Source organism: Siphateles boraxobius, unplaced genomic scaffold, assembly GCF_051911475.1.
Source record: "Siphateles boraxobius isolate OS27281-9 unplaced genomic scaffold, OSU_SipBor_1 18, whole genome shotgun sequence".
Lineage (NCBI taxonomy): Eukaryota > Metazoa > Chordata > Actinopteri > Cypriniformes > Leuciscidae > Siphateles > Siphateles boraxobius.
This window is the reverse complement of record NW_027508788.1, coordinates 8,934,463-9,202,954: the sequence shown is the minus strand read 5'-3', so window position 1 is coordinate 9,202,954 and position 268,492 is coordinate 8,934,463. Positions and strand designations below refer to the sequence as shown.

Below are 268,492 nucleotides of genomic sequence, written 5' to 3'. Positions count from 1 at the left end.
TGTTCCACGGAAGAAATGACTGAATTTTCAGGTTTGTTTGAACTATCCTTTTAAGAAAACTTGATCATCTCTGAAGTTTTAAAGAAGCAGTACTTATTTCCCAAGGTGTGTGAGGAACGATATTTAATGTTTTTAAAGCACATAAAGCTCTTTTATATCAGCAGAACAAGGAAAAGTTGATTATTCATCATATGACCCCCTTAACAAATCAATGCCTGAATGGTGATACTTGCTTTTGAGCTCTTGCGTTCTCCTGATTGTTTGACAGATGGCTCCTGACTCTGTCCCATCCCCCTGCAGACCGATGAACAGCACAGTACAAAACAGTCATTAGATGAAAAGAAATGAAGGAGGAAGACAGGGGAGAGGAAATGTTGTGGAATGGAGAATGTAAATTACAAGAACAACACAACAGAACCCCCCATAGGGGAAGAACGGGAGGAAAATACGTTTTTTTTTTTACATCCTGCTCATTTGAAGAGCTACAAACACCTTAGCAAGTTTATGAGAGAAGGAATATGATGTAAAATCAATATAACACGCTCTCATTTATTATTGCTCAAGAACTACATGAAAGAAACATTCTGAGACCGATCTACTTATAGGCAGAGCAAAAGTAAAATGCTACTGCAGTTGAGTTTGCTCTAAAACTGGACTGCAAGAAGAAAAATGTGTGTAATAAGACTGCTGCAATTTCCCTGGTGATCTTCTTTGTAAAAAAGCTTCAACTGTAAAAAAAAAAGCACAGCCATCAGCAATAAGAATAATTTAAAAATGAATTGATCTTACTTATTGATCTTCTCTTATATTATTGTCTTCTATAACTTTATTTTCTGTATGCATGTTATAGATCTTATTATGAACAATTCAACTATTTATGTTCTCTTTGAAACATTTGTTTCGACCTCATAATTTTGAATCAAAATATCATAACTCGACTGTCCAGTGAACGGGCAGAATCTCTCTGGTGACGTATGCCAGAATCCAACCATGTAGTGTTTAACCCCCACCCACGATCAACTGCAAGATAGAATAGAACCAACTGACTGCTCTACACTTTTTTCTTTTTCAGTTATCCGTTTCACTATCACTTACATTCCAATACAAAAAAAAGTATGTTTGCTACTTATGTCAACTGTAAATGTTTACGTACAACATGACAGATACAAAAAACATTCCAATTTCCCAGAATTCCATTTATATTTCCGTATTCATTCCATTATGTGTCTCTCAATCATGTTGTTCCCCGCCTATTCCCACTTGAAAAACATTGCATATATCCTCTCCTGAAAATCATTTGTCAAAAAAGAATGTCAACATTTCCAGTGTATTTTTATTTTTAACACTATGACATTGCAGAGAGCTAGTGTTTTATGCACTGGAGAAAGTTGAGAGAAAAAATGCAATAAACCTTGATCTTTATTGGAAACCAGAAATAGCGAGCAAAGGCAAAGGCCAGTGTTCAATAATGCATTTAAACTGGATCACATTTCCCTCATAACAACAGCGTCGCTCTACACTTGAGATCCTTTGAACTCCTTTGAACTTTTTAAGCACATTTTGGCAGTCAAAAGAAATGAGAAGCTTATATTCTTCCTCCAATCTTTCTCTGTCCATCTTTGGCTCGTTTTTCAAAAAGATCCCTACTAACAACAGTATCTGAACTGTTTTGTACACGGACAAACGTCTGCTATGGATCAATATGGTTAAATTGGACAAGACATTAACACTGACAGCAGGTACAAAGCGCTTTCATATCCCACTAGGAAATGAAGTGTTACCTGTTGAGTCTACGCTGATGCTGATGGTTGTTGTTCATAGAATCGTCTTCTTAAAAATGCTCTGTGAGAACAAGAATCTTTTTGATCGATGAGGAATCAGATGTTCATTGTTTTCAGTGACATTCAGTCTTAGCAATCCACAGCTCTATTTTCAGATCACAAAAAAAAAAAAAAAAAAGACACAGCTGCAGTGACAAACATTACAGTGGCAATTTCAAGTCATCAATCAGAGCGGCCATGGCGAGAGACGGGCTGAAGTGGGGTCAGCTCACACCGTGCTTCAGAACTCACCCACAGTTGTTACAGGAAATGGATTCCACTCTGGCCAATTATAGCCGTCATGTTGTTGTATATCTCACAGCCAGATCTGACTTTGGAGAGCTCGGCAGGATTGGTGGCAGGGCCAACAGGTAGGTAAGAAAAAACAGGATAGCAACTAAACTACATTTCCATGTGGAGAAAGCACAATAACTGCTAATTGAGAGCTTACAGCGGCAGCCTAATATGTTTGAGAAAAAATGTCCAAATTAAGCATTAGCTTGGGGTCAAACCTTGACATCTAACCAACAGATAAACAATTTTACAAATTTAGCTCAACATCCCACTGCACTTCGCAGGAAACAAAAATTCTTGTAATAAAAAGAATAAAATAATAAAAAAGAACACCTTCCCCTTTATTCAGAGTCTGTAATTATATGTACAATATTCCCTTTCTGTCACAGAAAGCCCAGTTTGAATTAAAACGATGAAGAAAATGAAAGCGAGGTGGGAGGAGAGAGAAAGAGAGAGAGAGAGAGAAAAGCTTGTTTCTTGAATCACTAGCTCAGGCAAGTTAGTCATCATCATAGTGTCACTTCAGGGTGAGGATGATTCACATAGTGCAAACTAACACTGTAGTCTTACTGAACGCTCTAGAGCTTTCTAATATTAGGATACTGAGAAACGGAGCATCACATTTCCGGCTTTCTGAGGTGGTTGTTCCATCTAAACAGTTTTGTCGCTTTGAAAGTAGACTAGCCTATTGGTTGTAGTGTGTTAGCATCAGCCAAAATGAATAAGTAGGCTATACATTTATATAGCGCATATTTGTCACACACAAAGCAGAGAGAGTGGAGGAATCTCTTCTAGGCTACATTGATGTGATGACAGAAAACCCATCACATATAGCCTATCAATGGAAAGGTGAGGAACTGATAACTATGCGTTATTCTGTGTATAAGGCCATATTTGAAGGCCAAATGGCAAAAAATCTTCTAGACCTTTTCGAGAAGTAGCTACGTTGGGATTCATAGGCCCTGTCCCAAATGGAAGCCTAAATACTCGGGGTCTTTATACGTATTTTCGTACTTACCTGACGTAGCCTTACGTCACTTTGACTGTCGGGAAGAAGTTTGCTGCGGAGCTCGCTTCAGTGTGAAAAGTGCGTATCTACGGGAAGGTGTAGCCTATATTGACCGCAGGGGGGGCGCTTGCGAGCACCCTTCTGAAACCTAAAATGGCTAAATGGGACACCCCTATGGTCGCATGGAATTAATGGACAAGCGGCTGCCATTATAAGTCCTCAAGACCGAAAGTGCATATGAAGTGCCATTTTAGACAGGACCATAATGATCGCAGTGAGTCAGGACCTCAGTTTAACATCTCATTTAGCATTCACCATCACTATATTGGCACCTAGCGCCCCCAGCTGGTGTTGCTAACACCTCTTCCAGCAGCAAGCGTTACTGGCATGAAAAGGAAGTTGCATTAGTCTTTTCTTTTGCCTTTGTATATTGTCTTTTGTATATTGTACATATTTGAGTGAAATTAATTCTTTAACAAGAAAAAAATGTTGGGCGGGACTTGATTTTGTTCATTGGGAATTGATTGCATCATGTTGTTTCGCCATTGCTGGGATTTCATGTGATTGACAGGTTGACCCGCCCTCGCGCAAGCGAACACGTCATCGTAGAAGAGAAAAGATGTCGCTGCAAGAGGGAGGGGAAGTTATTTTGATTAAGGAGGGTACATAAAAAATGATGTGCACGAAAATATATAAAATGTAATTTTATAATGTACACTGCAATATATAAAATAAGCAAATATATACAATTTCCCATTCTGATTTCATGATGACTTTAAATAGAATAGTTAATTTGACCACTTGTGCTCGGATTACCTGAAATGGATCTTATGCGGAAATGTAAAAAATAATAATAATAATAATAATGTGGCTATAGAAACACTTCTGTGTCATTTTCTGACTTGAATGTGTGTAGGCTAAGCTTCAGGTGCACTTAAGGTCTGCATGAAATTAAAATTAAAAAGCATGTCTAAAAGCATGCTATTAAAAGCCATTTGTGCCCAATTTTTTCTGAATGGTTTCAGGCATATAGTCGTGTTAATAGTGTCCTATGTGAACATGTTCTGCATTTATTTTCCCCAGGTTTTTTTTTCTTTAAAAAAATCGTGGCCAAATGTGTTGCACCCCTTCAATGTCAAATTTGAATAGGAGAACATTTGGCATCTAACTCAGAATAACTGCTTTCAACAGATCAATCATTCATAAACAAATTTATTATGTATAAAAGTCGAAGAACATTCAATGCAAACCCAAAAAAGCTGCATCTAGCTTATAATCTCTTGAATATGAAAACAACAAATAACACATACATTTGTTTTAAAGTGGTGAAACACAGTGCAGATCAAAGAGCAGCCATTTGTTGTTAAGTTGCCCCAACAGGGCATTGTGTATCAAAAAGTTAAATGAAAATAAAAAATCACATCTATATAAGAAAACAAAAACAGGGCACAGACATTTTCTTTCAAAAGACATTTGGAATGGGAAGTTATGTCATATTTGTCCTCCCCTCTCTTCTCCCTCCGCTCCTCTCTCTCTCCTGGGTAGAGTTTTAGTGGTTTGCATGAAATTTCTTGAAGCACTCAACATGCAAGGCATCACTGCATTTCTCGGGTGCAAAGGAAGTGCGTCCATCACATTTTCGACACCTCATGTAAGTTCTCCCTGTGTTGTGGGGTCAGTGGTTCAAGTTGTCAAATCTGCCAGCCTCCCATATTCCAGAGCCTACACCTTCTTCCATACCCCTGTGGCATCATCCCATGGCGCTGGAGGAGACTTAGGGCAACCAGCCTGTGGAAGGAGAGGAGATCTCTGTCTCCCTCTTTACATGGTCTACTGTACAAATGTCAGTTAAAGGGTTAAGTTATGTTTTAGGTAGGATATTATGAAAGCAGAAAGCACTAAACAAGACCAATAACCTTGATTTATTAACCTATTAACACAGTATCAATGCAGTATTAATGCTAAGATTAATGCTAAAAGGTCACACTGCTCTGGAAGTTTTTCCACTGTGCCCCTCCTAAACAGCTCATGCTGTCTGAGGGTAAATAGAGAAAGAGAATTGAATGCTCAATTTGAATGTTATACAATGCTTAAAGCGGATGAGCCAATGGCAAGTAGTTATGCAACATTTCATGTTGCAGTTGGATTGTTTGGAAGGGCTCTTTCATCTCAAACACTAACATTATAATCCCAAACGGTTTGGAGAAGGCAACATGTACCAGCACTCGGTTCTGTCTTTTGATTGGTTTTATTGTGACTGTAGAGTGTGTGAGGGAGGCCCACAGGACCCAGAGCTCATAATCCAGAGCTGGCGTGTGGCACACAGGGGCCACTGAACCAATTACACAGTGCGTTAAAAAGAAGGATAACGGCCTTGTTGGCAGCAATTTCAGCAGTCTCTGCCCTAGAAGCAGCAAATCAGAAATATAAAAACTGATTTCAAATTTTAGACAACAGAGGATACTACTGAGTTTGGCAGATCGGGTTTACTTCTTTAAAATTTGTTCTGTAAACAGAAGGAAGTAACTCTAATTGGATCCAAGTTGATGATTCTGAGTGCATCTTTTTGTATGCTATTCATTGTGAACTAGTTAAAATGCTTTTGGTGTTTTCATATTACTGAAGTTGTTCTAAATCTGCATATATTATATCTTTTTTTTAGTATGACTCATTCATCTGTGAAGAACACTTTGTTTTTTGTGACAAGTCAAACTGATATCTCGTTTGTAAGTTGTTGTTTTTTAATAAGCAGCTACAATTCCAAACAAAAGATCTGCATTACATAATGGCCTCTTCTCAGCAGTGTGGTTCGCGAGACACCCTTCCCTGAAGTAAAGCAATCACATGCTGCCCTCTAGTGTTACACTGAGATTTTAGGATGCTCTTGAAGATCAATTTTAAACATTTTACTGCAAGTAGTTAGAGTACTGTAGATACTGTATACAACTGTGCAAACATTTTTTTGTCAATTATTTACTTTTATTCAGGAAGGATTGATCATAAGTGACACTAAAGACCAAGTTAAATCCTATTCAATAGGGTACATTGTTTATTTCAAATCGATGGTGATCTTTTGAACGTTCTATTTCTCATCAACGAATCCTGAAAATATCTATCAAGGTTTTCACAACAATACAGCAGCACAGAACTCACACTGCTTCAGAACACTATGGGGAACGCCTCAGCGTGAACCCGTGTCTAATCACGGCAATCCTATAGGCTGGCGACAGCCTATGACATCATCACTAGTGCGATCTGGAAGTTTGTAAAGGAAGCCTGGAGAACATGTCAATAGCTTTTTCGTTTTTACTTTTGTTTGCTTTTGTTTGTATGCTTCAACCTGAAAACTAAAAAAGGTAATCATGGCTTGTGAAAAACACTTCAGGAAGTGTGTGCATCCGTGTCTAAGATTTTGATACTTGATGACACACAACTTGTGTGTTTAATGTTTGGGCTCAGAGCATGCACGATCAGATCCTGGGGGATCTGCTTGTGCCACTGTGAGTTTTTTCCCCTTTCGTCTGCTCTCTTCTTGAGGGAAGAGGGACAGACATCTGTACCAGACAATTCAGGTCCCGCTCGCACTGAGGCAGAGCAGAGACTGGAATCGTGTGGTTTTTCAGAGGGAGCTTGCTGAGGAGGTTGAGAGAGTTGTTAATCTCTCACGCCCTTCAAAGACTCGCGAGAGTGAGCTGCAGGATGAAGATGTGTTGTCACTAACATCCTCTGATCCAGCAGCAAGTGCTCTGGTGTGTATTAAAACAACCAGCCCAAGAGATCAGGAGATGGCTGATGAAGAGGATATACAGCTCAAACCCTCACAGCCACCCTGCACCGCGTATGTTAAGCTGTTGAGTGTTATGGAACACGTTTCAACGAGGCTTCTGCTGTCATTGGAGCGCGTTAGGGAAGAGAACACTCGTGACGGACTTGACGAATGGTTTCTTTCCAGCCATAGAGTTCCAGCTCTCGTGAGCCTTCCATTCTTGCCAGATCTAAACAATGAGACCGGAAAGGCATGGAAGAACCCGTATTCACCGTGCATTCATCGCCATCAGCGAATTACACTGCTGTTGAGGGGATGCACGAACACGGGTATGTGTTGATGCCCCAATTGACGACATGTTCGCGCACTATCTCATGGCTGGAGAGGCGTCGATGCTGAGTGCTCTGGCCCTGCCTCTTAAGCCACTAAAATATGACAGCACGCTTAAATGGCAGGGCGTATGTGGTGGCGGGTCTGGCTGGTGATGCCTTGCACACAATGACGGTGTTGCAAGCATACCAGGCTGATAAGCTGACAGATTTGAAACATTTAAATCTCCCACCCCAAGTGCTTCTTGCTTTAGCCTGAGGCCTTTTCTCTCTAGAAAGTAAGAAACAGTATGCTAAGGCCTCCGCCCTTTAGAGCTGAGTATTGTAGCTAGTTTATCCAGCTAGGCCTTAAAATTGAAAAAGGAAAAAAATTATTTTTTCCACTGAGCCCCTTGAATAAAATAATTCAAGTCATAAGGTTGCATGTCATTGGCCGCTTATTGTGGCCTCCATTTCCTTGGGTTTAAATACAAAATAATAGGGTAAAAATGGGTAAAAATGGGTAAAAATACAAGATAATAGGCCTCGACCCTGATACTTTCCTCAGGGTCATGCTGATAGTACTCCCCTTGTTAGGGTATTTATTTAGAGTACTTTGCTACCCATAGCTCATATGATATCACCCTTCATCACCCAGGCTCAGGTCGAGACAGATTAGTTACTCCATCCCACTTGTATGCTAGTATCCCACTAGTATGTTCCCTTAGAGCCGAAGAACTGCCTGGGCTGATGCCCGTGACATTCAAAGCTGTAGGCCTTACAGTATGCCTCCCCGATACTTCGGTAGTGTACCACTGTACTCCCCTTGCTTTAAAGGATCAATAGCACTTCTGCTGAGTACACTGCCTGTTGGATTGTAAACCTTAGAGCTGGAGGTGCTCCCCTTATTAGGGTCCCTTTCAGAGTACCCAGTCTCCAAAGGGCCCTGAAGCACTGTGTAGATCCAGGATCAAGTAGAGTCACTCCCCTATTTGCAAGGGTTAGAAAGCGCTATGCTGAGATCTACTCTCCAGGATGCCTGTCTCTATGATCCGGTCTGTGAGTGATTACTTAAAGAAAGGCGATCTTGATCTTGAGTTGTTGTCTCAAATTACAAAGGGATAACATTACTGTCTATCCCAGGAAAAGTGTTCAACAAAGTTCATCTGCAAGACCAACAAGCTAATTTTAGCTATGTACTGAACAGATTGCAACATTACGCATCATCTTGGAGCGGTCGCTGGAGTGGAACTCGCCTCTCTACGTCAACTTCATTGACTGTAAGCATTTACTGTAAGAAGGCGTTTGATAACGTGGATAGACAGACCCTATGGAAGCTACTGAGATGCCATGGAGTGCCAGAAAAGATCACAAACATCATCAAAAACTCTTAGGGATAACCTGCAGGATAGTTCATGGCAGGCAACTCACAGACTACTTTCTAGTATGAACGGGAGTGAGGAAAGACTGTTTACTGAAGTCATGAACTGTTTACTGACTGAGTCATGAAGACATCCACAGCCCAGAATAAAAGGGCATCCAGTGGACATTATGGACACAATTGGAGGATCTCGACTTTGCTGATGACCTGGCCCTTCTTTCTCACACCCAACAATAGATGCAGAAAAAGTCCCTCATCATTGCAGTTACCTTAGCAACCCTAGGCCTCAACATCAATAGAGAGAAGAGCAAGGCACTAAAGACCAACACAGCCAGAAACGGCCAACACGCTTGGAGAGGAGGCACTAGAGGAAGTGGACAGCTTCTCTTATTGGCAGCATAATTGACAGGAATGTGGGGACAGATGCGGATGTGAGTACATGAATCAGCAAAGCGAGAGCAGCTTTCCTCCAACTGAAGAACGTCTGCCGATCCTCTGAGATCAGCACCAACACCAAGACCAGGGTCTTCAACACCATTCTGAAGCCTGTCTTGCTGTATGGAGGCCTGGAAAACCACTAACACTACCATAAAGATAATCCAGGTTTTTCATCAACAACTGCCTCAGAAGGATCCTCAAGATCCGTTGGCCAGACAAGATCAGCAACGAAGGACTGTGGCAATGAACAAAACACCAAGCCGTTGAAGATGACAACCTCCAAAGATGCTGGAGTTGGACTGGACACACACACTGCAAGCCTGCAGACTGCATCACAAAGGTAAGCCCCCACCTGGAACTCCTAAGGGAGGAGGAAGAAGGGCTGACCAAGAAACATGTTATGTGATCTGTTGCCAGATTTCAGGATGATGGGTCACACGTTGGGGCAGCTGGAACAACTGGCCCAGGACCGAGACATCTGAAAAAACTTGTTGAGCCTATATGCTCCTGATGAGGCCACAGGCAGAGAGAGAGAGAGACAGAGAGAAAGAGGGAGAGAGATATTATTTGCAATGCACTAATTCTAATCTATTCAAATTTGGAATGTGTCAAATCCTTAAACTCTAGTGAAAAGTAAACCTGCATACTTGCATATCTCTTCCAGTAGCGGTTTTTGGGACTGGCAACATTTTTTCATGACACATGGGTGGCGGCATGAGCTGTTAAAAAAAAAGAAGTCCTCTACGCTTTTTTTCAGTTCTATGAGCACTAATGGACTTGGGAGAAACTTTAGGACTTAACAGCTGGGAAAATACTGAAGATTAGTGCTTTACCAAAAATATGTGATGCATTTTTGTGTATCTTGTCTTTTTGGTTTCCATTGTAGGCTACATTCCTGTAAATGTATTTGTGTTTTGTGATTTTTTGTATTCATTTTAATAATAACCAATTCATATACTATGAAAATACACTTTTTCGACCCTCTGAATTGCATTACTGATTGAGAACATTGAGATGAAACTGAAAAAAACAAGTCTGTGTTATGTTAAATGGATGGAAATCAATGGATGTTTCAACATAATGATGAAAACAATTCACTGTGTCCTTATGGTAATCTATATATTGTATAATTTTTAGGCTATTGTAATAGCCCAAATACAGATAATGTGGTGTTTAAGGTCTTCAGAAAAACGTGTAGCCATTAATGTCAATAAGAATAAGGATGAATAACCAAATCAAATAATAATAAAGGAAAAGGACATCCTAAATGGACTAAAGAAAAAGCTTAAGGGCAGTGGACCCATTCAGATTCAGCTGATGCAGAAAGGATGGCGATTTACTGGAGTGAATGAACCAATTAGGGTTGAATAAATGACATAAGCATGTGTGTGTGTGTGTGTGTGTGTGTGTGTGTGTGTGTGTGTGTGTGAGAGAGAGAGAGAGAGAGAGAGAGAGAGAGAGAGAGAGAGAGAGAGAGAGAGAGAGAGAGAGAGAGAGAGAGAGAGAGAGAGAGAACAAGCACGGGATATTTGATCTGGAATAGTCCACAAACAGGAGAGAGGGGTGGCCTGACAAACGGGCAGAATAAAATTTCAGTAGGCTATAACATCTATCAAAAATAGGCTATCGGTGCCTGAAATGATGAAACATTTATATTCTATTAATCAATGTATTGGAACATTAGGCACAGCCTGCATTAAGACCAAAGAGAAATGTTGTGTGGTGGTATTTCATAGTGATGGTGGGACGTCTGACTCTTTCGCGACTCGGTTCTTTTAAATAGTTCGTTTCAAAGTAGCGGTTCAAATACCGATCAGAGCTGTCATATTTAGCGCATATTGCTATTGCATATTGCTATACCTTTTTAAAATGTGCACAGGCCTACATTCAATTGAATCTCTGGTTTAAAAAAAAATAACGTGTTTTATTGCCGAGTCATAGCCTACAGTCAATCTGCATCCAGTATGTTTTATGTGTAACATATCTGCTATTTGGAAAGCACCATTTGGACTTTTCACCCAATACGTCAAATGACGTTTGCATCACAGTGACAGTATAATAACATGCATAGCTACTACATAGCCTATTACTAATTTATGCGATATAAATATAAAAACATTTATAGCGTAAAAAATAGTAGGGTGCTAGTTGCGAGTGAGTTGCTGGATAGAGTCAGTTGTAGTGAACCGCTTTAACTGATTCGTTGAAAAGATCCGACTCAAACGAATGATCGTTCACGACATCACTATTTCAGCGCGGACACTTGGAGGCGCCCAGCGTTTCTGTGACAATTGATGGAGCGATTTGGGGAAGATGGACTTTGAGAAACCGCGGCCACACAATTAGTCTGATGAATTCTTCTGTTTTCTAAGCTCCTTGTATGCCTGAACCCCATCTACCGTTGCAGACTCCTTGCAATCCAAAAGGTCTGTTCCATTTAAGAAAAGGGAACCGGCACCTTTTTGCAACATGCAATGGCTGGCTGTGCACATGACCAGCTCTGTCTTTTGAATTGATGCTCTAATTGATTAAACCTTTAAATCCACCTCAGCTTTCTTTTATTAGGGACAATGGCAGCGGTAACGAGTCCGGAAACAACACCTCAGCCACGGGTCTATTTTCAAACACCTCCCGGTACCGAAGAAGAAGTGCCACAGAAGCAAGGACGAGTGACCGTAAAATATGACAGAAAAGAATTGAGGAGGCGACTGAATTTGGAGGAGTGGATAGTTAGCCAGTTAATGAATCTGTACGACTGCGAGGTAGGACAAAAAACAATGTCAGTGCTTTGACCGCGTGCAATCCTTTGTTGCAAGGAATGACAGCTCTTTCTTTACAGTCCTCGTGAACCGGTATCCCTCTCGCTCCATTTGTCAAGTCCATTTTGCGCGATAGTCCATTTTGCCTTGCTTTAATAAATCGATAGCTTATTAAGAGCAGCATGGCATCTTTCAATTCTTTGTCTTTATTTTGAATCGATGTTGATTTTATGGTTATGCATTTACTCATTGAAAGGGCGTGGCATTATAGAACTACAGACAAAGCCATAAAACAAAGGTGAGCCTCTTGGACAGGTGCTGCGAGGAAAAAAGATTGGAGCACCTAATGATTCCTTTATGCATAATGGATCTATTCATATTTCATCGAAAAGTGGGCTTGCCTCATTTGTTAATGTGACGGATCTACTGTATGTGAGGAGGGAGCTCCAGCTGCATTAACAAAGACATGGATTCCAATCCCAATATATTTACGTCTACAGATGCACAAACCCCAGATATCGCTCATTAGGATTTTTATGTCTATTGCACATATATAAGCTACAATAGGTGACACTGGTCAGGATGGGTTTTCTGTCTTTCTTTCGGCCCCCTGGGATGTTTAGGATCACACTTCTAGCCATTGTGATGATGTCATCTGTTCCGACATGCAAAGCATGCTTCACTTTGAGCTTGACTTAACCTCCAGGGCTAATATAACTGACCTAGATTATGTGGTGTAAAACTAGGCAGCTCTTGAAATTAGATTGTTCTGTATGCGCTTTTCAGCGCAGCGGTAGGCCTCATCCTAAGCTAAAATCTGGCTTTGGGAATTCACATTTTGCTTTGTCTCATTGACACTATACAGAGTAGCCTGATTCCTTTGGATTTGTTTGAAAGCCTGCTTTTCTGGTGATAAGTTTCCACTGACTAACGGTCTCTGATATCAGAATACTATAAGTTACAATAATGAAGAAGATAATAGAGGCACACATATTTAAACTTGGGAAATGTCATCTGAATCCCACAGGTTATTCTTATATTAACGTGGTCTGACAGGAGAACTCGTCGATTATATTGCTAGTCTCAGCGCCGTTTGGTCCAATTAGGTTGATGTTTAGAATGCCCTGAGCAAAAACTCAAGATAAATGTTTGTACCTAAGAGGATAATGATGCACAGTGACAAATTACATAATCAAAATTTTTTTTCAGAGTACACGGACAAAGGTAGGCTCAAATGTATTTTTGTTAAATGTTTATATCTGTGGCTTTCAAATTATCTCCACACACCACTGAGAAAATGTTCCAATAATGTTCCAATATGTGCCAATAATGGCTGTGTTTTACAGTCAGGTGTACATTGGACATTTTTTCACTGACCTCACATTATTTAAATGCAAGTGTGTGATCTGGCTGGGTGATCTTGGCTACTTAGTAAGTAAATAAATAAATAAACATACATAAGTATTTACACTATTGTTCAAAAGTTTGGGGTCAGTAAGATTTTGTTATGTTTGTTTAAAGGCTGCATTAATTGAAACAAAATAAAAACAGCAATATTGTGAAATACATTTTCAAATGTATTTTATTCCTGTGATGACAAAGCTGAATTTTCAGGGTCATTACTCCAGTCTTCAGTATCACACGATCATTCAGAAATCATTCTGATATGCTGATTTGCTGCTCAAGAAACATTTCTCATTATCAATGTTGAAAATGGTTGTGCTGCTTAATATATATATATATATTTTTCAGGATTCTTTAATGAATATAAAGATATAAAGAAAAAAGAAAGAAAAATAAATAAATCTTTTTGTAACATTATAAATGTCTTTACTCTCAATAAAATGTTTCCTTGTTGAATAAAGGTGTTAATTTCTTTCACCAACAACCAATACAAATAAAAAAAAAATACTGACCCCAAACTTGAATGGTAGTGTATATTTAATTAGAACGTAGGAAATCGGTTGCCTGGGACATCAGTCAGTTATATGGTTTGCAGTCTTTATACAAAAGTATGTAAAATAATATTTTTATCTATTAGCCTGATTTGGTCTGACTGTGTTTTACTCAATATTTCCACTGGCCACAACACATAAAATTACATATAATTAGATCTAATATTTTTATTTGTACTATTCCATTATTCTCAATGGGTTTATAAATGTATAGCTGTCATGGAGTTATAATATATCTATACAATTTTCAGCTTTTATTACAAAAATATAGAGGCACCAATATGCACTCTCAGGGTTCTCAAGTTGTATCAAACTCTTGGAGTGAGATCACATGCGGTTAGGGGAGGAGCCCTAATGGAGCCCCGCCCCCACCCATCCCCCATCCATCCCCCATCCATCCCCGCCCCCCCAATTTTACACATTGTTCATAATTAACCAGCACAAATTGAAATGATAACAATTGGTAAATCTGATCAATGACAGAGCAATTCATCACATCAAATATACTCTTTAATGTTATATTTCAAAATTACAAAAATATAACAAATTGCTCCAAACAGTTTGGAAAAACAAATCTTTTTGCTTTTCCCTGACATCTTTGAAAATTACAAATGCAATGGCAATGATTAATGTATGTTTTGACAGGATATAAAATATTACATATTAATATGTATTATTAATACATGTAGCCTTAATGCAACTAGAAATACTATTAATGCAGTATAATATAAAATTCAAAATAAAATGAAGAAATACATCTTCATTCCTTCCCATAACGTTACCCACTAACATTTCCCTTAGTTTCAGATAACGTAAGCTAGCCAAACTGAGCCAAAGCTTCTGGCCTGGTTGCAAAGTAATTGTAGAGTTTTTGACTGCATCAATAATAATGTAAACGATGGGCTATATATTAAATGTTCAAGCCTAAAATGTTAGACGAGCTTTCTTCCAACTTACCTTCTCCATCACGACGTGTGTTCGCGCGATGTTGTTGGTTACCTAGTAACGAACGTACGGTGACTGAGAATGTTCCGTCAACTTCTGTTTGTTCGTGCATCTATTTTGCCTAGTAATGAACGCAGTCTGGCCGAGATACGTGCCTGGCGACAGGAAACTTCACTTTGTGTGCCTGCGCCTCGTATACAACGTTATAAATAAAGTTTGCATGACAACTTGGTTGGCATTGCCTTTTCAGCGTGAGAAATACACGGTGTGGCGTGTGAGCGTGTGAACTAGTTGAATTGCGTGTGTCTAAAGGCCAATGCGTGAGACTTGAGAACCCTGGTCACCCTTTAGTAGAAGGCAAGCAGGTGTCAGTGCCTGTGTAATCCACATTATTGTGTCCTGATTTGGCCACAGAATACCATGATTGACCAATCAGAATTAAGTATTCTAAAGTGCGAATGCTATGCACTTCCTAGTCCTATTACTGGCTCCTGAATTGCTGCATTTGTCTGTAAATGTTAAATGAATGTGTTGCACTGACCTCCAACTGATCACTGTGATGAAGTAATAGATGCAAGAGAAAGTGTTTTAATTTACGAGTAGCACCACTGGGAAGCTTTGGTCATTTGTAGTGTGCTAGAGCGAATCTTCTATATGGGTCAGTGTGAAGGGTTTCATAACAGACCTGATTCTTAATGACTGCAACAGCACATACACTCGAAGAAAAACTTGCGACAATTCCTTTCACGGCAACTTTCCTCCCCCGTCTTAACACACACAAACTCACTAATGGAGCAAAATAGCACTGTAGGAAACAGCAACATGAGAGTGAATCCCTGATGGAAAGGAGTGAGACTGCAACCTAGCTGCAATAAGACATAAAAATCCAGAGTTGTACACAGCAGAGGTTGAAGCTCTGGTTGTGCTTTCATTCACTTACTTTGTTTCAATATAACAAGACACCAGACAGCATGGTGTGGATATGGTGGTGTTGTCTTTGTAAGCCAACAGGAAGTGAATGGAGATTGTTTTTGTCACAAGCATATGCACACACAACAAATGGCACATGGACATGAGGATCAGCCCATCCTGTTGTGCAGAGAGGATGTCATGCACAAAGGCCAGAGATGGCTTAATTTCTGTTCTCAGATGAAAAATGATTGTTACTGGGGCAGTTTCCTTAAAGGGATACTCCACTTTTTTTGGAAATAGGCTAATTTTACAACTCCCCCAGAGTTAAACTGTTGAGTTTTACCGTTTTTGAATCCATTCAGCCGATCTCCGGTTCTGGCGGTACCACTTTTAGAATACATCATTGAAGTGGACAAGACCATTAGCACTTCTCAGAAAAAAAAAAGGCCAAAGTGTTTCGATATTTTTCCTATTTAAAAACCGACGGAAAATGTAAATTTGTGATTTTCTAGGCTGATATGGCTAGGAACTATAGTCTCATTCCTGCGTAATAATCAAGAAAGTCCACAGGTGCAATGATATGACGCGGGTGCTGAAAATAGGCTACCTTCCGTCAACTGCGCTGCGTCATATCATTACGCCGGCTGCACTCATGGTACGGCAGTAAAGTTTCTTGATTATTACGCAGGACTGAGAGTATAGTTCCTAGCCATATCAGCCTAGAAAATCGCAACTTTACATTTTCCGTCGGTCTTAGTGCCCGATGTAACTACAGAAGAGTCAAGTTTTAAATAGGAAAAATATCGAAACACTTTGGTCATTTTTTTTTGTTGAGAAATGCTAATGGTCTTGTCCACTTCAATGATGTATGCTAAGCTATGCTAAAAGTGGTACCGCCAGAACCGGAGATCGGCTGAATGGATTCAAAAACGGTAAAACTCAAAAGTTTAACTCTGGGGGAATTGTAAAATGAGCCTATTTCCCAAAAAAGTGGAGTATCCCTTTAAAGGGATAACTTCATATCATATCTACTGCTAAAAGACTCATAATAGTACCTTAAAGAGATAGTCCACCAAAAAAAATTTAATTTCATCATTGTTTACTCCCCCTTTGTTACAAACCTGGACTGACTTTCTTCTGTAGAACATAGAATATATTTTGAAGAATGTTGGTTACCCTTTTCAGTTCCCATTGAATTCCATTATATGGACAAAAACTACAATGGAAGTCAATTGGAACCAAAACAGTTTGGATAGTAAATGATTACTAGCCGAAGACTAATCATCAATACTATACCAAGAACGATAACTATATTGGCGTACACAACAACGCACATTATCGTTCTGTTTATTATTAACCCTCATCCTCTCCTCACATTCTGTAACAAATCCTTCCCTCGTGGGTTAATGTAAAAGAAATTGGATGAGTTAACACGTGGTGCCGTTTTATCATTGTCACTTTAAATGCTTGAGCTCTTAATAGCAGAATGGATTCTGATCAGCTGTCAACGTTTTATCGTTTATCCGATGGAAAAAAATCATTATGAAAGTGATTCCAATGATATTGTTCCTCCGTGCTGTTAAAAAGTCATAATTCAAGTCAAGTCAAAAAGTCAAACTCGCGAGGTATAAAGTCAGAATTCAGTGTTATAAAGTCAGAATTGAGTTTATATCTTGCAATTCTGACTTCTTTTCTTGCAAGTCATAAAATGTCAGAATAGCAAGATGTAAACTCGCAATTGTGAGAGAAAAAAAAAGCAAATGTCTTTAAAACAAGCTTCCGTAATTTCATCATCTGACCGCCTTTCTTTGGCTTGTGAATTATTCACATTCACTCTTTTATTCACAGGAGCCCCCATTAACATCTCTCATTAGTGGTTCTGTATTTTGCAGGAAGATGAGGTGCCTGAGCTGGAAATAGATGTGGATGAGCTTCTGGATCTATCCAGTGATGTCGAGAGAGCCATTCGAGTGAAGGTACAATCAGATTTACTAGATTGCGTTTGCTTCAGATATCTCCCCCTAAGGGAGGTGGGTTTCATTGGTACACAGTTGGAAAACAGCAGATTAGTCTGTAAGTCATTAAGTCTCTTTCCATTTTTGTTTTTCAGATGCTGCTGGTCGACTGTTATAAGCCTAATGATGTAAGTGCCATTTTGAATATTAATAGCATTAGCAATTACCTTCATTACAGGCAGTCGTGTTATTCTCTGAGCCAGAGTCTCTGGTGAGAAATGTGCTTTTTCTCACCATAATTCTCCTCCTGGCCACCTTCAGGACTTTGTGGCGGCGCTGCTGGAGAAGGTCAGAGGGATGCAGAAACTGAGCACCCCACAGAAGAAAGGGGAGCTGACACCATGAGGTCATGTCAGCTCCTCCCCCCACCACAAAAACAACCTGTCACTCCAAACCCAGAGGAGAGATGCAGACATGCAGACCCAACCACTAAACCACAGCGTCTGTCAAATGGACATCAATGATACGAGCCCAGCCAAGCCAACCTCAGCTGCAGGTTGACCAACTGTTTTTACTTCGTCTTAGTACTGTTTCAGCATATCTTACATGTAGAGAGTGTGGTAGCGTCCCTTTAGCTTAAAACCCCTGTGGTGATTTAGGTAAAGGAATCGAATGGTTGATGTTACGGTTACACTGTTCACTAATACACTTTTTTTTTCAGCCTCGTGACTTGGCTTGGTGTGTCTGTCTGTAATCATATAGGAAGTTAGAACAAAGCGGATTTCTTTTTACCCCTTTTTTGACGGTCTCTCGCATCTGCTGTCTTTCGTAAGGGGCGAAAGGATTTTTTGCAGACCAGAAATATTAGTTTTAGATATAGGGTTTCAGATTTTAGGGTGTGTTGATGTAAGTTAGGAAGAGGGAGGGGGATGAGAATTGTGAACTTGTGTTTTTTGTAAGCCATTTTTAATCTACCATTTCTAGGGGAAAAAACACACACACACACACACACACACACACACACACACACACACACACACACACACACACACACACACACACACACACACACACACACACACACACACACACACACACACACACACACACACACACACAACAGGTCTGTGCTTAGTACTACTGTTTTTAAAAATCATTTGACCGAGGAAAATTAAACTAGTTTGAAGTTCTTTCAGGATGAAGAGTTGCAATACTGATTGAGTGAATTTGCCAATTTGTTACATCTGATATTTTTACTAACTTTACAAAAAAGAAGAGTATGCCAAATTGTGATGAAGGCTATGAATGAAGATGCTTTGGTGGTGTACTAAATCAAGCTCAAAGCCTGCATATCTTTTGTAAATAAAACGTTTATTCAATTTCAAGTGAACATGATTTAAGAAACCGTTTAGAACTTGTTGGAATGGCAAAAACTGTACTGTGTGCACTCTCACAACCAAATACATGTAGTAAGGCTCTCAAATAAAGAATGGTGCTACATACATGTCGACGTCATTCTTTTTCTAGAAAGGTAAACATCAAAAAAACATACTGAAAGTGTGATTACCGAGCTTATTCTGTTTTTGTAACCTCTTGAATAACTGAAAAGGGTATTTAACTTTAACACCTGAAATTGCTATGCAGGTACATCCAATACAGCAGTGTAGCAAACACACTGACAGGCCCACATATCTGTCACTATAAGTCAGATCTTCGCTCAATGCTCAACAGTTCTACTTCGAAGATGAGTGTGGCTCCACCTAGAGGGAAAACAACAGAGATTTCAAATAGGAGACAGAATGTGGTACATACAGTGATCCACCATATTTGAAAATATTCTCTGCTATAATTGTGACATAGCAGCTTTTTAGCAAGAGTTTCTTTATGTAATTTCTTTTGGCATTTTAATTAAGTTAGTTTTTTAATTAATAATAATTAATAATAATGTAATCATTGACAGTTTGCTGAGGCCCTTCAGCCACATTTAAAAGTATATAAAAGTTGCATCAGCAAGGATATTTGCTAGATATTTTCTCAGAACTAACTTCACATTTCGTTTTTATCTAACTGGTGTATTGCATATACTTTTTTATATCGCAAATTACCTGCTATAGATCCCTAAGAAGTAAACCTTTTATCTTTTATTTATTGTAGGAAAAATATAATGTTAATGTGCTTGATATCAGACTCAATGTTGGATTGGACTGTGCATCATCTTACCTGGAATTTTAGGCGGTGCTCCTCTATCGCCATAACCTGTAGTTTATAAAACAGTTATATATGCTTAAAATATGGACTGAAAATCTTTTTCTTTTCTTTTTTAAGCACATACATTACTTTTCCATAACATACTCACCAAGCTCAGAGGGAATAACCAGCTTCCTCTTCTCACCCTCACACATCCTAAGAGGAAAGAAAAGTAACGACACATGCTAAATGGGCTTTTTTATAAAACGAGACAGCAAAGATATGACAGGTAATCACAGGGAGAAAGGGAATAGGGTCAAACGAGCTCATTTGCAGAGCACGACACATGCTAATATATTTAACACAGTTGCACACTGCCTCTTAAATCTAATCTGATTATTTCTCTTTATTAGACTAACTCTTAAATTCATCTCTTTAAATCCAAATACTGACTGAGAAATGATCTCAGAAGATCTGGAAATGCAGAAGTACTGCTACTCACCCCAACAAACCCTGATCCCAGCCCTTGATGACCTGTCCCGTGCCAAGAGTGAAGGTGAAGGGCTGATTCCTCGGTATACTGCTGTCAAATTCTGTCCCATCCTCCAGTTTCCCCTGCACACAAGAAAAAGCCAGTTAAATAAGACATTTTTGAGGATGAATAACATTTGGGTCAGAGAAGTATGACACTTACAGTGTAGTGCATGTTCAACACGTCTCCTTTTCGGGACTTGATAGGACAGTTGTCCACTCTTTTCTTGATTCCTATCTGCAGCTTTTTCTTTTCAGCCCCCTGCACAAGTGCCATGGGGATGGACATCAGAGTGACGGCTAATAACAAATTCATCTTCATGTCTGTGGGGGGGAAAAAACGACAAAACTCACAAATGACAGAAATTAATCTTCGACCGCTACAATACCGTAAAGAGTGTGTTAATCTGTGTTCATGCGCAGGCTCTCACACAGATGTACGTTATCGTTTAACTGATTCAGTAATTAGTTGCGTCAGCAGCAGTAAGCATCTAATAAGCTTAAAGTAATCTCTAAGGTGCGTTTTAACTAGCAAAAGATAATCATACCAGTTTTTGTAGCGTGCTGGGTTTATTTTAGAGGAAGTTAATTGGATGACGGCTACTTGACTTTTCTGAGGAACAGACACCATGTTTTTTAACGTTACTTGGATTTTTCGCATACTGTATCGTGTTTTATAGATTTAGTCGCCTGTAAAGAGAGACGCCAGGGGTAATTTTCTCTTTGCAGTCCTGTGAATGCTTAATTGATTAATTAAAAGGTACATTACCTGTATAATATACTCGTCCGTCCGAATCTCAGAATGAGTCTGTCAGTAGGAAGTGACGTCAGTGAGCGTGGCTTCCTGTAAACTTTACAAATTTCAGTACGTCAGATTTATTTTAGAGGTTAAAGAAATTTAAAAAAAAAACTATATGTATTTTTATTGCATGGGATATTTATTTTAATACTATGCCGACAAACAAGACGTGGCAATATTATAGGTAGCTTCAAGGAAATACTAGGGTGGTTAAACGGGACCTTTATTCTGTTTCCCGTTTAAATTAATGAGATTGCACACACGGGGGCGCTATTTCCTCATTAATTACTTTCTTATTTGTTGCCATTATCTTAAACCCTAGTGATATACTTTAAAACACGTTAACACTGTTATTTTCTAAGAAGAAAACGTTTTAGTGAAGATGACGTGGGAAATTAGTTAGGGAATATTTTTTGTGTAGTGCAAAGTATAGGTCTTACTGTAAGCAAAGGAGATGTTGCTATTGTATAATGTAGGAAATAACACTCCACCTATAATGGTGGTATATTTGGTCCACAGTTCACCAAATTGAGTCAGATTATCTTTATACCATGCCTGATAAAAGTGATGAAAATATTTTGTATTCATAAGCAACAAGCTCTAAATCATTTGCCCTCAATGAAAAGTAGATTTTTTGTAGATTATTTTTGATCTAACTCGTTTATCACATTGATTTGAATTAGATAATCTCGTACCATGTTGATATAAAATACAAAGAAAATATATTCCACACTTATCAACAACATGAAGTTCATTAAATACTACATTACATCAATGTTTCCCAGACTGCAGGGGGTTCGTGAGTTCAATGAAAAGCTATCAAGTAGCCTATTAAATAATAATAAAATTAAGATTAAAATAAATAATTTTAAATAAATCAAAACATTTCCTAAAAAAATATTAATGTTTACATGCATGTCATGTGATCATTATCCGATATCAGAGAACCATGAATTTAATTGAATTATTATTGACTTAATTTTATTATTGACCTAACTTGTTAATTTAAAATTTAGGAGGCATTTATTTCAAGTAAATATATTAGGTCGAAGAGATTCAGCTGACTCAAAAGTTGGGGAATCCCTGCATTGCATGTAATTATGAAATTATGTGAATTTGTAAATTTTTTATGTGTTTGAAAGACAAAAGCCTTCCAAAGGCAAAAATACATGGTTAAATGACTCACTGAGTGATTTTTCAAGCAATAATTAATGTGTTCGTCAGGAGCTGATTAGATATGCACTGTTGCGATGTTGAGAAAACACTTCTTAAAATGAAATGATTTCTGTAAATCCAGTGTGTGGGTCTCAGCAGGGGCGTAACTACCCAGTGTTAGAGGGGTATGCAGCAACAATTTTTGCGCTCCCCAATACACACACACACATATATATATATATATATATATATATATATATATATATATATATATATATAAATAACAATAATCATTTTGTGTGTAGCTGTCATTTGTATCAAAATGATCATCCATCAAATCTTCCTTATCCCAGAAAATTTTCTTTTTTTCTTTGCAAATCCCTGTAGGCTACTTGTGACAATGACAACAATGATGACATAAATCAGATGACCAGCTTTTTTAAATCCTGAGCACCAGTCTCGTGAGGCTTGCGCCTGCCTCAAAATTTCTCACTATTTTAATATACAAGACAAACCCACAGACAGTGCGATACAGATCGTATTTACCTATTTCTCATCTGATCTTATATTTTTTTCGCTCTTTTTATCCGTATATGGGAGTGCGCTCGTGGCTCTATTAAGATCGCGCCAGCCACACGATCTCTCACTTACACCTATCAGACACTCCTAAAGATACACAAGAGCACACAGACAGTGCAATCAGTGGCGTCATGCCCATTCAAAGTGAGGGGGCACGTGCCCCCTCAGATTTTTCCTCCCTGATAATTTTTTTTGTCACAACTTTATTCCTATTATGCTCCATAATTACCAGAGCCTATAAAGACTCAAATGTATTCTCAGGGATGTGATTTTTCCGGATTAATTGGATTAAAATACATAAATTGGTTATGTCTAAACTGAAAGCAAACCGAGAAAATTGAGAGAAATCTGCTTGTCAAATGCGTGTATATTAGACGCGTCGCGTACAGGTCTTAAAGAGACAGTAGCCCTAATAATAAACATGCAGCCGCTTTTCCTTAAAGGGATAGTAATAAAAATTAAATTCCAAAAATAAAAATTCTGTCATTATTTATTCACTGTAATGTTGTTCCAAACCTATATTAATTTATTTCTTGTGCTGAACACAAAAGAAGATATTTTGAAGAACGTGAGTAACCAGACAGTTGCTGGTCCCCATTGACTTCCATAGCGAAAAATATACTATGGAAATCACTGGGGTACATCAACTGTTTGGTTACCCACATTCTTCCAAATAACTTCAACAGAAGAAAGAAACTTATTCAGGTTTAAAACAACTTGAGAGAGTAAATGATGACAATTAAAATTTTTGGGAGATCTATTTAATGTTAATAAAACAACAAAATCGGTATATTTTCCTGCTTTTTTGTCCTTAGCCAATCACATGCTTGATTCTTCTGGATGTGTAATAAATCGGTCAGCATCAGCCCGCCCCTTTTTCCTAATATGGTGTCTGTGTATATCAAATCAGCGCTCTAGAATCTTTGCTGTGTATGTTCAAACAACTCACTCGTCTCGCACGTTGAGCTGGCAATGTTTTACAGATGGTCTTGAAGTGGTAAGTGGGCAAAGCAACAAATCGGCATTGAATTAGTTATCGGATGATATTAAAAGGTAGTGGGATTATTTGTGGTTGACCTGGAAATTTGAACTTGATCAAAAAGTTATGGATTGGATATTAGCTGCGAATTCAGAGCATTAACTTCAGTTGTGTCAGTGTAACGTTATCGATAGCTAGCCTAGTCTAACCTTCAGAAAACAATTGCCTCAGATTGTGCCCCCCCAGAATTTTGGCTTGCATTACGCCCCTGAGTGCAATACAGATCTTATTTACCTATTTCTCATCTCATCTGATCTTATATTTTATTAAAATGAACAGCTAACATGAACATACATGAATGGTAAAACAAAATCTATTTGTTTCCATGATAAACCAGCCTTATGGCATAAGTCATGTTTTCCAGCTTCTAGTCATTTATTGTGCATGCTACCTTATATTTACGAGTTGTTATTTTACTTTAATAAAATTGAGCTATGTCATGCATGGGATTGTAGGGTTTAACCAAAATCTAAATGTAGATATCAGCAATATTATTTTGCATTAAGTTAGCAAACACTTGCTGTTAACATTAATATTTGCAAGCCTCCAAGCTTGGTAGCAAATCTACGCATGATTACATGGTAAACCAGAGATATTGCATTTGTTGTTTTCCAGATTCTTGTCATTTATTGTACATGCTACCTTATATTTTTTAGTTTTCAGCTCAGCAACCTCGGTTTTGCATATTCTAAACTAGCTCGCTCTGGCTGCTGCTACATTCCCAGAGTTAGCAAACGTTAGTCTGTTAACATGAATATTTGCAAGCCTCCTCCAAGCACAGACGTCACATACCTGTTACATTTCACCATCCACTTATTTAGCTGCTGTCGCATCCCTCGACATGCTGTCTCCTTTAACCTCTTTCTTTTTCTATTTTTAGCCACCGACTGCTTTTTTGCTTCATTCATCTTTTTCGAGTTTCAACGATAACGCACTCCTGTGCTGCTCACTCAGCGCTCACGCGCGCGCCCCCGCCCGCTCGCGATATTACCCTTCTATGTCAAAATAAAATCTATGATGGAATATTATGAGGGCGCCGGCGCCTACTCTAGCCTGTTAGTCCTCTAAAATTGATATAACTTTTTTTATATTTAACTTATATAACTTTTATATAAATGTATATAACTTATAAAAAAATAGATTTTTTTTAACCATCGCTTTGGCGCCTCCATGATGCGGCGCCCCTATTCAGCATATAGCATAGGCCTACCCACTTTTTGCCCCACTGGGTCTCAGTGTTCAGTAATAGTCACATGACTAATAATGGCTGGTCTGTGTGTGCAATTTCACAAACCTGGAAGATCTTCGGAACGTATAAGCAGAATTATTTTATAGAAAAGAAAATGTAAAATATAACAAAGAAGTAGAAATCAACGAATTATGAATAATTTACTACCATCATGGAAATGACATGTAATCCTGTAATCATTAAAAAAGTAACTGTATTGTCTGATTTTACATGTACAGTAATCAGTTACTACCAGCACAGCAAATAGACCTACCACATATGCAAAACATTTTTGTTCTTATATATTTTGTATACATGTTCAATAAACATATTTCACTACAGGCTTTACAGGGTTAAAACTACAAGTGGCAGAAATCTTCTCAGGGAGTGTGGCACATATTATTCAACCTCCACCCTGAACAAAAGCATCATCATAATCACTTCACTCATCTCTGTCTGAAGGTTTCTCATTTCAATCATGAGTCACATGTGACTGTACTGTATGTGACCGCAATAAAAAAAGATTTCCGTTGCTGTGGGTGACCAAAGGTGGGCAGACAGCCTTCTTCATTCTATCATTTGACTCTCTCTCTCTCTCCCGTGGCTTGTTTCAGTGAGATGGACTGAATGCAAATGAGTCAGCTGCTCTCCCCAAAATGATCTTCTCTTTTCCCCCCTCAACTGTCTCTTACTGCCCCGATAAATCACAACAGACTCAATCTATGGCCACCGGGTGTGTTGCATTTGACCTTAAATGAATAAATGATTACAGGCTTCAGCAGATGTGCAGTAATCATGCTGTGCCTACCAAATGTCGCCATCACAGATTGTTGGTTAAAATTAATTGAAGACTATACATTCCCTCGACAATGTGTTCATATCTTATTTTAAAAATTGAAAGCCGCTCTACATGGAGGACAGTGCTTGTTTGAGTGCTTGCATATGAAAGTTTGTAGCTGACTGTAGCAGAACTCAAAGTGAAAAAGCAGAACTTCCCAGGCCTATGTTTACTAGAAAAGTTTTCTTGTTATGTTCTCTTTATCGAACGCAACAGCAACTTTTTTTCCAGTGGCCGCATGCTTTTTTATTTTTCACAATAGGGATTTAAAAAATACATTTGTTCATGTCATGAATCAAACCATAAACGCGTTGTGCGATGACTCACAACATGCACACTTTGATTTGACATTTAAATATAAAATAAACCCACAACTATATAAAAAAAATAAAAAAAAAACACTTTTATGAGGGATTATTGCAATGAGTTTATTGGAAAATATTCAGTTATAAATAAATATATAAATAGTTTGAGAGTGTAGGGAGACTGGTTTGTGGGAAGCATATTCACTGTATTTATAAGGCAAATTATAGAGCTTATAGGGCATATGTCAAGTGAATATTTAATTCAATATTTTTGGAGCTTGTGGTGAGTCAGTTTTGAAAGCTTTATACATTATTGTTTCTTTATGAAGAAAGTGAAAGGGAGTTTACTTCCTTAACCTTACTGTTGCAGTCTATTGCATTCTGCATTTTTGTGTTTCTCTGCTTCTTGTGTTAGGCTTCAGTACCTAGAAAACTCATGAACATCATCACAACAATGCTGTTGTCCTAAACACGGTGAAAGCACAAGCTAGCAGACAATGACCCTTTCAGCACAAACACATCTTTGCGAATGACTAATCAAGTTCTGGAGTCATGAGTGATGCATTTTAATGAAAGCAAACCACATAAAATCCCATCTGGCAAATGAATGTGCTCTATCTCTCTATATGGTGAAATAATGTAACAGTCCAGAACAAGAGTTATTTTTACTGGAGGGTATGTTGAAGTGTTTTAGTAATTTGTTTTGTTCAATTTCCAAACTAATCAGAATTTGTAAAATGCCCTCAGCAAATGTAACTACACACAGACTGTGTAAATAATGCATACACAATTGAAAAGATGAGAAGAGGTTTGAGCAGACGTTCTTGTCAGACTTGCAGTGCTATAGTGAGAAGGTAAAGCACAAAATGAGGAAGGTCAATGGTAGTTATTGTGAGTAATGGAGCTGTACAAGTCATTGATTAGACACAGGTGACGCAGGATCTGTAATATGGTTCACATTCCTGTCGCAGTGAACCAACATGGCCCAAAGCAGACCGTGACTAATCAGGTAAGAGTACCCCGTGCTAAAAGTGTAAAATCACATTGGCGGAGAGAGACTGAATTTACTGAGCTGGTGCAGGAAGCACACTGCCTTCTGTGCCCTTCGTGATAATAAATGTGCTAATGATGTCCTTTTCAAAATCTTGAGAAATAATGCAGTCCACGAAGACACTGATCTGCTTCAGTGGCTCTGTAATACTCTTTTATGGCCAAAAGTATCTGCGGCTGCACCAGGCCTCAGCCTTTAGGCAATCCAGTGGCAATCACGAGGGATACACTTTAATAATCATTTTATTTGAAGTCACAATGAAATACAATTTATATAAAAAATTAAAACATTTTTTTTTGTAGGACTGGACTTGGTTATATGCATCCGTTGTTTATTGGATTTTGAGATGTGGTGCAGATGACGGAGCTTGAAGTGGCGGCAGGTGATTGGAAAAGTTCGGGATACGTCTCCAGAGGCAAGTCTGTTGTTTTCACTGGAAGATACAGCTGATTAACAATTATGATGTCAAAAAAAAAAAAGTAAATATATACATGGATGAATCGTTCACACTAAGATCTAAAACAACCAAATATGGGGTAATTTAAGGGTGAATAGGGGGATGGGTGGATTTTCATTTCATGCTGGCTTTATCAATAATTAAATAATTTTAATTAATTTAATAATATGATTTATAAATGAGATGCATTTATTTTATATTTATCTAAATTAATTAATTTAATAGAATAATTTAATAAATTAATAATATAATTAAAAAAGGCCTTCATTTTGTTACTCTACTGTCACTGGAAGATCCAGCTGATTAACAATTATGATGTCAAAAAATATTTATGTATATATTTAAGGCCCTCGAGATGACTTAAAATTGCTTACAATAAGACAAAACAAGCATTGAAGGGGTCATTGAGAAATCAGATTTTTCTTGAGCTTTGTCATAGATGTAAGTTTCAGAACTGGAAACCTCCTTGTTAGTCCAAAAACAGCTTTTATTGTAACCAAGCCCAGCGAACAACTCGTTGTGGAATGTGTCTATAGGTAAAAGACCACAGAAGAAAATCAACACCTACTTCATCTCTGCAACTTTATTATCAAAATTATATTTTGCATTCAAACGAATTGTGCTCTCCAGCGTCTCGCTTTTTCAAATGCGTGTTGCATTTACGGTAGCTGTTATGTACCAAAAAGCTATGACAGGATGTCTTCTAATAGCACTTCGTCGAGTTTTCCTTCGGGTGAACAGGTTTGTTATTTCAAACAAACTGCAACTTGACACAACGAACAAACGAATGTTACAGTATGAATAATAACAGTGCGATGCAGCGTTTTAAACTTGCCGGCGCAGTGACGCCTCTCACTGCTCTGTTCCTCCGTTTCTGCTGCTTTCAGTTACGCGACACTGGCTCTGAACGAAAACGCGTTGTGGAAACGCGTTGGCCTAGTACTTTTTGACCCTTTAGTTTTATAAGCTGGCGGAACGACATGGAATATAAAGCCGGTCACATGTATATAAAGATAATAAATTCTTTGTTTACGAGGATAAGTCAGATAATTGGGAGAGGTATTTGTACACCATTGAGGACATATTTATGAATACAAATATTGATTTTAGATAATAAAATACCTAAAAAACTACACATTGTCCCTTTAAATTTCGCAAGAGAAAAAAAAATACTCATGATAATACAATAACATGTTTAATATTAGGATTTTTCTAAAAAAAAGAAGAAAAAAAAGAAAAAAAAAGATTTTTCTATAAAGATATTGTCATGATGTAGTAACTATTGTACCTATTTTGATATTTAGGCAATTTAGAAAATATAGTTTTGTTAAATCTAGGGCAAGTAATTTTAAGATAAAACAACATGTTCATATTGTAAGAGTTTAAATTGAACTAAAATAAATGTATATTGTGTGCAAATAAATTACAATGAAGTGGTTGTTTTGCAACAAGGTGGAGACAGTTCTGTTCAAAACAGTAGACATGCTGATGAAAAAGGGACAGGTACAAGAAAATTTGCGAAAAAGTAAACACACACACACACACACACACACACACACACATGCACACACAAGTGAGAGACAGAGAGATATCAGTCAAAATGAAGAGATTGAAAAAAGGGAAATTGAAGTGAAGCTGCAGTTAAAGAAGCGAACTATTAATTATTTTGCATGGCCCCAGCCTAAGGATTTAAACCTTATTTATGTGATGGACATACAAAAAATAAGATTTGGAAAAATAGGAAAATACTCTGCGTTACAGAATTCGTTGTGGGTGTATGGGATGGTCTGGATGAGTCTGAGATTTCCCAGCCTGAAATTTGTCCCAGTCCGGCCCTGTCCTAGGTGGTTGTTTTCAGCCTGGATACATTCATTAGCTAACAAAATTAGAAATGCAAGTTATTTTGTATTAATATGATGTGAGGTCCAGTTAATAGCCTGACACTAAAACAGGTACTAGTAATGGCTACTTTTTACTTAAGTTAATGTCAGAGCCCATACTTCTTTACTTTAACTTATAAAAAAAAAGTGTAGTCCATACTTCAACTTTTACCAGTCTTTATTAAAAATGAGTATCTGTAGCCTACTTCTAGGATGTGCATCTAGGATGTGTGTACTTTTGCCATCTCTGATTCTAATGCTAGGAAAGTGCTTATATATTTTCATCAATGTGAATGTCTCAGTAGAGCATTATTTGTTTGTTAACTGTGGATTCTTTGGTAAATCAGTTGCAATTTCGGCGCAGGCTTTGCAAACAGACTTTTCGATATGGATTTGACAGTATTGCCACAACATCTAAGTAAATGGTCACAGATATGGCATTAGAATTAACACAGTGATATATGATATTTAATGATTCATGTACAGTCAGAGGTTCTTTGTCTATTTGTCAGTAAATCAACCCGTGACTAAACGGTCAACTTCACATTGTTTCTCTTAGTAGGATGAAAATAAAATGTTATTTAAACATTTTTAAACATTTAAAATGTGGTTAAAATATATATAGAAAGCAATCAAGGAACCCCCTTTACAATCAACTCTCGTCAAAACTCTCGTTTTAATCAACTATTCTCTTATTTACATCATGTTTGCACAATGGTTTGCACTGTTAATTATGATGAAAGCTTTTGTTAGTGTGCAGAAATCGAGTTACAATGACGAGAACACTGCATTCATGCGTTCAAAATGTCTGTGATCGGCTACATGCTGTTGACTGCAACCTTTCATGCCACGATCTAAATACTGTATAATGCTATAATCAACACTTTTCACGGTTAGTTAATCTTAAGAGCTGTAATAGTAAGAACGGGCTAAAGTTTTTGAGAAAGTTCCACATGTGATATTTATTTCATAAGGCAAAGATGTTAGCCAATCACAGCACTGAAGTCTCACAGCAGACACGCCACTTCAAATAGAGCGTTTAAATCAGAGGGCTAAAATCAGTGTAGTAAAAATGCACTTTGTTTTTAAATTGACAATTTTTGATGTAAAAATCATATTACATTATAAGTGCACCCCAGGAAACATGATAAATCAATGCAGATCATGACCACTTTAAAATAAGCTAAAACAACTAAAAATCTAGATATTTCTTCGCATTTGGTTATTTTTATTACAAAAATAGGTTTATATCTTCATGTATTTTTTCAGCTATACCAAGCTCTAAAATATTTTATTGGGGAGAATTTTTGATTGGGGGAGCAATCAAATTGGTTGTGAACATTGGGGAGGCCTTGAAGTCAAAAAGGTTGAAATCCCACTGCTCTAGAACTATCTTTCTGCCCATATGATAAAAACCCTAACCCTTTTAGTGACAGATCTGCATGTGTTGTTTCCAGACTCAAGTGACATAAATATGACAAAAGGTTCCTGAAAAAAACTGTGAATCTGAAGCACAAGGAACTGCAGAGTAATCAAACATCTTTTACCGAATCTCTGCCGATAACTCCCACTTGTCAGCTCCATATCTGGGATGAGGCAGCATTAACTCATAAGGTATGACCTTTTCCAATCAGACTGCCATTATATTCTCATCACAGTGAGAGCTTCTCTCTCATAAGGCAGTATAAACAAGGATTGCAAATTGGACTGTACACTCACTAGGAAAATTAAGCAAATGGCTTCATATTCAAGCCATACAAATGAAGCCAATTAGGCATTTGCATTCCACTGAGTCGAGGCAGCTTCTCTCTGCCCCTTGCCTTAACTCGACAGGGTAGCAATGTGCCCACAGACTAATCCAATGAGAGGGTTTCTGTCTTTCCACGAGCCCTGCGGCCCTCCGATCAAGTAAATCAAGCACGTAATGATGACAAGGCACAAGTCCAAATGAACACGAGAAGTGGATGGGGTTTACAGATTCAGGCATGTGAGAGCTGGACCAAGAGTCGAGCCCTGGTCTCAAACAGCTTGTTCAACTCCCATCGGTACAAGAGCTACCTACCCACCAGCACAGGGATGGTGGAGTGGACTCGACTGCCAGCTGCCCCGAGGATGAGAGGAAACAAACTGAATTTCACTCCAACCAAACGCAGACTTCTATAATCACCTTCCTCTCAGCGCAAGGGACAGACAGAAAGACCGAAGCTGGTCTAAAGAGCTGCGAGGCAGCGTCAGATCTTCAGACGGAGAGATGGAAGCATGGGATTCATTTCCAGGTGAACAGACGTTATCTCGCTGGTGGATTTTGAATAACTCCCAGAAAACGAAGAAGATCATGAAACAAGGAGGCTGTGCCTGAATACCCAAACCTACTTTCATAGTATAGGCCTGCACTGAAATGGGGAGAAAAATAACAAAACCTATCTACCACTGATGAGCTGTCTATAGAAATTTCTAAGTTTGTCTTCTCTTTTGGGAAATAAAAATAATTATATTTCAAGAGCTTCATTTTGCCTGGCCAATGGGACTAGCACCCACTTAACAGCTTTTCTGCAAATCAGTTATGACTACAGGGTGAACACTACGCCATCTAATTAATATGCATAAGCCATGCTGACACCTTAGCAGCTTTTCGACAAATCAGTTACGACTACTGGGTGACTGCCATGCCACCTATTTAATATTCATTAGCCACTCTGACAACTTGCCAGCATTAACAGTAAGAACTGCATTAAAACAAATACACAAAAAACCTACTCAAAACGTAAGATATAACCATAATTCCTTTGAAATTTTACTTAACATTAATAAAGGCTTCAAATCTGGGTAAATATTCAAATTTTTCCTCTTGTGTTCACCCTTGTCTTTGACCCAGGTTTATGACTTACCAACAACCACAAAAACAATTTACTAAGCTGTTAAATAAAATAACTTAAATAGGTAACACTTTGTTTGATGGTTCACATACATTAAAGCCCGTCTAAATCGGTCCAATGGCGATTTCCGATAGAACGGGTGAAGGTCTCTGCGCATTACTATCTTTCCACGTGGCAAAGTAATTTAATTCTATTTAAGATCTTATCTGACTCCTTTTTATCACAACCTCGAGTTTAGGTTAGAATGCCAATTGGTTAATGGCCATTTATATAATAGTTTAGCAGCACATTTGATTATTCTTTTCAACTCTTTACTTATATTTTACCCCGTTCATATTAGAAAGCTATGTCGCTTTGAGGTCCTCACGCCTTCTGTTTAACGCAGGTCTCAAAATCACAAGCTTGTCAGTTTGGTCACTAAACAGAGGAAATTGGCTATATAGCCTACCTGAGATAGTCGCATTCACGCTTACACAATCAAAGATCCTTTGAAATAGCCCCCATGGAGTTGCATACACTTGAATTTAACGCAACGTTTACTTACGTTAGTTATGGCCCACTACTACAGATATAAGTCGACCAACATTACTTCTCTCATAACAGTTTTGGATTGGCCATGCCGTGGTTTCTCACGTACACTTATCTAAAGTAACATTAAATTAAAACAGAGATAAGACACCCAAATTTAGGTTGGTCAAGCAGCATTTTTGCTGTCCTAAACGGAAATTCACTTCTTGTCTTTGCAAACCAAAGAGAATCACCCTGAGCCTCTCATTGCATTTCTTTATATAGATAGAAACTTATTTCACATGGAAACATTTGCTAACAATGGGAATTTGCATTCAGAGTTTACACCTTTTGGGCAGGATGCCATTTGCCTGGACACCCTCCTCTGTGTACTAGTTATCTCTAAACGCTTAAGAACTTTTTTACCTTTTAGTTCACTTCTTTGGGAATTATAAATTCCAGTCTTACACTACTATTAATTATAATAAGTTCGCAACTATGTTAACTTTTACCAACCCAAAGCCTGTAACACCCAACCGTAACCTCACAGTCTACTACGGTCTAGTTACTCTAATGAGAGTTAGTTCACATGATGTTACAAAGTTACTAAGTAGTTTGTAGAATGTCCAAAGTGGACCATCGCAATAAAGTGTAAACTTCAAATATAACCATGTGAAACAGATTTTCTGCTGGAAATTTGAAGAATGCAATCAGTCATCTGTGTGTTGTTTGCCCACTGTATGAAGGAAAGTATGTACATTTAGATGACCGGCAAAAAAAAGCTATATTTTTAAAGGGCTTTATACTTTTTGGACAGTAGCATTGCAGGACTACTTTAGTATCGACTGTGGCTTCATTGAGACTCACTGATTTATGCAAGAGGGATGTGTAGGATAACCCAAAGGCAAGGAGAAAAGGCCAGAATTACAGAGCTTATGAATATTTGGTGACACTGTGGTATTACAGAGTGGCAGGACCAGACTGTGAATATTCATATCTAATTCATCACTGTACCTACAGCCAGGTGTAGACAAGGGTTCCAATACTTTCCTTGAATACATGATAACCTTCTTAAACAGAGCTCTAACAGCCGGAAGGTACGTGGAATAATACGGCGGCCTTTCAGGGTTATAGTGATAAAAGACTAGTGGAAAAGTGAGAGAGAAAGAGAGGAACAGACATGAAACCGTCAAGTCGAGAGAGTGTGAAGGAACAAGAGGGTAAAAAAAGAGATGAAAGCTGGGTGATGCAAATAGGATTGTGGGATCGACAGGCACAGGCAAGGAACATTGATTTGTACATCTGCTGATAAGACTGCCAAAGTGTCAGAATAACTGCGAAATGACAAGCTAAACTCTCTGATCCTGCTGGTGAGCTAATAAAGACTTAATCTATACTGTGTTTTTACAAGGACGTATGCCCCATTCACACCTATACTTGGGTCATTGTGTTTCATCTCAATTAAAAAGTTCTAAAATTAGGTTTTATTTAATGCTGAAGTAATTCTCCCTCTAATTAAACACCCACTGTCATCATATTTATGAGATACATCAGATACGAGACTGACCAACATAACAAACAAGCCCTGCAGAGCTTCATCCACATATATCAATCCATCAGCTGAACAAATCAACTCACCCCACACTTGCTGCCAGAATAGAACAAGCATATGGATGCACAGGGGAGCTTCATCCATCACTCCTACATTATCCCACAATCCTATATTCCGTTTTGCCACAAGCGCACCAATATGGAGCCATCAGTCAGCAGTATCATTGGCAGGCTGACTATCCCCAATCATAAGACTTTAAGAAGCTAATTAACTTAATTATTCACATGATGGATCTTATATTATTCCATCTCTTCCTTTATACAGATGGTTTCTCCCAGCCACATGTAGCAGGCAGACGGACGATCAATAAGCAGAGTTTATTTGAGGCATGTGATGTCATCCGCACGTGAGATCCCATGATTGTAGATATTGATCTGAATGGAACCCACTCAAAGACTGACTCATAAAAAAATAATGTCAAGCTATTTTTAACGTGTGGTTTGTGCATTCACGTGAATATCGACTGCAAATCCTTGAGAGAATGAATCGAAACAATTGCATCACCACGTGTTTAAGGTTTGATTTATGTGCTAAAATAACCAAACAAGACACAAGAGACCATCTGTTAACTTTTATTTATTGATTTATTTATACATTTTCTCCAACATTTTAAATGCTAAAATAACACACAAGGGTATGGTGCATTAGTATTTGCATAATATAATTCTCATTATCAAAACAGATCGAAAAAGATGAACTTCACAGAAATAAAGATTTTCAAATGGAAAGATAACGATGAATGCTATTAAAGGTATCAGATCTGAAATGTCACACAGATTAGTTCCAATTCCCTTCAGAACATTCCCAATTTCAAACAGTCTATGCACAGAAATATTTACCCTGTAAATTTACCCAGTTTGAATTAACAATGTGCCAAGTAGATATGCATCAGCAACATATTCTACATTAAGACGGTGCATGACCCATTTAACAACTTTGATACCGCATTATTTACAGCACAAAGTGTCAACCACTTCTCGACTCAAAAACTCATTGAACATTTCTCCAGATATTTTCAGACACCTCGTCAGTGCCACATACATGATATGGGAACCAAATAAAAGTCCAAAAGCCAACAGGAATCTTCCCTCTCACAACAAATCCCCTAATTCTGTGCCTATCACAATTCCTAGGCACTGTACTCATGTAAACTGAGATGCATTTGTCAAATAACACAGAGGAACAATCTCAAATAGGACTGTGGTGATGAGATGGATTTTTAAGAGAACCAACCACAGACGTTTTGTGCTCTGAAATCAACATCTAAACAACACTAGCTTAATTTTAATGGCAACATCCATTTGAAGGGACGATCATTACATTTATGGGCTTGTACAATTCACACAGTTAAAACAACGTGCTCTAGTCTCCACCTTGGGATGTTATGATAAGCAATAAGAAAATATCCACGTTGCAGGCTATTGGTCCTCATGAAGAATTGATCTACATTTTAAGTCAAGACTGATAAAACTATTTCAGACGCACCCCAATGGACCTCGTTTGCCACAAAAGCCATGTGTCTCGTAGAGTTCAGGCTGAGTGCTTTCTATTAATTGAATGCCGTTGAATAAAACCTCTCATTATATGTTACGAATTATATCAATCGTGTTCAACAAGGGAAATTAAAGAAAGGTGGAGAATACAGCCGTTCAGAGTCATTACACCAGCCATGAGGCATCTGCTGCTAAGGGGAATGTAACAGGACAGTGAAATAAATTCACATTAAGACTGAGAGCAATTGGAACACAAGCACAAGATGAGCCCTGGGAAAAGGACGTTCCCTCTAAAGCCAACGTTCCAACTCAATATGCGCAGAAGCTACCGCGGAGTCTATAAGTGCTCTTGAATATAGACTCATTGATCCTCGTTGGCCTCAATGGGGCTCACTTCAGCCCAAAACATCTGGGTAACTATTCTCCACCTTTGCATGAAATACAACTCAAGTGTAAGGCTCAGGAGACGGGGTCAGATCCATTCTTGCCCTTACGTTCCCAGCAACAAAGCAAGCAAGGCCATTGGTCAAAACATTGGGTAAATGAGACACGGCAATCTGTCTCAAAATAAATTGCATTCGCCTAGTAATTCAAGTAAGATCCTCTCTGACATAAGACTTCTATCCATAAGGGATGGATTGTGCATATGATTTTGTGAGAATTGTTTCAGTTTTTTAGTGCTTTTAGTTTATGTAAACAATCATGACCAAAGTGACGGAACATCTGTGTGCAATATTCAATGTGACTAGGAATTCAACTAGTTAAATCTCGTTCTGTCAATTTATTGCTTGCTATATTTTCAGTGTAAATCTTAAAGTTTTTTACTACATTCAATAATACTAATTAAAGACTGACAAACATTTCTCGGTCAACAGAATAACACTAGCTCACATCCTCATCACACATAAATTACAGTGACTGAGGATCACAAAAGCACATATGACACAACAGCCAAAGAATTTAAGCTTGAAAGTACAAGCGTTTTCAGAATCATCCATTGTTTTCTGAGATCCAGTAAAAATAAGCTTCTACTAAAAGGTGTTAGCCTCTATATCTGTGTGTGTAACTAAAGTTTGTGTGTTTAGCCTTGCAGGGATTGGCCGTGGTGATGTTTCCTGCTGTTGACCATCATGATATCTATTCGGTGATTTCCAGAATAAGATCATCTCCTTCCAGGGTGCTGTCGGTGGTCACGTAGATCTTGGCCACGATGCCGGAGAGAGGAGAGTTCACCACCGTTTCCATCTTCATGGCGCTGAGGACGCAGAGCGGTTGTCCTTTCTCCACCTGCTGGCCCTGCTTCACTTTCACCTCTACCACCTTACCGGGCATAGGAGCTCCAATCTGCCCACGTACGTCTTTCAGGGCTTTAGGGTGGAAATGCATCTCCTACAAATCCAAGAAAATTGATACAGGTTGGCAGGACTTCAGTTTCATTTACACACACACGCAAGCACACTCTATTCCTATTCTGCCTCAGTTGAAGCGGCAGCACGGATCAAGCGCACGTGAAAGATCATCTCATCCTCTTTACTAATAGTTAGTTACAGCATTAAATAAACATGGGTGAACACCAGACGGTATGTTGAAAGATACATCACAACTTAAACGAAATGAATCCTGTTTCATGAAATGACTCCGTGTTTATATCAGGGAAAGACGTCAATAAAGCAGCTTTCTAGGCAATACAATCTTATAACGTTTTATTTACCTCAAGTAAGCTACCCATTGTCCATAACCTCAGTTAGGTAGAAAAAATAAACTCCAGAGAGCATTTTGCTAAATATAGGCACTATACCTCAGTCATTTTTTACTTAAAGGGATACTTCAGGATTTAGCATTAAGCTTTGTATCAGTAGAAAACCAGTAGTATTTTCGAATTACCGTGCGTCCCCCCCTCATATCCCCCTGATATGAGAGATTTGTGTATTTTTAGTCTGGAAAAAATCCTCAGATGACGCAAAAATCGCATTTTGCGTCATCGGAGGATTTTTGGGCCAGAGGCTTAAAACTACAGCCAGTACTAGTAGCTAGTTCCGCATGTTTTCACCACGTCCATATGGGGCGGGATCTCACTCACACAATGTAAAGATAGTGTCACCCATCTTTCTGTAGAAGCTAAGCTAACAGGCTCTTGCTCTGTGTATAACGTTTGCATTGTAAGCTAATCACAATGGCGGAAGGTAGTTTTGAAGTTGAAATGGCAGGAAGAAAAATCCCTCCCTTTAAAGTTGTAAGTAAAATTCAGAAACACACCTTCATGGCCACAGTGTCTTTGACCAGGACGGATCTCAGCTGACCATTGAGCTCGAAGAACACCTCTCTCTGACCGGCTTTATTAAGGTCTCCGAGAGCCAGAGCCTTGATATGAAGCGTCTTGCCTCGCTCCAACTCCACCTGAGACAGACAGCAGAGATACAAGCACAGGAAATAAGGAACTGATGCTTGGAATGTAGGAATGGATCATGGATGTCAGGATGATTTATGGCACAGTAACAGCAAATAAAAATGTGAGGCTACTTCAGTTTAATAATTTATTTATTAAAAAAAAGAAATACTCCCACCTCAAACTCTTCAGCAATCTTAGGTCCATCCAGGAAGAGTCTAGTGTCCAGACAATCCACAGGCCCAAAGGTTCTAGTGAATTCTTTGAACTCCTGGAACACTTTGGGGTACATGGCTGCTGACATCACATCCTCAGGGGTGATTTCATCACCGTAAGCTTCTTGCAGCTGCTTCTCCAAGGCCTGGAAATCCATGGAAGGCAGGGTAGCTCCAGGACGTCCTTCCACACGAGGAAGAGACTTCAAAACCTGTGCCACAAATAAGTGATGAGAGCCTGAGAAAAGAGCAGGTGCCTGAACAGACAATAAACGTATATTTCCTCAAATATTGGTGCTACACTGTATTTTCAAGCTGCTCATAAGCGGATGATGTAGAGCGTTTGCAATCCCCCTAAGACCCACACAGAATCCAGGAATATTTATAACCGATCATTACAGGAGCAGGATTAATCTCTCCCTATTGCTTCATTTAGTTGAATTCAAGAGGCTGAAGAATCAAGCGCAAGTTGTGAAGAATTAAATATGAAATAATGAAATGTCAGTATTTTTATTCTGTAGAACAGAAAAGACTTCAGAATACCCACCACAGACCTAAATAAAACTATTTTTGTACAAGCAAACAAACGCTTGCATAATTATGAGCAATATTAATGTTACAAACCAGATGGGGGAAAAAATAAGGTCAGTGCCAAGTTGCTCAAATGTGTTTGTTATCTAAAATATATGCAAAGCAGATGGCCTACAAATTCTGAAAAAGAGACATTGTAAATAAATTAGCTTCATAATTGCATGCTTAAAAAATCTTTTGCACAAGCATTGTCAGAGAAACAGCTAATCTTGCACAGGAATGGCTTCTGGGTATTTGGGGCGTTCAAGACAAAAGGAATAATATGGTTTTCGCTTGCGTATCTCTGACAAGCACAACACAGTGTTAATGCACTCCAGAGACTGAAGGGAGACACAGAGAAACCCTCTCAAGACAAACATCATTGCGATCAACCCAAACTCTTCAGTGAAAGAGCTGAAGCTTATTTTGCCCACCACAGAGATATTCAATAACTAGTTTCCTCTTCTTTCTGATCTCAACTCAAGCCAAGCTGAGACTTAAACTCGGGTTCAACTTACTTTACAACGATCGAATCTAAATCCTTCCTCTGACCCTTTTACCTAACCTTCATCCCAACCTCTGTCCCCACAGAATATCTTGATTCCATATTATCTGTGATTCTTTTTTTACCATGGCTACGAAATTACCATGGCTATTAAACTAATAGGATAGGATTCTGAACATCAGTCCTCTGTTGGTCACACACACAGGGTAATTATAGTTAACTAAAACGATAAAAAAAAACACACACACACAAAAAACATTTTCATTACTTGAAATGAAATAAAATAACAAATAAAATATAAAAAAAATAAAACACTGTGTGAAATGCATTCGCAGATCATATCGCCCCTGATCCGTAATCTATAACCTTTAACCTTACACCTTAACCTAGACACTAAATCCTGCCAAGTTGCTACCTTAAATTTTAACCTTAAACACTATTCACAACTTATTTTGTGTTCAACAGATATTTTAAAGAGTTTTATTTAAAGAACACTGAACCCCATTGACCCCCTGCAACAACAGTTAAAAAACATTTTTGAGTTCCACAGTAGAGAAAAGTCATACAGGATTGGAACGACATGAAGGTGAGTGAATGGTCACCAAATCTTCATTTTTGGGTACACTATACCTTAAAGAACATGATTTTCCACCCACTAAAAACCACGGCTGTAAAACATGAATAGCCATACAGCATTTAATAAAGTATCTTGACACACTAGTTGTATTTCAGCAGATTGAGTGATAAATGCGCTGTGAATATCGTACCTTTGACCTGAAGGGCTCCGGGAATCCTCCGTGGGGGATGCCAATGTGTCCTTGCAGGAACTCTACCACGGAGAGGGGGAAAGACAGCTCATCTGCACTCTCCTCCACTTCTGCCCGGGTCAGAGAGTTCTGCACCATGAACTGTGCCAGATCGCCCACAATCTTAGAGGAGGGTGTCACCTGAATGGAGGGGATGAGAGAAGGACAGATAAAAGTGAGAAATGAAAAGACATGCTTGCTTAGGCCTCCATCGATACATCTCAGCTCTCCACCAGCCCAACCAGCCAATCTAAACTAGGAGTAAGAGAGGAGACGAGGTGCAGTGGCAAACAGAAACACGGCTTAGGGAGTAGATAACATTTGCGTCGTAAGGACAAAAGGGAGAAAAATGTGAGAAAGAGAGAACGGAGAGGCGCTAATGAAACCCGGCGCTAACCGTCGCTTAAGCAGCGCTCCGCTCAGCCTCGATATTGACAATATTAACAGCGAGGGGACTCCGAGAACAGAAAGCCGACTATCTTCGATCATTTAATTAAGCCCAGGGAAATGAAAAGCAGCAAGGCAAGACCAAACGCTCACAGACGCCTTTGATTGGAGGAGATCAGTCAGAGCCTCTCTGAAACACAACAGATAAGCTTTCCTTAAAGCTCTTCCCAGTTGATCTGTCTCTGGGCCATAGGAGACAGGGACAGGATTATTTATTCACTCCTCCTTTCTGCCCCGTTTTTTTGCCATGTTATTTTTATTCAATTTCATCTGGAGATTGAGACGGTTGCAACGGAATCAGAGGGAGGAGGAGGAGAACGAGCAATTAAATCTGTGATTCAGAGAGGAGCTCTCGGGTCCACAGTGCTCATGATCTTGTGATCGTGAGCGGATTTCAAGAGTGAGGGTGAGACCCTTTTGAGTGCAGGGGGTGATAATTAAGCCCTATTTAACCAGGGAGAATGTTGCATACAAGGGCTTTAAACTGCACGTTTGTGACGGTCAAGTGACAATTACGGCGTATTAATAATCTTAAATATTCCATTCACTGATGGAGCAAGAGAAAAAACAGAACTTCTTCATGATTCTAAAGCATGCACTTATTTGCTAATCTTATATTTCATGATTGGCCATCTTCAAATGCAATGAAGGGGGGAAATTGATTTAAATCTCTGAAAGGACTGATTATAGAATAGAAATCTGATTTAAATCTCTGAAAGGACTGATTATAGAGTAGAAATCTAAAAATGATCTGGATTTCACATTATACAGGAAGTACAGAATATGAAATTGGATTTTAAGTAAACAGAGCCAGACTGAATATTGACCACTTATTTCCACTATCCAGTATCTAGCTGACTACCTGTGGTTGCACAGCACATTAATATTGATCAAAACATATTCTACACCAGTAAATATTCTAAATTATTCCTAGAGTTCTTACATTTTATGAATAAAAAATTGATTTAAAGTTTACCTGTAGTCAATCATTTTTGATCTTTAAATCTTTGATCACCAAAATGACATTTCAACGTCTTTTTTCCAGTGAAAAAAATTATTCATGTCTTAAAATAGCATGAATGTAACTCTACAAACTTCCTTCAAATAGTATATATGTGGATCCATGAATATGCAAATGAGCCTAGCCTCCACCCACTCATACAGGCTCGTCTACAAGTCTATGTATCCGAATGGTAATGTGTTTTATGTACCGCTCTTTACAACGTCGGACACATAACGCTAATTAATATGTTTAGCCTTTGGCTTGACTACGTTATCAAACAGTTTATTTAGTAATTTGTGGCTAATGTTACACAAACCATGTTCCCGTTCGCCATCTTGGAGTGAGACAGCGGAGAAAATACTCAGCAATGGTGTTGACTAATGACTTTGCACATGGTTTGTCTTAAAGCATATTAAAAACACCACATAGACATAAGAGTAGTTGACAAAATACTTTTGGAAAAATTACATGTGTTGTGACATGATATTGGATTGACATCAATCTAAAACCAAAAGCGGAATTTTGCTCATTTTATAATCATTAAGCATGCATCTATTAAGTAGACTTAAGTAGGAGACTACATGGAATACTTTACTATTTTTGTGTGTAATCATAATATAATATTTAATAGTATAAACTAAGCGAAACATATTTTTAATAAGTTGCAAAGTGATGTTAAGTGTTAAATAAATAAAACAATTATTAATTATTATCATCGTGAAAACATGATTTTATGCTGATAATTATATCTTATGGTAGACTTCTCAGATGACTGACACATTTTTAAAAGCTTTAAAGCTTTCTCTTCAGAGATGGCTTTTATTATTTGAAGAGCTAGAGTGTTTCGACGCGATTGAGTGCCCGATCACACTTTTTTTTCTAGTTTCACAGAAAAAATATAAGGAGAATTAAGAATCAATTCCAGTTGAAAATTAAAGGAAAAAAAAGGCAAAATCCTTTATATGTGTATAAGGGCATTCAAGGAGGTAGCAGGACGTTTTTAAACCAATCTGTCCAACAAAGCCTTTGAATAGATGATGTGCATTAGATATAACAAGCACAAGTGTTGTAAAAACTAAATATTTTGTAAGAGGGGAAATTGGTGCTACACATTGGCGGATTGCATTTGACCAAAATAACTCAAATTATAACAATACTTTTGAACATACCTAACATTAAAATAAGCAAGCAAGGAACAGGACACGAGTGACGATAAAAGGAATGACTCAGAAGAGTGTGATCATTTGACAACATCACGACTCTGTTTTCAAGCGTGTGCAATTTAACAACTGAGGAAATAATTAGCTAAAAGGTGTGGTGTCTTTGGCACCATATAAAGACTAGACTCATGAGGATCTGGATTATTATAAGCAATAACACACATGAAGGGTTAAAAGGGTTCATCATGACACCATACACACCACTTCATGTACTACTGCATTGATATTTTCATTTTTTATATTTTCCAGTCATCATGTTGAAAAGCATTATGGCATTTCATGAGAAATGAGCTGACCCGAGTCCTCGTCTGACAATCACAGTGCAAAATTACGCCCTACTTTTTTATGGCCTTAATTCTGGAAGATTTTTTTTCAATTAATTTTCTCCAAATGGATTTCTAATAAAGAATTCTACAGAAAACCAGCTCCATGAAAAAACAAAACCAGCTCCGTGAAGAATTACTACATTATAAGCTACAATATTCAGGCATCGAAAGCAATTGCACAATATAAAACTACTTATTTACAGTAATTTATAAGTATAAAATACAATATATTTTAAGTGCATTGCAAAATAATCAGCTAAAATATATATAAATATATGCACAATGCATGGGAGTCGGTGTTCACCACTTTTTCACTGTAATTTTTACCCCATCTATGATGAGTCAAATCCAGGTTTTTGGGTAGTATAGTTTGTCACCGTAAATTCAGCTCTAAAGCTGCGGTCTTTTTTTTTTAAGTAGTATATTACAACTTTTGAGCTCATGGCAGGTCTGTATTCAAAAGTTAATACTTTATTGCTAAAGATTAATTTCACTATGGGAGAAAAAAAATGGGACAACCTGATTGTTGCATCCTGTTAGAATCCATCACAAATAACTAAAAATAGGTTTGAAAATGAAAATAAAGAGAATTGCTCACTTTGATGAGGTCACCGAGCAGCTTGTTGGCTTCTGCGTAGGCTTTCTTCACCTCCTTAAACTTGTTCCCCAGCCCCATACTGTGCGCTTGGAAGTGGAGATTGGTGTACTGGCCACCCGGGATCTCGTTCTCATAGACATCAGAATTCCCAGACTTCATGGTGGCGGTGCAGTCAAATGGGGCATAAATGCCTCGGGTCACCTCCCAATACTCACTGTAGTCAAAGACCTTCTCAAGAGAGATGCCTGAGAAACAATTGTGGGTGAAGTCAAAGAGAAAGAACGAAAGAGAAAAAAAAAGACAGGATGAGAGATCATTAGCCTACCAAGAGGAATAAGCAATCTTAGAACAAGTAGCACAACAAATGACTGTCTGACATTAATATTTAATCAGAAATAATGAAAGTCCTCATATCTTTAACAGACTGTACCGGCTAATCAGGCATTCTTCCAAAGCTTTTAATCAGTCCTCGAAAGCTCAGCACACAGGGGCCTGTATGTGGTAGAAGCAGGGAATTGGTGGCGGAGCATAGATTGCTTCCTGCCACTCAAGGCTTCATCATTTACCAGCAGCAGTCAGTCAATTAATCAATCAATGAGGCGCACCACTTGCAACAGAGTTTACATGCTCGTTTGGCTCCCTCATCCTCACTAATTGCCCATCGCTGTGATCACAATAGTTTTCCTGTGCAAAAGATAACACACGCACAAACACGCTGTAACGTGTGCACGCACCCGTTTACCGGAGAGCGACTGCAGGACTCATGACAACGCACTCATAAAACTCGCTTGCATGCATTTTTCTTGCTGCCACCCGACTACAAGCTATTAGGCACTATTGATGTTATGGTGTAAAAGCAGCGTGTCCAGCTCCTCCCCACGAAGACTGATCAATCAGCACACGTCAGTCAGCTGGGGAATCGATCTCTGGCCACACGGCCTTTACCGTGATGAACTGGCTTGAACAGAAGAAGAGAGAGAGAGAGAAAGAGACTATGGGAGGCGGAGGGGCCGGAGCAGGACAATGAGAGATTGATAGAGTGGAGCGAGAAAGGCAGATTAGAAAATGACAAGGTGAGAGAGAAAGTTGAAGGAGAATTGGCAAAATGACAGGATGTTATATCTATCCATCTGTCCATCCATCCATCTTGATAGACCGATAAGTAGCTTCACAAAACAAATCCTCACTGACAACTTGGCATGTTTTCGCAGGGAAACTTTAAACCTTTATCTTCTCCTTTTTTCAATTCAATTCTGTATTTGCATCCTTTACTGTGGAAATGTTTGTAAAATAGGGATTTATTTCCCCTGTAAAATAGGGAAACAACAGACCGAAAAGTATATTTTTGGATGGATGGATGAATGGACGGACGGACGGACTTGACATAGGATGGATGGATTAGATAGATGGATGGTGACTGGATGAAGGAAGCATAGATAAGAAACATTGGATGGATGGATGAATGGATTAAATGGATGAATGGGTGAATGGATGGATAGACAGACAGAAGGGTGGATGGATGGAGAAAGGATATATGGATAGTTTAGAAATATTGGATAGATGGACGAATGGATTAGAAATATAAGATGGATGGTTGATGGATGGATGGTGGAAGGATGGATAGATAGATTAGAAATATTAGATGGATGGATGGATGGATGGAAGGATAGATAGATGAATAGGCAGAACAGAAGATGGATAGACATGACAGACAGACATAGATAGGTGGATAGATGGATTATAAATATTAGATAGATAGATAGATATTTAGATGGATAGATGGATACATATTTTGATCTTAGATTTCATTTTTCGTCTATGTTGTAAGGTTCAGGCGGAGGTTCAGTAGGAGAGAACAAATGGCATGTTTGAGGAATATTAATGCCATGTGTACTCTAGTGTAATAAGAATCGAGCATGTGTCAGCGCTGTCTCTTCCTTTTCACATCAACACATACAAGCAGCTTGTTTTAAAAAGCTGTAAACAGGTGATTAATACTGGATGTTGCATATGGCAAAAAAACTGTGTGTGGAGAGACAGAGACTACAATAACACTGCCACAGGAATCCTGAAAACCTGCAAATAATACAATTACCTAGGAAACACCTCCTGGAGTGAAAACCAAAGAAACGTGAGGTACTGTGAACGAGGGGGAATGGGTGAATCTTAAGGTAATAAAGGTGAATCAACGAAAGTGTGAACACCTCATCATGTGACCGCTCTGATGCGTCTCATACTGCCAAAGTCACACGCCCACGGGATGTGGAGCTCCAGAAGAGGGGGGGGGGGGGGGGGGGGGGGTATCTATACACAAAGCATGGACTTTCATAATAACAGCATTCAGGGATTTCCACAGCATACATCTCTGTGCTTCATTAATGTGTTGTTTGATAGCTTAATTAGCAAGTGCTAATAAATTATATTAAAAGGTTGGTTCACCCAAAAATGAAAATTCTGTCATGAAGATCTTTTTGATGAAATCTGAGAGCTTTCTGTCCCTCCATTGACAGTCTACGCAAATGAAACTTTGACGCTACAAAAAGTTGCAGGTTCGGTCGAACTTCTGTTTGCTGATCAATGTTTATATGTGAATAAAAGCCTAAATTCAATCTGTTCATCATATAAAGCGACGAGTCTCTTCGGAAAATTTGTTGCGCAGCTGTCTATGGAGGGACAAAATGAAGACGAAATGAAGGTGAGTAACTGACAGAATTTTCATTTTTGGGTGAACTTACACATCCTGTATATTATAACAGTGTGAGAGCTACTGTAAAGGCTAGTTCACACTGTCCCAGCAAACAGATTGAGCGTATACTAAAGTTATAACCGTTTCTCTGATTTGGCTAAGCAACATTAGAAAGAAAGTTTGCTGATGGCTGAAATAAAACATATATACACACACACATATATATATATATATTTATATAACCTATGCTGCAATGTAATGTTTATTAGATATTCAAAGACTTATTTAAATAATACAGTAAAAATGGATATTTACTAAATGCCAATAGTATAGAAGAAATGATTATATGTTATTCTATTAATAATAATAACAGAGATGCAAACACTAATACTTTTTCATTTACCATTTATTATCTCTATCTCACAGAACTGTTAAAAAAGACAGTAGGCAAATGAAGATGGAGAACTGAAGCTCATGACCATCTGCACTATCAAATTAAAACACTTATCCCCTAATTCCAAAAGTGCTGATGTACAATATATCAGAAACATATCGGCTATCAGCAGGTATAAGAGAATTAAATGTATCAGTATTGGTCAATATTGAATATTCAATTGTTCATTTACCATATTTTTATATTTAAATTACCTTTACCATCATCTGACTAACACTGTTAAATGCATTCTTTAGTAAATCTCAAAAGGAAAATATAAAATTTTCATACTGTATATTATAATGCTGTGATGCCTAAATTCACTTATAGCATTTAAAATGATAGAAAATAGTATTCAATTTTAATACTGGTCAAAACATTAAAATAATAATCAGCTCATCAGTATTGACCAGAATATTAAAATCAATTTATCCCTAGTTGTATGGAATCAACCACATGGTCCACCACAGAGTGACCACACTCCACAGTCTCTGTCCACAAACACACACACCCTACGGCGAGAAGGCCCAACGGGGCATGACTCATCAGTGAAGGTTAAGCACCAGCAGCCACAGTAATGTAACAATTAAGGAAATGTCAATGGGTCAGAAACCAACATCCAAATGATGTCTGTCCGCTCTGACCCTTCTCTCTCTACTCTTTTCATTCACCCAAATATCATTTTTCTTTTTCTTCTACTCCTTCCGTAGCTGACTGGCCATGCCGTGTTATCATTTTTTCCTTTCTTTCATTATCACTACTGCTCTGCTCTGTTTGCTTTTCTTCCTTTTTCAGCTGACTTCCCATGACCTCATTCACAACTGGATTATGGAGGGGAAATAAATATTAAGAGAATGAAAGTTTGGGAGCATTTGCATGAAATGAGGCACAGTAGGTCGAAAAAAAGAGTGTAAAATAGGTGTGTTGAATATTAAAAACCCATGAAGAGCATTTCGGGTTGTGGTAAGAAGGGTGAGGAGCCATTTTTCTCATGCATAAAGACATGATTATAGCTTTTATGATAGAAGAAGAATGTTCACATCATGTTCCCTTTAACACATGACCTAGAAAACGAGTGATGGGCTGTATCATGGAAAACCAGGCAAACTAAAATAAATGAGGAACTGTTTCATATGCACAGAAAACAAAACAACCAATTTATCACTATAAAACCATGTCCTAACAAGAATGAGACAAAGTTACCAGCAACAAACTTTTTTCCTCACTGAATGCAAAACTGAGTCACACAACAATCAAAGTCAATATGATCATATTTGATGTTTAATTTAGTGTACAGTTTTGTGGAGATTTTGGACCAATGAGGTGCCACAGTGTGGATACCCAGTGGTTCTATTATCCATCTCGCTCTGTCTATCCATCTCTCCACCCACCCACCCACCGACCCACCCATCCACCCATCCACCCATCCACCCACCCATCCACCCATCCACCCATCCACCCATCCATCCATCCATCCATCCATCCATCCATCCATCCACCCATCATATAATATATTGTATATCAGCTCTAACAAGACACAGTTTGTTTGACAGTCCTCACCAGTATTGAGTTTGGTGCCTTTGGCACATGCCACTATGGCACCCATGCTGGGCTGGGACGTCATTCCTGCCATGGAGTCAACTGCCACGTCCACAATGTCTGCTCCGGCCTCTGCACATGCCAGCATGGCAGCCACTCCAGCCCCTGCGGTGTCGTGAGTGTGCACGTGGATCGGGACGTCTGGGAACCGGTCTCTTAGCGCGGCGACCAGCAAACGGCCAGAGTCAGGTTTCAGAAGACCCGCCATGTCCTGCAGAGCGGAGAGACAGAAGGAGAAAATAAAAAGTAAGAGAAGAGCACAATAAACAAACGGAGACAGTGATGCAGTGGTATTTTATGTGTGGGTGGAGGCAGAGTGGGAGCAGCAGTCGAGATGAAAGAGTGAGCAAGAGTTGAGGTTAACAAAACAGACATGGATAAAAAAAAACAAAAATAAACAAACCACTACCTTGATGCAAAGGATGTGCGTTCCAGCCTTGACCAGCTCATCTGCTAGTTTCAGATAGTAGTCTAAAGAATATTTCGTCCTCATGGGGTCAGAAACGTCACCGGTGTACGAGATGGCCGCCTCCACCACACCTCCTGCTGCACCTGCTGCCTCCATCCCCAAGAGCATGTTGGGAAGATAGTTCAACGAGTCAAACACACGAAAGATGTCCATACCATTTTCTTTGGCCACCTCACAGAACCTAAACAAAAACAGAGGAAATTATAAGGTAATGAGTCACTGATATCATTCTTGGTACATAAAACATAAAATACAATAAATAAAATATACATTAGATGTAAAAGCTTAAACGTAAAATATATTTAAAACCTCAAAGGCAAAACAGAAATATTTATAAAAACTACTGGACGGATTTAATAAAAAAAACGAAAAAAATCTGAGTTATATTAAAAAATATCCTGGCTCTTCCAAGTCTTACAACGGCAGTGGATTGCAACCAACAGATTGAAGTTCAAAAACGTGCATCCATCCATCCATCATAAACGAACTCCAAAAGGCCTTCTGAAGCAAAACGTTGAGTTTGTGTAAGAAAAATATTCATATTTAAAACTTTGTAAAGTAAAATAACTAGCTTTCGGCCAAACGAACATACGGATTCCACTTACTGTAAGTGTAAAGCGCAACTTATGCGAGTAATGCGACATACAACTGACGCTATTTACACAACGCCATGACGCACTACGCTACTTCTGATGTCATACATTTCGCAAGTTGCGCATTAGGGGCAAGTAGACTGAGTATGGCCGTTTGGCCGGAAGCTGGAGTTTTACTTTGTGTAAGAAGAATATTCATATTTAACATGTTACAAACTCATTGTTTTGCTTCAGAAGGCCTTTATTAACCCACAGGAGGCGTTTGGAGTTCGTTTATGATGGATGGATGCTACGTTTTTGAGCTTCAATCTGTTGGTTGCAATTCACTGCCATTATGAAACTTGGAAGAGCCAGGATATTTTTTAATATAACTCCGATTGTATTCGTCTGAAAGTAGTAAGTCATATACACCTAGGATGGCTTGAGGGTGAGTAAATCATGGGCTAATTTTCATTTCAAAGTGAACTAATCCCTGAACTAACATAATTGCTAAAATAAAAATAAAAACTGATATTATAAAAATAAAAGCTAATTCAAAATATTAATAAATACTATAATAGCACATGAATACTTGTTTACTTTTTTTCTTGTTTACGTTCGTTTACTTTTTAGGTTTAAGAAATACACATGGTCACATTCCTGTTAGCTTTGCTCTTCTACCTTAAGCAAGTATTAGGACCAAGTCAAATGTAATTTGCTTATTTTGCAAAGAGTTTATTCAAGATTTTTTTTATCTATAAGATTTCGATTTGTGTATTTTGGCACTGGAAATGCTGAATAGAAATTGGTAGCAGCCATTTTATGGAAGGTCTGACACAAAGCCATTAAATGAGCAGTAATGCTCCCCAGCTCCACATTCTAATAAGAATTAAAAGCCATCTGAATGGTGCTTAGGGCCAGAGTCAGAACCCAATGATTTTCCCTTTCGTTTGTTAACGTCTGCATTCTTCCGCTGATGTGGAAGAATTCCCCACTTGATTCCTCAAGTGCTTCCTCAAAAGCACAAAAAGAATCATTACTGTAAGTGTAATCTGAATCAGAACATTCAATTCCTTGGGATTCCCGTCTGTAAAAAGATTAGCATTTGAGAAGTTCATTCAGACTGTAAGCAGGTTGTGGTGTAAGATAGCACATGACTGACTTGAAGACGGCATTGTCAGGGTAGTTGGTGTATCCAACGGCGTTGGCACCTCTCAGAAGCATCTGAAAAGGCACATTTGGCATCAGAGCCCTCAACTCCTGCAGCCTTTTCCAGGGACACTCACACAGGAAACGCATTGCCACATCAAACGTAGCACCTGTTGAATAAGAAAGAGAGACATAAATAAAAGAAAAGGGAAAGAAAAATAAATAAATAAAATAAAGAGAATCAGAATATCCAGCAGACTTTAATTGAGCAGACTTTAATTGAAGCATGTAAAGCACTTTCCCATTGGAATCATATTTCCACATTTTCATTCCAGAAACAAAATTAACACACATCCTGTGTGACCCTTGATGAAAGTTAAATGCAAAAACGTCATTCGGCATTTATAAAGGCTAAATTATGACTGGTAGTGTTATTATTTTATTAAATTATATATTATTATGCCATTTATTAATATTTTGAATTACTTTTTATGTTCGTTTTCATTTTAATTGAAGTTGACTTTTTTGTAATTTTGTTTTTAGATTTATTAATATTTATATTTATCTTTAATTTATTTTTATTCCAGTTTTAGTCATTTAGTACTTCAAACTTATTTTAGATAAAAGCATTTAATTGTATTTTATTTAATTGCAGTTTAATTTCAATTACCATTTTTTTATAGTTTTAATAACACTGCTGACTGGTTGTTCATATGACAATGTTTAAAAATACATTGTGTTTTGCTAGTAGTAGTTTTTTTTATATAGTAAAGGCTAGGGCTGCACGATTTGGGGAAAATGTCATATTGCGATTATTGAGGTCAATATTGCGATTGCACTATAATAAACAAATGGTTTCATGACTTAACTTGCTTGGTTCTCAAGGAAAATGCACACACAGATCAGTGATAATGCTGAAATGTGTATTTCTCAACTCAAACTAGCAACAACAACTAAATGCACAGCATTTTCAAATTAAAATAATATTTAAAAAAAAATGAAATAATGACATCTTTGCATTACTGCAAACTTATTATCTCAATAGTACAATAGTATAAAATAAATAGAACAATAAATAAGAACAAGTATGCTCATTAAAATAAGATATTTTGTACACTCTGTCCAGCCAAACAGGGACATTTAAGCAGGATGTGTATTGTGATTGTCAAAATATTTGGTAACTAAACAGAAATGTGATAAGTTTAGTGACAACATGTTACAATGTTTAAATCATGGTACAATGACTTGTTGGTTACTGTTTTTATTATTGCTTGACAAATTTCACGATTTCAATTCAAATGTTGTGATTTGATTCCAATCTTGATTCAATATCAATTCATATGTTTAAATTTTAGGTAGCCTTACAGTAGATACATGTTAATTTTTCTCAAGAAAAAAAAAAAATCTCGCCTAATGCTGTAAACATACATAGAGCCCTGTCAGCTGGTATTATTATTAAAGGTTAAAAATAACTCAAATTAAATATAATGTGGTTTTTACTAGGCTATAATAACAATGTTACAATATTTGAATGATAAATAAAAATATAATAAATATTTAATATAGTGCACATATTTAGCAAAATACTCCTCTCTCTATATAATTTGTCTAGCCAACTAACGTCCTATCAAATGGCTTTCCTGAGGTAAATGTAACGTTATGTGACATTGTTCACCAGCTGTTTTATTGAAAACACTTTAATTAAAAAACACTGATTGATCGATATGTATGAGGCATAAGCATTTCGGTAAGTAGTACTGTATCTTTCAACACACCTATTGTTCATTCGTGTTATTTACTATTAACTAAGAGTAGATCTTTTTATTAGTGGAGTAGAAAATGGGCAAACAGAATGGGTTGTCATATCCACACATGCATTTATTTATTTCATAAAACGCAGCCTTTTGCGTCATATAATTGCATAGGCTTGACATCGCGATTGCGATATGATTAATCGTGCAGCACTAGTAAAGGCCATTTTGCATTTATCCCACCTGTGAAAAGACATTTAAAGTCATTAAATAGTCTATTCAAAAACACATCCATATATAAAATAGTTTGAAACGCATTTATTATCGAAATCATCTAACCATTTGACTAGAATTTTTAACAAATATATATTTCTTATAAGTACTGCAAGACTTCGATCAAAACTACCTGGCTTTATTCATATTGGAATGAGGGGAATATGTGAGTCAAGCAAGCGAATAGTAGATTGGGTCAGCTGCTAGAATGCACAGCAGTAAGGCAAAAAACAGGGAGGGAAGGAGGGAGGAAGGGGAGAGAAAGAGAGAGAAAGCATGAGGAAAGAAAGAAAACAATAGAGTCGAACTAGTACCACACCTCCCCAGTTTTCCACGCTGAAGAGGTTGCTGAAGTTGTGAGCCACAAAAGGCGCGATCCGTTTAAGGTCGTGAGTGCGTACGCGAGTGGCCAGGAGGGACTGGTGGGCGTCTCTGAACGTAGTGTCCATAAGCAGCAGACCCTGGTGGGCACGCACCGCCTTCGCAAAACCATCTGGACCCTCTCTCAGCAACACATCCCTGAAACCCACTGGTGGCTCACCTGCAGAGTGCGTACACAAACAAACGGCCAATTAATAATACAGACATTATCACAAACACCACACTGCGTAGGACTACAAAGAAAAAAAACAATTTTTATCAGCGCTGTTATTCACATACAGACACAAATGCACAACAACAACATGCATCTAAATAGACATATTACCCAGAAAGAATGAAGTAGTTTTCCCAGAGCACAACAACTGATTCTCGCTCTTGGCACATGTCCAAACAAATCCGCACAAGATGGAAGTGAAAAGTGAATGAAAACATGTTGGAGGGGCTCTTTTGTAAACAAATGGCTGAATTTTATGTTCCTCCCGCTGTAGATTCATAATATAGTCATGGTATCTTCATGAAAGATTGTAGGGGAAGGATGAATTATGACCACCTTCTGTAAGACGTAAATATACTCTAAAACACGGCTTCCGCAGTGCATCAATGAAATACCACGGCAACTAAGTGCAAAGGCAGCTTTCACTGAGTTTGTAGTGTGAGAAACTGACAGTGTGTGAATGTGAGATAAGGTAAGTGCGTGCGTTTCTTACCGAGGGGTACTAGTGGGATGACCGGATCGATGGGGGAAGGCTTAGTCTTGACAGGTATTGGAGTAGTTGGGCCGTTCACCATAACATGCCCTGGATGACGAGCAAAAGCAATCACACACAAAAAGTACAAACTGCTTCAAATCCACCTCTGCTGGTATAATACACTGAGTGGATGGGTCAAGTGGAAAGGAAACTGCACAGCCCACGTTACTTTAAAGGTTTTGGCTCTTGACTTGACTCGAAACTTTGTAAAGGGCTGCTGAGAGCAGGGATGGTGTAAAGTACAAATTTTAGTTCAAATGTACACTACAGTTCAATAGTTGATGCTCACCAAGGCTGCATTTATTTGATCAAAAATACAGAAGAAAATGGAATATTGTGAAATATTAGTACAATTTAAAATAAGCACTTTCTTTTTTAATATATTTAACTAGTGCTGACAACGTTAACGGATACGATAATTTTTCAGTTTAACGCGTTAAATATATTTAACTTAATTAACGCAGCATCCATTCTGTTCTGTCATCCTTTGGCTAGCGTTACATTATATGATCACATTCTTACTCATGCAAATGCTTTCAAACCATTAAAGCACGAAAAGACAAAATAGAACATCCTGTCAGGGAATGTCCTGTCTAAATGTGACACACACACACACGAGCGCCAGTATTGTGCGCACAGACTCGAGTTCTCTTTCGCGCTTGAACGAACACAATCATGCCAAAATGTCCGTTTTGTCGTGTATCCTGATTAGAGCATTTTTAAATTAAAAGTTGTTATTTTTTTGAAGCCTAATAAATGTTAAAAAATCGATTAGCTTTCAATGACACTATAATGTTGAATGGCTATAATTAATGTTTTTTTTAATCAATTTCATTGAAACATCAGTATACTGAATTAGTATCAATGATACTAACCTTCACTCATAAAAAGACAAAAAAGATGCCATTAAACAAGTATTTAAAATATACTGTCTTTGTTGTTTTTACATTCATTTGGAGATTAACTGTAAAATTATTACATAAAAAAATATTTAAACGAATAAAATCGCAATTAATCTCGATTAATCAGAGAAAAAATGTGTGTGATTAATCTAGTTAACTTTTTTAATCGATTGACAGCACTAATTTTAACATTTACTTTATTCCTGTGATGCAAAGCTGAATTTTCAGCATCATTACTCCAGTCTTCTGTCACATGATCCTTCAGAAATTATTCTAATATGCTGATTTGCTGCTCATTACTTATTATATTTACTTTTGTAACATTAAATGCTTTTGCAGACAAGTTTGTATAGCAGTATATAAATCTGCACAATTCACTTATTATTAGTTGTATTGATATTAAACATTCATAATGGAAAAACTGAACAGTTTTGTAATGTTTATAATTTTATAATGTTTATAATTTTACACACAGAAATTAAAATCAGAAAATACCTAGGGATCGAGGCAAAAAGTGAAAAAAGGCCTAGATGTTATAAATGTGCGGTCAACAAAATGATCCTTGTACATTATATAGATTTTGTGTAATATATTTATATATTCTATTCTACTGTAGGCCTATTAATCAATGTGTTTAGTTAAATATTAGTGCAAAAAATGCTCTTGCAAGGTTTTTTATTGTGTTATGACATCTTGTGCATTATTTACAGCTACTTGAACTGATTTTATATTTAACATATCTTGAGAATGTATTTGGTATTTGATATAAAATGACAGCATAATGTGTGTTTTATGGTTAGAAAAAAAATGCCTCTGAAAATCTATTCTAGTGGAGGTAAAAAAGTTAATTTCTGACACTGAAAAAAAAAACTAATACCACTCATGAAATTAATAAATAAATATGAAATATGAAATGTCACAAAACAAAAGTGCATATTTAAAATCAGTCAAACACATTTGTGAATTAATCTCTTCATTGAATCATCCTGTTCAAAAAAAGGTTACCTAGATAATGAAGTAGTTTCTGTGCTCGGTTCTGAACCGGCTTGAGGTTGAAGAGATCTGGATTCTCGTCGATGAACTGAGTATCTACCGTCCCATTCAGGAACTGATTATTGCTCAGCACGTTCTGAAGGAACGGGATGTTTGTCTGGGGAGAGAAAAGAGAGCACACAAATACATTTTTAACTAGTTTTGAGGAACTGATGAGCTGAGAGCTGCAGAGAGCCTAGAGTGGGAAGCTCTTGAGAGATGAAGACCAATCCAAGACTGCGCTCACACACACTCTGAGCTTAGGTGCTAATGGTTCTACACAGGGCAGATGGGCTATTCGGTAGGCAGTTCTAAAATCAATACCATTATCCAAACACTCAATACTCCCTTCCATCACTATCAAACCTGCCTTTGAGTGTGTGCAAATTAGGCTTGGGTCACTGAGTAAGCTGTGCTCACTGTAACAGCAAAAAGACACAACTCCATATCATGGGTTGAAAAGCAATACATCTGAAGTCCTGTAATCTCTATATAGTCTGCTACATGTGTTCCTGCAGCGCTCTGAGCGAAAACGTCTGAACACAAAGAAATTTCCAGAACCCATTAGCCAGACTGTCGATACTGGACTCTGATGGCAGCAGAAGGAGGGGAAATAATAAAGGTTCAGATAGACATGGAAGAAAGAGTATGAAATCGGAAGATGATTGGAGAGATGGTGATTGGTTGGAAAGGGAGCAGATGTGAGACTAACAGAATCAGCAAAGTGTTAATTGAAGCTCTATAGTTTTGCCGCTTGGCTTTTGCACCCCTTACACCTACATACATACACATCACACACGGTTTCCCTACAGAAGGGTTTAGCAGAGACCTTAAGAGAAAAATGGAAGAAAATAGAGGATGAGGAAGACAAAAAAAAAGACAAAAAAAGATAGAAGCTGAGTCCAAATCTTCTCCCAAGAATTGAGAGTTGGAAAGAGTCAGTTCTAATCCGCCAGCACTCTGACCCAGATTCTTCTGACTGCGGGAGAACAGCTTTCCAAATTCCTGCTCATTCCAAACTTTTACATGATTCCTCTAAAAAAAAAAAACTGTATGCATTCCACAGCACATTATATTCACCTTATTTTTAGCCATTTTTTGTTGTCAAATTATTATAGTAATCATAAATTTTGGATTTTTGTGCAAATAGTTTAATTGTAAAATGTACTTTATTCTTTTGTTACAGAGCTAATGAATCGCAAGTCTTTCACAGGATATAGCTTGGCTCTGTGATGAAAAATAATGTGGATACTATCTGCTCGTTCTGTATTTTTACGATTTTCAACATTATACAATAATAGTGATGTCATCAAAACTATGAAATGAAAACGAAAGTATGGGAATTATGTCGAAAAAAAAATGTATATATATATTTGCCACCCTTTCTAGATTTGCAGCTCTGTTATTCTCTCAACAAACTTCAAGAGTTGCATGCTGGGATACTTTTTAAACTCTATTGAAAGGGTACCCATATATTCTGGACCACGGGTTCTCAACTCTGGCTCTTGAGATCACGGTCTCGTAGAGTTAGCTCCAACCCTGATCAAACTGTCTGTAGCTTTCTAGTAATCCTGAAGACTTTGATAAGCTTGTTCAGGAGAGTTTGATTAGGGTTGGAGGACAGTGGCCCTCGAGGCCTAGAGTTCAGAACCCCTGTTCTGGACAATTATTGGCTTTATTTCATTATCTTGTCCAACTCATCCATTGAAAAATAAATAAATACATTTCCGGTATGACAAAAATTCATACATTGGTACAATTTATATTTGAGATTACATTTTTTTTATTGAGCTCTACCGATGTAGCTCCCTGAAAATTAAAGTATTTTTTCTTATATTTGCACAAAAAAGAATTTTTCAGAATTTTGATGACAAAAATTATTTCAGCATCAAGTTAATGTAAAGGGACAATTCACCTAAAAAGGAACATTTTGTCATCTTTTAATTCACCCGTATGTCGTTCTTAACCTGCATGACTTTCTTTCTTCAGTGAAAAACAAAATATAATTTCAAGAATGTTGAAATACCTTTCATTGTATGGAAATTTTATGAAGACATTTCTCAAAAAAAAAAAGTTTGGAACAACTTGAGGGTGATTAAATGATATAACTTTAATTTTTGGGTGAAGTATTACTTTAACTTTAGTTTCAAGACAAGAAATACTAATTCTGTCAAATTGTGTCCAAACTTTTAACGAAAAGTATTTACTATATGCCTCACATACAGAATTCACACGGACACCCAGACATTATAGAGGAGACTAAGAATTCCTTAATGTTGTGCTCAGTAAATATATAGCTGTAAGACAAAATGCCCGAAGCTAGACTTTACTCATACAATAAGATGCACTCATCAGTAGTAAAAAATCATTGTGACCACTGTAGCTAACAGGCAGCAAGTTTAACCCTCCTGAGTTGCCTCCAGGAAACAAACAAATTTGACGCGCTGCACCAAAAGATAACCCCTAAATCATTAATCGTTTCCATGAATAGAAATGGAAAAATTGGCCATAACATCAACATGTTATGTGCCGTGGCCTAATGATTAGAGAGTCAGACTGGTAACTCGAAGGTTGCGGATTCGATTCTCAAAACCAGCAGGAAATTACTGAGGTGCCCTTGAGCAAGACATCTAACCCCCAATCACTCCCCGGGGGCCACAGCAAAATAGCTGCCCACTGCTCCGGGTGTGTGTGTCCAAGGTTTGCAGTGTGTGCGTGTTCACTACACACTACTCCTAATATGTGTGCACTCATTTGGATGGGCTAATTGATACGGACGAATTCTATGTATGGGTTCCCATACTTGACCTTCACGTTAATTTTATTTTCGCTTTTCACTTTCAACATGAAGCTAATTTGGTGAGAACAATCTTAAATGTTACTGCATTATACGCATGAATTAAGCTCAATTATTATACCCCCCATTATGTAGATAACTATATTAGTATTTCCAAGAAGGATGTACCATTGTACAATGTTTCCTAAAGACAACAAGTAAATAAAGAACTTTTATCATTTATAATGCGTAAAAAAATTATCAATGTGTTTGTTTCCATTGTTGGCTATGCAATCTAATGTTTACATTTATTTTTTAGCTTTTTTTGCATGATATGGATACACTTTTTATGGCACATGTTAATGTGTAATTAATCCATTAATAAACGGAAGTATCTTAAATCATGGCTGGCTTCTAATTTTTTATATCTTAATGAAAATAAGACTGAGGTTGTAGTGTTCGGCCCCAGAGGAACCAGGGGCGCAGCGGAGTTAAATTTCGGCCCACTTTCAATATATGTTAAAGAACGTGTTAAAAACGTGGGTGTTTATATTGATAGCTCCCTGAAGCTGAATGCACAGATAGATCATGTGGTAAAGACAAGTTTCTTTCATTTGAGAAACTTGGCTAAGATGAAATCATGTCTGACGTATAAGAGCCTTGAAATTGCAATTCATGCTCTTATATCGTCAAGACTTGATTATTGTAACTCTTTATATAAGGGTATTAGTCAAGCATCCATTCTACGGCTGCAAAAGGTTCAAAACGCGGCAGCGAGACTATTATTGAATATTAAAAAACGTGAAAACATCACTCCATCTTTGATCTCTCTACATTGGCTCCCTGCACAATATAGGACTGATTTTAAACTTCTTTTATTGGTGTATAAATCACTCCATGACCTTAGACCGACTTATTTATCAGCTCTGTTAATGGAGTATCAGTCAGGAAGAACTTTGAGATCAACTCAAAAGTTGCTGAAAATTCCAAGGACCAAGTTAAGCCAGAAAGGGGATCGTGCTTTTGCAGTAGTAGCGCCAAGACTTTGGAATAGCTTACCATTATATGTTAGGGATGCTGACTCTGTACATGTTTTTAAAGTACAACTTAAGACATATTTCTTTGCCATGGCCTATTCCTCCCTTTGATGGAATTTTTTATTCTATTACTATTGTAGTATTTTTTTCTACATTTCGGTGATGATGTATAGCACATTGGTCAACTTGTGTTGTTTTAATAGTGCTATATAAATAAAGGTGACATTGACATGTTGCCTTGAGGAAACAAAATTTAAGAAAGTATTTATTTAACCCAGTGTTATAGAGGGTTAATGGTTTTTGGGAAAGCAGGGCCAACAGGGGACTTTCAATAACATGATTCTACAACCACATCCTGTCCACATGTTCAATAAAAATAACCATAGGATGCTGAAGAACATGCACAAGCATGCACATAAATCCACAATAATGAAGAGCTTTCCTTTGCTGAGGAAGGAAACATCTTTTTACAGCTTTGATTGGACAGTGTCATTTAGTGGTAAACCACTGGCTATTGCCGGAAACAATTCAATGCCCACAAGCTCTCCACAATGGCTGGATGAAGTTAGGGAAGTGGGAGAGAGGGGTCATATGACGGTTCTAAAAAGAACATTATTTTGTGTATTTGGTTAAATGCAATGTGTTTACGCGGTTTTAGGTTAAAAAAAGTATTTTTCGGGGCATTCTCCTCTATGCCCAGCCTTTCTGAAATGCGTTGAATTTTACAAAGCTCATCGTTCTGAAAAGCGTGGTGTGCTATGATTGGCCAGCGATCCATTGCATTGTGATTGGCCCGAATACCTTACGCATGTGATGGAAATGTCACGCCCCTTAACATATTTGGAACATCAGCTCCCAAAGCAATAATAACAGGTGATAATGTCGGTACTAACCTGGTACTACCTTATCAATTCGAGCCCGAAACGGATCCAGTAAATGCACATGACCAAGCTGATCGATCAACTTTGCCAGTGCGGCTGGACCAGAAGGCATCAGATTGGTAAAGTTTTATTTCACTGGGGACATAATTACTGATTATAATGACTTATACCCTACTGTCTTTTTAGGCGTTGCGCCATGCTACGCTACGGGAGTGAGAAAACTATGTAAACATAAAACAAACTAGTGTTACTCTATACTGCTCAAAACTCGCGTTTGAATAGTGTGATGGATTTTTAATAGATAAGATAGTAAACTTTCTTTTAGAACTAATCATGTTTCTGACTTCTGATGTTTCTGATTTTAATAATATGGAGTATAGAATTAGCACTCAGCCGACGTCAATGTGTAGACGCGCTAGGGTATAGGGTTAGACTCAGCCGACGTCGACATGCTACAGTATAAGCACTACCTCTCGCTCGTCCCTCTCTCTCTCTCTCACTCACCCGTACCTCTTGCGCTCTCTCTCTCCCTCATGGAACACCGCTGCACAAATCTGTCCAACACAGCGCTGTCAATGTTGGAGACCCAGCTTTAAAAAAAGTTATTAGCCAGCATGCGAGGAGCCTAGCTAATAAGGAGAGCTAAGTTATTGTTAGAAACAGCTGGATTTTCGAGGTTAGCACGCTATATATAGCTGGTAGTCAATATCGATGCATGCGCACCGAGAAAATGCAAGAAATCGCATCATATGACTACCTGTATGGATTTGTACATTTAGAAATAAGGAGCAGCCACATCGAAGAAAGCAAGATTAAAATGAGCAGTTACACTGCCAACTATCCAGCCATGGAACCAGTATAACAAGACAGATGGAAGTACAGATGGCAATATCACAACATAGTCTCACAGATTTAACCAGTTTGCTTGTCCATGGTGCTGAAATATCTCATGTCCACTGTGCTTTACTCCGCTTCCCAACCTTTTGTGTCTCCACAGCCTCATTAGAAAGGCTCAAATATGCTTTAAACAACATCAAACTAGAAAAGTGTTGCTCTTAATTCATTTTATATTCACATTACACCAAATTAATACTATAAAACCTATCATTATTATAATGAGGTCTTCCACAAAAGTTTTGACAATTCTGAGGGCAATCGACTGAGAAAAGACCTAACAGCAAATTTATTCATAAAACAAAATCCACGAGGCGTCAACTAAATTAAAGACATTTGTATTATTTTAATTATCTTTCAACCCTCAACCAATATGAAATATCACCCATGAACAAAATACATCATTTGTACAAATGTGAATGAGAAGGGCACCAGCAGCATCTTTGAGAAATACATTATGAGATTAAATTCTCAAATTTGTAATTAAATTCTCAAAAAGTGATTGTTATATTATTTAAACATTACAGATTCTCATCGTTTGCATTTTCTGTGTGTTTTGAAGCATATTTGGGAATACAGTGTGTATATAAACACAAACACTACCGTTACGTATTTTTAAAATCTTTTGGAAAGAAGTTTCTTATGCTCACCAAGGCTGCATTTATTTGATAAAAAATATATAAAAAACAGTAATACTGTGGAATATCATTACAATTTAAAATAATAGTTTTCTATTTTAATTTATGCTAAAATTTAATTTTTCAGCTTCCATTACTCCAGTCAGAAATCATTCTAATATACTGAATCGGTGCTCAAATTGATTATTATAAATGTTGTTGTGCTAATTAACATTTTTGTGGATACCACAATACATTTTCCCAATGTTTCTTTGATAAATAGAAAGCATATAAATAGGAACAGCATTTTTTTACATTGTCTTTTTTTTGTAACAATGTAAACATCTTTACGGTCTCTTTTGATAATTTTAATGCAGCTTTGTATTAATTTCTTTAAAAAAAAATCTTAGCGACCCCAAACTTTCGAACAATAGTTTATATTTTACTTTGGTTAAAAAAAAAAAAATTGTGGTTTGACTTTTTATTTTGAATACTCAATTTTGTTACAGCTCTAATAAGAAACTAAATCTTACAGTAACCCGCTTAGGTTTCCCCTGGGGTGCACGCACCCCTGCTTGGGAATCACTCTTTCACAGCAATTAGTTGTGGTTTACATTCAGCAGTTGCAGTTTCTTTATGCAGGTGCAACGTACATACACACATGAATCATTCATCTTTGTCTTATGGTACTTAAATATATTATTCATGATTTGTCATAGTCGGAGACATGATTTAACTGAACCAAGACTGATACTGGTTCGCCAGCCAAATCTGGAGTCTGATACGTCAGCCGCAGTGAGGTTTAGCAGACTCTGAGCCCACTGGTTACTTGCTCCAAGTGTGTGGAGCTGGGCTACAGCGGGCCTCTGGCATGTTGCATGCGGCCCGCTTAGCTGTGCCTCTATATATAGACCCGCGTAAAGACTGAGTGACTCACGCTCACCTAAAATCACAGAGCCCAGAAAAACAAAGAATATGGGAATCAGAGATAGAACATGAGAAACTGAGAAAAAGTGCAACTTGGACTGAACATCTTTGGCTCCTTCTCTACTTCTCAACTTTGCTGGCTATGTAACGCTGCATTAGCCTCACGCTCATAAGATGATTATACAGATCAGCTTATAAGAACAGCTCTCTCATGATTTTGATGAAACACTGACCACTTGCATCAACAGCAATAGTCATACCACTGGACCAAGACATTTAATTTTAGGCTAACTTTACAATAAAATTCAATTTCTTAACATTATTTAACCTAATAGCTACAATGAACAACTCTTTATTAACAGCATTTATTAATCTTGGTTAATGTTTATTTTCAAATAAACAACCATAAAAATAAATTAATACATTTAGCAAGAATGCATTAAATTAATAAAAAAGTGACAGACATTTTTAACTTTACAAAATATTTCTATTTTAAATAAATGCTGTTACTTGTAACTTTCTAATCACCAAAGAATCCTGAAAAAAAGTATCATTTTTCCACAAAAATATTAAATTACAAAATAGGTTGATTTCTGAAGAATCATGTGACACTAAAGACTGGAATAATGGATTCTGAAAATTCAGCTTGGCCATCACAATAAAATATATCTTAAAACTATTAAAATAAAATAATTAATTATTATAAAATGTAATATTTCACAATATTACTGCTTTACTGTATTTTTGGATCGAATAAATGCAGCCTAAGGATAAGAGGCTTCTTTCAAAAACATTAAAGAAATCTTACCAATCCCAAACTTTTAAACCGTATTATGCTAATAAATTTGTACCTGTCAAGTTGTATACGTTAATATTACTTCATGTATTAAGAATAAACATGGATTAACAACAAAGTACATAGTGTATTTTTGAATTATCATACCCACAGTAGATTGATCAAACTTGCCCATTATTAGTTCATTAGTATTTAACAAATTGAACATTATTGTGAAAGCGGTTACTGTTTTATATATATCTGAAATCTATTTATACAGTTTATTTATTTTAATATAATACGAAAAAGATTCTGTCAGTCAACTATGCTGTTTTGGGGATGGGGTGGAGCCATGTCATATCCTGTCAAAGGCATCAGAATCACCACCAGAATTCAGAGTTATCAACCTTTAACACATGCATTTTTTAAAACCGGTTTCTCAAAATCAGCTCCTCTTTCAGAATCCGTTTTTAATAATATATAATGAATTTACATTTACATAAGGTGAGAATCGACTCTATGGGAGCATTTGTGACAAAAGTTCTCAGTGTATCTGCTCACCAATGATGCCCTGCTGTTAAAAATGTACTGTCAGAGGGACATAGCTTTGGGCAATTCCTCTCCACATCCAGCCCCACACCCCTGTCTGCCAAAGCACTCTCATTCTGCCATTTTTACCCTTGCATTTCGTCTCTCTCCTCATACCGAGAGCCAAGACTGCTTCAGGCTCTACCACTCTCCCCTCCGTCACTTTCTCCCCCCCCCCCCCCACTCTCTCTCTCTCTCGTTCTGTCTTCCCTCCCTCCCGCTCACTCTGCCCTTGCTCTGGCAGACACATTGCAATCGCAAACGCTCGCATCGGCTTGCTCCCTGCATTAAAACCAACAAATCACAGACTCGCGCGGTTCAAGAATACAGAGCAGGACGAAAAAGCAAAAACAAGGCATTGATTGATGGTAATATGCGACATCAGCTGGGACTAAACAGCACTGTTATATAAAGGTTCTTCGTGACTGTAGGTAATGGTTGCCTACTTTGTGGGCAGGGTTTCCTGGGACCGTTTGCAAAAGTAAAAACAAAAAAAGCGGTCGGGAGAGAAACAAGGGGTGAGGATGCTACCCAAAATCCCTCTTGGACAAACCTGAGATGTAGAGGGAAAGGGACCCCTGGAAAAGGCAGCAGTTCTCTCGGATGGACAAAAGCAGGAATTTGGAAATAAAAAAGGTAGGTATATGTTTGCATTTACCCTTTAGGTATTTAGGAAAGGCTGAGGAGGAGTGGAGACAGAGATTTGGAGTTAGTTAAGACAGAGTAGAAAGAATAACAGTTCAGTGTGGATGAGAGAGAGAGCGAAAACAATAAGGAGGGAATAGTGCAGTGAAAAGGAGTCTATAGACCTCAGGTCCATCCAGACAAGAGTGCATGCACACACATACACAGACAAATTTGGCTCAGTCAGACCCACAGGGTCTGCTTGAAAGCAGGTCTAATAGGATTATTTGCTTTAATGCGCCAGTTTACAGGAAGAATCAATTAATTTAGGATCCTCAATAGTATCAAAGACGCTGACATCAGCAAAGAGACATGAATGATACACAACATATTTTCCGCTTTAAGATGTGGCAACTGAGCTAAAAGTCTATGCAAGAGAAATGAGAGAACAAAAAGAAACTGATGTGAGCTTTTTTAAAAAGAATGGGAGCTTTTAATATTGGTTAAATATTTATTAAGAGGGATTTTTGTTTCTTTTGGCAGTTCACTCTGAGATTAAATGGATTGGAAGCACTTGCTACTGGAAGCACCTTTGCAAATGGAAGATTTTAATAAAACAAGCTTTCACTGGAGTCAGAATTTAACAATGCTGTGAAGTGAAGGAGAATTTGGATGCATTTCCTGAAATGCAGAAAATTATGAAAATCGAGAAAAAAAATAATTCAGACAAACCAACTTCCTTTTAACTGAGGTTCACAGAAGATACAGGAAACTGGGCATAGTGACTCATGGCGAAGAAAAGAACGGCAAGGCAGTCATGATGTGACAGTAATTCATCTATTTGACCACAGATCAAATTTAAATCATCATGATTTTTGGTCATTAACTATGAGGAACAAATCTAATCTCCACAGTGTTTACAGTATTTCACTTCTGGATTTTCATCTGAAGCAATAATGGGACTAGCTGGGCAGTTTGTCTATAAAAGAACTGAAAGGATTGGAAACCATTTTAAATCTTGATGAAACAGACACAACAGGTATGAAAAATTACAGTATTCTTTGGTTTGTCATTTTCTCCTTTCCCTCCCTGTACAAACTAACCTACTGCTGGCAGGTAGGACCTCATGAGGTTTGTCAATTGTTTGCACGATATTTACAGTGTGTAATTCCAGATTCAGTACAATGAATTTAAATTCCACTGGGTACTCATTCTTTATAGAAAATTTGCACACATACAACTTTGAGCCAATTGCACATGGTTATTTATTGAATATAACTGCACTCAATGCTGCCCCATCTTACCTCTCCATCTCACCCTTTCTCATTTAAAAAAAACTGCTTTACGAGACTGACATTGAAACCATTATGTAAGAATGAACCGGCCAAAATCATGTAAACAACAAATAGAAGCATTAGCATAACACCATCACAGCATAACACTTGACGATGGTGACTAATGGATTAATTAAACCAAGTCAAGCATTTGCACATGTTCAGGAACAATAGTGCATTAGATAACACAGATCTTCACTCTTGTGAAAGCAATTAAACTTAATTTACACACTCGTTGCAGCTTGTGTCGCTCCCTACTCTCCTTGCACTGGTTGGATTGCTTCTGCCCATGTGTGCGACAGAGCAGACAAACACAGACAGTTATGTATCAGGTTAATGGAGTAATCAGAGCCCTGTTGGAGAACAGGGAGCAGCAGAGAGGAGAACAAACAAAAGGACATAAGACTTGGGTAAATAGATACACTTTGTCTGCACACACAGCCACAACAACAGCCACACAATCTCACATCTGCGATGAGAAGACAGCCAAGGCATTCATCACTTAGAATGTGACTGATCATCTTGGGGTTTGTCCCTGGCAGCCAAATTGAGTCTCTCTTTCACTCACAAAACAGGGGAAAAGTTTAAGGTTCTTGTTGCAAATGCTGGGCACATGATAAATGCCTTAAAATCCAAACAACTGACAAATGATTCCAGGTAGATCATTAATCTGAACCAATGGACAATGGTAATGGTAGATTGACTCACGGTTAGTTCCTCTTTGATACATTATTGGATGAAGCGAGCTTATACTGGATGAGCAACGAGACATAACTCCAACTCTCAGTGGCAATTAATGGATAACCGCATTTGTGCAGGGGATTAGTGGATGGAAAAGCAGTCCCTGGATTGAGGGAGACAGAAAGTCCTAATTTTTCTCAGTTCAAGTTATGAGTTGAAGCCACTAATATTTGTTCTCTTTGCACAGGTCTGTGGACAACCTGGTTACCATGCCACGCACAGAACCAGGGAGTCCATCTAAAGGAACCGATCTGTTGCAAGAACAGGGTAACTCAAAATGGATCCAGTCAAGGAGATATCATGCTTCATCTAACCCTTTCAGCACAATAAATGTCCGCCCCTGTCCCATGCCACAATCAACAATTTTCTGGCTGGGTCTCCTAGGCTTCGTATTGCTGTGGACCGGAGAAGGTGTGTTGGCAGGGGAGACCTGGGGCATGGTGTCCATCTGCCCCATCCACTGCGTGTGTCGGAACTTATCTGAGTCTCTAAGCACACTTTGTGTGAATAAAGGTCTGCTTTTCGTGCCACCGAACATTGATCGCCGCACTGTGGAGCTCCGTCTTGCTGACAACTACATCCTGGAAGTGGGAGGTGCAGACTTTGCTAATATGACAGGACTAGTTGACTTAACATTGTCACGCAACACCATCCATTCTCTAAAACCACTGGCCTTTGCTGATCTGGAGAGTCTGCGTTCACTTCACCTGGACACCAACCGTCTCACAGTGGTGGGACCTCAGGATCTGACAGGTCTTGTTAACCTTCAGCATCTAATCATCAACAACAACCAGCTCACAGATGTTTCGGTGGATGCTTTTGATGACTTCCTATTGACTCTGGAAGATCTGGACCTTTCCTACAACAACCTACGCAGGGTTCCTTGGGAATCTATACAGAATATGGCTAGCCTGCACACCTTAAATCTAGATCACAATCTAATAGACCAGATTGCTGAGGGTTCTTTCAGTGAGCTCTTTAAACTGTCTCGACTGGATATGACCTCGAACAGATTGCAGACTCTTCCCCCTGATCCACTGTTTTCCAGATCCCAGATTGGGGTTGTCAGTCCAACACCATACAATTCCATCACCAGCCTTAACTTTGGGGGGAATCCCCTGCACTGCAACTGTGAGCTGTTGTGGCTACGACGACTGATTCGGGAAGATGACATGGAGACGTGTGCCACTCCTGCTCATCTGGCGGGTCGCTACTTCTGGTCCATCCCTGAGGAAGAGTTCATGTGTGAGCCACCACTGATCACACGTAATACCAACAAGCTGTGGGTGTTGGAGGGTCAAAGAGCCACACTTAAATGTAGAGCCATTGGTGACCCTGAGCCAGTTATTCATTGGGTGTCACCAGATGACCGTATTGTGGCCAACTCCAGTCGCATTTGTTCGTACTACAACGGCACGCTGGATTTTTTGGTGACCCGTGCCAGAGATGATGGAACCTATACATGCATTGCCATCAATGCTGCAGGGGAATCTACAGCTCTGGTAGAATTGAAGATCATTCCTCTTCCCCATAGAGGTAATGGTACAATATCCCTTATCAACCACAGAGACCCTGGATCATCTGATATAAGCAGTGGGCGGGGAGGGGTTGAAGGAGCAGGGACTGGTGTGGTGACTGTACGGAATGTCACTGGAGGCAAGGGAGATACTGGAGAAAGAGGAAGCGGAAGCAGTAACGGAGGAGCAGAAACCCTGGTAGCAGTTTTAGGCGTGACATCCAATTCAGCTCAGATTCGCTGGACAATGGGTCGATCTTCAATGCCTTTCTTGGTGTGGATGTATCAGATCCAGTACAATAGCACTGCTGACGACGCACTTGTTTATAGGTAAGGATATCATGTTTCTTGATCTCGCAGCAAGACCTTTTTTGTATTGTGGTAGCACTTTTGACCAAAAAAAAAAGAAAATGATGTGTTGGTTTTCATCCATTTCAAGTAAACATCCTTGATGCTCATGTTCATGGATTATAGGCTTCAGATATTGATGATAATATCTGATAATAATGGAAGAAGTTGAGCCATGAGGCTAAAACAGATACAGGCAGCTATTTATAGCCAGGGAGGGGTAAAGAAAGCAGAGCACTTGAGTGAGAGGACCTGCTGACTCTGGGGAAAACAGGATGGACCCTTTAAAAGGGCAAAACCTACACATTTGAAGATGGTGTCACAGCAAATCAGGAAGAGTGAAATGGATCTAAATGGAGGAAGAAAGGGATAGAGAGAGAGGAGGCAGGTCACATGGGAAGGGCTGTGGGAGTTTCTTATACTGACTTTTCTTAGACAGCTGGGAGGAGTCATAGTAGTTGCACAGTAGTAGTGTCCGAATTCCCATACATTTAAAGTTTGTATTCAGTGAAGAACTTCTCAACATTTGATGTTCTTTTGGCATGTGGGTTTATAGTATAAATACATTTCCAGACATACTACGTCCGCCATGTTGTCCTGTGTTCCGTGTCCTGTGACACACTAACACTGAACAAGAAAACTATTTATTTGGCTGTTGTTAAACAAGTAAAATTTAATCAGAATAACCATCTTGGTACAAGCAGTACTTGCACTTAAAAAAAAAAAAAAAAAAAAAAATACCTGTGTGGCTCACAGTTTTTGGACATTATTAACTTTTGAATCTGACACCGCATCAGCTCCTGTTCTCTCAAGGGATAATTAAGTGTCCACTGTTTGCAGACCTCATATGCAGTACATCATCTGGATATTGTTCAGCTACTGATCACGGATATGGATGTGTTTTATTACTTTTTATATACTGTGCAGCAGTATCGGGTGCAAAAACAACTCAGTTTGAATTCAAAAATCCTACTTCAGACAAAGACATTCCTCCATGGTAGCCTACATTTTATGATCCAATTTGTTTATCTTACTCTCTCCTCTCATTACCTTTCCCTTTGCAACCTTCCTAGAGCTCTTCAGCTATAAACACTCAATTACTCAGAAGGGAGCTTACAAATGCAAAATATTCACTGCACATACACACACAAGAACCCATTCTGGCATGGTTAGGACATATCTTGGGAGGCTTTACAAAAGTAAGGAGCAGTGGGATTTCTAGGGATTGGGATCAATAATGCATGGTGAAGGTGAGGGGCATGTTTGTGTGACAAGGAGATAAATATAAATAGATATAGGAGGATGGGCTAAAGAGAGGGGGGAAGGTGGCAGAAGTTGCTGAGGGATGGCAGGCAGAGAAGTGGATGAGTGGAAGGCCAGGCATCTTCATAATGGACCTGTTATTACAGCTATTCACATCAACATGCAGGAATCTGTAAGAGTAAACACAGTAAGCCACTCAAGGCCAGAAGACAGACAATACACTTTGACTGCATACATTTACATATACATTTTACTCTAATATGATGATTTTAATGCTTAAGAAACATTTATGATTATTATCAATGTTGAAAACAGTTGTGTACCTTTTTTTAGGATTCTTTGATGAACAAAGTTAAAAACAACAGCATTTATTTGAAATATAATCTTTTGTAACATTATACATGTCTTTACTGTAACTTTTGATTAATTTAATTCCTCCTTGATGAATAAAAGTATTGATTTATTTTATTTATTTCCCCCCAAAAATAAAATAAAAATTCTTACTGACCCTTAAGTTTTGAACGGTAGTGTTTAATGTTACAAAAGATTATATTTCAGATAAATGCTGTTCTTTTGAACTTTCTATTCATCAAAGAATCCTGAAATAAAAATGAAAAAAACTGTTTTCAACATTGATAATAATGAGAAATGTTTCTTGAGCATCAAATCATCATATTAGAATGATTTTTGAAGGATCATGTGACACTGAAGACTGGAGTAATGATGCTGAAAATTCAGCTTTGATCACAGGAATAAATTACACTTTACTATATATTCACATAGAACACTGCTGTTTTACATTTAAATAATATTTCACAATATTACTGGGTTAATAAATGCAGCCTTTGTTAGCAGAAGAGACTTCTTTTAAAAACATTAAACATCTTACCGACCCCAAACTTTTGAACGGCAGTGTATATGTATATGAACGTGTTGTTGCATTTTTAACTTTTGAGGGATATTTTGCCGTGTTTTATTAGCCGTTTGATCAGCTATAGGGCCAATCACACTCACAGTGTGGATGAATCCCGTTTGTGTCAAAGACTCATCTATTGAAGAGAACTTATGAGATGCAGAAACACTTACAAAAGCTAAATCAATTACTCATTTTGACCCATTAATGCATCTTTCATTTACTGTATTGTGATCTGTTTGAAAGAAATCAACGCATGCTTTATTAAGTGAGGCGTCTTCTCATAGGATAAGGACATGCAGTCTCATGAATAATTATGAGACACCGATGAGTCATTGATGTAGTATAAGGACAAGAAAATGTCACGTCCTGTGACGTTGACACCAAGATTAATTTAAACCTGGAAGATGAAAATATTGCAAAAAAGCTTAAAATTAAGTAGTTTTAACTAGTATTAAAACTAATGTATGGTAACATTGTCTTCTATGATGTTCAACATATAACTTAGAAAATCTTAGAAAATTTGGTTTAGAATTTCATTTCCCTGTAAATATAAAGTTGAGGAAATAGTTCAGGATAAAAAAAAATCCCTGTCATACATCTGACCTGAACTGATCTCAAAATGCAAACCATTCTATAGAATTTTATTTAAATTCTTTTTCAAAATCATTGCCCAGCACGAATCATGGAGAAAATCAAGGGCTTTATTAACAGCATATCATTAAGACGTTTCCTGTGAAGCTTGTAATTAAAATTATCCATAAGATTTGTGAAATTTTATAAGTAGATACGCATGCAAATATCACATTGATATGCAGTGACACACTGAGCTCAAAAATAAGTCATCAACTTGAATGTGAACACGGTATTTGATTCCTTCCAGTGGTGCACAACACTACATACCTTTTTACTGAGGTTGATGCTCAAGGATAGATAAAGGGTAGTAAAAAAAAAAAAGTTAATATATTCAGGAAATTGACGAATCTGAAAAAAAGCTTATTGAATCTGAAGAGAAAAGAGGGAAATAGCTTATTGAAACCAGAGCAAAAGAGATTAAAATTGTTCAAGGTCCTTCTGCTGTAAACGTAAACGTACCTCTCAAAGTAAATTGAATTAAAAGGACTTGAATCATGTGTAGCCATCCAAAGCGTTTTCATTACAGACACATATACCAAGCATCCAAAGCAAATGCATTGGACAGTCAATGAAGTTTATTAACGAGTACTGAATAGACACAGTTTCTGCCAGATTGTAAAGATTAGTGTGGGCAGGATTCCTTCAGGCAAGAAGCATGTCAGCATTAATGTAAACATGCTTAATTGCTTGTCAGACTGCTGCATCAACATCTGTAGTTTCTTCTTAATTTGCTAATTTCTTGAATCCCCTTCATTGCTGGGTAATGGTCTAAGCCATTTTCACCACAAAAGCTTTGAAATCCATCAAGTTTACCTTATTGTGCTTGGACTGCATTTCTTCTCAATATAATCTTTAATTTCTCATAAAGTCTCTCCTGTTTTTCTATTTGGTTACAGAATTCTGCCTCCAACCAGTAACAGTTTCCTGCTGAAAAACCTGGTGTCAGGAGCAGACTACAGCCTGTGTGTCTTGGCCATATTCGATGATGGCATCTCCTCCTTGGCTACTACTAAGGTGCTGGGCTGCATCCAGTTCAGCACTAAAGAGGATTATCCAGAATGCCGTTCTCTGCACGCTCACTTCCTGGGCGGCACGCTGACAGTGATGGTGGGTGGTGTGGTGGTAGTAACCCTTTTGGTCTTCAGCGTGGCCATGATGGTGCGCCATCGCGTATGCGGAGAGTGTCGGGATGATGCCAACAGGCCCGGCAAGTTCTTTCCAGTCAAAGGGGTGGATGTTTATGCCCAGACAAATGGAAACAACAGTATGATGATGGTGGCGTTGCCAAACGGAGTCTTGGCCCAAAGAACAAAAGACAAAAACAAGCACAGTTCTCTCTCAAAACCCAAACAGAGCACGGAGCGTGGCACACACGATAGGGGTGACGGGGCAGTGAGGGAAAAATGTTTTAGTCCTCTCACACCAGAAAGTGAGAGATTGACACTCTTCTACTCCCCAAGTAACACACTGCCCATGCCGACACAAAAGCGAGCAGGAAGGCTCAAGTTGCGGAAGCCTCTGGAGAAAGACAGAGACATGAACAGAGAGGCATTGGACACGCTTGCATTGAAACAAGATGGAGATGACGGAAGGGAAGGAGGCTCAGACTTGAGGCAGGCACTAAAAACCAAGCGTAGCTGCTCTTTTGACGTGGGTGAAATCACCACCAACACCACATGTTACGGCTATGCCAAGCGGCTGAGTGTCATCTGGACCCGTCGTAGCCAGTCGCTACATGGCATGCTTGTCCACTGTGCCTCCACCACCAGCACATCCAGCACGGGTAGCAGCGAGCAGTACGGCAACGGCCTAACGCAAAACTATCTACATGCCTTCACTTCTAACAACTCCTCCAACTCCAACTCTAACTCGACTTCAAACTCAAACAGTAGCATGACCGTCAATCCAAGAGACCTGGAGGAAAGCGTGGTGTAGATTGTAAAAGAAAGATTCGCCTAAGGCAGGCTGATACAAACAAATGCAGTGAGAGAGAACTATAAAAAAATTTGATAAGAAATTATCAGGGGAGGGCAGAATTGATGAGAAGTAATGCTCCTGACACAAAGGATTGGCTATAATTTGATGACCGCCATTATTCTAAGCCACAACGAGGCTCAAAATCAAATTATGTGAAGACAAAGAATGACAAGTAGGATTTGAAGAAATGAGATTCAAGGACAGGCTTGCTTTTTTTTACGACAGGCCCAAGGCATGGGGGATTACAACCTAAAGTGTCTGTTTCAACAAGATTAATTAAGCAATTAATAAATTTTGGAATAAATAAGCCTCTACTTTATGTAGAAGAAACACTATTCGAATGCTAATGAGGAGCTGAAAAACGAAGAGGGTAAATATCACACACACACAAAAAAACAATAATACAAACCCAAAGAGAGAATGCATTATCTGTTGAAATACACTGCTGCAAAGAAGCAAAACACGTTTGGGCCTTCTAATGAGAGAAAGAATATAAATATGGTGTAAAGTTTCTTTTCACTCTTTTCATTTTTTCTAGCAGATGTTTTTCAATGAATTGAAAAGATGGAAGGAGTGGGACTCTCAGAACACTTCAATACATTGGTGTTAAGAACGGGGTAACCATTTGTTCAAATGTCATTCAACAGTGGTCTGAATAGTCATAATTGTTCTTGTCTGATCAGTCTTTTTTCCAGAGTCATAAAAAGAATAAAACACTGCTCTGTAAAAATGATATTCTGTATTGTGGAATGAAGCTATAATGAAGCTCTAATTGAGATCAATCTGATCTGATAAAGCTCCAAGATTAATTACTTAAGAGAAGCTGGAATAAAAAGCCATATGGCACATGAACCAAAAAACTAGAGTGCTGCAGTTGAATGGCAGCACGGCATACAGACCCCAAAAAACCTGATTAAAATGTCAAATAGTATAATCAGCTTAATGTCTCTAGTGTACTAATTCAAGCTCAGCTAACTTAACTGGAGATGTAATTGCAGACAGTAAACAACAACAACAACGTCTGTTAATCTGCAAGACCTCAAAGAAGTAATGTGTTATATGAGCTAAGTTTTCAAAATGGCTTATATTTCTTCATTTCTGCTGCGTCAAGCCCACTACAGACCACTTTATATAACAGTCGACAGAAGAGGAGGAACACAGGACGAAGATGAAAGGAAAGAGGCAGGGGTGAAGGTGTGGACCAGAAATCGAGGACAGTGCAGCGCAGTTGGGGGAGGTTTCCTGTCTAACTGGTTTGTGTGTTATGCTAAGCGTTTGTTTAACGGATATCGCAAATGGTCCTTAAAGCTCAGGTTATAGCCGATACATTATATGGAGAGAGAACATATGCATACATCGATGCTTGTTTATGTAATCCCAGTATGTGTGTTAAATCAATCCCAGCATTTTCCTAAAACTTAACGAGCTGCTTCACTAACTACTCTTCTACATCAGCTGGTACCTTCTAAGTTAACATCTAAATCAAAATGCAAGTCTGATTTAAAGCAATTCATACAAGCCAAACAAATAGCGCTACTCATATGAAGAGCTTAAGAGCCCTGTCTAATGCTTAAAGATTGAGTTCATTCCAATAGAGTTTGACATTAACATGATGGTAAGCTAATAACTTTGTGATACTCTATATTAATTGATACTTTTTAATACTGAATAAAATAGTTTCATGAAGGGGGTTCACCTATTGTGGCTTAAAATGTTGCCTAACCAGCTGAAGGGGTTGGGGGTTAGGGGTTAAGTGACTTAATTTTGATTAAAGTCGAGTCGACGTTGATGACAACATTAATGAACAAATAAGCCTGAACCTCGAGCTGAGACTCGAACGCGGGTTTCCTTGTGCACAGCTATGGCATTTGATTTCTCACAGATTTCTGCTCATCATAAATCAGATACAGATAAAGTAGCAAAGATTACATTTATTTGAATGCACAAGTTAAAGAGAAATTGAGTGTGAATTAATTCTTCCTGTCACCATCTCTCTACTAATAGAGAAGCTGTGGGTTTTAGATACTAAGAAATATATGCTAGAACTTTACAGTTTCTAAACTTTCTTACTGATAAATCACAGAACAGTGTTGACAATACATTTCTGCGCTCCTTAGTGTTTGGGTGGACGCGATCTGCCCATGATATGCGAGCTTGTGTGTGATTTACAATCATTAATCTGTGGCATTATGCTGTGTGATAAACCTGCACATTTTAGAGTGGCCTTTTATTGTGGCCAGCCTAAGGCACACCTGTGCAATAATCATGCTATCTAATCAGCATCTTGATATGCCACACCTGTGAGGTGGATGGATTATCTCGGCAAAGGAGAAGTGCTCACTTACACAGATTTTGACAGATTTGTGAACAATATTTGAGAGAAATAGGCCTTTTGTGTACATAGAAAAAGTCTTAGATCTTTGAGTACAGCTCATGAAAAATGGGGGCAAAAACAAAGGTTTTGCATTTACAATTTTGTTATATATTATGTATACACTAGGGATGCTCATTACGGTTAATTTACCAGACCGATAACTGCCGCTCGTTATCAGACTATTAACCGTTAACTGATAAGATTATAATATTGAACTGACAATAAATAAATATAAAATTGACGAGTGTCTGTGACCTGTTAAAAATACCACAAAAAAAAGATTTCAAGGGTTTACATTGCGAACAGCAGCACAAAGAACAGATCAACAAAAGAACCTGGATTCACATCACATTTTCACTCACCTACAGCTTTTAAGATAGTGACAAGAGAGAAAAACAAAGGCCTACACTAAATACATTTTTTTAACTTAAATAATTCACAAATTAAGATAAGAAAAAGAAAACACTGAATCCATTTGAAGCTTTGAAAAACTAGAAATTTGTTTTCAGTCAGACTAAGTTTTTTCGTCAAATAAAAATAGCCGGCCTAAATAGCAAGGTCACTCCATAGTTTGTCTAGTTTTTATTTTAAAAAAAGTAACACGTCTACATGATGTGGGGTTAGTCTGGAGCGCAGCCTGTTGACAGAACCGAGGCAGAAAAAACTCTCCGATGGCACAGATATCCCGGGAATACAGAGATAGCGTCTCGCTAGAGTGGGCAGCTTCGGGAAGCGCCTTTCATTTGCTTGTGGATGTTTGCTTCGCCAGTGATATTGCACTGTACTTGTACTACTGCTGTATTTGAATACCGCGTAGCATATTTTGCAAGTAACTTTGTCGCTCTTTCTGTCAAAATGGTCCCACACAGTACTTCTTTTCACTCGCTTCATTTTGCTTGCTCAGCGAAATATGTCTGTAGGCACGTGTGGTTGCCCTTGTCGACGCACCCCGTGAGTTAACAAATATAGGTTATATTGTATTTTTTTAACCATGCAGCAAACAAAACAAAACAAAAACCTTAAACATAAAAAAACTTTTAACTTTTAAACCGTTTAACTTTTAAACCGTTTAACTGGTAATATTAATAAGTTAAAATTTTACTTTCGGTTAACGGTTAAACGGTCAATATGAGCATCCCTAGTATACACACACACACACACATATATATATATATATATATATATATATATATATATATATATAACATTTGTTGTGAAATGTAAAATCTGGGTCCTAGAACAGAACCTGTTGGGAACCACTGGTCTAGCTGGTTTTCCAGTAGCTAAAAAGTGTCCAATTCCCTCTAAACCCAACAGACGAGCCTGATCAGCCAGAGACCAGATAAAACCAGCTTAGGCTGGTTTAAGTGGGTTTTTTCAGTAGGGTCCATAGATACAGTAGCTCACTAGAGTTTGGAACAGAGCTACACACTAGGAATCTATGATGAGGCCATCCAATTTCATTGGCATAATAAAAGATTGAAAATCTGAAAATAAAAAAATCATAATCATAGCGAAAGTGTGATTGAAGACCAAGCAGATTCCAAAAACTACCCGGGAAAAGCACGACTTCACACAGATGTGATACCTAGTTCCAGTCAGGAACAGCGCATAGTAAATCGCATGGTCTAATATTTACCACTGCTTTTGTTCTCAGAGCCTGATGTCTAAAATCATGAGCATGCTTTTTTATTTCCAAAGCACCCCCAGAGAGCATAAATGTCTTTACAAACTCCATGAAGAGCACACAACTCCGACTGCATGAAAGACGGTGTGGGCAGCATATGGAGGAGGAGACGGAGGAGATGATGGAACGGTTCCGTATGATTGCTACAGGCGACATTCTGCCCTCCTTTACCCAATTAAAACCTACTGATTGGCACATAGGTGGTTAGCCGATCATGCATGCAGGAGCAGTGATGCAGACAGAGCTGGCCTGTTCTCTCTCTGGCTCTGATGACTCTACTGCAGCTGCAGCAGCTGAGCTCTCACTCCTCTCTCTCTCTCTCTCTCTCCTGAGAGTCTCTCGACAAGACGATAGCTAGTGCAATGCACAAACACACAAAAACGCAGCCTAAGCAACTTCAGTCCTTTGAGAGCCAAACTCTAACCCCACTATACTATGGGTTTCCACCACAAAACACATGATGGTTAACACTTACAGTATCCACAGAGAGGGCTAGCTACAGTTCTCATACAGATGAAGTTCTTAAAGGGATAGTCCACCCAAAAATTTTAATTGTCATCTACTGATCCTCATGTCATTCCAAACCAGTATGACTTACCATTTTTCTGCACAACACAAGATAAGATATTCTGAGAAACTGATTTTGGAAGATATTTGTAAACCGATTGCATAAATCCATTTAAGTTTAGAATGCAATTCTTATGAGTACTGTGAACATAGTTCATTTGAGTTCCCTAAAAAGAAAGACAATTAAACTCTGCACTCCATTCAAATACTTTGTATAATTGTAACTTATCTGCATTGCTTAAAACTATTAAAATTAAAATCATAAAGTGACCTCATTCCGCTTGCAATTAACTTCTAGCTAGCAACAGCACACACACATGTGCTAATGGTACTAACAAAGAGACTACCACTGCTTCAGCAAGTGCAGTTACTCCTTTTAAATAAAACACTTTATATTACATTGTCTTTTTTACACTGTCTTTTTTTACACATTACATGTACTATAGAAATTACTTATAAATTACACATAATTGCATGCAACTAACCCTAAACCAAACCCCAAACCTAACCCTATAGTAAGTACAGTACATGTATTCAATTATTATTACACAGTACTTAAATGCATAATTGCAATGAACTTCCAGAAATATTAGAGAGAAATTAATTTGTTTTATTTAGTAAATTTCACTGATCGCTTTTAGAGAGAAAGAGAAAGAAAAGAAAATGAAAATATGTTAGAAAAAAAAGGCTTTAATATTCTGTTAAACAAAAAATGGTTGGTAATGTTGCGCCAATATCCTGCTTACCAAAAATGATTGAATCTCCACGCCAGGAATATTGGATCCAGGCTGGTCCAGAGGTTCAGGTCATCCTTCCGGAACGCACATATGGACATTGCCAGAACTCAGCCATTATAGTTTATTAAGTTTTAAAATCTGATATTTTTCCTTACAAAAACCCATCGCTTCGATTTAGAAGGCATTTATTAACCCACTGGAGTCGTATGGATTACTTTTATGATAGATGGAGGCACTTTTTTGAGATTCAAAAACTGGGGCACTATGTAATGCCATTACAAAGCTGGGAAGAACCAGGATATTATTTAATATATAACTCTTGAGTTTGGCTGAAAGAAGAAAATCATACACCTAGAATGGCTTGAGGGAGAGTAAATTTTAATTTTTGGGTGAACTAGTCCTTCACTACAACAACAAAAAATGTATATATTTTTTTTTGAATATTTGGTTTCACAAAAATGTCTCATTATGGAAATAAAAGGGTTGCTGATGCCACTTTGTAAAAAAATAAATAATAAATAGGAAAACTGATCAAATCGAAAAGAAAATTGACAAAATAAAAGTAAAATGAGAAAACAAATGCTAAATATGTTGCTTCTCAAAAATCTCACACTACAAAACAAAAATGGTTGTTCATTTTGTATTATTTTGAGGGGAAAAAAAGGTTGTTGCAAGTGCTGTGCTCAATACTAGACAAAGAACTCAATCTGAAACATACAGTGTGTTCCTCTGATTCCCCACTGATGTCTGTGCTCTTTTCTCAGAAACCCAACACCAAACGCAAAGGATAGAGAGAACACTTAAGCATGCATTTTGACTTTGCTCACCTCTCTCTTTGCCTGTAGGTCATGATGTTCCCGCTTTCCATTTATTTAAGCAGGCTGGAGAAGTGTGAAAGGAAAAGGGAACGAAAGAGAAAGCTTTCATAAGAGCACCACCTCCGTGACTTTCCAACCACCCCTTCTCTTATCCCCCCTGCCAGCAACGAAATACCCAGTAACCTCTGCCTGCTCTCTCCTTCATTTCTTCCCTTCCCACTCTTTTCAAGGCCCACCACTCTCCCCATTGGGACAGGGCGAGTGTGGGAGTCTGACAAGATCTTTTCTGTTGGAGGTTCGAGCTGTCAGCTCCCTTGGCCCTCCCGGGTACCCCCAGGGTGCATATACTCTCACTATTAGTAGCTCTCTCTTCATCAATAGCAAGATTTCTCATTCATAACAGGCCTCAGCTGCCAGTGCCGCTAGCCAGGACTTTGAAAAAGCATTAAGTAATGTCTCTTAGGTTGTGAGGTGCTGTTCTATTCCCGCTGAGTCTTTGTTCCTCAACCTTTGATTTTGTTCTCCTGTGTGCACCTCCTTTATTTTTCATGGAGTCGAGTGAGAGCTTGAACGTGCCGCAGATTTTTTGATCCAAGTGCACACATGCTCTCAACTAGTTTTATAGGGACTTTTAATTCACGTTGCATCTCCAGTTGTGCACATTTGCACAGCTGGAGCATTCTGGATTCTTTAGTGACTGCGTTGGGAAACCTCTCTCTTATTGGAGACTTTTCTTTATCTTTGTGAGGGTTCAGATGAACTCATGCATTATAAAAATACTAAAAAAATTAACATTTAAAATAAGATAAATTTACTTAATAAAATATTTTTTAATGTTTTAGGAGTCTCTTTTGCTCACCCTGAAAGGCTGCATTTATTTGATCAAAATACAGTAAACAAGTTAATATTGTGAAATTACAATTAAAAAAAAATCCATATTAATGTTTTAAAATGTAATTAATTGTATACCATAACCCTTCAGAAATCTTTCTAATATAATGTTGAAAACAGTTGTGCTACTTAATATTTTCGTAAAAACCATGATGTATTTTTTTTCAGGATTCTTTGAACAAAGTTAATGATATCAGATTCTTTGAATGTGAAAATGTCTTTACTGTCACCTTTAAGCCAAAAAAAGTACTGACCCCAAACTTTTGAACTGTAGTGTATATTATTTTCAGAGTATATATTTGAATTGAGTATATTTGTTATATAGATGGCAAATTGTTTTAAGCATAAAACGTTTTATCTTTCGCTAAAATTAAATTGACCTTGTTTAACAGAACTTGATAAATACTGATCATGTACATGTCCACCCTGGTTTTCGTTTCTTAACGATGAACCAATAATAAAAAACAATTCTGAGGAAAAGTGTCAGAAACTTCCAAGTTCCTGTTTTCCAAAAGCATTGTATTGAGGGTCGTACTGTAAGTGACGACACCCCTGATACCAGAAACTGCATGCTCATGGGAGAACTGCAGCATCTAGCTGGAGGCACCCGGCTGGTTCTGACGAGAACACCTCTGGGCCGTAAGTAGGGATTGTTCAGCAGTAATGATGAGAGAAGTCAACAGAGGCAAAACTTATACAACACAGCCTGTGATATACTAGACAACTGCATTACCTCATAATCAACTAGAAGCTAAAACTGACAGACACACTGAGATGTGTTGTATATGTCCACTGGTCCACTGGTCCAGTGGTGACCATAAATGTTTTACAAAGTGATGGCCAAACCATCGTCTTCATCCAAGTAAGGCTAGATATTGATTATATGGAGTCATGCTGCACAGATGAGTCACATGATGCTATAAGTAAAGACCAATTCTCTCTTTTATGGCTAGTGGAAGGCTCACTAGCTCTGTAACCATTCGACTGCAGAGTAATAATGGAGCGCTATAAAGAAGCCATCATGGATGAAAACATCCAACGGAGAGTTGGATTTCTTTTTTTCTAAAGGACAATGACAAAACTATGATGAGGGTACAAATTGAGGTAAATGTTTATTTGTATTTTAAGCAGTAGAGGCACAAATCCTGTTTGTTGCTATGAGATCTAATAGATGGTGATAAGAATTATTATTAATTTAACACTTTTATAAAGCAAGAATGCGTTAAATTGATTAAAAGTGACAGTAAAAACAAAATATTTCACTATCAAATAAATGCTGTTCTTTCTGAAGAAATGTAATCATTAAATTTTCTAAATTTTTACTCAAATTGTATTGTTGACTGCATTTGTCATGATGAACAATTCAAGCCTGTTAACCAAGTTATTGCAAGAATAAAATTATAAAATTATTATTTTTGGTAATTTATGGTACACACACAACAGGTCCCAAACTAGCTAACCACTATTGAGCGAAAGCTTCATTTATACAGCTTCATGTGTGACCCAGTTATTCGTACTAGCTTTAAATTTATTTTAGAAATGTTGTGTTAACGTTTAGTGTTTCTTAATAGCAATATGTATGCAGGGTTTTAAACTGCATTTAAACCTCTCAAATTTAGTCAACAGGGTTGTAACAATGGCTTCACAGAAATTAGAGCTTATGTAACATTTAGTTTGATCTCCAGATGTTTACGATTTGTTGGCAAAGAAAAAAAATGTCTTTAAGAGGTTCAATCCTTATTTTGTACAATATTCATGGAAAGTGCCTGGTACTAAAGAAGTAAAGCTCTACTGTGATAGAAAGGGAAAAGGCCATGATGACTACGAAAGGACAAACACACTTCAGACTGAGACTCTCCAGGGAGAATAGGATGGTGTATTTGAGTTTGCGTCCTTTCAATTTCACATGTTTACTTAAGAGCAAGAGAGCTTTTTTTTCTTTCTTACTCCATACACCCTCCTTCTCTCTAGGGTTCTTAATGTTTGTCAGCTTCCATCTGTCTTCGTCTGAAGTCTTCATGCAGAGACACTCTCCCCCAGTCTCACTATGTCTTTCACTCTCCACAGCTTCCACCCTCATTCAATACGGCCTCTAGGCTCTTGACACGGCTCAACTTCCTGACAGTGATGAACATATCTTGATATCATATAAAATCAGCCCTCACAGAGAAGAGGCACTGCGGAAAAAGAAAGCAAGCAAGAAAGACGGAAAGAAAGAAAGAGCAGAGACAGCAAAGCATGGGAGACTGACAGTAAGAACTAAATGTTCAGCGAACATGACGACTTCTTTTAGATCTACATTAAACTTGGCTTGCTCAGCAGGAGCCTTTCAAAGTCAGCAGGACAGTGCTAGAAAACATAATGAAACATTCAAGCTTTTATTTAAAATCACAGAGAACCCTTAGAACCATGAACATAGCCTTGGCTTCAATGGTTTCGCCTCCTGATATGCCATGTGTTTTCTAATTGAGATTATTTGTGAAAGAAACAGCCTGTTTCTTTAAATGTCTGTCCAGAACACTGTTCTCAGGATTTGAAGCATTCTACAATGGCCAACAAAGCAATTCACAACATGCAAGGGATACCCATGGTGTAACAGAATGAATGCGTGTATGAGTTTTTTAAATATCCAAAGATTGTGGTCACAAACCTTCAAGAAGTGGTCTAGCCTAGGCATATATTATTTAATCATTTCATATTTGAAAAGAAACAACTACCTACAGTATTATCACACCGTGACCAAAATACAGTTTTAGGGGTACAAGACAAAGAATCACAATGCAGAAATTGATTCTCATTCTCCACTTTGGTTCCGTACTTAATTGTCCACTGCAATTACACGTAGGCAATAGTCTTTGCCCAATCCTGTTCAAGGAGATCTACCTACCTACAGAGTTCTTTCAATAATGTCAAATATTGGCAATTTTGCCATATCTGATTATGTCTAGTTTTTAACAGCCCCAGCAACAGTAACCTCCCACAGTAGCCAAACCCACAGTAACATCTCAAAATCTACATACCTGTATATTAGGAACCAAATATGTCCTTATGACCTGTGACTGTGTTGCACCACACAGCATTTACACTTTCAGGGTGGATAAACATCTGCTAAATGATGTGCCCTCCAGAAAGCTTGTGTTCTGCAAGTGTACGGTGACTTGTGGTTCCATCCCAAAAAGGCACAAAATCACTTTCACAGACCTTTACCTTGACTGTTCCCTGCTGGTGGAATGATCTGCCTAACTTAGCCATTTTAAAGAAAGCATTGACCCGTTAATACTAATACGAACAGTTCAATTTCTATATACACTGCTGTTCAAAAGTTTGGGGTCAGTAAGATTTTTAAGGGGGGGGGGGGGGGGGGGGGGGGTGAAATGCTATTTCATGCATGGTGAGTTTTTTACACTGTTAAAGAGTTGGATTCCCATGCTAAACAGATTATTTCACTAAGCTAAACTTAAAAATTAAGTTGTACGTTTGATGGAGTATTTCTGTGCCACAAATACTCCTTCCGGTTTGTCACAAGTTTCGGAAAGTTTTTTTTGAGTATGGGCGTGTGTGACGTCAGATGCGCCGGAATTTCCTTATACGGGTCCTAAGGGCACTTGTCCCAGAAGGGTGCGCGCGCACCTGTAGCCTAGAGCGAGAGAGTGAAAGCAGAATGCCCATCAAAGCGCTGTGCTCGGCTTTATGGAAGTCATCGGCCTCGCTGCAATAAAGAATGTCATCAAAGAAGTGCGTTTTTGGTTGCCAGGGCAAGACAACCCTGCACAGATTCACAAAGAACCCAGCGTTAAGGGACCAGTGGATGGAGTTTGTTTTTCCAGAGCATCAACGGATTTGTGCAAGTGTTCTTGTTTGGATTTATTAAGTCGGCATCAAACTACACTTTCCACATGTACACCTTTAAAGAAAAAAAAAATAGACGACATAAAGTGAAAATTAGTCATTTACAAAAACCGCTAAGCAAATATAAGTTATACAGTTCCAGTGCACACCACATAGAGACCTCGTGCTGTAGTCGTTGCTGCTGCTGCTCGTCTTCAATTTCAGCCTCGGTATCTGATTCGGGATCAAAAATGTATGTTTGAATCTGATTCTGATAGCCATGGTTTGTTTTGGGATGTCACAGCTTCCAGACGCTCTCAATGCTAAAGCTTTGCGCGCTCGTTATTATTTAGCTCCTCCACCCGCTCATTTTTTCCCGGAAAGACTCGGTACAGCCTATCTTTCTTTTATAAATATAATAAAACTAAAGAGTTTTTGGAGATATGAAGGATGCAATACTACTCTATAGGTACTCAAGATTAACATGAGATTGACTGAAACTGAGTGTTCACCCCCTCCCCCCCTCCCCCCTCCTTTAATGTTTTTAAAAGAAGTCTCTTCTGCTCACCAAGGCTGCATTTATTTGATTAAAAATACAAAACAAACCCAGTAATATTGTGAAATATTATTTCAATGTAAATCAGCTGTTTTCTATGTGAATATATAGTAAAGTGTAATTTATTCCTGTGATCAAAGCTGAATTTTCAGCATCATTACTCCAGTATTCAGTGTCACATGATCCTTCAAAAATCATTCTAATATGATGATTTGATGCTCAAACATTTCTCATTATTATCAATGTTGAAAACTGTTTTTTTATTTTTTATTTCAGTATTCTTTGATGAATAGAAAGTTCAAAAGAACAGCATTTATCTGAAATAGAATCTTTTGTAACATTAAACACTACCGTTCAAAACTTTTTAAAAAAAAAAATTTAAAAAATTTTATTTTATTTTTTTGGGGAAATAAATAAAATAAATCAATACTTTTATTAATCAAGGAGGAATTAAATTGATCAAAAGTGACATTAAAAGACATTTATAATGTTACCGAAGATTATATTTCAAATAAATGCTGTTGTTTTTAACTTTGTTCATCAAAGAATCCTAAAAAAAAAAGGTACACAACTGTGTACCTTAATGAGAATCTTACCAACCCCAAACTTTTGAACGGCAGTGTACTTTCTCAGTTTAAAAAACTAAAATATTTCCGCGAGTAATTTTCTGGGCATGGTCGGTTGAGGTTTGTCCTGTGCAACTGGTTTTTGAGATATATTTCTGGTGTGTACATTTATAACAAAGTGATAAATAATGAGAATACTTGTTTCTTCATGTACCATCTGCAACGGATGCTAACAAAAAGTGTTCAAGCAGCCTACTGTTGCTATGGTAACCTCCTCAGGCAAAGACGTACAGTCGAATTCTAACTAACTTACAATCTAACTTCTAAATCATTGTTTGATACTGCTGTATGCCATTGAATTGTAGTTAAATACTTTTGAGATTCATTGAACACTGTCATCCTTTTTTGGCATGCACACCCTCACCCTACCTTTGTAATAAGGACACTAGTAAGTCACTGTGAATAAAAGAATAATCTAAATGACAAATTAGAAATTAGTAGTTGTCCTGTGTTACTATTTCTGATGTCCAATACATCCACTAGTCCTGATCCAGATCTTCGGCAAGCAACAACCCCCCAACAAAAAAATGGTTTCTCCATTCCACCTCTGCAAATGGATGTCATAACCACAATCCATTATTTGAACAGTTAATTAAATCTTGTGGTGGCGGTACTAGATAAATTGGCTATTTGAAGATGCCTAATAAAAAACTAGGGAGCTCCCAAGCCCCAAAGGAGAAGAACGGCCTCCCTCCTGCCGAACGCAGAGGCGGGAACAAGTTTAGGAAGAGGAAGTGATAAAAAAAGAGAGACAGAAAAATAGTGTTAGCGATCATGCAAAAAAAAAAAAAAACATGGCGTATTAATGCGGTGAAGACGAGAGAACGAGATTAATCAAATGTGGAAGGAAGAGGAAGCCTGTAAATTAAGGCAGCAGGAGAGGTTTGAACTTCACGCATATCCTGGAGCGCACTTCATCAGTCTTCATTAAAAACAGGAAGGCTGCACCACATCTCAAGCTCCGGCCATGACGCCCAGCAGCTTGAAGTGATTCTCAGAATTCTTCTGAGGCCAGGTTCTCTAGTCACGCTTGGGAATGTGGCCCGCAGGGTAATCGAGGACTTTCCTGATTGTAGAGAGCGCAAGGTGCAGGAGGCGTAAAGAGAAATATTGGGGTGGAATGACTGAATCAGTGCAAGGCAATTTTCGGAGATGTTCTGTCACAAACTTTACTCTAGCTGTGGGGGAATTTAGATGGGAGAAACACGAGCAAATGGACAGCAGATCTTTCCGGAGGAGGAAAGAAAAAAATCATCTTGAAAGGTATTTTTAAGTCATGTTGGAGCAATTTTTAAGATTTGTGCATAGGGCAAGATGGGAGGGAGATTAGGGAGAGAGGGATAGAGAGAGAGGGATAGAGAGAGAGAGAGAGAGAGAGAGAGAGAGAGAGAGAGAGAGAGAGAGAGAGAGAGAGAGAGAGAGAGAATGAGAATGAGAATGTGTTGGGAGGGAAAACTAAGAGGTCGGAGAAACGATGCAGTGCTTTAAAAGCTTCCCCGATGGCCGACCTTTCAAAGCTCATATGTCTTCAAATACATACGTCTCTCCTCACATGAGACAAAACCTCCGGAGCTGCCTCACTGCCTACATAGGCAGCATCCTAACTGAAGGGGAACCTCATAATTAAATTTGCTTTAAAGTGCATTTACATGCGCTTTAAAATATTAATTTCAAGATGTCCTTTTGAGGGTACCGCCCAGTGACAAGCTGTTGTACCCCTAAAGGTACAATTGTTTTTCACTTTGGTTAAGTTTTTGTGAAGTCAGACTAAAGGCCTGTTCACACCAAGAATAATAACTGTAACAATAGCTTTATTTGCATCCACACCAACACACAATAACATTATTATAAGCATGCTGCAGTTATGTTGTCTGCCACTTTAAATGCTAGAATGCTTTAACTTTAAACTGCCTTCGCATCATGTGCCTATGACACCTTAAAGAATTAGATCCCCCAAAAACTACAATTCTCTCATTATTAACTCAGCCTTTATGTTGTTCCAAACCAAAAATATTTCGTTTCAGAGAGTAGTACCTGCTAGCCTGGGTCCTCCCTCTTACGTACTTCCACTCCATTTTCATTTTCCTTCAGTACTACGTCCGGGATTGTGCTGTAGTCTTTGGTTGTGAGTAGAGTGACTCAATACAATAGTTTTAGACTTCAATAGAGTACCAGCCTACAAGGAAGTTAACGCTCGTCAATGGAGCGGTGCCAGACTCCATGTACAAATGAAATGTACGAGAGTCTGGTGGGACCAGGCTAAGTACCTGCTCCACCTCTCTTATCTCTCAGTCATACCTATTTTAATTTTAATTGTTTTATAAATCATTTCATTACACAAGTGAATTTGCTGAAGGCTACCAGGAAAGCTTTGTAGCCATTAATTTCATTCACAATATGTGCAAATTAATTATTATTCTGATGCTTAATCTGTCAAAAATGGCTCCATTAATGTTTCTCTCTTCACATTGACAACTGCGAATTACATTACATGAATCATGTAAATTATATATTTTCAGTTCAAAATTGGAAATGTTTATTCATTTAAATCCCTGATTAACTATATCAGTTGTTTAACATTTCTATAATAAAATAGCTGTCAAATAATAAATGTTTAGTTTAGCTACTTACATCTTGTCTTACACTTTCTACTCACCAACTGAAGCCAGAGATTGTCTTATTTTTGGGAGATACCATGGTATACAGTTAAACCATTACACTTTCTCCAATGGCAAAGCTTTGACATCATTGAACTTCTGTCAGAGTTCTTTCGAAATTTCTGCCTAACAAAGAATGAGTAGTGACGTTAACTGAATCCTTCCCATCACAAAATTGTCTATAGCTTCTCTTATAAAACATTTTTTTGTTGTTGTTGTAGTAAACTAAAAATATATCAATGCAAAACAAATGTTTAATAGCAAACATGTTAGATTAGCGGACAGGCTGTCGATACTTTAAATGATGGGCCTTTGGTTTGCTTGCCTGTGTAACGCTTCCCTACATTTTATTTCATTTTTCAAAACTTCTCCTGCCTTAAAGGGATAGTTCACCCAAAAATTTAAATTAACCCATGATTTACTCACCCTGAAGCCATCCTAGGTGTATATGACATTTTTCTTTCAGACAAATACAATCGGAGTTATATTAAAAAATGCCCTGGCTCTTCCAAGCTTTATAACGGGAGTGAATGGGTGTATGTGTTTGGAAGTCCATCAAAGCACATCTATTCATGATTAAAGTGCTCCACGCGTCTCCAGGGGTTAATAAAGTCCTTCTGAAGTGAAGCGATGCATTCATGTAAGAAAAATATCCCAATTTAAAACTTTAAAAATGCCAGGACATTTTTTAATATAACTCCGATTGCATTCGTCTGAAAGAAGAATGTCATATACACCTAGGATGGCTTCAGGGTGGGTAAATCATGGGCCAATATTTGGGTGAACGATCCCTATCCCATGACAGTAAAATTCACACTCAATCTGCCTATGTTGATTGGTCATTTTAAACATTTTGATTTTGACAGCCGCTGAGGCAGCTCATGAGTTATCTTGGTGTTATGCAATATCCTTGCACCACCCAAGTTAAATTAAAATCAGGCCATTATTTCACAACTTTTAGTATATACACCTTATTGGGGAAAAAATACAGCCATCCGGACTTTAGGATCCTCAATGGTGTGTACGGCCACGGATGACGGAGTATAAATGTTGATAGAATTTTAATTTTTCAGTGAACCATGCCTTTAATGTTCCCTTTATAGGCAGCTCACTAGTCTTCAGAGCTATATCCTCGTTTCATCCCCAAATAAAATGCAGCGTTCTGAAAACTCCCCGATTAAAGCAGCCAAAACAAAGATAGGTTCTCCTAATACCCCCCAAACGAATTTCTAAAGACGCTTACAGGAAAGCTCCTTCCCTAATGGTTTATGTAAACACATTTATTTTATTCAGGCTGATTAAGCGCAAACACTCCATGACAACTTCTCCCATCCGCACCCTTCCCTTCCTCCGAAACCGGCACATCATAAAATGGTGAGGTCTGTACCCTTCATCCAAGAGTGCCATTAGTGCCATCACTCCAACTCTGATCGCATTATGCTGATAAATACTATATTATGTACGTGTGTTACCATCTACGGTCTAAAGTGACTCATCCAGCATGTTCAGGTTTGTGTGTGTGGGAGATTTAAAAAAAAAAAAAAGCTCAGGATCTTCAAAATGGAAATGTTTTTAGCTCACTCAAGGTCTGATCAGAGCCTCAGATGGCAGCTAGCATGACGGGTGACAAGACCGTGAAATGTCTGCTGCTCAGATGCGTTTCAAAAGAACAACACATTTAATAGGGGAAAAGAGAAACCATAGGTTCCGTCACAGGAAAAAAAGATCACTTCTCATCTGATCTCTTACTCAGTTTGTCATGTCAGGCTTCTCATGCTTTGTTGTGCTTGATTTTTCATGGGAAATTACCATTTTCACCATTGTGCGCTATGACCAGGAGAAAAGCAGCCATTCTAAAAGGGAGAGGTCATGGAACTACTAAGCCTGTTTAATATTAATTAGATGATGTCACATAATTAATATTCATGAGCAGGGGTGGTAAAAGTACTCAAAAATTATACTCGAGTAAAAGTATATATACCTAAATAAAAAATGACTCCAGTAAAATTGGAAAGTCCTCCATTCAAACATCACTTGAGTAAAAGTACAAAAGTATCCGATTTAAAACGTACTTAAGTACCGAAAGTAAAAAGTAATATTCAAACTGTAATTATTAATAATTAAACAGATCAATTGTTTTGGGAGTGATATGCAATGTTTTAATTGAACAAATGATTAGATACTGCAATTAAGAATTTGTGAGTGCAATGGTGCAATGACTGGTAGGCCATTCTTTGATACAAATTTTACTATTTCAATTCAATTATTGTGGTTTGATTCCGATCTTGATTCAATATAGATTCATTTTGATAAATATTTGGTACAGTAGATACATGTTAATTTTTAAATTAAGAAAAGCTCACCTAATTCTGTAAACATAGGCTACAGAGAGCCCTGTCAGCTGGTATTATTAAATGTTAAAAATACATGTGATTTTTATTATAATAACAACTTTATAATATTTTAATGATATAAGTAAAAAATATTATAAATATATAGTGCACATATTTAGCAAAATACTAATTTATACTAATATTAAATATATTATAAAATACAAATTTTTCTAGCAAACCAACGCGCTATGGTCATTAAATGTTTTTTTTTTTTCTGAGGTAGCCTAAATGTAACGTTATGTGACATATTGTTCTCCAGCTGTTTTACTGACCTCTTTCTGCGGTTGAAAAACACTGATTTATTGATATTATGTATAAGGTATATAGATTTCGGTAAGTTGTTGTATCTTTCAACATAGGCTACCTATTATTGTTCATTTGTGTTTATTTACAATTAACTAGTAGAAGGGATTAACGGCACCCCATAGCAGGCGCTAGCTATCGGTCATGTCACATTTAAAAGCTCCAAAACGGTATTTATTGTTTGAATTTCGTAATAAAATTGACAGAATCTGAGAGCTGAGAATTTATTTCATATGAAAAGTAACCCACTCTGTCCTGTCTGTCGGTGTCAGTGTCCTCTTTGCTTCGCGATTTTCTCTGCGTGAGAAAATGAATGTGTCGTGAGAGCGTGTGGAAAGTGTCGATACTGAATGAGTGAGAGTTGGCAGCTCTGCAATATACATGTTCCATAACATTAGCTGTATCAAACAGAAGATGTGCAAGATACAGTGTAAGCGGGAATTTCTGGGTCATTGCTGGCCAGAGCTGCACCTTCACCTGTTTCTGCGGTCATCTTCCACAATGGCGAACTCACTGCTATGTGAGCGTATGCTGGCAAAGAGCTTGTGCGTTCTTTTTTTCAAAATAAAACCAAGTTTTTCATTGGTTTGTAAAGCCAGTGTAATAAATACTTGGAGCAGGCATGGGTAAATGTAACGGAGTAAAAAGTAAACTTTGCCTTTAATATTGTAGTGGAGTAAGAGTAAAAGTAGATGCAAATAAAACATACTCAAGTAAAGTACAGATCCCCGAAAAAAATACTTAAGTAAAGTAACAAAGTATTTTTACTTCGTTACTTACCACCACTGTTCATGAGCTAAGCTGGTAAGTTTCATAATTGAATTTTTCTCAAAAGTAATTGACTAAAGGCATGACATTTACTCAAAAAAATCTATTTGACCAGCACAACACACACAATCTCAGTTTGACACCACAGCACCTTTAAAGATGCAACTGAATCGATTTCCAGAGGTCTATGCTGAATCTGACGCAGTCGTGCTGCCCCAGATCGTTTATGCAAGCACTGTTGTCGAGAAAAGCCTTACCTTGACCCCACGGACGCGGAACTCTGCTAATGCTCGGCTCATTTTGGCAGAGGCCGCCGGCAGATCCTTTCCACTGGCGATGACTTTCACAAGGAGTGAATCGTAATGAGGGGAAATGATAGCACCCTGGAAGGCAGACGCGCTGTCCAGCCTGATACCCATGCCCTCTCCACTGCGAAAGACCTGCACAAGTGGAAAGAAGATGATGATCAGAATACAGATTTGGACTAAACTTCATGTGCATGCTTGAGGGACTGCACTTGAAAGAACCAAAATTTTAGACTTCAGAAGGAACATATTTTAAATGGTAAAGGAAATCCCCTTTAAATTGACACTTCTTTCGTTTTTTTTTTATGCTTTTATTTTTACACCTTATTAATTTCAGATTCCTGAAAATAGTCTATAGTTAACACTGGATGCAAACAACGCATCATGTCGCTCCCTTTATAAATCAATACAGCTGCCAACACTGGACGTATCTGTCGTCTTCCGTTTTTATACACATTTCACAGCCACTTCAGCCAATAAATTTTCCCCTGCACCTCTGAAATAATGACCGTTTTAACATAATATAAAAAATGAAAAATGTTTATATGATTACTTAATTTTGCAATCAATTTACTTTGCGTTTTAAAATAAATTATGACTGTTACATAAAAGCCAACTCATAATGTTCTGCTTGTTTCTAGCCACAGAGTTGCAACAATGCAAACTGTCAAAAATTACTTCATTTAATCTACTTAATTTTCCCTGTCCATCTAAGATAATATATATTTTTTAATTCTAAGTGAAAAAGTAAAAAAAAAATGTGATTACTTTTATATTACCTAAATAAGAATACATTATTTTGTATTATTAATAATAATAATAATAATAATAATAATAATAAATTATAGTTATATAAAAGCCATGATTTTCTTTATTCTGGGTTTCTAATTTAAATAATACTTTTTCTAAACATTTTCTAAGTGTCAAATTATTTTAAAATAATTATATATTTCAGCTGACTTTTTAAAAAATCGTATTTTCATTTTACTGTTGCTAATACATCGCTTTAAGCTTATAGCTGGTTGGTCTGTGTTAGTGAACATTAAAGATAGTATTTTTAAGCTGATTCTGCTAAATGCATTTAAATTCGGTGAAGTGTGTTCAGTGGCACACAGAGTTCTAAACTGTTCTCAGAAAGCACATCAAATGAACCAAATATTCCCTAAATAAACCCACAAGAGGCAGGGTATTTTGCACAAGTGCCATTGATGGGCGTAGTTACTCGAAAGGTGAACAGGTAAAATCGGCTGTTGAATTTTTTTTCGCATGATCTCAAAATATGTTGTGTGGATTGAAGGGTTTGAATGCAGTGTTTAAAGGTGCAATTGAGCAATTTAACAAAACAGCTCTTCAGGGTGAGCCACAGCCCTCAGTCGCTTACCAAAGCGGAAGGTTAAAAAAAAAAAAGCAACAATTTGAAAATCTAACATTTCACAGAGAGCTGCCCCTTGAACTGTACAAACATTCATCCAGCAAAAATAGAGCAACCGTCAACACAAGTACCTCAGGGGAGTGTGCAGGCAATAAGAACAAATTGAGGAAAAAAACACTGACACACACAAACATGCACACAAAAACACTCACACTGCAGCCAACTGGCAGCAGTCATTTACTGTTGGAATTGTGCTCTGTCTCAGCCTCTGGCATCCACATTACAATCAGCAGCACAGTAAAATTGATGTGCGCAGCAGAGACCCAGGCATCAGCGGAGGTATTGTAAGGGTGGGGTGTTAAAATAGGGATATAACAAGACGTGAGAAACAAACAGAAATAGAAAAAGAAGCCGAAGCCTTGGATTCATTACAGCTGCACTTTGGGTAATGGCTACGATTGCTCAGCATCGATTGTGTCGCCACTTACGACATAAGACATGCTAATGAACAGTGGATCCACCGGAGATTATACAAGCATCGCCATGGCAATCCAAGAAAGTAATTTGATATCACTCAAATGGAGTGGAAATTTGATTTGACGCCGTTAATGGCTTCTGCCACCCAGTGAGATGACCGTCACAGAGATAAGACAGCATTTTTCTGTCATTTACACCCTGAATGCCTGTAATGAGTGAATGAAGATTGTTATTATCGAGAAGTCTACACGAAACCAAAATGGATGTCGTTTACTTTCTTGAAAGTGTACTTTCACGTAATTTAAAAGTTTTTTTTAAGCCAAAGAAATGAAATTCCCACACTGTATTTTCTTTTGAAATATACTCCAATAATCCTTGTTTACTTTACAACTATTGAAAAATCTTTTTTCACAGTGCACTCTATATGTTTTCTTGTTGAATATCATGACAATTCAAAAGTTTGCAAACTGGAATTCAACGCTGCCTTTTCAAAAAACTAGCGTTCATTTCAATTACAGTCAAAATAATTAGCAGAAACACAAGAAATACCATCATATCATTATCTGACAAGCTCCATGCTGATCCATCCGGCTCAGCTTTGCTCAGAAAAATGAGACAGGGCAGCCATAACAGCGATCCAAAGCTGTGTACTTGGCTTTTCATTATCAGACAGATGCTTTAGGACAGGATTTCTGTAGAACTGCCACTGATCTGGGTCACAGCAAGATTCTGGAGGAAGTGTGTGACACAAAGATCTGAATAGGAAGGAAGGCAAGCCAAAGCTCTGCATGGGTCAGTCTTATTCTATCTCTCTTTGTTCTTCTCATCTCTCATTCTGTTTTTGTCTTGCTGGTGGTAATTATGAAGCTTTGAATAAATGTTCAAATGGATGCCGAAACTGATGCTTGTCTTCTTCACCACCAGGGGCTTGAGTCAAATGAGAGTTTTGAATACAATTACAGCCCTCTACCTGGCTTGCTGAGAGACAAAAAGGAGGAGGGAAACTTTGAGCTGCGTTCTGATTCACAGGGTCCCTACACAGCATTCACACAGAGTAGGGCCTTGTGTAGATGATCACAACAATTCGTTCATTGGAACGGTGCAATATTATTAAACACTTCGGGATTCTGGGTATGGTGACATAATATACAGGTGTAAATAAATACAAATTGAGACTGTTTTGGGGGGTTTTCTGTTTGAAAAGAAAATATTAATTTTGCATGTACATTTGAAAGTTATGGTAAAGACATTTTGGTAGCACTTAATTTTACAGTTCTGTTCCCCATGAACATACTATGCAATTATTCTAGTAATTACGGTTACACTTTATTTCGATAGTCACTTTAGACATTCTACTAACTATAAGTAACTTTTCAACTACATGTCAACTAACTCTCATTAGAGTATTAGTAGGCTGTAGTAGACTGTCAGTAGACTGTTAAGTTATAGTTAGGTGCTAGGGTTCGGGTTAGGAGAACAAGTTGACTTGTAGTTGCTAAGTTACTTATAGTCAGTAGAATATCTGTTGGGGGATCAACAAAATAAAGTGTTAGCAGATAGTCTACTAATACTATAATGACAGTTAGTTGACATGTAGCTGCAAAGTTACTTATAGTTAGTAAAATGTCTAAAGTGGACTATCGAAAATAAAGTGTTACCGTAATTACAATAACAGGGTAATAACTGGGTACTAACCCAAACCTACACCTAACCCATTATATTACCCAGTACTTTCTTATGGAAGTACACTGTAAGTACAGGTACTGTAAAACAAAGTGCAACCAACATTTTTAATGTTATAGAATGTTTCAGTAACACTAATTCACTGTGTCCTTGTTACATGCTTACAATAGTAATAAGAATAAATGTTGCATAATTACATGCAACTAACCCTCAACCAAACCCTATAATTCCGTTGTAACAATGACAACTTAAAATAAAGTGCAACCAATGATTCGGTTTAAAATAAATGCTGTTCTTTTTAACTGGCTATTCATCGAAGAATCCTGAAAAAATCTGTATCAGGGTTTCCACAATTATATTAAGCAGCAAGACGTGATGATAGTGATACATTGATAATATTATGAAATGTTTCTCGAGCATCAGATCAGCATATTATGATGATTTCTGCAGGATCATGTGACACTGAAGACAAGTAATGATGCTGAAAATTCAGCTTTACCATAACAGGAAAACATTACATTTTAAAATATATTAAAACAGTTTAAATAATATTTCACAATATTACTTTTTTTTTTTGTACTACTTTAAAAAATAAATAAAAATCTGCCCCAATCATTCTGAATGGTGGTGTATTATTTTCATTCAGTATTTTTCATACCCAAAACCCCTAAAGTAAGTGCTAAATGACTGTTGCAATGTTTTATATGACTATTATAAATATAATGCATATGTAACTTAACTGCTATGTGGTCTGTGATCTTCAGTTTGACATTTACAACATTAAAGGCACATGAAACACTGTTTACCGTAAGACCTTTAGAATAGCAACAAAGAATAACATGATTCTTGTTTGCTTATATCAGCATACTATTATCCAAAATAAAATTACGAAGTGTTATTGTTTATGCATTTTTCTAAACTTTCATCCAGTTGCTCCCTATGTCTTTAACAGTGACTAAATATATAGCCTAATCATTCTACGATGCGGAATCTTGCTTAAGGTAGTCAAATACCCTGGAAGTCTTTGCTAGGGACTGTTGGGCGACTGGAACATGCCTATAGACTTTTATTAGAGTCACTTCTTAAAACTAAGGCATGAAAGTGAACAACAGGGTTTCAGCAGGTGAAGGGTAGGATTTCAGAGATGGCAAGAGAAAAATGCTAATGGAGGGAAGGAGATCCCACAGTTTCTAAGCTCCTAGCAACCCTGCATGCTCTAACAGGCAGAAAAGCATCACAGGAATCCAGGAGGGAGATGAGCGAGAAACGCTCACCCGATTGTTTTATCTCGGAGGGAATATGAAATTTGACGCATGGAAGATCATGTCTTTGAGCATGTCAACCTAATCAAAATCGTTCCTTTTAAAAAAAAAGATCTGATTTTGTTTGAAAGGTTGTCTTATCTAAAAGAAGATGCATGATATGGAGTTCAGAGAAACAATTCTTTGCCTTCTGGCAAAAAACGGACTGGGACTAAATCGTCCAACTGCATCATATGTACATATCATACCTGGTTTATAAATATTGAAGAATTTTGACATGTAAAACAACCTTTTACATAGACATAATGTACAAATTTGTGCTGTTTTTTGTAATTTAAACAACTTACATATTGTGTGTAAAAAAATCATAGTTAAAGGTTTCAGTGGTCAAATGTTTAGAATTTTACAATAATATCACAGACCCGAGTGATTTTACTGACTTGATTAACTGGCCGTGTGCTGTACATCTGTACAGTAATGTACAATAGGGAATATTATAACATTCATCCCACATCATGTTTGATTCGTAGCATGAAGGAGACTCGTGTAGACAGATAGCAGCAGAACAGGTGGAGGGCAGTATAGCATAGTGAGCTAGAAAATCATTTTTAGAAAGAGTGGTGACTGGAATTTAAAGTGGAATCAATCCCATAAAAATGAGTTACAGAGTAGTGGAGTGCTGGAGAAGCTACTTTGAAACTTTAGCTTACCAAGATACTCATAATTTTTTTATTCTTTTTTATTAAATTTTAATTACTTTTCAACACTAAAAGCTACTAACAAAAGTGGTTAATTACAGTACATTAACCCTGTGGAGTCTAAGGTGTTTTTGGGGTCCTTGAGATGTTTTGACATGCCCTGACATTTGTAATATGCAAATATTATTGGCAAAATTGTCATTACACTATTTAGCACAAACAAGGCTACCATAATATGTGAGCAACATGTACATGTTTTTATTTTTGAGAGAATATTGTTTATGCATGGTTATTGAAAAAACTAAAACTTAAAGTTTCTGAAATAAGGCCACAAAACACATACTAAATTTGTGTCCACAAGACTTTTGACTAATGGATGTTGTCGCCTAGAGTTTTTGCTCCAAAATGATCTGAAAATCATCCTGCCTAATCATTCACATAAAACAATACATTGATTTAAATTTTGTAAGACACTTTTTGTTTGGAAAGGCAATATGCGTGGGGGTGTGATTCACACCTGAGAAGACAATGACTGCATAATGAGCCAATTACACAGGTGTGTCACTGGGTACCAAAGAATGCGAGGACAAAATAAATTATATATATATATATATATATATATATATATATATTTTACAGTTAGAAATTGTAACCAGTTACAAATAGGTTACAATTACAACAACAATTACAATTTTAACAATATTTCAAGTGTAATCTTTCTTTGTAAAAAGTATACATTTTATCATACGCATTTCAAAGGTAAGGATTCATTAGTTTGAATATTGGAAAAAACTCTATAACAACATCTTAGTTGATAATTCAATATACCTACTTTATTTGACAATTCAATATACCTACTTTATTTGACAATTCAATATACCTACTTTATTTGACAATTCAATATACCTACTTTATTTTTGACAATTCAATATACCTACTTTATTTTTGACAAAACATCCCATACTATACATTTAACATATGAGCAGAAATTGGCGAACAAAAGCTTATTTGATGTGCCAGTAGACTTTTTTTACAGTATAAACTTTATAAACGATCAAAAACTAATCAACGAAATATTGTCTAAACATTCATATTTAATCTGTAACATATCGTGTTTATGATATACTAGCATATAAATGTTAATTTGCAGTTTGTTGCTTATACAAAGATTTCAGTCTATTTTTACACATCTCAGTAGGCTATAGCAATATAGTTTGGATGTGTTAAGGTAAAAATAACATGTTTACTAATGTAGGTGCGAGAGTGAATGAACGGCACAGACACGCGCTGTTTTTTTTTTAGTAAACAACAGCACTCGCGTCTGTGGCATTCATTCATTCATTCATTCATTCATTCATTCATAGACACGCAATTCATATATAAACAGTCTTTTTCCGGTTTATAGACAGTATTCAATATCGCGATTAGAACAAAGCACTTAAGAATAAATAACTTACTACATAAGCTGGATCCGTTGCTCCTCGAAAATAAACTACAAGCACTTCTGAGGTACATTTTCCAGGATTATTACTATAGTATTATTCCTCACAGCGTAGCAAGACGAGGTAAAGTACAAGATTCTTATTAAACTTGATATGTTTTATCCAGCTGATGTGGGCGTTGGTATGTTTGCATGGCTTGCCTCAGATCATTTGCATTTGAATAGCGCGCGCTGTCCATGGCGTGTCACATTAACACTTAAGCTATAATGAGCTGAAGAAATGAATACTTTTGTTGAGCGAGGAAGCATTAAACTTATTAAAAAAGGTGGCAGTTAAGACATTTATAAGGTTACAATTTGTTTAAATAATTGTTTTTACTTTGAATAAAAAATCCTGAAAAAAGTATCATTGTTTCCACACATATATTAAGCATATTTTCAACATTGATGATAATACTAAAAAATGTCTCTTGAGAAGCAAATCAGCATATTAGAAGGATTTCTGAAGGATCATGTCACTCTACAAGCTGGAGTAATGATGCTGAAAATATAGCTTTGAAATCACAGGAATGAATGACATTAAAATTTGAATCAAATAAATGCATCCTTTTTGAGCTGAAGAGATTTCTGTATAAAAAAAATGAGACTAGCTCACCAGAAAAACTTCATCCATACTCAGTCCATCCCTCCTGGCTTAGTATTCAATGGCAGAAGTCAAGTATGACTAGAATTTGCAGACGCTAGAGAATAAGAGGTGAGACACAGGCCTACCGGATGTGACCTAAAGAAAGGGCACTGGTTGCCTGGTGAGACAGAAATCTATCAGGGTAAATGCAGTCTCTGTGAGAGCCGCAGATGCGCTTTTGTGTGCGAATGTGCAGTGACATTTCCACATTACAGTGAGTAATGCCACAGGCTCCTGCTCATCAGTGTGCAGGTCTGTGCGCTTGTGCACATGTCTCTCACTCCATCTGGAGATCGAATCAGAGGTGTGAAATGTTGTGATCTGGTAATGCTGGTGCAACATGGGATATGCACATACATGTGTATAAATACACAGAGCACGTTCAGCACGTTGAACCATCTGCATTACTTCCGCTCACAAGTTGCTACGGCAAGTGGGAAAAATAAAAATTGTCACCTGCCAATCTAGTCTTTTCTTACCCACCCCTTCTTTCCCTCGTGTTTACACAGCATCCCTTCTCTCCTAAGTAGGTCACTTCACCTCCCCCGTTTCCCCAACAGCCTCAGATCCGTTTACCAGGAGTCTATGTTAGCATCTCTATTCTGCTGTGCTTAACTGCACATGTCTGTCCTGAGGTCTGCCCAGCATCCCACTGCAAGGCAAACACTAATTGTGGTGGCCCAGTGGGGGGAAAAAAAACTAGATAACCTCATGTAGCTCATGCATCTACGTGAATCATCAACTCTACTTGAACTACTATACTATACCTATTTTTATTTTCATGTTACTGCCAATAACTGATGGCAGATGTTTAAAATCTGTACTATTCTGTCTAAATAAAATAAAAATCAAATCAATCATTTTAAATTCTACAAGTGAAATTACATTTAGGCATCACAACATTATAATGCACAAGCAGTATGAAAAATGAATATTTATTTTGAGATTTGTTAAAGGTTACTTTTAATAGTGTTTAAAATTAATTTAATTACTACAGTTTAAGATTTCAAGTGAGCGTTAGATGACAGCAACAGTAATTAAAACAATAGTGGAAATGCACCAATTAAATATTCAATATCAGCCAATAAACTACTGTTCAAAGGTTTGGGTCTGTAAGATTTTTTGTTGTTTTTGAAAGTCTCTTATGCTCACCATAGTTGCATTAAAAAATACACGAATATTGTGAAATGTTATAAAATGACTTTTCTATTTTAATATATTTAAAAATGTAGTTTATTTCTACGATGGGAAAGCTGAATTTTCTGCATCATTACTCCAAGTCTTCAGTGTCACATGAGCCTTCAAAAATCATTCTAATATGCTGATTTGATACTCAAGAAACATTTATCATCATCAAAGTCCCTTTAAGACAAGTCATTTCAATCTGAAACCCCTCTTGGCATGCAAGTGCAGCTCCTATCTCTTTGAATGGGGAAATATCAAATTCTCCAAAACTTTTCCCCAAGCTTGCAATTAAATTTCATATTTGAAATCACCAATTAATTCGGACAACAACCGTCTCATAAATTTTGTTTATAAACGCTCGAATCATGACAGAACACGACATATTTCAGCCAGGACCAAGTTACTGGCTTGTCAGCCTGATATGCAGTGGAAACAGGTATTCAGTTTTTTTTTTTTTGATTAATAGAACAGCATTTATTTCACATAGAAATCTTTTTTTTGTAAAACTATTTTGTCACATAAATTTAATGCGTCACTGGTGGAAAATATGAAAATATGCATTTATCTTTGAACCAATTAATTAACATAAATAATCCAAACAAACTGATTTACTAACAGTCTTTTATTAGACTTCTCAGTTCTACCCCTTATAAACAATTGACTATACCCAGCATCCCATTTACCATAATGCCCCTGTTTTATTGGTCATGCTAGCCTGTTTTCCCCAAATGGGGGTCAAGAAGAAACACACCAGCACTTTGACAAGTCCAAAAGGAGCGTGTGCGAGCTTCACTGTACTGAAAAATACATCACACGGTCTTGTCGGCCTCATCTGTAAGCGCTCTTGGTCTCTCTGGAGGGAGGAAGCACAGATCATTGAAAGAGTTGTGACCTCCAGAGCCTCCAAGGTACGACTAAAGAGCGCTCGCTCAAAGCAGTCTCATGCAGCAGAGGAGAGGTTTGCCCCGCTTCAATCCGAGGGCTTAATTTTTCTCCTAAGACAGAGGATTAGCTGGATTTGATGTCATAAAGTGAAAAATGAACGTGATTTGTCCAATTGTTTGTGAAGTTGTGGATCACCCACATTGAGCGGAGGATAAAAAAAACTTCTGAAGGGAGTTTTAAATGCATTATTAGAAAATATAAAATGTTCTAGTTAATAAGGACGAGCTTTGCAGAGCTTGTTTTGCATGGTTTACACAAGCCCTTTCAGCTGCAAACTGAGTGTGTTCAGTTTAACTGAGTCACACACTCAAAAACAAACATTTGGCATTTCCATCCACAACAAAAAACCAGACCCAGATTCTTTCAAGCTCTCACAGATCGAACAAATCACAGTGACATGGCAACTGTCCAAACCAGCTGTGACTGCCGCCGAGCAATTAGAGCATCAAGGGAAGACACCATCCCTCTTTGACTCTCTTCCATTATCCCTCCATCGCGCCAGCGTAAGGCACACAGTTCACGTTGTGGACATGTCCTCAGCGGCGAGTGTTGTCAGTTTATGAGCAGCGTCATAATTACACATTCGCAGAAGTCATGAAAAAAAGATGTGACAAAGGACCCTGTGGAAATGGGCCCGGAAATGCCACGTGCACATAGACATGAAAGAGCAATGAAACATCACGCTCATGGGAGCACGTTATCACACCTCCACTCAAGAGTTTTAAAGACCCCGCTGACGTGCACGGAGGAAAAAGTTAGTCCAAAAGGAGGGACAGAGGCGAAAAAGCTAGATTTTGCATTATATATTATACTGCAAATGTGTTCTGGGTGGTTGCAAGCGGACTGTTTACTGACCTAGGCAAAAAGATCCCACCCTTGGGAGCCAAAACCCACCAGCACAATGCTAGGTTTTTGTGTGTGGTTACCAAGGTATTGCTATGCAATTGTTAAAGGCACTGTATGTCATTTTTTGACTGCAAACATATGTTTTTTTGTGCTTTAGTACAGAGATTTAAGTTTACATACTTGTTTCTCTGAAAAACAATGCTAAAGCCAGTTATTCTACTTTGAAATGTGCGTTCCGTGTCGGAATGTCTGTTTTTGTTTTGGTCTGTGTGATCCCGCCTACTGCCTATTTACCCAATAGTATTCCGATACCTGGGTTGCCAGTTGACGGAAAACACAGCGTATTGTACCCACGGAAGCCAGCAAACAAACAAACTAGGTCAGAGATTGCAGATTCCTTCCAACCTAAAAAGCATCCGTATCCAATCGAAAATGCTCCATGTCCAAAGGGAATATTAAAATGTGGAATAATCAACTTAAATTAAAGTGTAAAGGCCATTGCACACTGAGTTTGAAATTGGCATCCGAAATTTGTGCACGTTAAAAAAAAAAAAAAAAAAAAAAAAAAAAAAAAAAATCGACCTCACGTTATGTCAATCACGCTTTCGTCTGTCAAAAAAAATTTCGGATTCGGTTCGATTTGCTGCGTTTTTCACATCCGTAGCAAGCAGTTTGAATGGTGTTTGAATGGTGTTTTGACAATTTGACTATTCGAATCACGAATACGAAAAACGCATATGAAAATTTCGGACTCAGTGTGCAATGGCCTTAAGGCTTGTCGCCTTCCATTGTGCTCAGACATTCTTGTTGCGCGTTTTCAAACTAGCAACCAGCAGAAGCGTCAAGTCTAATGAGAAGGGGGTTGGGGAAACAAACTGCTTCAATATTTAGAATTTGGACTGCAAATATTCTAGTCAATATTACATAAGCACCTTTAAGGTATACTGACTGGCTGTTGGTACATTGCTAAGGTGCTTGCTACTGTGTTTCTTATTGCTCAAAATATCACATCCAGATATTCTCATCAGAACAATTCTACCGTGTGTAGTTGCCAAGACATTGCTATGCAGTTGCTAAGGTGTTCTGATGTGTTGTTAGCATGTTCCATTAGGACTACACAGCCACAAAACAGTAAAGCAATAAGAGAGAAATCAAGGGATTTTGACTTGGAAAGCAAAGAAAAATGAAACATGGTGTGCCAACTCAGAACTGAAAAGAGAGCAAAAGAGAAAATCACAACAAGTGGAGGAAAAAAATGAAGCCATGAATTAAGGTAGCCGGAGGAGGTTGAACTCCACTTATATTCTGCATTTGTATGATTTCTGTGTGACAAACCTGGACATTACCAACCGGCTTCTCCTATAAAAACAGTCTTTACTGCTCTGGCTGAACCACAATTCCCCAGAGAATGTGAGAGAGAAGTAATTCCAGCAGTCAAGATGATGTAAAATTGCAAATACTGAAACAGTGATATGTAGAGGACCACTCACAAGATGAAACACAACAATAGATGTTACAAACGAAAACAGAAGAATGGGAGATAGATTGTGGAGGGGAAAAGATTGGATTGGAGGTCGAGCGAGAAGAAAAAACAGACAAAAGAGGAACACAAACTTAAATTGAAAATTAGAAGGCACAAACACCAATAGACCCATGGAGCGGAGGGAGAAATGAGTAATGGAAGGGAAAGAAGAAAAAAAACTGAAAAACAACAAGAGGAGGATGGGGAGGGGGTTAACAGAGATAGGAGCTGCAGGGAAAACGATGAAATAAGTATAAGAAAATCTTAGGATGTGCCAGAAAGGAGGATTTCATTACCTCCACAAATGGACTGATTTTGCAGCATATTTTATTAGGAATAAAATGCCAGTCATAGTTAAATCCCAGCCCTACCTATCAGGCCTCCCTGCAGGAAAGGAGGGCAGACGAAGAGGAAGTCATGTTCATTTCAACACAATTCAGTAAATGGGAAATTTTCAATTTCATTTCAGGGGCAGACTGAAATATACTGTTCCAGCGAGGTGATGGCACGATGGAACCAAAGAAATGGAGGTCTCAACAAACGTATTACCCGAGGACACAAAATATCCGCTGTATGACAGGCTGCCCAACCAAGGTAATCTGCTGAGATGTTTTGGAATATACAGGGAAATGGATGAAGACCTACAGAGAATTTTAAGAAGCTTCAAAGAGGAATATGGACGAAATACACTTGTCACCAGCTGAAAATACATTTCCCTATTGTACATGATGCCCAAAACATCCCAAATTTATATGAGACTGAATTTTAGATCAATAGAAATAGACGGCGTTTAAAAGAGGGGAAGAACAAGGTAATTTATGGGATAACAATGAGGGATTTAAGATTAAGAGCTTCACATGAACTGCAGGCTTCCACTGGATGCATCTAATTTGTCTCCACATAGATCAGATGAATTACATTTACTCCTCATTATTTCTCGCATGATCAAAGCCAGCACTTTTCTCAAAATTAATAACGTGAAGCAAAAAACGGTTCAGTGGTCTGATCACTTCTGTAGTTTCATCCTCAGAATGCACACAGTTTGTTACCTCCCCACCTGATTCATTTCGATGTTCTATTTCTACCTTTCTATATCGTCTACCTATTTATATCTGGCTCAATCTACCTCATCTATCCATCCATCCATCCATCCATAGTATCTCAAGATCCATGTCTACATTATCAGTCTAACCAATCTACTGTTTTATTGTTTTCTCTGTATGCATTATGCAAGTAGTATACATTTTCAAATTTCAAAACCTTTATAAAAGGCTTTATCAAGCCAAAATTCAAAGTTTGTAATACTTTTTTATTTTTTTATTTAAATTGCTATTCTGCATCCTAACCTCAATTCAAATTCAGGAACTAAACTTAAAGGAAATCTCAATTCTGTTCTAATGTTGCAAAGAAGGTATTGAAGTGTTATTTTTTCAAATCTTAAGAGCAAGAAAACCAGCTAAGAAAATGATATCTGGAAATAACATAGTCTTTGAATGTCAAATAAGTGCTCAAAATAACCTCATCAGTTAAACCTACTGAGATAAAACCAGGTCAAAAGCATTCCAGCTGCATTGGAAGATGGAGCACAGCATGTACACCACATTACTCCCAGAATCCCAGAAACACCTGTTGTCTCCAAACAGAGAAGAGCGGGCACCGGAGGCATTGAGACACTTTCATCTTATTTAACTAAGATATGAATATTGCAGCCAACACTAATAACAGGCAAAAACTATTTAATATTTAAAAAGTTAAAAGCCAGAGTTTCCAAAGTTTTTTTAAATCCCATCTTCCCAATAACTCAGAAATCAACATTAAATCTAAGTATTTACACAAACCTGTTCTTGTTGCGCTTAAAGGGGTGGTAAAACATTTTTTCAAAGGTTTGATTGTGTTTGTGGGGTGCACTGTAACATGTGTTCATGCTTTCGTTTTTTTTAAAATTGCATTATTTTTCATATATTTACCTTTATTCTACACTGCTCTGTCCCTCCTTGTAAAAACGGTCTGATGGTTTCCGGGTTCTATGAAGCCAGTCCCTCAAAAATATGCAATGGGCTCAGATTGGTTAGCTGGCCCAGTGTGTTGTGATTCGCTAACCGACTAGTGCACGTTTTACGGAAACGTCACGCCGTACCTTTACCGGTAGCCAGTTTGTGCTTTGGTGTATTATAAACGATGGCCAGACAAATTTGAGCCCGAATAAGACCCAGAGAATGCAAGTGAAGACGATCGAGCAGAACCGGTTCAAGAACGGCTGTTAAACTACTTTTCGGAAAGGTTTGTTTTTTGTTGTCTCATTACCTTTTAGATACGCTATTGTACTAATTATTATAGTATTACAAAAAAATAAGCTTCATAAACAAGAATTTCATATAATCGTTCTAACAAATTATACTACAGTCCTCAAAGGGATTTTTTTTGAGTAAAGACTGCGGATCTATAGTAATCGTTACTGACTGTATGGCACGGTTACTTTTGTATTTTTAGAACGATTGTAGCCAAATATCTGTCGACAAAACTATTAACCCAAAACGAACACTAAACATTGGATTTACTACAGTAGCCAAATCAAACAAAACCATGTTTAGCATGCCTGTAGATAAACAAGCGATAAACAATAAATAAAAGCTCTAATCAAAGGATAAAATACCACAACTCTTCTCCAACGCAATATAAAATGGCCTCGCCCCCTTTATTTCATATTCTCGGAGGAGGGGTTTATGTAAATAATGGGATTTGCTGACGACAGCAACCCTGGAGGAATGCCGTGTAGTCCAAAACCGGCTGTTTGCTGTAGTCCTTAGAAATTGATTTCTTTAAAAGCAAATATCTCTGTTTGCTTTGAACTTTGAGCGCTGTAACTTTGCAGATGTTGTTTATGCTCAAACAGCAACATTACACACTAACTAAAGTTAGAAAAGTGAAATTGGGGTTAACCACCCATTTAATTCACTGATTAACTTTTTTTTGCAACTTTTTTGCAATCTTTGTAAATGTAATCAAAATGAAAAATCTGTTATGAAACTGCCTCTTTTCATTATCCAATCAACTCCCAAAGGATATAATCAAGTTCGGCCTTTCACTTTAAAATGTGTCACAATTTGGAAGTAACACGTTTCATGTTGGCTGTCATTTGGAGAAATATTCACAACATCCAGACATTAATACTGAGGTGGGGGAAAGTATTCACAAATGCATGCAGATTATTTTGGATTGTGTAGAAAAGTTCTAACACCAGCTTATTCCATTTCTTATCACAAGCAGACGCAATTTCAGCTTTTATCCTAAATCTCTACACATTACCTTAACACCCCGAAGAAATCCATTTTTAAGTGTGGCTTAAGTGTCCAAGTACTTTCTGGACCCAACTACATCTGAATATAATAAAACCTGCAGGAAGAAACCTCCATGCCATTTTAGAAGTCATTTTTATCTGTAGAAGTCATCAGCTGTTTCTTATTGGTATGGATGTGACAAACTGCTCCACATAAAAGAGAGGAATTACTGAGGAGTGACTGAAGCAACTCAAGGGTGCAGACTGTGCGTTTGAGGTCAAACTAGTATAATTAAGAAATCTTGCAGGCGTCCATACCCAGAGAGAAATGCTTCAGGCTAACCAGGAATCAGCAGACGTGATCCTTCAAAAACCTTTTCTTGTACACATATCTGTGCGGGTGTCTACACACACACACACGTGGCACACGAGACCATGAACAGTATACCTGCTTGAGCGATTGAATTTCGTTTTGTGCTAGATTTAGTTGTGTTACTCTTGGCGCTGTTATCATGAAGCTGGAAGGGTTTTAGTGCCCCATGAGCCATTAACTGCTGACAAGAGCAAAAGGAGAAAAAGCCTCTAAGAAAAAGCAGCTCTTTACTTACAGCAAACTGCTCATGGAGTTAGTCTCAATGGCCATGATTTAACATCAAGACAGGTCTCCCACGGCCACGCAGATGTCTAAAGGGGTGTTCAGGAAATCGCAGGTTCTTCAGGATCAGACGAATTAGTAAACACATTTGGGAGGATATGGCAAAAACTCTACACTTAAGGGCAGCTCAGTTGAATCGATCTATCTCAAAGGAATTCTCCTGCTCAGTTTAGACTGGGTAGATAGTCATTCTTATCGAACAAGGAGCTCATTAGGAGAGGAGAACATCTGCAAACCTTATTGGCATTATCTGAATTTCAAGATAAATGGCTCCAACACCAAGGTTTCATCTTGACCAGTCAAAATAATGAATAAAAGATGGTTTTAGGTAAAAACCAACTTTATATCTAAAAAAATTCAAACATTTCAAAACTTTTACGATTGGTGAATTTCTTTATTTAAAGATAAGATGGGATAGTCTATTGGTACACTTTTTTTGCTAGCGTAAAAGGTTAAAAACCATGACTAATATATAGTTTATTAAACTAAGGAAAAATGCCACTGAGCTTGATCGTCAACGTGCAATTTTGTTGTATGGAGAAACGATATGATTTATTGTTTCACAGAATAAAAAAAAATTCTTGTGAATTTGGAGAAACATAAGGGTTGGCAGATACCAGAGTTAAAGTTTAAAGTAAATCATCAGTGGAAGGCGTGATTTAGACATGTGAAGGCACAATTTCTGCCAAAACATTTCAAACAAACTCCTTTATCTACAATAATTGCACATATCTTAATTCTCAAAAGATACAATCATTTTGGAAGTTGCATTTAAAATCCTCTCAAAGATCTGAAGGCGGCCTTTGTTCAGGGCATTGGTTTTTTTTAAGTGGTTTGAATAGGCTTAATGCATTTGTAAACATTTTTATTAAATCTATTAAATCATCTATAAACTAATAGTTTGCAGTTTATTTATAAGTGCTTTGTTACTGTAAAATTATTATAAAGTTTACCCATATTCTGTCTTTGAAGTTTGAACAACTAGGAATTCTTTAATAATTGAGAGACTTGCAGACCCCGAGGCAGCAAAAGCAGCTCCACCTCATTACATCGTCTCAGTTCTTCAGCTGGGATGAGATTTGGGTGTTAGTATTGAGCATTTTAGACCATTGAGCACCGCGCCAGTAGTGTTGCTGAACAATCAGCCGGTCTTTAACTGGATGCCTGAGGCTTCAGAACTCCTGTTGGATCAATTTCCAGTCATATGAGCTTTAAGTGTTCCTCCAAGGTCCTATTTAAATCACTGTTCATCAGCGCTACACTGAACTGAATAATATTGCAAAGAGCCTGTAACCAAAATTAAGCATTTATTTTGCATGGCAGGGCAGGGCGAAACGATACCCAAAATGATTGTTACGCCTGACTCCCATGATCCTCCTTAAGCCCCAGAGGGTACAGTTTTACCAAAAAAAGAAAATTCTGTCAATCATTTCCTCACCCTTATATCATCCCAAACCTTTATACGACTTTCATTCTTCAGTGGAACAAAAAATGAAAAGTAGATTTAGAAAAATTTTTGCTCATACAAATGGAAGTCGTTGGGGTCAAATTACGTACTTAAAAACATTTTCTTTTGTGTTCCACAGAAGGCAGAATGTCATACAGGTTTGAAACAACATAAGGGTGAATAGATGACAATTTTCATTTTCGGGCGAATTTGAAGGTTAGTTAACTGCTAACAGTTTATTAGCACCGTTCAACAATAGGCGAATTTGACTAGTCATCCATATTGAACTTACAGCCTGTAGCACATTGAATGTGTGTAGCATATTTTTTCGAACATCAGGTGGTGACAAAAGGCATGTCTTCAGACGCGTCAACACTCCACTCGACGTTCTGGGGGGTTTTGCCACCTCTCCAATAATGTTTGTAAATGGCCTGCGACGCTGCTGCTGTTTCCAGAATACCAATGCAACCTCCGCACTAACACCCAGTCCCCAGGCGTCTCCATGCACACGTGTCTGGAAATGACAGCTTGGCAATGTGACATGACGGAGCTGCATTGTTCCAAATTGTGTGGCGGCGGAGGGAGTTTGCATCTCCGAATCAGACAGCAGCAGACTCCTACAGAGCCGTGGCGAGGGAACGCTAGCATCGGTATGGTCTACCTTAGGTGAAGGGCGGCGAGGAAATGCACCGTCATCAGTTACAATCTACAAAGGAGGAGCATGTCACGTAAACGAGAGGAGACAAGTCTCGCGCCAGCCATCTGGGGTAGAAAACAATATTTTCTCATTCCCTCTCTAATAAAAGGAAGACGCAAGATGGCTCTTTCTAAGGGAGCTGTGTGTATTATTGGCAGGCAGGATGAAAGATGAAAGGTTTGTGGTCATGGAGATCTGCTCCAGAGATGCCCACGGAGGCAGTGAGGCGATGTCACACAAATCAACATAAGCTTTACACCTACCTAAGAGGCATAAATCTTTCCCAGAAATTTTTCAGCATGGTATTTCATCCTCCATTTGTTTTCTTTAATTGGAAGCTCTAAGAACAATGACCTGAGGGCTGCTGGGGGACTTTTGCAAGCGAGTAATATTTTAAATTTGCAAGAGGTCTAGCTCAACATGAGCAAGACAGAATCATATTAACCAATGGTCAATATGAAGCCATTTAGGGAGGAAATAAAAAGCAAAAGCATTGGTTTACATTAATAGGGTACAATTGCACTAATAAATTTTTTGTGATAACTCTTAGTGATGAAAGATGAACTCTTATCTAACATTAAAATAGCCTATATGAAAAAAGTAGCTACTTTTAAAACACATCACACGTCTGCAGTGTAGGGCAGTAGCTTCGCTACAAGTAGTGACGCTACTAGTTTAACTACATTTCTCAGTAGCGTGGTGGTAGCGTCGCTGTTTTCTGAATCAAATAGCTTTTCAGTAGCGAAGCTCTTTTTTTGATCAAGTAGTGCGGTAGCGTCCACACAAGCAACATTTCCCCAAGCATTTATAAAGCTCAAGCCCAAATTGGAAATACAACTGCTAAGTATCACTGATGCTGGATCAGTTAGTGACGATGACTTCTCGTTTTACGGTGGTTGGAAACCATAGGGCCATATGATTTCATTACCGCAATACGGAAAACATGGACTGAATCGCGGTATCCATGTATAAAACGTGAAATTTACTGTATAACGCGTAATTTCATGGAATTTGTCAGATCTTGGATGAAAAGGCGGCAAGTAAACTTAAAATCGCGATATAGACTAGTGTCAGTGAATATTAAACCGCTTAAAGATTTCATTACCGCAATACGGAAAACATGGACTGAATCGCGGTATCCATGTATAAAACGTGAAATTTACTGTATAACGCGTAATTTCATGGAATTTGTCAGATCTTGGATGAAAAGGCGGCAAGTAAACTTAAAATCGCGATATAGACTAGTGTCAGTGAATATTAAACCGCTTAAAGTTTAAAAAACGAATCAAGCATGTTCTGCGTGTCTCTGTGAATGAATGGCTCAGACGCACAGATTCATTTACCACACACTGAAGCAGCACCCATGACGCTTGCGATGTTTTCAGTAATGGATCGATGAACTTCATCTACACAGCCGCTCTGAGAGTCACTTTAGCAGCATTTTAGCTTGATTTGAGAAAAACTATCGTCATATAAAAAATAAATAAATAAAAAAACAGACTCAAACCTGTCAAAATAAAAGGTTGGTTTAACCTTTGAAGAAAGTTTTGCTTAAATCATTAGGCGTACATTTTAAATAATTGGTCATTACAATTTAAACAATTTAAAAAAAACTATTTCATAGTGCCCTTAAAATTAATTTATTTAAAAATGTTAATAAATTGTTAAACTATATACGTTTCATGATTTCAATTAATTACACGTTTTTGATTACTAAAATTTTATTTAACCATTAAAATGGGAGTCCAGAAAAATGAAAGCAAAATAAAACTGAATTTGGAATGTGGGAAAAAATAAAACGGATTTCATAGAGCCCTACAAACCAGCTTTTTGGTGCATTACCACCACCTTCTGCTCCGTATGGTGTGACATCACGTACCAATATCAATCCTTGGGCTGACACGTGAGAAATGGAAAAGTGCACTCACTCTTGAGACCTGGTTTTGTTATAGTTTTATATAGTTATGTTTTTTTTTTGGCAAATGGAACAGTTGTTGAATAAATAATTTAACTGACAAATTATGCCTGCCTATATGTTAGATTGACAATTTTATTGATCACTGAGATAGCATTGACTTAGAATTAAGTTGGTTCAATATAAAAATTAAATTTGAAAAAGTAGCTTTAGATGTAGTAAACTACTTTTGCCATATTGCTGTAGCTTAGCTTGCTACATTTCCCAGGGTGGTAGCTTCAGTGTAGTTAAGCTACATTTAATGTAGTAGAGTAACTGCTAGCTTAGCTCACTACATTTTCTAAGTAGCTTGCCCAACACTGCACGTCTGTATCCTCCTCGCATCACGCCTGTATCGAAGATTCTGGCCTGTTTCACGTTATCACTTCTTGACGTGGGACTGGCTAAAATCTGTCTGGTGTATGATTCAACTGTTGAATACAGCGAAGGCCAGTAATCAAGACCAGTGTCATAATCTATTGAATTGCTGTTAAATTAATGAACTTGTTTTGGTACATTTTGTAGTCAAATTAATCAACCAAAAACATATTTAACTGTGAGCAACAATATGTTTTAACTAACACTCTTTAAAACTGTGACATAATTAAAAAGTTAATATAATTTTGGCCCTATTTTTGACAGCATACTGTAACATAACTAATTCTTTAATTTATGAGAAATCAAGATTATCAAAAACTGGTCCCAAACTAGTCCAACTGAGTGACACCTTCATTTAAGCTAAATCTGCAAACCGTTACCCGTTATTTTGAGAAATATACTGAAAACAAAAAACACATAGAACAAAACAAAAAAATAATACCACATATAAAATGTAGTAATATAATTTAGTATTATAATTATGACAATTTCTGTCATTTAAATACGTATGCACAGACACACACACACACTATTCTTGGAAAGTGCCAGTCACAAATAGAGTGACGTTGTGAATAGTCTCGTGAATTATGGACTCCTATTTCCACCACAGCAGTATTTACCATCAGCACATTCAAAAACATAATTATGTTTATTATGATAATGCAAATCACTCGATTCTCCTCATCAGCATTATGTTCTCTCAGCGCGCCAGCAAGAGCCGAAGCGTTAATGAACCAACACTAGCTCACAAACATGCAACACGAGGATTGAACGAGTACCACCACCATCAAAGAGGCTTGTAATCTTTTCATAGCTACGCTTCAATAAATTCTGCACTCAAAGCCCAGACCCTATAAAGGTTTACATCTGAAACTACACATCCAAGCCTCATATATAAAGAATTAGAGCAAATATGAGATTTTAATTGCCCATATACAGAACATATTTTCTCTGATGTACCATGTTATGCTAAATGCTTCTACCTTCTCCTCTCCGTCGCCCTCATTTGATTACAGAGAGCACCCTTCAGACAAAAGCCATATTTTTTTTTATCCCACAGAAACAAAAGCGCAGAAGAGCTCTCAGTGCCTGTTCCCCAGCACGCTCTCATCCCAGCACTTCACTTTACCAATTATGCACTCATTTTCCCTGCAAAACAAGAGCTTGGCCGGCCTGCGCACCGCCCGCCCTCTTCTGCCTCAGAAGCACGACAACAGGCATGTCAGAAAGTGAGGAGAAACATCTAAGCAGACAGAGGAATCGAGAGAGCGACTCTTTTCCCTTTACCGGCAGCCTTATTTTCACATCAGTAGCCACTGCAAACAAACACAGGAGAGCTTGTGTTGACATTCTGAAATGGGAGAAGATCTAATATGTGGCTGATTATTCCTTCATAGCAGCACCTTTCGTCATGTCTGTTTCTTCTCTTTTTTTTTATCTAAGGTCACAAGAAACATTTACCCTAGAGTACATTTTTTACTGCCAATTAGACCTGGCTCTCTCTACAGCATAATATATATATATATATATATATATATATATATATATATATATATATATATATCCTGTGATGGCAAAGCTTTTCAGCATCATTATTCCAGTCTTCAGTATCACACGATCCTTCAGAAATCATTCTAATATGCTGCTTAAGAAACGTATTAATATCAATGTTGAAAATAGCTGATGAATATGAAGTTTAAAAGAACAGCATTTATTTGAAATAGAAATCTTTTGTGAAATTATTCCACAAGGACACAATAAATTAGTGCATCATTCTCACTATATTCAAGCCATTTTACAATATTCAATATAAATAACAATTTATATATGTATTTGCTATTGCCAAGTAGATTCAACATGTTTAAAATGTAAGAACTACAAAACAAATAAAACTCAAGATGATATAATCAAGGCATGTTTTCAAGTTAAATTAAATTAGTATATGCATTTATATTAATTTATACAAAAATATTATTATATTTATATAAATATTAAAAATCAAGAGACGCTGCAACATTGGCAAGAAGTTGCAACAGAGATTTTCTGTAGTAAGTTGATTTGACGGGTCAGAGCATCATTCGTACAATTTAAATGTATTATTTGCAGGTCCTAATAAAGTTAGACTAACCGGATTGTTTTTGGTGTTATTTAATCATCAAAGCCAATTTTTATTCTTGCATGGTGAGTGTTTATTTTGGACCCTGGTTTATTATCTTTCCCAACCATCTGTCTAGACTCTGAGCCTATTTATTGGTCAATGCATTGCATACCCCTTGCACCACTACATCTAAGCTGATGTTGAAGCTCTCATCTCCTAAATCAGAGAAGCTCAAATTCTCAACAACTCCTTTTCCTTCTTCCAACCATCTCATATTCTCTCTCTTACACTCCGTTAAGGGAATTCTCGCTCTCTTTCTCTGTTTTTTTTAGCTCTGGAATAGACAATGATATTTTAACTTCACCCAAGTTCTCTACATCTCCCACCCCTCTCCCTTCATCTCTCCATCAGTATGGATCCGCATCCCTCTTAAGTGGAAACATTCTTCCAACATCACAGGATGTCCACGTCAGTCTTTGAAGCTGAGAGCCAAACACTTTTCTAAAGGTAATGGAAGAGCATGCTTATCTGAGTAATCCAGCTCTCTTTTGATACAGCCAAGACCCTGTGGCGGGATGGAAGACCAAAGATTTTGCCCAGACACGGCACATCCGAAGATGCATCTGGACAGTACGGGGTTGTCGAACCAATGAGCTGGCAGAGTGTGGGTATAACTGGATGATTATAGCGTGTGGTTAGTATATAGACACATCTAGCCTGCAAGATCTTGATCAGAGACCCTCAGAGACCTCGGTTAACCTTGCAGCTCAAAACCAGATAACTGCCCTGACTGCATCGACAGCATGTGTTGTGCCTGTGAGATGTTTAGACAGATGTGAGGCTAGCGGCTCAACAGTGACTGGGCACAGAAAGCTGATATCAATATTTGTTCAATTATACATTCACAAGCAAATCATTTCCATACAGCCTCAAAAGGTAAAAGTTTCTGTCCGCAGCATCTCAGCCAATTTCACAACTCTGCAGCTGTGTTTTTCTGAAGTGTCTTCTTGCGTGTGGTGATATCGCAGAGTCACCTAACGTTACAAACTTTTTTTAATCTCAACAGAGAACTTGTTATTAGTGTAAATTATTCTTTGATTAGAGCTTTTATGTATTGTTTATCTACATACATGTTTATCTACAGTCGTGCTAAACCTGGTTCTGTGTTTGATTTGGCTACTGTAGTGAAGCCAATGTTTAGTGTTCGTATTGGGTTAATAGTTCTGTCGACAGATATTTTGGCTACAATCGTTCTAAAAATACAAAAGTAACGGTGCCATACAGTCAGTAACGATCACTATAGATCCGCAGTCTTTACTCAAAAAAATCCCTTTGAGGACTGTAACGTTAGTATAATTTGTTAGAACGATTATATGAAATTCTTGTTTATGAAGCTTATTTTTTGTAATAGACTATAATAATTAGTACAATTAAATAACAGCGTAAAGTAACGAGACAACAACAACAAAAAACAAACCTTTCTGAAACGTCGTTTAACAGCCGTTCTTGAACAGGTTCTGCTCGATCATCTTCACTAACATTCTCTGGGTCCGACTGGTTTTATTGATGCCATTGTTTATAATACACCGAAGCACAAACTACCGGTAAAGGTTCGGGGCGTGACATTTCCGGAAAACGTGCACTAGGCGATAGCGAATCATAACACACTGGTCCAGCTAACCAATCTGAGCCCATTGCGTATTTTTGAGGGACTGGCTTCATAGAACCCGGAAACCATCAGACCGTTTTTACAAGGAGGGACAGAGCAGTGTAGCATAAAGGTAAAATATATGAAAAATAATGCAATATTTTAAAAACGAAGCATGAACACGTTACAGTGCACCCCACAAACACAATCAAGCCTTTGAAAAAATGTGTTTTACCATCCCTTTGAAAAAATGTGTTTTACCATCCCTTTAAACCACAACTGTGACTATCAACAGATGCAATATCGTTGATGGAAAAAAGACGAGACTGAAATGTTTAAAGGAGAAAAAAAAACTTAAACTTAAAGAAAACAAAAACGACTGTAGGGTCTGGACCAATCAGACACACACTAATTATTCATATTCACTATATTTAATGAATATAAAGGTCTATGAAACTCTCCCCCAAAACTAACCTCACAAATGAAGTTACTTTGTCAGCCTCGTGTACTATTAGGTATAACAACATGGTATGTTTGATTGGGGTGTATGTGGTTGAACAACCACCCAACGGTCAATATAACCTCACCTGTATCATGCTTCCTAGCAAATTAATCCTCATTTAATGACACACACTTTGATGTACATGACCTTCTCTTAGAATGCAATGTGAATTTGTTATGTCTATTTGAGCTTGAATGAACAGTCTAAGCATGCTGGGGACAAAGACCATAAATCAACTAAGAGCCGCTTCCCCTCTCGGACATGTCACCTTACTCATAGGTCCATTCAAACCTTAGGGGTTGGTTCTTTTCTCAGGGTATATCAGAGGCAGGCAACAGTGACCGCCCTCTCTTAGTTTTTTCATCCAGCCGCAACACTGTTCTGGTGTTACTGGGGAACCCCCTTCCCCCTCCACGGGGGCCCCAGGGCCCAGCAGGCCTCGATTCCAACCAGATCCGGCCTCATGGAAAAGAGAGAAGACTCTCTCACAAAGAACCAAGGACAATCTCAGGAGTTTTGGAACAAAGACTCCAACCAACAAAGACTCCAACCAACAACGACTCCAATCACCCATCCTTCCGACTTCCTCACTTCTCCTGGGTGCTCGGTGTGGCCTCAACAGAGTCCCAGGCCTTCACCAAACCATGAGTTCCTGGAGAAAGAGAACGCTCAACCAACTTCCACTTGACACTGCCGGAACCATCAACGACTCCAATTTTCAACAACTTCAAGAATTGTTCCCATTACAAATGCAAGTATTCAATTCAATGAAATGTGAAAATGAAATTCTGATGGTTCTTCTCATAGACCCTCTTCCGGTTTCCAATTTCATCCTATCACTAACCTATTTATGTATTCATGTGTGTATGTTGTTTAGTTTATTTATATTCATATAAATATCTATATTTAGTTAATAAAACTTGTACATAATATGTATTTGGTTCTGTTTTGTTTGCAATACAAGTCACTTTACGATCACGGTTTTTGCTACTGGCTCAAAGTACTGTACAGGCGAAGAAATAATTATTCTTCGGTGGCCATGGAAGATACCCTTTATTAGAATAAATTAATAATCAAAAGAGTTCGTTGGAAGAACTGATTAATTGATTGTAATATTAATTCAGCCACATCAAGTTAATCCACTTAACTGACCCAAATATTTATAATTAATAATAACAAGATATTATTGATTATTAATATTTCCAAAAAGCTGAGTTCCTTACACGACTGTTTTTGTCGAATAAAGGAGGAGACAAGGAGGAGAAGTGCTACTGCTAAAGAGTGCAATGTCAATACAGCCTGTTACCTTGATTCAAATTTCTCATAAGCTTAAGTGAATTGGCCTAGAGAGAAAAATAATAAGTGAAATATTTTGTCTGAAGACTACATATAAAATAGCTACCAAAAGTTTGACTAAAAGTAATGACTAAATGTTGACAAAAAATGCAAAGACTTTGTAAACTAAAACTATGAAAGACAAAAATGACACAAAAAAAAAGACTATTTGTGTGCTGCTGAGAGAGAGAGCGAGAGAGAGAGAGAGAGAGAGAGAGAGTAGTTATTACCCTGTGTGTGTAATAAGCAGAGTGTATGCGCGTTGTGCACCTGCCTATAGGCACATATTACTAATGCGCCCTTTAAATAACAAAAAAATACTGCGCCATTGACTTTAGACCAGGTTTTTGTTGGTCAATGGCGCAGTCTATTTCAGATGCCTCAAAATAGCAACGCGCCAACGATGCGCCTGAACACTCCTCGTTTTCAGACCAGAATGCCTATAGGCGTATTGGACGTGTTTGTAGTAGTCAGTGTTCAATGAGCAATGAGCATGCTTACTGAATCATAAAATGTGACCACGTCACATTTTGGTACTGTATTACATTTGGGATAGGGCAAAGATCTTGTTCCTGTTCTGGTATTCACCAAAAAAACATGTAAACATGTAACATGTAAAACATTGCTGAGGGGAGATGTTCGAGCGCTCAGCTGTTGAATGTAGGATGCTAACCTACCTCCAGTCTTCCCGTGTCAGGCTGGAAGCCACGTGCTGGGTCCTCTGTGGTCACACGGCACTGGATGGCATAGCCATTGATCCGTATCTTGTCCTGTTTCAGGCCCAGCTCGTGCAGACTGCGACCTTCACACACTCTCAACTGAGCGTGTACCAGATCCACACTGGATGAAAGGGAGAGAGAAACCGAGACAGTGGTTATATTGCATTTGCTGAACAACAAAAACACACCCTGCCACAGGCCCCATAGCCACAACGATCACATCCAACACTGACACACTATCACACCAGAAAAGTGCACGTTATCAGGCCAGACCTGTTCAACGATCTGGAATCACAACAGATTCACTCAAACCATTCTCAGTTGCTTGACATTCCAGCAGGTGCAACACGGCGAGACAATATTCACACTGTTGAGGCGAGAACGTGCGAGATGCCTGCTTGCTCCAATAACTTCTATTAGACAGGCTTGACAACTAGCAATCCCTTTCACAACACTGCACTCGCTTGACAAGGAGTGGGATGAGTGGATTGTAGAAGGAAACAAGCGAGTCACTCAACGACATACAAACAGGAAATGCCTGCTAGATTCAGGGCTAACAGATAGCGCCTGATCCACTCCGGCCTCAATAACTTCACAATTAAATCACTCCCTCAGCTCAATTGAATGAACCAGGCTTTTTCAGGGCTGATTGGCAATATTTGGCTGATTCTGCCATCTTATTGGATAAGTGCTTTCCCCAGTGTAAAGTTGGATTTATTAAGAGGCATATAAATCACAGTGATATATTTACTCACCCTAGATTCACTGAACTCATTCCTCATGTCCCACAATTCCTTATATATCGGGTCAATTTTCTTCTTACAGGCGCAAAGAGAACGGCTGAACCAGGGTTGACTAATTTGGGAAAAGATGCATTTATGGCGAATGGAAACTTGTCAGTTGCGAACTCGCAGCCTTTTGTTTGGAAACAATGTCGACAAGTAATGGTAACGCTACAAGGTATTTATTACTAATGCTTTCTTTCACCATATCAGAAGGAAAAAAATGTATTCAAACAGCTTCAAGGCTAAAACTTCATGATCATCCTTCATTTATGATGAATGAATAATCAAATTCCAAAGTGCTAGTGTGTGTGCGCAAGACAAAAACTGTGAACACCCAGTGGGTCACGAAATATTTTAACCAATAAAAGAAGAGCAAGTATTTGCTTTCATGTTGTGCATCATTAATTTATGATACAAAGTGTCTGCCTTTTTTAAAATCTCTAGCACAGAGGCATTTTGAAAATGTACGATTTCTCGAAGGCCAACATATATAAATCGCACAGCATGCTTTTGATTACACTACGGCAATATATTTATATGCACAAACACACATGGTGGTGGCAAAGGAAATATGTTTGCACAGCTCTCAACATTATCTGGCTAGGCCTCATTAATTTTTTAACAATGGTACAAACAGGCTCTGAATATTGTACGCATATGTCTTTATGACACTGGCGTCTAATGATAACATCTCTCACATGAACTAGTAATTATTTCAGCTTGCAGCTGTTATGACCAAATGAAACATCAAAATCAGCTTAATGGATTATCCCTATTATTTTCTTTGTGTAAATACTTCAGCAGATCAATGTGCAATAGTTAAAATGACATTTATCAGAGGATACATTTGGGGTCTGAGTGGCAAACAGTGAGGTTGCAAGTTGAATCCAAACTAGGTGAAAACATTCGGCTTTTTCATGGACCCTGATCAACACACTTAACCCACAAATACGGTAATACTGAACTGACAGGGTAAATCACTGTGGATAAGCTAAAATGGTTCCAACATTTAAAGTGTTAGTGCAAATATAGCGTTACTAAGAAAAGCTTTTAATGTTAGTTAATCTTTCAGAAAACCACTGAACAAATCTAAAAGGGATTCTTGATCACGTATTTTTGGATTCAGGAGTATTCAATTATGTATTATATGCAACCACTGCCTGTCACACAATGTCAACAAAATCTAAAATCAAATATTTATTATAAACTCGAGAAATCTAGCACTGAATTTATATTAAGAATGAATTGAGAATACAGAATGGGATTCATCTGATGTTTTTGACAAAGATACAGTATACAGCTTTGAAACCTTTTAAAATTAATCTCTTTGTTCGGTCTTTCTTTTAAAGACACACACACACTTAAGCAAATCAGACGTCAACAGTAACACTCGAGTGGATTCAGTAAATGATTCGAAAGAATCAGTGATCGAACATTCAAACAGAAAGATTTGAAGTCAGCAATGATGTCATGGTGACTTTAAGCAGATAACTTAAGTTAATCAGTTTATAAAAGTTGTCTATTCACTATGTTGTCTAAAGACCCTGTGTATGATCAGAGTAGTATAATCCATTTAGTAGTTTGGCTTTTCCGTGCTGGACAGGAAGAGTAATCTGCAGCAGTGAAAACAGATTCTGGGATTCAATGTACTCATAAAAACACAGCTATAAGGGGCCGCTGACCCAGTCTCAAGGGCACAATGTTCACTTCAACGCTCCCTTACTGCTCTTGCTCAAGCTTCTCCTGATTATATGCTATCCCCTAGCAATCCAAGTCCGAAAAGCTACAATCACTTCCATAATAATGTGAAACAATAACTTAAAAGGATTACAGCAAAATTATATGAAAAAGCTTTGAAACCACAAACAACGTCTACCAAACTCCCCAAAATACACAATATCGTTATTAAGAAAGCAGTACGTTTCAACATCTCCCATAGATTTAGAAGAGAATTTCATATTTGTTTAAAAGCATCTGAATGAGATGAGAATTCACTAATAATGGCATTTTTAGCAATGACTCCTCTATCGCTCTTATTTCCCTGGCATGCCTTAAAATCCCAGGCAACAGTGCATTATGTGGGATAATACAACAGACTGTGGCTGATAAATGAACCATTTCTTAAAAAAAAACACACCTGAAGCACACGCACAGAAAGCCGCATCTCTCAGCATGCGATCGCGGATTCAAATCCATTTCACGTGTTACTGCGCTTGAATGGTCGAATACACACACAATTATGTCCCATCGAGTGAAGTATTCATGTAAAAACAGTCGGTTATGTCTCAATTGAAAGTAAACAGTTGGGTGTAAACCAGATGTGTATCAGTATAACAGATCCGTGAATCCATTCACAATTAAAAGTGACAGCAGTCTAAAATACCTACCCGCTGCTCCGTGTCATTAATGTGAATCAAACAGAAGAGAAAATAACTTACTGCTCTTGACTGAATAACTTTTGTAGCTTTAATAAGAATACATTTTAATTTAATTCATACAGAGATTTTATTTTTACATTTGATTATTTAATTTCTGTACTATTTCTATCTACATGTTAAATTAACCTATTGTACCTAAACCTTAATTTAGTTATATTGTATTTGCCTTTTGTTTGTAATTTGCTTCTTTGTAATTATTTTTAACAAAATTAAAATAAAAATAACTATATTGTGATATATATTGCCATGGTTTAGTTTTTTTTATTGATTTCCCCAATATAAATCACATTTACCAATCCCCCAACCCTCACCAACAAATCCCTAGAGTAGTGTCCATGCTGTCCATTAATTCAGCATACATATATACATGCCTACATACACCAACCTTTAACCAAATATAAAAACAGATATGTACAAAAAATACAGCCAATAATAGGTCATTATTTTAAATGATCAACAAAGTCAATGAAAGGGCGCCACATCTCTAATCCATTGAGTATGAGCAGATGGGATGGGATCTCTCCACTTTAATAGTATCGCTCTATGTGCTAACAAGGAAGAGAAGGCAAGGACTTTACACACTGATGCTGACAGCCATGACTGCTCTGAAGTGACTACAAATAATGCCACCAGAGTTTCTGGCTCTTATCTGTGCTGAAGAACCGCCGAAAGGGTGTGAAATATCGATCGCCAGTAACTCTCTAATTTGGGGCGTGTCCAGAACATGTGAAATAATGATCCCTCAGCACACTGACATCTATTGCACATGGGGCTAGTTCCATGAAACATTTGAGCTATTTTAACTTTGGATATATGAGCTCTGTGTACTACTTTGAACTGTATAAGTGAATGCCGAGCACACATTGACGATGAGTGGACCCATTTAAGAACGCAGTTACATGTGTCTTTCAGAGAGTGATCTGTCAAGGTCTTCCTCCCAAGCTCTCTTAATGTTATCTAGAGAGGAAGATTGGTCATTACATTGTAAATAATAGAAATTGAGCCCTTAGCTGATATGTGACACTGGACCACAAAACCAGTCACATGGGTACATTTTTTAAAATTGAGATTTATACATTAATGCAAAGCTTATTAAAGCTTTCAGATGATGTATGGCTTGTTAGGATAGGACAATATTTGCCCGAGATAAAACTATTTGAAAATCTGGATTCTGAGGGTGCAAAAAAAAAAAAAAAATTTCAAAACATTGAGAATCGCCTTTAAAAAGTTTTCCATTTATGTTCGCGATTGTGCTGCATTCACTCACAAAAATAAATGTTTTATATATTAACGGTAGGAAATTTACAAAATATCTTCATGGAACATGATCTTTACTTAATATCCTAATGATTTTGGCATTAAAGAAAATTCGATAATTTTGACCCATATAATGTATTGTTGGCTATTGACACAAATATACCCGTGAGACTTGTGACTGGTTTTGTGATCCAGGGTCACATAAGTTACATGAAAGGAAACTATCCAAAGGATTTTCAGGAGGATATTTTTATAGTGAAATAAAATCTCTCATATTGTGAAACAATTTGGTCATATCGCCCTTCCCTAGTTGAGGCACTAGGAATGTCTCTCTCATACGCGTCAATGTGTGCAACTTCATAATGCTACAATAAGCTTAAATGGATAGTTCACCCAAAAATGAAAATTCTGTCATCATTTACTCACCCTCAAGTTGTTCCAAACCTGTGTGAATTTCTTTCTTCTGCTAAAGAGTCTAAAGACAGAAGATATTTTGAAGAATGTGGGCAACCAAACAGTTGACGGTAGCCATTGACTGCCATAGTATTAAAAAATACTATGGCAGTAAATGGCTACTGTCAACTGTTTGGTTAAGAAAACAATGACAATTTAAATTTTGGGGTGAACTATCCATTTAATGTGATTTACACAAGTTGGACACGTATAAGCTGGATCTATATTTTTTTTTCCTCAGTTTTATTCCTTTTCCTCAGTGATATTGCCCAGTTTGGACCATGATTGTTTGTTAGGTCTGTTGTTCGAGGATCCAGGATGTTGACTCAGAAACAAGTACCACGTGAATAAATCACAGTGCTTTTCAATAACTTCTTAAAAGGTAAAACGCACATTTACACGCAAAGAAAAACCCACCACCACCACAACAACATACTTGCTACCCCTAAACTGCCATTGTGTACCCTTTACTTCTCCAGATGCCAGGGCATTTCAGCAGCCAACAGTCAGACAGATGAGAAAGAGTGAGCGAGTGCAGAAGAGAGACACAAACAATGAAGACTGGGAGCATTAGACAGAGGAAACAAGAGAGCAGAGAGAAAAAGGAGGACAGCAGAACAGAGCCGACTGCAGCAAACAGCAAGGGAATGGTGATGGGAGCTGCTCAGTGACGAGGTGGGGGAGCCATGTTAATATATTCAGGCTGATTCTTTATTCCATTTTAATTGCCAAAGCCAAGCCGCAGCATATGCAGAAATGATGTGGGAGTGGAGTAATCCCAGTCAGTAATGCAACACAGACTGAGCCCCTGAGTGACACTGTGCTGTTGTGTGATTGAGAGTGTGTGTGTGTGTGTGTGTGTGTGTGTGTGTGTGTGTGTGTGTGTGTGTGTGTGTGTGTGTGTGTGTGTGTGTGTGTGTGAGAGTGTGTTTGAGTGTGTGTGTGTGTGTGTGTGTGTGTGTGTGTGTGTGTGTGTGATTGAGAGTGTGTTTGAGTGTGTGTGTGTGTGTGTGTGTGTGTGTGTGTGTGTGTGTGTGTGTGTGTGTGTGTGTGTGTGTGTGTGTGTTTGAGAGTGTGTGTGTGTGTGTGTGTGTGTGTGTGTTTCTCCCACAAGGTTTAAAATCTACCAATGCTGCTGAATAGGATCATACCAGAGTTTAAATAAATCAATAGAATGACAACAATTGTGTATGAAAGCCAAGAATACTTCAATACCAAGAATACAAAGAGTCATAAGTTGAGGCAATATACCCTCATCAAGATCTCCTTTTAATTTGTATTGAGCCATAGTTAAGTTTGTTTGTCTACATATACACAATTTATTTTTATTGTAAAATAACATGTTGATTGAACACATTATTGATAGTTTCAATTCTTCACTCCCTAACCCTATATAAAAGTGCAGGGATAGAAAAATGCAAAAAATCAGTAAAATAAAAAAACGAAAATAAATTAAAATAAACATTACACAATTTTATTTTAAATAATACGTATTCAAGGTTACATATGATAGTTACTATGTTGTATGTTACACATTTACTATATGCATTTTATATTTAAAATGTATACAAATCATTTATATAATTTAAAATGTTAATAATAACTATATTCATATCAATATAAATATAAATTAAAATGTAGATATATTAAATACCCATGCATACAGAAGATAGCTAAACAGACAGACAAACAGAACATTAGACAGATAGCCAGACAAACAGAAAACAACATTAGACAAGACAGAACATCCGACAGACAGAACATTAGATAGACAGACAGAACATTAGACAAAAAGAAAGACAGCCCGACAGACAGAACTCTAGGCAGACTGAACATCAGGCAGAACGCTAGACAAAAAGCTTATTTGTCTGCAGGGGAATAACATCAGAAGAGTGCATGTGCAGCTTTGTAGGAACACGGTCCCTCACCATCTTATCTCTGGTCATAAGTGTGTGCAGGTGTCGGGTCCAACCATCCTGTTTACACAGCATCATTACACACCACTGATGACAAAGTGCTTGAGCCGATCAGCATACGGTTACATGCAGCTAAGGTAATGCACACAAACACACCTGGAGAGGGATGCTGGCACGGATCAAGTCTCTGTCATCACATAGAGGGCCTCTCAAGGGACCCTTAGGAACCATTGGGTTCTTTTTTATCTGGTCCATTCAGAGCCAAATCAGAAAGGACAGAAGCTTTAGACATCAATACCACAACAAATCCAAACAACTAAAATCACATTGACAGTAAACCGCACTCCATTATCGGATGCAACACTATAAGTAAAAGGTCATAAGACCAAACCCACAAAGGGATGAAATCCCTCCAGGAGAGAGCAACGGGATGGTGTGGGTAGTCCACATTCAGCTTAAATAACTCCACGTCAATCAGTTTCTTTCCTCCTTCGCCATTAACCTCAAATTCATATTTGACCTTTAATTACCAAGGCTTCTCTCCAGCTAACTTCCACCCTTAAAACTTTTGGCATCTCGCACGTCCCATAATGATCTATACCATTAGTTGCTTGTCCAACAAAAAAAAATGAATCGATAAGCTTGCAGAAAACACCCCACAAAAACGCGCTAAAATCACGGCCCGTTCCCCTGCTGGGTGAGAAAGTTCATCCGCCTCATTCATCTTGTTTTTCTCTCGCCGTGTCTTTCTCTCACTCTCTCCTGCACCTCCATCCCTCCGTCTTTCCAAGCCCCCTAATGCCCTTGTCCAATCTCTTTCTTGCAAAAATGGACCAATACAAATGAGCAGCTGCAATTTAGCAACAACCCAAAGTAATTAGAAACCCATTACCAGGGTCACCCAGAGACAGCGCACCCACACACACACAAACACAGAACACACACTCTCTCTCTCACACACACACACACAGAGCAAACAAACATGAATGCAGAATGAGCATGAAGTCACGGCATAACTGCACAGCTGTGAGTGAAGAACTGAAGCACTCCATCGACTGTTTGCCATGCACTTGCAGACTTCTGCATAATCTGGGAGAAATGGGGAGAGTAGTCTTGCGTAGCCAGAATTTTGAGTATCAGCATAAAGTCTGGACCACACTGAAGCTTGTTCTGGTCAAAAGGTCATGCTTTGGCTGGTTAGCATGATCCTGTTAGCCTACTAAATGCTGATTTAAATGTACATTTATCATTTGAATATAATAAAGACATTGTATATTTAATTGTAAAGAAAACTAAATGAAAATTCCTAATATAAAAGATAAAAACCTCAACATAATTGGTTTGTCAAGACAACCTTTTCGAAAAGACAATTAGTACACAATCAAAAATGAATGCATTTAGCTCAGGTGTATCTTATACTAACACATTTTATTGTACTACAGTAAATGTTGTACCAGTGCCAGATTTTCTCCAGGTGTGACTAATTTTTCCCTGTCTGCTGCCTTTCATGTCACAGGATAATTGCTAATTAAGGGAGCCAATTTTGTGTGCAATATGCATCAAACAGGACTGTAAACAAGCCACCACTGACAGAAACAATTTAGGACTAAACTGTATTTTACCACCAACTCTCGCTGTGGTCGGCCATCTTATCATTACGGTCCTAAGACTTTCTGACCAGAAGGAATGACAGAAAGATGGAGGGGATATCAAATTATGAAAACATGATGGGTAATTATGGGCAGCTGGCCTATTTTATTACCTTGCCAGTGGCATGGAGCGACAGAGTGACAGAGGGTAATTGATCTTAATTACTGTGCGCAAATGAAGGTCATATCACCGACACAGAGAATGAGACTGGGAGACAAAGGAAAGACCAGCCGCATACAAATACACAGCTGCATATGATGGTCTCAGGATCAACAACACACACACACACACACCAGTGGTTAAAGAGAGAGTAATTGGCAGGAAGGGTCAGGAGGAACGAGGCTTTTGTTACTGGAGTCTGAAATGGCTTGTCAGAAGAAGAAGAAAAAAAATTCCCACTCTTTCGTCTTGCTTTAAAGGTCTTCTCACACAAAGGAAACAAACCGAAAAAAGCACTATTATCATTCACATGCTTTAATAAACCCATCTAGCAATAGAGAGCTTTAAAAGAAAAATACAAGCCATATGATAATGCAAATTTCAGTCACCTTAATGGAGGGATATAGCGACAGCAGGACTACTCTTGGTAAAATAAATAAATAAATGGTACATCTGCTGTAATGGAATGGTATATTATAAATGCAAAAGTATTATTTTTTTATTATATTTTAAAAATTCAGCTTTGGTAAGAATTTTTTTTTTTTACACTACAACTCAGTGTATAATAATCTCACACCAATTTTGGTAATTACTTTTTACAGTGTTTTTTATGCACAGATTATTTTATTTGTATTATATATATCATTATTTTTGTTTTTCGCAGTTGCCTTTTCACATCAAATCACATTGGTATAGTCAGCACAATTTATCTTTATGAACCCTTTATGAACCCCCTGACACAATGTCTAAAATATTTCAAATGACCACAATTTTTTTTATTTATGTGCCAAAAGAATTATTTTACATTGTAAAATTATTATTAGAATTATAATCCAATTTAATTTTCTTAGCTTTTAGTATGAATATGTTAGCCTTTAGATTATACATAAACTGGTGTGTTCCAAAAATAATGACAAAATTCACATTTTGGAGAAATAAACATTCAAAACTTAGTCTCGCACTTCTGCTAAAATGGATCACGGATTTTTATGACATCACCGCAGGCTTCAGCTTCTCATCACATCTTCTGTCCAATCAAAAGCTCTCTAAATCTAACGTATCATCAGATTCAGATTATTTTATTCAATGCCATGTCAGCATTCAAAGCTATTTTCATGGCAAAAATTCAATTACAAAAATACAAATATATTTTAAATACAATAAAAACAAATACAAAAACAGCAAGTCATATCCTAAAAGATTCTTTAAATTAACATATGATACTAAAAAATCCAAATCCGTTTCAGGCATAATCTTATTAAATATGTCCTTAAGTGAAGTAACTTCATAAAAGAGCATTCTGCTTGTATTAAGTCCCGGACAATCCAATAAAATATATTTGACAGATAAGGGAATCTTGCAAAACATGCATAAAGTTGGGTGTTCACCTTAAGTAAAAAAACATGGGTCAAATTTGTGTGACGCATCATCAGCCCTCTGATTGGCTTCCACACTGCTGTTAAGTACGACTTGCAGTCTGTGAGTTAAACTAAACACTATTGGCTATTTGAAAAGGGGGAGGAGCAATTCAATATGTCCCTACTTAGCTTCCTGTTTCAATGGAAATTACGTCAACGCATCATACAAAGCTGCGCGTTCCAAGACACTTCAGTGGGCCTTTAATGTATCATATATAGTACGTAAACTAAACTATACATATTAACAGACTGAAAAGAGTGAGACTGAAACAATTGGCATTGTCGTAAGATGAACAGTCCTATAGATCTGACCTGCTGTTAATGGTCGTGTTTCAGATTTGAAGCGTGTGTAAAGACTTGATCCCGGACCAGTGTAAAAGCCAGCTAGACAGTAGAGCAAGTGGGGTGTAGAGTGACTCAGTATGAGGAACACAAGGTGGCTGCTGGTGAAGGTCTTGGCGCACATGCCCAACTGCTGGCTAGAGAGCTGGAAATCAAGTTCATTATAGTCATATGCGTTTCCAAAGCCTCTCGCTCACAGCTGGGTTGCCACGCAATGCCAATTGCGAGCTGACAGCCTCAATTTCATGTGACAAGATGGACATTTATAATGAATAGAACCCTGGTGTGTCCGCACAGGCAGTCAGGCTCTACTAATTCACCGAGTCTGAACCAGCAGCAAAGATGGAAATCGTCCAGAAAAGTCAGGATCACATGTATTCATGGGTGCATACTTAAAATTCCAACATATAAATGAATCCTTTGAGTTTTAAATAATCATTTTCCCCTTATAAGCACAATATAAATTCAGTCAGTATAAAAAAAACGTGTTGGCATCAAAATGTGTTTCAAAAATCACCTCCCCCCGTACATTTAAACTACCACTTTTTACTCTCCTTCTTGGCGTCTTTTGCCTCTGGGATGAAAAAGATGACAATAAAGCACTTCTCTCCTCTCTCCAAGACACACTTCTATCTGAGCTTTTTACTAAAATGAGGAGGGATTAGTTTCAGATACAAGCCCACTGAGAATCTTACAGGTTCCAAAGGGTCTAAGATGATGATGTCTTGCACTTATTATAATTTTTTTTCCACACTGACATTTTAACAGCCGGAGTACAATACAAATTTTGAGTGTTAATTAGTGTTATAGGGCTGCTGAACATCACCCCACAGTTATGCAAGTTTAATTGCATTTGGCCAAACAAAATGTCTTCATAAATGTCAACGAATATTTAGCAGAGTCATTATTTTGCACAAAAAAAAAGGAATCTTCTCAGACACTAAATGTCAGACCAAGCAGTCAGGTGATCAAAATAAAAATTTTATAAACACTTGGCTTTGTGTAATATTTGTTTGCATGTATGCATGTCTGTGTCTATAAGTATATATATATATATATGCCAGACATATTAGTGCTGTCAATCAATTAAAAATGTAACCAATTAATTGCTCCCAACAAAGTTATCTTTAATTTGAAGATTAAATGTGAAATTATTTAAAGTAGAAAAAACAAAGACAGTAGCCTTTATAAATATTTGTTTGATGGCATCTTTTTTTTTAGAAGGTCAGTATCACAGATGCCAATACTGAGGTATCTATGAATTTTTTTTCTTTTTTATTTTAGCCATTAATTATAGCCATTCAGCATTACAGTATAATTGAAAGCTATACATTTTAATATTTATTAGGCTTTAAAATATATAACAACTTTTAACTTAAGTGAACTTAAACCCATTATAATAAATGTCACATTTACCTGTGCCCTTTAATCTATCAGGGCTAAATTTTTTCTATTGGCCCAGTCAGACCTGTTCAGATGTTGACTTGCCCTGACAAAATGCTTAAAATGTATTGTTTTTGACCCATGTAACCTTATAAACAGTGCTTTAAGATTTTCAGGTAGGTCTAACAGGTTCACACTTTACAGTCTTCGCTGCATGAATAATAAATTAAATATAGATTAATCCTTATTAAAGCTACATTAATCACAGACAGCAGGTTTTTTAGGCTGTTGTCACTTTAAGATCTGCCACACATGACGTGGATCAGACACACATTGTCTCACAACTCTTTGTTCATTACTTAATTTAACTCATGTAATACTGGGTTTGCAAAGATAAAAACAATTAAAGCTGCAAGCAGCATTTAGCGGTGTTCAAGCAGTTAAGGCCTTTCAGGCCGTTAAGCACAAAAGCATCAAAAGACATTAAGTTTTATGTAGCAAGCATGATTTACCATGATATACTACATTTCAGTGTGATTTTTCATGATTTACCATGTTCCAGTATGATTTACCATGAATCTTACATGATTTTCCATAGTTTACCTTGATATACCATGTTATATGATGATTTACCATGATATAGCACATTCTAGAATAATTTACCAGGATTCTAGCATGATTTACCTTTTTTACTATGATTTACCATGTTTCTGGCGTTATTTACCATGATTTACCATGTTGATAGCAATTATATGAAGCATAAGAACAATTGAAGTGATAAACTCTGACAAAATATGAATGTGTTATAATAGTAATTGTTATTTAAGTGATTTTATAGTGTCTATATACAAAAAAAGACAATTAATAAGAAGAGTGGCCAGCAGAGGGCAGTAGAAGACCACTTATTGGCTCACTTTCATTTTCAACTACTTTGTTTCTCCAGTATTCTCCAGTGAAGCAAACCATTTTTTTCATGTTAACTCCATAATGCATGCTTACACACACACACACACACACACACACACACACACACACACACACACACACACACACACACACACACACACACACACACACACACACACACACACACACACACACACACACACACACACACACACACACACACACACACACACACACACACACACACACACACACACACGTGTGGGATATGTTATTTTTGAAATCTCTTTTAATGGTCTATAAGCATTTCACATATTTCTTTGTGATGTAATAATATACAACTAATTTAAAAAAATAGCTTTAAGCATTTGTTTGTAAGTAAATGCTGAAAGCTGATAAAAAGATTAAACATGTCTAATACAGCTGCTCCCTCTAGTGGACAACAGTGGTATTACAGCCTATATAGAGTTGAAATGAATTAATGGAAATTTGGTTTTTCACTTATATCTCGGGAACGAGAAAGTGAAAAAATCTGAAACTCAGAACTTAGATAGTGTCCGAGGAGTACTGTTGAACGAGACCATCCCGGTGTTGGTGGCCGATCGGAGCCGGGAGTTTTGCCCGTTCAAAGGCATATCTTTTGGGGCTTATATCTCGGAAATGCCCAGGCCAAATCGCACCAAACTCGAATCGAAGCTAGGTGAGGACGAGCCCTTTTCAACGAGCTATACCACAAGAATTTAGGTGGTCTAGGTCGGGAGTTACAGCCGTTCAAATTCGGGGGTCTCTCGAATTAGCGATCCGCGGGGGGGCGCTCCCGAGGCCCGCGACGATAGATTTCGATCAAGGCCCAATAGAGGACTTTACCATCCAAATTTGAGCGCGCAGGGAGTTTCCGTTTTCGAGTTATGAGTGAATTTGTACTGGGAGGGCGTGGCCTAACGTTATACTTTCGTTTTCAGCCTTCCTGTGACACAATTGTGAATAATACATGAATTTTAACAAAATGTGATTGTAAATGTTAAAATAATGATTTTATAAAGTCTAAATATGAATTATATATAACAATATTAGAGAGTAGTATGATGAAATGACAGCAGGGTGCAGTAAAATACCATTAATTGGCTGTTATAGTCATCAAAGCTGTTATAGCTGTTATAACCATCCAACTTACACCCTATTTACATCCTATTATATAGCCATCCAAATGAAGAAGTTATACCTTTTCTGACAATTATTCATCTAGAGAGTCCAGAGAATTGTACTGCACTGGTTTTAAACAGGCAATTTACCATAGGAAATACATGGTTTTAAAGCTTTTTAACAGTTATAGCGCCACTTATGATCCGATCTCCATGAAACTTTGCATGCTTCTTCACCATGTTATGACACATATGCTCATCAATTTTTGTGAAGTTCTGATTTTTTATTTATGATTTATAGGCTTTTGAGTGTATTTTGACACGCCCCTTTTATAAATGACCCTGTTATAGTGAAACAAAGGGCAAAGTTCAACTTTTTTTTGATAATTATTGATCTAGAGAGTCCACAGATTTGTCCTAGACTGGTCTGGTTCCGATCGGGTGAAAAACCTAGGACTAGTTCGCAAAAGTAGGTTTTTAACATATTCGTGAATATTTAATGAACGATTTGATTGACAGCAATGGTTCAAGAGGCAAAGTTGTTCAGCATGAGGAGATCTATCAAATGATATGCATATTGTGGGGATGTGCGCAATACCACGTGATTACAGAGCCGTAAAACTCGTTAGCGCCAACTAGTGGCCGATTTCTTTCAAAACTCTTACAGACCTCTTGAGCCATGAGTTGAACATGCCCAACGAGTTTCATGCTGATCGACCTCCGTTAACCTTGTCTAATAGGTGCGCAAATTCATTGGCCGATGGCGGCCATGTTTTTTGAGATACGCCAATGTCCTTATATACATACATGGGGCTTTGGACCAAGACACTGCATACCAATTTTCAAGTCAATCGGACTAACGGTCAGGTGGACAGAGCTCTTTTTATGTTTTTTTCACATTATAGCGCCACCTAGTGTTTGATCGTCGCGATTTTTTTACTGTGACCTCAGAATCAACTCATTCACATGTGTACCGAGTTTGGTGAAGCTATCTCATTTACTTCTTGAGTTATAGCCATTTTAGTAAAATAGGCTCCGCCCACAACGTTCATTTTGCGCCCCCTAGCGACCGTGAATCAAAATTTCAACTTTTTTTTGATAATTATTGATATTCAGACTCCAGAGAACATTTTGGCACTGGTTTGGTTCCGATCGGGCGAAAAACCAGGGACTAGTTCGCAAAAGTAGTTTTTCGACAAAATTCAAAATGGCGGAAAATCTATCATGGCGGAAATGAAATCGGAGATATACATTTTGTTTGTCAGGAGTCCAGCTTTCCAATGATATAAGACACTTGAGTGTACGACATACGGTCTAGGAGTTATGAGCAGTTTCACGCAATTGATCGCTGTAGCGCCACCTATTGGCCAATCGGGGTCATATTCTCTGAACCTCTCCTCGATTTTTGTACTACCATCTGACAAAGTTTCAGCTCTCTAGCCCTTACAGTTTGGGCTGCACGATGCGTTTTACGGCAGAAGAATAATAATAATAATAATAATAATAATAATAATTAAAGCTGCAAGCAGCATTTAGCGGTGTTCAAGCAGTTAAGGCCTTTCAGGCCGTTAAGCACAAAAGCATCAAAAGACATTAAGTTTTATGTAGCAAGCACGATTTACCATGATATACTACATTTCAGTGTGATTTTTCATGATTTACCATGTTCCAGTATGATTTACCATGAATCTTACATGATTTTCCATAGTTTACCTTGATATACCATGTTATATGATGATTTACCATGATATAGCACATTCTAGAATAATTTACAAGGATTCTAGCATGATTTACCTTTTTTACTATGATTTACCATGTTTCTGGCGTTATTTACCATGATTTACCACGTTGATAGCAATTATATGAAGCATAAGAACAATTGAAGTGATAAACTCTGACAAAATATGAATGTGTTATAATAGTAATTGTTATTTAAGTGATTTTATAGTGTCTATATACAAAAAAAGACAATTAATAAGAAGAGTGGCCAGCAGAGGGCAGTAGAAGACCACTTATTGGCTCACTTTCATTTTCAACTACTTTGTTTCTCCAGTATTCTCCAGTGAAGCAAACCATTTTTTTCATGTTAACTCCATAATGCATGCTTACACACACACACACACACACACACACACACACACACACACATTTTTGGGATATGTTATTGTGAAAATCTGTTTTAATGGTATATGAGCATTTCACATATAACTTTGCAATGTAATAATATAAAACTAATTAAAGAAAATGCTTTAAGCATTTGTTTGTTAGCCAATGCTGAAAGCTGATAAAAAAAGATTAAAAATATCTAATGCTGCTGCTCCATCTAGTGGACAACAGTGCTATTACAGCCTACTTATACAATAGGCCATGTTTTTCATATCATTTAATCTACACACGCTCATTCTGATGTAGATAGAGACATTTGGAACTTCAGGAGCCAGTGTGACTCAATTGTCACTTCAATAGACGATTTTTGACTAAATGTTATTGTAAATGTTAAAATAGTGAATTTATAAAGTCTAAATATTAATTATAGTTGAGTAGTGTGACAAAATGACTTTTTTTAAACAGCAGGGGGCAGTAAAATACAACATATTGGCTGATAGCCTTTTTCAAGCTGTTATAGCTGTTCTCGACCTTTTTTTAAGAAGCTATGAGCATTTATTGAAAATATATTGGCTTTCGGTCAAGGCTACATATTGAAGTGACCCTATTATAGTCATCCAAATGAAGAAGTTATACATTTTCCTATAATTATTGTTGTAGAGAGTACAGAGCAATAGATGCATTTTGACAAAATGTGATTGTAAATGTTAAAATAATGATTTAATAAAGTCTAAATATCAATTATATATAAAAATATTAGCGAGTAGTATGATGAAATGACAGCAGGGGGCAGTAAAATACCACTTATTGGCTGTTATAGCCATCCAAGCTGTTATAGCTGTTATAGCCATCCGATTTACACTCTATTATAGCCATCCAAATGAAGTAATTATACCTTTTCTGATAATTATTGATCTAGAGAGTCCAGATAATTGTACTGCACTGGTTTTAAACATTAAGATATGAAAATTATACGATCATAGATGGAAAAGACCATTTACAGCCAATACAGGCAATTTACCATAGGAAATACATGGGTTTAAAGCTTTTCAACAGTTATAGCGCCACCTATTGTCCGATCTCCATGAAACCTTTCATGCTTCTTCACCATGGTATGACACATATGCTCATCAATTTTTGTGAAGTTCTGAGTTTTTATTTATGATTTATAGGCTTTTGGGTGCATTTTGTCACGCCCCTTTTCTAAATAACCCTTTAATACCATAAGAAAAATAAAAAAGTTCAACTTTTTTTCAATAATTATTGATCTAGAGAGTCCAGAGAATTGTCCTAGACTGGTCTGATTCCGATCGGGCAAAAAACCAGGGACTAGTTCGCAAAAGTAGGTTTTTAACATATCCGTGAATATTTAATGAACGGTTTGATTGACAGCAATGGTTCTAGAGGCAAAGTTGTTCAGCATAAGGAGATCTATCAAATGATGTGCATATTGTGGGGATGTGTGCAACACCACGTGATTACAGAGCCGTAAAACTCGTTAGCGCCAACTAGTGGCCGATTTCTTTCAAAACTCTTACAGACCTCTTAGGCCATGAGTCGAACATGCCCATAGAGTTTCGTTCCGCTTGGCCTCCGTTAACCTTGTCTCACAGGTGCTCAAATTTAATTGGCCGATGGCGGCCATGTTTTTTTAGATACGCCAATATCCTTTTACACATACATGGCACCTTGGACCAAGACACTGCATACCAATTTTCAGGTCAATCGGACTAACGGTCAGGTGGCCACACCCCCTTTTATGTTTTTTCAATGTTATAGCGCCACCTAGTGCTAGATCGACGCGGTTTTTTTACTGTGACCTCAAAATCAACTCATTCACATGTGTACCGAGTTTGGTGAAGCTATCTCATTTACTTCTTGAGTTATAGCCATTTTAGTAAAATAGGCTCCGCCCACAACATTCATTTTGCGCCCTCTAGCGACAGTTAATCAAAATTTCAACTTTTTTTTGATAATTATTGATATTCAGACTCCAGAGAACATTTTGGCACTGGTTTGGTTCCGATCGGGCGAAAAACCAGGGACTAGTTCGCAAAAGTAGTTTTTCGACAAAATTCAAAATGGCGGAAAATCTATCATGGCGGAAATGAAATCGGAGATATACGTTTTCTTCGTCAGGAGTCCAGCTTTCCAATGATATAAGACACTTGAGTCTACGACATACGGTCTAGGAGTTATGAGCAGTTTCGCGCAATTGATCGCTGTAGCGCCACCTATTGGCCAATCGGAGTCATAATCTCTGAACCTCTCCTCGATTTTTGTACTACCATCTGACAAAGTTTCAGCTCTCTAGCCCTTACGGTTTGGGCTGCACAATGCGTTTTACGGCAGAAGAAAAATAATAATAATAATAATAATAATAATAAAAATCAGTACAAATACAATAGGTTTTCAGCACTTCGTGCTTGAACACCTAATAAAAATCAGTACAATTACAATAGGTTTTCAGCACTTCGTGCTTGAACACCTAAAAATAATTTAAAAGCATAATTTTGTGTCTTTTTGTCTGTTCAAGTGCTGTCTGAAGCGGCTTTCTGTGCGTACGAGTCGCATGCGTGTTATACAGACAAGAGATTCATAGCCGTGCTAGTAAAATGAGTGTTCTCTTTTGTGTCTGATGCACTTGAATGGTTTAAAAGCATTTGCATGAATAAGAGCGCTAGCCAAAGGATGACGGGGGGAAAAATGGATGCTGTGTTAATAGCATTAAATATTTTTTAATTTTGACAGCCCTAATATAGTGTGTGTGTGTGTGTGTGTGTGTGTGTCTCAGAGATATCTTGATGCGCAGGCAAACAGAGACACTTACTCTGTGATCTCCTCAGTAACTGTGTGCTCCACCTGCAGACGGGAGTTGACCTCGATGAAGAAATGTTTACCATGTTTATCCACCAGGAACTCCACTGTGCCTGCGTTCTCATAACCGACCTGAGGAAAGAGAGGAAATGGATTAAGCTATGAAAAATTGAATGTCCTAACAAAAAGTCATAAATCCTAAATAAAAAAGTCATAAGTATAAATACTTGTCAAAGTAGTGACAATAAATCCAAAATAAATGTTTGAAAACATAAAAAAAAAGTTTGTTATATTAACTTATGCTATTCATTCATTAATTTAATTCACTGTGAGGAAAAAAATATCACTGTGTCAGGACAGGTACACAAAGCTGCGCTCCTGCGAAAACTCCCATTTTAATCAATAAGCTGTCTACGCTGTGCTGTAAATCTCTTACTGACATTGTGTTTATACTTTGTTGAACAAACGATGAACAAACACTCAGCCATTTTGACCGGAGTTGAGTGGACTGAACACATCTGATTGGCCATTGCGTTTACAAGCTCAACTGATATTTTTGTGATTTGCTACAAAGATTTACGCTTTAAAAACTTGTTGTAAAATAGAAACCTTTGACACTCTTCACAGAGCACTTACACAAACACTCCTGGGAGCATTTTGAAGTAGCCAGCTATCAGCGGGTACCGGTACTGCAGAATGGCAGGTATCGTCACATTAAATGATCAAATAACTCTTTTCCGGGACACCGATTAATTTTGGTGGCCGCCAAATTGTTTTGAATGCAGGAAAAACCCTTGTAGGCCTACATAACACTTTTTTTAAATAACAGGGTTTTAAGTGCTAAGAAAGATATACTTCATCAGAAAATGTTGTGTCTGCCTCAGAAGGTCAAACTAAAGATTATACATGCCCTTATGATTTTGTCTCATTTATTTTATATGAGGGTGGCATTTGTTGCAACCTTGTTACCAAACTCGGGTAACATAACTGAATACAGTTTACAACAAAAAAAGAAAATGTTCATATTTGTTTGTCATTTGTAATTTTTTGTACAATAACTTGAAAGGGGACAACAGATGCAAAATTCACTTTTATATGGTGTTTGCATATAAATGTGTCTTTGCAGTGTGTGGACAACCACCATACAACGAAAAAAAATCCATTCACTTCCTTTTTTTTTTAATCAAAAAGTCTAAACACTCAATCAAGCCATTTGGATTTTCTGAGCACTATGATGTCATAATGCTCATGCTCCGCCCACGACCACTGACGGACTGTCCCGTATTAGCATATTTCTGCCATCAGCCATTTGACACACCCCATGGAGAGAGGGGTGGGGTGAGCAGTTGCTCATTATCATTTAAAGAGACATGCACCGAAACAGGTCACTGAACAGAGCTGTTTTGAGGAGGTAAAAAGGGTGTTGCTTTACACAACCATTGAGGAATTTTAACAAAAGTATGTTACAAACTTTCCATGAACACCCTAAAGAATCATACCAACTTGTTATTAAAGGGGTCATCGGATGCCCATTTTCCACAAGGTTGAACAGTTGAGCTTGACAGATGCATTTAACATATTTACAACAAACTACTTCCATATTATTTTTGTAAGATAGTTTATCCAATACATCTAATTCTCTCTCCAAAGGAAACTGTATTTGGGTCTTTAAAATAATGGGAAATCAAATGTATGCCATTCATGTTAAGTACAACATAAACTATTACTACTACTGTAAAATCTTGGTTAATCATTATGGGATCTTATGTAAAAATGTATCTATTTTTATTTTTATTTATTTTATGACAATTGTGTTTAATACCATTTTACCAGTTTTACTGCAGCAATAATAATAACTGTGGTATATTTTAGTGTAAATTATGGTACATTGTGGTGAGGGCGGATTATTAGAAAGGCACCGAGACAGCAGGTTGCCTCTTACTAGGCCACATCTTGACACACACCACATAAAGCCCAATAGGAGGTTCCATAATCCGGTCCCCAAATTTCGCAGGAATGCAATCCAATTCGTGCTTAGGCCAGTCTCAGCTGCCAAATAGGGATACACACTGCCGCTCTCTCAATCACACTCACACACACTCACAGAATTTGGAGAGTAAAGCATCCTTGATAACTGGCTGCCAACACAGACTGAGATCAAACAACAAACCCTTCAAATTCCTGGCTGATATTCATACTTACACCCGCTCGAAAATCTTGCAAGCCCTGTGAGACCGCGAGAAGACATGTACACTCAGACTTGAGAACATTTATCATTCTCAGCACTTTCTCACACTCCGACACTGAAATACGGCGAGCAGATTAAAACTATTAGACCGCCGCAATGAAAGAGATGAAAATAAACAAGACAGTGCCCACGAGAAGAAGGTACAGACAGGTAATTAAATGGGTAAAATGAGAGGAGGAAAGGAAGGAGAGCAAGAGAGAAAGGACAGATGGCATTCCACCGAGGGTGAGAAAGAAGGAGGGAGAGAGAGACGTGTAATTATGAGTTTCACAGCTTGATACAATTTCTAATTACTTCACAACATCCATAGCATAAACCGGGTCTGCCGACAGGCTATGACAAAAGACAGGAGAGGTCAAAGATGGAGGGACTTTTTGGGTTGGTTCTCATGTAAGTGTCAAAATATAGCATTATGACTGAAAGGAGAGAGAGAGAGAGAGAGAGAGAGAGAGAGAGAGAAACAGAGAGAGGGCTCAAACAGAGCTGTGACCAACACTCAGAGCGAAACGTCCCCATTAAAATTAAAATTAGTGGAAAAATAATATGGGTTTAGAAACAGCAGATAAACCCATAAAAAATATTAAGCTGTACAACTGTTGTTTTCAAAATTCATAAAGGTTTCTTTAGCAGCAAATCAGCATATTAGAATGATTTCTGAAGACACTGACAACTGGAGTAATGACAAAGCTGAATTTCAGCAGCCATCACAGCAATGGAAGAAAACAGAAAACGGCTGTTTTCCCATTTTTTGTGATTTCACAATATTTCAGTTTTTACTACATTTTTGATTAAACATTTTTTCCCCCAAGTAATGTTGAAGACTTGGATGAAGCTGTGTGAATTAAGTTCTTAATTTTTTTTGTGTACAACCATAAAATCATCAAATCTCATTCTAACCCCATATTATTTTTGTCATGAAGAACAAATCTAGAGATCTTAGGCAGAATGTTTCTCTAAAACAAGGAAAGTGGATTGTGATTTTATGCTACCAAGCTCTAAAAATGACAAAAAAAGCAGCATTAAAATTTCATAACAGCAGCGCTTACTACTTGTGCGGCTATATTGAAGCCTTCTGAAGTAATTTGATAGGCTCGTGAGGAACAGTCTGAAAAATGTGTCCTTGTTTACTGATAATGTTTCCTCTGGTGTAGAAATCAAACTCTGCGTAAATTAATTCACAGTTGGTCACGTGAATGAGAAAAACAATGTTGTTTCGTATTTATATCAAACCCGGTTAAAACATTTTTTTAGAGGTGTGAAGATGATTGTCAGTGAATAATGAATTTTCAGTCTGTTTCTCACTCAAAACAAATGACTTCATAAGGCTTGGAATATGGGTCATATGAGTCACATAAACTACTTGTAGTACTTTACTTTAACAGTACTTTAACAGTGCTTTCACAGTTTTTGCAGGTTCACAGTCTAAATCACTTATCAAATCATAGTATCAAATCTATTTTCCTCGTATTCATAACATGCTCCGACAGCTTAAAAACCTCTTGTGTTTTATGAAAGAAAGAAAATAATATGGGGCTGTAATAATCAATTGTTTGTCATTTTTTCTTTAAAGTCCCCCGGTGGTGAAAATTTAATTTGTTAGTTGTAAATTGTTTATTTGTCTATGTGGTGTTTTTAATGTACTTTAAGCCAAGCCACGTGCAAATTCATAAGTCAACACCATTGCTGAGGGTTTTGTCCATCTCAAAGCATTTTGACAGTCTCAAAAGCACGGTTTGAAATCCCTGGTGTTTCTTACGTCACAAACTACCTTGTAACCAATCACGTCACGAGGGGGCGGGCTTTAACATATCATTAACAGCGAACTAGCAGGGGAATCTGGAGAGAAGCAAGGTTAACCCTGTATATCTTTTTGTTGACATAAGAAATAGTGTACATTTAGCAATATAGAGGGTGAATTATGTAGGGCTATATGATAGAGATGCGTGGATGGGCTATTATTTCATCCGCAACCGCATCACAAGACTCATCATCCGTCCGCCATCCATCCGCACCAACGTTTTTGCCCAATTTTCCCGCCCGCCATCCGCTGATACAAGGCGCTGTTGATGACAGCCGCGAGACTAGAAACCACCCGCCCGAATTTAATTAAAATATTTTTTTTCGTCACGTCATCCACGGAGTCCGCGGCTATAACCGCCAACCGCGCATCTCTACTATATGATGCATATTACAACATTATGATGAACTGTATGCCTTTCTCCACTGATGTTCTGAGTTGTTCAAAGCTTGTTAGGAAGCTGATTGTTAGAGATGGCAGCTGTCTGACTCTGAGATGGCGAACGGGAACATGATTTGTGTAACATTAGAAACACATTATTAGCTGTTTGATAACGTAGTCATGCCAAAGGCTAATCATATTAATTACTGCTATGTGTCTGACGTTGCAAAGAGCGGTACATAAAACGCATTACCATTCTGATACATCGACTGACTTGTAGACGAGCCTGTATTAGTGAGTGGAGGCTAGGCTCATTTGCATATTCATGGATCCACATATATACTAATTGAAGCAAGGGTGGAGAGTACATTCATGCTATTTTAAGGCATCAATACATTTTCTCACGGCAAAAAATCTTTTAAATATGTCATTTTGGTGATCAAAGATACGTTTTAAGGGATACGATTAATGACTACATGGAGTCTTTAAGGCTTCTTGTACCAAACATTTTGTTCTTCACACAAGAAAGTCAATAATATGAAGGACATGATGGTGAGTAAATGACATTTGTGTTCCTTTAAACATTAACATTTTTTGTAGATTCAGTTACATCCTAGCATGAACAAGACAGAGACAGTAGTGACGGTGAGAAACAGAGATACTGACAAGCAGAGAAGACAGAAGAACGACGACGCAATCATTGAAGTTAAACAGCGTTATGTAAATACCCTCGTCTTTACTGATGATTAGCAGCGAAAATGCTTTATGTTCACAATCAACCTCAGCTTGCCTCAAACACACACAAACAGAGTTTATGACAGTGAGTGTTGACTGTGGGTCTGAAACCACATCAAGGCTGTGATCCCCAACCTGTGCTTCAGGCATCGTGGGTAGAGCAGCTGTCTCCATGGCAACAGCTACCATAAAAAAATAAAAAAGACATTAAAACAGGGGAGATGTTTCTGTCATGTTAATGCCATTTAATTTCCCAGCCGGACGTATAACCAAACACAACACATAAAAAGCTATAACAGTGATCGCAACAATTTAAGCAGCACCCCAATGAAGAACAAGGTCAACAAAATGTGTGTAATATAATTGGTTGAGAGAGTCTTCTCACATATTCCTTCATGACAACATGGTTACCCGTTTAATAGGGGTTTCGACAAAAAAGGACAAATTACAAGGCTGAACATCATTGTGACAGCATGGAGAACGGAATGGAAAAATTAAATTGACTATTGAGAGGAAATCTATGCCAGTAAACATTGCTTCAAGCCCTCGGAGAACAGAAAGGGACAAAAAGACAGACATCCAGTACACAAGAACAAAAACACGGAGCATGAAATGTCGAAACCTCTGAGGGTCAGAGAGAACAACGCCACATTCTCCGTTTTTATTAACAAGGACTTGGATAAAATATCTTATATAACTTTGTAGCATCTAGTTAAGACACCTTAGAAAACATGTGCAATTTGTACATGCATATTAGTGATGTCAAATCGATAAATCGCATCTAACAAAAGTTTTTGTTTACATAATACACTGAACAAAATTAACGCAACACTTTTGTTTTTGCCCACATTTTTCATGAGCTGAACTCTAAGATCTAAGACTTTTTCTATGTACACAAAAGGCCTATTTCTCTTAAATATTGTTCACAAATCTGTCAAAATCTGTTTTAGTGAGCACTTCTCCTTTGCCGAGATAATCCATCCACCTCACAGGTGTGGCATATCAAGATGCTGATAAAGCCTGGTTCACACGGGCCGATTTTAAAATTGTCGGCTGATTTTCCAAAACTGCACACCGCAATAAAAAATAAATAAAAAAATCACAGGTCTAATAGTTTTGGTCGTACAGTGTGTGGTGCGCAGCCACACGGCAAAATCAACACATCACACACGAACAGATTCGACTCCAGAGCATTCCCAGGTCAGACGGAAAATCTTGCAAAATGCCTCGAGATCAAACGTGACTTCAGAGTAAACAATCATGGCGGACGAAGAGGATGCAGTGGCGATAGTTTGTAGATTGTTTTTAACCAAAAAAAAAACTTTATCAAAAGAAAAGGCGATGGTCAAAGAAGTGGAGACAACGTGAGCATGGACGGCTGTTTTGATTTTGTTTCCCGGTGCTTCCTCTGCGCCTCGCTTTCTTATTGGCTACACGCCAGTCCACAGGCTGCGTGCTCGTTTGTCCCCGAGCACCACCACCACCTTTTTTTTTACAGTCTATGGACACCACACACGAGGAGAAATCCGGCCAAAAAAATCCAACATGTTGGATATCCCCGATTTGAGATCGGAGCAGTCCCGATGTCCTTCCGAGCAGACGAGAGCACTCTTAACACACCACACACGGCAGGAATATCTGATCAGATTATTTTACGATAATCGTGCATCCTTAAGATTTTCGGAAGGGGTAAATCGGGGCTAAAATCGGCCTAATTATCCTGCCGTGTGAACCAGGCTTTAGACAGCATGATTATTGCACAGGTGTGCCTTAGGCTGGCCACAATAAAAGGCCACTCTAAAATGTGCAGTTTTATCACACAGCACAATGCCACAGATTTCGCAGGTTTTGAGGGAGCGTTCAATTGGCATGCTGACTGCAGGAATGTCCACCAGAGCTGTTACCCGTGAATTGAATGTTAATTTCTCTACCATTCTTTACATCTTGTTGGCAGATGCTATTTACACTAACTCCGCCCACCATTATCTAATTGAGCCAGGCAAAATTACAAAAGAAATCCTTTTAAAAGGATACAAAAGCCCTTTTAAAAGTAACAAACTTTCAAAAAGAAAAACAAATGTTTAAATAAATATATGACCTGTCATAATGGCATTATTGTCCTTTCAGAAAGTAAATGGCACTAAATGAAAGTCCACTCACCTTTATCTTACGTTTTATTATTTTTGGGAGAACAGGTCACAATCTTTACTCTGTCAACTTGTTACAAGTAGAATATTTGTAAACATCAGCACTACATTTTTCAAAAATGCTTTAGTTTCATGACCTTGAGCATAATAAACTAGCAAAAATGTCAACCCCGTTACTATCAAATCTGTTACCTTTCTTAAAGGAATATGAAAAAAAATTTGGTGGTACCGGTACATTAACACTTACGAATACAACTTGTCTCGTTGAATTTTTAAAATTATACCAAAACCTTATCAAACTAGAAAAATCACCATTCTCAAAGAATGACCCAGTTCATATTCTTATGGCTAGTACTAGAAACCGTGTTGAACGTCTGCTAAATGTCAGTTCAAGTCATGTTTGCCCCAACATGAAGGGGAAACATTATCACACATGACATTTCCATTTCTGTGACATACATTTCTAATGATTAAACATGATGGTGACAGGCCATTTCATTCTTACAGAGTCGAGTGAAACTTCTGCCACGCTTCAAAAACGGAATTAGACAATTAAAAGGCCAGGGAGAATTTTCTTTGACATTAAAAACGGAGCCAACGGTGAGAGAACAGAGGGATACATCCCGCTGCTCTTAAGAGAAAAGCTGTACTCAGCAATAGAAAATGAGATTGAGGGGAGCTTCAAGCGTCTAAGGGAACATGTCAAAAGCTCAAATGAGGTTTTAATGCTTGCTCTGAGAAATCTGAAAGCCAGCCCATCTTCTCTATTTCCCTTGTCCATATGATAGAACAGATGGAGGAGAGATTTTAGCTCTCGTTTCCTCACTCCACACTCACACAGACAATACTCCATCTCTCTCGTTTGCGGACACACACACACACGCACATAAATGCTAATGCATTCATATTCTGCAGAATGCTAAACAACTGTCAGCGGAGAGTCCAGAAGGGGTGAAAGACGGGTGACCGGCGCTGTATTTTATTGGTACGCGTATCTGCTGAATTCAGAAGTGGAAGTAAAAAGTAACTCTACACTTAACACATTGAATGAATCTTTTCAATGTGGCAGCTGATTGCAGCCTCTCCGAACGTAATCATGCATGTTTATTCAGGAACTCCGTATCTAAAATTGCTTGCGAAATGTAAATGTCTTTGAACATTGCAAGGAAAAATCCACCATGTGCAAGAACTTTCATGAATAGTAATAGCGTTATTAATACTACGCAAGAAATGTCATGTTTGTGATTCATCAGACTGACACAAACTGTGCTAAGGAAGGCGTGCAATGGCGCACATAGGACGTGGTGCATCTGTGAGTGGACATGATTACACACGCTCGCACAAACAAGTCAACAGAAACAGCCAAAAACTGCTACCAACTATGAAATGAATTACATTTCCAGTGTGAAGCAGGGTTCTGAAACCACTTGTGAAAATGAGCTAATGCTTTAACACGTTGAGCCATGCTGCTAGTTCAAATCCGCCTCACGACATTTGCTCCCTTTTCTCCATCATTTCCAGTAAAGGGAAAGTTCATCCAAAAATGAAAATTCTGTCTATAGAAAATGAGTGGGCTGAACTGAAGAGAAGAAGCGCCAACATGAATCTGGAGAACACATGACAAGAGATCAGAGACCATTCCTCCATACAGAATCTCTCCAGATCCTTCAAACTCATCAGGCATTATAGGAGAAGACTCCGAGCTGTTATCTTGGAAAAAGGAGGTTGCAAAAAGTATTTAATAAAAGGGGGCAAATAATTGTTCCCAATGTGTTTTGGAGAAAAACATTTATTTCATAATGTGATTTTCCCCCCACTTTCAATTATTTTACTTCGATGAAAGGGTAGATTTTTGCTATTTCTTTGAATAAAATATCAAAACGATTAACAATGCAGATTTATTTTTTACAGCCATCTTTGATCATATTTACCAAGCAGGAAAATAATTCTGACCAGCACTGTATATGTATATATCATCTGTGAAAGGCTTAGGACCATAAAATGTTTGTCCAATCATTGCATTTGATCCGATTGCAATAATACGATGTCCTACCTGCCTGTCACTGTAGATATTTTCACGTGTTTTGGAGACGCTCTGAAGGGAGGGTAGGATCTTACACTTTCAAAGTTAGCTTGCTATTGCCAACCTCTCTGAAAATTGCCTACCCTAACTTTAAGTCAAATCAATCTTCACTCAGTCCGAGAAAAATTTATCTTTTCTTTAAAAAAAAACTCTTTGTTCTTTCTGTTAGGAATGACTCTTTCACTCATGAGGTCAGTTCATCAGCACAGGAACACATCAATAATCAGTCAATAACTTGCTCTTTTTAAATACAACCCTCCACTGTCACTCACAAACGCTTTAAAACGTCAAATGAAAACACATTGAAGACGAAGAACACATGCGAGGAGAACGGGGGATTCCATTTACATTTATACAATGGGCAGAAATTATCCAAAATGACTTACTGCAAATCTGACATATACGGCATGTCTTCACTGGCATTTGATCAAAAACGTAGCAAAAGCCGCCTGTCAAGAAGTCTCTCTTTTGATTTTGACTAACCTGTCAGTTTGACTTGTGTTTTCAACTTGTATGAATGTCACGCTAAAATCAGACTGACAAACTTGCATTTACGTGTGATTTAGGAGCAAATTACTGTGTAAATAGCAAAAGGGTCAGTAGTGTGTTTTATAAAAGAAAAACGTTAATTATCAATATTATGTTAGCAATTGATGAAAATGTCTTTACAGGATTAGCAAGAGGATAAAAATGGTATTTTTTCCTTTTTTCCAAAACTAAAATAAATATTGACATGTGCATGCTGTCGTATGTCAGCCTTTACTCCCAAATGAGCAAGTAATAAGCAATAAGGACACCCACATTTGCTCAAAAGTAAATTAACCTTACTAAGTTAACGTTAATTCGTTTACTTATCGATTCAGGTCAAAGCAAATTCGTTTACTTATCGATTCAGGTCAAAGCAGAGTTCACAGTGCTGGTGAGTGTTGAAGAAGCGTCCTGGGCACTTAACACTAATGATATCAGCTGTAATCTCTTTCAAAAGTAGCTTTTTTTGCTATCAAAATCATTTAAGCATTTGCCTCAATTCAGTTTTTAATCACATTACCGTGTAATTTAACAATTTCGTTACAAATGCTGTGCAAAGACCTTATTCATTCCAGCCTATTTAAGACTAAAATCCAATCCATTTATACCCCTTTATGTGTATATATTACTGAAAATTACGTTTACGTGAAAAATCACATTTTCTTTGAGACATTACATAAAGCTTGTCGGAGTTAGCAAACAGTAACCAAGAGGGAAGAAGCTTATCAAAGGAATAATTGGCATGGGTTGTGTGCATCTTCAGACCAACCCATCATTTTTTGTAACCTGGTGGCAAAAATCTCTCCCAAAAAAAGAACCATCACTCCTTCTCGTATAACCTCCCGATAAAATATTAAAATCACAACTGAGAGGTTCAAACTTTGCCAAATGCCAGTGCAGGAACTCCATATGCTTGCTCAGACTGGCATACAGAGAGGAGTCAGCCAGATGAACATGTGAAAAAAACGTGTGTAATGAACAGATATCAATGCCGAGACCCATCTGGATACCATCCGAAAAACACTAAGAGGTTACAGCACAAGTAGTTTTGCGGTGGAAACCAGTTATCAATAAAAATAATGGATTGCTATAGAGATTTTTAGGAGCTTTGTTACTTTAAGGCAGATGCTACTGTGTGTTTCTCTAACAGCTTGTCTGCTGCAACAATAACAAACCATTTTTTGGTCTTGGCATACATTTATTCAGTGAAATGGATGAATGGAAATGTTTGATTATGTTTCTCAATCCAATGGCACAGCAGCACCACCTGCTGTCTAATTCAGTGTACTGTATTCTCATGTACTGCAATAGACCTAAATTTAGGTTATTGTTTTCACATTTTTGTTTTCTAAAATACTTCATCCTCACTGGCTATCATTTGGGGGAAAAACAAACATTATGATGACCTAAAACATACTGTTAAAGAAAATATGACAAAAGAAATAACACTTGGTTGATGGACCCCTATGGAAGCCAATGGGGTCCATCAACTGTTTGGTTACTCGTATTCTTCAATAGATCTTTTGTGTTCAGCAGAATAAAGACATTCATAAAGGTTTGAAAAAAATTGAGGTTGACAGAATTGAATGATGACTGAATTTTCATTTTTGGGTGAACTATCCCTTTAACAATACACCATTAATGTTTTTGTTTTGCTTTTTAAGGAAAAATCTAGAAATAATATGATTGTTTGAAACAATACAATCACAGTCAATATCTGGGAATCACCTGCCTGACACGTGCAAGATGAAGCTGAAAAGTGAAACACCCGCAAACTGAAGCGCATTGTGAGCAGGTTAATTAACATCCGATATGACGCATCAGATATATACACACACAACATAAACATAATATTACAGCTTAAATCAATGTGCTGTTCACAACAAGTACAGTATCCATGTTATTCTGGTTACATATTTAAATATTAACATTTGGTTAAGAATAATATTAATAGTATTAAGATAAAATAATATTTTATAAAATGATATTAATTTTGCTCTTTTCAACTAAATTAGTCAGTAAATTAATTAAATTGACTAAAATAATGTATGACATGACAAAATATTGACAAAATTCAAAGGCTCTCTTTATCAAAAGACAAAAACTCTGCATTCAGATTTTAAGTGGGTGTTTTGGGTTAAATAACTGAACTTAAAAAGTGATATCTGCATTTGCATACAGTTTGGAAAAAAAGCCAATGCCGGCATCTGTCAGACGTGTTGCCTTGTACCTGTCGAGCGAGGTTCACAGAGTCAGCAGTCAGTCTGTCTCGGAGGTGTTGGTCCAGCTGTGAGGCGGGTGCGATCTCCACCACCTTCTGGTGTCTCCTCTGGATGGAGCAGTCCCTCTCGTACAGGTGAATGACATTGCCGTATTTATCACCTATACACAATGGACCGATCAACTCATTGAGCAAAAACTGAAGTCTTAAACCCATCTGGCACTGTAAACAAACTCATCTGCTAGTATTTCTCCAAAATATAACAAACACAATCATATAACAGATCAATAGACATTATGCAAATTAGCAGGCAACAGAGCACTGCACCATTCTGTTCACTGTTGAGAACAGTATGCTGCATGCAAATGTGTTTTAATTAAATGCCAGACAATCTATTTAAATAAATCTAATTTGTTGTTGGGGGTTTTGAGCACTTCTTCAATGACATGTCTGGGAACAGATTTAAAGTAAAAATCCTGTCATCATTTACTCACCCTCATGTCGTTCCAAACCCGTGTGACTTTTTCCATTGGGAAACAAAAGGAGAAATTTGAAAGAGTCCTGGTTGTTCTTTTGCAAGCAATTACAATTAATGGGGACTGAAGCTTTCAAGCTTCAAAAGCACCATAATATATTATAAAAATATACATTTATGACTTGAGTTCTATATTATTTCTTCTGAAGCCATATAATAATATTTTGAAATATTATCACTGGAAATCTTGACATTTTACACCTCAAAAAAGTTCGGACGGAGCAGGTAAACTCAATACCTTCATTTACATGCAACCTAATACTCTGTTTATAATCAGATTGATAGTTCAATCAGACTGAAAAGCCTTCATTTAAAGAAATCAATTCGACTGAGCTCGATCTGAATGAAATTACGATTCGGCTGAAATGGGTGGTGCAGATTTATTTAATAACCCATTTGATAAATGGTAAACAGTTTATTAAAATATACCTTGTGCACATGTGCAGTGCCATGATGCAAATGTTTTTACATGTCTTCCAAACGGGTGCATGTTTATTTATGTCTTTTGAACTGGTCAGTAGAGGAGACTAAGGCCTGGATTCACAGACAGGGCTTAGATTTAGTCAGGATTAGGCCTTAGTTAGATTAGGTAAGTAGGTTTTATAAATGTGCCTTACAAAAACATTACTGCATCTTGAGACAAAACACTTGCACTGGCATATCTTAAAATATGTCAGTGTAAGTTACTTAAAGTTAAAAAAGCTCAAATATGGATTTTAGTCTGTGACTAGGCTTTAGCCTTGTCTGTGAAACAAGGCATAAATGTTTGCTACATATTTTCTAAAACCGCAACTACTTGGCAACTGCGAATGTGCTGAAATTTGCTTCTGAATACCTGTAATGCACATGTAATAACATGTAGAGATATTTTAATCGGACAGCAAAAGTTTAGAGTACATATAAACAGAACGTTCAAATTCTGAAACTGGATTCGATTCAATCAAACTGATGAAAATTAAGCCCTATTTGCACGGGATAAGTTTTACCTGGTGACCTTTAGTCATTTGTAATAATTGCGGAGGTTGTCTGTGATCTTAATCCCGTGCGAATCGGTCATGTCTGTAATTTGTAAAGTAAAAATTCCCCCGTGCGAATTGGCATCTCTCTGATTTGGCAGCGTCGTTTATAATTATTTCAAGGTTTTTGTTTCCCGTGCGGCTTTTTTATCCATCTTTCGAGAAGAATTAAGGCTGCGTTGGAGTGTTTTGATAGTATTTTGGGTGCTGGGTCATATCGCTATACACCATACAACTATACAATTTGCAGAAAAGAAAGCTGAAAACAATCAGAAGAGCAAAAACCAAAGGAATGATTAGATGGCGATGAATGACATGTACAGCAGCATGTGGTAAGGCACATTCTTCTGTTTATAATATAGCATACAGCTAGACCTATTGAAAATCTCCACACGAAAATCAGATGGGGGGGGGGGGGGGGGGGGTAATTTCTAAAACACACGACGTCTCCAGATAATACTAATCCAGTGCGAATAGGGCTTTAGTGAATGTAAACATACCTACTGATCCACTCAGTGTTTAAAAGATTATCTGTAAAATTACTTAAATTTCAGTCTGTCCTCACACAAAGCTACTATTATGGCTTCAAAAGACTTTTGGACATGCCACTATTGTTACTTTTGTGTTACTAAGACTTTTTTCACATTAAATGCTTGGAAAAGAGCAACATTTATCCTTTTGTGTTCTACAGTATACAAAGTCATACAGGTTTGGACTGACATGAAAGAGTAAATGAAGACAGAATGTTCATTATTTTTTTATATTAGAATACTTGATTTGCAGTTGTTGTCCAGAGACTAGCCCAACCCAAACCAATAACAAAAACTCACTTACCAAGGATCTGCACCTCAATGTGTCTGGGTTTCTCAATGAACTTCTCCACAAACAGAGCTCCATTGCCAAAGGCGGTCAGGGCCTCAGAGTATGCTCGCTGATAGTTCTCCTCTAGTTCCTGGTCACACACACAGCCACAGGGTCACCCGGTGCAAATACCCAGCAGACTAATTCACACAGCACCACTAACTGAACAGCAAACAAATCTAAAGTGCACACAACGGCCTCACTTTAATGCTCATTTAAAAGCCCTCCAGTGTCAAAGCTCGCAACTGGCTCTTTGAAGGAAGGGGGCAAAGATTAAATGTGTCCCAATCCACTACAAATTATTTTACTCTCAGACACGATACCTCATACTCTCTGACCACCCGCATTCCGCGGCCCCCGCCCCCGTACGCAGCCTTGAAGATAATCGGGAAGCCATAGCTGTTGGAGAACTCTTGAGCTTCCTGTAAAGAAGAGATGGGACCGTCTGTTCCAGGTACCACCGGCACACCTGTAGGATGACCAGAAAAAGATTTTTTACCATAGCACTGCCATGCCATTCTGTTATGTACTATATAATATTGATATAATTCTAGTTTAGTAGACAAATTTAGGTTTAGTAATTTAAGATTTTAATTTTAAAATACATTTCCTACATAAAATAACCAGAGATTATAATAATAAGAGAACTGAAATGAGCAAATCGCCCCAAAAGAACACTTTAGTACCCACTCATTCTCATGAAGCACTGAAAATGCTGTAAATAGACTCAAAACATACAGCTCACAGGCCAAGTAACTGAAAGTCTGTCATTTTTACAGAAAAAATCTGTAAAAGTACAGTAAAAATGTAAACATGTTTACAGAAAACATTAAAATTTTAAACCATTAAATGCAACTATTGCAAAATTAATAGTTTTACATTTCTATTTACATTTTTATTTTGATCATCATTTGCAATGCTTTATGGGATTGCAGTTCTTTTCCTCATTAAAGCTGTTAAGGTGCAGTAAGCGTTTTCTGAGAATCATTGTTGAACACTGTTGATATTTGAAATCAACCCAAACAAACACACCACTCGGTTTGATTCACTTTCAACAGTGTTTTTCAAAAATTGCTTACTGCACCTTTAAGTACACAGTCTTTTACCTTTGTCTTTTTGTCCAATTTTCAAATAGTTTTTGGTTCCAATCAAAGTATGTAATGTTGTGATTCACCTTGTAGGTGGTTGGTTTGGTTCATGGCTTATAAGATCTTTAACAAAGACCTTGTAAAAATCCCTAGGGGAAAATACTTTGGGAACCAAGGCACTGAAAAAGTGGACGGGCACTTTTGCACTCTATTCAACAACACAACTGATGATGCATTGTGATGAGAGAGAGCAGGGTATATGATAAACGCTTTACCTGCACTGATGGCAATGGTACGAGCCTCAACTTTGTCCCCCATCTTTCGCACCACGTCTGGGGTGGGGCCGATAAAACGCACCCCAGCATCCATACAAGCCTGGGCAAAATCTGCTCGTTCTGACAGGAAGCCATAGCCTGGGTGGATGGCATCTACGCCATTCTCCTGCCAGGCACAAATTGTGAAGTATTGTGTCACAATTAATCCCCAAAAACCCATATTCAAATAACTGCAGTATTATCCATTTCTTTTTCAGAATGACAAGTGATAACACTTGTAAAAAGACGAGATTCATATACACTACCGTTCAAAAGTTTGGGGTCAATACATGTAAAACAAAAACTTCAAAATAAATTACTACTTTTATTCAGCAAGGATGCATTAAATTGATCAAAAGTGACAGTAAAGACATTTATATTGTTAGAAATCTTTTGTATTTTAAATAATTGTCAAATGATTGTGATAAAAGTATCAGGGTTTCCACAAAAATGTTAAGCAGCACAACTGTTTTGAACATTGATAATAAGAAATATTTTCCCAAGCAAAAAAATAAAAAAATCATCATATTAGAATGATTTCTGAAGGATCATGTGACACTGAAGACTAGCTGCTGAAAATTCTGCTTCGCCATCAAAGCAATGACTTCCATTTTAAAATATCTTAACATAAAAAACTGTTGTTTAAAGAGACTTCTTTCTCCCCAATGCATTTACACATTTAGCGGAAGCTTTAATCCACTGTGACTTAAAGTGCTCAAGGTATCAAATGTATCAGTACGCATACCCTGAAAACTCAAACCCATGACCTTTGTGTTGTCAGTAAGAGCTCTTTCCATTATCAGCTAAATAGCAGTAGTGGCTTCCTTCCAAGAATACAGCCCAACTTCACCTGACTGAAACCTTTTGTTTATTGACCTGTATTTAAGGTTAACTGATGTAGCTGTCTCTCAAACAAGTCATGACAAGATGTTAGGAATGCTTCATGCACCCAATACAACATGGGACATTTTTTAAAACACTGTTGAATTGATAAGCAGTATATTTGTTTATTTATTGATTAAGGCAATAATTTACTAGCTTGACTACTGATTGTAGCCAGAGGCATTTAATCAGAAAATGATTGTGGGAGGGCAGCTGCCTGTTGAGGGTTTTTACAGCTACACTACCCGGTCTTCTTGGCAGCAGACTCTGAACTTTTTTGTCAGAAGGCATAATTACGTACAATTACTGCTCTTAGCAGGGCTGTTTGTGCTCTATCTGTCCAATCACAGCAGGCTGTATGTGTACTTAACGGTCACGCGATCCTAATATACTATTTCACCACACAAATACAACAAAAGTCGCAGGTGTTAAAAACTTGTGAATACATTGCTGCTTTGAACCAAACAGTCTGGTTTTTGAGACAAACAGAGTCAGTTGATGGAACTGTCACTTACCCTATTGCGTCGGAGCTATATCTTACATTTTATCCATTGCAAACTCAAACATTTGGTTTTCTGTGACATTTGGTTGTCGATTCAGCCAATTAAAATGACCTTGCATGCAGCCATAGATAAAGTTTAGTTGAAACTGTAGGAATGGCTTTGGAGGGTTTTGGTGGCATCAATAAGAATGGGTTGAAAATAAACCAATTAGTAACAATTTATATAAATTTTTAATTTATTGCTGTCTTGAGTTTCCTGAAGAATTATAGTATTTGTTTAATTTCTAGCTATTACTGAATCTTTTCTTTGTAATGGTAACTTAGATGTAAAAATACCTGTATTTGTGTGTGACAAATGCATAAGAACAATAAATATGTTTTAAATATTTTAAAAGTAAAATGTTAAAATTCACTCCCATTCAAAGTTTTGGGGACAGTACTTTTTTTAAATAATTAATACTTTTATTTAGCAAAAAAATCATGAAAGTGATTGACAGTGCAAGTAAAATTCTTATGTTTCAAAACTTTTTATTTTTTAATAATTGCTGTTCTTTTGAAACCCTTCTTTCTATTCATCATAGAATCCTGAACAAATTTATAAATTTCCACAAAAATATTTAGCATCACAACAGTTATTTTCAATTAATAATAAATCCTGATTTTACTGTATTTTTGATCAAATAAATGCAGCCTTGATGAGCGTAAAAGACTACATTCCAAAACATTAAAAAACTCACTTTAAAAATACAGAAGTGTCAAAATATAATTGTAAATATACCATTACAAAATCCTTTTTATTTATTTATTATTAAATTACCAAATTTTTGTGTTTGAAGCCAGTGAAAAACCATGGCAGGGCAAGTAGAAAACTGAACTACTGTACAGAGGATTTACAGAGTATCTTCACTGAATCCACACGAGTGTGAGAAGAGTCTGACCTTGGCCACTTTGATGATGTCAGGTATATGCAGGTAGGCTGCTACAGGTGGCAGCCCCTTGCCGATGAGGTAAGCTTCATCTGCCTTTTGTCTGTGCATCTGACCTGTGTCCTGCTCGGAGTAGACGGCCACTGTACGGATCCCCAGCTCTGTGCATGCCCGAAACACCCGGATGGCAATCTCTCCTGCAAAGAGCGTTAAATGAATTACAATGCGTGAGTGTACAATTCATTCATTCCATGTATTTTACAGAGGAGGGACAGAAGACAGAGAGAGGTTATGTTCAGAATAGGATACAACCTTTTTTATTTCTGCTGTAAACAATATCTTAAACAGTATTTTATGGATGCATTGACTTTAAATTTTGATCTGATTGCAATAATCAGACATTTTTTTTGTCTTTTTTTTTTTTAATACAGTTGTCTAAGATTTTTTAATGTTTTGAAAGAAGTCTCTAATGCTCACCAAAGCTGCATTTATTTGATAAAAATATAGTAAAAATACTTTTTTATTTTAATATATTTTATGTATAACATTTTATATTTTTTGTGATGGCAAAGCTGAATTTTTCAGCATCATTACTCCAGTCTTCAGAAATCATTCTAATATGCTGATTTGGAGTTCAATAAACATGTATTATTATTATCAATGTTGAGAACAGTTGTGCTGCAAGATTTTTGTGGAATTATTTGAGTAGAAAGCTCAAAAGAACAGCATTTCTATAAAATTAAAAATTGTGCTGACCCCAAACTTTTAATGGTTTATTTATACATTTATTAGGTGTTATATCCCTGTAATTCTAAACTAAAATCAGTTTTTTTAAATGACAAATTAATGTTTCAATAACTGTATCGCATAATGTTTAACAGTAAGCAGCTGTTCTACATTCAGAACACAGCTGCTGACACACCTCTGTTGGCCACCATGACCTTTTTGATGGGTTTGTACTCCAGTGTCTGGGGTGCAGTATGGGCGGAGCGGGTCATAATCCACACCCTCCTGATGGCTAACAGCCCCAGGGCAGAGCGCTGTCCTCCCAGTCCCACCTGTAGCATCATCTAGTGAGTGAGAGCCAAAGATAGGAGTTACAGAATGCAGTTCCTCCATGCCGAGTTAGTGATATCTATTGAGTGTTATCTGCATCTGTAAAGAACCAAAGTGATTAGCAGTAGTCTTGCAGTGTTTCACACAGGAGCTCTGGAGATAACGAATCAACACTCAAACTAAAGGGAAAGTGAGGTCAAGGAAACTAATACATGGGTTAACAGGAGAATAAGCCTTCTATAGTACAAATGAGTGCTTCAAAATATAATAAACGAAATCCACAAGCACTTGGACAAAGAAAAAAGACTGGCATATGCTACGTGAGAAGATACTCAAGGCTGTCTTTTTTTTAAAAATGGCGTATTTCAAGCGTATCCACACATACTGAAAAACATGAACAGGGTCAAGTGGCCACAGGGCCAAACAGAACAAAACACAATGTTATATTGCGATCATATTGCCTGTGGACAAAGCTTCTAAGGCCGAGACTGAACACCTGAAACAACAGCAGAACTGATTAAACTCAGAGGGAAACTCTGAAGGATCAGAGAGACTCTGAAGCCTCAGGAGACAAAAGGATATAAAGACTACAAAACAAACAATAAAAGCAGGGTTGCACAACAAAACTCGCTCCGTTGCTCATCAAAACACACCCAAAACTAGCCCAATCGCATTCGGAGGGGCTAAAAATTTGCATTCCGGCCCGGGTGGAGGTGGGGTGGGGCTTTGGTCACTTCAACCACACTAAAAAAAACAACCCGAGTGCAAAAATATCCATTTAAAGATAAAATTATATTTCACAAAAATATCGATATGATGCATTTAGAAAATAGATGGTGAATTCTCATTTCATGCGGACGTTAACAGTGTTATTAAATTATTATATAGTTTATAATTAGAGTTTTAAAATTGACTTAAAAAAAATAGGAGAACAGAGCATGCACAATTAAATATCCTACACCGGCAGATGTTTTTTTACAATAAGCCATTCTGGTACTGTGATTGTCATATGATGTCCAATGTAATGAAGCAAAACCAGTTGAAAATTTAAACCAATTCATTTGGGGGTGGGGAGAACTAGCAAAGACACCTTGTTTATATTTGCCCATATCCTGAAGAAAACATGCATTTGATAATAAATTACATACGAGGATATTGCAAAAACATGCTCAAAAGTCTACAGACTGCAAAGGAAAGGTATTTGTACAGCATTTGGCCCCTTAGATTCATTTCTAATCTGCAAATCACGAAATTCCTCTACAAAAGCTACGGCTGATTTCACATGGGAGCATATTTAAGTTGTCCCATTTCACTCTAGCTCTGCTGTGGTTACGGAAAAGTTCAACTGTTTTTTATACTTGTCTTCTCCTGAATAAGGGGCATCCCTCTGCCAAAATCACAACAATACAGCCACTGTGTCCTGCCTGAGAGAGAGAACCTGACACTAATACATGAGTGCTGCAGACGAGACAATCTGAAGCTGCTGTAAACAACTGCAGCACATTTGTGTGACGGTTTAGGACTATGTGGAGATGGGACAATGGTTTGGATGGCATTCTAATCTGCATGTGGGCCATGTAAAACAGAGAAGAGTTAATTGGTGTGATTTGGTAGCAAAATGATCATCATCGTGTTACAAATTATGCAAAATATCTTCCTGACTGTGTAGAAGCAAGTGGCTTTGAGAGATTAAGTGAACCATTCGCATTAAACCTTTTATCCAAGAGTATGTTGGCACAGCCTGTGCGCTTGGTCTATAAAAAAAAAGAAAATTCCTCTACTACTCAAAAGAAAACTTTAGCAATGCAAAGAGATCCACTTACAAACTCACTCACACAGCCCAACTTATGAGAACAAAGAGCCATTTATTTGCCTATACAATAGAGAAAAAACAAGTCCAGAATATTACCTCTGGTCTCACTCATTCCCACCACATGTTTCTTACTCCTTATGAGACTTAGCCTACCTGTTACACAAAAACATAAGGGCAATCCAATATTTAAACACGCAATAAACCAACAACCTTTTTCTTGGATCATTCTAATCCCAAAATGCACCACAAACAAAACTTTCAAAGAAGTTTGTGTGTCACTCATAATGTATGCATGAACATATACAGTCATGTGAAAAAGAAAGTACACCCTTTTGAACTTTATGGTTTTACGTATCAGGATATAATAAAAAAAAAGCAAGTCCTTGGCAGGTCTTACAATGAGGTAAATACAACCTCAGATGAACAACAACTCATGACATATTACGCAGTATCATAGTTTATTTAACAAAAACTAGGCCAAAATGGAGAAGCCATGTGTGACAAACAAAGTACACACTTACTGCTTCCATAGGAATTAAAAGGATAAGTAGCAGTCAGGCGCTGCTAATCAAATGTCTATGATTTAATTGATAATCAGCAAGCGTGATCAGCTCTATAAAAGCAGAAGTTTTGGCAGTTTGATGGTCTGGAGCAGCCAGGTGTGTTAACAAAATGCAAAGGAGGAAATTCATAATCAATGATCTTAGAGAAGCAATTGTTGCAGCCATCAGTCTAGGAAGTCTTACTTTCAAACAATTTGAAGTCCATAATTCTACAATGATGAAGATTATTCACAAGTGGAAAACATTCAAGACAGTTGCCAATCTTCCCAGGAATGGACGTCTCAGCAAATTCGCCTCAAGGTCCGACCATGCACTGCTCAGAGAAACAAAAAATCCAAAAAGCTACATCTCAGACTCTACAGGACTCAGTTTCATGTCAAGCCTCTTCTCTCTAAAAAGAACATGGCAGCATGGCCTAGATTTGCAAAGTTGCATCTGAGCAAACCTCAAGACTTCTCTCCTCATGTCATTAGTTTGGACAGAGACCAAAGTAGTGATGTTTGGCCATTATGCACAGCATCACGTTTGGCAAAAACCAAACACAACATATCAGCACAAACACCTCATACCAACTGTGAAGCACAGTGGTGGAGGGGTGATGGTTTTTGGCTTGTTTTGCAGCCACAGAACCTGGGCACCTTGCAGTCATTGAGACGACCATGAACTCCTCTGTATACCAAATGTATTCCAGAGTCAAATGTGAGGCCATCTGTTCGACATTTAAAGCTTGGCCAAAACTGGGTCATACAACAGGACAATGATCCCAAGCACACCAGCAAATCTACAACAGAATGGCTAAAAAAGAAAATCAAAGTGTTGCACTGGCCCAGTCAAAGTCCAGACCTCAGCCCGATTTGAAATGCTGTGGCAGGACCTTAAGAGAGCCGTGTATTTAACAAATGTCTGCAAACCTCAATGAACTGAAGCAATGTTGCTGCTTAAAGTGGCTCTACAAGCAACTGAATCATAGGGTGTACTTAGTTTGTCACCCATAGTTTCTCCATTTTGGCTTTTTTTGTTAAATAAATGATCTAATATGTCATGTGTTGTTGTGCAGCATATGGGTTGCATTTACTTCATTTTAAGACCTGCCTAAAGACCAGATTATTTTTTATTATGGCCTGATAAATAAAACCATTGAATTTCTTTTTCACATGACTATATTTTAAGCAATGGCAAGATGGTAGATGTGAAATGGGATGAAAAGACAGGCAGCCTGAATGATTCTGCTGCTTTTAGCACATCATCGGTTGCCACCATGTGGCTGATGATGACTCCAATACATCCCATAATTCAAGAGTCATCAGGTTTCTGAAGATGTTCATAAGTGTCATATTATCAGACACCTGCTGCTTTTCATAAAACATGTTCAGTGTTACGTAACTGTGTGTAATATATAACAAAAATCTGAGTCAGGGGTGAATCTCTGACTATGACAATATGACCAAGAACAAATCAAAGATGAACAGATGTAAGCAAAACTGAAAACTAGTAAACAAACCCTAGAACATATCCATTAACTTTTTTAATTTAGCATCAAAGTTTACATAAGAGAACTGTATATCCTTGTTTTGTAACTGGTCACCAAATGTTACATTTCTTTTTACATCACATTTTGACTTCACTAGTCCATTTTAAGTGGACCTACTGTGTGACAAAAAGTTCACATTTTTATTTAAGCTCCCAATTCATGTGAACTGGAATCCAATTCAATTCATAAAAACTGCAGGTACAATAATTAAAAAAGGGAAATGCTTAAAATACATTTTTAAAAGAACAAACAAACAAATACAACCAGGATATTAATGTACATGGCAGCTGCACAACAACATTTTGATAAAAGATAATCTTATACTACTGGCCAACTTCCTCCTCCAACCTCCAAATAGCCTAGCGAAAATCATGTTACTGATGTCAAAATCTGTATTTGCAGTAAACTGCCCTATTAAGATTTTTTGGAATCATAAGGGACAGTTTGACACTGTCATTCCTGGATTGGGATTGGACTTGGACAGATAGAAGTTAAAATTGTCATGGACAGCTGCCGATTTAAAAGTTAACCTGAACTTGCGCAATGAATAACCATTTTTCCCATTAGTAAACTTCAACATTCCCTTTTAAACGGACGTGCAGCCATAAAATGTTTATGTTTGGTAATAGTTTATGGGTCAATATTCTTTTTTGAATCATTAACCACGCATCTGAATACTGACAAACAACTGGTGTATTTTGTAAATCCATCATCTTGTCCAGTTTGATTCATGCAATTGGCACACGGGTTAGTCAAACAGAGGAAAGCGTGAAGAGTGCAATGCCCTTTGGTCGCATGTTGCATGACTTCAAAACTCTAGCATCTAGCACGGTTCATAAATATTTACTGCAGAAGCCACGACTGTCTGTTCATTGAAATAAAATGCACTTATGTCAAGTTAATATATCAAGCAGCTAGTGTTTATTAGGGCAGCAACTTGTGCTCATCATACTTCCAATATAGCATAACTTACGACAGCAGTTTCAGAAAATGCGTATCATCTCATCTGACCCGATTAACATAAAATGAGAGAATGCAGTTTTACCTTCTTATTCTCGTCTCACAGCAGTTGCGTTCTGGAGTCCAATCCTGTTCCTTGAAGAAGAAACGTGATTACGTAAAGACGTAAAATCCTCGGTGCGTAACGTTAAGTTCAGTGAATATCAATTGTACGTAGCAATCGTAGATAAGTAGGCCTACTACTTATAAGTAGCGAAGTAACTAAATGCGCCTCGCCTGAACTCGTTATTTACATCTGACAGTCTGTTATGTCGTAGCCGAATGAATGGTTCAGAGTTGGCTTGTCCTGTCACAAATCAATTGAAAACTTTTTAGTATTTGGCCAGTTGCAACATTTTATCTTGAATCAATAAACCACCCATCTGTATACTGGCAAACTATTGGTGTATGTTCTGCGACTGGCGTCCCCGCCTACGTCTCACTAGTCATTGATGTGATTGGTTGGCGCTGAAATCGGCGGTGATCTATTCGTTCTGCGTGACGTCAATCACCAATAGCTCTATACAGGCACTGGAATTGGACGTTTGGGGAAAGCTTGGGTGTAGTTTCAAGACGGGACAATACTACAGATGGATAATTACTACAGACTTTGTCATGTGGACGTTTCTATTACCCTCACTCGTTTCTAATTTAACACATTCCATAGTTATAAAATATGTTTGTAATATTTGCAATGTATGTGTTTCTAAGTGATATGCTGTGGACATGCTGACTCTTAAGTGATATAATGTGATTCAAAATTATAAAACAAGTTTATGTTGCTAATATTGTCTTGTGCAAACAAATGACAATAAACACAATAGATATACATCAAATGCACTTTTCTGTCTCTCTTACACTATTTTTAATAAGCCCATGCAGATTTACAGTTATATAGGCAACAGTGTTTTGAACAAAAAGAGGTAATTTAGAAACAGAGGTCCAAGATGTTTATTTAGCAAGAAAACCAGAGCTCTGCAATGGAATGCATAACCTTTCTTTCTTTTACTAGATTACCTTATGGGCCGAGGAAGAGAGAAAAAAAGTACCAGACCGTAAACTTAGATCTCAGAGGAAGAAAAAACGACAACATATGTAGGTCATAAAAAAACATAACAGTAGAATAAATTAAGAACTGGGGCAGAAGATGCAATACTACCACCATAATGTATGTAATTCTACCATTATACGCCACTTAACCTTAACCATTTGTTTGTTTAACGGTCTATACAGTTACAAAAAACGGATTTCATGGCAGCAGTTGCTGCACCAACATAGCAGACACTGTCTAACTGGATGACAAGCATTATGCACCATCCTAATTGCCATTGTGCATGGACCACAACTACAGGACCATGGGAGAACATGCCACTGCTTCTGGAAAATTATTCTTAAAAAAAAAAAAAAAAAAAAATGCAGGTGCTATGGATGTATACAAATATATTGAACAGCCTGCAGGAAGAATCAGCACACAACTTAAAATTTATATTTTTCCCTAGACAGAAATTGTCCACTGGCAAGGACACCAAGTGCAGCATCAAAAATGTAAGACTGTATATTAAGGTGAAAACTATTCTACATCTTCAATAAAACTCCACACTTATAGAGCTCAAACCAAACATTAAACCTCTCTACACCAGTCTAGAACAAATGGGTGGCAAATTGCTTAGGGGTAGTAAAATTAGTGAGAAAATTGACGTTGGAAAGAAACCCCCCCCAAAGCAAACTAACTGAAATAATTGGTCCCCAATTAACCATCTCTGGATTATTCTACACAGGTTTGTCTTTTTTTTAACGTTTTTTTCATAGACATTAGTTATGCAGCCCCTAAAGAACAAGCCCTATACCAAAACGTAAACTGTACTGAGTGGCTCCACTTTAAATCCAACTACAAGCACTCGCTCAGACACACAGTTCTACACTTACAAAAACAATCACACTATGACATGGAAGTTTGAGCCATTTTGTTATATAAAGCCCCTGATTATCCATGAATGGTTATTCACCATACAATTCTAAGACCACTGAGCAGAGGTTGCATGAGAAACATGCAGTTAAAGGAGAACTAGCAAGTTAGAAAAGAGGCAAGCTGGGAAGAAAAACAAAAGACACAGAAACATGCCAAACGTAAACCAAGCATGCATTGCTCTTGTCCATATAGTATGTCACAATCTTTAAAATATTGATACATGTGTTACACTGCTGTTATCACCATCATATATGCAAGATTTAAACTTTGTTGTGCATGTAAATGTTTTCTTCCAAAGAAAACCAGATAATGTAGGAAAAAGATTACAGAAGATCATAAGTAAAAACAAGCAGAGCAGGGGACTGTTTAAACTAAGGGAAAGTAGAAGAGAACAAAACTAAATGGAGAGGAGTAAGATATTGGGTTGTGAATGCTTGTTGAAGGTTGACAGTGAGAGTGCTGCCCACTGTTTGGTCTGTTGTGCTTTTGGTTTCCAGTTTTACTTCGCTGTCATCATCTGGACAAACTCTGAAAAAAATTGGGAAAAAATATATTAGATAAACGTGCAAACCTTTACAAACTGATTTCACAAGAATTCTGCAAGAAACAAACTTCAACAAAATAAGCCATGATCCATAAATCCATAACCCATTTGATCCTTGAATTGTTCCAAATACCTCAACCACAAGCTTGAGATTTGAGCAGACAATACACACTTGGATTAATAAAATAAATAAAATAAGATGCATCAATGACATAAACATGTGGAAATACCTTCATAGTTGACCTGGCCATCACCATCAATATCTGCCTCCCGGATCATTTCATCCACTTCCTCGTCTGTAAGCTTCTCCCCCAGATTTGTCATGACATGACGCAACTCTGCTGCACTGATATAACCATTTCCATCCTGTAAAGCATTAGTCATTGAGTGAGGAAAATATTCTTTCCCATTTTTTTGTTAAAGAAACACTTTCAATAAGTGAGTACATGTTTCCAAGAAAACCTATTTTACCTTATCGAAAACTCTGAACGCTTCTCTGATCTCCTCCTCACTATCTGTGTCCTTCATCTTTCTGGCCATCATAGTAAGGAACTCTGGGAAATCAATTGTTCCATTGCCTGAGGGGGGGTACAAAGATAAGATTTAGAGAAGAGCTACAGTAACATGGAATCATCTGTGGGAGGGTTTCCTCACCATCAGCATCAACTTCATTGATCATATCCTGAAGCTCTGCCTCTGTAGGATTCTGGCCCAAAGAGCGCATGACAGTCCCTAACTCTTTAGTAGTGATGGTACCATCACCGTCTTTGTCAAATAAGGAGAAGGCCTCCTTGAATTCTGGGTGGAAAAAAGCACAGCTAAAGAGTTAAATATTATATAATTATTAACAAATCATATTGTTGGTTTAAAGCATTGGTCTCAAACGCAATTCCTGGAGGGCCAGAGCTCTGCACAGTTTTGCTCCAACCCTAATCAAACACACCTGATCCAGCTAATCAAGGTCTTCAGGATTGCTAGAAACTTCCTTGAAGGTGTGAGTTTGAGCTGGTTGGAGCTAAACTGTGCAGAGCTGTGGCCCTCCAGGAATTGAGTTTGAGACCACTGGTTTAAAGGGATAGTTTACCACAATATGAAAATTCGGTCATCATTTACACACCCTCAAGTTGTTCCAAACTTAAATGAATTTATTTTATTCTGCTGAACACAAAAGATGATATAGAGATACTTCCATAGTATTTTTTTCTTCTCCATATTATGGAAGTCAATGGAGTCCATCAACTGTATGGATTTAAACAATCTTTAAAATGTCTGATTTTGTGTTCAGCAGAAGAAATTCATACAGGTTTAGAACTTGAGGGTGAAGCACGTGACAGAATTTTCATTCTGGGTGAACCATCCTTTTAAAGTAAAGATTATTCTTACATACCAGCAATCTGCTCCTCTGTTAGCTGATCAGCCTATAGAAATGGCAACAAAAAACTTAATTATTATAAGCATTGCCAGATAGCACTGAGATTTCAGTCTGAAGCTTAACTTTATTTATTGCGTGTTAAACTGAACGGAGCGTGTCTAACACGTGATGGCTTGTGTTTTACAAGTTTGATGATGTCATTCATGACTACAACGCCTAACTCAGGGCTCTGTGAATTTGCAAATTACAATACGCAGTCACAGCAGACTAACGTTATGTTGCTGTATTTAACTGTATTTGACTATTTGCATTTTTAATTTGTCTATAATGTGGTTCACGGTTAGAGGCCAGCTGAATGGATTAGTGCGCATGCTATGGACGATCCGATATATTATAAAAAGCTTGAACTATTTTTTGCACAAGTGACGATACGGGCCCCGTCTACTGTAAACCATTGCGATTTTTACATATATCTTCACACTGCTGCCTGCTGACGCCGACACGAGGCGAGCTAGCAACAGGGAATCAATCAAGGAGGATGTGCTAGAATAGCACATTTTATGCTGTAAATGTCTCGCGCCTGATTGCAATTATATGAAGCACTAATGTACCAAACGTCGCACGGCAAGCGATAAAGCTGTTTACTCAACACTGAGAAATACGAAAACTGTGTGTAACCCGTTCAAGTGACGTTAGCCCGGGAGCTCGCGCGCGCTTTCAATAGAATGACGGTTAGCTCGCGAGGAGCTAAGCTAACACTAGCCCATTCACACCAAACGTTACCACTTCGCCGTGGACGCTCAGCCATTTTTGTAGCAACGTTGCCCTTTGACTATTAGAATAAAGATTTTTAAAGGCTTACTTACCATTGTATTTTAGTGTGAACTACGTTGCTCTTTACGCAGATAAAAAAAATGGAAATCCAAGCGTTTGCTTTCCGCCCGTGCGATTGTCAAGCACTATCTTCTGCTGCTGTGCGCCCAAATTTCAATATCACTACGCCTTAGTGTTTCGGTCCAAAGTGGGACGTCGCACTCCTTGACAACAAAGCTGTTACTATGGTCTTCCTACGCCACGTAGTCAAAATGTTTGAACTCCAAATAGCACAGAGAAACTTTCCCGTTTTCGTTTATAAAAACGATATATTGTACAGCGTTGTTTATCGACTGTAAATATTTGTTTTAGGATTATTCTTTTCAAAAGCCATAGCATTCAACGGTGGCTTTCTGGTTTGAATGGATGGTGCCGGAGAGTTTATATATAGAAGTTTGATGGCACTCGTCAGGTGACCCAGGAAACGTATTTTGATTGGTTTTCAGCCACCTGCAATGCGTCAGGGAGTCCTCGATGAGAGCAGTTCTTAAAGAGACAGACGCAGGAAAACGAGTTGTGCAGTCAGTGTAGATAGTGCTGCAGACTGGTAGCATGTCAGAGCAAGAGTCTGTTGTTATAATTACGCCCATTTTATGGTCAGTACAGTGATTTTGAATGTCTTATTTAGAGAATTAAAGTAAACTAAAAAACACCATTAGATTAGAAGGGAACACAACGCGTTGCTTAAAAGTGGAGGTTTTTGCTCGGGTTTGTGTTCCCAAATGAGTAATTGACCTAGAAAAGTTTGAGTTGTGAAAAGGTAGAGGGCATAAGGAGAAAATAACTAATTCAGCAGTAATATTTCAAGTATCTATGTTCCCCCCCTTTTAGATTTACATTTAATCATTTAGAAGATGCTTTTATACAAAGCGACTTACAAATTATTTAAACTGTACAAACATCTTTTGAGAAGACAATTGAGCCTTTGTTTCTTGTGATGATAGATCCTTTTCACATTTCCGGGTTTCTCAGAAGTGGAAGTTGTCATAGTTGGGTAAACTTCTATAGTGGTTAATGAGAGACTACATTAAAAATATTATAAAGTGTTCCCATTTGCTCAAATAGCACAAAAAAACTCCACAATAGTGTTTTCACAATTTCAAAGAGGAAAAAATAGAGAGAGATTGATTTGGCCAGTCAGAAGAGAGAAAGACATGTCATTTAATTTAACTTTACCATCACTCCCACAGCTGATGTATTAAAAACATCCTCAAAAGAGCTTTAGTTTTTTTGTAATTAGTTTGAAAGTTAATAAAATACCAAGTATAGTGTTATAAATATACATACTTTTGTTTAAATGGAAATTATAAAATAACATAAAAACTTTGGTGGATTTAAGATGCTGATGACTGTTATAACAGTTCTTCACAGTCGGTGAAAAGGGTCCATTAGGTCTGTTCTCTCAGACCTCATATACACTTGAGACAATTTTGCTCATCACTCAAGGCACTGAGCCGATCTCAGCAGGGGTTTGTAAATCTGTAATGAGTTAAAATAGCCAGGTGAGACTGAGCTCTCTATATGCATAATGAATAGCTCTAAATAAAGATGTCATCAGTAGAGACACCTGATATCATGCTATGCTGGAGACAATGAGAGCTGCTCCCTTTTATGGCGGTAGATTTTAATAATTCAACCATGTCTCTGTTACATCTCATTATGCTGGAAACACTTATGAAAATAGATGAGGGACCAGAAATAATACAATGACAAACTACAAAGATGAATTGCTCCACTTAATTTATTGTCCATACCTTTCATTTTCATGCCTTTTTTTTCAATTACATAGAAGAAACAACCATTTAAAATTTACTCGAGGACACGTGAACACTTTTTCGTGTGTAGAATTGCACTACATTTGAAAAACTGTATTCTATGTAACAGAAAAACAACTACCAGCTTAAAGTTATGTTTAGTAGTCATGCAGTGCATGTGATGTATGTAATAGTACAATCTGATGCTGTATGCTAGTGTTTATGTACTAAACAAGACAAATATTGTAACAGAACAGCCAAATCCATGTCCTTACACCAACTACGAATTTAAAGTGTGTCTTTAGGATGTATAAGGAAACTTCAGCATTATACCCTGTTCTGGCTTCACCTCAAGTTGTTCAAGGTTAAACACTTTATTTTCATCTATATCATCAGTACTAAACACTACTTTAGCACGTTCAGGAATCTCAGCATGCTTCAACTGAAGAGTGACTGTTTCGTTTGAGTGCCAGTTGAGTGCAATAAGGTAGCGCTCATTCTGGTCCCACCTTCGCACATAGGCCATGGCGAAAGTCGAGTTGAACAAAGGCAAGTATTCTCCATGCTGCAGAGAGCGCTCCTTCGATCTTTTATCACTCACAGTCTTGAAGAATTTATGGAAAGTTGACATTTTATCCTGTAAAGCAAACATGAAAATTTTACTAAAACTGCTGGACCACAATATTGATATTTGTAACTCTGGAGATGTAGCACTGTGTGCACAAGCACCTTACCATTGGAGTCACAGTGTCGCCAGACAAGTTCCACACCATGGTTGGGTTTTTGGTAGACTAAATGGAAGAATAAAACAACATTTTAGGATCTGCATTTGAAAAGCACTCGGACTTGCTGTCTACTTTTGATCAAAACCTTGAGTAGACCTACCTCATCTTCCAGTCCGATCTCATCCCCATAATTAAACACTGGTGTGCCAGGCAGGGTGAGCAGCAGCAGTTGACTCAACTTGACTTTGGCAAGCCCCACTACTGAAGCCAGGTGTCCAGCGATACGACCACCGATGTTCCAAGCCAGTTGGGTTTGATTGTAAGTGGAATACAAGTGAGCAACAGAATGGGCAACTTCCAGAGCAGACCTGGACCTTAGAGCACCAGTGAGGAGCAGGTCAACACCAGTTTTGTTCAACACAGCAGCTATGTCATCAGGGGAGGACTTCTCTGTAACACCAATTAAGACCCTGGAAAGATAAAAAGTCAGTAAGGTTTAAGTTATTTAATAAAAGTATTGAATGGAGCAAGTTGGATAGCAATACAATTTCAAACCAGTAAACAGCCCACTAAACAGTCCCCTTGACTCGAGTTCAGCTTGTAAAAGTTGCTCCCAACGACCACAAGGTGGCTCCTTTACAAAAATAATGTACAAGTCCATTCATGAAGTTAAAAAAAAAAAAAAAAAAAAATCAACTGTTGAGTGCTCACTTTTTCTTTTTTCCATCGGATTCTGTCTGATTGCGGAAAAGGCCTCCAACATCACTCCAAAGGGATGGGGCTGCAGTGGAAATCTTCTCGACACCGTAGAAGAGGAATCCATCTACACCTTCTGCTAGCCAGTGCCTCAAGGCAGGCTACAAAGACAAGGATCATAATTATTACTCTGTCCAATAATCTATGTTGCCACTTGAACTTGATTTGGGTACTGGTGTTTCCAAAGAAATTATCTATTCCTCAAGTCACACCTCAAGTTCCAAAGAGCTGACAGCATCATTGTCAAACCAGGGCTCTTCTCCTTTATAGTTAGGGGTAAGGTCCAAAACAACAGAGATACCTGGGGGTAAACAAACATTTAATTGATATATAATGTTACTTTAATACATATATATTTGCCAATTAAATGACCCAAATAAAACCATTTAAAGTTAAAAATTTGAACGTTTTCGACAGATTCCTAAAATATTTGTGTTTTCTCTTTATTATGACAGGTGGTCTAATAAATTGGAGCATTGTACATGTACACATACATAAGCAACTGTATATTGTGAAATATTATTACAATTAAAAATTTATATTTTAATATATTTTAAAATGTAATTTATTCCTGTGATGGCAAAGCTGAATTTTTAGCATCATTACAGTCTTCAGTCACATGATCCTACAGAAATCATTCTAATATGATGATTTGGTGCTAAAGAAGTTTTTTTTAACTCATTATCAATGCTGAAAAAAAGTTATATTTTGTAGAAACTGAGATACATTTCGGAATTCTTTGATAAATAGTAAAGTCTCCATCTCACCTCTTTTGTGTGCAGCCTGGATTACTTGTTTAAACTGCGACGCATTACCAGCCTCTTTGGAAATCTCAATCAAGTTCAGATCCTGTGGCTTGTCGGCACTGGACACATGGATCGGGCCTATGACAAGACCCTTCACCTTTAACTCATCCAATGCCTGAACCTTTCCAGCCAAACCTGAGGGAAAAAGAGAATAAATAGGGAGATATTCAGATCACAGGCCACATCCATGTTAATACTAACTTCATTGTACCAGATTTGTCGATTCAGCAGCATAAGGAAAGAGTGATTATGAGTTTGAACATGCTTAGAGCCTGACATCCGCATTTAATCACCAAACTGACCCAACCCTGCAATCCATTAACACTCCCTCCTTAACATAGATAATTTCGGTTGACTGGGTGTTGGCCCATGGATGTTTGTCTTTACCTTTCAGGTCTGAAGCAAAGGAGTTCACGTCTCCAATCTGGTACAGTGGTCCATAGTTCCACCAGTTCATCTCAGGGAGGGGCTTGCATCGAGGAGCATGAATAATGATGGCAATAGCGCCAGCCAGCATGCCCAGCCAACCAAGCCAGAACAGAATCAGAAGAGCCCAACGAACTTTAACCCACCTATTCAAGAATAGACAACAGTGATTACATCATCTGAGTAACTGAAAAACTGAAAAATCCACACCAAGATCTAACTGAAAGTAAATGAGGTTTAGCCATGGTGTGTGTCATACCCTGGTGTTCCGGCTACTTTCATGAGTTCTTCTTTGGATAACCCAGTGAATTTAGTCTCCTCATCTGGAATCTTCACCTTCACAATGCCATTCTTCTCACTTACAGGCGAAATGGCATAATTATTTCTAGGCTCTCCCTCTCTCATGGGCTGCTTCTCCTGCTCCACCTCATTGAGCTCCACATCTTTCATATCCACTTCGGTTTCTTTGCTCATTTTGTCAGTTTATGTTTAATGTCCTGGAAACAAATTTAATTAAATTAGCATTTAATTACATTAGCAGCAACCACATCGTGGGCTGTCACTGTCGTCGCGGCACCTGAATTACAGGCTGAGGGAGCAGATGTTTGACGTCATGGGAAAGACACGCGTTTAGGCAAGATACACTGAACGTTGCATCACCCAATCAATTCACGCGGAGATGGCGACAAAAAAATCTTTTTAAAAAAGACGTAACAGTTACTAATGCCCAAAATTACAAATACACCAAGGCTCTTTGGTAGACTAGAAAGATTTGGGCTCTGTTAGACGAAACAACAGTTAACGTTACTGCAGATTAAACCTCCAGTGACGGTAGACATAGCAACCAAATGCCGGGTGCCAGATCAGCCTAACCACGCTCATCGAATCTAGTTAAAAATACACATATTTATAACTGACGTGGGGCTAAATAGAGCTTTTGTGAGCATTAATTATATATTACACTATCGATTCGTTCAAAGCAGTAGCTAGTTTTCAAAGTAAACTGAACATTTGATGTAAATGGTAACGTTAGCGCGACATTTTGTAAACCAGATTGGTCCAGTTCTATTAGAGCCTGTCTGTTCACTGACTCATTCAACCTTAATAAACACAGGTTAAATAATTACAAACAATTTAAAACAGAAACATGCCAATGTAATGGTGTTTTTAAATGTGAATAAACAATGATGTAACGTTATGGCTCGTAACTTAATGCTCGCAATTACCAAGGATGTTGGCAATTTCAGGAACTAAGCTACACAAAAATGAGCTGAAACAAGACCTTACCAGTAAACGTTACACTGGAATAATGATGAACTCTTCGTTTAAATTGTCTGTGATAAATAAGAAATACACTGCTGATATTCGCTGGAACCGTTCGTGTCTGTATTCACAATGATGCTCGTGGTTTTATACTGCAGAGAGAACCTGAACAGCATGCCAGTAAGTTTCTCCGCCCACATTTAAGGGTGAACAGCACAAAACCTGTTTTCGGACTAGTTAAAAAGCCAACAATTCTACTATTTTAACGAATCGATTATTTTGAACAATTTATCTCAAAGAACCTGTTCCTTTGCATCATGATAAAAAAGTAATATAATAGTATCCAAACCAATTTTTCAGTAATTGTATTTGTATTTTCTGCTACATTTTGGTCTGTTAAAGTAAGTTTAGTTTCGCTACATCAGTCAAATCCCATATGTACCCCCTAAAGATCCGACTCAAAAGAATTATTCGCTTACGAATCATCCACGTCGTGAATAGAGTGAAACTAGCACATCAAAGCTGAAGCAGTTTTATTGAGAATCATAATGTATGTATATTAGTATTATATCTGTGGCATGTATAGAGAAAACAAACTAATTAATTTAACAATGTTCAGTTTGTCAATACTGTAGTACGTTAACCTGCATTTCAGGCACAAAATCCATTTTTGTAGCATTTTAGATAACTTAGTCCACCTTAAAGGAGCCTGTCATTACGACCTACTTCTTTCTCCTCCCTGTTGTTTTCGTGATTGTACAAGACCTACATAAACCTGCTTTTGGGGGGTTAAATGTATTGAGTTTCTTTCCTAGAAAGAGAAATAGCAAAAAAAAAAAAAAAAAAAATATATATATATATATATATATATATATATATATATATATATATATATAAACGTATCTCATCTATGTACATCTCAATTTACAGTTTAGTTAGTTGTTCGTTCTCTTTTCAATCATTAAAGTCTACCACTTACCCAAATTGTTCTATATTTTAACCATGCTGTATTTATATATTTTAAATTTTATTTAATATTTATATATTTTATATGTATAGTGTAGTTTAATTTGTTTGTTCTTTAATATATTATAAAAAGACCACTAAGTGAAAAATAGCTCAAAATGTTGCTTAACCTTTACCCTAATTATGTGCTTTGGTCATTTAAGCAGCTAAGCCTGATTAAATGCAACTCCAAAACTCTTATTTGACACAGAGTACAGTAAAAATGCCTTATCAATCAGGTAGTTTTACGAAACAGCTAAAGAAATAAAAGAGCGCCGATTTAAAAAATAATAATAAACAAAAAAAATCTAAATGTATAAAATCCTTGAACTCTTTCAAAAAAACTTCTATTGTCCTTATTTGGTTGTCTTTTGTCCTCCTAGTGATAAATAGTACAGACCCATGCTTCAGAAAAACACTCGCAACATATAGATGACTGTGCTTCCATGTGTCTCCTAGAACCTCTCAGGAAAACTGAAATATGATCTAACAGCAGACAGTGAGGAGAACACGTGCTGGTATTTTGATGAGATAATATAGAATATTTTGCCATGACTGTGTTTAACACAAGCACCTGTTTGATTGGGTTAATTTATCATTTTTGTAGAAACACAAAGGTTCATTGTGTAATTTCCTGCATGTTTGTAGAGCACTATTAGTGCAACACAGACTGCTATAGCAATTTATTTACTCAAATAAAGAGGCATAAGTTAGAGCATAACACTCAGAATGAAGCTCCTCCCATCCAGTCTCAGATATCATGTAAACACAGCAGAGCACATTGTGTCCACTGCTCATCAAGGACACATGGTTCTGAGCGGTGGCTTACAAGCAGGCACAAAAGTTTTCTTCTTTTTGGTTTAACAATAAACTATGGCTTCTTGTCAAGAATACATAATCCCATCATCCCTTAGTATGTGTTAATGAAATCAGAGAAGATGTAAGAGTATAAAAACTTGAGAACGAACGGTGAATGCTAATTTGCACTTTCCTTGATAATCTCTCTAGAAATCAACCAATCAAGCATCCTGGAAGGGACTAAGCCAATCAATATTACACAAACCCTTGAGTGAATATACAGTAGGCTAAGTGTGTGTGTGTGCGGGCTGAAATCAGTTCAAATCAGTTCAACAAAACTAACTTAAACCACCTAGTTTGTGGTGCTGCAGTTAGAGCTTTAATTAACAGGATAACCTTTTCCGTATGCCAAGATACGTTTTGACCATGCCCGTTTGAGTCAGCATGCTGTGCCCTCATTCCTTTCCAGGCAAGAATTCACAGCACCAATTTTTGGATTGGAGCCTGCGACAATACAGGCCTAGCATCATGATCATATCATGATGGTTAGCCTACGCATGATCAGCATGAGACATCTGAAATATGCTCTTGAGGTACTAGTCTTACAAGTAATTCAATACTCGTGAACAAAAATAATTAGCACTGTCTTCCTAGAGACAAAGCAAAATGTAGGCATAGCCTACTAGCCAAATAAAGCGCTTTAAAAATAAATAAAAATAAATTGTGCATCAGTTTTAAACAGTGCAAATGAAGAAATGATTGGTATAAATCAACAACTATTTTCCACATATTTCCCCTTGGTATAAAAGTGTATTTATCATAGACGAGTACACTGTTTTTGGAAGTGTTTTTTAATGTATCTCTGCCCCCTGGTGTTCATGTGAGCAGTGTGCGCTCTTCCAGACCTTGACAGTTTTTGCAGGATAAAAAATAATTTTTGTTATTTAATTATTTCAAACTTTTGAGTTTTATTTGCCAGTGCTATTGATATAATTGTTTGTAATACAATGCTATCCTAACAGCAGACAATGATAATACACCATGTGCAAATTGTTAAAATGTATGTATTTGTGCTTTATTATGTTTTGCGCAATGCGAAGTCCAATTCTCCAAAAGATCATTTGCCTGAGCACTGGTTATGAAAGAGCATTACAAGATAAGTAGTAGTTTTATATTAATGTAAGTTGTAGTGATATTAAATTTGTGGCAAATGCTCCAAAATGCTGAAAATAATCTGTGTGATAATAAAATGGAAATTTACTTCAAAGTTAAATTATTTCAATATTCAAGAAAAATAGTTTAAACCAGGTAAACTGAGAGGGAATCCGACACTTTAAGATTGGCCAAAACAAAAAATACTGAATTTTTCGTGCAATTTATTTTTTATTTTTTTATTTTACATATTTGAACAACGATAAAATAGTTATAATAATAATAATAATAATAATAGACGTTGAGGAGAACACTTAGGCTATTATTATCTTTCAGTTTTTGCTGCTTGGAAATATTGTGGTTTTGTTAACGGTAATAACGCATATTTGCTTTGTATGTGTAAAGGTTTTTTAATGAAATAAAAACACTTTCAGCGGTGGTGCATCTCTTTGATTTCCCCCATACAGCCGGAGCCACCAGGGGTCAGTGTCTCTTTGAGCAGCAGCATCATAAGAGCGGAAGTGGCTATGTTCATTCTAAAGGCGGGATCAGGAAGCGGCGCTGTGTGAGTTATATTGGGCGCATTGAGTCTGCGAATAGCGCGCCGTCTGCGGATGAGGATCGACAGTTCTCGATAAAAGTGTCCAGGTATGATGTAAAATATGGTGTAGCCACAAGTTCCTTTATACTTTACACTTGTTTATACTGTTGCGTTGGCCACTTTGGATGTTTGTTATGGTTAATTGAAGGGAGCGCTTCATGTCAGCTGTCGTTGTGTAGCGCTGAACGTGAAGAAATGAGGCGGGACCCCCAAACGTGTAGCAGCTAAATTGAGAAAACTCACTCTTATGAACTGCTTATTTTCATCGTCGTGTATTGATCAGCTATTATCTTTCCGTCGCATTATTTATAGTTTTATAAATTCCCCGTGGTTGTGTAGTTTTCACTTTCCCTTTCCCAGTAATTCAGTAGCTCATTTTCACTTTCCATTAATATATATTATAAATAATATAGTAGATAGGATTTTATGAAGTGCCCATTTAACCTGTCTAGTAAGAAATCCACTTATTTGTCAATAATACATATTAAGGACAAGTTAGGGACATTTGCATTTTAACAATAGTTGAAACTTATTATGCAGTATGATATGTTGTGAGTTTTTTTTCTTTTGATACATTCAGTGTGTAGTATTTTCTTTAGACTTGTGTACAGTTAGTTTTGGCGTATTAATAAATCATGCTTTTTAACAAATATACTTATCTCGTTTCTCCTTTTAAGCCATTGAAGAAAGTAAACCTGAATTCCCACAACCCTCTCTAACACATATCAACAATGTCGTCGACATCACAAAAACACAAGGACTTTGTAGCTGAACCCATGGGGGAGAAGTCTGTGAATGCACTAGCAGGAATAGGGGAAGTTCTTGGAAAAAGATTGGAAGATAAAGGCTTCGACAAGGTGAGACTTGCCAGATGCTTCATATTTATCATTAAATTGGTAATCATTAAATTGACACTTCTTTTTTTTTTCTTACAGGCATATGTTGTCCTAGGACAGTTTCTGGTATTGAGGAAAGATGAGGAGTTGTTTCGGGAATGGTTGAAGGATACATGTGGAGCCAACACCAAACAGCAAGGCGACTGTTATGGCTGCTTGCGAGAGTGGTGTGACTCTTTCCTGTAGTTGACTCTTCTCTTATTGTACTTTAATTTCCCCCCTTGTATCTGAATACATTTACCTCACTATAACAATTATACTTTTCTGACATTATTTTTGGATGCATCAATATTCAATTTTGGTCCAGAATTTTAGAAGCACTAGAAGGTCTTTAGATGGGTACACTTATTAGATCACTGGTCCTTTTTTGTGTTCAAACATTATTGACACTGGATATTTAGTTTTCACAGAATAACACAAATTATCCAAAAAGCCATTCATCATATGCAGTTCGCTTTCAGACTACATGTGTGCATACACCAGTAGAGTAAATGCATGTTCACTGGGCACACACACAGATCCCACTTTGTTTATTATGATGCCGTTTGCAGGTTTTAACTGATGATATCCAAAATGTGGCGCACTGCTAATTCTTTTTTTAAGGTTTGTGAACTTGTCACTGTTCTCTCATATGTATTACCCAAAGTATCCTGTGCATAATGATGTCATATGGTTTTTAATGCTCCCCAACCCCCTAAATTGCCTTAATAAAAATATGGATTTGTTTTAACTGTGCATGTGTACCTGAAGATGCGTGGGCTGAATTATTCTGTGTAGTGGAGCCACTTAACTCACGTCTTTGTTGACATCTGCTGTCTTGATGTTTAAAATGCTTCCTGAATGAAACTCTTATAAATGTTTTCATGGCTTTAAGACCATGTTTGAATTTTTGTGTTTTGCATCCTAGTTCTTTTCGAATATAATATCTCAAAAGTGATAATTAACAGAGTGTGTGGAATGAAAAACATCCTAATCCAGTTAAACGTGCTGTTACAAAAGTGGAGTTACCTGTTCGAGTTCAATAAGAGGCGTTTGTTTAACTTTAGGGTTTAAAAAATCTAGGTTTTTAATCTGTTCTTGCGAGTGTCTTGTAGTATAAACATTATATTGTGAACTTACAAAGTAATTATTTTATATACTTTATTCCTGTGATGGGCAAAGCTGAATTTTCAGCATCATTACTCCAGTCTTCAGTGTCACATGATCCTTCAGAAATCATTCTAATATGCAGATTTAGTTCTCTAGAAACATTATTATTATTATCAAAGTTGAAAACCGTTGTGCTGCTTAATATTTTTGTGGAAACCCTGATTTTTTAGGGTTTTTTACTGTCACTTGATTTTTCAATTAAATCGGTCATCGCAGATTATAAGTATTAATTTCTTTAAAATATTACTGTAGTGTTATTTTTTTCTCCTAAATCTCAATAAGTGATGCACATGTGTGATGTTTAAAAGTTTTATTCATTCCTTCATTGGATTCTGCAGTATTTTTATTCATTTCTTGGGACCACAAGTATTTGACAGATGTACTCTTGACATTTTTCTTCAACAGTTCATCTTTTGAGCTAATCTTTTGAACCATTAGAGACTACATACCATTTGTGTAAGTGGCCAGGAAAAATGTAATTGTTTTTAGGACATAAACATCATTTTACAATCCCCTTTAGGAGTGCTATGTATTGTAGGTATTAGCATTCGCACCTTCTCACAATGATCTAAACATTAAAAGCTCTACCAGTTAACCAGAATTGTCTACAGCATACATTGCCACCTCAAACAAAAGATTTTAAAAAAGAAAAAAAAATCAAAATATACATACAGAATTTGTAAATCATCATAGTATGCTATGTGAAGAACGCAATGATTGTTTCGAATATAATAAAATTTGAAATTGAAATATTCAGACCCACACCTATTTCCCTTTGCTTGATTAAAAAACTGTGCTTGCATATGCATGTATCAGTGTGTCATTTGATATTTGATATTATTCTGTTCCCTTAATGAAAGGAACAGGGTTTCCCAGAAAGAAAGAAAAAAAACAGAAGGATAAAAATATCTTCACAAACATGATTTTGTAAATTTTTGGGTTCTGAAATTTAGAAAACACTTTGCATTTATTGAACCTTATTTTGGGATTTATTTTGCTGTGTGGTGTCTTGTCGAGTGTTGTGTGATGTGCGTACACAAATGATCATATTTAAATGAGACTAATCCTGCATTTCTGTGTCCTGCTCAGAGGAGAGCACAGAAGAACTTTTTCTCCCTGAACGGGTTTTCTGAAGTGGGCACAGGGGTGATGAGAGGGTCCTCGATTGCATGGGCATCACAGTAAGCCATCAAGTCTGCTGCTGCCTTTGACACCTAAGAATACAGGATAGATTGTCAGTGCCCAGTTTAAAAGCACACAGACAGCTATTGATTTTCAGGCAAGAAACCTCAGGTGAATAGGGTCAAAAATGTAACTAATAGATATCACCATAATTCCCCTTTTTTAGCAAATAAAAATTATTTATGAAGAATCCCTCTGCAGTTTTGGGGCGTAACGCATTATAAGTAACATGAGTTACGTAATCATATTACTTTTTTCAGGTATCTAAAGTAACACATTACTTTTAAATTTACAAGAAAATATCAGTTACTTTTTCAAATAAGTAACGCAAGTTACTTGTTTACCTATATATAGACTGACACCTCTCCTGTCCCCATGTTGAGAGAAATCATGAGTAAATGCAGAGGCGTTGTGTGCACTGTGTAAACATGATGGTTTTTGTAGACTAAATGTGAGCAATTTACTCATCTCACATGCACAAAAATAGATTCAGTATTCCTTAAAATGAATAAAAACAGTGAAATGCAAACTTGCAACAATTAAATGTTAAATTGCACAATATACTTTATGTATTTAATCTCACTTTAGTAACCAATGTATTTGCTGCTGACCTTTGATAATCCAATTCAACCATACTAATAAGCAAAAATGACTTTAGATAAACATTATGTTTGCGTTCCATTTTTATTTTTATTGCTGAATTAAGAGTGTTGAACTTTCTTCTTTTACAATCCAGAATGGCGGCATGCAGCTGTAAGGTTTGTGTGAGCTTCTCCCTGTACTGTACAGACGTGAATTTGCATTTCCTTCAGCCTGAGGCTTATTCATTTCACTTTTGGTGTGAAATTGCCTTTACATTTGTCAAAAACAGAACTTTTTTTTTGTTATTAAAATGCAAAACAAGCCCAGCCTAGACAAGAAAAAGTAACGTAAAAGTAACATAACGCATTACTTTCCATAAAAAGTAAACAAGTAACGCAATTAGTCCCTTTGTTGGGGTCATGCATTGTTGTCATGCATTACTTTTAAAAGTAACTTTCCCCAACACTGTCCCTCTGTAAAAACCTTCTGAATATAAAGCTGTGGAACTGGAAGGTTCGGTGTATGTAAGTGCTACTAAAGTGGAGATTTCTGGATCAATGCAGGAAAAATAACTCATTTTGAGAAAACAGCCTTTAAATGTATATTGAAAATTACAAACACAAATAAAGTGTAATAAAATAAACGCTGTATGCCTGTTTTTCACTGTAGTCTGAGAGAAGAAATGTTATGGAAGCAAAATAGCCCAAAATCAATTGACCAGTGCTTGAAAAAACAATGGTAAATGATGAATAACCTACACTTTAATGCTTTAATAAATACACTGCAGTTTTATTTCTGGGCTAAAACAGCATTTTAGGTCAAATAGAACAGTACGAGTGAAATGCAAGGTTGAGGTCAACGCTTAAAGACTGTTGAATGCTTCAAATTGTACTTGTAGGACACACTTTACCGTGGGATTGTAGAAATAGGTCATACCTATTAACCTGATTCCAGATCTTTGATCACATCTGATACAAATTAGTCTGCTACGTACAGGCTGGTATAAAAAGGCATATTCATAGGCATGTAGGATTACCACTAATCTGATTCTTGCTTGCCACATTTTCCGGTTGTTTTTGCATGGAAACCCTCACCTTGATTCGACAAAAACTGGCTTCAATCTTCAGCTGTTCCACCAGCTTCCTGGCCTGACCGACGCTCATGGTGCTGTTCACAGGGGTGTCTCCTTTCATCCTGACACATACACCCACAAAATTACCAAGACGTCAATGCAAAATCTCTTTGAAATACAAAAATGCACCAGGCATCTTTTCATTTTGTTTAAAAAGTTCATTATCATATAAGCCAGCCAACAAAAGTATATTTTTTAATGATACGCTGATGTGAAAATTTTTCCCAATAACGATAATTCTGTATATTTGAAAGCAGATAACCAATATATTGTCCGATAAACCTAAATCCGAATTTTTATGTAACTTTTGAGAGCCTGATTACAAAAATAAAGTCTAAATCCGTGTCCCAAGCACACAATTATAATTTTCTCATTGAAATTTTATATGACAGGCTTGCATGTTACACTTAACCTTATTTTCCAATCACATTTCAAGCAATTCAAAAACATCATGGCGAACAGTGTGCATCTGAAGTGTCTCAGCTAAAGGCAATAATCCATTATTTATCTGCTATAAGATATCGGCCAAATTTTATTATCGGGCCGATAAGATAACATTCAAAATGAACGTATATCGGCCGATTTATTTTTGCCATCCTAATCTGCTAACATGCATCCACTACTAATATAGAGAATTAGGGGATACATTATGTACAGACTCCGTGGTAATAAGGTCCCATTCATTAACATTAGTTGATGCTTTAACTAACAATGAACAAAACATTTGTTACAGTATTTATTAATCCTTGTTAACATTATTTAAAAAAAAACAACAACTGTTCACTGTTCAGCTCAGGTCACTGAGAACTAATGTTGCTATCTAATGTTGACAAATTAAAACCTTGCTGTAAAGCGTAACTGATTCTGTTGATAGTGCACAGTCTCTACTCTCTAATGGAAGCATCTTCCTGGGGTCCAGGACTCTCATAACCTCTCATTCACTTCCTGTCTTTCCTCTCTTGGTATCATTTACTACTGCTTTGCTAAAAGCTCCTGCCCTAGAAAACCAAAACCTCACCTTGGAATGCAATGATCTGATAGCAACACATTTCATCATCCTGAAACCCTTCATTTCCAGGTGATAGTCAGAAGTCAATGATTAAGTAGATTTAGAGCTGTTCATAATCATCAAATATCAATATATTCAGCTAAAATGGTCTGCATTAATGATAGGATTTCAGCAGTGTATTGGGGAATGCCAGCCCCATTTTCCACATAATGCTTGCAGGGATCCATCACCACATGGAATATATCATATTATTCTGAGCAATAGCACACAAAAACCAGGCGTTTTGAATGTTATCTGATTGAACGTATACATTCAGGCATATGTAGAGTGGAAATCACATGTTGCAGACAGAAAAGGGGAAAAAAGAAAAAGAAACTAGGCCAGATACAGAAAAGACAATCACTGATGCTCAAACAGATATCAGTAGTCATTTGGAAGACCCTGAAATATGATGTGGGAAAAAAATATGCAATGCATTTAAATGGATCAAATGAAATTAAAGCAATGCATTTAAAAGGATCTAAATAAGAATGGAGAGTGAACGGAGAGCAAGAAGCATAAAAAAAGACCACAGAGTGTATTCGTCTATTTTTGTCATTCTGGGCCCCTTTTTCCCCTTTCACTCTATTTCTTACCCTTGCTGTATTCCTCTTGTGGTGATATCTCTCCCTCCTCTTCTTTCTTATTCCCTCTCTCTCTCTCTCTCTCTCTCTCTCTATCTGCCCGTGCTGTTGCTTTCAGTGCAGCCGGACCGCACCCTCATACACAGTGTGGATGCTACCCAGTTCTGTACAGTCCAGTGCACTGCAATTCTGCTACAATGAACACCACTCTCTTGGTACATACATAAAACTCCCCTCTGAAGTGAGTGGAATGTGCCAACCAGGAGGAGGGGGGCTCTAATGGAATGATTTATTCTGTGGGGCGGCTCATACCACCTTTCCAGCAGCATGGGGTGGAGGAAGGGGGGAGGGAAATGGAACGATGAAAAGCAGTGTATGAAGAATTAAATCTAGCAAGATGAATTTATATTGTTAAAATTCTAATGAAATATTTATAAGCATGAAATGTTTATTTTGTTCATTGCCGGTGATGCTGCTAAACCTCAGGAATAAGTGAGCCTTCCCTCTCTCTGCTCTGTTACCATGGGAACTGCTGCAGTCTCAGTCTTGTATTGTGGCACCATTTTAACTCAGTGGTCTCTCCCACCCTGGTTAAGATCTTTTACCCCCCACATCTTTACATCACTCCACCCTCCCACTGCATTCATTCCCATGTCACATTCACATTGTTGCAAATCTGCCCCCTAGTTTCCTCCCGAGAAATGAGAATACTGTTATCTGAAATATTTGCTGGAGAAAGAAAGAATAAAGGGAGACTGATTCTTATTGGTGCTCAACAACATCAAATTTATGACGATTGTGGTTCATGGTTGATAAAAAACCGGGGGAAAAAAATGTAATAGCAGTATTCATGTTGGCTTTAAAGATAGGCTACATTAAGTTTTTTTTATACCATTTTCAACAAACATTAATAGTTTGGGACAGATGGAGCCGAAGACTATGATGATGATGACGATGATGATTAATATTATTAGCCTATTATTCTAACGTAAATATATATATCAATGTTTACGAATCTCAATACGTTTTCTTTTGACATAAACAAAAATAAACAACACATTTAATTTAATTGAATTAGATTTTATTTTATTTTATTTAATGTAGGGTGTATTAGGTCAGGTGTGTTGAAGTTATTCATAAAATGTATTTTTGTAAAATGTGTGAAAAAATTAGATATTGTTTTTTACTATGGATTTTACTTTTCTGTAACAATTCGCATGAATAACAACGTATTTTAAACCGCAGCACTACACCGACGCTGATACGCAAACGCATCTGACAGTTTTACTTTGTCCCTCTTCGGTTGCTGTACATGTGTTTCTGTCACACCAGCAGGGGCGCCACTGAGTGACACCGATAGTTGTTTTTCACTGATCTATAGATTATAGATGACAGCCGAATATTTTAGTTTTTGATTACATTTGATTTGGAGATCATTTGCTCTGCCATGAAATGCATAAATTATGCGTCACGCTAGCGCATAACAGATGAAAGGAAGAGAGGGGTCGGTCCACTGTTGTTTATCAGTTTATTCTGAAGCATAGTTATTTGTTTTGTCCATGGCGTGTTTTTTAATTAAAGAAGGTGAGTTTGCCGGGGTTTTTTTCTTCAAATGTAATGTACTTAACTGACAAGACAGTGAAACTGCGAAATGGAGACACTAAAAATAGTTCTAAAGGTACAGTCGCATGTACATAACGTGCTGAAGTGACACTACACATATTATTTCCTATTTTACTGCATTGTTGTTTTGTTCAATTCGAGTCAGGCTGTCAAATGTACAAAAATACATCATGCAGGCAATTCACAGAGGAAGAGAATAGAGATAGATTTAGGTGTATGTGTGTGTATATTTTTTTTCTTGGGTGTGTATAAATTGAGTCTTGTTTTATGATTAATCCTGGATTAGTTGTCGTGTTTTCATCCTAAAAATTATAAATGGTGCTAAGTATTATTATTTTGTATAGTTATAATTACTTTTGAATTATAATATTTTCAATGTGTTTTTTTTATTCCGTCTTTTCTCTCTCTTTAGGGCACCCTATGACTTCATTGACTGTAACAGACGAACGGTGGGAAAGTAAATTCAAGAAACTGACACATCATACCTTCAGTCACAGAACAACAACTATATCCAAATATTACTTTCTGAATATATGTTAATGTTTGACTTTGGTCATCATGAGATTTTAACCCACTGTATTTTCAAACCATTAATTCTCACTGTAGAAAACAAGCATTATTAGATGTAGTAATGCAGACGGTACACATTATTGGATAGTGTGTGAGGTGGTTTGAATGAGTAAAGCGGGACAGACGCCTTTGTCGGCAGTGGGAGGACTGTTGGGCAGACACCGTGAAACTAGAGGACCTTCATCTGGACGTGAAACTGAAGGACTGCTGGCTATGGGTGCAGCAATGGGACCGTTACTGCTTTGGCTCCAGGATGTGGCAGCGGTGACCCTGCTTAGAGCTCGCAGGACGCTTCTAAGAGTTGCCATCCTTTCGTGTGTCCTGGTGCTTCTCCTCTGGGTCTCCATCTTCCTGTATGGAAGCTTCTACTATTCCTACATGCCCAGTGTCAGTTTCTCCACACCAGTACACTACTTCTACAGGTACAGACACATCAGGGCTGATCGGGAACATTCTGGTCTAGTTTTGGCAACAGGCTGTTTGCGCACGACTGAGTCCTTAATTAGTATGGTCCAATGAACAAATACTGTTAGAGGCATTACTAGAGTTCGTAATGCATTGTGGTTGATTCCTCTCTCTTCCATTTCACTCTTAACAGGACAGATTGCGATGCTTCAGATTCAGTCCTCTGTTCTTTCCCCACGGCTAACATCTCGCTCTTGAAGAATGGAAGAGACCAGGTACATCTGAGTCCCACTCAGTGACATCATTAAAGGGCTTCATTCAGTGGACCAAAAAAGCCACACTTAAAAATGTATGAATGTCAAAATGTTTTGGGGGATACACCACCAGAGCACGACTGAAGTAGCTCCTGAAAAAGAAATTAGTTATTTTTATTAGAAAAGGGCCTCACGTATCATGTTCAATTTATATACATGTTTACAGGGTTTGCTTAAATGACCCTTTAAAGCTTCGCTGTTTACAATATGTAACAAGCCCATTAATGATGCACAAGAAAAATTATAATACTTGTATGTTAAATCATTAATATTACTGGTTGAGAATAAAAATGGATTTTCTGTCATATTTACAGCTAATTTTATTTGCTTCACTCTTTCTCTTAGGTGATGTTGTCCGGTCAGGCCTACAGGATCTCTCTGGAGCTGGAAATGCCTGAATCTCCTGTTAACGAACAGATTGGCATGTTCATGGTCAAAATGTCCTGCTATACCACTGATGGGACAGTCAATCACTCAGTGGTCCGCTCCGTGAGTGAAGACCGCCCCCCATAAATACAGAATTTATTCTGTATGGATAATTGTGCTGATTTATTCGATTTTGCAAGTCAGTTATTGCTAAACATAAATGTAGTTTTCCAAGTCGTGCATCAAATATATTATGGGTTTTATTTAGCTTAAAAGTAATAACCAAATCAACCATTTTAATTGCTACAAGTGAATTTAGCCATTAAAATGGACAGTATGATAATTTGATATTTTCTGGAGATCACATTTAACAGCATTATTAAATTATTTAGGTATACTTTTTAACTTTTTAATTATTTGTGGTAACTTTAAGTGAGCTTTAGATGATGTTAAATATAATCTAAATGTAAAAATAGGGGAAATAAGCTTGAAAATTTAAATATCCTACATCAGTCGGTATACACTACTTCTTCCCTCTTGCAACATGTACTTCCTGCAATCATTTTGTCCTGTTGTCTGAAATCATTGAGGTTGCATCTTGCGAGTAACAATGTAAAAATAGGAGAAATGAGCCTGCACAATTAAATATCCTATATCAGTCTGTATACACTTAAAGAAAGTCATGGAAGGACCCATTAAACGTATTCAAAAGCGACAGTAAAGACATTTATAATATTACAAAAGATTTCTATTTTAAATAAATGCTGTTATTTCTATTCATCAAAGAATCCTGTAAAAAACGTATCACCATTTCTACAAAAGTATTATTCAGCACAACTGTTTTTTTTTCTTTAGCAGCAAATCAGCATATTAGAATCGTGTGACACTAAAATTCATGGGCTTTTTATATTGTAATATTGCAATGACAGTCATTAAATGGTCGTTTAACTTACAATTACTTGTTCCTTGTTTGTTCTCATCAGACGATGCTGCACTACCGTTCAAACCTGCTGCGGACCATGAGCACGCTGCTGTTTTCGCCCCTCCTGCTCACAGGTGTGTCTGAGCAGAAACAGCTCATCGAAGTGGAGCTCTTCCCAGATTTCAAATCGGACCTCGTAAGTTTGTAAAGTATGAACTAGACCGACAGAATTGTCATTAAAAATGTTCAGGCAAAATGCATGCATTATGTTGATCTGTCCTTCACAGTACCAACCTGCCATTGGTGCTGTGATCGAGATTCAGTCTCGCAGGGTCCAGATTTATTCTGCCCAGCTCAGGATCCATGCCTACTTCACTGGCATTAGGTATTTGCCATTGTTTGGTGGTATCAGTTTATTTGATGTTCCATCAAATGATGCTTCTACCTTATCATCCTGTAATGTTCTTCCCTCTTGCAACAGATACCTCCTGTATAATTTCCCCGTGATGTCTGCAATCGTTGGGGTGGCGAGTAACTTCACCTTCCTCAGTGTCATTGTGCTCTTCAGTTACCTGCAATTCATCTGGGGAGGGCTGTATCCCCCCGAGCAGGTCAAAGTGAGGGTAAGACCATCTGTCTGCCTAATCTATTCAACCTTCATCCTATCACATGCATTCCAGATGTCTGTTTGCATACATAGGTGATGATGGGAGACTCAACACGTCTTCAGCAGAGGAGGGAAGAAGCACGTAAACGCATGCACTCATCCTCCAGCACTCCTAGTAAGAACACCGTTCGTTTCACAGCCGCACACACCTGATCACATCAATCGGACAGATCAGTAACTAATACACCATTCTTTGCCTGTCCCTCCAGTCATTACGTATGGAAGAGACGCCAGTGAGCTGCCAGATCCACCACAGCAATCCAAACAAACAGTTCGAAACAAAGGTGAATGATACAAGGGAAATGTGATGAATGTAGATTTCTGTAATGCACTCTTTGCATAAAATCGATATAATGCAGTGATCAAGTCACTGAAGAATCCTGAAAAACATGTTTGTTTGTGCAGGTGATTTGGACACTCCTAGTGGGATCGGGACAGAAGAACTGAATCGGCTGCAAGAAGATGAAGCCGGTAAAAATATTAACTTAAAGCATATGTGTAAGATACACTGCCTTTCAAAAGGTTGGGGTAGGTCATGTTTTTTAAGGCTTTTGAACGAAGTCTCTTATGCTTACCAAGGCTTTGTTTATTTGATCAAAAATACAGTAAAAACAGTAATATTGGGAAATATTATTACAATGTCACATAACAATGTTCTACTTTAATATATATATATATTAAAATGCAATTTATTCCTGTGAATAAATTCAGCATCATTACTTCAGTCACATGATTTGCTGCTCAAGAGCCATTTCTTATTATTATCAATGTATTATCAAAGAACAGCATTTATTTAAAATGTAAATATTTTCTAATATTAATGTTTTACTTTAGCCTTTGATCAATTTCATGTATTCTTGCTGAATAAAAGCATTTATTTAAATTAAAAGCATAAAAATGTATGTGGTTTTTTTGCAAGTCCATTCTCATTGGTCATTGGTTAATGTTTCTGCCATCAGCTCAGGACTCCTCTACCGATGAAGCTCCCATTTTCCTCGAGGCTCCTCGTATTGCAGAGACCAATTTGAGTGAGGAGGACCCAGATCAAGAGCAGAGGGCAGCAGGAATAGGAAATGGGACTCAAGAAGAAGAAACAGCCCAACCACAGTCCTCAGACAACAGCATTAGACAAAGGCATGGACCCTGGATGAGGCTCTGAGCTCCAAACTCTGGAGTAACCACATACGCACATGCATTCTGTTACATTAGAGCACTTCATTTGACTCGTAGCACATTTGAGACATTCCTTTTGCAATGTATTACCATAAGTTTTTTTTTGATGCATTTGGAAACCAGTTTACCTCATGGTGCTGATGTGTAGCTCGTCAGAATTTCCTGCTGCTTTTGTTTTCCTTTACCTGAATACTTCCTATAGGACTTAAAAGTAACCTCTAGAGTCCTGCCATGCTTTAACATGTCATTGCTGAGGTCTGTGGTTCTGTTACTTACAACATCAGATTTGGATGTAGAGGGTAACTGAGTGGGTAAAATATGTCAGCATTTCCATTTTATTCATATTTCTTTACATTCCTCTGCACTGTGATCATCACAGAAACTATTTAACGTGGCTTAGCAGTTCTGTTCAACCTCTGGGGATATTTAGATTTAAATTTATAAAAAATATATTTGGGGAAAATTACATTGTTTCTCTACTTTCAATTATTTTAATGCTAAAGTCGAAAATGCAAAACATATTTTAAGAGAACCATGTTAGAGCTTATGGAAAATAAGTAGAGGACACAGAAGTATAATTGATTTAGGAATAATAATAATTAAAACAATAATTATTCATTATATATATATGTATATTATTATTATTATTACTGTTACTATATACAACAATATTCCAACTCTGCATGGAATACTAATGTAAGGATATGTACTATGTAAGGATATAGTTGTTTTAAATATATTTATTTCATTAAATCATATTCGTGGTTTATGCCTATTTGTCCACTCTCACCAAAGATTCACTATTACATCTGCTTTATTCATTTGCATTGCAATTTTAAGCATATCAGCAGCTTATTATGGAACGGAAGAATGTTCATATTTTGCTCTATATTTCTGTGATGTTTGTTGTGTTTATTTAATAAATCGGAGATTTAAAGCAATTGTTTCCCATTGTCTTGAATAGGCAGTCACTCATTTGCTGTCACTAGGTGGCAACGATGATGTGGTGTGTAAATATTCCACTGAGCATTTGAAGAAGAATCTGGCGCAGCAGCAATTTGAGACGGATTCTTCTCACAAAACAGTCAAGAAAGGATCTCTTCTGATCTCACAGGCGTTCAAAGCGTTTATCTGAATTCCTTTTGATTTCGTTTTATATACAAAAATAGGAAAATAGCACGTGGAAGTCCTATATTTTAAATAGCAGCGTAAAAGCCTTCTTTAAAGATGGCGACAGCGGACGGCTCGCGCTACTATAATGGTAAGTTTGAGCCGTTAGCAAAAGCGCTTAGTGCTACATCCATTAAAATTCTCTACTATTAACGATGTTTAGGCAAGATTATTCACGATCTTGTTGCACCCCATAGACAATTTTGTAGCTCTCTGGGGTCTGTTGCCTTGTAACGTTACTCTAACCTTTACATAAGTTACCTCTAGCCAGCTAGCTTTTGCTTTTGTTGGGGCGTAAGTTAATGTGTTTTTGTTTTTAGCAACAGAACCCATTATATCGGTTGATGTAGCCGCATTTTGTGTTTTATTTTGGGATTTTGTTAAAGGACAATTGAGCGGGGTGAACTGAATCTGACCGCGTGGTGATAATGTGTGTTGAAGTCATGTTGAACTGCTGTGATATTGGCCAAGTTTGCATATGTGTGTTTTTGTTTATTATCAAATTTGATGCATCAGGCTTTTTGGCGCGTATAGTGTGATATAGTGAGAATATGGAGCTCATATTCGAGGAGGTGATAAAATAATTTCAATGTAATTCTATATGATCAGTTGTCACTCTATTTCTCCCAATATGTCTTCTTGGTAGCCTAGAAATGTAGACGCACCCTAGCGGCAGCAAAAATTATTTTGCAGCAAAGTGTGGTCTAGCAACTCTCCGTTGGCACATTCGAGCTAGCCTGGGAAAACCCAGACGAACTTCCGGCAAATTTAGATTTGCTGCAGTTACGCCTGAGTAGGGTCTGGTTTTAACCAGGCTACATTAGAGCAGTGGCGTGGCCATGGCCACCCGTGGCTTAAGCTTGGCCACCCCTCTCACAACTGGTGTTTCTATCTCGGTCTTAATTTTGCAAGAATTGTGTTTTTAAAACACAGAACCGTCTCTTTAAGACCACAAAAAACGTGAGACTTTTCAGACGCGCACTCCAACTTCACCTCAGCGCCAGGCGCAAGTCAAACGAGTGCGGAAATGTACGGGTAACGTTACCGAATGAGGTTGAGCAGTGATCGGAGCATAGTAATAGATTCGATGTTCCTCAACTGGTGGGTTGCAAGACCGTTTTGAGTGAGTCGCATATGTCCAGTCAAAGAAACAACAACGTAATTCTCTTTTTTTTCTGATTCTACTTTTATTTTGAAAGATCTGTGTGAAAGCTTGTGACACTTCTGTCAGATGCGGAGAAAAGCGCGTTGTCCTGAATCAGTAGACTATCTGCGGTAAGATGAGATGTTGTAAGGTCAACATATGTCAATAAAACTAACTTTCCTGTCCTGACAGCCGTTGTACTGTACTTGCACATCACGCGCAATGTGGCGTGCTATAGCCGTAGTTCTGTCGTCATTAGCTAACTCATGAAATAATCAAAAAGGGATAAAATCTGGTTCAACTGCATGCATGCATGTATTTGTTATATATGCGTCACATATGTCTCGACTAAAATGTTCTGCCATGTGAAATCACAATTTAAGGCACAAACTGATAGGCTATGTGATTTTTGTAATGTTCAAATAAATGTGAGCACTGTGCATTTGTACTAGAAGATAGGTTGTAATTTTGCGTTAATTTGTAAAGGAAAACAAAAATGGATCATTTTTAAATCCATAAAATAACAAATTTTACATTCTGGCATTTGTGTGCGGACGGTTGACTTCCGCCTTGTTCACATTCTTGCACATAGGAATTCAAAAGAGATGTTTCCCCCCCTTTTTAATTTAGGTATGATAGAACGGTTAAGATTCTTTATTTTGACAACTAATAGAGAAAGTTGAAGAGTTAATTGATTATATAAAATTCAATGAAGGTTAAATAATCTTTGAACTACAGTTGTTATCTGCATGTCTCATCCATGAAGGTGCAACAATGTTGGTGGTTTTGAGAACCAGAACCAAGCTAACTGAGCAAGTTGAACTTTAGCTAGTGTGTGTACTCTTTATTAATATGCCTGGAGGTGGTAAGTAGCTAATAATAATAAAAAAGATCAAATTCACTCAGTGTTCCATGATTCCTAATTCACTACTATCTCAATTACAATTAAGTACAAATGAACTGTATTCAGTTGTGTAGGAAGGCACTAAAACAGTCCAATACATTATTTAAACTAATTTTTATGTTAAAATAATTAAGATTTATATGCCACCCAGACTGTTTGCTGGCCCTTCCCCAGCCACCCCTATGAAAAAATCCTGCCTCCGCCACTGGTCAGGCCAATCACAGCGTGTATGGAGTTGGTGGGCGGGCTTAACATAATGACAGCAGAGTTGTGACGGTCCGCGTGATTTCCATAGGTGATTTCCCTGCTACTTGAAAACAAAGAAGATGCTGCTGGCGAACAGCGGTCTTTCGAATCGGCTTCCGCCGCGACTCTGGATGATTTGGAGTTAAGAGAACGTCACTTAAAGGCTGATCTATACTTCTGCGTCGGACCTACGCCGGAGCCTCTACGCTATACACTACGCGTTGGTTTTCATTTTATACTTCTGCGTCGTTGTCCGCGTTGACGCGCAATTACACATGCAGAGGGAACATGTGAAACCCGAGGTTAGGGGTTCTCAGACCAATCACAGCGCTTGCGTCCGCGTAGAATTGACGCGTTGTTACATTTTTGGAGAGGTGCACGTCAGGGTACGCCAAAGGGTACGCGCGCTACGCACAGCCTACGGCGTAGCTACGGCGTAAGTTCGACGCAGAAGTATAAATTGGGCTTAAGTCATTCTTAAAAAAGGAAGATGTGTTCGGAGTTTTGACGACCGGATACGGCAAAAGTTTAATATATCAACTAGCTCCACTGGTGGAAAAACGCATGGGACTCACTCAGCCACAGCCGTTCGTTGGTTGTAGCGCTGACGCTGTCCTATTGCGTGCAGAGGGAATTTAAAACACAACAGTTTATCCCGCCCCTCGGATTGAGGTATGCCAATTGTGAGTTCCCAGACCTAACATCTTGATGTAGGTCTGGCTTGCCAGGCTATCTTCTTGAGAGAATCTTTAGAAATTCACATATCAAATATGATTCAGCCTTATATGGTTAAAGTCTTGTAAAACAGATGCTTTCCTCTGTAGTGGCATTTGTGTAAGAGCTCAGTCAGCTTCTATAGAAAGCTTCCAAGTCACCAAAAACATATGTAATGAAGATTTAACCAAGCAAATATTTCACAACTGCGATGGTATTTCATAAAAACATCGCTACTGTCCTCAATTTTAAAAAATGTCAAGACGAGCACATTGTACTAGTGTGTATTCTGTCCAGTGTACTAACACACCATTTCTTTCTAAAATATGACATTTTCAACATTAATTCCAGGATTTATTAGCTTTTGGGGGAATGCTGTGCAAATTAGTATGATATACATTTTTTTTTCCATTCCAGCTATAAAAAATGGCATTTTAGCTAATATCCAAACAGTGGCACATTTGCACTTCTTTGATCAAGAGTTACAACACAGTTGCTCGCATTTGTTAAAGACAGGCTCTCACACCTCTGACTCTTTCATCTTGCATCTTTCAGAGCACGATGACCGTGTCGGTGGACCAAAGCACCGCAATCGTAAAGGCAGAGGCCCTTTCAGAGCCCCTTTGTACAGCGATCAGATTTCTCGGCCAAGGCAGCGAGGCGGTTACAGTGGTGGTGGAGGAGGTGGAGGTGGCCCTGGTCCCCGGTCGAGACTGCATGATGATGATGGAGATGTGACCATGGCGGAAGGTCCGCAAGACAGCGGCTCCCGGGGCAGATAGTAAGCGCTTGTGATGCATGCAGCATACTGATACATATTTTCTTATGTAACCATCACGGTACAACAGACAAGATTTTATACTTTCAGCAATCCGTATGGCCGGCCACAGAATCGCCGTGATGAACGCAATCGCAAAGGTGGACGAGGTGGCGGCGGAGGTGTAAATGAAGATAGAGGCGGCAATCGATATGGAGGCAGAGGAGGTGGCGGTGGTACTGATGGAAGTCGCAAGAACTGGTTTAAAATGACTGTTAGTACATTAGACATTAAAAGCACATGAATTAAGCAGTTATTGACACCTTAGGAGTTACTTGAAAGTAATGTTTATGACCTAATGGCATTGTGGTTGTGTTTGTATCTAACCACAGATTCCTTTCGGGAAGAAATATGACAAAGATTGGCTTCTGACTTCACTTCAGAACGTATGTTCTATGCCATTCCATGCAGTTCAGGTAAGTCTACGATAAAATATATTTCCTCAGCATGCCATAGAAAATGTACAGATATGTAAAATTGCTAAATCTGTTCTTTCTTGTCTTTTTTGGTCATAGTATCACACTGAGGGCAACAAGGCCCAGTTTTATATTGAAGACTCCACTACTGCTAATGCCTTGTTTAAAGTGTCAAGGAAAATAACAGACAAAGACGGATATAAGGTAAAAAAAATTAATAACAATGCTTTACCAAACCTGATGCCGTGTCCGTAATCTTTCAGTGTTTAAGATGCATTTGGTCATCATTCTAATTATATTTTTCTACAATAGTAACCATAAAAAAAATTATATTATGTTTCATGTACAGATCTGTGTAAAATTCTTGTTTAATCATTGGTTTGACAATCTAATTTAATGTTAATCTGTTGGATAGGTGACTCTTGTTATGAACCCCTGCCCACCACCCACTTTAATTTACACTGATCTGAAGACCACGGATCTGGAGCATTTGAAGGTGAGTGATGGTTACCTGCTGCAGGCTACAAGAGGATGTTCTCATTAAATTTATTTATGGATAATATACCTGACTGTCTTCTGCAGCAATGCATGGCCAAACGCTTTGACGGATCACAGCAGGCTCTAGATCTGAACAACATCAGAGTCGATCCAGGTTTGACTTGCATACAGTCATCTTTCTCCAAACTTAAACACTTAATCAGCTTGGCTTGTTGTGGGATGTTGCTCAAATGTTGGTCCTTTTCTGGCAGATTTGGTTTCTCAAAATATTGAGGTCACTTTAAATAGGAGGAACTCCATGCTGGCAGTCATCAAAATAATTGAGGAGAACATTCCTGAGGTAAGAAATTACATTTTACATGTATGATTGCCTGAAAATATAAATGTCTTCTAAAAAGCTCAGCAGGCATGTACTCTACCCATTTAAAAAAAAAAAAAAGGGGGGGGGGGGGGTATGGCAATTACATTTGATATCACAGTTTTAAAATCTTGAGAGACCCCAAATGTTTGAACGTTCATGTACACTACTTCTACAGATGCAATTCAATCAATTTTTTTCATTCACAGCTGGTTTGTCTCAACCTGAGTAACAACAGGTTATACAGGCTGGATGACTTGGCAGATATTGTCGACAAGGTTCCCAACCTGAAGATTCTCAATCTGTCTCACAATGAGGTATGAGTATGCTCTCTGATACCTATAGATTTACCTTTTCCTGTAGTCTCCTTAACCATGCATCATTGTGTCATCTTGTAGCTGAAGACAGAGAGAGAACTTGATAAACTGAGAGATCTGAAGCTGGTGGATCTCTCATTAGAGGGAAATCCTCTGTGTGGCCACTTCAAGATCCAGGCCGACTATGTCAGGTTAGTCTTCTCAATTGTTGGTTGTCTGTTGAACATAAAGCAAGAAAAATACTATACACAAGTACACAAATGCCAAGTACAAGACTTGTAAACGTGCTTTTACATTTCTCGGCAGTAACAAGCCTCTGTGTGCCTCAAACAATAGAGGTTGATATGAAAGAGAAAAATTAGTTTGTGCTAATGTCCACTAAAGCACTCTGGCAGCACTGGAAATGCAACGCATACGTGTTGCATCACGTTTTGCAATGTGACCAATTTAGGAACACAACACAAAATAGTTTGCCCAGTGTCTGCTGTTACGTACTTGCGTAAAGTATGTTTCAGGCCTGAAATAAAATCTTTGAGGGTTTGTTTGGTTGTGCACTCATGCCCATGAAAGCATGCATATGCATGGAGATTTGTATCAATACGCAAAACAGTTAAAGCCGCAGTCCATAACTTGGTTAAAGATTATCCAAAATAAATTTGAGCAAGTACATAACTAGCCAGTGTTCAAATCTATCTGTTTGCCTTAGCTTGGGTCAAAACAGTAAGCTTGTAATAATGTTTTTAATTCCAGTGATACTGGTGGGTTTCTGCAGGAAATTCGAGCATGTCATTACGTCACATCTGTACACATACAGAAAATGTCTCGGCTAGTAGGCTATATTGCGTGTGAGGATGTTGGAGGTGGAGATTTATAGCCTTTTCTCACAGCACTTGATATAATTTATCAATTTGATGGCGGATCCAGAAAGGTTCAAACGACAATCACCAGTGACCACTCGAGATTCACCCGTTGTAAAATGCAAAAGGCTTTGGACTTCGGAGTGGCTACAGAAAAAAAGAGACTGCAACCAGGCCCATGCGAAAACATGGATAAATATCAGAAGGGCTTTTGAAAGAAAAAATTGGATTATATTCCAATTTTAAATATGCATCTGATTACAGATACATGTGTTTGTATTTCAAAGAGAACCAGTTCTAAGGATAATTAATTTGTTCTCCTCAAAACATTGGATTCATCCACGCAACCCACGTAAAGTTATAATTTCGCGAGTAACGGCAATTGCAGGAACAGAGATGGCGACAAAGAGGAGAAACTACGGACTGCAGCTTTAATAAAAACAGAAAAAGATGGTGTGCATAAAAATACAACTAGAAAACATGGCGATTATTAATAGCTTAATTTGAGACCGACATATAATGTGTGTTGAACATTAAAATTACACATTACATTTTAATTTATTCTGTGGAAATAATTGGCCGACAGGATGCTGATGTGACATTTGTAAGGACATTGTTAGTAGAAAGTGTCCTTTTTTTTCTTTTAAAAAAAATAAATATCACACTTAAAAATAATGAGCTATTTCTTAATAATTGTCCCCAATCATTGCATGTTATTCTAAAGAAAAAAACAATCCCATCCGCCAGAGTCATTCAGTCCTGTCTGTAATATGCAGGTGTATGAACTCTTAACCAGTGAGCACTTGGTTATTTTCCACTAGTTCCACTATCATCAGGCATGTGACAGGTATTTACTTGTTCGCGTTCCAGTGGCAATCCAGTAAGCAGCTTAAAAACATTACAAACCAAGTTTGTCTACACCTCTGGTTCTTTTTTATGGTTCTTCTCACCTGCTTTTTCATTCTTGCCCCCCCTTCCTACCCCCCCCGGCCCAACACTCTTTTCTCTGTTCCCACCTGGTTGCCCCTGTAGCTTTTAGCACAGAACACGACGATTGTCTTTTTAGCATTTTGTAAATATGCTAGCATTTTAGCACATTGCAAATTTTATTAGTTTAAACTTCAGTATTTAATTAAATTTAAGCAGCAGCTTCATCATGTGACCTCCCAGAATGCCTATGGATAAGTTGGCATAGAAGGATGGAACATAATCTTGGAGATGATGCTCGATTAAGTACATTTGTGCTCCACCTTTCTAAAATGCTGGCACCCTCTTCCCTCCACCCGCCCTGCACATGTCTGACACCTGAAGGACTGCTGATGCTGTTTGGCCAGTGAGAGGCTGGTTAGCCAAAGACGGGTAAGATCCCACCTCATGATTCAGGGACAACCTAAGGCAGGCACAGCCGCAAAACTGGCCACAGCCAACGTCTTGAAGATCAAGAACGATCACCGAAGATGAAGAGTTGTTCGCGAGGAGATGCCATGGGTGGAGAAGGAGAGGGAAGGTTTTTAAAAGAAACCTTGAGCCAAGCACCGCTCAGAAACTTGAGCTCTGCTGCATGTTGCAAAATGAATAATGAGAGTGGAGGCAATTCTCTTCGTCTCTCTCTGTTTCTGTAATCAAAGGTGGAGTATAGTTGGTCAGACTGACCACTTTCATGATCCTCGTCCTAGAGCATGTTGCAGGAAAAACGTCTAAGACAAAACATTGAGAGGAAAATACTGGAGGAGGATCACAGGAATCAAGTTTCAAATATTGATATCAAATAGACCACAGTACAAATTAGACTAAATAGGAAATAGAAACGTAAGGTGTCTGGGCTCGAATATAGCTTCAATTCATTGTTTGAATAAATACCCTGATGTTCTTAATTTAATAGAAGGGTCCAAATTAAGTAGGCCATAAAACCCATACACCTTTATAACGTTCATTTGTTTGATCATATGATGATCTGTTCAGAGGCTCAGGGTTCAACTCTTTATTTACATCTGACCCCTTTTATTAACTCCCACTCTTTTGGTGTGGTTTCTCACTGTATATCTGTCTTCTCTGTGGCTGATCCATAAATCTAAACCTCTCGAGTGTCCAAACACTTATTTTCCCCTCCCATATGTATGCCTGCATTCACTCACAATTGGGTCTATTATAAACTATTATTTTTTTTGTTTATTTTGTCCCCTAAATTCTTAATAGCTACTCGTATCATATTTCTCTTGTCATCTTGAGCAGCCTGGTTCTGCATCATTTTTTCGTAGATATTGAAGCACGCTATGAACAAGCATTTTAGTTAACCCGGCGTGCAAGTATTTGTCGATCTGTATGTCAGTGCCTGATGATATTTGATTAAAAAAAACACAAAACCCCATAGTTTTGCCAGTAAGAACCACTAGTATTACCAGATTACAGGGAGTCAGATCCAAGTACATCAAACTATACACTTTCCACTGGGTACACTTCCTGATTGTGCAAAAAAATTACTTACTGCCTGACTGATTGATTGAATGGTGTGAATGTTCACCAAACTCTACCCCTCACAACACCCCACTGCCCCCATCGTTTGCCAGCCTGCTTGTCTGTGTTTCGGCCTGTAGGGGGCACCAGTGGTGAGTATTGTTGATGGGTAAGTACCATGTGCCGGGGTGGGAGGGAGTTGGGGCAGGGCTGTGATTGACTCATTGGTGGCATGGCTCAGATGCCCATGTTTTTTTATTCTCACAAGTTCACGACAAACTTGCTCAAGTATTCAGTAACCCTTCACTACGTATTCAAATGAAACAAATGGTTATTGTTTTTTGGTGTTGGTATAAACTTGGTTACATGCACTACTGTTCAACAGTTTTATTCTTAAAAGCTTTATTATTAAACTTGTATTCATCAAGTACACATTAAATTGATTAACAGTAAACTGACATTTTATAATGTTACAAAAGATTTCTATTTCAAATAAATGCTGTTCTATTGAACTTTCTATTCATCAAAGAATCCTGAAAAGTATCTATTGTATTGTTTTGCCAGAAATATAAAGCAGACAGTACATCTGTTTTCAACATTAATAATAAATGTTTCTTCAGCAGCAAATCGGGATATGTGACACTAAAGACTGAAGTAATGATGCTGAAAATTCAGCTTTGCATCTGAAATTAATTACATTTTAAAATGTATTCAGATAGAAAACAGTAGTTTTAAGTTGTAAAGTTTCAAAATATTACTGGTCTTATTGTATTTGTTTAATAAAATCTAGCCTTGGTGTGCATACATTTAAAAATTGTACTGACCACAAACTTTTGAACGGTAGTGTACATAACGTTTTGTATGAAAATAAATTCACAGTATCTCAACCCTGATGGATAATTATCTGTAAGTAAATATTTCTCTGATTGAATACTCTTTACCTATTTGTCCTGCACTTAAGATGGCCTGGCTAAAGTTTTTGAGTGTTTCTATGGGACGTTTCATTGGCACATGTGCAGTTTGTACTAACCTTGTTTCTCTTGTTCTGTCTTTGTGATTGTTGGACAGTGCCATACGGGAACGATTCCCCAAGCTGCTCAAACTGGTAGGAAATCCACAGTGTTTTTCTGTTGGTGTAACCCAACGCTATTTGTTTGAGAACAAGTGTGGTAATCATAATAATTTAAATGTTATCACTTTTGCTCACTGGCTTAATTGTACATTAGACACATTGTTTGTCTGTTCATTGTTTAAACAACAGGATGGACACGACCTTCCGCCTCCCATTGGTTTTGATTTAGAGGTCGCTCCTGCGACTCTTCCTCCCTGCAAGGTTTGGTCTCGATCTGTTCTTCACTTTGAGACGTCCATATTTGACTTTCACACTTAACCTCTCTCACTTTTACTTTGAACACAGCCTAGCTACTTCTGCTCTGAAGACATCAAGAACATCATCCATTGCTTCCTGACACAGTATGTGTGTTTTTTTGTTTTGTTTTTTGGTCTTAATAGATACATGTATGTAAGAACTTAAACATTCAGATCAAAATGTTCACCCTCCAGGTATTACAGCATATATGACTCAGGAAACAGACAGCCCCTGCTGGACGGCTACCATGACGGAGCAACTTTTTCTCTCAGCATTCCCTTCATCACCCAGAACCCTTCAAAGTACAGTTGACTTTCTATATGCTATATCATCATCGTCATCATCACCACTATTGACTTCTACTAAACAGTGAATGTTAATCTTTTTGTCCGCAGAAGTAGTTTAGGGGAATACCAGAAAGACAGTCGCAATATCAAGCGCATGAAAGACCCCAGTAAGTAATTGTTGAATAATCTAAAAATCTGTTAAGTCTCTGTTCTGAGTTTCTATCATCTAATTTCTGTGGGTTAGTTTTTGCAACGTCAAGGTGTGATCACATTTCGGGCAGCTTTCTGTTAGTAAAAAGTCAAACTTGTTTGGGCAACTCTTTCGAAATCACGTAAAACTCCCGATTGCACATATTCCTGTTGAAATAACTGGATTTTGCAGAGCCGCTGTAAATGTGACCGCACCTTTTGCTTGTGTCCTGAATTCTGTGATAAGTTTTGCCTTTTTTTTTCTTTCAGCTACACGGTTTCGTTTGATCAAACACACACGATTAAATGTGGTGGCTTTCCTGAACGAACTCCCCAAAACCCAGCACGACATCGCCTCCTTTATTGTAGATGTCAACACCTACACAGTGAGTTAAACTTGCGGTCAGTTTGCTGGTTTCATATTTCACAATCCGATTTGCGGTTCTAATTGCTTGTCTTTCCAGGCTACACTGTTGGCATTTACAGTCAGTGGAGTTTTCAAAGAAAGTGAGTTCCTCTATCTATCTAAAATGATTCAGAGTTGGTAGCTTTACTCTGCGCGGATCAGAGTACACAACCTCATTTTCTTTTTCCCCTCTTCTCCTTTTTAAGTGGACGGTAAATCCCGAGAATCATACAGAGCCTTCTCTCGAGTATTCATTGCTGTTCCTGCTGGAGTTGGGTAAGATCTCGGTTACAAAAATGTAATTGTTTTGGCTTAAAAGTGTCGTCATTATAACCTATTTTCAACTTTTCAGTCTGTGCATTGTGAATGACGAGCTGTTCGTTCGAAACGCCACTACAGAGGAAATTCGCCGTGCGTTCGTTGCTCCCGCCCCCACACCGTCCAGCAGCCCCGTGCCCACTCTGTCCGCCCCCCAACAAGAAATGCTTGCTGCCTTCTCCCAAAAGTCTGGCATGAACCTAGAATGGTCTCAAAAGTAAGGACTAAAATACATGTTTGTTATTTCTACTAGATATTGTCCTGTTTCTAGATTCATACAAAGATGAACAGCTTGTTAAGGTCAGACTTGCTTCTTCTTTCAGGTGCCTACAAGACAATGATTGGGATTTTGACAGAGCTGCTCAGATCTTCACCGGTCTTAAGGTAAGCCGGTGTCCCTTTCTCACGGTTCACAGTAAGTCTTCTAGAACAAAGGATCATGTGTCCTGCATTCATCTTACAAGAGTCTCTTCTCTTACAGGCACAAGGAAAGATCCCAGATGTTGCATTTGTCAAATGAGGAGTTATTGCTGGGCATTTTATGGAAACTCTGAACCACAAGGTGCCTTCCTTATTCTACCCCCCAAATCTAAAATAAAATCTGTCATTATTATTTTTTTTTTGGTCTTATTTTATTTTCCCTGTAATTTTATTTTCCTAAAGAAAGTTATCCACAAGAATTTAAAAATAAAATGAAAGGTTTAAAGAGCAAACATTTAATACAAAAAGAATAAAATGGAGAAAGGGGAAAAAAAATCTCAGGAAGACACCAAGACCAATTTTTTTCCACTTTTTTTTTGTGAATACCCACCCTCCCCCCAACCAACTTTGTGGTTCAAATTTTCTGTACATTTTAACTGTTGTCATGTTCAATATAGGACAGATATGGCAAATCAAGTATGTGTTCATTGTTTGTTGTGTTTTGTAAAATAAATATTAACATGATCTTATGCACTAGACTGAAAATGTATTTGTGTTTTACTGTGACTACAGCTAAGGAAAATATTAAACCGTTCAATATAATGTTTCTCTGTCTACCAAAAAGGTGAATGTACCATCATAAAATCAGTTACATCTTGTGTGTATCATGAGGAAAACATTTATTGCAGCCTGGGTAACCATTACATGTTATACCACTTAACCATCAGAACCAGGCTTTTGTGTGCGATACAGCCAAACTTGTGCGCTCCAAGTAAACAAGTTAGTTCCTTGCATAGGTTTCCCTACAGCATATACAATAGTGTTAATTTTTGGGACTTTCCATTACACTGTTTTTGGAATGATAAATGGGCAATCGGGTCGATAACAGGAGGACGACCGATTATACAGTGTAAACTGGTAACTTAAATCTCAGAGAAAAAGTTTGAGGCCAAGCTGCAGGTCAAGCCCGTCCCATCAGGCTCCACATTTAGCTTCTTGACCACTCCATTTTCAATCAGCATGGCATACCTGAACACACACACACACAACCAGGATCAGCAGAGACAACTGAGAAGTGAAAGTGTCACTTTCACATGAAAATGAGAAGTAGACTGACGAAATTGAGTAGATTCCAACTTCACATTTTGTATGACTAGTCCCCTTATTTTTAAAGTAATCAAGTTACAAATTACGTATGTGGCCATTTGTAACTTGAACTCGCTTCCAGTTATCTTAGCTGTACAAAAACAGTGTTATGCTGCAAACTGTTGTTTATCAATAATTGTTCCTTATAAATGCACTCATTTTTAGCACAAAGAGTTTTACCATTTACTGCACTTTGTCGTTCTTCTAGTTATTTACCTGTAGTGGCTAACGAATCGGAAGTCTCGCACATTCACAGAAAACAGCTTACTTCGATATTGCAGAATAAGGTGGATACCATAATCATGATTGTGGGACATGTTTTTTTCAGGAAGACCATCATCTCACCTTTGAGACCTCAAATTTCCAAGCACTTGGGTCAAGTGATCATTGTTCAGGAAGAGATCCACAGCCTTTATAGAGAAAAATAGATTTATAAATATCTAAAACAGCACTGAACATTTGGGACAGCATCTAAGTAAAATAACGCTTAATCCTGTAATATTTCCTGATTTTAATGCATCCAGATCTATATGTGCTACGCGTTGATCAGCATAAAAATTCTGGAAATGGCCCATGGATGAAGGTGCTTCAAAAGCAAGTGTCACCTTTGTGAACGCTCCTGTGGGGTCAGCCAGCATCCGCACCTATAATTAATAAACCATATAATGACTCAATAGATAAATCCTTAAAGAGACTTATTAAACTGTGTTTTAGTAAAAAGCAGGTTAAGAGTTTCCCCACCTTGCCGTCTGCTCCGTTCTCCTTTCCCCAGGCGGTCATAACAAACACATCATTAACAGACACGCATGCGATCTCACCCACGCCTCTGGCCCTCAAATCCCCAGCCATCTCTATGAACCCTGGGAGATGAGTCTGGGAAAACACCAGGGAACAGAGTAAAGACAAACAAGAGATGGATACGGGTGCTGCAGTAATAGGATGAAAAGAGATGTGCACACAGTCATTCAAAACTAACCTAATTCCAATTAGGTTTATTATACTTCCTCCACAAACTTAAGTTATTATACAGGCGTCGTCAACCTTTTCAGGGACCACTTGAGTGTCGTATTTCAGGCCTGGCCTTTAATAACATGCATATAGTACTATATTAATGCATTATAAAGCTATTAAATTAACCATGAAATCAAAAATCTTGTTTTATTTTTTTGTCTTGCCTTTTGTCTTGTTCAAGAAGGTGTTTCACTTTGATATGTCACAATAGGGAAGAAAAAAAACTATCACAGCTTCTGTTTCAGAAAATAATTTAGTAACTTTAGCTTCTCAGCTTTGGCTGAAGTTAACAGTAATGTATTTTTAATACACATGTATTTACTCCATCTGATCATGAGTGTGCGAACTCGTGAAATAATGGGAGACATAATATCAGAGTTCAAAAGAGGACAAATTGTTGGTGCGGGTCTCGCTGACTCATCTGTGACCAATACAGCAAGTCTTTGTGGTGTATGAAAACACAACTGCCCAAATCACTGCAGAATTAAATGCGCTCCTCGACTCTCCTGTTTCCACCAAAACTTTTCGTCGGGAGCTTCACAGAGACAATACTTATGGTCAGGCTGCTAAAGCCAAACCTTTGGTCACTCGTGCCAATGCCAAATGTGTTTCATTGGTGCCAAGAGTGCAAATCTTGGGCTGTAGACAATGTTAAACATGTGCTGTTCTCTAATGAGTCCACCTTCACTGCCTTTCCCACATCAGTGGGAGTTACGGCGTGAAGAAGCCCAGAAGAGGTTAACACCCGGACTGTTGCTGTCCAGAGTGAGGCACGGCGGTGGATCAGGGATGTTTGGGCTGCAATATCATGGCATTCTCTACTGTACTTGATGGCCAAGAACTACCAAACCATTCTGGAGGACCATGTGCAGCTAATGGTTTAAACATCGTACCCTGAAGGGCCGTGAATCAGCATGATAATGCACTGATACACACAGCGAGACTTGTGACAGAATGGTTTGATGAACATAAAAGTGAAGTTGAACATCTCCAATAGCCTGCACAGTGACCAGATCTACATATTATTGGAGAAGCGAATCGGAAAACGGTTTCCTTCACCAGCATCACATAGAAACCGGGCTGCGGTTCTGGAAGAGGAATGGCTCAAAATCCCTCTGGCCACTGTAAGAGACTTGTATCTGTCATTCACAAGATAAAATTATGCTAAATTGGCCACTAATACTAATAAATTATTGTGGTCTAAAACCAGTTGTTTCATATTCATTGTCCAACCCCTGTATATATATAAATATCACAAAACTGAATAATAATTGGCAGCAGTAATTCCAGCAGATCCTATGTTAGTACCTTTGAACATCCCGGAGTGAACGCTCCTGGCACGCCAAAAAGCACTCCTTTTTTGCCTTCAAAGATTTTAGCCATTGAGATGCTATTCCCCGGGTCTCCCTCCTGGACCTCCACAGCGGGAAGATGTTGACCAACCTTAAAAAGGTTAAGAACAGTAGCATGAATAATACAGCATAAAACACACACACACACACACACAAAAATCTAATTGATTAATTTCTTAATCCATTATTTATTAGAGAGTCCATTCGTTTCCACAGCAACACAAACACCAGAGCTCTGATGACAACAACTGTTTCGGTTTCAGAGATCATGTGCCTTCACCACAATCACCAACAAGTTTGGACACACTTGACTGAATGATTCTTGTGATGTGAAAAAAACTTATGATCTAAAGCCTTGTCCTTCAATGCTTGATTTTTTATTTATTTACAAATATAAGCTGTGCCTACATATGAATTTACATACAAACGCTGAAATTGTAATATATTTTTTATGCATTGAACTCAGTCAAAAGCAGCCAATGAGTGTCCATGCTCTCATGCTCTGACGTAGATCAAATGCTTGGTCTTTTTTAAAACTTCATTTAAAGGGGCCGCAAAGCAAACAAGGATGTCGATCGTTATTTTTGCAGAAAATTGATCGATGGAAAGAACTTAATTATAGTGACATGTTTGCTAACGAAATAAACCAATTAAAAGCCATGTGTGTGGTGTGACTTTTGTGTTCATGGTTAAGTTATATTCTAATTTACATTCCCGCAGAAAAAAAAAGTGTATTAGCGCGAAAATCTTGCCTATAAATAGTGTTGCGCGACTTCTTATCCAATTCCAATGATCAGCCTCTCCTCTATTTTGCTTGGGAACTCACGTGGTCGGAACCAAAGTTTACAGGACTGCGTTCACTGGAATTCTTTTAAACGGAGCACTTCTACATTCCGGTCTTTTTCTTTTTTTTTAGAATTCAAGTTACAAACATACAAGCATCACAGTTCGTAAACAAATATACAGCGAGAATATATAAACACTAGACATTTTTTTTAAATTAAATATTTCTATTTTCAGTTGAACATTTTTGAGTATATTCCAATTACTGACATAGCTTTCTTATTTTTAACCCATTTAAGAGACTCAAAATATATATCAGTTTCAATTTGGAAAAATGTAAAACATGGCCTTGACTTGGAAAATTTAGCTTTATGAATATGGAACTTACCTAGTAAAATAAAGAGATTTACAATATTACAATAAACTTTTATCTCTACAATCAAAATATGTAATAATCTGTTTCCCTTCAAGCGTTATTGTATTATTTGTTTTAAATGACACAACTTTCAACATATTTCCAAAATGTAATGCAGAATGAACAACCATAAAAGAGATGAGTTAACGATTATTGTTCTGTCTTACAAAACTGCAAAGATTATCAACAGGTTTAAATGTTGAAAGTTTGTGGGATATATATATTGTGTAATATTTTCGAATGTAATTCCCTAACTTTGTGATACAAAATCTAAAAGGAACAAGCCAGGCCCTATGCCAATTAATCTCATAAAAAAGAGAATTCCAGAAAAATATCCCACGAGGTGTTGTTTTCTTTGCATTCAAAAAGCATTTTCTGATATGTTTATTGGTACAATTGCTACTCATAATATCCATACCATTTATATAAAGAGTCAAATTAACACCAGGAATTTCGTTTTGTTTATTATAACTTTTCCTACATTCCGATTCGTTGCCGCCGAATTGCGTCATAGCTCATTACAATAAAGTTGACCAGATTCCTGCGTCCCAATTCGCATACTATCCGTCCTAAATAGTGTTCGAAATTAGAATTAATACGTCCCAAATCGTAGTATGTTGAAATGAGTGTTCCAAAGATACCCGGATGGTCTACTTTTTCCGGTCAGAATCCGAAGTGCAGATCGATGCGCACTCTAACGGCTGATATTGCCCACAACCCATCGCGCGTTGGACGAGGATTCGGTTAGAACTACAAACACGAGTGAAAAGTGTTTAAAAAAACTACAGATATTGAGGACGCGCGAGTCCGGTGGTTATGTAGAAAGGTTTAGATAAGGGGGGTTTGAGTGGGTAATTATCAGTATCTAACATGATGAAAAATTATTTATTCAATGTTTTCTACATTATATTGCATCTGCAGCAGCATTGTGAACTTTTGTAAAGATACGTTTAGCCATTAACTTTTAAATGCATCATTACATTTAAATTGCAAACCCTTGAGGAGAGTCAACGCATTAATGACCCACGGCTGCACACAAAGGTGCCACAACATTTCTCTCCGAAACGGTAGGAAATTAAATTAGATTGAATGGAGGATTTTAACTGTGACAAGATGATTGACAGGGCAGTTTACGGTGGCTGGACGCACGCGACAGAGCTGTCCGTTAAAGATGACGAAGTAGTATGTCCCAAAGCTTGCCTACTCTTTTGCTACACACTCAAAACTATGAATTTCGTTTTGTTTATTATTACTTTTCCTACATTCCGATTCGTTGCCGCCGAATTGCGTCATAGCTCATTACCATAAAGTTGACCAGATTCCAACTCTCCTCCCCGCTCTCACTGAAAATGAATCACTTCCGGCCACTTTGACGCTCTCGCCGGCGGCGGTGTGAACGCACAGTTAACAAGGACCTGGAACTTATTTTAAAAAAATCTATATATTTAAGGATTATGAAGTGTAGGAGGTCACGAAACCAAATATTATATTATATTATATGAATTTTGGTAACCCTGCTGCTAAAATATGGGACAATTTTCTGTGATTTTTGCAATTGTCTAGCAACATTAAATAATCATAAAAAATACATACAGTATAAAATATATTGTAATTTTATTTGTATAAAGGGTAAACATGCTGTGTTAACCTCTTAATTGGTTAACTTTAATATCTGCATGTTTTACATGATTGTGCTGATTTGCCTATCAGAATAAAATATTGGTAAAGTTCTTGAGGAACATAAATGACTATCAATAACTCGAATGGTTGATGAACTTTGCAGTTTGTTTAAAATAGCCTGAGATTATGTACTCATAGGCTATTTTAAATCTATTATGTAAAACATCGGATCTGCACAGCGCGCGACAAACGCGAACGCTCCCGTTCTTCTCCCGTTGCGCTGCACAGGCCTACAAGGAAATAGTTTACTTCCTTAACCAATATCTGACTTTAACTGATCGGCCACAACATATTTGAATAAGATGCAGGAAAAGGAAATCGCAGCGAAAATGTTCTTCTCCTCCCTTAGAATCACGAGCACACACCCGTGCTTGTTATGAAATGCGCGCATAAAAAAACTCATGGCCGCCACAGTATTCCAGAAGCATCTAATGCGTTTATTTTAGGCACCGTGCGACAAAAATAGTGCCATGGTCATGTGTAAAAGCAACGACATGCAGTCCAATCTCTGGGTGTGCCTGGTAAAAGTTCTTACCTTGATCGGCATGCTGGAGATGAGTGTGGAGTGCAGCAGTCTAATACTGTGAGCGGCTCGGACGCCTTTCTGTAATAGTGTAGAGGAAATCATTGCTTTATATACCGCAAAGACGGACCCAGCAGCGCCTCCAGGAACACAACACTCATCCAGCCTTCCTTTCCCGTCACTCCTCCTCCTCCTGCCACTCCCGCTACTACAGGGATATTAGTCAAAGCACCTGCTCACCTGCGACTACTCCCTTCTCATTAAATTCATTACTCTAAAAAAGACAATATAGCCTACTCTTATTAGGACAGTAAGTTCCTTCACCAATTAACTGCTATGCAGGATGAAACAAATAAAAATACTCTCCCTCACTATTTGTTCAGCCGAATGACATCGTTTTCCCTGGCCATTGTCGAATAGGCAAAAGTATTTGTTTTGTTTTTTATTGTTCTATTAAACAGGTGTTTTTGTAATGTACATTTCTGTATGAATTCTTTTCGACGATTAATGTGTTTGTTAATAAATTATACGGTGCCACCTCGAATACATTCTAAAATATGCTTGGGTTGTTTTTCCGACCCCATGTTTGGGTCAAATATGGACCGACAAACCCAACCGTTGGGTTTAAAAATGTTAAAACATTCAACCAACCGTTGGGTTTAAAAACTTAAAAAATCTTTGTGTTTGTCTTTGACCCAAACATGGGTTGAAAGTTGTCCAGCATTTTTAATATGTGGCCTACATTTTAAACGGAGATGGGATATAATTATGCCTTCAGAAAGGTTACAGTTAATGATGTTTGATGAGTTTTGGCACTTGACATTACAAGCCTTGAGCTCAAGGTCAAATGAGGTTACAATGTGCGTGTGTTTTTAAAGAGTTAATGCTGCTATTCATCCTAATAGGTGGATCTTCTACTGACAAGCTTAACCAAAAATTAAAAAGTGGCTTACTGACTTTAATTGGTCCTTAAAGAGGCCTGAAAGACTTTTTAAAATGACTTTACTCAGCTGAAACCATCAGTTTTTAATTTCCAACTTCTAAAGAACACTGGAAAAATATCATTATTGTACAGTATTATATTAGGCTACAAAAGAATGATGGTATGTGATTAACACAAATGCAAAGCATCAAAATGTGTTTGAAGGCTACTTTTTCATAGCAAGTTATGTCATTGAATTGTACACAATATCAGTGCTAAACTAGAAAATATGACCTTCTCATTCAGAATCAGTCTACTGCTAAATATTGTTCAGTAACTTGTATGTCTACAGGGTTACTTTATGCAGGATCTTATCAATAAAACGGCTCCCAGCAGCCCAACTAAAACTAGTGTTTCCTCACACTAATTCTGAAACCGAAATGGACTCACGATGGCGCTGTTTCCCCGCTGGGCGCGTGCACGAGTATGAGGTTATACAGCACTTAACCTCACGGGGGCAGTATTAAGTTTAGCTACATGTATGCAGGTGGTGTGATGCTTGTGCATTGAGTATTTGTGTTTCTCCAATACTATTTAAGTTTGCACTACTACTTCGCCGTCTGACTCACTTAGGCAAGTGATTTATCTGTGTAATCGTAAGCGAATTATAAAATTGCTAAATTTATATAAATGTACGCTACTTTTAAGTGACTGCAAACAACGGGAGCTAACGTTATCTATCAATGAAATACTAGCACCATTTGCAGCTTTGCATACAACATGAAAACAATGGAATGGACCAAAGACTACATGAATGTTAACCGATTTCCTATTTAAAAAAGTCATGAATGAAAAAATTGACGTCTGGTTTTCGACCACATGAAAGAACAGACAGGATAATTACAAAACGACATAGAAATCCAATGACAAGTGATGGACTGACGCTTGTTAATTTATTACAAAAAACATTGACACTGACAATATTTTAAAATACCTCTATTTTTCCCGCTGTTTTAGTGTTTGCTTTCTCTTCACAGTGATTCAATATGAACAAAGTGTATTACTACTGCTGAACCACTGAGCTTTACAAAAAGGAAACAAAGCACAGACATTAACAATCATTTGACTTCAAACAAAACAAATACCAGAACAATAATATTAATAAACATCCGCAAATTGAGTAAAAAATAGATTTTAATCTTTTAAATACAATATTTTGAAATACAAATATTGATTTGCTCTTTACTGTACTTATTATTACTATCGACTGTTATCACTAGTGTTACTGTTGAGGTTTGATTTACAGTATATGAATATACAGTAAAATGTGAAAACAAACATTTTGGTAAATTCTGGTATTGCTCATTTACATAAATATACACAGACACAAAAAACACCTAGCCATGAATTTAATTTATCTCTCAATCATTTGTTATGTTCTAAGTCTGACAGACAAAATGGCTTTATATAATGCTTACCATTATGAAAACACTACTGTAATATCATCATTATATTAGAGTTATTATTGACACAAACATTGACATATTTTACAGCTGTCTTTGAATGGACCCACTCATTCGTGGTTATGTACACAAATCATGACATCCCAATAACCACTTAGGAGAGACATTAACTCCTGTGTATAAAAGAAAGGAAAAAAACATACTGAAATGTTAGGAAAAAACTTGTATTTTAGCTTTGATAAACGCATATAGATTGAATCAAAAATGATATCGAGTTTATTGAAATATACCAAAAATTCCTTAACAGCCAAACTGGCAGTATTTTAAAGAAAAGAGAGAGAAAGAGGAAGTTTTGCAGTGATCAACACATATATTAGTGCCTAAAATCTGCAATACTATACTGAATAGAAATGTCAACAACACACACACACACACAAAAAAAAGACAGGAATATAACGTCCACTGACTTTCATATGTCTTAAAGTTAGTACTTCAACCACAAAAAGAGAAATCTAAAAAAAACAATTCAATACAAAACAGACATTTTATAACAATCTCCCAAATTAATTGCTTTATTTCAATACCAAACCTGAGGCCAAGCTTCATAGAGTATATGGAAAACCAAAAACTAAAATCATGCCATGAGCACAGAATGACCAACAGCAACTCGTACGATCATCCAAAAGGCCTGAATCACAATACGTCTCCTAAGTATTTTGGGTTAAACTCTGCAGACCCAGATTGAAACTAGTCTTGAGCCGAAAACATCAGAAATATCAACCATGAAAGATTCTTTCCATCTGAATCTATTTGCAGTGAACCACTTTCAGAGCGCTCATACAATCATTGCTGCAAACATCATACAGTGAAAATGTGGCTTCACCTCGAGGTCTGTCTCTGCACATCAGTGCTTTTCATTTTTAGTACTTAAATTGGTAGAGAGGCCAAAATGGCAACTGGCTTTTCTTCCTCCTGTTTTCACATGTGTAGAATAAATAAAAGGTAGCGGAGTTGTAGCACTTTAAACGGAGTATGATTGCATATAATATCAGACGAGTGTCTGCAAACAAACAACTATGAGGAGACTACACAAACATATCTTAAAAGAACCCAACGAAGAGTCTCGAAGCGACGGCTCTGTTGGAGCCCATCTCGTGAGGCTTTCCAATTTGCATTTAATGTTGCTCTACACCACAGAGGCTTTCAGGTTGACTTTGAATATCACAGAATGAAGGAGACCGTCCGGCTGCGTCCATGTATAAACGGAGGATTACAATACGGAATATGATCTTTCCTCTGAACGAATGAAAAAGCTTGACCAGTGGCTCAATCGGTGACAAGCAGGCCAGTATCATCTGATGAATCGAGGACGTCACCGGAAGGGTCCAAACAAATGATCACGACAAAAAAACAAAACAAAAACTACAGTAGTGGCCTACAGGAGGAACAAACTCCCCGTTTACCCTGATTTAGACGCGTTGTTGGTTCAGATCAGCATTTATAGTACCCATAGACTCCTGTTCACACAGTCCATATCCCAAATGATGTTAATCTTTAAAACAATTGGATATTATACAAAGGACGGCTTGATTTTCTTGGAAATTTTCTACAATCAAAAAAAGTGTCTTTGTTATGCGACTACTCCACAACTAAATTTAGTTTCAAAGCAGGACGTGGCAGGGCAGCCTCTCGGTTTTTAAAAAAAAAATGGCTGACATCAAATAGGTTATGAAGTCTTTCATATTGCTTTCCTTAATATGATGTTGCAGTATAATTGCAGTACCACTGTACACCAGTAAACTGAAGTTTGTCTTTTCTCCATTCCATTAAGTCTTGACTTATGTTTTGCATATTCCACAAAAAGCTAGCGGGACAAAGTTAGATAGCACTTGTAGTATGGCGAGTGCATTATAAAAAGACATTAACTTTACACAAGTGCCTTTTATGCACCAATTTAAGGAGAGAAAGGAAGATTAATCGCTTGATTATAACTGTAGTGATTGGTGGTCTACTATCAGTAAATGAGGAGATATCACTGAATCATATGATTCGGGTTAGAGTTCATATTGCTGCAGTCTCAGTAGGCGCCCTTGGCACGTACATTTCTCTGAGTTTACAGTTATGGTTAATTCCTAGAAACACTTATCAGGATGGCCGTGAAGTGACAGAATGAATTACACGTTGTCTGTGGTACACCTAACACTGACTGATATAAATATGAAGTGTCTGAACTGACCCAAGCCTATATTGACGTGGTACCCATTGAAAACAAATGGAGGAGGAGGATTGGATGTGAAAGACCAGTACTGGCGGACAGCTACACAAAGCGTCTTCATTATATTCAACCCCCCCCAAAAAAGTTATCTTTTGGCTCTTGTAGCCCTTGCGCACACAAAAAGACTTCGGGCAAACTTTGCCCTTTTTCTTCATCCTTCATTCATCCGTCGTTTATTCTCTAGGGTGAGTCCATCATGGCCTCCAGCATCTCCAGGAAGAGTTTGTGCATAGGCACCCCGCCGCGGGTCTTGATGCTGTAGAAGGTGGTGAGGGCCCGGCCAGCGGTCTGCCTGAGGAGGGGCAGGGTGAGGAGGAGGCGTCCGGCACGCTGGGGGTCGTCAGGGCGTCGCTGGACCTCCATCTCCAGCAGAGCCTGATGCAGCAGGTCCCGTAACTTCTGCACGGCCTCCATGTCCTCAATGTACACCGAATCTGAAGAGGACGAGTGTTTAGACCATCACATCTAAATAAATCCATTATGTCATTCTATTGAGGGTGCTAATTCATTTATGTGAATGACTGCAGAAATGTGTGAATAAAACAAACATTTCGATGATTATGAGAACAAAATAGCCACTTCCAGAGACACTAGTGCAAAATAGAAATAGTAACTACTATTGATGCCACTTTTGTTAAATATAATAAACAGGGTTTCAACGGGTCCTTGAAATCCTTGAAATTTTTTGAATATGAAAAAAAAATAAAAAAATAATTCAATGCCCTGGAAAGTTTTTGGAAATAAAAATATATAGATAGAAGTCCTTGAAAGTGCTTAAATTTATTTTGTGCAAGAAATCCCATATTATTCCCTCCAGTCCGCTAATGTGTTATTTCGCCAACACTTGATAACGCTTGCTTGATTTACGTCAGTTACGCGCATTTGTACGTTGCCATGACGTTCAAATGTACACAAAACTACTACGATGATACCTCTATGATTCACAGACACACCGTGAAACATGGCAAAAATCGGCTGAAACGATGTAACCTTGCTCTCTTGAAATGTGTCCCCACATTAAGTCCTTGAATTTGAGGGTATTGGACCTTGAAAGTCCTTGAAAAGTCCTTGAATTTGAAGTTAACCAAGGTGTGGGAACCCTGAATAAATTACATGTGACTGAAGAGCGTGCAGACAAAACCCTCTGATGAAATTTGGTCGCAGAGGCTTTATCTGGAGTGACGTATCAATTGTTAACCAATAATTTTGTAATATCTGAATGACCAGAACAATATTTTCTTTTCAGAGCAAATTATTCAGTCATAAGAAATTAATTAATTAATGTATCCAGTAAATGTGATTCTATCAGTTTATGCACAGACATTCTAACTGAAATAAAACATTTCTCCACCTCAAGTGAATGTTTACATTTTTATGTGCATTTGGGACATTTTTTTGTATCTTGGTTTTTCCATCCAGCTATTTTATGCAAAATTTGCATAAAATTATGTAATGTAAAGTTTGGTGAATTGGAAAGTCGTGGAGACATTTGACCAATAGAGGACCTAAACATTACAGATATAAATCAGGGCTGAATTAAAATAACCATACCTCAGTTTACTCAAATCAATTTACTGCATCCTTTCTGAATAAAAGTATGAATTTCTTTAAAAAGATCAAAAAACATACTAACTCTTTTGAACGCTAGTGTATATTTTTTTTGTGATTTATTATAACGAAGAGCTTGACATCATATTCGGTTTGTTGTGATGTTCGAAGAAATTCTGACTGCCCCAAGTCTAGCTTTACGAGGATTAGATTAGAGAGAAACAGTTACAAATGCAGGTATGGAACAACAATTAAATTAATCTGATACAATAGGAATCTTGTGCTAATTATTAACTGTTGACACGTCTGCTAAATGTCACTGAACCAGGGATAAGTCTGTTGGTGGGGGTTAATGTTTAGCATGTACACACAGATATGTGAGGCGTAAGGAAGAGGTCTTGGGTGTGTTCCAGATTCAAAGCATGCGACTCCCAGTATTTGCATAACAAATACAGATTCTGTGGGTGAAGCAGATACGGGGGTTGAATTTATTATTTACAGTAATCAAAAGTTTCATGGGTTCTTCCAAGTGGGGGAAGAATTTGTACAAGCAGACAGTGACAAGATAGGTACGTTTACGACACAAAACAGAATATGGTCTGGTCTTAATTACTGGGTGACTCAGTCAGGTCAGGTGGGTTTTGATCAGAGGGTAACCAGTCGGTCAGGGAACAAAAATAGAAGCGGAATGAATGAGTCATTAATAGGAAAATCTGGACAGGAAGCACACCTGAGTTAGTGAGCGCGATGGCCTTGAGCATGACAAACTCCTCACGGTCCAGCTGCAGGGCCCTGAATCGGCGTGCGAGCTGACTAATGGCAGCATTGAGTTCGGTCAGACCGGCCACACGAGACATCTCCTCATCCAGCACGAAGTCCTCCGCAAACACCACCTCGTCCTCGCAGCCGAGAGAGCGGTAAGCCACCCCCAACACCAACACCTCCAGCCACACCGACTGCAGCACGGACATCTGGTCACCCAGTGACAGAGAGAGGAAGCCTGGAAGAGGGAGGAAAAAGAGAGAGCTTGACAATACATGTCCATTGGTGCAAAAATGTAATAAAAAAATCATGGTCAAAATGATCTGCCAGTCTATTATGTCACTAATATTAATTTAAAAAAAATTTAAATTAAACACGAAAAAGAGAAAAACACTTTTTATTGAATATTTATTTTTAAAAAATTGAAGCAATATTCACTTAATTGAGAAAAGCTACATGACGTTTTATTTAATACCGTTATGTTTTTAATAGTATTTGTATTTTTAATTTTAACTCATTTATTTTGACTTGGTATTCCAGCACTATTGGTAAATTCTGAAAAGCTTATGACAGATGTCAACTCCCTTATCTCAGAAATTGGCATTTTTCGCCACTTATTTACATAAAGTTGAACATTTCTGAGCTTTTTGACGCTGCAAATCCCATAATGCCCTGTGCAAACCAGCTGCTCACCTCCTACAGAGACTAAGAAAGGCTTGCTCATCTCAGATCTAGTGGACACGCACAGTGAGAGATGTGTGGAGAGCAGAATGAGAGTTGTTGATGATGAGTACAGAGACACAGTGGACACTCACAATAGTGCTCTAAAATTGGAGGTCTTGAAAATAGCCAGAGACTGACTAAAGCACTGAAATCGCTCCTTCCAAGGCTGAGCTCGGACAGCAATTAGGAGAAAAAGTCTTCCACATTCTGACTGTAGCTCTGACTCACCTGCTCCAGTTCCCTTCAATTATAATCTTTCTTTAGGCACCTGTTTTCTGAAGAGAGGTGTGATTGATCAGCACTTTCCAGCAGTGCAAACATGTGAGAAACATCAAATATCATTGATTAACAAGCTGCTAACTGTATTCTAACTGGCATTGTCACAGCCTCCTGAAATCTAAGCCTGTTATTGTCACATAGACCTTATTCACAGCAGCACCATCTTTCATTTTTAAGTGCCATCTTTTAGTGTGGCTGTGAGGGATAGACATACATCTCTTCAGTGGGTTGTACTGTTATTTGGATTGTTCTGCTGATGAAACACTGCAAAAAATATCTTTCTAAGAAATTTCAGTAGACAAAAAACCCCAGACAACATGAGCTGTGGAAAATAAGTGATCTATTATACAGCAGATGCCATTGAAAACACCGTACAAGTCTATCCCTCACATCCTTGCTTTCATACCGGTCATGGCGCTGCTCTGAATAAGGTCTATTGTTCAGCCCAGACAAAAAGTTGCAAAGCGTTTTTTAAACGGAAAACAGTGGTGCGTTGAACACCCTGTTCTGATGACGCAAGAGTTGCAACTATGGCAGCCGAGAAGCCCATTCTTGGTGTTCTTTTGGAAGAATTTTCAGAGCCTGATGAAGTCGGTATAAATACGTGTTGAATACTGCAAAATACGCTCAATGTTACAGGCACTGCCCTTGGCGTCAAGAATAAAAGAGAGCAGCCCAATCGAGTGAAGGGATTTGTGGAAACTGTGGTTCCTAATTATTGTGATCCAACATTTGCCTCGCATTTCAGGATGAAAAGACAAACATTTCAGGAGAAGGATAAACCACTTCTTACCTCCGAGACTGTGTTATGATCTATATGACCGTATTATTTTTATTGTGAGTATTAGGCTTATCATTACTGCTGATCACTGTTGATACGCTATATTTTTCTCACGACAAACATGTCTTCTAAAATCTTCAATTGTTGCGTTTACCGAGCTGCAGCGTACACATTTGTAAACGACTTTACTTGGACCCATTGTGCGAGCTTGTCTCTTTAATACCGTGTGGTTTCTATACATGTTGCTGCTGATTGGGCTGACATTTTTGACACACCCACCAAACAAGAGAAAACGGATCTCAAACCCCTTTGCACACCGTTTCCAGGAAACATGTCGTTCAACCCGGAAACCATAGCAAAACGCTGTTCAAAACGTTTGAGCTTGAATGTGCCCCTGATCTGCTCTTCCTCCAAACGCCAAGGCACGGTTTCACAGACAAGGTCTTAGATTAAGCCAGGATTAGGCCTTAGTTCAATTTGGACATTTAAGTGCCCTTTTATAAATGTGCCTTAGAAAAAAAACTTTACTGGTTTGCATCTTGAGACAAACCAAAGATTTGTCAGTTGGGTTGTCAGTCAGTTGCTTTCAGTTAAAACAGCTCAAACATGCATTTTAGTCTTGGACTAAGCTTAAGCCTTGTCTGTGAAACCGGGGGCAAGTATATTAGTGGTATTTGGCTAGTAACTAACACTGTTCCCAGTAAAAAGCATCAGTATAAGTAGATCAAGATCAAGAATTTGCATGAGTAAACATGATGAGTAATATATATATAAAGTTAACAATACTTACTAGTTGTTTAAATTTGATGCCACTAAACTGGTAAACTTTGGCAGGGGATTCTCTATCATCCTCTATTAACCCCAAAAAACTATGTTTCCATGCAAACTGATATAAAACCCTTTAAGCCCTTAGTCAATAAATCAAAGAAGAGCTTACCAGATCAAGAAAGTACATTCAAGTTTCATGTGCAATATGAATCAGGCAGTGAATCATGTTGTCAAAGGTCGAGGAAGACATAACTATGTCTTGTATGTGGTAGTTTTACTTCAGCTTAATTTAAGTAACAGGAGAGTGAGAAACTTGTAGTTCGACACTAGATCCGTCTCCTTGCCAACCGTCTCGCAGTTCCTCTTCTTGCTCTCACTTACCAGGAATGTGCTTGGCCCAGCCGATGATAACAACTAGTTCCCGGTCGGCCAGATCACAGAGAGTGGTGAGCGTGCGCTGGGCCGTGTCGGGCTGCAAGGGGTCTGGCATAGCAAACAGCTTTTCTGGCTCCGCCACCAGCAGATGAGACACAATGATGCTGGATGAACCTGAGAGAAAACAACCTAAACATTACTCAGCTAAATAACCAAGTCAAGCCAAAGTTTATCTATCAAATGTACAAAATTATATAATTGCAAGCAATGTTTTCAACAATAAAATGACTTTGTTTTGTATTTGTATTTTATTTTATTAAAACAAAGCAGTTATTAAATTTTTTTTAAATGATTAAATAAACAAATAATATTTTATTACCCTTCTCTCCCTCTTTTCTTAAAGGTATCGGTGCACTCTGGTACGTGGCATTCTCCACCTCTGGGCGTCTCTTGTACTTCTGCCGTCCTCCTCTGACTCTGTCCAGGCGGACTCCTGCACCGAACGCACACACCAAACACAGAAAGAGGATTAGGGCATTGGCACTGCATGTGGGTCACACCGTACACTATGAGGTACTTAGGTATCGTAAGAGAGAGGATTGGTTGTTCTGGCCAGGTGCCACCTCACCTTCTTTGAGCATGCCTACTTTGAGGCACTTGGTGAAGCGACAAGCCTGACAGGCCTTCCTGCGGCGCTTGGTGATCTCACATTCATTAGAGGCGGGACAACTGTACTCAATATTGCCTGTTGGATGGAGGTGAAGACGTTATACTAGAGTTCACAGCAGTGTTTCCTATAGAATTATGTTTTTGTAGCGAAAAGCCACTTGCTCTTCATGAAAAATATTAGATATTTATAAACAATAAAAATATCATTCAATAATACAACTAGCCTATTTAAAATATAGTTCTTAAATTGATTTAAATATTACCAAAAAAATGCAATATCTTTCAACTAATGTCAAATGAACAACCAGTCAGTAATGACACTTTCAAAAACGATGAAAGGGAAAACAGCTATTGCTTAATTTGAGTCAGACATGACTGAAAGTAAAGACTTGCTGTTCTTGGTATTATTTCAAGGAATGCAACTTTTTATCTCATCACATTCAATTTTGGATACACATATCTTATTTTGCCGAGAGGCTGACAGAGCGGTGGCTCTCAGGGGGACAGGAAACACTGATTCAGACCACTAGCGGGCTTGGCTTACTTAAAAGTTATCTGTAACGACAAGTGAATCTGTTCCACAGTGTAACATGCTCACCCTGTATGGTTCTTTTGAAGAAAGCCTTACAGGCTTCACATGAAGCCACTCCATAGTGGTAGCCAGACGCCACATCTCCACACACCAGGCACAGCCTTTTGGGAAGCGTGCTTAGTGCATACTTGCAGCGGCCTCCCCCGCTGCCGGTAGAACCCTCCTCGGCTCCATCTGCACCCTCCTCCTTAAAATGGCAACGTAGAGCCGGGGTGTAAAGGGGCGGGGAGTAGCGGCCAGCGCCTTCTCCTCTGGAGCCCCCTCCTGCACTCTGAGAGGAGTCTGAGGACGCTCCTCCCGGGCTGGTCCTCCCGCCGCCGCCTACTACTCCTCCTCCTCCTCCCCCTCCTCCTCCACCTCCCTCGGGACTGCTGGGTTCAGCCTTTATGTACAGGTCGGAGCGTCGCTCTCTGGAAGACATGATACCTGAGGAGAAATATGTGAGACAATGAGGGACTTTTTTAGTTTTAACTTCATCATCTTCGTCTCGATGAGGTCAAGACTGAACGCTTCCACATTTGATTTGCGACACTTTCAAATGTGCCTTTAAATCAGATATCCAACCATCTGACTGTGACCTACATAAAAATGAATGCATGGGAATTACTATGTCTGTAAAAGTAAAAGTAACAGGTGCTTGGGTCAAAAACGCCACTGACATGAGTCAAAATGCCTCCAGATTCAAGATATAGGGAGAAAATGCCCCTGTATGCATTTTTGTTTTTTATATTTATAAAATAGTAAACCAATATCACGCAAGAAAGAATGCTATTTTTCCCGAATATCGGAACGCGTGCAAATGTGATACTGTTTTTATAGAACAGTTGAAGTTAATATTAAGTGAGTTAGATTTTTGACAATATTATCTGTTTTTGCGGTTGTATAGTAGCCTATCATTTCACCCCGTCGTTTCAAACGTATATATTCAAAAAAAATATTTTGTATCTAAAAAAAAAAGAATGTTATAACAGTATTTACATAATTGTAAAAGCCCTATAGTCTTATTCTAATGTATTGATTGCACTTAAGAATTTGACAACATGACATTTGATAAGGTTAGCATAAAAAAATGCCTTAATACAATATCCGGTGGCTTTTGTACTTTTTATAAGTGGGCAAATATCACCTTAATGGAAATGTTAATTACTGTTACTGAGAAGAAACACCTCACCTTAACAGGACAAAGAACGCCCCATGATAAACCTGTGAAGACTACTGCTAAAAACTAACTCTATCCAAGACTGTGCTGTTGTCAGCCTCTGGGAATCTTGTCAGGTCATTAATGCAAACACAATCAGACTGTCCTAAGTGAATGTAAACACACGGGACCAAAAAAATTCAATGCGTGCCTAAATATTGAATATGTGCAGTAGGCCTTACAGTGTAAATTCAGCAAGTCTAATTTAAAAGAAGCATTTTTAAAGAAGCAATACATGGCAAACAGATGAAGGGACTACTGTTTATTTTTCAGTAATCCTTGCTCTTTTCTTTTTGTTAACACGCAGGTGCATGCCGAGCAAGCAAACAGCATTTGAGCCCAGAGACGAACAAGCACCTATATGTCCTCACTCTCAAGCAGTGTTATGTTGGGAAGTCTCTAAACGGTTTTCTTTGTTTTCTCCATCGAAACATCCAAACAAACCAATTCACTACATTAATGAAGCTTCCCACTCACTAACCTATGCTCACACACTGCAACTCTATGGATGTCTAAATGTACATTTAGACAATGTTAATATTTAACTATCTTGAGATTTCATTCTGCTCGCAAAATATCACATGCATGTAGTATCAGAGCATTTTAACGAGTATGATAAATTCAGTATTCATAAATTAAAGTATTACAAAGCCAATCAAACACAAGATCTACAGGTAACTTGTATAGCAATTCAAACAGACGAAAATGTATTACAAGGCAATGACATGACAGAATTGTGCACAAATCTGTCCATAATCCCAGTGCCGTGGCCTCCGTCCACACCAGATTAGGGTCATTAATCCAGGAGAGGGAACCAATCGTCTAATTATACCTCCACAAAAGATGCCCTACAGACTCTTAACCGCTCCACGGTACCCACAGTTTATAAACCACCCTCTGGGATAAACTGACCTGTGATGCCATTTCTTAAATTTGCTGATGTTGCCATTTTATGCATTTAGCAAAAAAGTAAAAGGGTCTATCACATTAGCAAATAAAAAAATTACCCAAGATGCGGAACGACTGCCAAGTAGGGAACACAACCAGCAATGATATATGCTCCTCATGATTACTGGAGCAATAATGGGTTTGTGGACTTTCTGATTGAGCAGCTAGTCATACATTTTCTGAAATATATATATATATAGGTTAATGCACATATATGGACTCACATCATGATCATAAACTCTCTGCCACTCGGATTATGGTCAAAAACTATACTTCCACCTTCATTAGTCCTCAGCGCATATCACACAGACACTGTTCCCCTTTCACCTGGTTGTGTGTTATGTGATGCAACTTTGGCGAGTGTGCAGAATGTAACTGTGCCCCACTGCCTTCAAGTCCACTGTACTTTCTGCCAAACATGTTCATTCTGCCTCTGCCACACTTACATTAACTTGAACTCTAAATTTAACCTATACCAACAGAATGGTATTTATATGATGAATATGGAAGATGTGTGAAGGAAATCAACAGTAACAGTAATGGCGCTTACATGTCACTTGGTCTCATTCTTTAGCTTTGCCCTGTTCTTTGAACATTCTACTGAACCCAGTCACGTGGCTACAGTGAGGACACGCGCAGCTTTACATGAGGTAAATGATCCAACCGCTCATCGCGAGGACAAGCTGGGATCTCTAAATCCCTCATCAAACTGAACGAACCGGATATGGAGAAACGTTCCGGTTCAAACACATGTAAATGACAACTACAAAGGAAAAGAGGCAAAGAGGCAAAAGAGTGCCACCTCCATCATCATCATCATCATCATCATCATCACGCACGGGCGTTTCTCCCACAGAAGTTCACGCATAACCTCACCAATGTGCGATTTCCGATTCGGCTCATTACATAGAAAAGGTTAGAAAATGTGGTGTGGCGATGAGAAGTCCAACAGTGAGTCGGTTCTTTCGACCAGTTCCTTTCAAAGAACCGCTTCAAAACGATTTAGCGCTCTTTTGCGTCATCGCGTTATTACGTAGTCACGTGGTCCCTGTCATCACAGAAAACTGCAACATGAATGTAGGAACATATTACTGTTTATTACGCTTAATTAATAAAACAACTTATCATAATTTATATGCCCCGGATCCGTATGTTGCAGCAACACGTGAAAACAAAGTCACCTAGGCTGGAACCAGACCTACTATTCATGTATTCATCTCGGCTGAGTTTATGTACGTTTTAATGCTATTTATTAAAAACTAATCTTGCTTGCTGATATAAATATTTTACAAACAGCTCGTAAATATATTTCCAGTACGTTTTAAAGCAACTTGCTTTTCGACCCACATAAGTCAAATCTTATCATCAAATCACTCGGGTTTGCTCATAACGAATCGGACATGACAGTTATCAGTTCAATGATTCGTTGAGTTGTTCACTTAAAAACTGCTCGGACCGAGTCAGCCCGATTCACTAAAAATAAGACTAAATAATTACAATTAATTCAAAGCTAATTTTGAATGTTAAAACAGCAATATTCGGTGTGCTGTTTTTGATACTTTATCAACCGAATCAAACGGTTCCTATAACGTAAGGTCTGGTCTGTAAAGCTTACAAATTCTAAATACATCCGGATTTATGCTTGAATTTTGAATTGTTATTCCCTCTACAGAATGTTTAAAAGGCCAGTTCTGCTTTGCTCTCATAAGAATCAGCTAAATTGTTCTCTAGCTTAGCTTTCGCTAACTTACCAAACGTTACTCATTCAAGATCAAGATAACGTCCCACCTCCTCCAAACGTCTCTACCGGAGAACATTTACCCAAAAATAGCTATGCATTGACTCACACAAATAAATCCGTCTGTGTTCCCTTAAACATGCCTGAATAAGCGTAGTTTAGTTAGCAATGCGCATCTTTGAACTTCACTTTCCCCCTGACAAACGTGTCATGAGTCATTGGCTGCCCTCAGGAGGTAGGAGGAGAGGTGCTCATATGCAGCCACAAAGAGACATTATTTACAAAATTTATTTCAGATAATCACGTAATGGGTCATTCTTCATTTGTGGTGGCAAGTGGTGTCCCTCTACTTTACAACAGTTGAAATGAACTTTAAATACCAATAAATTATAAAATGTTTTCATTTTTGTATTCTGTAGGATAAACACAATTTGTGCACTATTAATAAATAATTTTTAGTTTTAAAATACATATTTAATTGAGTTTGAGAGATTGCATTTATAACAAAATATGTATGTTCCCACCCTATCTCAGAGAGATATCATGGAATTTAATTACAACAATATAACATTTTTAACAAAAAAAAATGGTTATATTATAAATATAGTTTTTATTTAACATGTACAATTTTATTAAATTGTTTTAAAAAATACATATTTTGCAATATTCACGAAAAAAGTAGTGTTCCCCAAATTCATGTCTGTGGTGTTACATCAATGGATGTCGCCCCTTTAAGAAAAGGGGGAAATCTGTTTGGACTACTTCCTGTGTGTAAAGGTCATTGCAGGTGCTGGTTGATCTGAGGGGTGCATGGTCAGTACATTCTTTCTTATTCATTTTCTTAAAGTTAGCTAAATTCCTGACAATTTCATGTGTCGCACTTTGTTAGTGTCTGTGGTGTTATGTTGATAACTTGCAGATTTTACATATTTTAATAAAAAATTTGATAAATGCATACTTATTAATATTTCTAGAATGTCCTCTGATCTTGAAATCATCATGATGGCAGCCTCCATTTTAGAAAAGTCTGGATTTAGGCTAATTTGTCTGTGGTGTTACTTTCTGTGGTGTTACTGTCTTTCCTGGTAACACCACAGACTCTATAGTAACTCCACAGACAATATACCAATAATGTTGTATTTTTAATACAACACACAGGACATCCGTAATCATATAATTACTTGTAATCCTACTCATGATTAATTTCATTATTTTGCTCAATAAACTTTTAATTGTTAAACCTTTTATGCAATATGTCTGTGGTGTTATATTACGTCTGTGGTGTTACTTCAAAACGTATCCGACATTTCTTTCCTTCAGAGCCATTTAATCTTATAATTTAATGTTTTTAGACTGTAAAATGGTTTTAATATTTTAGAAGAAAGACTATAAATGTAGCACAGACCATTTTTCCTGCCTTTTTTATGTATATACAATTTAAAAAAAAAAAAAAAACTTTGGCAAAAATAGGGGAAGATGAACAATTAAACATTTATTTCAAAAAATTATATTTAAATTATCAATGAAACTGAGTCCTTAACCTCTTAAGTGTCATGGGCCCACCGGTGGGCCCAAATCCATTACATATTTAAAACAGTAATAACCTATACTAAACCTAAACTAATCTTGACAAACTATATATAATTTGAAAGCTTACAATCTCTAGTTTCCATATTTGGTTACTGATTCTCAAAACAAATTACAGAGGAGCCGTAATTTATTAATTTGCAACAAGAATATTTTCATACTCCTAGGCGTGTTCAGACCTTTATTTTGAAATAGCAATGAACATGAAAAATCATGAAAGAAGGGTAGAAACCAGTTTGTTTTCATGCCAAGAGTTCAAAAGATGGCAAGCATTCAATTATTTTAGAAAAAAAAGGTCTGAAAATGTTTTAAATATAAAGAAAAAATAATAGATTCACCATTTGTGATGTGGCCGCGAGCTATAACGCACATATGTGTTCTTTTATGTGTTTTATTCAAGGTTTAATTCATATCAAAATCTGCCAAACTTCCAATACTACGTCTGAATAGGATGTCTACTTTATAAATTGTATGAAAATTGTGAAAATGATGGTTCAGATCACTCAAACCACATATGGAAATGGAGGCGCCCTTATATGGGCAGTAATGGAGTCTGGTTGTGACCTAGTGAAAAAGTTTGGTACTGCGCCCAAACAAAATCTTACTGAAAGCTCATTTCTTGAGATATCAACCTAAAATTTGAAACACAACTTGTTCAGATTTTTGGCTTTGATTTTTTTGCAGTTTAAGAGTTGTCCAGGTTTTGAAAATATATATTTTATATAAAATATGAATAATTAATTTTTTAAATCGTACATTTTCATAAACTCAAACTTCTGTAACTTTTTTTCTGTTTCACTTTCTTAATTTATTTCACTTCTACAAAAATCTGCCAAATGTCTTCTTTAAAACAAGACCAATTTTATGTCTATATTCCAAAGGATTCTTATCCTATACCATTTAAGTTTGGAATGTGCATTTTCATGTCTATTCAAAAAAAGGGGGGGGGTGACACTTAACAGGTTAAAGTAATTTATTTATTTATTAATTATTACCTAAAGTTGCATATGCCTGTTTATTTAGAATTAATCAAAATGTTACTTAAAATATTGGTAACACCATAGACATAAGTGGTTGTTTCACTAGTGTTTGATTCAAATTATTTAAAAATCTAAATGTTATTAAGCTTCAATTTTAATTGATATAGAATATTAAACTAATTTTAAATGCATAGCAATACATTTTATTAAAAGAAAACAAACAAGCATTTTTACAATTTCTGCCTCTCATTTGCCACCCCAATTGAAGAATGACCCTAATAATGATTGATGAAAATGTTTTTTAAATTGTTTTCCTTCAGCTCAAGCCAGTTATGTAAATAAGTTTGATGTAATGAGAAAGAAAAGGGTAAGAAAAAATCAGCGACTCAAAATACAGATCTGAACTCACTCAAACATCTAGGATTATACATCTTACTTAGGGTGACCACCATCAAACAAACCAAATGTGGGACGATTATAAGTTTGTGTGGGACAATGTGGGACATGTTACCAACACTAAAACATAACAGTTTCAGGTTATATAATGTTTATCTAACTTAATAAAAACTTTTGTATTCTGCCTTTCAGCTGATAAAATTTTGTTGTTCTTCAGTCTTCCAGAAAAAATACATTACATCACAATGTAACATAACATGTCTTTATTTTACATGATGACATTTAAATTCAACATCACTGAGCCCAAAGGCAGCAGGCATCATGCAGATCACTATTTTTGAAACAGTTCTGACCAAGTCCAACTAAAATCCAACAAAATAAATAATGAACAAATAAAATATAAACGAACATGAATTTAGATCATTGACAGTCTCTCTCTCTATATATATAGAATATATATTAAACCAGGGGCCTATACCATGAAGCCGGTTTAGCTGGCTAGCCAGATATGTTTCAGTTTAGTTTGCGTCAACCCTGGGTTTTAGGGACCATGAAAGTGGTTTGGCTTTTAGCAGTGTTCATCGCCATAGTAACTTACGCTCCACGGCTAACCTGGTCCAGGGCAGGTTATGTATCTAGGTAAGAGGTTGCAAACTGAACTTGGACCAATCAGCTGTGAGCAAAGTGACATGTCTGATGCGATAAAGTCACTCCACCTGTTTCCACTCCAAATTAAAGGTCATAACATAGCAAATGATTTTTAAAGACAAAATCGTCTGGTTTTTAGTGATGCTTATTTAGAATAATAAATTTGTATGATTTAGATATTATTTATGTAATTATTATACCCTTTATCAATCACACATGTACAATTTTAGTTCATCAATAATTATTACACAGTTTAAATGAATAAATATATAAAGGTAATATAAATAGGCTTTAACATCAATAGATGAAGCTATAAAATGACTACATGTGAGCTTAAATGTTCAATTCTCTCTATACCTTTATCAGCTGTATAAATTAACGTCACAACTTTTACTTGCACTGATATACAGTAGCGAGACTTTTTCTTTTAGTTGTCCTCTTTCATAGACAGCTGTTTCCTTTTTGCTGTGTAAATTTGTTTAAATTCTTACTATTTTAATACTTTTATTTAATAAGTGAATTACGCTGCTTCTCTCGCGAGAAATTAATCTCAGTTTCACTCTTTTCAACATGTGATTGGCTGTTCGCTACTGATGTCACACCTAAACTCCTAAACTCAGGATCAAAGCCTGAGTTGACAGAGAAAGGTGATGATCAGCATCATGGTACCAACAAAGCCTGGTTGGATTGGTTTGGTTTTGTCAACTCTAAACTAATCCTGTAACACTGAGTTTGTTCAACTACCATCATGGTACAGGCCCCAGATTCGTTCCAGGTCAGAAAACAAATGGATAATTTGGTAAATAAAATTTTAAATTTAACAGAATTTATCAACTTGTTGCCTACAGTGGTTGTTTTAATTCACATCCTTTCTAAAAAAATATGAACATTTTTGGTGCACATTTTGATTGACGGCCGTCGCAACCCAGTGACCGTGTTTACTCCTTTGCTTTGAACCTTTGGATAGGATTTTAAGAACGGCTGTTGTATTTGTACTTCTGACGAAGCGCTGTTAAGTATAGGTGAAAGACTACGCTGCAAAAATAATAAATAAAATGCTTTCTTAAAAAGGCAAAAGACGTTTTCTTAATATGATAATTAAAAACCAACAGACTGATGAAAATGTGGGACATTTTCTCAATATGCGACGTGGGGGACAAGGGGTGAAAATGCTGTGCGGTACAACGCAAAGCGGGACGGGTGGTCACCCTAATCTTACTGCTAACTATATCCCTAGCTGAATCCCTATTTTTCTATATTTTAAAATTACATAATGCTTTAAATAGGATATAATATACAAATTTTAATAATCAGAGTATGAATAAAAATAAGAGAAAAAGCTTTTTAAAGAACAAATAGCTTACCTTTTGCTCAAAAGCCAAAGGTCTTTAGTCTTGTTGCGTATGCTGAAAATCTTCTCACTTTATTTTGGAGTCAGAAGACTGCAAGTCAGTTCAAACTGGGTATCAGGAACCCTGGCAAGAATAGAGAAAATTAGTGATACACCAACACAATAAATATTAGACTGAATATGCAAGACAGATCTATGCATTACAAAACAAGGCCTAATAAAATGTATTGCTTCAGCAGAGGCACATATTGCTCTCAGGCGGCTAAATAAAACCAAAACCACTATTAGTCTGAACCACATCTTCTTCTCGAAACTGAAGCTAAATAAAACCTGCCATAAATGCATTGCAGATATCTAATCAGAGACCACATTAGCTAAATGTGGTCTCAGCAGCATTAGGTCTTGCAATGTTTCTCTTTTAAAAAATGAGTCCGTCGTGGTCAATGTCACACAAACCTCTATAGGGCTGTATAAGAGCCTGATTTGTACCCCATATTAATCTGTGTGTTTATTACACCGTATCCATGTTTTACCCCTCACAACCTTCACCATTAGGCACAAAATGCTGACTGAGGGAGAAACCATTTCTTTGTCTTTCTCCCATGCAACCATTCTCTGGTCTTGCTCGCTGTCATTCACTCAATCTCGGCAAACATTCAGACTATTGGATACTCTCGTATGATTTCTGCACACAACATTCCCCCTCCCCCCTCCGCTCTCTGACACATTCCAAAGGTCAAAGTCACTGGAGGGGTTTGAAGGACAGGCACAGTAACTCCAAACAGACTCTGTGTGACAGCAAACACAATGTGCTTCACAGCTGAGAGACAATTCTTATAAAAGAGATATGGGTAATTGCAGGGTTAGTATAATTAACTAAAACCATAAGAAAAATATATATATATAAATAAAAATTATATACAAGATATTTTCAGATATTAAATGTGCATTGATAAAACTATGAGCAGGTAAAGTTGTCTTACAGAAAACTGAGCCTCTAAATTCATAGACTTATTCATAGACGTATTCATAGACTTTTTACATTAGGTATATTTAGAGACAACCGACACAACCACGTTTGTGACACGACCGTTTGTGGCCTCCGAATGTACTCCACTAATACATTTTATACTTTATAACAGGAAGCTTATGAAGAGATATGATGTAACAGCATTAATTAATGATGTTTTAAATGAACTGAACGTGTTTGTCACATTTTAAAAGTACAAAAGTGAAGTTGTTTTACACTTCAATGCTGCTGTTGGCATGGTCTGTAACATTAGTTAAAGATTTCTACTTGTGTTTTTTTTCTATCACTTAAGGTTACTGATTTATTTTTTGAGGTACACTAGTTAAGAACAGCTCTAATTATTATAGAATCAAACCTATTCTTACACTAGTGACAGTAGTCAGTATTAGGGCTGCATGATGGAAAAAAACTGGCATTGCGATATTTTGTTTTTCTGTCATATTGAGATATGAAACCGTTTCACCAGATGATTAGCTCTATTTGTAAAGAATGATTGGAGTGATTTTGTAGGGGAGTGAATCTGCTTATAAAATAATAAAGCATAGATAAAAACAATAGTAAAAAGATACAAATGAAATAAACAGTGCTTTAGTCTCTGTTTTTCAGGCAAGTCTAACAGTATCCAGGTACAGAAATAAATAATCAAGAGTAAAATAGCCCTGCATAGTCTTCACTTTGTTAAAGCTAAAAAGTTATTGCGATATCAATGCTAAAATGATATATCGTGAAGCCCTAGTAAGTATAGTTGTCAGGTGGTGCTGTGTGTAAAATTAAAGCATAGCAGTGATCAACTGATTTCCAAGGTAAAGTTTACTATGTAAATCTAGTTCTCAGCAGAGAAATCAGAGATAAGTACTGTGTGTTAGTCTTTGAACTTCGACTACAGTATGCATACATGCAACTGTAGAGCAAAGACTGTCAGAGCAGACTTCAAAAGGTGACCTTGTTCAGAGAGCCTTGACCATTGAAGGGCTGATTGCTAAACTGGATTACAATGTCTTAAGAACAGAGAATCCCAATCACATCCAAGAGGGACCTAGTGGTCAACCGGAACTTCAAAGACAGTTTCTAAAAAGTATCTATACACTACCATTAGAAAAATACCTTTTAATCACATATGTAACCCATACGACTCATATGTAAATGTTAAAAAAGGTTTCAAAAATTGCCTCAAGCTAAAACTTCAGAGACTTCCAGTCATTGACTACGAAGCAACATTGTTGATTGTGCTCCAATTTAAAAGTGCAACCAGCAATATTTTTTTGTGCTGATTATATGGCAGTCATCTTGGACTTAAGCCCTGCAACGTTAGTTTTTTACGTGCGCCATTGTATGTATACAGTGCACGAGACACAAATTTCGTCATCAGAATAGTACGTGCGTCTTTTACACACGCAGCCCGACTTTTCTAACCGTGTGTACTCTGTGCTCACAGTTCGCATGCGCCTTGAGAGAGGTTCAGAGATACCGCAACTCAAGTTTAAGCTGTCTAGTATTGTATTTCTCATAACTTTCGGAGAGAAATAGCACAGACACTGGACAAGGATGAAACTTACTAGCGCACGTGTCTTCCACCTGTGTTCACGCACACTATCAAACGGGACTATACTTTCAAAGGAAATGCCTTCTACTGTGCTGAAGTGCCGAAAAAAAACAACAACAACTAAAGTTTGGGTTTTATACTGACAACTAGAGGCAGGATGCAGAATCACAGATATTTTAGTTACTAAAAATTTGCTATTTGCAGAATCAACCCTTACTAATTTATTCCAAAAATGTTCAATAACAAGGATATTACAGGCTCGGCTGGTCACATTACGTGATCTCAACATGTCTGCCCCCAACTGGCTCCTTATAAAATAAATCAGCTTTTATCGACATTAAAAGGAAAGTTGCAATAGTCTTTTCTTCTCCATTGTGACGTATTTCTAAATTAAATGGCTTCACGAACAAGAAAAAATAGAGGACGGGCCTTTATTTTGTCCATCTGGAATTGATTGGATCGTTTGATCTTTGTGGTTTGTTATTGCTGTGATCTCATTTGAGTGACAGGTTTGCCCCTCCCTCGTGCCAGTAAACACATCATCAGAGGAGAGATGTCAGTGCAAAAGGGAGGGGAAGTTATTTGATCAAAGATTATGAGGGCACACGAATTAAAATAATAATAATGATGAGCATGGATAAATCATTTTTAATAAACACTGCAAAATTTCCATATAAAATAGAAATGGTCCATATTGATTTCATGGTGACTTTCATCTCTTGTCAGAGGACATCATTTTAAACTGAGTTTAAACTTTCGAAATATTAAACTATTTCTTTGAGTGTAAAACTTTTTAATGTGTGAAACGATTAAGTAACCCTGTGAAGAGTAAAGTACGTAGTAGCCTACTTACCGCTTTTGATAAACATACTGCAAGTCTGCTTCAAAGAGTGCCCACAGACTTTTAAAAGCCAAATAAAATGACTACGTTCTTGTACCAATTGCATTACTTCAGTGACGACGTGCACAAGAATATAAGCAGATCTGTCGCTTCAGGTAGTCTGTTTCCAGACTGAAATGCTGGACCGGTAATGCGACATGCCTCGAGTACTAGAGTCCGATGTAAAAATCTCACTCGCTGACACAATGCATGAGCCAGGGGACAACTCGATCAAGGTCAGCGTGCTGCAAAGTGTTACTGCGGACTTTCCCCCCCTTTTATCGCAGTAAGAAGCGCATAATGCTCATTTTTATGCAACAGTCTGCGAATTCAAATGTTAAGCACTAAATCAAATCTGTCAAGACATGTTCTCGTGCTGTTAGTAGTCGTACAAACAGCAAACTATCAGAACACACTGACCTATTTACAGTGTAAAGTTTGTAGCCTACTGCTGAGCGTAACATGGAAATATCGGTAGCGACAGCAGACAGTTGCCAGTGATGGTCTGTATGACGACAGTATCATGATTATCTGACAGGTTCACAACAAGCGCATTAGCATTAAACGCACAAATAAATGATATTGCGTTGCTGGGTGCCGGTTGGATGGATACTTACCAGTAATTCAGAGAACATTGCTGGTGCCTCGAAAACAACCAAGGAAACCAGTGAGCAAAACAGTAAATCCTACAAAGGACTATCACATAAATTACAACACGGTGTCTTGTCCTACACGCGGATTTAAAGAGCAGATACTCTGCCTATTTGCTGAGGTGGGCTACCTTACTTAGCAATTCTGGTGCTGTACTACGTACGATACGGTAGGCTATATGTGACGTATAATCAATGAAACTACTCGATAATGTGAATGAACGGCGGCGCGAGTGCAGTCAGTTGTGAAAGCGCGTATGTTTAATCCATGTTTGATTCGCTCTTCCCTGGACTAGTTCCTCATATTGCTGTTTCGGTTGTCACTGGAAGCCTGAATCCTGTCTTCCGCTAATACAGCTGAGACCCCGGTTACGTATATCCTCGTTGTTTCTCCTCCCTCTCAGCTCTTGCGTCTGCTGTTTCTCCGTTACGTCCACTCCCGCTTCCAATCACGCGTCCTCGCGCCTCCGTCACGAGCGGCAGCAGCAGCGCTTTAAACAATAAAGAGGTTGACCTACTGTATGTCTGACTCACGAGTTTACACACTTGTGATCTATTATCCGAACCAATTATTCAGATTTCTTACATCCCGGGATTTTTTTTTAACTGATTGAAGGGTAAATGAAACAAAGCTCGGTGCAAACAGGGGCAATTTAATAACTGCCATGATTCGTGACTATTAATAATTCGGCCTTTCCCACAGGGTTCGAAGCTGAGAATAAAACATTGGATCACGTGACGTCCCAAACTATAAAGTTCGGCTGCTGAACTAATTGTAGCTGCTAATGCTTATCCATTTCGCTGTTTAATTATTTATGAAGGGTCCTTAAAAAATGTGATAACTTTTTCAAGGATAATTGCGATTTAATGTCAACCGAATAATATAACCTTTATAAACGGAACCCAGTTGAATGGTCTTTCACGTGCACGCGCAGTGTAACTTTTTGTTTAATAGAAAATCGTAGTTAATGATCAATTGAACGAATTCTACACTAAACCACGTGGTTAGCGGAAGTAAGCCTATAGCCTAGTGGGTGAAAATTATATTTATGGGACAATACATGAAGGCCTACTATTTTTACTGTAAAATAAATAGGCACATTATGCTCTAATTTGTATAGGCTACTATCATCTTATGTTTCTTATTTTGTTATATGTTATGTCATTCACATGCTGCTTTGTCACATTTTATGTTGTTTCATGTTTGCTATAATTTCAGGGTAGGCTATAATTTCAGTGTCGTGTGTGTTTAAGTGTTTTTGTGAGTCAGTGTTCGTTTAAATGTCATCATGTCTTTTGTTTTACTACTTAGAAGTGCTCAGGTTATATTAGGCTATATCAGTTGATGATATGCTAAAATATAGCCTGTGTGTACCAAACGTTCCGTTCAGAAAACCCGAGTCCGTATGCGACAGAATGCGTTTGTCATATTAAGCTCAAAAGGCAGAGGTGTAAATCAAACAACGCGCTTTAGATGGCATGGAAAATGTCAGTCCGCTCGGTCTTGTGACACTGACCCAACTCACTTCTCTAGGCCTCCCATAGTCAGCTGGTTCCTACTAGAGTTATTGGCTGTGAGCCAGCGGCGCAGAGTTCACAGTGACTGCGGAGAGAGAAAGAAAGAGAGACTACAATCCGCGTAACCTGATCACTGCACACTGAGAGAAAGAGAGCGTCGCGCCTCAAACCCGCGCAATCGTGTTGTAACGGAAAAGAGTCCCGTGCAAAGGAAATGATTAGGCTACAGTGGTCTATTTTAGGAATCCACCTCACACAGCATGACTGAAACCTGTCCGTTTTGTAAAATGAATTGAAATGAGACTGTGAAATAGACTATTAAGAACACCAACAAGAACAAAATACATGCATGTGATTTGTGGTGTAGCTTATTCTATGGAACTGGAAGCAACGGCGTGCTGCATGAAAAACGATTAAAAAAGCGAGCAGGAAGCGCTAGTGTTCCTGTTGTCATTGAGAACGTACACGCGACCTTGAATTGAAGGTCATTCCCCGACGCAGCACACGCTGCATTTCAGCCGAGCTGCGCGCGCGCTGGCGCATTCTGTTCCTTTCTGAAGCTCTTCACACGGAGGAGCTTTTTTACCGCACGATTCCTCACATGCCCTCATTTGAACGGTCCTGTCACAGTTTAGATGGTTTACAACTTTTATGGAGTGTCATGAGATCTTTTCCGACGGAGGCTTTTGTGTAAATTTGGTTTATGGCTCTGCCACAAAAGGTCACACCTCGGTACACTGGAATGCTGACAGAGGTCATGACCCCAGAAACAGGTGGGAGCAACAACACACATATAAAGACAACAGCTGGGAGGTGAAGGCTATGCAGTAAGGGGACACTTAATCATGTTAAACAGCACCTTCTTTTTCTTTTTAACAAACTCAAAATGAAACACAAAATCATGTGGAATTTCTTTTATATCAGCCCAAACAATGCACTGTCTTCACTACCACTGATACTCATACAACCAGACATTTTAAACATGAGAGGAGCTTTTGGTGAGGTATGTAATAAACGACCCTTTGTAGTTTTAGTCTATGGTAAAAGGGGTAGCCTATAGGCCTAAATATGTCATAAAATGATATCATTCCTAATTTAGGCCAACTGTATGATGGCTCTTGTATACTAGTATATACTGTTTTTGATTGCTTATCCATTTCTATTTAAATGCAACACAAAACATTCTTCATATTTATTTATTTATTTTGTATAGATTAGAGTGCTTTATAATGAATGAACCCCTCAAAGGAAGCGAATGGTGTAATTGCATCACAGTGTAAGCAGGCAGACGCACCGCAGCACCATCTAGCGGTGATGTGATTATTCAGCAGATAAGTGGATTGCGCCAGTCTGCCGACTAGTGACGTCTATGTGCAGAGTGTCCTCGCGGACAAGGTCATATGTTTCCGTGCACGAAAGTTGAGACATCCGAGCATGTGGCCCAGTTTAAGCTCCTGTAGTGTAGCAACAAAAGCGATAACAGAGTATGTAATGTTCACTGTGCAATGTAAGGTGATTGAATTATTTAGGATGTCAGATAGTAATATAATTCATGTTTGTGTTTGTTTTTGGATTTTTAGCTGGTAAGAGGAAAAAAGAAAAAGACTTCTGCTTTTGACTAACATAAACATAGCAAATACTAAAATTTCACATGAAAGCTGTGTATTCTCCCTCCACCAGATCACCATAATCACCACATTCATAGAAATTAAAGTCACCATGAGATCATGAAATAAAACCATAATGGAATATTGCAGGCTATCTATTATAAATGATTTATCCATGCACATCATTTTTTTTAAATTCATGAGCCCTTGTAATCTTTAATCAAAATATATTCTCCCTCCCTCTTGCAGCGACATCTCTTCTCTAATGATGTGTTTACTGGCGTGAGGGCGGGGCAACCTGTCACTCATGAGATCGACCAATAGCGATCCAACGATCCAATCAATTCGCAATGGACTAAATCAAGTCCCATTTTTTGGTTGTTGTTTCACTCAGATATACATCACAATAAGGATGTAAAGGCTATCACAACTTATGTGGACTTTAAATGACAGACTTGGACATTTCCTACATTTGTCTGTCCGTTTCTGAGGGTTCAGGAGAGGGACTGATGGTTTCGTTCTGTCTACAAAAGAAGAATGCATAGAGTTAAAAAATAAATAAATTCAGAATTACAATTAAAAACAGATGTGATTACAGTGAATGGGGATCCTGTCCGAATTAACCGAAAAGATCTGAGTGCAATTTGCTGTGAAGTCTTATTTCAGCACCTCACAGGGTTTTAAGGTAAGCTTTCAGCACAGGATTATGGCAGCCTCACCCACTGAGTCGGATTACATTTGTTTCCTTCACAGTTGCTCAAGATGTTTCAGCCGTTATTCATAATGCACGTTTTTTTTTTGTTTTGTTTTTAATTACAGGGTAATTTTATGTTCCGACCGTATATGATCTTAGGCCTGTTTCATGCACAAAAGCGGTGTGTATTTGCATTTCAGAGGCCTTTTTAAAGTTAGCGATAATAATACATAAGCAAAATAAGCCTATTTTTTCCAGCTGAACTTGATGAAAATGCATTATAAAACAATTTATCTACATGATCTTTTGAAATATAATTTTTATGCAGTTACACAAACAAATGTTGTAAATGGTAGTGTGCAAGTTAGATTAGTATTCTTTTTAGTAAATCTGGCTGTATGATTTTAGCCGAATATATTCTGCATATGGGGTTTGAAACGTTCTGTGTAGATGTGTTAGCATTTACAGTATATGGAAAAGTGAGTGTCTTCCCTTTGTAAATAAAGTATTTATTAATAAAGTAAATCAAATATTTATAACTCTCTTATAATCACCAAGGCTGGATTTATTTGTCAAAAGTACAGTAAAAATACTGTATTATCAAAACAAAATACTGTTTTAAATTAATACAGCAATATGACCGTCTGAAAGTCTTTGTTGTCATCAAGAATGCAAAATTGCAGAGGCCTTGCTATTTTAGTCTAAATCTGAAACAAACAAATATAATCTTATTTGTAATGGGTGAGGCTGATGTAACCTCATGCTAAAAGCTTTTCAGATCTTTTTAAGTGATCTGTGTTGATTTTAACCTTAACCCCAATGCTGGACACTCCCAGATGTCTCCTATAAAAGTTCCTGCTCAGCTCCCTCACAGTTCCCCTCTGTTAGACATCCTTTTTGAGACACATCGAGAGAAAATGGACTGTATATTGCTTTTCTCTATCTCAGCTGTGCTGCTAAATCTCTCTCAAGCGTTTCCTGCTACGGTACGAGCTGCACCTTTCAATTTTGAGCATCTTTAAAACTCACTCACTCACTCACTCTGTATTTACTCTTTCCACAGATGCTGCCCACTGGTCAAGGTGACTTTCTATTCGACCCTCTTGCGTTCTTGTGACCCACAGAATTGCACATTTTGTATGTCTCTCTTATCAGACACATTCAGATAAGAGAGATTTATGCGACTCTCTGTTAATGAGCTGATGATCTGAATCAGTCAGTAGTCTTAACTAATGCCAAATACAACATATGCAAAACTTTGGATCCCAAATACCAAGGAGCACTGATTTAGATCAATAAATTACAAAAATATTCAAAAGTATGGTTTAATTTTGTCATTCTTTGTTCAGATATCCAGTCCGAGAAGCACAACGATATGGATATTTCCTCAAGAATTCTAGAGGCAAACAAAGGTGATTGCTATTTACTACTTTATTATGAAAATACATGTCAGAACTGAATCAACACTGACCTGGCTTTGCATAATTGAATTATTTTCCTGGTTGAATCAATGAATCATTTCCATTATAATGGTTAATTTAAATTAACTTTATCATTTTGACTATATGTGAATATTAATTAAAATGTTAAATATATAAGCTACATCATTTCATATGTCATTTTTACAGTTAAAATACATGTATTTCTTTTAAAATATCATTCAATTACATCAATACATTATTTTCTCTAGACGTCCTTAGTTAAATGAGTGAAAAGATCTGACTCTTATTGTTTTGTTTTGATTCAGAGATTAGTGACGTGCTTCTGGAGGGAGATATGGCCTTACCCAAAACAAGGAATGCCATGAAATGCTTGAATGACTACTGCAAATGGCCAAAATCCCCATCTAAAATAGTTGAAGTGCCATACATCATTGCTACTGACTACTGTGAGTGATTAGAAAAAATCCACTTATATGTTGATCGGCATCAAAATCCATTGAAATATACATATATACACAATTTCTGGCGATTATGATAGATAACAATGAGAAGGCACTGATCGAAAACGCAATGAAGAGCATCGCTGCAAAAACCTGCGTCCGTTTTGTGCCACGAACCAATCAAGTGGACTACCTCAGCATTGAGAACCTACTAGGGTGAGCTTGACTACGCCTAAATAATGAATATACTTTATAAATGTTTGGGGTCAGTTTTATTCAGGAAGAAGGAATTGATCTAAAGCAATAGTAAAGACATTTATAATGTCATAAAAAATCAATTTCAAAATGCTGTTCTTGTGAACTTTTTATTTATCAAAGAATCCTGAAAAAATATCATGGTTTCCACCAAAAATAAGCAGCACAACTGTTTTCAACATTGATAATACTAAGAAATGTTTCTTGAGCAGCCAATTAGCATATCAGAATGATTTCTGAAGGATCACTGTATTTCAGATTTGCAGTCACAGGAATACATAACTTTTTAATATATAGGGAAATTATTTTAATTTGTAATGATATTTCACACGTTTACTGTATGTTTGATCAAATAATAGAAGCCTTGGTGAGCACAGAGACTTCTTTCAAAAACATTACAAAATCTAACCGACCCCAAACTTTCGAACTGTAGTGTACATTTGAAGAGTTTAACAAGACATGTATTGTTATGCTGTGATAATTTTAGTGTAAATATATTCCTTTGTTTACAGCTGTTGGTCTACAGTAGGAAGATCCGGAGGGAAACAGCAGGTGTCTCTGTCTGTGGACGGCTGTGTCTCTCACGGGCTCATTGAGCATGAGCTCATCCATTCTCTGGGGTTTCACCACGAGCACACCAGGAGCGACAGAGACCAGTACGTCCGGATCAACTGGGAGAATATTCCACAAGGTTAGAAGATGTGTGTGGACAAATCTCAAATACTACTGAGTAAAAACAATCTTTTTATTTTAGCGTAATGAAAACCTCAGTAATAATGAACACTCGTTTGCCCTTTGCACAGCATCTGCATACAACTTTGAGAAGAAGAACACAAATAATCTGAATACCCCTTATGACTACAACTCAATCATGCATTATGGAAGGTAAACTTCACCCACATTACTTTTGAATTCATGCTTCAGGACAGATATATAAAGTACATTCTCATGGGAATTCACTCTCACCCTCCATTTCCAGGACAGCCTTCACCATACAGTATGGGAAGGAAACCATCACTCCTATTCCTAACCCTTCAGTGCAGATCGGACAGAGGCTGCAAATATCTAACATTGACATTCAGAAGATCAACAAGCTCTATGAGTGTGGTGAGTACATTACACGCATGTACAGTAGTCTCATTTAGTATTTTAGACTGTAATAACTGCACAAAGTTACTATGATGCAGATGAAATGAGCGTAAAATGTTTTGTTTTTTTTACCTGCAGCTCTTTAAAGTAAAGACTCAAGATCAAACCCCAGTGAAATACTGACTGTGACTAAATAAAAGGATTACGGCACAGTGTAAGCGAAGCACATCTTTTCCTTCCTCCTTTATGTAATGGACTGACTGCAGTGTTGAATTGCAATAAACCTTGTTACGAGTGACTCCTGATGTGGTTTCGTGTTAGTTCCTAGCAGGGTTGAACTCCTCGAGATACTTAACAAGTTAAGGGAAAATGCGCGCACACACCACACTCATGAGTATCTCTATGAAAGCCTGTTTCTGCCTCAGAGTAAAAAAAGCCACAATTACAAAAAGTTAACTTCCAAAAATGAGATGTAAGGTTGCATTATGAGATATAAATGTGCAATTACAAGAGAAAGTAGCAAATGTGAGAATGAAAGTCACATGTATGAGATATATGGCAAAATAAAGGGACAAATCTGTGATATTCACAGAGAAATGAAGTCGCAATTATGAAAATGAAAGTCACAATTACAAGACAAAGTATCAATTATGAGGCTAAAAGTAACAACTATGAGAAATAAGTTTGAAGTTATTTGTTTGAAACAACTAAAGTTTGAAATTCAAATTAAGGGAAATAATATGATAAAAAAGTCACATTGTAAGATATAAAGTGGCAGTTGTAAGACATAAAGTCGCAGTTCTGAGAAATAAAGCTGCAATTACAAGGAAAAGTAGCAACTGTGGGATTTAGTCACAATTACAAGATATATGACAATATATATTTAAGAAATTAAGTCACAATTATGAGAAATAAAGCCACAATTACAAAGTAGAAAAAGTAGCAACTGCGAGAATAAAAGACAATTATGAGAAATAATCACATTGTGAGATATAAAGTGCTATGTGTAATATATAAAATTATGAGGAAAAAGTCAAAATTTTGAGAAATAAAGTCCAAATTACCTTCTTTTTTTTAACTTTTTTTTTTTAACTTGAGACAGAAACAGGCTACTGTAGCTTAATGTTATTTACCAGTGATAGAACAAGATTACAGTTTGATGAACTCGAGCTGTAAGCCTCAGCTGAGTTGGATTAGTAACATTAGTATCAAGCTGTCATTCCTTTATTATTATGACGTTAGGAAAGGAGCGAAAGGCACACAGAATAAAACATTCATTGACAGTCAGCGCATCCATAATCAAACGAGTCAGTCATGTCCAGTAGATGGCACTAAGAGTCCGATCACAATGGCCTTCCTGCACAGAATGACTAATGCTCATCAGGCCTCTATCAGGTTACCCAATAAAAGCTCTTACTCACGCCAAGACTTGACAAGACCCGATTCTTCTTCCCCTCTTCTCATTTTAGGCACGTGAACAGTTTCTTTTTTTGTCCCAGTAAAATCTGAGAATAATGCCAGGTGCCTTCACAGTGGGACAAAGCATATCCTAAAGCTAGCAGTTGCAAAACTTTATTCCAAAGAGGAGGACTGAGGCTTTTTTGAGGAACTACAAACCCCATAAACACTTGGACACTCACAGCTTTGGTGTAGAAGGCTCTTTCTGCTGAATGTCTCCATTTGGCGCTTTATTCTCTGGTTCATTTGGACTGGTTTGAGGGGTCTTGGGTTTCTGTTGATCCCTTCTCAAGTGTCTCCTTTGACGTCTCCTTTTGGGCCTGTCTTTTGATGCTGGGTTTGTTTCTGGTACATCCAGCAGGGGGTCCAGGTGGATCTTCCCACTCACTGCATCTGAGGACTCGTCAATGTACGCAAGATTTTCCCCAAAGTAATCCAATGGCTGAGAGAGGACGGGATCTTTGGGTATGGCATGGAGCTTTTCCTCTTTCTCTAAATCTTTTCCGCCACCGCCACTGTCTCCGCCACCGCCGCCACCCTCTCTCACTGGGACCCGTTCTGTCTCGGTCACCTCCGACCGTGACTCAGAGCTGCCTTCCGACTCATCCGATGAACCCGAGTAGGAGCCAGATTCAGATTCGTTCTCCTCTCTCCCGTCCTCTCCGTCTTCACCCTGACTGCCGCTGCGTCTGTGGCGCCTGTGACGCCGCTTTCGCCTGCTGCGCTTGAAAGGATCATCGAGTTTTCCGGACATACGGAAATCCACAGACATGTTCTGGATGTTCTGAGTCCAGTCTGAGGCGTGCGCTCTCAACTCCTCCATCTGAGAGCAGAAAGTAGGGCAGGAGAAATGGAAAGGCTTGAGAGTTATGGAGAGATTTGTATGTCACCAGGAGTGATTGAAATTTGAACCAGATTTTAGGTTAATAGGAGTTGTGGAGATGAATTACAGGGAAAATGGAAGGGAGGTAATCATGAAGATAGAAGGGACGGGAGTTGAGAAAGAAATTAATAATCCCATTTGAGTTGCAGTGCTGAGTTTGACCAGGGAGTCTGACCAGGCACTACTCTAAACTACACAAGACATTTGGTTATAAAAAATGTATTTGACATCATGATTTAATCATAAGCTTACCTCAGCTCGGGTTTTTTTGGTAAGAACCAGAATCCAGTTCCCGATCATGGAAAGAATGGACACAAAGTAGGCCAAACCAAACAAAACCCAGAACCACACCAAAGGCTTGTACCAATGATGTTCACCTGCTTCGCCATCACCTGATGGACAAACATGGACAAAATACATAAAGATCAAGTCATTTATTCAAATTAAAGAGATTGTTCTCTCCCAAAAAATGAAATTTCTATAATCATGTCATCACCTCTTTGACTTTAGTTCTTCTGTGGAACTTAAAACAAAATATTTTGAGGAGGATTTTAACTGTTTTTATCCATATTATTAAAATCAAGGGGACCCAAAAGTTTCAAGCACCAAGATGGACATAAAGGTAGTGTTTTCATTCACTCTGAAATTAAATCAAAACAATGATTAATCCAAACAAATACAAAAATGAAAAGACAAACCTCAAAAGTGTGGTCAAGTGATGAACAGGAACCAATAAGTTTTGACAGTATTTGAAGTTTGAGGTTTGTGTCGCCATATTTTATGTATTCTGTGATTTGATTTGAGATTGAATAAAAGGTTATTCTGATCTGTTCATCAATAATCATATGGCTTCGAACGGAATGTACCAGTCAAATTGTACGGATTAATTTAACGCTACCTTTGTGTCCTTTTTTGGATCTTGAATGTTTTGGGTCATATTGACTTTCATACTAAAGTCAAGCTGAAATATTCTCTGAAATATCTTATTCTGTGTTCTGCATAAGAAAGAAAGTCATGCAGGTTTGGAACGCCATAAGGTTGAGTAAATGATAACAGAATTTTCATTTTGGATGAAATATCCTTTTGTTTCTTGTTAAATAAAAGTAAGATGTTTAGCATTGCAAGTCACTGTAGTTTCAGTTCAGCAATTTGAAAAACAAAGCAAACTGTTCTGTTAAATAATGTGGTCAGAGGTAGATTTGAACCATTAATATAAAAAGATCAACCCATTAAACGCCCACCACAAGATGACTAATGGTTTGTGTTTTAATGTCACGTTTCATGGAAAAATTTGTTTTTTTAACATCTTGACCAAGAACTCAAGACACAAGGCAGATGCTTACAGGTGTAAATCTCAAAAGGAAATGCAAACTACTTCTTCAATTGTTGCAAAGCATCAAGTGAGGAAACATTACATGGGAAACTAGTGAGGAAACATTTCAGGATTTCATCCAGTGTGGTACCTGCAACATAGTCCCCAAAGCCCACAGTTGTGAGGGTGATGACCACAAAGTAGGCTGATTCTAGCAGAGTCCAATTTTCAACCTTCTTGAAGACTAAAATTGGCACAAAGACGAAGAGAACGCAGCCCAGCAGGATGGAGAGCACAGCGGTGATGACGCGCACAATGGTTGGGCTCACCTTCCACTTCTGAATGGAGAAGATAAGGAAGACAGAAGAAAAAATTCCTAATAAGCTTGAAATGAACAATTGCGGCAAAGAGCCAGGAATGTGTATGGAAGCCTATATACACTCAAAAAATTAACTTTTGCCTCTTGTTAAATTTAATTAATTAAAATAAGCAAGAGTAACACAATTGTTTAATATTTTGTCACAACTTAATTTAATTGTGTTCAATCAACCTAATATATTTAAAACTGAAGTTTACTTAATTAATTTGTTCATACAACAAGATTACAACAAATAATTTTTCATTTTCATTTTCGTGGAAAATTTTTCTAATTCATTTTCGTGGAAAAGCTTTCCTTAATTTAATTAAGTTCGTTCAACAGCTTATTTTTTTGAGTGTATATATATATATATATATATATATATAAAATGTCTTAAATAATAATAATTTGGGGGGGGGGGGAGACTTTATATCTGATCTTATTTTATAAGAAACTTTAACTTTATCTCAGAATTACCTGTTTTATTTTTTACTCTGAAGTGGAAATGGATTTCCATACATGTGTGTCATGTTGGCTGAAAAATAGACATCCAATTGCTAGATACTTTTAAACTAAATCAATTATTTGTCTCCATGCAATGTCTCCCAGGTCCTTCAGTGAACTCTTTTTCTTTAAATGTTAACAGTTGTCCTGTGGGGTTATGTTTGTATTCATCATCATTTACCCATAAAAGAGCTTCAACTTTAGCAATGGCGTTCCTCAGTGATGTCCCCAGATGGTCTCCAGCGGCACCCAACAGAAATCCAAACAAGGGAATGCCCACCAGTGTATACCAGATACAGAAGAACTGACCCCACGTTGTCTTTGGAGAGATGTTCCCATAACCTGGACCACAGACAAACACTTGCTGTGATCTGATGGCAGATATATTTAGACATTTCACAGTGCCAATGATCCCCAGAATGCAGAGGCCAGGCCAGGTTCTGGCTTTAACATGCAGGTGTGTCCAGCCAGTGATGTGGCAATCCCATACCGATGGTGGTGATAATGGTGCCACAGAAGAAGAAAGCGCTGGCCAGGTCCCAACTGGTGCTGAATGTGGCATTGGTGGAATTGTTGGGGTCAATTCCAACACTGATAGCCTTTGCCACCGTCTATATAGAAACATTGAAGGGTAGAGAAAAGAGATTAGACATTAAGTTGGATAATGTCCTACTGTTTTAACTTTATGATACATGATACAAGCCAGTGTTGCATATAACAGTTTTCTTAAAGTTAATATTTACTTCTGGGGCTGTTCGATAATAATATAATGAAAATAATCAACAATTTCATTATGAAATAAACGGGTCTGTGTGTTGTGCACGGAGAACTCTGCAAGGGATGTCATTTTACAGTAATGAAATTTATTTCTGTGGAAATGTATTGCTCTGGGAAACGTGCACGGAGCTCAGGTTGTCAAAAGCAAGTTGAAATGAAACTATGAAACCCTTCAAAGAGGCTCATTGCATGTCAGTTGCCCTGTCAGGTTTGTGTGTTTTGTGCTTGAGTGCTTAATTTATACATAATATAGCCTATGTATAAGTAAATTCATACAAGCTTTGGCTATTATGCTTGTCCAGACAATCTCTGTTAAATTGACGTACTTAATAACACAAGAAAAACAGACAAAGTGAAATGACGTTGACTAATAACGTTGCAAAATAAATAAATCAATAATGTTGGTTATTTATTGTTGGGTGTTAAATTGAGGTTTTAAATTGACAATATGGCTGCCAAAAAATAACAGTGATTTAATCTTCTGCGAACATACTGTTGTTTCTTTTTTTATAATGTAATGTTTATATTTTAAAGCTTTTTTGTGCATATAATGTACAGCATACATCTGTATTTCGGTCACCCTTTAGATTAGGGTCCAATTCTCACTATTAACAAACAATTAAATACAACTTTTGCCTCAATAAACTTCTAATTACTGCTTATTAATAGTTAGTAAGGTAGTTGTTAAGTTTAGCTATTGGGTAGGATTAAAGGATGTAAAATATAATCATGCAGAATAAGGCATCAATATGTGCTTTATACTAATAAAAAGCCAATATGCTAGTAATATGCATGCTTAATAATCAACTAGTTAATAGTGAGAATTGGACCCTAAACTAAAGTGTTACCATTTGTTTTCATAGAACATTTGTTTGGAAGAGAACACTTGATAGGTTTTTCAGTATGTACAAAATGAAAATGTGTTTTTTAAAAATCTGACTAATAGAAATAATAATAGACCAGATTAAAAAATTAAAAAATAACTGTCAGTTGCAACAATACTTACCACTATCAGGTTCTCTAGACGGTCAGGATCTACACATGTGTAGTTGCCCAGGAACTCTTGACGGGTGGTTTGCAGCTGGACGTGATGGCTTTCCTCATTCGGGGCCTCCAGGGCATTGAACACCAAAGCCCCCATCACTAAGTACAGGAGCACCCCAGTGAGGACAAATAAAAGCGTAGTGGAATGCATAGCTGAACGCCTGCGAGAGTCTGTTTGTTTCTTGTCCTTTCCACTTCTGGTGCTTGTCCTCCTGGGGACGAGACTGCAGTGCAAAACCAGCCGAACCCATTAAAGAAAGTTGCAATCATTTCACAGTGAAAGTTTAAGCATGACCACAAAACAACTTTACAGTGGATTTTGGTCTAACCCATTAAAGCTGCAATATGGGTGTTGGTCTATACTTTCACAATTTCATCCAAAGGAAACATTCAACCACAAACCTGTCCTTTTCCTTCTCTCTTTTCCGGCTTGTCCAGCTCCGTCTGTGGCAGTTGCTAAGTATAGAGTCTCTGGATATGTATCCACACGGAAACCCCTCGACCTTGTGATCTGTTTGAGGGGACACTGAGGGGAAAAGTGTTCAAGTATTCAGAAATACAACTGAAAATCATATATATATATACACACACACATACAATACTGTTCAATACTGTGTTGGTAAGACTTTTAATGTTTCTAAAAGAAGTGTCTGCACACCAAGACTGCAATTATTTGTTTAAAAAATACAGTAAAAACAGTTATATTGTGAAATATTATTACAATTTAAAATAACTATTTTTTCTATAGTTCTATAATTTTAAAATGCAATTTATTCCTATGATGGCAAAGCTGAATTTTCAGCATCATTACTCCAGCCTTCAGTGTCACATGATCCTTTAGAAATCACTCTAATATGCTGATTTGGTGCTAAATAAATATTTAGTATTATTATCAATGTTGAAAAAGTTGTGCTGTTTAATATTTTTGTGGAAACTGTGATACATTTTTTCAGGATTCTTTGAAGAAAAGACAAAAGAACAGCATTTATTTGAAACAGAAATATTTTGTAAGATTATAAATATCTTTACTATCGCTTTTGATCAATTGAATGCATCCTTTCTGAATTAATGTATTAATTTATTATTTTTTAAAAAGCTTACTGACCCCAAACTTTTGAATGGAAGTGTAGATATTGTTTATGTTTTATATAAATTATAAAAGATAAACAATGTTTTGTTTTATAATTTTGTTTATATATATATATATATATATATATATATATATATATATATATATATATATATATATATATATATATATAATAAACCATACATGAATTGTAGAAGTCTATTTGTAAGTCCCTTTGCTGATTTAAAGGAAATTACATTGATGCCACGCCATCAAGACATAAAACCCAAAGCCCTGGTGCCCAATGTGAAGCTGCTCTGAATGCTTGCCTAACTTTAAACAAATGTATTTTTGGATTGGGTGGACAGTTATATTGACAGGAATCACACTGAGGGCCAGGTGGCTCCCATCATGTCACAGAGGTTGCACCTTCACAGTCAACAAAACTCACAAAACAAAACACTTATCTCTTCTGTGTTACTTAAATGAACAACATCAGTCCATTAACCAGCTGTTAGGCAAACCAAACCTGATAAACAGGACAGAGAGGTGAATTTGGGACACAAGGAGAACAATTCACTCTCAGAACGATTCTAAAGATGATTCTTGTCAATACAGAATATGAGCTCAACTATGCTGAATCAAATTACAGAAAGTGAGGATAAGAAGCACTTTAGAGTCTGTTAAGACCGTGTAAGTTGTGGATAAATGATTATGTGAAGGAAAAGTATCCTGAATAAGAAGTCATATATATATATATATATATATATATATATATATATATAAGGGCTGTCAATTTTGAGTTTATATTTTGAGTTTATACAACTCCATTGTATTAACTCAAATTTTAAATTTCATTGAACTCAAAATTTTAAAGCAACCAAGTTACTTACTTTTTTAAGTTAAACCAACAATAATTTTTTACAATATATACACTCTATAAAATGCTGGGTTGTTTTAACCCAACTTTGGGTCAAATATGGGCAAACCCAAACGTTGGGTTAAAAATGTAATTTAAAAATGTAACCCAACAGTTAGGTTTGTCCATATTTGACCCAAAATTGGGTTGAAACAACCCAGCATTTTTTAGAGTGTATATGTAACACTTATATATATGTGACAACCTACCCCTATCTAACTTTAACGAAAAATACAGTTCAAGCTTTCAGTTGATTAAAATCTACCTTCACTATTTAGTTGACTCTCTGAAAGTAAGTTTATTGTTCACTAACAGCTAGTGCAAAAATATGGTCTCCCATTTTTATATCACTTGTTGTGCGACCAATTATTTAATATTATTTTTATTTTATAGTATCAAGAGATATTTGTAATGTATACGCTGTGGGTTATAGTGAGGACAGTATTTGTTTTTACGAGTGTACGGTTAACTCCTCATGTGAGTGCAAATGTGTGCATGTGTGAGATCTGAGAAGCTTCAAATGTCAGGAGGCCGAAATGTCTGTGGCAGTTATTGGGTTTAGAGTTTGATTCGGAGCGCTGGAGGATCTGCTGACTGCGTAGTTGCAAGCTCACAATAAAAACTGCTCTGGCGAACCAGCAAATATACAGACATTCTGGCAATTAGATCTACTAATTAATCAAGCCAAAGGCAATCTCCCCAAAATATCTATCTAATTACCACCCATGCAAGTCGATTCTACAGACTGAATGTAAATGTCCAATGCACTTACAGTAGCCTATTGTGCAAATTCACAACTTCCTATTTATGCTATTTTAGTTGTTCGTAGAAGCATGCATAATTTTGAAATCGTTTTCGTGATAACATGATGATTTTATCATAAATATTTTTTTTTTACATCTTTATAATTTGACAGTCCATTTGGTTTGACTCAGTACACTAAACTTATAACCTAACAGGTCAATTTTCATGCACAATAATTCAAAATGTACCCTTAGGAAATGTATGCAAAACATTGCATCAGTAAATAAATCTCCCAAACAGACCATGACATAACCCACCTCGATGGAATCAACTCCCATGCAGGACCGTGGCAGCAAAATCTGCTCACATTAGCACTAATATTACAGAAGTAATCAAGAACCGATTCTTACACACAAGCTCTCAAGCCCATCTCCCACCTCAGAGCAGACGGTCCGGCATGTCCAGAGAACTGCAGCCGCAAACTGCAGGATTCCTTCCACAGGGGTGTGAAAGTGAATGTGTGTGTGTGATGGAGAGAGACTGTTGCTGAGTGCCCAAGAATGAAAAGGTACTCAATGAGCTGAGAGAGTGAGTGAGTGTACGCGAGACTGTCAGCATGTTTGTGAGGGTGTTTGTGTGTGTATGTGGGAGAGGGTGGGATCAGCGGAGCAGGGAAGGGCTACTACAGTAAAGGATGGAGAAAGAGAGAGAGGAAATAAAGAAAGAAAAGGGGAAAGGGTGGGGTCGATGCAGAGATTCTGAGCTTGATCAGCTAATTGGTCTTTCCCTTCGGATCATTTAGTTTCCTGGCCCAGTTTATCTCAGTTTAATGGATGGGTTCCGTTCAGAAGCAAGGCTTACTTTCCACTCGGAAATGCCATTATGGGACAAAATGTGTGCATAAACTCAAAAACAAAACAAAAAATGACTAAACATCTAAATAGATGATCCTTCTGGATGATAATTTGGAAACACTTTATGATGAGGTTTTATAGATGAACATTAGTTAATGTAACAGTATAATTGTTTAATCATATTCATATAATTACATTAACCTACCTACATAATAATAACTATAAGATAATAACTTCTATGTGTATAGAGTGCTGCACTGCATTCCACGTAAATATGAAATGACGTGAGTGTGTACATTTTAATGTTTTTGAAAGACAAAAGCCTTCCAAAGGACAGCAACATGACTCACTGAGATATTATTCAAATAATAATTCATGTGTTCGTTGAGAAGACACTCCTTAAGGGTTAGTTCACCCAAAAATTAAAATTCTGTCAGTATTTAACGTTACTCACCCTCATGTTGTTCCAACCCCGTTATTTTTGTTTGTTTTTGCGCACAAAAAGTCTCGTCGCTTGATAAACTTAAGATTGAGCCACTGTAGTCACTTGGACTATTTTAACGATGTCTTTAATTACTTTTCGAGGCTGGCAAGTTTCAATCCTTTTGAAGCCTATGGACTAGTATGGAGGAGTGATCCAGCTCTCAGATTTCATCAAAAATATCTTAATTCGTGTTCCGAAGATGAACGAAGGTCTTACGGGGTTGGAACAACATGAGGGTGAGTAAATACTGACAGAATTTTCATTTTTGGGTGAACTATCCCTTTAATGGTGCTCTAAGGGATGTCACGCGTTTTTTTAGGCCAAAGCATTTTTTGTCACTTACAGCAAACATCTCCTCACTATCCGCTAGCTGCCTGTCCCCTGAACACACTGTAAATAAACGAGGTCTCTGCAGACACCCCAGGCTACTCAAATGGCAACAAAAACAAACTGGGCTAACCCACACCACGAAACATAACAAACTGTTCCAGCCAATAACCGACAAGAAGGGTTTGGGGGGTTATTGCGCGGATGAGGAGGAGGGAGGGTCGAGCAAGCCTCCGTTTTGTTTGACAATATTTTAAACGTCAACAGGAAGTGACGTCACCCGACATCGCTTAGAGCACCTTTAAAGTGAAATGATTTCTGTAAATCCAGTGGTCAAATGCAGTGTGGTCCTCAGTGTTCAGTGATAGTCACATGACTAATAATGGCTGGTCTGTGTGTGCAATTCCACAAACTTGGAAGACCTTCTGAACGCATAAGCAGTACGACTTTGGAACATTTAAAAGATAAAAAAAGTCAATGAATATGAATAATTTACTGCCATTATGAGAATGACTTATAATCAATAAAAAAGTAACTGTAGTTTGATTACACACAAGTATTTTAATACGTAATATAATCTAATTACAAGTAATGAATTTTTGAACTCTGATTACATAATCCAGATTACATGTAATCAGTTACTACCCAACACTGTATATATTTAAATGAATTTTAATATTAAATAATATTAATTCATGTTCATTAACTATGCCTACACAATAACTAATTTAAATTTCTACATTTTATTTTTACATTTATAAATAAACATTAGCCTAGATTAATAAATGCTGTTTGAAAAACAAAGATGAAAAACTCCAAAGATTTAATCACAGTATGCTTTTGGTCACTCCACAAATTATATTGGCCAGTATATTTCATAACCTCCGCTGACTGTCTCTCATATTTGCTCTAGAAGAGTTTTTCGCCTCTTCTACAGCCTCCCCTCCTTTGCTTTTGCTCTCCTTCTATCACACGCTTCCCATATGCTTGTGTCTGTATGAGAGTATCTAATGTGCATAACTTACTGGGAAGTGCAGCTGTAGCATTGCAGCCGTTGCGTGGTTCTCTGAGCTGAATGCCAGCGGCCACATGCTCAGACTTGCCAGGGATGGAGTTACACTTTTCATCATAGTCACACGTGACAACGAAGCATTCTATGTGTATCACCACCTTTAATTGATTTTGTTTGTAAAGATCATCAGTCGAAAAATGTCAAAAACAACGTTTTTGTTTAAGATAAAAAGGAAAGCTCGAAGCCAAAGGGGAAAACACTACGTTTGTGTAACATTAATATACTACAGCCATCACCATTACATAACCAGATAAGGAATCCATCAAAAACTCTCTATAATTCATGATGATGCATCACAAGGCCAGTAATGTTGCTGCTGCAAAGAGGAAGCAACACCATCGCTTCTGCTAGAGGGCTCTGCATTCTCGTCGCTGGCTCGTGCCCAAAACACCCCTCTTCACACCAAAAAGCTTGACTTACAGGGTCACGTCAGCAGCCAGAGACTGTTAACAAGTATGGGAAAGATTATCCCCCTGTGGGCACTGATAGTGTAATGAGTGAAGTGTAACATTAGCGCTCATTTGGAGCTCACTCAACAGTCGGGCACAAACATAATTAAATGGCTGCACATGCAGGTCAACTGTCTATTTGCTGACAGGGATTCTTTCACACAAGTCATTGAGTGACAGTTTACCTGAGCCCTTTTTTACAGCAGATGAAAACAGTAGGTGTGTAAAACCTCTAACGTGGACAGATATTTACAGTTCTTTATACAATCGCTAGGACACATTTCTCAATATTTAGGTCACTTTTTTCCCCAAACTCTTCACACAGATCTCCTAAACAACCTTCGTTCGACATAGCAAACTACCAGAACACTTCATACATGTCACAAATCTAAACTCATTCTTCCATAACACACATAAAACAATGACCTAAAAAACACATACAACAACAGGTAGCATTATACAATTTGTTTTTATATTATAGAATTTCTTTACAAAACAAGAATGACACTTTCTGCTGTTTAGAAATCATTGCGGTGTGTTACATAGTCCATGTATAAGATTATAAAATTATTCCTTTAAGTTTTCCTCTTTTGTATGGATGGTGATGAAAATGAAAGACTAACATCTGTGTGTTCAGCTGCATTTCATTTTTTAGATTTTTAATATATTTCAGTATGGTATTACTATAAAAAATTTAGCAAATTGCTGTCTTATTCAATTTTGTATTATGTTAGTTTTTGAGTTTAAGATGAACAGTTTTGAAAAGAGTATGTAAACATGCAAATTGGCCTGTGGGTGGTGGTTGTGTCTAAGTGAGAAATGTATTCATGCAATTTGAAAGATGTAGTCATTGAATGCATTTTGTGCCAAAGAAATGATAAATAATCTTCAGTTTAGCCCAGATAGACTGAGTTTGTGCACACCGTGTGAAGAGCTTTGGAAAGTATTGAGAAAGGTGTCCCAGCGATTGAAAAATAAAAATTAAAAATTAAAATATTAAAACTGTCAGCCATGTCAGTTATTCAGGGTGTGATGTTACATCCAAAACACCATGCATGATTACCTTTGATCTTTACTTCTATTTCTATTTGACAGTCCTCTTTATGACGACCGAAAGTGATGATGCAACAAGTTCCCCTGCAATATCTACAATTTTATTATATCGCAGTGGACAGATGTCTGTAACTCTCTCCAAATACATAATATCTAATTCAAGATTCAAATTCACTGTAATAATTTTGACAATCTTTAAACTGTTTTTAGACATGGCCTTATATTCTTAGATAGATAGATAGATGCTGGAGCCTTCCATAGCGGGAAATACTGTTGGATAGATGGCCAAATGTTATATTCTTGTTTTGAATAAAAAAGAAATATGAATGTTGTGATTGAATAATTCCCGCTACACAGGGTTAGGCAGTGCAGTCGTCTCTTCGTCAGCACAAAGTTTGCAATTAACTGATGTAGCGGTGCTGTTTACGCTGGGCTAGGTGCCATCTGTGCTGAAGATGGCTTTTACTCATTTTAACAAGACTTGGACTCTGATACAAAAAACACGCTTCAGCAAAGACCATTAAGGCCTCTCAGTCTTTTTCTCTCTCAGTGGAGAATGATTTTTGCCAAACACATCTGAATACTGTAGGTAACAGCAAACGTGCACCTCTATACCAATCATATCTGTCTCAAATCGTTCTTCTTTTTCTCTTAGAGCAGACATAGACCTCATATGCCATCTGACCAAGACTTTGGTTCATTTTGCAGTCTCTAAATAAACTTTTATACCCACTTTGATCCCTCAGTGTAATTTGTGAAAGAGGTCCTGGATCACCTTCTCAAATTCTTGGCTCCACAAGCAATGGAGGACTTTTATTACTCAAAGGCAAGCCGAGATAAATCAGACCCGCGTCCTGAACAGATGCATATGGCAGATTTATGGTGACAACATACTGGGGGATAAATATAAAAACTGATCAGGAAGGGAGGGGTGTTTGTTTGCTATAAGTCTTATGAAGACAATAATAAGATGATGGGGGGAAAAAAAGTTAAAAGGGTTGTGAATAATTGAACAACTAAATAAATATGATTTGTATATAATTTAATAAATAAGGGAATGTTTAAGTTATTTTTGATATAATAAAGTCATTTTACATTACATATTTATAAATTGGCAGACACTTATACCCAAAGTGACTTCTATATAAGGAATATATACGTTTGTAACATTGTTTTTCTAAAGTTTAAATAAGAACTGGGTTATAATAAAGAAACATATTCATTTTTGGAGGTACTGCTCATAAAATGTGTAACATTGCAATTCAAAGTGTTACCATAACAATATTATTTATTATTAATATTTAATTATTGGAATTATAATTATTTTATTATAAATATTTTAAAATTAATATAGCCTTCGCCCTGAGATGTTGGGATAGGCTATAAATTATTATTATTATAGAGAAATATATACATTACATATAATAATGGATTAAATACAAATGCACTAGACAATAAGCATTCATTTCTTACTCCAATGAATTTTAGAGGAAATGTTAATCTCATGTAAATAGTTTTCAGTTTTATCTGTTAAAAAAGTATGCAAGTTATAATCATGTTTAGAGAGATAATTTTCCTCCAAATAAGATCTGTCACTGATTTCATAATAGATTAATTCTTCATTCAGATTAAGTTCCTTCCTATCCACTGTTGAAATATGGGACAATCCATGCTTTTTTCCTTTGGTCTGAAGTTACCAGTTTCAGTTTCCGTTCCCTCAATAATGTGTTTTGATTTCATTTTCACATTAAAGTCTACACTGAAACATTTAAAGATAAAATATGAAAGGGACATACTACTGTAACTGTAGAAAGCAATGTGATAATGCCTAACAGAGAAGAACGGATGGGAGAGGAGTCACTGGTTTAAAATGCCAAAATTGATTGAAATCTAATGGACGGGTATTTTAGCAGGAACTGAATTTGCAGAGATGGAAGTGGGTGTGAAAAAAAGCAGATGAGTATGAAGAAGGGAATATGGGTTGTGTCCTATGTCCCATAAGAAAAAGATTTTCATTGTGGTTTATAAAATGCCTTTTGAGCTTGCAAACAAAACCATGGCTAAATGCACATTGTCAATAAACAAATGTACAAAAAGCAGTAAAAATAAAAACTTTAAAAACTTTTTTAAAACCATAAATAATTTAGGTCGTCTCCATTTATTATCCATTAAAAACACACATTCCTGGACTTGTTCAGATATGACAGGAAGTATGAAATCATTGGGAAAAATGAGCCGAGTTGGCTTTTTCCTCATTCCTAGACTGACAGACACATGTGGAGTGGCAGCTCTTCTCTGAACACCAGTACTTAAGAACTCTTACATTACACATTAATCTAATCCTAGCAATTTCCCAGGGCTTTTAACAAGAGTGGGGAGATAGGAGGCCAAAGAATAAATGTAAGAAGTTCAGTGGTATAAGGATCATAACAAGAAATTAAATCAATTTTTAACTTCGATCTCCAGCTTCTGTTTGAAAGTCAAGTTCTGACAAATATAAGTATTATGTCATACTCTACAACTTGAGTTTCCTCTGTAAGAGGAAAATGGGATGAATTATGCTATAGACATGTCTGAAAAATGAGAGCTGCAAAGCTATTATATTTCTCTATGTTGCAAATCTGATTCCATATCTTTTTGTTCGCCTATATACAAAAGGACAGCAGGGTTAATTCAGAGGATTGGGATCTAATTCTACGTTGTGTAATAGTTATAATCCTTTTCATACATATTCCATCAGGATTATAAAGACACCCACCGGTAAACAGTTTGTGTTCAGATTGGTTTACATGTGTGGAAGGGCAGTTTACTTAGACTAAGTTGTTTTTTCCTTTGCCAGTGATGAACCACTGAAATGTGGCTTTACAGTAGATTATTATCATAAGGGATTATCTTTAGCCCTTTATCTGGTGTTGAGAGGGACAGAACTGACTGCCATGTGATAAAGACATGTGCTGTTGGTTTCACCATGCACTCCTGAGTAAATATTTCAGACCAATTTGATGGAAAGTTCCAGTAAGAATATAACCAACCTTTTGCACATCTAGGAGAAGGTAAGTCCCATAACTCTTGAACCAATTTTTAGGAAATATCTTTTATGTGGCTTTTATTATTCATATTTTGAATAGACTACCATAACTCAGGAGTTTATGTATCGTCAGCACGGTTTGGCGCGCAAGTGATCGCTGTATCTGGTTTATAGTACACTTCTAAATTCTTTACCATTTCAGATGTTCCTCTGGTTATCAGTGTTCTCCAAGGAACCCCATGTTCCCGGGCAGCGTTCGCCTGAGGAACTGGTAACTGAGATGCTGCTGTTCGAGTTGGGCTCTTTGGTGAAGCGCGCTGAGCGCCTCCGCCAGGAGAGGGCGACGGAGAACCGCAGGCGAAGCTCCTGTGTGGATTACAGCTGGCTGGCTACAGCTCCACCGAAGTCCTCCTACGAGATTCCACCTGGCGAGATACTGGAGCTCCAGGACCTGTGTGCCAAGATCCCTCCCTCCCAATGCGGTCCCCTCATTCTCAGGTAGACCTACGTCTTTCCTGAAAAAATACAGGCCACGCTTTACTGAACAATGCTAAAACTAAGACAGCAAAGTTTGTGAATCATACAATGACTTTAATGGGCGTCGATGTTTTTAAGGTCGGCTTGAAATGGAAATCGGAGGTTTTCTTCCCTATTGTGTTAATATATACGAGTGAAACGGCTTTGCGAAGTGCGAACACGAAGAAATATAGGGCGGAACTTGGACTTGTCTATTGGGAATTGATTGGATCGTTGTGATTTGCTATTGTCGCAATCACATGTGAGTGACAGGTTGTCCCGCCCTCACGCCAGTAAACACGTCATCAGAGAAGAGGCTGCGGAGGGAAAGTATTTATTTTCAATACCATAAATAGGCTGCTGTAATTACTGTCCTGAAATTGCTTCTCTGGGGTCCTTCGGCCCAAATGGACCCGCAACATTTAAATATATATATTTTTTTAAATCATAGCTTCATCGGAATGGTCTGAAATTTGGTGAGGGTTTTGGTACTTGGTATATATACACCCAAAAAATTGGGGACAGGTATTGAATAATCAAAGTGGTCCAAATGGACCCGGGCATAGGAAATGAATGGAAAATTGGCAAAAATGTGAAAATACCGAGTTTTTTGGTGCGTACAATCTACAAATCAGCCACGACCCAGAAAAAAGCACACAACAGTGAAGGGGTGAATCTATAAAACATCAAGAGTGCAAAACAGACACACACACACACACACACACACACACACACACACACACACACACACACACACACACACACACACACACACACACACACACTTTTATACATAAACAAACTAAAAAATTCAGATTTCATGTGTTTTGCATTTTTAAAAATGCTCAGTTTGTCCACCAGATGGCATCCAACTCATTTCAAAAATTGCTTTCATGAGGTCTAGGCTTGACTCTAAAATTAAATACAGCTTTAAAAAAAAATATATATATTTTTTAAATAATTTTCTATTATATTCATTGGGGGGGAAATTGGGGGAAAATGGGTCATATTTATTGCATAAATATTAATTATAAATCATAAAATTATCTCAAAACACCAAAAAAGAAAAGAAAATGATTTTCTTTTAATAAATATGAATCCCACCCCTCCGGCCCATTTGGACCCGAAGGTCCTGAGTGTGACTCTGAAACGAAGGACCCCAGAAGGTTAAGAACACCAAATATTCTAAACACTCTAGAAAACAAATTAAAACTAAATTAAAATATTAATACTAAAATAGGCGAGTTAAAAATAAAATCACATTGGCTTGCAACAAAACAATTAGCCTATTGTTACTGTTTATATATATAACAATATTACAAAGATTGAACTTAAATCCGATTACAACCCAAACCTCTTCAACTTTGACCAAGAAGAATAATCTTTTAGATTTAATCTCCTTTTATGTTTTGTTTAGGCTAAGGAAAGTGGTGACAGAGGAAGAGCCAGATGTGACTGAGGTGTCTCGTCTGTTCCGTTCCGTTCTTTGCAACTACTTGGAGGAGGTGGAGGAGGGGGCATCCAGGGAGAGAGCACAGAAGACTCGGGTCAGTCGCAGTAAGAGCATGTCTGTCATCAACCTGCGCTCACGGCTCCGCGTCAACCCGCTCTGGAGCAGGGTCACAGCGGGGCGGAACGGTGAGGAGCTACCCGAGGAGGAAGATGAGGATGAAGACAATATCCACAGGAACAGGAGGATCAGGAGCATGCCTGATATCAGTGTAGTGGAAGAAAGAGCACCGACCTGAACACACTGTGTTTGGAATAGAAACCTCTTTATCAGAGGTCTTCAATCTTGCTCCTGGTGGGCCACTGTCCTGCAGAGTTTAGTTCCAACCCTAATCAAACACACCTGAATCAGCTCATCAAGCTCTTCGGGATCGCTTGAATATACAAAGGCAGGTGTGCTGAAGCAGGTTGGAACTAAACTTTGCAGGACAGTGGCCCTCCAGGAGCAGGATTGAAGACCTCTGCTCTTTATGATATTGGCAACTAGCTGTTTTTATACACAGATTGTTTGATAGCATTGCTTGTTCCTCAGTTGTAATGGAAGAAAGCTGTACTGACACATTATGCCACTTTTTTTCTTGTTCAAGCAGTATTTCAAGCATTTGGACAGTATGGTCTAGACTTCCATTCCATCAAATGTGACATTTTCTATTTTAGGATGTAATTTATTCCTGTGATATCAAAGCTGAATTTTGAGCAGCCATTACTAGTCTTCAGTGTCACGTGATCCTTCAGAAATCATTCTAATATGCTGATTTCTTATTATATAATCAATGTTGCAAACAGTTGTGCTGCTTAATATTTTTTGTGGTTAAAACCTTTACAGGCATTATGCCACTTTGTCTTCTTCAAGCATTAATTCAAGCATTTTACATCATGGTCTTTCTAATACACCACAAACTTTTCATATGCTTCCCTTCTATTAAATGTGGCATATTGATCAAATGCAAGAATTTAATGCCACTTTTTTCCTCTATTTAAAAACAGCTAACTGTATTAGTAATCTCATGAATTTTAAGTTATGCACCACATATGCTACTCTAGAAAATAAAAAGGACAAACAGACATTACAATAAAGCATACATTTCTATTTCCATTTTTTTTTAATCTTTACAATATGCTTTTCAAAATGGTGAAAAACTTTCCTCCAATCTCAATGTCTCAGTTAAACACAAATGGATGTATTCTATAGAAAACACTGTTTACATTGAGATCTGGAAAAAGCAGTATTCTCATGGACCTTAAGACCATACAATTAGAAATTTCAACAAGCTGAACATTAATGTACAAACAACCTTGTGAAGGATGATTAAAACATCCATTGAATTTTTTTTTTTTAATTCCTGTTTGAATCATGTTCAACTTTCATGTAAAAGCATTTCTCTGCTTTGATCAAAATTTGGAAAAGGCCACTAGCTCCAAATACAGATCTCTATTTAGAACAGTGGTAATTGATCCCAAAATCAGAAATACAAAGAATACACGTCCAAGCCTCTAGGCAGTCATCATAAAAGTGTAGACGTATTACTGTCATTTGAGATGGCTTGGTTGCTAACTGCAGCAGTCAGAATATAAGAGGGATTCTGTTACAACCCCAGCATATAGTCCAATGGGTGGATATCAAAAGGATATTTAGACAAAAGAGAAAAAAATATGCAAATGCATGACAAGGTCTTACAAGAAGTGGTGTCTGAAGGTGTATACCATGATTAATGCTAATCACATTGATCCAATGATCCAGAATATGTTAAAAAAAGTGTTTTTTTTTTAATCCATGTCATGATTGTGGGCTTTCTGTAATCTGTGATTTAGAAAACCAAAATATGGGAAATCATTTCCAAGAGTTGCCTCTACAGATACCAAACATTTTAAAATTGAAATCGAAATGGACAAAAAGGCATAAATTAAACATTTATCGACTATTTTAAATTGACTACAAACTGACAACTGCTCTGCTTATTCTGAAATTGAGTCATAAATTCACCAATTTTGGGAAAAAGGTCACTAAAAGAGAGGTCAGCAGCATGTGAGCATAGAAAGAGCCGAGAAAAGACAGAAAGAGAAAGAGACAACAGCCCTTTCACTCTTCAAATACTGAGAATCCCCCGATTCCTCAAATCTACCCCTCTTAAAAGTGGACGTCAGGTCATGAAAACCACAAAGACAATGAAAAAGATGACGAGGATTAGGAACATCTTGATGAGCAGCCAGCGGTTGCTGGCCACCGACTGGAAATATTTGAGGATCTCTGTGTGGGCTAGGTCCACATTCAGCTGAGTGTCTTCTACATTAGCATCAATTCTGTCAGGGGAGAGAAGTTAAATGGAAAAAATCACTTTTTTTGTCATACAATGTAAATGCACTACTGTTCGGGGTCGGTACGACTTTTTTAAATTTTGTGTCTCATAATGCTCACCAATGCGGCATTTATTTGATCAAATAGAAATAAAACTATTTTGTAACATTATAAAAGTCTTTGTCAATTTTGACAAAGGAACCTCACAAAACTGATTTCAGACAGACTTCTGAGGCAGTGTAACGGTTTAATGATCTACAGCAAAATAGAGAAAGCTTTGGTGAAAACTCATTATATTTATTACTACAATACTCATTTTTTGCTAGAAAATGACATCAGGATTTGAAACCGTTGGTCAAACTGACAACCAACCGCAACTTTCAGAGGCCATCTTTCTTTTTTAGCTCAACTGTCACAGAATGCAAAGCTCAGGATTGTGGGATATCAAAGGCAGCAAAGGATATGTCTATACTGCCTTCAAAAATCAATCAGATGAAGGTATCTCAGGAGACAGAAAACGAAGCTGACATTGGATTCGGGAGAGCCTTGATGCCCTCCTACCTTGTGGTCAGCTCCAGCCATAATCAAACACACCTGAACCAGATAATCGAGCTCTTCAGGATCGCTTGAAAATCGCAGGCAAGTGTGCTGAAGCAGGTTGGAAATAAACTTTGCAGGACAGTAGCTGCATCCGAAATCAAATACTTCCCTAGTATATACGTCCGAATACATGGTATAAAAAAAAAATCCCTACTTCAGCCAAGATTCTGAAGTGTGTATTTGATGGACCCTTTTTATTGTCCCACGAGTCCATGGGAGAGATTTTATGAATGGCAGTGACAGTGGTAGGTCACGTGACTGTCACAACATGGCGGATATAGTATGTCCGAATTTTATTCATAATACCCATAATCATACTATATAAAACACACCTTTTTAACGGTCATGAAGTAAATTAAAGTGTAGTACCTACTCGGACAGTGTGTATTTGCTGTCTCTAGGAGCAGGGTTGAAGACCTCTGCTTTAATGTGTCCTTGCTGAATAAAAGTGTTAATTTCTTTAAATAAAATTACTGACCCCAAACTTTTAAACGGTACTGTATGTCAGAAGATTTATAACTGGAGTCAGTATGTTGGCATATTAAAAACAACCTGAACCATTACATCAACTGAGACTTTTTTTTTTACTGGTACCATTTACTTCAGAAGGCATTGCAGGCTAACTGTTACTGAGGCCGTAAAAGTGCCGATTACAATGGCAGACAGCTTTTCATTATGGTCATAGACCATGATGACCTGACCACAAATGGAAGAAAATGGGGAAAAACACACTTGCTTATTGATTAGACACTGAAAATGCGGAATAGAAAAAGGCTTGTGCTTGAATTTGACCTACATTTCTGGATATAGGTCAGCGTTATTTTATTATTATTATTTAGTATTTTTTTTTAAGTATTTAACTTGAGTTTTTCAACTTTAGTTAGTGTGTAATGTTGCTGCTTGAGCATAAAAAAAGATCTGCAAGGTTACAAAGCTCAATGTCCACTCCAAAGGGAGATATTCTATTTAATAGAATCCACTTTTCTGGAACTTTGCTTTATGAAGTCATAAGTTCCACATTTAAATAATTTTTATATTGTTGCTACGCATGCCACACATTACTACGAAAGCATATTCTGGTACACCCAAACACAAAATCAAGACTTCGTAAAAAGGGCATAATAGGACCCCTTTAATTTTTTGAATTAGCTTTCATTTTTATATTTTCAGTTGGTCATTTTTATTAATTTTAGCTTTTTAATACATCTAGTTAGCATTAATTTATTTTATTTCGGTTAAAGTTTATTTGATTTTAACTTTAAATTTGCAAGTTTTTGTTAACAATAACACCACTGGTATAGGTGAAAATATGGCTTAGACAATGTCAGAAAATCTCAAATCTAAATGGACATAGAATACCTCCTGATGAAGAACCTATCAAATAAGATCCTTCCAGACATAAAAAGACACATATTTTTTCCTCACCTCTGTACGGTCTCTTCCTGTTCTTTCACCATGTGAGCCAGCTGCTGAAATATGGAGCCGAGCTCCACAATGGTGGACTCTATATTCTGCATAGTGTCTGCACGGTTCTGAATGTATGAATCCTAAACAGACCCATAACAACAGTGATTCAAACACATTTGAATGAGTTTACCTGCAGCTGTACTGTTACAACACACTCGCTGAACGAATAATACCTGTTCATTGATTAACTGCATCTGCTGACTGGAGTTGAGGTCCATATCTATAGATATATCTGTCTTCTTGGAGTCGTCCTGCATAAGAACTGAATTGTCTGTTAAAAGAGAAGCAAAAGGGAAGAATAACTACATGAATGTATAAAGGCGGAAGTTGTCTTTGCTTTTAATTGAGTGGAGATGCTCTTACTGAAGCTGCTGGCATGGAAAGAGGATGATGGGGCAGGAGTCTGAGAAAACTCCTCTTGTCTACTTCTCTGCTGCTTCAAGTTCTAAACAAAGAGAGAGAAAAATACCCCAAACATCTTAAAAATGATCCACAATTTAGCATGCAGCATCCCACACCAGACAAGTAAATCAATTACCTCTGTTCTGACCTCCAATACTGACTTAAAGTCACTTGACATCGATGCCAGTTTGGACTACAAACAGAAAACAATGTTTCATTCCAGGCGAAAGTCCAGTAGACATCTTTACTTAGTGATTGAGCACTAAGGCCAGAGGTTAATACCTGTAATGAGACTACGATGGTGTTGGAATGTGTCTGAAGATGTCTGCCATTCTGTCCACTCCGTGATCGAACGAGTTCCTGCAGGCCAGCTATCTGCTTATTCAGACTGTTGATGTCCTGAATGAACAGACCGTTATGAATAAGATTACAGTAAATGGAAAGACAGAATAATGTGTTCTTGGCGAAGGGGAAGAAAGAATCACCCGAACCTGTTTCACAATGTAAGTGAGTTCATCAATTTCAGTTGCTTTGTCATCGAAAAGGGACTTTCTTTTGGCAACTGCAGATGTAAACAGATTGAGTTACACGTCGAAAACAGTCCACTGTGGTACATGTGTGAGATGGCGAGGGATCGAGATACTTACGAATTGTGAGCTTCTCCAACTTGGCAAAAGTGTTGCTGAGGTCTCTTCCAATTCGCCTGTTAAAAAGATGTGGTCAATATCTGTCATAAGGCCAAGTCAATGAAATAACACAGACCATTAAAGCGTAAGTAGGTCTGAATAAATTATAGGTCAAATGCAGTGTCTCGGTGCCCATACTAAATACAGTTGCAGGAAAAATTCTGTTAACCCTCTGGATTTTCCAGGAAATTGGTCATAAAATTTGATCTGATCTTCAACAACAATGAACAAACAACAGGCTGACGCATGTAAAGCTTCAAAAGCTATCTGCAGTCTGAAGTCAGCTAACCTGGAATCCAGTCAGTCGCTCTGCCCTATAAAAATCATTCTTAAGTTTTGAGTTTGACTTTTGGGTCAATTACATGATGCACATTTATTTATTTAGTCCAGATTTATTGATTTATAGACAAATGCATTAAAATGCATCTCATTCTTACAATGTTTTGAATAAAGTCCAAACTGTCAGTGTAATTCAATAGTAATAATGGAAGTCATAAATAAATGTAATTCTTGAAAAGAAAACCTTAGTTCTTAAAAATCTTTTTCTAATCCTGCTTAGAAAAAATATGTACACCAACATTCAAATGTTTGGGGTCGGTAAGATTTTTTAAAATGCTTTATGCTCCCTTATGCTCACCAAGGATGCATTTAATTGATCAAAACTACCGTAAAAACAGTAAAACTGTGAAATAATTTACATTTTAAAATATATGTTTTCTATTTTAATACATGTAACTAAATGTAACTTATTTCTGTGATGGCAAAGCTGAATTTTTCCAAAGTCTCATGATCCTTCAGAAATAATTCTAATATGTTAATTTGGTGCTCAAGAAAATCTCTTATTATTCTCAGTGTTGAAAAAAGTTGTGCTGGTTAATACTTTTGTGGAAACATTTTTTTCAGGATTCTTTGATGAATATAAAGGTCAAATGAACAGCATTTATTTTAAATAGAAATCTTTTGTAGCATTATTAATTTTTTTCCTGCTACTTTCCTTGCTGAATAAAATTAAACTCTCACTGACCCAAAACTTAAAAATCTTACTAACCCCAAACTTTTGAACAGTAGTGTATACATTAATATTCAAAACTGTCACTTTAAAAAATCGAATGATATTAAGAATAATATAATGAAGAATAATTCATGATATTTGTAAAAATTATATTCACGAAACACATATAACTTTCCTTTTGAACTGTACATGAGTGATTAAGAATTTGTTTTACTCACTTAGCAAAGAGCGTGAATTCACTCCGCTCTCTGACTGCACTGTTGACAGCTTTGACAGACTGTGCTCCATTCTGGAAGAGGACAAAAAAAATCAACAATTCTTTGGTTTTTTTAACTCATGCTACCAACAGTATGAACACAAACTCCACTAAAATGTAACTATATTGTTGAACCTATCATCAATCACTCGCAGGTTCCCGGAAAGTATGAATCAGTTATTGAGTTATTGCACCTGTCTCCCCAGCAGGGACTTGCACACAGACTGAAACTCGCTGGTACGGTCTCGGCAGGACATGCTGAATGTGTCTATGACGGGGGCGATGGGTGCTGGGACAGCCAGGGGGGTTTCCAGCTGCTGGACCAGCTGGGACTGGGTCTGAGAAGGCCCAGTGTACACCCCGTCCTGGCTGCTTCTAGGACCGTGACGGCGACGTGCGTTCATCGATGCACCAACTCATCACCTTAAGAGGGGCAAAGAGAAATCAATCAAGGTGAAAGTGTATTACTAACCTCCAGTTTCACTTTGATTCTTCTGCCAAATGATTCTGATGCAGATGCTTGTTTTATCGTTTAAATTATGCATCTGTGGTTGTCTCATAACCTAGAGAGCATCCAGACAGCACTGGGAATGTGTCTACAATATAATGTTCTGACTTAAACATTTCTTACAATTATCAATTGACAAAAGTGCTACATGTTTTAGTGGAACCCATGATACATATTTAAATTGATTATTTGATGAATATAAAGAAGCATTTATTTGAAATAGAAATCTTTTGTAACATTTTCAATGTCTTTACTGTCACTTCAATTTAATATCTCTCTTCAAAACAGCTGTCTAGCCTACCTATACAGCATGTTAATAGACTATTGCTACTCTACAGTTGTGATCCTGAGTCATCTACGTAATGTCACCGTTATAAAAGCAGAAGAATACGATAGCATGACAGCATGTCACCTGCGTATCTCATTATTTTAGCAATAATTTTGATATTCTTTGACTGACAACCAACTCTAGCTAGCTGCTAAGCTATGTAGCAGAATGTGTGATTATAGATGCTTTCATCGGTCAAAGAAACTTCACACGCATCTGAATATGTGAGCAGCCCTGACGTGAGTCCTGAGGTACTGAGGGGGAAATGACAACATGTGAGATGAAAGATATAAGGATTCATTTCTCACCACTCTGCCTCTCTGATGGTTGAACTGTGCAGGCTGTGAATAATATCCGGGTCTTAACACAAATATTGACGTCACTGCCACGTATTCCTTAAAAGAAATTCTCTCTTATTATGTTCAACACAAGGTGGCGTTATGTTTGAATCTCAGCAGATGTAGTTGGTTTAGTTGGTTGAAGTTATGCAGATGGACACTGAAATCAGTCTATTATGGGATTATAAATTAGAATTGTTGCATTATTCCAAATAAATTGATTAATATTCACACAAAAATGTAAAGAGATTCACAAAAATGTATCAAATTCACAAATAAATATATTAAAATCCACAAATAAATGTTTAGGTTAATTCCTATCTTTTTTTAAATCGTACTTATTATTTCTTAATTAGGCTACTAATGTAAGTGCCTACTTTGGCTTGATAGTGGAATAGGAATTTTTGTCTGTTCTTATTGAATTTGCATTTTTTTTAAACTAATTGAAAGAGGGACAAAGTAATTGTAGGCTACTTAAGTGAACAGTAGCCTACCTGTTTTTCTTAGCTTTTATTCTTAGATGAAAAACAAAACAAACAAAACAGCATTTTTACATCTAAACATAGGCTACAAGTAATGTTGTCAATTATACTTTCAACTGTCCATAATAATCACTTAAATAATTGGATAAAATAATTCATATTACAACATCATGATGTCATGACTGTAATTGAGCTGTTTCAAAAAAGCATCAGTTGATCTCTGAGCCTGTTATGAAGAAAAAAAAAATAATAATGATGATAATGATAATTATTATTATTTAAACACCAACTTAACTTGGCCACATCTTTTTTATTTCTTTTTCAAAGTTAATGTTTAAGATAGTAAATGTATACAATGTATGATTTTAAGGAAGCTCTATGAAAGTTTAAGTTAAACAAAAACGGCAATAATAGCTTGTGATGTGAAGTCATAGACTTGTGCATTACCTGCATTGACACTCACTGTGTTCAACAAAAGGCAGCTCAATAATCATCTCACCATGTACATTCGTGGCATATTGCTTTAACTGTAATTTTGTTGGGGAAAAAAGCAAAGGAGAAACAGATATGTGATGATGAACTGAATCAAGTACATTTCCATATACAGTATGTTTCTGTTTGTATACCTGCATCATGGTGGTGTGTTTGGTCACACTGACACACACCATAGCCTCATCCAGGCAGCAGCCTCCACAGCGCTGCACAGACACACATGAGGGCACCACACCGTTGTGCATCACCTCAGGGAATTCATGCTCAACTTTAACTAAAGTTTCACGTGGATCACAGATGCTGTTGACATTGAGCATCCCTGCAAAAAGTGAATGAATGAATGGAGAACACAATTAATGACATGGACATATCTGTTTGATGTAATTTCAATATCTCTATTTTAGTTCTCCAAGAAGCATTGTTGAAACCTTTCAGTGAGAAAACATAGTGACATATACTTAAACCAATGAGAGAGAGAGAGAGAGAAAGAGAGAGAGAGAGAGAGAGAGATACCTGAGTTATGACTGATATATTGGTTGTGATGATGCTGTTAGGGTTAAATATAAAACAATTTGGTTAATTATGTAATTTATTTTATTTATCCGTTGTTACTAATGTTGATTAACTAATTCCAACTGCTTTTACAGTGTTCTGGCACTTATTTTCATAATCATCAATGGGCGAGTCACACAGTTTTGTCATAATTCGCACGTACACCAACATTCGTATGTTCGGTAACACTCTATTGTAGTCTCCTTGTTACATAGTAATAAAGGAATATTATGCATAATTACAAAACTAACCCTAGCCTTATTATATTGCCTAGCGAAGTAGACTACATGTGGTATTACATAGGTATGTTCATTTATTAATGGTGTATTGTCCATACAAACAGAGAGACTGACTGAAAAGTGGAACAAATTAAGATAAGTATGTCTACATCTATCCCGACTGTTGTTTTTACACTAAACTCATGACAGTAAGCACGAACCCAGCATTAGACGTCATACACCAAAACACTTTTACGCTGTTTACAACTACACAGTTGTACTACACTGGAGAAAGCAAGTCTCACACACAGTAACAATAAATAATTATTATAATTTAGTCACAATCGAATATATAAATTATGTTCCTGTAGTAAATGTTTGCATTTTGTCTTAAAAAGAATCAGAATTGCTGAACTTTACCTGATCGTCCATCCCAGATGTCAGATGGTACAGGACGAGATAGAGCACACACAGAAAAACACGCATTGCTTTACTTGAATGCCTGAAGCCTCTCAAGAAATGTTTTATTCCGATAATACAGATTACCCAGTTCATTTGAA

At 37.5% G+C, this 268,492-nt stretch overlaps 16 protein-coding genes across 33 annotated transcripts; 7 read left to right on the top strand and 9 right to left on the bottom strand.

Moving 5' to 3' along the window:
* The first annotated feature begins 11,257 nt into the window (after positions 1-11,257).
* ppp1r14ba (protein phosphatase 1, regulatory (inhibitor) subunit 14Ba) lies at positions 11,258-19,044 on the top strand. The gene is made up of 5 exons (XM_077233307.1): positions 11,258-11,442; positions 11,582-11,778; positions 17,480-17,563; positions 17,698-17,730; positions 17,864-19,044. Exons 1-5 carry the CDS (start codon positions 11,397-11,399, stop codon positions 17,945-17,947), a joined length of 444 nt encoding a protein of 147 aa, XP_077089422.1. The 5' UTR covers positions 11,258-11,396; the 3' UTR covers positions 17,948-19,044.
* fkbp2 (FKBP prolyl isomerase 2) lies at positions 18,897-21,117 on the bottom strand. Of its 2 annotated transcripts, none has more exons than XM_077233308.1 (6): positions 21,030-21,117; positions 20,424-20,584; positions 20,232-20,344; positions 19,899-19,945; positions 19,763-19,798; positions 18,897-19,302 (listed from the first exon to the last, which is right to left on the bottom strand). In XM_077233308.1, the coding sequence occupies exons 2-6, from the start codon at positions 20,580-20,582 to the stop codon at positions 19,241-19,243; spliced, it is 417 nt and encodes a 138-aa protein (XP_077089423.1). In that variant the 5' UTR covers positions 20,583-20,584; positions 21,030-21,117; the 3' UTR covers positions 18,897-19,240. The 2 variants fall into 2 exon arrangements, with proteins under 2 accessions (XP_077089423.1, XP_077089424.1); XM_077233309.1 differs by lacking the exon at positions 21,030-21,117 and adding an exon at positions 20,809-20,868.
* A 14,025-nt stretch (positions 21,118-35,142) lies between these two features.
* Positions 35,143-162,769, bottom strand: pcxa (pyruvate carboxylase a). Its single transcript, XM_077233301.1, has 21 exons — positions 162,380-162,769; positions 157,294-157,441; positions 156,384-156,568; positions 154,023-154,188; positions 152,983-153,128; positions 152,633-152,750; positions 150,257-150,408; positions 138,120-138,238; positions 119,293-119,455; positions 92,461-92,643; positions 56,125-56,269; positions 54,176-54,265; positions 53,407-53,628; positions 51,077-51,233; positions 49,283-49,523; positions 48,835-49,084; positions 44,156-44,400; positions 40,523-40,702; positions 38,644-38,892; positions 38,336-38,476; positions 35,143-37,468 (listed from the first exon to the last, which is right to left on the bottom strand). The coding sequence occupies exons 2-21, from the start codon at positions 157,439-157,441 to the stop codon at positions 37,217-37,219; spliced, it is 3,552 nt and encodes a 1,183-aa protein (XP_077089416.1). The 5' UTR covers positions 162,380-162,769; the 3' UTR covers positions 35,143-37,216.
* Positions 64,760-74,728, top strand: lrfn4a (leucine rich repeat and fibronectin type III domain containing 4a). 4 transcript variants are annotated; one of them, XR_013204934.1, is made up of 5 exons: positions 64,870-65,282; positions 65,814-66,309; positions 67,533-69,191; positions 72,918-74,368; positions 74,540-74,728. XR_013204934.1 is itself a non-coding variant. In XM_077233297.1 (4 exons), the coding sequence occupies exons 3-4, from the start codon at positions 67,555-67,557 to the stop codon at positions 73,954-73,956; spliced, it is 2,676 nt and encodes an 891-aa protein (XP_077089412.1). In that variant the 5' UTR covers positions 64,760-65,282; positions 65,814-66,309; positions 67,533-67,554; the 3' UTR covers positions 73,957-74,728. The 4 variants fall into 4 exon arrangements, 3 of the variants coding, with proteins under 3 accessions (XP_077089412.1, XP_077089413.1, XP_077089414.1); XM_077233297.1 differs by having other exon boundaries at positions 64,760-65,282; positions 72,918-74,728; XM_077233298.1 differs by lacking the exon at positions 65,814-66,309 and having other exon boundaries at positions 72,918-74,728.
* Positions 162,770-163,174: 405 nt separating the features above from the next.
* Positions 163,175-167,494, bottom strand: calm3b (calmodulin 3b (phosphorylase kinase, delta)). Its single transcript, XM_077233305.1, has 6 exons — positions 167,085-167,494; positions 166,234-166,264; positions 165,501-165,644; positions 165,318-165,424; positions 165,077-165,212; positions 163,175-164,830 (listed from the first exon to the last, which is right to left on the bottom strand). The coding sequence occupies exons 1-6, from the start codon at positions 167,085-167,087 to the stop codon at positions 164,802-164,804; spliced, it is 450 nt and encodes a 149-aa protein (XP_077089420.1). The 5' UTR covers positions 167,088-167,494; the 3' UTR covers positions 163,175-164,801.
* A 1,320-nt stretch (positions 167,495-168,814) lies between these two features.
* On the bottom strand, positions 168,815-173,023 carry slc3a2b (solute carrier family 3 member 2b). The gene is made up of 9 exons (XM_077233296.1): positions 172,846-173,023; positions 171,818-172,055; positions 171,520-171,704; positions 171,094-171,267; positions 170,539-170,627; positions 170,282-170,427; positions 169,731-170,040; positions 169,580-169,636; positions 168,815-169,482 (listed from the first exon to the last, which is right to left on the bottom strand). The coding sequence occupies exons 2-9, from the start codon at positions 172,030-172,032 to the stop codon at positions 169,147-169,149; spliced, it is 1,512 nt and encodes a 503-aa protein (XP_077089411.1). The 5' UTR covers positions 172,033-172,055; positions 172,846-173,023; the 3' UTR covers positions 168,815-169,146.
* Positions 173,024-176,309: 3,286 nt separating this feature from the next.
* On the top strand, positions 176,310-178,003 carry banf1 (barrier to autointegration nuclear assembly factor 1). The gene is made up of 3 exons (XM_077233294.1): positions 176,310-176,424; positions 177,055-177,234; positions 177,313-178,003. The coding sequence occupies exons 2-3, from the start codon at positions 177,109-177,111 to the stop codon at positions 177,457-177,459; spliced, it is 273 nt and encodes a 90-aa protein (XP_077089409.1). The 5' UTR covers positions 176,310-176,424; positions 177,055-177,108; the 3' UTR covers positions 177,460-178,003.
* Positions 178,004-178,717: 714 nt separating this feature from the next.
* On the bottom strand, positions 178,718-183,175 carry gng3 (guanine nucleotide binding protein (G protein), gamma 3). Its single transcript, XM_077233295.1, has 3 exons — positions 182,963-183,175; positions 181,281-181,380; positions 178,718-179,636 (listed from the first exon to the last, which is right to left on the bottom strand). The coding sequence occupies exons 2-3, from the start codon at positions 181,377-181,379 to the stop codon at positions 179,508-179,510; spliced, it is 228 nt and encodes a 75-aa protein (XP_077089410.1). The 5' UTR covers position 181,380; positions 182,963-183,175; the 3' UTR covers positions 178,718-179,507.
* Positions 183,176-184,310: 1,135 nt separating this feature from the next.
* bscl2 (BSCL2 lipid droplet biogenesis associated, seipin) lies at positions 184,311-189,453 on the top strand. 3 transcript variants are annotated; one of them, XM_077233292.1, is made up of 12 exons: positions 184,312-184,534; positions 184,986-185,030; positions 185,180-185,565; positions 185,742-185,823; positions 186,208-186,351; positions 187,212-187,346; positions 187,438-187,535; positions 187,632-187,773; positions 187,851-187,932; positions 188,027-188,101; positions 188,223-188,288; positions 188,777-189,453. In XM_077233292.1, the coding sequence occupies exons 3-12, from the start codon at positions 185,249-185,251 to the stop codon at positions 188,974-188,976; spliced, it is 1,341 nt and encodes a 446-aa protein (XP_077089407.1). In that variant the 5' UTR covers positions 184,312-184,534; positions 184,986-185,030; positions 185,180-185,248; the 3' UTR covers positions 188,977-189,453. The 3 variants fall into 3 exon arrangements, with proteins under 3 accessions (XP_077089408.1, XP_077089407.1, XP_077089405.1); XM_077233293.1 differs by having other exon boundaries at positions 184,311-184,534; positions 184,986-185,565; positions 187,632-187,761; XM_077233290.1 differs by having other exon boundaries at positions 184,986-185,565.
* Positions 189,454-189,990: 537 nt separating this feature from the next.
* On the top strand, positions 189,991-202,411 carry nxf1b (nuclear RNA export factor 1b). The gene is made up of 21 exons (XM_077233303.1): positions 189,991-190,251; positions 193,724-193,949; positions 194,037-194,199; positions 194,318-194,401; positions 194,501-194,605; positions 194,817-194,897; positions 194,984-195,053; positions 195,151-195,239; positions 195,467-195,574; positions 195,656-195,765; positions 199,954-199,990; positions 200,147-200,218; positions 200,303-200,358; positions 200,449-200,556; positions 200,650-200,708; positions 201,001-201,116; positions 201,195-201,237; positions 201,343-201,412; positions 201,489-201,671; positions 201,778-201,838; positions 201,936-202,411. Exons 1-21 carry the CDS (start codon positions 190,218-190,220, stop codon positions 201,972-201,974), a joined length of 1,914 nt encoding a protein of 637 aa, XP_077089418.1. The 5' UTR covers positions 189,991-190,217; the 3' UTR covers positions 201,975-202,411.
* Positions 202,412-202,530: 119 nt separating this feature from the next.
* On the bottom strand, positions 202,531-209,036 carry prdx5 (peroxiredoxin 5). Its single transcript, XM_077233304.1, has 6 exons — positions 208,797-209,036; positions 205,340-205,474; positions 203,762-203,893; positions 203,626-203,664; positions 203,366-203,430; positions 202,531-202,903 (listed from the first exon to the last, which is right to left on the bottom strand). The coding sequence occupies exons 1-6, from the start codon at positions 208,887-208,889 to the stop codon at positions 202,798-202,800; spliced, it is 570 nt and encodes a 189-aa protein (XP_077089419.1). The 5' UTR covers positions 208,890-209,036; the 3' UTR covers positions 202,531-202,797.
* Positions 209,037-210,640: 1,604 nt separating this feature from the next.
* Positions 210,641-233,358, bottom strand: esrra (estrogen-related receptor alpha). 3 transcript variants are annotated; one of them, XM_077233287.1, is made up of 8 exons: positions 232,858-233,358; positions 228,801-228,911; positions 219,948-220,367; positions 219,309-219,425; positions 219,060-219,173; positions 218,687-218,854; positions 215,723-215,992; positions 210,641-213,878 (listed from the first exon to the last, which is right to left on the bottom strand). In XM_077233287.1, exons 3-8 carry the CDS (start codon positions 220,360-220,362, stop codon positions 213,625-213,627), a joined length of 1,338 nt encoding a protein of 445 aa, XP_077089402.1. In that variant the 5' UTR covers positions 220,363-220,367; positions 228,801-228,911; positions 232,858-233,358; the 3' UTR covers positions 210,641-213,624. The 3 variants fall into 3 exon arrangements, with proteins under 3 accessions (XP_077089402.1, XP_077089403.1, XP_077089404.1); XM_077233288.1 differs by lacking the exons at positions 228,801-228,911; positions 232,858-233,358 and adding an exon at positions 223,839-224,055; XM_077233289.1 differs by lacking the exons at positions 228,801-228,911; positions 232,858-233,358 and adding an exon at positions 223,935-224,037.
* Positions 233,359-234,907: 1,549 nt separating this feature from the next.
* LOC143741036 (hatching enzyme 1.2-like) lies at positions 234,908-240,233 on the top strand. Of its 4 annotated transcripts, XM_077233282.1 has the most exons (10): positions 236,309-236,700; positions 237,546-237,695; positions 237,773-237,791; positions 238,059-238,121; positions 238,457-238,597; positions 238,690-238,807; positions 239,359-239,537; positions 239,650-239,731; positions 239,826-239,953; positions 240,074-240,233. In XM_077233282.1, exons 2-10 carry the CDS (start codon positions 237,546-237,548, stop codon positions 240,079-240,081), a joined length of 888 nt encoding a protein of 295 aa, XP_077089397.1. In that variant the 5' UTR covers positions 236,309-236,700; the 3' UTR covers positions 240,082-240,233. The 4 variants fall into 4 exon arrangements, with proteins under 4 accessions (XP_077089399.1, XP_077089396.1, XP_077089398.1 ...); XM_077233284.1 differs by lacking the exons at positions 236,309-236,700; positions 237,546-237,695 and adding an exon at positions 234,908-235,181; XM_077233281.1 differs by lacking the exons at positions 236,309-236,700; positions 237,546-237,695 and adding an exon at positions 235,005-235,181 and having other exon boundaries at positions 237,773-237,846.
* On the bottom strand, positions 238,126-256,622 carry kcnk4b (potassium channel, subfamily K, member 4b). Of its 5 annotated transcripts, none has more exons than XM_077233279.1 (9): positions 249,321-249,741; positions 246,674-246,797; positions 246,234-246,495; positions 244,941-245,061; positions 244,632-244,792; positions 243,740-243,926; positions 242,529-242,668; positions 241,576-242,216; positions 238,126-239,517 (listed from the first exon to the last, which is right to left on the bottom strand). In XM_077233279.1, the coding sequence occupies exons 3-9, from the start codon at positions 246,420-246,422 to the stop codon at positions 239,514-239,516; spliced, it is 1,443 nt and encodes a 480-aa protein (XP_077089394.1). In that variant the 5' UTR covers positions 246,423-246,495; positions 246,674-246,797; positions 249,321-249,741; the 3' UTR covers positions 238,126-239,513. The 5 variants fall into 5 exon arrangements, with proteins under 5 accessions (XP_077089394.1, XP_077089392.1, XP_077089393.1 ...); XM_077233277.1 differs by having other exon boundaries at positions 249,414-249,741; XM_077233278.1 differs by having other exon boundaries at positions 249,441-249,741.
* LOC143741037 (protein RD3) lies at positions 256,153-258,560 on the top strand. Of its 2 annotated transcripts, none has more exons than XM_077233286.1 (3): positions 256,153-256,295; positions 256,492-256,768; positions 258,204-258,560. In XM_077233286.1, the coding sequence occupies exons 2-3, from the start codon at positions 256,551-256,553 to the stop codon at positions 258,532-258,534; spliced, it is 549 nt and encodes a 182-aa protein (XP_077089401.1). In that variant the 5' UTR covers positions 256,153-256,295; positions 256,492-256,550; the 3' UTR covers positions 258,535-258,560. The 2 variants fall into 2 exon arrangements, with proteins under 2 accessions (XP_077089401.1, XP_077089400.1); XM_077233285.1 differs by having other exon boundaries at positions 256,154-256,295; positions 256,473-256,768.
* An 819-nt stretch (positions 258,561-259,379) lies between these two features.
* stx5al (syntaxin 5A, like) lies at positions 259,380-266,239 on the bottom strand. Of its 2 annotated transcripts, none has more exons than XM_077233274.1 (11): positions 266,159-266,239; positions 265,209-265,437; positions 264,977-265,047; positions 263,708-263,763; positions 263,552-263,622; positions 263,343-263,459; positions 263,197-263,253; positions 263,022-263,103; positions 262,832-262,929; positions 262,617-262,738; positions 259,380-260,596 (listed from the first exon to the last, which is right to left on the bottom strand). In XM_077233274.1, the coding sequence occupies exons 2-11, from the start codon at positions 265,416-265,418 to the stop codon at positions 260,437-260,439; spliced, it is 1,044 nt and encodes a 347-aa protein (XP_077089389.1). In that variant the 5' UTR covers positions 265,419-265,437; positions 266,159-266,239; the 3' UTR covers positions 259,380-260,436. The 2 variants fall into 2 exon arrangements, with proteins under 2 accessions (XP_077089389.1, XP_077089390.1); XM_077233275.1 differs by lacking the exon at positions 266,159-266,239 and adding an exon at positions 265,824-265,847.
* Positions 266,240-268,492: the final 2,253 nt, after the last annotated feature.

What these genes read in the sequence shown, in the direction of transcription:
- kcnk4b (XM_077233276.1), bottom strand. Translation starts at nt 246,422, where the DNA reads ATGCATTCCACTACGCTTTTATTTGTCCTCACTGGGGTGCTCCTGTAC. An exon ending in CTTTGGGGACTATGTTGCAG is followed by an intron (nt 242,669 to 243,739) that starts GTACCACACTGG and finishes TTTGTCCATCAG; the next exon opens with GTGATGGCGAAGCAGGTGAA. An exon ending in CCAAAAAAACCCGAGCTGAG is followed by an intron (nt 242,217 to 242,528) that starts GTAAGCTTATGA and finishes TTCTGCTCTCAG; the next exon opens with ATGGAGGAGTTGAGAGCGCA.
- esrra (XM_077233287.1), bottom strand. Translation starts at nt 220,362, where the DNA reads ATGTCTTCCAGAGAGCGACGCTCCGACCTGTACATAAAGGCTGAACCC. An exon ending in CTGGGCCAAGCACATTCCTG is followed by an intron (nt 215,993 to 218,686) that starts GTAAGTGAGAGC and finishes TCCCTCTTCCAG; the next exon opens with GCTTCCTCTCTCTGTCACTG. An exon ending in CATCGCGCTCACTAACTCAG is followed by an intron (nt 213,879 to 215,722) that starts GTGTGCTTCCTG and finishes CGTCCTCTTCAG; the next exon opens with ATTCGGTGTACATTGAGGAC.
- gng3 (XM_077233295.1), bottom strand. Translation starts at nt 181,379, where the DNA reads ATGAAAGGAGACACCCCTGTGAACAGCACCATGAGCGTCGGTCAGGCC. An exon ending in CCAGTTTTTGTCGAATCAAG is followed by an intron (nt 179,637 to 181,280) that starts GTGAGGGTTTCC and finishes CTGTATTCTTAG; the next exon opens with GTGTCAAAGGCAGCAGCAGA.
- slc3a2b (XM_077233296.1), bottom strand. Translation starts at nt 172,032, where the DNA reads ATGAGCAAAGAAACCGAAGTGGATATGAAAGATGTGGAGCTCAATGAG. An exon ending in TCCGATGGAAAAAAGAAAAA is followed by an intron (nt 170,041 to 170,281) that starts GTGAGCACTCAA and finishes TTATCTTTCCAG; the next exon opens with GGTCTTAATTGGTGTTACAG. An exon ending in AGATCGGACTGGAAGATGAG is followed by an intron (nt 169,637 to 169,730) that starts GTAGGTCTACTC and finishes TCTTCCATTTAG; the next exon opens with TCTACCAAAAACCCAACCAT.
- nxf1b (XM_077233303.1), top strand. Translation starts at nt 190,218, where the DNA reads ATGGCGACAGCGGACGGCTCGCGCTACTATAATG. An exon ending in GCTGTTCCTGCTGGAGTTGG is followed by an intron (nt 201,413 to 201,488) that starts GTAAGATCTCGG and finishes TCAACTTTTCAG; the next exon opens with TCTGTGCATTGTGAATGACG. An exon ending in AACCTAGAATGGTCTCAAAA is followed by an intron (nt 201,672 to 201,777) that starts GTAAGGACTAAA and finishes TTCTTCTTTCAG; the next exon opens with GTGCCTACAAGACAATGATT.
- stx5al (XM_077233274.1), bottom strand. Translation starts at nt 265,418, where the DNA reads ATGAACGCACGTCGCCGTCACGGTCCTAGAAGCAGCCAGGACGGGGTG. An exon ending in AGTCCCTGCTGGGGAGACAG is followed by an intron (nt 265,048 to 265,208) that starts GTGCAATAACTC and finishes GTCCTCTTCCAG; the next exon opens with AATGGAGCACAGTCTGTCAA. An exon ending in CAGGAAGAGACCGTACAGAG is followed by an intron (nt 260,597 to 262,616) that starts GTGAGGAAAAAA and finishes CTCCCCTGACAG; the next exon opens with AATTGATGCTAATGTAGAAG.
- lrfn4a (XM_077233297.1), top strand. Translation starts at nt 67,555, where the DNA reads ATGCCACGCACAGAACCAGGGAGTCCATCTAAAGGAACCGATCTGTTG. An exon ending in GACGACGCACTTGTTTATAG is followed by an intron (nt 69,192 to 72,917) that starts GTAAGGATATCA and finishes ATTTGGTTACAG; the next exon opens with AATTCTGCCTCCAACCAGTA.
- fkbp2 (XM_077233308.1), bottom strand. Translation starts at nt 20,582, where the DNA reads ATGAAGATGAATTTGTTATTAGCCGTCACTCTGATGTCCATCCCCATG. An exon ending in TGTTGAACATGCACTACACT is followed by an intron (nt 20,345 to 20,423) that starts GTAAGTGTCATA and finishes TCTTGTGTGCAG; the next exon opens with GGGAAACTGGAGGATGGGAC. An exon ending in TGGGATCAGGGTTTGTTGGG is followed by an intron (nt 19,946 to 20,231) that starts GTGAGTAGCAGT and finishes CTTTCCTCTTAG; the next exon opens with GATGTGTGAGGGTGAGAAGA.
- prdx5 (XM_077233304.1), bottom strand. Translation starts at nt 208,889, where the DNA reads ATGATTTCCTCTACACTATTACAGAAAGGCGTCCGAGCCGCTCACAGT. An exon ending in TCTCCAGCATGCCGATCAAG is followed by an intron (nt 205,475 to 208,796) that starts GTAAGAACTTTT and finishes AACCTTTTTAAG; the next exon opens with GTTGGTCAACATCTTCCCGC. An exon ending in AGAACGGAGCAGACGGCAAG is followed by an intron (nt 203,665 to 203,761) that starts GTGGGGAAACTC and finishes TATTAATTATAG; the next exon opens with GTGCGGATGCTGGCTGACCC.
- LOC143741037 (XM_077233285.1), top strand. Translation starts at nt 256,473, where the DNA reads ATGTTCCTCTGGTTATCAGTGTTCTCCAAGGAACCCCATGTTCCCGGG. An exon ending in TGCGGTCCCCTCATTCTCAG is followed by an intron (nt 256,769 to 258,203) that starts GTAGACCTACGT and finishes TGTTTTGTTTAG; the next exon opens with GCTAAGGAAAGTGGTGACAG.
- bscl2 (XM_077233292.1), top strand. Translation starts at nt 185,249, where the DNA reads ATGAGTAAAGCGGGACAGACGCCTTTGTCGGCAGTGGGAGGACTGTTG. An exon ending in CCAGTACACTACTTCTACAG is followed by an intron (nt 185,566 to 185,741) that starts GTACAGACACAT and finishes CACTCTTAACAG; the next exon opens with GACAGATTGCGATGCTTCAG. An exon ending in CCGAGCAGGTCAAAGTGAGG is followed by an intron (nt 187,774 to 187,850) that starts GTAAGACCATCT and finishes TTGCATACATAG; the next exon opens with GTGATGATGGGAGACTCAAC.
- ppp1r14ba (XM_077233307.1), top strand. Translation starts at nt 11,397, where the DNA reads ATGCCTGAACCCCATCTACCGTTGCAGACTCCTTGCAATCCAAAAG. An exon ending in TGAATCTGTACGACTGCGAG is followed by an intron (nt 11,779 to 17,479) that starts GTAGGACAAAAA and finishes TGTATTTTGCAG; the next exon opens with GAAGATGAGGTGCCTGAGCT. An exon ending in ACTGTTATAAGCCTAATGAT is followed by an intron (nt 17,731 to 17,863) that starts GTAAGTGCCATT and finishes GGCCACCTTCAG; the next exon opens with GACTTTGTGGCGGCGCTGCT.
- LOC143741036 (XM_077233281.1), top strand. Translation starts at nt 235,060, where the DNA reads ATGGAGTGTCATGAGATCTTTTCCGACGGAGGCTTTTGTGTAAATTTG. An exon ending in AGCATTGAGAACCTACTAGG is followed by an intron (nt 238,808 to 239,358) that starts GTGAGCTTGACT and finishes CTTTGTTTACAG; the next exon opens with CTGTTGGTCTACAGTAGGAA. An exon ending in TCAATCATGCATTATGGAAG is followed by an intron (nt 239,732 to 239,825) that starts GTAAACTTCACC and finishes CTCCATTTCCAG; the next exon opens with GACAGCCTTCACCATACAGT.
- calm3b (XM_077233305.1), bottom strand. An exon ending in AACAGAGGAGCAGATTGCTG is followed by an intron (nt 165,645 to 166,233) that starts GTATGTAAGAAT and finishes TTTTCCACCCAG; the next exon opens with AATTCAAGGAGGCCTTCTCC. An exon ending in TGGCCAGGTCAACTATGAAG is followed by an intron (nt 164,831 to 165,076) that starts GTATTTCCACAT and finishes AATTTTTTTCAG; the next exon opens with AGTTTGTCCAGATGATGACA.
- banf1 (XM_077233294.1), top strand. Translation starts at nt 177,109, where the DNA reads ATGTCGTCGACATCACAAAAACACAAGGACTTTGTAGCTGAACCCATG. An exon ending in AAGATAAAGGCTTCGACAAG is followed by an intron (nt 177,235 to 177,312) that starts GTGAGACTTGCC and finishes TTTTTCTTACAG; the next exon opens with GCATATGTTGTCCTAGGACA.
- pcxa (XM_077233301.1), bottom strand. Translation starts at nt 157,441, where the DNA reads ATGATGCTACAGGTGGGACTGGGAGGACAGCGCTCTGCCCTGGGGCTG. An exon ending in TCCGCGTCCGTGGGGTCAAG is followed by an intron (nt 56,270 to 92,460) that starts GTAAGGCTTTTC and finishes TTCTCTCCCCAG; the next exon opens with ACAAACATCCCGTTCCTTCA. An exon ending in TGCTCGGTGACCTCATCAAA is followed by an intron (nt 40,703 to 44,155) that starts GTGAGCAATTCT and finishes CCCTCCATTCAG; the next exon opens with GTGACACCCTCCTCTAAGAT.